Here is a 288,358-nt window from a genome sequence, read left to right as displayed (position 1 = left end):
GGACCAATCCTTCCTCCCAGCCTCTTAGATCTTAACACTACTTAGAACCTCTTAAAGTAGACCATTCCACTTTTGAATATCTCTAATTGTAAAGAAGTTTTTCCTTATAATTAGTAATAATTGGCCTCTGTCACTTCCATTCATTGCTCCTACTTCTGCCCTCTGGGGCCAAGTGGAACAAGTTTAATTTCTCTTCCCCCTTTGCAATCGAGAGACTCCACAGAGGCCACATCACATGGACATTCTAATTAATACCTTGGGGCCAATGTGGTTTACAGGTTTCTCCCCTCACACTGACACCTCCAGACCCAGAGAAGCCAACCTCCTCCTCCTCAAATCTCTTATGATTTAGAACCTCCTACTACCTAGGGAGAAAGCACTTTCCTGGTCACCTCTCCATGAACTTGTGTCCCTAGTTACTTCAGTCCTTCCTCTCCCAAATTATTATCTTCTACTCCCCTTTCTACTGTGCCCTCTGGGATCTCCACTCAATTGTTAACCAGCTCCCATTTATCTTAAAGCACTTTCTCTTGCACTTCTTTCATCTTCTGGGGCTTACTGAAGTCTGATTTTCCTCTGATGGGACTGTATCCCATGCCACCCTTTCTGAGGCAATCTGCTACTTTTTTCAGTCATTTCCCATACATAAAATAAGGAAAGGTCAACAAATTTCTCACTCCTCACTGCCACTTCCATGCTCCATCCCCATGCCACCATTACTCAGCATCCCCTTCTTATATGAAATTTACACTGACCGATTATGTCTCACAGGTCAGATCTTTTTTTGTTGTACTGTTTTCTACAGAGATTTTACAGGTCATCCTCTCTCCTTCCTCAGTAATCTCAGAACTTGACTTAGAGTTTTCTGCATCCCAACTCCTGCCTTTATCCTTGGTAATTTCAATATTCACACTGATGATGTTCCCAGTTCATCAACAACTATGACCTTTGTTTCTATGAAACTTCAGCCACTCCTGGGGAATATGATATAGAAAAGTACCTCACCATTACTAAAATACTGTTGGACAACCAACCCATACATGAAAGGAATTCCCACTATGGCGAGTGGTCATCCAGCTACTGCTTGAAATTCTCCAAAGAAGAAGAAGCTACTCCTTCTTGAGGCAGCCCGTTACATTTTTGGAATCTCTAATTCTTTGTAATTTTTTTCTGACATTGTCTAAATTGATCTCCTTCCGTCTGTCAGGTTCTAACCTCCGAGACCAAATAGAGCAAACTAGTATTTCCTCCACTAGATGACCTTTTATATGCCTGAACAAAGCTATCATGCCCCTTCTCCAGGTTTATCAGTGTTGTTCTAAAACCTTGGAATGGAGAACTTCTGAACGCCATGCACCAGATGTGCCTTTTCATGTTTATATCATGATCACTTCAACACCTCCCTGTAGCAGCTAACACCCTGACACATATCCAGCATGACCTGCTGGCACAGGTCTTAGATCTGCTTTTCTAAGGAAAGCAACTTAAAAGGGTGTCCACTTGATAAATGGTCAAAGGATATGAACAGGCAATTTTCAGAGGAAGAAATTAAAGCTATCTATAATCATATGAAAAAATGCTCTAAATCACTATTGGTTAGAGAGATGCAAATCAAAACAACTCTGAGGTACCACATCACACCTATAAGATTGGCAAACATGACAGAACAAGAAAATGATAAATGCTGGAGAGGATGTGGGAGAGTTGGAACACTAATTCATTGTTGGTGGAGCTGTGAGCGCATCCAACCATTCTGGAGAGCAATTTGGAACTATGCCCAAAGGGCTACAAAAATGTGCATACCCTTTGACCCAGCAATATCGCTACTAGGACTATATCCCCAAGAGATCATAAAAATGGGAAAGGGTCCCACATGTACAAAAATATTTATAGCAGCACTCTATGTAGTTGCCAAAAACTGGAAGTCAGGGAGATGTCCATCAATTGGGGAATGGCTGAATAAATTATGGTATATGAATGTAATGGAGTACTATTGTGCCATAAGAAATGATGAACAAGAAGACTTCAGAGAGGCCTGGAAGGACTTATATGACCTGATGCTGAGTGAAAGGAGCAGAACCAGGAGAACTTTATGCACAGCAACAACCACAGTGTGTGAGAGTTTTTTCTGGTAGACTTAGATTTTTGTAATAACACAAGAACTTCTGAAAAAAAAAAAAATCCCAATGGTGGACCTCAAGGCAAAATACCTTCCACACTCAGAGAGAGAAATATGGAAGTCACTCACATAATGTAGCAGATCATGTTTGTGTATGTGTATCTGTTTGTGTATCATGTTCTGATTTGTTATACGGATTCTTTCATTTATCTTAGTCTGACTACATAGCATGACTATAGTGAAAATATACTCAATAGGAAAGGATATGTAGAATCTATACAGAATTGTATGCAGTGTGGGGAGGGAGGGAGGTAGTGGGGGGTGGGTGGGGAGGGATAAAATCGCAATTGTATGGCAGTGATTGTTAAACATTAAAAAAAAAAAAAAAGGGTGTCCACAATCTACTTTAATTACATTCACCTACAGAGAAGATACAAGCAGAAAAATAAAGACCAACAGACAAAGCGTCTAACTGTTCAACCAAGCAATACACACATCACAGATCAATAGACAGATCCAACTGTCTGACCATTACATACACACGTAGTTACCAGAGAGAGAATTCTCAACGTTTAGGTTTTCAAAGAGGGGTGGGGGACACCTTAACAGCTACCCAGAGTCTCATCTGGCCCATGAACCAACAAACTCCCCCAATCAAGCTTCCCTTAATGGACTCCACCTGAGGCCTGTTAATGGACCAGGGAAGATGTTTAACTGACATTACACTCCTCCCCCCTCCCCTCATCCACTGAAATAAAGATAAAACATTAAGTAAAGATCTGAAACAGTAACTATATCTAATAGTGTACGTATAACAATCTGTTCTAGAGGTCCTCCACTTCTCTGCTTTGAGGGAAAGGTAGATGATATTATCCATTCTTTGGGAATTGGATTTTTTCATTATTCAATCTTTGTCTTCCTTTCAGTCTTCTCATTTACATTGTTATAGTCCTTGGGTATACTGTTCTTGTTAACAGATTAAATTTTTATGAAGCACAGTTTCAAAAACTAATATCCTTGAAGACAATTTTTCCACAAAGTGGAAACATGTCCTCAGCTGGTGGTAAATGTTTGACAACTGATTTCTGGAGGAACTAGGGGAAATGTATTGCACACACTCTTTTAAGTTTATTAGCATTTTTAAAAAGACCAAACAATCAACAAAACAACAAATCTAACTTGGATTTAAAGTCAGCACTAATTTCTGAGATGTAAGTGTTTACAAGGAAAATTCAACGATCAGCTTCTGAAACCTTGTTAGATCTGACTCCAGTATACCCCTAAGTAAGGAACACTGCCTCCTCACAGGGCGTGGGTGGGGAATCTATGACCTCAAAGGCCCTGGAAGATCTTTCTAACCCACTTAACTCTGGAAGCAAATTGTAAGAACTCATATTTATAGAAACTGGGGTCAAAGAGGTCACACAGCTAATGTCAGAGACAGAATTCATCCTAAGTCTCAGCGACCTCCAAGTTCAGTGTTTTTTATTTTCTTTGAAATTTATCATTTTTTATTGATACCTTTTGTGCTGTTTTTCACATCAATCCTTTTCCTATTATGTTCTACTCCTGCCTCACCCTAATGAATCCTTCTTATAACAAATGAGGAAATCTCAGGGACACAGAGAAACAAAAAGCAGACTGGATTGTTTGCACACACACACACACACACACACACACACACACACACACACACACACACACACACACACACACACACACACACACACACACACACACACACACACACACACACTCCAGCTCCCTCTATTTCAAGGAAGAGAGTGTGTTTCTTCATCTATTGTAACAGCAGTAGCTTTAAATGTAACTCTTTCAGGTTTCCAAAGCAGTGAAACATTGTCTCATGTTATCTTCACAACAACCCTGGGAGGTAGGTGCTATTCTTGTCCTCACTGGGTCTTCCTGACTCCTAGACTCGATGTCACCAAGCTGCTTATGTTCTCCCGAATCCTGAGTGTTCATCGCAGACAATGAGTCTGAGTCTAGATGCCTTGTGCTGTTTTCATTTACATCATCGTAGTGATTGTGAATATTTGTGTATATTATTTGCTTGGTTCTTCCAGCTATCTTTCCATTACACCAGGTGCTACCTTGGAGTGTCCCCTGGAACCTGACAGAGTCCCTAGCTTCATTCCAAATCTACACCAGGATTTTAAAATGAAGCAATCCTTTTCTGTCCCAGACAGTGACATCTGAGTAGGAGCAAAGAACTGGACCACTCTTTGGTGGTTGTCCATGGAGACAGTATGGCATCTCAGGCAGAGCCAGTTTAGACTTTGACGCCATTGGGGGGTGGGACTAGTTAGTTCCTCAGTTCCTGGAAGGGATAGGGCAGAGCAAGGCTAACCATTAAGCCTTTTTCCTTTTTTTAAATTATGCATGGTGGAACCGCGGGAAAATAGAAAGAATGGCCAGCTGCATTCTGGGAATTGTAGTTTTAACTCGCAGACGCAGGCGCACTCTTCCCTCAGTCCGGGATGCATGGAGGCAACTCTGGGGCTGGTCAGTCAGCTTCCAGAAACCGTGTCCAGGTACTGACCGACCCGGGCATGCGGCCCTGGACAGGCTCTCCCGTGCCCCGCTACAGGGGCCGAGCTGGCGGAGGGATGGTCCAGAATGGAGGGGTCGGGGTAGGGGTGAGGGGTGGAGAAGAGCCGAAGTTCCTCCGCCCCGGGCAGACGGTGGGGGGCTGTGATACCGAGCCGTCTTACGTGGACTGGGAGACAGGCCGGGGCTGGAGGCCGCGCTCCCAGCCGGGCCGGGGAGCCCCTGTGCGGGTGTGCCCGCGTGCGTGTGAATGACCCCAAAGCCGTGTGTGTGTGTGTGTGTGTGTGTGTGTGTGTGTGTGTGTGTGTGTGTGTGTGTGTGTGTGTGTGTGTCACAGACAGAAAGAAAAAGAAAGAAGCCCTGGGTAATTGTGGGTCTGTACTTGTGCATGTGTGTGTGAATGTGAGCCAAGAAAACCCCAGGGACCCGTGCCACTTTGTGTGTCACTCCAGAGCCTGGGTATGTGTTCCTGCCAGAAGCCCTAGGTCTGCCCTGAGCCGTGGTTCATGTGTCTGAGTATGTCAATCAAAAGCTTTCTGGCTCAAATCAAGTAAGCAAGCATTTATTTAAGGCACTGAGCTAAGCGCTGGGTGTAGAAACAAAGGCACAAACTGTCTGAGTGTGACGATCAAGAACCCACCCCCTGGTTATTTGTGTCTGTCAAGAGTCCTGGGTACCTACATCTATGTGTGCTCGTGTGTCTGCCAGAAGTCCGAGGTAGTGGTGTCTCACTGTTTTAGTCTCACTGTGTCTTGCTGATCAGCTGTATACATCCATTTAGCTCCAGTTTCTTGTTGTCCCAATATGGGCCCATATCTTTTTCTGTCTTATATCCTCTCTTGTTCCTTGCACAGTTGGGGTGCCCACTGACAGATGTCTTAAGCTCTTTACTTTTTTAGCTTCACTGTAGTTTATTAGGACAATTGTTATTGTCTCTGGTTTAAAGCTAAGGAAACTGATCGATTTGAACCTTGTTATGAACCTTGTTATCTCATGACTCATCTATCACTTAGTTCTCTAAGCCATACTGCCTCATTAATTGTTTGTTAAATGATTGAAACTCAACATGGGAATCCGGTTCTTGATTTCTAACAGTGAACATAAGGCTGCTGTTTTTCTTCTGTTGACTCTTACCCATCTTTCTTCCCCATAGCCCTGGGTATCATCTGCAAGGACCCATCCTGCCCCATTCAAGTAAGGGTCTTCTACTTGGAAACAGAATTCTAGAGTGAAGCTTCTAGCTACCGTGAACGTGTTCTTGAGCCCCTATGGCCTAGTAAAGCTGGAACACCTTAAGAAGTAGGAATCCGTTGTGGAAGACACTCAATGAACATGAGACCCTTGACCAGGACGTCATGGCAGAGCCTGGATGCTGACATGATGGAGCAGGTCTTGGAGCTGTTGGTCTTAGAGTAATTCCTGACCCTCCCACCTGTAGAAATAGAAACAGTAAGGAGGAGGTAATCATGGAGGATTTGATCCAGATACTTGATGAAAAAGGTGAGTTCAGTAAAAGAGATTCAGGGTTTTGGGATAGAAGGGATTGGGGGACTCTCTCTATGATGGGAAAGAGGCAAATAGACACTTCAGAGGAGAATGTGTTAAGGTGGAGGAATGGTGTCCAAGTAGGAAATCAAGGCCCTCACGCTATGATCGCATCTTTGCCTTTTTTTCTCTAGCTTCTCTTCATCACTGAATATATACTTCCATCTGCCTCAGCTCCTGTGGTTCTGGTCCTTTGGCCATGCACATACTGGGCTTATCAGAACACCCTTTTCCTCTCTACCCTGCTCCATGTAACAAATGAAAAACCTTGAGAAACAGAGTTTCTGTGTAATTAATCATTAATTTATTAATTAGACTAGCTACTAATCAATAAATTGATAATCAGTGGTTTCTCTTAATAACCAAAGATCCCCCATGGAGCTGAATGCCTTAAATATCTTTGTAAAAGAGAATACCCCTGACAAGTGAAAATTAATCCTGATTGGTGGACATTTAATGAGGAGGTAGGCTAGGAGTTTTCGGCTCTTCCTGCTGAGAATGTGGTTTGATCATGAAACTCAGCTCCTTCCAGCAGTCTGGACGTGGGAATCCATTTCTATCCAGACTACTGTGATTGGTTTTCTCCTTCATAAGCTGGGTCACCCTAAACTCTAATGGAGGGGTACAAGGACAGGGATCCTTTCCCTCTGGGTAAGAGCTCATCCAGACTGGATACTTTTTACACTGAGCAGAGGTAAGGTCTCCTAGTTGGGTAGGGTGCCACCCAGGATTAAAGAGCATGCTACTTGAGGCCTAGGACAACCTTATCAATCAGTCACGTTCTTTGGTGACTGACTTTTGATAGAAACTTTTTTACAGACTGAGTTTACTTTTGAAAGAGGAAATAAAGGAGAAAAGCCTGGATCCCAAATTAATCATTGATTATTAATAGTAAAATAATTTCTCTCACCCATTATCTCTCAGTAGCCATACATGGACATATCAAAGTCAGGACATAAGTAGGTAGGCTAGTTCTCCAACAGATTGGTTTTTTTCTGTCTGGTAGTATAGAGAAAACATTTTAATAATAATAGCTACCATTTATGTAGCAGCTTTTATGTGCTTGTTAATTCACGTTTTCCTCATAGCACCCTTGGGAGGTGCTATTATTATTTCCATTTTACAGTTGAGAAAACTGAAGCAAATAGAGGTTAAGAGGCTTTAGTGGCTGTTCCCATGGTGGTGTGGTAGAGGGGCAAACCAGTCACCTCACTCTTTTGTGATGTGGCATGAAGTGTTTAAAATTCCACAGCTAATTAATGGATAATAATAGCTAGCATTTATGTTTTAAAGTTTACAAAGTGTTTTTAGACATACAGAGCTCTTTACATATTTAAAGATTTCCATTCTCATAAACAACCCCAGGAAGTAGATATTCCTATGATCTTCATTTTACAAATGAAGAAACTGAAGCTGAGAGAGGTTATTAGATAGAATTAAAAGTCACACATCTATTAAACTTCTGAAGCTGTATTTTGAACCTAATCCTTGCTGACTCCAAGTCCAGCACTCTTTCTAACATAATGCTTAGCTGTCCAAGTTGGTAGGATTTTGAAGTCTGCTGACTTTAATTGTATGCTCTTTCTCTTAAACCACCCTTATCCCAATGATAGTAAAGCTAATGTTAATTGTTTATGAAGATGTTTCCTGCAAATAACCCAGCAAATAGATTACTCACATGTGCTGTGAGCCAGGGAAGAAAAATACCAATATTTTTTTCCTTATTAAATAAGAAGTGTCAGATACATACTTACAATAACATGTGGGGTCTGAGCTGTGAATTCAGATTTCATTTCCTGATTCCTAGACCAGGGATCTGTTTCCTGAAACCTTCTAGGACTATTTGGAAAGAATCAAGGTCCCAGACAGCTGTACACATGGGTCTGTTCTCTTGAAAGGGAGGGTTGGGGCAATTTTTGGGTTCCCTTTTACCTCTATCTTTCAAGAGTGTGGTGTTCATACTCCACAGAATAGGAAATTTGAACTTGATGAATTTGGGAATTTCAAGGCTGTGGATGGTTTACAAGCCTTTTCTTTTCCTAGCTCTGCCTTTGCAGGATCCTGCCTTTCCCCATGAGGGAGACACAGAGGAGAAGGGCTCTGGGATCCTGATGACCAGGTCTCAGGTGAGTTGGAGTTTCTTCTATCTCTCCTGACAAATCATCTTGGCTCTCATTGAGTAGAAATATTTCCTTCTGTTATCTAGGATTTTCCTATTCGGAGTCTGGGATCCTAACTCTTCTCTGTCAGGAGACTTAAATCTGTTCTAGTGTATGAAGGACTTACTGAGAATATTGTCCAGATTTCATCCTGCACTCCTATTGTCCTCTCATTCATTCATCCAATTTGTTATTTAGGCGTCTTGTGTGCTCAGTACAATAAACTAGGACTAATAAACAAAGCACACAGTTCTTGTAACATCAAAGTGCTCAGTCCCATTAGAGAGCTACTTTCCTTGGCATATCTGTGATTTCATTGGTGTGCACACTCCATCCATTAGTGTAGATTCTAACCTTTCTCATTCTAGGGACTTTTAAGCACATCTTTCCATAAATATCCATAGAAAATCTACCCAACATGTTGAAGGTCTTCCTCTGGTTATTTTACCATCTCAGAGATACCAGTATAGCACTTGGGCTCTGGTATAATGGAAGACCACTAGATTTGGAGTCAGAAGACCTGGTTCGAATGCTGACTCTGCTGCCTCTCACTTGAGGGACCTGGGGAAGTGACTTTACTTTCCTGAGCCTCTGTTTCCTCAGCTCCAATGAAAGGTTGAACTAAATGATCCCTAAGGTCCCTTCTAGCTTCAAATCTTATGATCTGTTATCTCTCACTTTCACTGCTTGACCAGTCCACCTCTCTTTCTGATCATCCATACCCTGGGTGAGGTCTTCCACATTTCATCTCAGACACCAGTTGTGGTTGATAATAGGCTGCAGGCTACCTATGCCCATCATGTTCTGAAATTACTTGAAATCTTAATCCTGTGAAATCATAGTGCTCCATTATTTACAATCACAGAAAAATATCACTGGAAGAAAAGTAACATTAAAGAGATAGACTTTTGTGTAAGTGAATAGTTCAGGATCATGAAAAGAACTGTACTGTTTCCAAAATATAAATCAGCCTGACTACTTTCTATTCAATTTTGAGCCCAATTTAGCTTCCATCTTCAGCAACTGTTCAAGACATACACACTCATTTATACAAATAAATATATATGAATGTGTATGAATAATTTTACAAGCTACCCATGCAGCTGCTTGTTATAGTTTGGACAATTTGTATTTTTCATCCACTTGTGGATGGTAAGATTGGTATTTTGTATCAATGTGGATTTCACCGAAGGGGCTTTGTAGTGTTTCACGGCTCAATATACAGTGCCATCAACAAATAGATACATTTGGAGAACTTCTTCAGTTTAGAATCCCTTTGTTTGGGTTCCGTACAGGACAACTTTCATGATACTGGTGAGCACCTCAAGTGTTACATTTCTTGCTTAATGTCAATAATCAGTAGGTTATTGAATGAAATTATCTGTCATTATACCTGTCAAAAAAATTTATAATTTTAACATATGCACATTAGACACTTTGAGGGGAACCCTTCCAGGCTGCATTTTGTTCTGCTGAATTAAAATTAATGAGATACAATGGGATCTTGTGTTCTCTGTACCACTCAGTCAGGTATGTGACTATAAAGTTGTGATTTGTGATAAAAAGTCATCTACAAAAGCAGACTTGTTCTTAACCTGCCTTTGATAAGCTGTGGACCATTCTCTGATCTTATAAAAATAAGAAAACAGATATGTAAGTCAGTAGTTGTTAATGACTTTTCAGTTCTTTGTGGATAGGAGTACTCTCTGTGATTAGAGGCAGTGTTGCATGGTGGATGAATCAGGATCACCTGGGTTCTAGACCCAGCTCTTGGCACATAGCAGCTAGGTCATCCCGAGCACTTAATGTCTCAGTGCCCCAGGGAACTCCCTTAGATGGTAAATTGAAAAATAGCTGTTGTTCTGCATTAACAGAGGGTTTTTCTCTCAAGCATTTCCCTACACCAGTAGGTGTGAAATCACAGGTCCATACCTTCTGCCTCAGATGCCCCCCGCAAAGAACCTATATATAATCTTTTTCATTCCTTTAGAATTCTTTTTGAGATATCTTAAAAATTGATCTCCAAGTTTTTTTGTTCTTTAATTATTTCACCTCTGGTGCATCTTTGTTTTTCAGAATGTACTTAGTCAGGTCTAACTGTTCTTTTAAGACCTATTGCTATTTCTTCAAATAGTTCATCAAGTACTGAGTTGATAGAGTCAAACTTGATGATTGTTGGCATTGCTAATAAAAATGGGTCATTGTACTCCTGTGGATCTGTGATCTCGTTGAATCAGAAGTTTCTGCCAGTGGTGCAGCTTGTAATCCATCCATGCCTCTCCATCTTGGGCATTTTTTAACTATGACTTCTCCCTGCTACAGCAGGTCTCACCAAAGGTGCTAAAGGTCTGTCTTGATTTTTTTTTTTTGACATTGGGAAAGTAACAGTGGAACACCCTGACAGTCCACTGGTCACCCCTTACTCTTGACATTTGACCAGTCCATCTTCTTTTTCCTATGGTATTCCTTGTAGAGATATCTTTTACTTCTTTCCTTATACAGAGTTTATCATTGGTTATAGGATGCAACCTGTTTACATCTGCCACTTGCCTCTCCATTGCCTTCTGTATGATAATAACTTTTGACTCTTTGGAGACTCTTTGTGTTCCATGTGTAGCTGCCATATACTGCTAGAATGTTGGTAATAAAAAGATGGCCATTTACTTTCATGGGAAACTTGGGGTCTTCAAAGGAGTTGTGTACCTTACTGAGGGCAGTCCAGTCCACTCTTTTCTTGTTCAACTCAATTCTAGGTCCAGCTTTTCCATTTGAACTGTGTGTGTGTGTCTCTCTCTCTCTCTCTCACACACAAACACACACATACACATACACTCTCTCTCTCTCTCTCTCTTTCTCTCTCTCTCTCTCTCTCTCTGATGGACAAGTTCTATAGATTCTTGTGGGTCAGAGAAGTTGAGACTCTTCTTTGTGGGTATTTTTTCTAGGGTCAACCAGACCACAGCCTTTATTTACATATGAAACAAAGAAACTTTTTTATACTAGCTGCTCTATGACCAGCCTGTATTGGTTAGCAACATCTCCTAATTCCTATATGGCTTTTAAACCTATCTGCTTCATGGAGTTTGCTTAAATCCAGGTAATATATACATATCACATACAAATCCGTTTCTTCCTGGAATGCAAAGTTAGATCTCCATACCTCCACAGAGTAGCATTTCTATGGCCCAAAGTACTATCTAATCACAGTCATTAGCATCTTCAGCTTTTCTCTGCCTATTCTATTCTCCTATGCAACTTTTCTCCCCAGAAGGGGAAAAGTGACTTCAAATTTCCACTGTTCCCAAATCATGCTCTACATCCTTAGACAGATAAACTCAATTCAGGTTTGAATTGAAATTATGGTATTTAGTTTCTAATTCTTTGAAGTATAATAAATGCTGTTATATATTTTTAATCAGATTTTTTTATGATGAGAAGAGCTGGTTAAGGAGATAAGGAGAGAATGGAATTTAGATTTCTGGACCATGGCCAGGATGGAGAATCTCTAAAAAGTATTGTGTAGAATATACTTGCCTAGAGATTTGCAGGTCCAGTAAGAGGGCTTTAAATTGAAAATGGAGGAAGGAGAAAATCCCCATAGACACCTACTCCAGCACAGTGTTAGCAGCACAGTGTTAACAGGAAATAAATAGTATGCACAACTTTGGCAGACATTTTGGTTTAGTGGGGAGATCGTTGAGTTTAGAGCCAAAGAAGAGGAATTCAGATCCAAGGTGTACCACCTACTGTTTCAGGCAAGTCTTTTAATTTCTATGGGTCTCAGTTTCCTTATCTGTAAAATGGTGGTGTTGGACTACACAGCCTTCTGGCTCTATATCTGTGTTCCTATGATATCTAAGGTCCCTTCCAGCTCTAACACCCATATGTCTAGGAATAGCAGTAGAACTGTCCGATAATCTAATAGATACAGTATGCAGGAACAGAGGCAGTTATGAAAATCGCATCTTCTGATTGCAGTATACAAATTCTCAGAGTACAAGTAATAAACAAGTTAAGTCTCAAAGTTCTTAAATCAGAGGTAAATGTAACCTCACAGGTATCACTGAGACTTGGAGGGACTAATTCATTAATATATCAATGGAATATAATGATGGAAGGCTAGTCTTTACTCAGAAGGAGATTTAGTGGATGTGATGAGTTAGCATTATATATCTAAAGTATTCTCTTGTATAGAAATCCACAAACTGGAGGAGACAAGCATGGTAGAGAACATATGGCTCAGTACTGGAGGACAGAGAAAGAATCAATATTATGGTAGATGTCTATTTCCTACTATCTGTTCTAGAGCAGGAATAAGATGAGTTCTAGAACCAGATCATAAAATTTTCACAGAGGCAGAATATAGGCGTGATAGAGGACATTACCTATTCACATACTAGAAGTTATGCTCAATCAGAAGTAGAGCAACTGATAAATTCATGATTTGCCTTCTTTCAACTTGTGTAGGATGTGATGAGGGGAGCTACCATTTTGGCATATTCTGACTATAATGGAAGAACTAGTTATCTAAGTAAAAATGGTGGGTTCTTGGAAGGAATAGGCCATGCCATCTTAAATTTTATTAAGGAATGACATAGTATGAGCTATACTCTAAACTTTAGGAGAACTTGAAGAAATTCTTTGCATTGTTCTGTATTTAGTATGTTGGTTTTTCTCCTGAGCAAAACTTCTTAAAGGCATATATAATGTCCCATATTCTTTTATCTTACCCATAGAGTTTAGTACACTGCTAGACATATTAGAAATCTGTAAAAACTTGCTGTGGGTTACCTGAAGTCCTGAACACTCTTAGAAACACTTCTTTTAAATCCTTGTCACCTCCTCTTGTCCAGGGTTCCAAGGCCATAAGGAATGGTGCCTGGTTCAATAGAAGTGTGTTTATCATTTCAGGAATCATTGACATTCATGGATGTGGCTGTGGATTTTACCCAGGAGGAATGGGGACATCTAGATCCTGCTCAGAGGGGCCTGTACAGGGATGTGATGCTAGAGAATTATGGAAACCTGGTCTCCTTGGGTAAGGATGGTTTCTCCTATGATTCAATATCCCCACTGAAATGTTATTGTTTTTGCAGGTGGTTTTTTTTTTTAAATTAATTTATTTAACTTTTAACATTCATTTTCACAAAATTTTGGGCTCCAAATTTTCTCCCCATTTGTCCCCTCCCCCCACCCCAAAACACCAAGCATTCTAATTGCCCCTATCACCAATCTGCCCTCTCTTCTATCATCCCTCCCTTCCCTTGTCCCCATCTTCTCTTTTGTCCTGTAGGGCCAGATAACTTTCTATACCCCTTTATCTGTATTTCTTATTTCCTAGTAGCAAGAACAGTACTCGACAGTTGTTCCTAAAACTTTGAGTTCCAACTTCTCTTCATCCCTCCCTCCCCACCCATTCCCTTTGGAAGGCCAGCAATTAAATATAGGCCATATCTGTGTAGTTTTGCAAATGACTTCCATAATAGTCATGTTGTGTAAGACTAACTATATTTCCCTCCATCCTATCCTGCCCCCCATTGCTTCTATTCTCTCTTTTGCTCCTGTCCCTCCCCAAGAGTGTTGACTTCAAATTGCTCCCTCCTCCTATTGGCCTCCCTTCCATCCTCCCCCCCACCCTGCTTATCCCCTTCTCCCCCACTTTCCTGTATTGTAAGATAGGTTTTCATACCAAAATGAGTGTGCATTTTATTCCTTCCTTTAGTGGAATGTGATGAGAGTAGACTTCATGTTTTTCTCTCATCTCCCTTCTTTTTCTCTCCACTAAAAAGTCTTTTGCTGCCTCTTTTATGAGAGATAATTTGCCCCATTCCATTTCTCCCTTTCTCCTCCCAATATATTTTTCTCTCACCACTTAATTTCATTTTTTTAAGATATGAGCCCATCCTATTCAATTCACTCTGTGCTGTGTGTGTGTGTGTGTGTGTGTGTGTGTGTGTGTGTGTGTGTAATCCCACCCACTACCCAGATACTGAAAAGTTTCAAGAGTCACAAATATTTTCTTTCCATGTAGGAATGTAAACAGTTCAACTTTAGTAAGTCCCTTATGACTTCTCTTTGCTGTTTACCTTTTCATGCTTCTCTTCATTCTTGTGTTTGAAAGTCAGATTTTCTTTTCAGCTCTGGTCTTTTCATCAGGAATGCTTGAAAGTCCCCAATTTCATTGAAAGACCATTTTTTCCCCTGAAGTATTATACTCAGTTTTGCTGGGTAGGTGATTCTTGGTTTTAGTCCTAGTTCCTTTGACTTCTGGAATATCCTATTCCATGCCCTTCGATCCCTTAATGTAGAAGCTGCTAGATCTTGTGTTATCCTGATTGTATTTCCACAATACTTGAATTGTTTCTTTCTAGCTGCTTGCAATATTTTCTCCTTGACCAGGGAACTCTGGAATTTGGCCACAATGTTCCTAGGAGTTTCTCTTTTTGGATCTCTTTCAGGCGGTGATCTGTGGATTCCTTGAATACTTATTTTGCCCTCTGGTTCTAGAATCTCAGGGCAGTTTTCCTTGATAATTTCATGAAAGATGATGTCTAGGCTCTTTTTTTGATCATGGCTTTCAGGTAGGCCCATAATTTTTAAATTGTCTCTCCTAGATCTATTTTCCAGGTCAGTTGTTTTTCCAATGAGATATTTCACATTATCTTCCATTTTTTTTCTTCTTTTGGTTTTCTTTTGTGATTTCTTGGTTTCTCATAAAGTCATTAGCCTCCATCTGTTCCATTCTAATTTTTAAAGAACTATTTTCTTCAGTGAGCTTTTGAACCTCCTTTTCCATTTGGTTAATCCTGCTTTTGAAAGCATTCTTCTCCTCATTGGTTTTTTGAACCTCTTTTGCCAATTGAGTTAGCCTCTTTTTCAAGGTGTTATTTTCTTCAGCATTTTTTTGGGTCTCCTTTAGCAAGGTGTTGACTTGCTTTTCATGCTTTTCTTTCATCTCTCTCATTTCTCTTCCCAGTTTTTCCTCCACCTCTCTAACTTGATTTTCAAAATCCTTTTTGAGCTCTTCCATGGCCTGAGCCCATGGTATATTTATTTTGGATGTGTGGGATACAGAAGCCTTGACTTCTGTGTCTTTCCCTGATGGTAAGCATTGTTCTTCCTCATCAGAAAGGAAGGGAGGAATTATCTGTTCACCAAGAAAGTAACCTTCTATAGTCTTATTTTTTTTCCCTTTTCTGGGCATTTTCCCAGCCAGTGACTTGACTTCTGAGTTTTCTTTCCACACCCACCACACCTCCAGATCCACCCAGCCAGTGCCTGGGTTCTGAGATTCAAATGCTGCTTCCCAGCCTCAGGGCTTTGGGTGGGGGCAGGGCTGCTATTCAGTGTGCGATTAAGTTCAGGTGCTCAGGTGGGGGCAGGGCTGCCACACAGGGCTCAGTTCCCTCAAGGGGTTTATGCAGAGACCTTTAACAATGGATCCTGGCTCCTGCCTGTTTGGGGAGCCCCTGTCTGCCGCTGCCCCTGCTGCTGCCTCCTGAGGGGGCCTGAGTTATGGGGACACCCCACTCCCGTCTTGACCAGCCAGAAAGACCCTTTTACTGACCCTTGTCACCTGTGGGTGGAGGGACCTGCATGGCCACTGGAGATTCTGTCCCTGAAGCCCGCTCGGATCTGCTCCTCTTGGTGCTGCACAGCCAAGGCAGGGCTGGGCTCTGCTCCAAGTCTGGTGGGTGACAGACCTTTCGCATCAGGTTTTCACGTCTCTCTGGAACAGAAATTTTGTCCGCTCTGTTGTTCTGTGGCTTCTGCTGCTCCAGAATTTGTTGGGAGTTCTTCCTTACAGATATTTTATGGGCTATGGGTTTGGAGCTAGCGTATGTATGTCTTTCTACTCTGCCATCTTGGCTTCTCCTTGCAGGTGTTTTTTTAAAAAAAAATCTTTGCATTTTACAATGTCTCTGTCTTCACATTTCTGTGTGGGATGTAGTGCCAGCATTATTCCCATTTTTCAGATGAGGAGAGTAGGGCTCTCAGAAGTCAGTGTCAAGTAGTCCACAGGATTTAGATCTAGGACGTAGTACTTTTTTATTCTAGTGTTTTTTCCATCTTCCCATGCTTCTTCCTCTATAGTCCTAATCCTTTCAGAGAAACAGAAATAGAGCGATCATGCTTCTTTCTAGGGGAAGTGTCTGCTCTTTGTGCAGCTGGAAATGAGCAGAATCGTTGTAGTTTCATAATGTTATTCTCAGTTCAAAGCATCTTAAGGCTCATGGGGCCATGACTGAATTCTGTAGCAGCTCTTTGTCCCCAAAACAAATCCCCAAGTCCTGTGTCTCTCCTTATGAGCAGGGCATCAAGTTTCCAAACCGGATATGATCTCTCAGTTGGAGCAAGGAAAAGAACCCTGGAAGGTAGAAAGAGAAACTGCAAGAGACATCTGCTCAGGTGAGTGAACACTAGGTAGAACTTCTTTCCTGGGAAAAAAAGCGAAAAGGACGTAATGGCACCATGCCTGTCACATATTAATCGTCTAGTAAATGCTTGTTGATGCATGGAATAGAATATTGGAAGTTTGGTTGGGTAGCTCTCAAGACTCCTCAGGGCTATAGAGAAGAGTGAGGCTAATTTGCATAAAATCCTAGTTTGACCTCCCTCAGCATATCAGAATTCTGTGACAGAGTTGGAAGAGACTTTAGGAATCATCTAGTCCAACTCGTCATCCAGTACAGAGATCTCTTTTGTAATATACCCAGTGGATGACCAGCTAGCTTTTGGACCTAACTATTCTGCAGACCAGTGTGTTCCATTTGGATCCGCCCTTCTCTGAGAGTTCATTTAGATTGAGGTGAAATTTGGTTTCTGTAATTTCCACCTGCTGGCCTTATAGGATGTCTTCCCAAGCAAGGCCTTGGAAATATAGAAAGATAGATCCTTTCCCCATCTCTCAAATTTTGTCTGTTTTCTCTTCACACTCCCAGTTTTGGTGAAATGGATGCCTCTCATCCTCACTTAAGCTATTTCCTATATCCTAGATCCCTTTCGTTTCTCCTTTTCTGGAATTAAAATTAATGTAATTATAATTAATATGATAATCTTATAATTATTCCTTCCTTCTGTACCATTTTTAATCTCTTCCTGTTCAGAGACTCCTTTCTTTATCCTTCCAAACACAAATAGTCTTCCCATCTTTAAAAAACAAGAAAACAGAAACAAAAAAAAAAATTTCTTTTTTTATTTTATGTTGCCCAATTTTTTTTCCCACATCAGTTTCACTGTCAAGCTCATTAAACACACAGGCTACATCCTTTTCCTCCTTTCCTGCTGCCCACTTCATCTGTTTTTCTCCTTATTTTCTACCACTTCATTTCCACCAGCTACATAATAACCCTGCTTTCTCTAGCAGGACCTATTTACCAAATAAGCCATCAAGTTCTTTATATCTTCCTACCTAAACTTCCATGTATTTGACTTTTGAACACTTATTTGTGTAACTCTCTCTTCCCATTGCTTGTATTACACTTCACTATCTTGGTCTCTTTTTCCATCTGTTTCACCAGATTCTTTTTCTAGTCTCCTAGCTACAAATATCCCTAAGGGCCCTGAGTTCTTCCCCTCTCTCTAGTAATTCATTGTGAAAGCTAAAAATATTCCTTCTCTCCAGATGACTCCCACCTCCACATTTCCAACCAGATGTCTCGCGTGTTTGCGCCTGCATTTGGATCTGTCATTGCCGTTTCACATGCCAGTCTAGCATGTGAAGACCTGGGTCCCTGTCACCAATCCAGCTCTACTTCCTGACTTCTATTTCTGTCAGTGGTGGCTCCGTTGTTCTACTCTTTCAATCCAGAAACCATAGAGTCACATTGAATACAAGTAAAGACCTTTCACATAAAGAGAGGGAGTGGAAACACCTAGCTCTTTGGCCTGAAGAGATTAGGAATTTCTGGTCTCTGAATCATGTGCCTAAACTTAGTAACCTATATAAGAATCCCCTGGTCTTTTTATAGTTAAGAAAAGAAGGAAATAATAGTGGAGGTAATGAATGTGGGAAAGCCTTAACCTAGTTCAAAAACTGTATTCTGCTGAATTATACCTAAATAGAGCTTCCCTCCAATTAGACTCCATGCTTTTTCCTACAGATCTGCCTGTCTGCATATTTTGTGCCATATTTGTATTGTATGCCCCCTTCCTCTTCCAGATGCTGCTGAGCCTCTGAGGTCCTCCAGATTTTGCCTTCTCCATGAGAGCTTCTTGGGTTTTTCCAGTCTCTTTTCATCTTTGCCTTCCCTGAACTTCAAGACTTCTTAAAGGCTAAACCCCATAGTATAGTGCTTGAACATAAGCTCTTTTGTTTTTCTTTAATTGTTTCATGTGTGTTCAGTTTGTCTCCTTGCCTAGATGCTGAGATACTGGAGGGAAGGGCACTGTGGCAGAGTGAATAGAGCCCTAGATTTGGAGTCTGAAGATCTGGGTTTAAATTCTGCCTCAGACACTAGCTTTGTGATCACTGGCAAATCACTAAACTTGTTTCCTCTTCTGTAAGCCTCACTTTATCATCTTTAAAATGGGGGTATCTGGAGTCACATGGCTCTGGAGGAGAAGTGAGGCTGGTGACCTGCACAGCCCTCCCTCACTCAAAACAAAGTCAAGTGCAAGTCATGTCATCATTTCTCTGATGGCATGGTCTTCTTCAGGCAACAAAGGATGAACGCACACACAATTAACACCAGCACTGCTGACCTCACAGAACTGTTGTGAGAAAAACACTCTGCAAACCTTACAGCTCTGTAAAAATGTACGGTATTATCATTATTTTCTTGTACTTTCCTTGTATCTCCAGTGTCAAGTACAGTGTTAGCACTCAGGAAATCATTGATTTGCTACTGTGGTATAATGCCAAAAAAAAGGGAGAGGGGTTTTCCCCTCTTAATTCTTTTATTTTAGCAGGAATTTGTTGAATTCTAAGTACCTTCCAAAGAGGATACAAAATTCATAGAAATCACATTTCTCTTCAGTAGGTCACAATCTAATTGGAAATATTTAAATACTATACTTTCAAGCACAAAGCCCCAAACAAAGCTAAGGAGCAGTTATTCGAGGCAGCATAATAAAATTGTATGGTGGATAGGGCACTGGAGTTGGAGTCTGGAAGACCTGAACTCAAATCCCATCTAAGACACTAGTTTTAAGACCCTGGGCAAGTCTCTTAAACTTTCTGTGCCTCAGTTTACCTCATCTCTAAAATGTAAAAGGGGTGTGAACTTGATGTCCACTTGAACTTTGTTCAATATATGAACCTTTAAACAAATGATTAAGTCAAATTTCATACTACGGATCCTACAGCTAAGAATAAGGTATCAGCCCTGCCATCATGGAGCTTACTGACTACTAGGGTAGATTAGATATTTACATAAATAACTGTAAATGAAATTGAGAGTTAATGAAAGGAAAACATAAAATGTGACTTGAGATAAAGCTCTTTACTTCCCTAAAATGTTAAGAGATGGGAGGATGTAACACAATATCTAAGGTTTCTTCCATCACTAAAATTCTGTGATTTTTCTATGACTAACACGGGCCAGGGAGCTCAAGAAAAGACTTGTATGAGAAACTAGGACATGAGGCAGGAGAAAATTCCAGGCAAGAAAACATTGTGAACAAAGATTTGAACTCAGAAATGAACATGGTATGTGTGATTTTGGTAGGATTTAGCAGGAATAATGCCCTCTCTGTCCTTCCTCAAAAAAGTAAGGAAAAGGAACTTGAACTACCAGATTTTATATGATTAAGCAGTAATTATCAAAAAATTAATTGGTACTGATTTTAAAAATGAAGAAGCGAATCACGGAATCTCATAGTTTGGAAAGGGATCTCAGAAAATATTGAGTCCAACCAACATCTATGGAGTAATCCCTACTAACCACATACCCATCAAGTGGTCAATCAGCTTATGCTTGACTTCCACTGAGAATGGAATCCACTAACCTCCTTTGGCAGCCATTTCCACTTTGGGACAGATCTAATTGTTTGGAAGTTTCCTTTTTTGTCAAGTAAAAGTCCACCTCCGCATTTTGTTCTCATTGTTCCATTTCTCTGGGAACAAAGCATTACAGGTCTAATCCCTCTTCAACAGGGTTTTCCTTAAATTTTTTGAAGACAGATACCATGTGTCTTTCCTTCTCAGTGCTTCCTCTGCCCTCCCAAGTCTTCTCCAGGCTAAACATTTCTGGTTCCTTCAAATGATCTTCAGATGGAATGGTTTCAAGGTACTTCACTGTTCTGAGTGATAACTCTGCACTGGACACTGAAGTTTATCAGTGTCTTTCCTACTCTGTGGCACCCAGAACTGAATGCAGTACTATAGATATAGCCTGACCAAGGCAGAGTGGAGCAGGGTCATATATTACCTTTGTCGTATTGGGTGCTATGCTCCTAAATGCTGTCTGAGAATACGTTAGTTATTTTGTCTGCCATATCTTCACTCTGCCCTACTCTGTTCCTGAAATCTGTTCTCCTAAAATGTAGGGTGCATTTTAGATTTTGCTCAGATTTTTTTTTTCTCTTCTGTCATTAGTCCTACTGTTAGGATCCTTACAGATAGGGGAACTATCATTTATCCCAAGCCTTCACATAACTTTTCACCCCAGCAACCACTTTGTCCTTATTGATGAGAATCAGATCCTTAGATAGAAGTTATGTCATTGACAACCCTTTGAATAATGAGATTATTAAGGCAAGTTGAGAAATTACCACTACTTGCTTTGCAGAAGTCTGGATAATTAAAGTCCACCACATGGCATGTGTTTGTAAAACTCCTTGTCTATTTCCTTCTTCTATCTAGATTATCTGTAGTATAGACAGATGACTTCACTTAGGTGTTTTCCTCCATGCTAACCCCCTCTGCTTTCTGGATTCCTTCACATAAGTATGCCTTAATATACAATGTTAGTTTCTGTCCTCAAAATTTTTTTTAGAACAAATTCATAGACCCCAGGTTAACACCCCTGATCTGGACCTACTTCTTCATTTTTTTAGATAAGGAGGAAGTGACTTAACCAAGATCACACAGTTAGTAAGCAACATAGCTGGAGTTAGACCAAGGTCTCACAATTCCAAATTCAATGCTCTTTGTTTAACCATATCCCCTAGACTTAACTAATTTGTATAATTATTCTTCTTAACCTTCCATTCTGACTTATTTAATCCAATACAGTTTTCTGTTCTCACTTTGCATGCTGGATCAGCCAGCCCCACTTCTTCCCCTCCTCTCTCCACCAGAAGCACTTTTGACCCTTTCTGTCTTTCCACTCCTTTTCCCACTCTGCTCAGAACATATTAGCATATGAAAAGGTTGTGCTTATTATTAATTTAGTTCTCCCTTCTCCATCACAACCCTTTCCTTCCTTTCAACATAGAAGGGGAGACATTGCAATTTTTATTTCTTTCAGACTTGGAGACTATGAAGGAAATCAAGGTGCCATCTCTACAGGAGACTGTTTTTGAAGAAGCATCACAGAAAGCAGTAATGGGAAGACCCATAAGTAGTGGTCTCTGGTACTCCAAGTTAGGAATAGCCAGAGAATGTGATGGCCTCTTGGGGAAACAGCAGGGAATCCAAGAAAAATATTTGAAGGAAACACCCATAAGCGATAAAAGCACCCTCACAGGGAAGAGAGATCTTGAACATAATGAATTTAAAATATCCTTTAGACAGAACTCAATCCCTATTAAGCATCAGAATGGTCTGAAAGGAAACCAATACCATGAAAGAGGTAAATATGAAGAAATCATCAGACATAATTCAGAGCTGATTAAAAATCAAAAGAAGTTTTTAGGGGCAAAGTCTAATAAATGGAATGAATGTGAGAAAGACTTCAGTAGAAATACATATCTTATTCAACATCAGAGAATCCATACTGGTGAGAAACCCTTTAAATGTTCTAAATGTGAAAAAGTTTTCAGTGAGCATTCATATCTTATTAAACATGAGAAGATTCATACTGGAGAAAAACCTTATGAATGCAGTGATTGTGGGAAAGCCTTCATTTGGAGAACACAGCTTACTGAACATCAGAGAATCCATACTGGAGAGAAACCCTATGAATGTAATGAATGTGGGAAAGCCTTCAGATTGAATACAATTCTTACTCAACATCAGAGAATTCATACTGGAGAGAAACCTTATGCATGTAATGAATGTGGGAGAGCTTTCAGCCAGTGTGCAAACCTTATTCAGCATCAGAGAACTCATACTGGAGAAAAACCATATGTATGTAAGGAATGTGGGAAAGCCTTTAGCAGAAGTACAAATCTTACTGAACATCAGAGAATTCATACTGGAGAGAAACCTTATAAATGTAATATATGTGGGAAAAGTTTCAGGAAAAGTGAAATCCTTACTAAACATCAGAGAATTCACACTGGAGAAAAACCCTATGAATGTCATGAATGTGAGAAGACTTTCAGCCAGCATGCACACCTCATTGGACATCAGAGAATTCATACTGGAGAAAAGCCCTATAAATGTAATCAATGTGGGAAAGCCTTCAGATTGAGTACAAATCTTGCTCAACACCGGAGAATTCATACTGGAAAGAAACCTTATGAATGTTTTGAATGTGAGAGAACTTTCAGCCAGCATACCCACCTCACTGAACACCGTAAAATTCATACAGGAGAGAAACCCTATAAATGTAACGAATGTGGAAAAGCCTTTAGCCAGAGTCCAACCCTTGTTCGACATCATAGAATTCATACTGGTGAGAAACCCTATGAGTGTCATGAATGTGGGAAGTCATTCAGTGATAGATCATCCCTTACTAAACACCAGATGATACATACTGGAGAAAAACCCTTTAAATGTCATGAATGTGGGAAAGCCTTTAGCCAGAGTTCAGACTTTACTCGGCATCAGAGAATTCATACTGGAAATTTTAAGATCCTTGGAGTTTGACAGCTTTCAGGTGGAGACCCCTTTTATAGCTCAAGAGCAAGGGCTAGCAAGAACCGAACTGGCATCAAAAGATGTTACAATTGAACAGAAGTTGAATATCATAAACTCTTTTTGTTCCTACCTTGATTTTACTGCCCTTATTTTCAAACTTATCCTAGTGCTTTTTCCTTATTCCTTATCTTGGTTTGTCCTCCCCTGAGTCTATGTATCTAAGCTGTTCTGAACTGGTAGTATTTTCTCTAACATTCTATTTTGACTCCTGGCTTTCTTACTAAGACTAAGGATTGGCTATCTTTGATTTTAGTTCACAGTTCCTTTCTTCATGCAATGAAAAGTTCTCAACTGCTGGCAGTTCAGTAGGTAACTATTGCTTTGCTGATGCTGGGTAGATAGACATGGCACCCCATTCTTCTATATAGACCTGGATTTTTAAGGCAAAATAAAAACCAAAACCCTTAGATTCTAATAGATCTACTGAAGTACAAGACAATTCCAGCAAGCTAAGGAGTTAGTAATTAGTTGTGCCAAGTTGTTTCAGTTTCTGAGCTGAGATTTGTCTTGGAATGAGTTGGTGCAACTGTGTCAAATTAACTTATGATTGGTAGTGGTAGCTCCCCTCTGGGATGAGGTGACCTGGCCTGGGGGGATGTGACATTGATTTCCTTTTAAGATCATCTTTTTTGTACTTGAGCACTGAGGAATTCTTCTGACTTTGATTAGGACACCTGGTCATCCCTCAGAATGGCCCTCTTTTTTGGATCCCAGCATTCCAGTACCATTTAACTGAGAGGAGTTTGTACAAATGGGGGTATGGCTAACCTCATCTAAAGTCATCAAAATGAACACAGGCATTGGAAGAAGTGCAAACAAACCTCACATCCTGCCAGGGAATACCACAGTCTTAAGACTGTTCCCTAAGTGTTGATAGATTTTTGCCAAAAAAATATCACACACATATCATTTTGAAAATAGAAGATACGTTTATTGATCAGGATAGTACAAAACTTTTTTACTTTGGGATAGGGCTTTTTGTTGTTGTTGAAAATCTATATAAAAATCTTAAAATTATTGATGTGCAAACAGAACTTGATCCAAATATAGAATCTAGATATCCTTTTATACAAACATTTATGCAAGATTGTAAAAGTGGATTATGTCTTTGGCATGGCTGTTTCCCGTAGTGGATACAGTATTAGACTCACAGTCAGAAAAACTTGGGTTTAAGCCCCACCTCTGACCATGAGCAAATTACTTATCTCCTCTGAGCCTCAGTCTCCCCATCTGTAAAGCAGGGAGAAAAAGAATTGCGTTGCTTAACTTACAGAGTGATTGTAAGGTTTAGAAAAGATGGTAAACGCACAGATTTTTCCACATTTGACAGCTGTCCTTTCCACTCATCTAGAAAAATTAAGAAGAAACATGCAAGAGATATCAATACATACCAGGTCCACAAGTTTGTTTCTTTTGCATATATCACAGGTCATGGTCTGCATCACAGGTCACATTCTATATCAGTCCTTCATTCTCTGGCTCCCCATAGAGTTTGATGGTTGTGCCTATACCCTTTTCCTACCCTCTGTCAGATCCACCTATCTACTGCCCAAAGTGCCTCTTTTCTTTCCGCTTTCCTCCCACAGAGCCTGTTCCACAAAGCAGTGTGGTTTAGTGAATAGAGTGCTGCTCTTGGACTCGAGAAGATGTAGGTTCAAATCTTACCTCAGATAATTACTGGCTGTATGACCCTGGACGAGTCATCTAACTGCTCTGCATCTCAGTTACCTTTTTACTTCAGTTGTAAAGCAAGGGAAATGGATTTGATGGCTCTTAAAGGTACTTTCCATCTCTGAATATATGATCCTCCAGTCCCAGAAAGCTCAGCATCTTCCATTTCACTAACTGGCACCATTAGATGTGTAACATTTAGGTTACAAACCGAAGGCCTTTATTTGTATTTCAGCCTGCCAGATTCTTTGGTAGGGAGTTAACCAGTGCAAATGCCTCTTCCTAATCCCTGTCCCTTGAAGGCTGTCCCTCAGGGCAGTTGTCATTGAACCTTGGATTCTACAGCTTTCAGGTGCTCTAGTCCTAGGCTTTCCTTTAAATGAAGGACATCCAGAAACTTCATAGCTATAATTCTGGCCAAAAAAAGGACCCCATATATGTCCAAGTTATGCCAGTGGTGAAATAAATCATGGACTGGCCCCACTCTCATCAAGTCCTGTTACCCGTGAGATTTGTCTTTTGAAGACTGGATGGGAAATCACCGTGAACTCCTAAAACTGAATATCATCCATTTCTAGGAACCGGAAGTTTAGGGTTGGAGGTGTATTTTAGATGGTACTGTATATACACAGTCACACTGAATCCACTAGAGATCATTATTAATGTACCCAGAATTGTATCTAACCCCCTACCATTCTGGAGCACATAGCAGATATGGGGAATTCATCATATTAAGTGGTACAAAGGCTCAGTGCCACCATCCCTGTATTTCCTGAAAGAATCAGAAATCCCTGTCCTTTAGAAATCTTTGGAGATAAATGTATGGAACGAATTCTCCCAAAGGGGCTCTGATGCTTTGTGAAGAGCAATATGTTCTTCTTTTGTCCTCACTGCCCAGAACTGGTACCATCTATTAATTCTGGACCAATTATTCTGGACAGTGGTGTTTATTATAATCTGATGTGTCTATGGGAAGCCTATGAATGAGAAAAATACTTTTCAAATTCCACATGACTAGCTGGAGTATATTTTCATGCCACTCAAACTATGTAACATCCGGGTGATAATCCAGAGTTTCATGAATATCATCTTTTGACAACTGCTGGGCTATGGGGTTATGGGTTGACCTGGATGACATTCTGGTATGCTCCCAGGAACATGACCAGCACAACCAGCTAGCCTGCAGTATACTGGCCTGTATCCACAAATACCAGCTCTATGTGAATCTGGAAAATGCTAGTTCAGCCAGGGTATGAGATTCTCAGGGTACATCTTGAGCTTGCAGAGAGTAAGGATGGGCCCACACAAAGTGGCTACCATACAGAAGTTCTGTAGTTTCATGGATTACTACAACCACTTGATTCCTGAATTGATCTTGATAAGAGTCTTTTACCAAACTGTTACAAAATCCAAAAGTCTTCCATGGCCAAAAACATCTTTAGGAAACTAAAACATATTTGCATATATGTACCTCCATCTTGAGATATTTCAACATTCACCAACCATTCATTGTGAAAAGACATCCCCCAATATGTAACAGAAGCCATTTTCTCCTAGACCAGGGGTGGGGAACCTGCAACTTCAAGGCCACATGTGGCCCTCTACATCTTTGAGTGTGGCCCTTGGACTCAGTTAAAAGGCCACATGTGGCCTCAAGGCTGCAGGTTCTCCACCCCTGCCTAAGCTGATCATAAATCTACCCTTTTCCACCGATGTGTAATAGTACTTCCACATACTGAGATGTACGTACACACACACACACACACACACACACACACAATGGTAGTAGGAGCTCTTAGCTTTAATAGTGGCATTTGTGGCTTGGCATCATTACCTAGAGAGGGCCCACCACCTGGTTATCATTCATATCAACTACAGGAATCTCAAAACACTGATACCAACCTGCACACTGAAACAAAAATCAAATATATGAGATATTGTAATTCATTTGGTTCCATTTGTACAAGAATCAGTTAAGCAATGAGTCCTGCAACAAGTTCTGGATGTGGAACATGCTGACCACTTGAAGGTGGACTTACAGTCAAAAAATCCGGCTGCAATCCAGTGTTATCACAAAAGGGAGAGTAATGCAATAGTATTGTAGAGGTATGAAGGGAGCAGGCATTGTAAAGGTTTCTTGGCATTTTCATTTATTGTGGGATGGCTTTTTGTGTGGGGGGGCAATTAACAGGCAGTTATTTTTCTATCTAATACTTCCCCCTGTTTTCATTGAAGAGTAAGGAGAAAAAAACTTAACAAATACTCAGTCAAATACAACAAGTTCCCTCTTTGGGCGTGTCCAGACATCCCTCATTCTACATCTTGAGGCCGTTACCTCTCTGTCAGGAGGTGGGTAGCATGATCCATCACTAGTTCTCTGAAATGCTGTTTGGTTATTGTGTTTTTTAAGTCCTTCAAAGTTGTCTTTATAATGTTGCTGCCCTTGTATAAATTGTGATCCTGGTTCTGTTTATGCTGTATCAGTTCATAAAAGTCTTTTTTAAAATTTTTAACAAACATTTCAGCTTTCAAGCATTTTTTTCTCCTACCTTTCCCTCTCTCCAATTGAAGACAAAACAAAATAAAACAAAATACTTTTTTTAACAAATATGTATAGTCAGGCAAGGCAAATTCTTCTATTGACCATATCCAAAAATAATATCTCATTCTGTATGTTAGTCCATCATCTCTGTGTCAGAACATGGGTATCATTTCATCATTGGTACTCTGGAATCATGGTTAATCATTGCATTGATAAGAATTCCTAAGTCTTTCCAAACTGAAAATTGTATTTACAATGTTGATGTTACAGGATAAATTATTCTTCTGGTTCTGCTCATTTATGAGCATTTACTGCATTAGTTCATATTAGCCTTCCCAGGCTCCTCTGAAACCATGTCTTCATTTCTGGTTCTTTGCCACTACAGAAAGAGCTGCTATAAATATTTTTGTCATATGCGTCCTTTTTTTGATCTCTTTCTTTGATCTCTTTGTGGCACAGTCACATAGTCAGTAGTGTTGCTGAGTCAAAGTGTATTTATAGGCACAATTCCAAATTTCTTTCCTGAATGGCTATACCAATTTGCAGCTCCATCAAAAGCATATTTGTGAGCCTGTTTTTCCGTAGCCTCACCAACATTTGTCCTTTTCCTTTTTTGTTGATTTGTTCTCCCTGCCTAAGCCTTTCTTCTCCAGTCCATCCTCCACAGCTGCCAAAGTGATATTCCTGAAGCATGGGTCTGGCTGTATCATTCCCCTGCTTGTTGCTTTTAGGATAAAATGTGTAAATTTCTCCCTTGGCATTTAAGAGCCTTCACACTCCCTCCAACCTGTCTTTTTAGACTGATTTCACATTATTCTCCTTCTCATTATCTGTTCCAGCCAAAACTGACCTATGTGCTGTTTCACAGGACTCAACGAGCTTTTGCATAGGATGGTATCCCTCATACTTGAATACTCTTTCTCTCATCTCTGCCTTTTAGTATCACTAATTTCCTTCAAGACTCAGCTCACAGGTCAGCTTCTACATGAGGTTTTCCCATTCCCCCCAGTTATTATTGTCCTCCTTCCCCTGCAAATTATATTTACTTATCTCTTTGTGTGTCTCCCCTTACACCCAGTAGTTTGTAAGCTCTTAGAGGTAGAAATTATTTTGTCTCTGTCTTTGTATCCTGGTATCTAACATAGACCGTGAGACAAAGTAGACAATTAAATGCTCTTTAAATTCAGTTTGAATTAAAATCCTGGTACTACCAAGTGACTGAGGGTTCCTCTTCATGAAGGATTATCTCTGTATTGTCCCTGATACCGCAGATTCAGGGAGCCTTCACTTTAGCTTCCAGCTGGGTAGCTTCAAGGCTTTCTGTCTATCTGCATTTCCTACTCTCAAATCCAGGCTTATTCCACCTCTAACAGCTTTGGGGTATTGCAAGTTATCACTATGTGGGATGGATGTGATCTATGTTCCTCCTCAGGAGTGGAAAAACTAGTGAAGGTCCTGAAAAAGAAAGAATAAAATATTCTCTCACAGTAGAGAATATAACCCAGGTTTTCCAGGTTGGGTAGACAGTAGGACTGTGAGATCAGCATATGGTTTACTGCGCACTGTCAAATACAGCCTCTTTTTTTTTCTTATTTTTTTTTCTTTTTCACAAGAATGTTTTTGTAAAAAAAAAAAAAAAAAAGAAATTCCTTTCTAACGGTCTAGTTGATCATTCATGGAGACCATAAATCTGAAGGACACAGACCGCCTTGGATTGTCCTAAAACAGGTTTAAGCCCGGTCAATTTTGTTTGAGGATCATGTACCATTAACTTAAGGGAATAATCTTTATGATTAAGAATAAAAATGTATACATTAAAAAAAAAAAGAATGTTTTTGCATATTTTTTTTCTTTTTCACAAGGAAGGGTTCATACTGCAGAGAGAAATGCAGTGGGAAATGATTGTGATGTAAAGACAAAAGGAGTCAATAAAATGTGCTTTAAAAAAATCCACTTCATTTTTCTAGAAACTACTCTTTGTCTTTCTTAAGTTTTTAACCCCATCTAAGACTTTTATTTTTTTCACCAGTTCTGAAGAGTACTGGGATGGAGTGTCCTCTTTGCACAGAAAATACTACTGAAAGACTATATAGCTCTCATTAGTCAAAACTGCTTCCATATTATCGATGTTCTGAAGGTGAACTGGAGATTTGAAACACTGAAAGTCATTCTTTAGATCAACATGTGTTCAACACTGCAGCTCAGCCGCTCCTAGCCAATGTTTTTCCTTTTTCTTTTTTAAAATCAGAGAAGACATTAACTTAACACAAAAGCATTTAACTAGACAATAGCATCTTCCCCTCACCATTAAACTCACACACACACACACACACACACACACACACACACACACACACACACACACACACACACACACACACACACATTCCTGAGCCACCACTGGGAAAAAGGAATACTCAAAGCTCAGAGAACACCTCCAAAGCTGTCATTGTGTCCCAGCAGTTGTGGCATACTGACGTCTCCTGTTGGGTTGCTTTGGTGCTGCGTTTCATCTGCTACTTTTCTGCTATGTTGCTTCTCCTAAATTGCTGAATTACGTCTTGGTTGCTCCTTCCCCAAAAAGGGTGTCAACCACTTTAAAATAAAATTGGGGTGGGGGGAGGACAGGCTAGCATATGGCTTCAGGGTTGCTTCAACTTTGTTTGGGGTGTGTATGTTTGTGTATGAGAGTATGACCCACGGTCACACCAAGTGATGTTAGCAGGGAGTCCTTCACGTTAAATCCACCCTTTCCACTACTCTCACTAGGAACTTCTCCAAACTCGTTTACTATTTGGGGGTGGGATAAGTAAATTACTCTAGTACCAGAATCATGTGGATTATCCTCGAATTTCACTTAGCTGTACTGTAGGGGAATGATGGAGCAAATTACTGCCTTCCCATTTAAAGACAGTGTAGCCCAGAGAAGTGAAATGATTTGCCCATGGTAACTCATGGTAGTAAGGAGCAGAGGTGGGATTTGGGTGTCAGTCCTTCTGACTCAAAATCAAGTACATTTTCTGTTGTACAGTAACTGAATCATTTGAAGAAGTCACTCTCAGGTTCAGCTCAAAAGATGCCAAAATATATTTGGCACCATGAACAGAATTTTGTTAGTAGACAAAAAACTCCTTGAATATGGCCCAACTTTTCCAGGTTGGGATAATAAACTGAGTTATTGATGGCGGGTGTGTGTGTGTGTGTGTGTGTGTGTGTGTGTGTGTGTGTGTGTGTGGTAGCATGTATTAAAAAGACTATCATCCTCTCGTGGGAGGAGATGCTTATTGATCATATTTGTATCATTAAATCCAGAGTTAAATTTCCAATGTGAAATAGCAACAGAGATAGAGAAAGCAGTCAAATTAACTAAAAATAATCCATAAAATCGGGAGTCCTTCCAAAGAGATATGAACTCTCTTAACCTATAGGATTAGACCAAAGAGAGAATATATGCCTGTCTATGGCTTAAGGAATTTTAGAACTAATATTAATCCCCTCCCAGGAAGTAGCGATTACTGATTGGTCCTCTGAGAATTTCAACAAAACTTTTGTAACTAAGTTTTCCCTTGATCTGAAGTTTATTGGTGAATGCTTGAAGCCCTTGTTGACCTGAAAGTTGATTGATGGAAAGTAGAGGCAACAGGCTAAAGGCATATATTATTTATTAATTCCCTTTTAAAGAAAATGGTAACATAGCACTATGGAGCCAGGATCAAGACCTGGCTGACCCAGTACAGAAATTGTCTGGCTTAAATACATTTTACCGTGAGAAAGGAACGCTCTTAATTGAACAGATTGTAAATTTAGTAAGACAGTTAACAAAAGTAGTGTCAGCTGGGTTTTATGATTCCAGGCTGTGTAAATTTCCTCCCTGTAGCATATGTCTCTGTGACATATGATAAGGAGAAAATCCCACCACTCTAATGGCGGACATCCTGTCCTAAACAGGTCCTTGAAGTTGCTGACACAAGAAAGGGTACCTTAACAGAGTTGACAAAGTTGAAATTACAACCCAGGACATCTGTGTTTTTCCTTATCACTAAGATGCCAGGAAAAGGGTCTCCTAAGGGAATTGCTAAGTCAGTCCCATTTGCTTTGCTGACATACCAAAAGGCATTCTCTATGTTTACTTAAGATAACAAAAGAGATTATTAAGTCCAGACTCTTTTTAATTCAAGCTTTAGCCCTTATTAAAGTCCAAAATTTATATTAAATATTATCACCTTACATGGATTCTACTGGAAAGAGTTTGTCCATGAGTAAATATGGGAAAAGCCCAGAAATAAACATCAGACAACTTAAGTGGGAGGTGGGGTTATTTGTATTATTATATTACATCCATTCCTTGCTCCGAAGCAGACTGGCACTGATCATAAAATGTGAATATATAGAATGTGAAGTGTCATAAAGTACCAGTCTTTCAGAATCTGTTATCCTACCAAGAATTCCCATTTTACCCTGCCAAGGTACCTGTATTGTAGCAGGTAGAGTGAGGAAGCAAAGGATTAGTGGCCTAACCTCTCATGCCCTGCTCAGTGGCCTGACATGCTGCCTTCTCCCTTACTGAACCAAAGCTCTTTAATGTGGGAAGACTCCCGGGATCCATGACTGATTCAGCAACAGTGCATCAATGTGCCTTTTCCCTGCAACCCCCCAAGCCACTTTAACACTTGTCACTTTCCTTTTTTTTTTTTTTTTTGTCAACTTTGCCATTCTGATGGATGTGAGAGGATTTTTCTACCAGCAAAAGCCAGGTTAGAATTAAAAGTGGTTTCCTGGTCTAACCTGAAAACTACCCAAAAAATCCTACCCTTTCAAAGCTCTGTGATGTCAGTCACCATGGTTCTTTTTTTTTTTTTTTTTTTACAGTATATTGCAGTTTAATTTTTAAACACTGGTAACAATTTTTTTCCCTTGTTGGGAAATACCTGATATCTTAGTGGGCAAGTCTTCACAAAGTAACAGCATTTTATCCAAATTTGATATTCATACCAAGTTCACAAAACTGTGAGAATGCTGGCTGAGATCAGCTTCCCCATGAGGAGACCACTGCTATTCCCCAGCACAGGTGCAGGTAGCAGAGGGCGGTCAGGAACACCCAGCTATCTGTGAACTTGGGAAGGGTCTTGGAATAAGAGAAAAGACAGTCTTCCCCCAAGGGAGCCATGAGGTATTTTGTGTTCCAACCTTTCTCTCTTATTCCGGTTAAGGATAGGTCCCGCACAGCTTCTGAGCAAGCTCAGCAGCTTAAAGGGACACTACCCTCAAGACAAAGGCTTTGTCGGCCCAGTCTGACTTTAACACAGTTTAACTAAACGGCAAAACTGAAGACCAGAGTCAAAAAGCCCCCCAAACTCCAGCCCACCCCCCCCTCCTCAGAGACATCTGATTTCGTTCTTGTTACTGATGCACTTTCTTTCTGCCACCATGGCAGAGGAGCTATCTGTGGGTAGAGTTGAAGAGGCCCTAACTCCCCAAGGACCCACCAAGTAACTCTGAAGATAGGTGCTGATACATCTTAAAATGACCCTTGCTCTCAGTTAAGAGGGGAGACTGTATGAGGCAGCACTTTCTAGAATAAATACCAATATTGGTGCTTTAAGATCAAACATATTACCAAGGGGATCCACCTAACGGAGATGCCTCAACACTTTCTCCTCTCTTCACCCAGAAACCAAGGAAGAAAAACACCAGATTCTTTCTTGATATAAAAAAGATAAGCAGCAATGGCCACCTTGAAGTAACAACTTCTCTGCGTGTCAGTGTAGTATTCCTCAGTTCCTTCAACCCTCACCCCCCTCCCTGCCATTAGGAAACAAGCATATTTGAGCTTCTTTCACTTGGGGGTGTGGGTGAACATTGAAAGGATCAAACACTTTTCTGGCTGAAGAATGAATCTTTATGGGATGTACCTAGGCTGTACCCTGGGTAGAACAGTCTGCTCCCCAATTCCCAAACCGAGCAAAGCCAGATACCTCATAAAACAGTCTTCGAGGTGACTGTGCTCGGGATTTTGACCTTGGGAGCAGCAGTTGTTCAGTTCAAGTATCCGAGAGGATTGGGTTGAGATGCTGGGCCTCAGACCCAGGAGGAGAGCCTAAACAATAGCCAGAGCATCACTCCACCCCAGTTCTGCTAGAAGGCACACTTGGGGCTCTAGGGCCCAGAACCACATCACCACTGACCTGAAAGTTTCTCTGTGAGGGAAGGAGGAGGTAAGTATCAAATGGTATCAACTGTTTGCCCAAGACCAGTTTCTTAGCTACAAAGTTTAAGATTTGTTACTAAGTGTTCTTTCACAAGGAATGTGATGTAGAAAGAAAGGGCAATCTTTGAGGACTTCGAGTAAAAGAAGCCTTTCTGACTTGCTTGTCTCATCTTCTCCATTTAAAGTGGGGAATGGCAGGCCCAAGTTGGGGCCATGACGAGGGAGGGAGGGAGAGAGTGTGTGTGCACACGCGTGTGTGTGGGGGTCAGGGCTGTAAAGGGACATTTCGGTTGTCCAGGCTGGCCTGTGTACACCTGCTCCAGCTGTCCAGCCACCATGGGCCCCATTGAGGAGGGGTGGGAGGAAGGGTAGCCCGGATATAATTTGTAGCACTTTAGCTCTGTAACATTATCTTCACCTCCTGATGGAGCGCCCGCCCGTCTGCCTGCCCTTGGCTTCCTCTGTATCTCTCTCCAGGCTTCCTATCAGATAGGCACCCTTCCAGGACTCCACAAAGGGTGTCACTTCTCAAGCTAGTTGCCCTGATGTGTTTATTAAACAATCCATGGCCCTTTTACTGACACTTTGCGAAGCTGGGGCTTTGATTTTTGTACTGGTTCTTAACCCTTTCACAATGCTTCCTCCCTTGCAGGGCCCCAGCACCAAGGCCAGAACTGGGTGTGCCCCAAACAGAGCCAGGACAGCTGAAGGCTCATCAAAGGCTTTACCAGCATTAGCACTGCCTTTAGCAGTGGGAGAGACAGTGAGTCTCCCTTGCTCAGTCTATGCTGCAGTCTCGGGGAGGCCTGTCACATCACTGTGATAATCAGCCAGAGAAGAGCCCCGACCAAGGAATGGGAACCACTTGGACAGGGTCAGCTATAGGAAGGTGTGAGAAGGTGAGGAGGGGTGAGGCCTTTCAGAACTAATGGCTTCTCCTGCCTCTAAGCCACAAGAGCAGACAGAATGAATTCTGAGCCTTCACACGCACTGAGGTTGTAGCCTCACCAGCAGAGTCAACCAGAGTTGTGGACATAAAGTGGCCAGCTTAGGGCTTTTGGTTGTGGACAACACAGGTTGGGCAACAACAGGCCCCATCCCCTCTGCTGAAGACCCACAGGAGACAGAGGAGAGAGAAGGAGAAGTTGAGAGCCCCCTGCCTCACCTCCAGGTCAATGACTGGTGGCTTCTAGGGCAAGTTCAGGGGATGAATGCTCAAAAAACACATTACATGGAAGTCTTAACCATGGAGTCCCTGGAAGCAGGAATACAGAAGGCTTGGCTGGGAGGGTAGGATCTTTTTTCTGCCTTTGACAATGAACAACTGACTGACTCAAGCCAAGGGGGGATGGGCACCTCATTTACCTTCACACCTTGTGCTCACCTGGGTCACTACCGCTGTGTAGACTTCCTCCTCCTTCCAGAGCTGTGCTCATGAACAGCTGAATAATTCCCTCTTCAGGCTTCCCAAATATAAAAGGAAAATGTCTGTGTAAAGACTCCACCCAACTCCCAGACAAGGAAGTGCATGCCTATATGTATATGTATGTATATACACATATACACATATGTATGTATATACACATATGCATATATACACATATGCACATACATATACTCAAGAATGTGCACATGCACATCCATGAAGGATCCTTAGGGTGTGTGTACGGGTCCCCAGGCTTCAGGTCAAGAGCCCCGGTCACAGATCCGTTCAACATGGTGCATCTCCTTTGGGCAATCAGCAGACAGGATGAGCGGTGAGTCGTTGGTCACCACCACATCATCCTCAATGCGAATGCCAAGACCTCGGAATCTCTCAGAGGCGTCACAGTCATCTTCAGGAACATAGATGCCTGGCTCAATAGTGACCACCATGCCAGGCTGGAGGGGCAGTGAGCGGGACATGTCCGGTGTGTCGTGGACATCCATGCCGAGGTAATGGCCAACATGATGGGGACAGTATTTCCGAGCTGCCTTGGTGATGCTGTTAGCTCTGAGGCTGGTCACCACCCCTAGCTCCTGGAGCTTCTGCCCTATCAGACCCAGCATGTGGCTGTAGATGTTCTCCAGGCTCTTGCCAGGGCGGCAAAGGGCCAAGCACGCCTTTTGGATGTCCAGCACAGCTTCATAGAGCTCTGCCTGGGCTGCAGAAAACCTCCCGTTGACCGGCCAGGTACGGGTAATATCACTGGCATAGCCAGCAGATTCACAGCCTCCATCCAACAGCACCATCTCCCCATCCTTAATAATCTGGTTGTTCTTTACATAGTGCAAAGTATTAGACCGGTTACCCCCAGCGATCACAGGTGGGTAGGCCAAGATGTCTGCACCCCGAGACCGGCACTCAAATTCAAACTTAGCATAAAGAAATGCTTCATCCACTGGGGCTTTGCTGGCAAACATGGTTTCTACAAAAGCCTGGGACGTCAGCCGCCCAGCGCCCTGTAGAAGCGCTATCTCGGCTGGTGATTTGATGAGCCGGAGGCGCTGTACCAGTTGGCGGACAGCTCGCATCCTGTTCCTGCTCCCGGCTTTGGCGTCTGTCACAGGCTTCATGTAGTCAGAATGCAGCTGGGCATGGGAAGGCTTGGTCCAGTCATACCAAACGGTACTTGTTTCCGCTTTCAGTTTGGGGACCAGATACTTGAACTCCTCCAGAGGGAAAGCTTCATCCACACCAGTGAGGGCCACAGCTCCATCAGCCCCTGACCGTGGCCCATCCCAGAGCTCCCGGCTGGGATCTCTCCGAGGGACAAAGAGCATGGCTTTGTGAGCGGGGAGCTCCTTGCCAGGTAGGCTCTGAAGGACCAGGATGCTGTCGGGCTCTTGGAATCCACAGAGGTACAGGAAGTTATTGTCTTGGTGGAAGGTGTAGGGGATGTCATTGCTCATGAAGAACGTGGGATTGGAGAGCAATACCACTGCTTGGTCTGTCCCACCAAGGCCTTGGGCTTCTTTCTGGATCAAAGCCATCAGTTTGTGTCTGCGGAGAGCGTATTCCACTTGAGACAGTCCCGGAGTCACCTCGCCTGGTCTGAGAAGGTGTGGGTGTGTAAAAGGGCTGGGTTGGCCTAGATACCGGCTCGGAATCTTCCTTTTTGGAACAGGCTGGAGGGAGAACCTCCTCTGTAAAAAGGGTGTGCATCCTGCGAGGCCGCGGGTTCTCCTGGTGCCGGGCCCGAGCCGGGGCGCCCAGAACAGCCAGGGCATTGCCGCCAGCCCCTCGCGCGTGCGGGAGAAAAGCCGCCAGCAGAGGCGAGCGCCGCGTCGCCGGGAGACCAGTCACCATGGTTCTTAAAACCCATGATAAATAATGTCATTGGTAAATTGAACTTAGGAAAGATTCTGTTTGAAAGTAAATGGAGATGGAACTACAGAATTCAAGAGTTGGAAGAGCTCTCTTTATCTCATACCTGAAAGGATTTGCCAAGATAATGTAACAAATAAGAACATCTCCTTGAAGACCTGCCAGGCAGAGAGCCCACCTACTCCTGATGCAGCAGTTTGGGATGGCTTTAGTTAGTAGGAAGTTTTTCCTGGAATCAAGCCTAGATTTTCCTCTTTGCAACTCTGACTCCTCTTTTCTGTTTCTGCTGCTTGTGGGCAAAGAACAAATCACACCTCCCTTCCACATAACAACCCTTCAAAAACTTGCAAGCTACCCCACTTCCAGGGCAAACCCCTCCCAGACTTTTCTTCAGGGTAAATATGGAGAAAAACTTCCTTAAACATGTAAATTTAATAGGTTGACATTTAAACAATGGCATCTTTTTAGGATGCTGATACAATAGAGTGGCTCTAGGGTATGATCATTTTCATAATGTTATTTCTCTACCATTGAGTCTTCAGCCTGTGACATGTGATTTTCTATTCAATTTCATTCTATAAGTGGCTACAGCCCAGGTGGTTCTTTGGCTAGGGTATACTTCATGGTTTTATGGGAACTACTGGTCACATCTAAGTCCCTTACGGGGTTAGTTGCCAAGGCTGTCCAGTGCTACTAGCCTGAGTTTCTGTATTCATTCAGCAGACACCTAGGCTCCTTCCTCCAGCAGTCCATCCCAGCAAACACCAACAGCATGTGTCCACAGGTAGAGAATGTTCCAGTTTTTTTATCCCTATCGGGTTCACCAAAAGGTATCATTTTGAACTTTTCTTGTCTTGCCCCTGCCTTTTCACACCAGGTCTGGCGACCTGAATTTACTATTTGCATAACCTCTCTCCTCATCATTGAATCACCAGATTACCACTGACTTGGGCCAAGAGGGATAAAAGTTTGTGTATTAGTGTTACTATTATTATTGTTATTATCAACACAAGAATCTCATCAGAAACGATGGAAAAGTTAGGGGTATTTGTTCTGTTAAAACAAAATTCCTGCATAAAACGCACAGAAAAGCAGAGTCTTCATGGTTGTTATTTAAAGCCGAGGAAAAACTTCTTTCTTCCTATAATTGAATCCATTTTTATAACATACCTGGGGTGGGGAACCTGCGGCTTCGAGGCCACATGCGGCTCTCGAGGGCCACATGCGGCTCTCGAGGGCCGCATGTGGCCTCGAAGCCGCAGGTTCCCCAGTTCTGTATACTATCGCATCTCAGTGGAAACATTACATTTTGCACTTTAAAAAACCAACAGAATGGTTTTATAGATCATCCTGTTCAAACTGGGAAGGCCAGAAATTGCCTATTTGATTACCTAGACTGAGACCTTTGAAGTTACCCCAGAAATTGTCTATTTCCAAACATCTGGGCTCATAGCCCAAGAAAGTCATTGATAAGAAGAAAGTCCCCATGTACACCAAAATATTTATAGCAGCACTTTTTATAGTAGTGGAGAATTGGAACAGAGTAAATGCCCATTGATTGGGAATGGCTAAACAAATTGTGGTACATGAATGTAATGGAATATTACTGCATTGTAAGAAATGAATCGAATCCTGTTTCCACAAGAAAATACCAAATATGCCAGAAGTCTTGTATTTGTTGTGAAGGAAGGGGAATAAACAAATTAGAAATGAGAAATCAACAAAGATGTGGCCGTGGGCTTATTAACCTGTCTAAAGGCCAACAGTTCTTTAGATAAAATCCACTACTTCAAAGGCCAGAGATGAATTTCATTACTCTTCTTATGTAAATGGTGAAGGAACCTAAAACGTTCTGGGGTTGGCTATGGGAATTCCTGTAAAAGAATGCATAACACCTCCTTCTATAAGGAAAAGGGGGAATGTGGCCAGAATGGAGACTCCCATGGGTGGGGTTTAGTGGACCCTCAAGTGCCCAGACCCTGGGAGGCAGGGGGGAATCTGAATGGAAAGCAGGACTTGTGTCTGGACCAAGCCGAGCCGTCCACGACGAGCCAGAACCACCAACGTACACGAAATCAGAAACGAATGACATGAGCATGGCTCCGGAGACGCGAGGACGCCCCCAACGCGCCCCTTCGGGGAGGTGGGGGGAAGGTCACGGGTGTCGCACATGGCCCACGTGTGGGGACTTTTTGCCAGCTGTGCTGATGTTTTCCCTTTTTCTTATTCCGTCTTTAAAAAATACTATTCGCTATAAGGGATGGCTCCGCTGGGGAACAGGGAAGGGTACGGGAGAGATCGTGGCGACGTGAAAAGCCGAGGGCATCCCTGCCAGTCTTGGCCCATCCCCTTTTCGGCTCCAAGGCTCGGGGGCGTGCAGACGGAGCGCTGGCCCGGTGCCGGGCGGACCGGAGCCGGGGGGACCGCGGCTCAGACACTTGGCGGCCGTGATGAACTCCCATCAGCTGTAACATGGGGCTAACAAACAGCGCGGAGCTCCTCCGGGAACGTTCGCACGGTCCTTCGCAAACAAAGAGCCCAATAAATGCGGTTCGTGGTTACCGTGCCTGGGCTGGCCGGCGGCCTAGGAAGCGGCTGCCCGCTCAGTCCGGCCCTGCCGCGGTGTAGACACGAGGGAGGGGCGAGCCTAGATGGCCACCTCTCCAGAGGCCCAGGCCCCGGGAGGCCTCTCCAGGCGCGGGTCTTGGGGGTGACTGACAGCTGGTACGCCCGTGCCCGGAGCTCCCGCGGGCCTGGGCCGGCCTGCCCCCGCCCCGGGGCTCGGCCACAGCTCGAGGTCTAAGGGGAAGGGCGGCCCGAACCGCCCGGACACAGCCCACGTTAGTCCGGGAGGCCGCCTCGTGCGCGAGACTTTAAAGCAGGATCAGGGGAAGGGGGCGTGTCCGAGGGCGAGGGGCGTGTCCGAGAACAGAGGCTTGGAGTAGTCTGAGAGCTCGGGGCGGACCAGAGAGGGAGGTGGGTGTGCCTGAGGACGGGGGGCGGGGCCACTGGGGGAGGGTCTGTAAGCAAGGGAGAAGGGAGGGGGCTGGAAGTCAGAGACCCAGAATCCAAGGGACGGGAAGGGAGTTATGGGATTGAGGAGGGGAGAGTCGCGTGGCCTGAGCGCTTGAGGGGCGGGGCCTGGAGGCCTGCCTCTACCCGGAAGGTGAAAAGGGGGAGGAGTCCGAGAGCTGAGAAGGGTGGGACGCGGTCACGCCATTAGGGAGCTAAGGGGTGAGGCGGGGCGGGGGCGGGGCCTAGAGTTGAGGGGCGGGGCCCCAAGCCTCGGCCTCAGAGTGTGAGAGCCAAGGGGGCGGGGTCGGAGTCCACAGCAGCTCCACACTTCTGTCCCGGCGCGGAGTCCGCCGCTCGGTCAGTCTGGGTGTCCTTTGGTCGAGCCGTCGGTGTGTCCCGAGCCGCTGCCGTCATGGATTCCTCGTCCGGCCTGGTAAAACCTGCTGCTCCGCCGCGTGTCCGCCCGTGGGCCCCACGCTTCCATCCTCGTCCGAGAGGGCGCCGGGACGGGGTCGCGCGTGGCCTGAGCCCTGCCTTCCCTTCCCACGCCGGGGCCTCCCCGATGCCGGGCTCGCTCTCGGGGAGCCGCGGGGATGAAGGGCCGAGGCGACGGCGCCCCCCCCCCCCCCCACCAGGCTCCAGCCTCTGCTCTCCGCCCTCCCGTCGCCTGAGCCTCTGGGCAGACCTATCCTGACCCCGAGAGGGTCCCACCTTTGCGCGGGGAGGGCGGGCAGTGATGGGGAGCGAGCCCCGCAGGGGCGGGGGGCAGGCCGCGGGGCCCAGGCGGGAGGCCGTGGGGCCGCCGCGTGCCCGTGGCTTCGCTGAAGACCTTTGAGCTTGGGCTTTCTCACCTGTCGTGGGAGGCGTGGCTCGAGACCCAGGTCTGGCGGGCACGCCGCGGGCTCCGCGGACTTGGAGGTCCGAGAGGTTAGACCCGTCCCTTTGCCCGCCGTCCTGCTTCTCCAGCATTCCTGGAAGAGCTCTCCGGGCAGCACCGGTGCCCCAGGGAGACCGCTGTGGGCTGTACACAGGGGCTGACAGCTAACCCTTGGGTGACATGGTATCACAACGTAAACGCCAGTGGACTGTGCGTGGGAATGTTTTTCATTCAAAACGTGCGTTTGCAGAAGAAAAGTAAAGTGAAATGCGCTTCGCTAAATGCTTGTGCCATAGATAGGCGCCTGTATCGACTGCTGATCCTAACCCTGACTCGTCCCTGTAAACTCAGTGTCACTAGAATTATCGTTTTAGAAGAAACAAGTATTCCTGCAGCATGTTTTTGGTACCGTTTAATATTTATTAAAAACGTCGTGCCAGCTTGTTCCCATTTAGGCACAGACAAACTTCTTTTATATCTTGGGTTTGGAGATTGCGCGGTATATATCTGATCTGCCATTGTTGTATTTATGTAGGATGCTTCGCTTTTGATTGCGATTTTGGTCATTGGTGCATCCGTATTACTACTGTCTTTAAAGAACATGGGATCCCCAAAGAAGAAAGACCTTATTACGTTGCTGAATCCAGATACAAAATACCCACTGCCCCTGATCGATAAACAGGTAACCTTTTGTGTTCCCTGAAACCAAGCAAATTTGGTTCCCTCTGACATCTGGAAAGGGAGGGTTGTTGGAGTTCTTAGCTGTTTATCTGGCTAGTCCATGGGAGCTCTGAAAATAGAGAATATTTGTTGACTGTCATAGAGGGGATTCTTTTTGTTTATGAATCAAACTATATGGCCACTGAAGTCCCTTCAACTCTTAAATTCTGTAATTTTGTTGTTTGGGAAAAGAAGCTGTCCGCTGATGAGGGGAAATCTGGTTGTTAGTTTCCATTATTTTCCTGAGAACATGAACTTCTTTGAACCCAACCTGTAATCATCAAAACTTCCACCCTTCTGCCCCCTCTGCATCCTAGGATAAAGGTTTCTCTATATTTGAAGGAGGCACCATGGCCCAAAGCTGGGAAAGGGGGATTTATATTTAGAGGACAGGCTTTCTTAACCTGGTATCCTGAAATGTGGGGTTTTAAAAAATATTTTGATAATTATTTCAGTATGATTGATTTTCTTTGTGATCCTATGTATTTCATTTTATGCATAAGATTGCCAGAAGGCTTCATGATACATAAAAGGTTAAGAACCTCTGGTCTAAAAGATATCTAGTACCCTTTGAATTTTTGCTCACTTACAATAAGGAGGAGTTTTTGTCACTTATGAAAGATGACAGAATTTCCCTCCTTTCTTTAAATTTCAAGATTGTATCAGAACTGGGACCAGGGCTGGAGAATGAATTTTCACTTCTTAAGAATTCACTTCTTATCTTACTCCTTTTGGCTCTAGGCAGTGTACTAATTTGTGTTCTAGGGCTTATGTCTACTTAATTTCTTGTTTCCTCATAATTCTAAGGCAGCCCTGTCTACCAGAGGATTGAATTGCTTGTGGAGTGAGGCAGCAAACATGATTTCTCTCCTCGCTTCAACAATGATTTCTCTGCTTGGTCTCTACAATCCTTAGGATGCAATAGCCCTTAGATATACTTATAATCACAATCTTAAATCATCCGTATAAGGATGTTCATTGTGATGAGTTCATTTAAAACGCTGGGTCAGACATTCTGAAGATGCAGGAGCCTGATAGTGACATTTTCTTCTTTGGTTGGCTAGGAAGGAAGTTGATCCTCTGACAGGTTTGCATAACTACCTGCCAGGTAACTTTCCCCACATATACAAAGGGAAGGAAATATATACTTTCTGAAGGCCAATGGAACTTTCCTTTAGTGCTTATTTATAGTCCAGTACCATATACTGTACTGGCATGTAGGGCACAATAAACCCTGAGAATGATGAGTATTCTTATATTTTCTGTTTCATTAGGAAATCAGCCATGATACCAAGAGGTTCCGGTTTGGACTTCCTACGTCAGATCACATTTTAGGGCTCCCTATAGGTAATAATAATGATAACACTGGTAATGTCTTATTCCTATAATTCAACATTTATTAAGTCTACCATATGCAAAGCTTCATGCACTCTCTGTGGTGCTTTATTTGTCAACGCATAGGAATACAGCCAAAAGTCACCTTAAAAATCATCCAGTTCAACTCTCTTGTTTTCTCAGAAGAAAACTCAGACTCAGAGAAATTTTTCTTGCCCAGGATTACATGAGAAGTTGATAGCAGTCAGAATTCTAATCCAGGTCCTCTACCTTCAAGCCCAGTGCTTTCAAGTATTTGATTTAATATGGTTCTCATAGCACCCTTGGGATAGAAAGACTGCACAAATAGCAAGTGTTAACTACTTGTTAACAGAAGGAAAGGGCAGCTCAGATATTCTATAACATTGGGTTATCCAAGTAATTTGGATTTAGTTTTCAATGGGTTATGTGAGTGGTGGTGGTATTTTTTTCTGCAAATTTCTGTTTGTCTCCCCTTGTTTTACAAATGAGAGAACAGAGGTTCAGAGTTTGAGAAATGATTTGTGCAGGGTCACACCAGTGAATCAGTGGCACTGTGATCACCAAACCTCGATCTCCTGACTTCTAGTCTACCATAAGACACTTTCCCTCGTCATAATCCGTTTCTAATTTTTGTTCATAGGTTGATGTGAAAATATTTTATCAGAAGCAGGGTAGCATAGTGCTAACAGTAATAACTGATCTTTATTTAGCACTTTCAAGTTTCTAAAGTGCTTTATATGCATTCTCATATGAGCCCCGTTTTCAACCCTGAAGTAGATACAGCTATTGTTATCCCTATTTTTCACATGATAAAATCAAGGCTCTGAAAATTTAAGTTACTTACCCATGGTCACACAGCCAGTAAATATCAGAGGGAGAATTTTTACCTCCCTCACCCTTCCCTACAGTTCCAGATTGCCTCAGTGCCTGGTGGCCTGGAGTATAGTCCTAACTGCTACTTAATAGCCATGTGGTAGGAGGCAAGTCACTTCCTTTCTCTGGACTTGAGTTTCCTTACATGTAAAATGGGAATATAATGTCCTGCTGGCCTCCCAGAGTCTTGAGAATCAAACAAGATAATAGATGTGAAAGTGCTTTGTAAAAAATGGCAAAGCATCATCTAGATGGGATAATGATTTTTAAGCATATCTGGTTGTGATAGAAGAAGTGTATGAGTGTGAGTGAGGGTAGGAAAAGGCCAGAAGGAATGGGGAGAGCAGGAAGGAGCCACCACAATTGAAACTTATGGCTTTATTTATCCACAGCTTTTTGGGGGGAGGGCAATTAATTGAGATCCATCCCTTAATTCAGTGAATAGAATTGAATGAGTTTCATTGATTGATTTCATCCAAACACATTCTCTAGACTTTATTCTGCTCTGTGGTTCCACTCCTCTGTATCCTTAATTCTTTTTAGAGCTGCTGTCTTCCAGGAACCAAAGGATGTGACATGTTCTGTCCTCTTTTGGTGTTGGAACTAAGGGGCACTGAAATGTGCAGAAGCAAGGCCAGCAGAGAACCAGAAGGCATGGGAAAAGCTTGTGTAATTAGCAGAATAATTAAGAATTGGTTTAAGGAGAAAAAACTACATTCTATATTGAACACACATGTTGAATACTAGGAGAAGAACAGCCAGGACTCCAAGGCCTTTCCAGAATCTTCAGAGACCCAGATAAGGTCTTGGTTATGCAAGCTGCTCACACAGCTGGTAGATCTCAGTTCTGATCTTTATCACCCTTGTTTTGTAATGAGGGCAGGAAAAGACTTTACCTAGGTTGAGTGATGGATTATACCCTGACATTGGCCAGATTCCCAATTATTGCCTCCTATCAGCTCCCACTGATTAGGAGGGCTCAAAGCCAAGACTTCTGAGAGCTTTCTGTATTGCAACTGCAGAGCTGTAAGGATCTCTGGATCAGGTTGTTTTGGTTGGGTCTGGGGAAAACTTAGTTTATATGACTAGTTATTATAGTTTGATGCTAGTAACTATTCAAAGTACAGAGACTTAATGGGGAGGGGGAGTCAGGAAATGTGTTAGAAAATCTTAAATCAGGCTTAGGAATAGTTTGAGGTTGAAGGTAGGGAGTTCAGACACTGAGTCACATATTCTGTGACAGTCACAACCAGAACATATGGATTCGCCAGCATGCATGATGAGGTTACAGGTTCCATGATGGCTATGGATGATGCAAACGTGTATCACATATTCTCCAACACAAGCTGGTTCTATATTGGCCATGGTAAATAGCTAAAACCTAACGTTTGAAACAGTGCTTTGAGATTAAGATGACCTTGCACATAGTGGGTACTTGATAGATATTTGTTGTATTAAAATGGATTTTCATAGCTATATCTTATTTGATTCTCAAAATAGCCATGGATAGGATGATTATCTCCATTTCACAGATGAGGAAACTGCTGTTTGTAGAGTTGAACTGATTTGACCTGACATGATTATCAAAGAACAAAGCTGGGGTTGGACTTTGAGATCTTCTGACTTCCAGGACATTGATCCATGGGGCTTTAGAATCTTGTACATGTCTGTTTACACAAAGACAGAGATCTGAAAGGGATCTTGTGGAGATCATCAGCTTGCATTTTAATTTACAGAGAAAGAAACTAAGGCTCTGAGAAGGGATGTGCTTGTTCCAGGTTATACAGCTAGAGAGTAGTACAGCAGGAACCTCAGTCTATGGTACTGAAATGCCAAATGTGAGACAAATAGCAGAATTAATTTGTTGGAAGAAAAGAGAATTTCATTTTAGTGAATAGTTTTATCTTTTTAGCAGGGAAATTGTTAGAAGTTATAGATAAGTCTTATTCTCCTTGACTTCAGAGGGCAGAACTAAGAGTCCTGGGGTAGAATTTGCAAAAGGACAGATTTTGGCTTGCTGTAAGGAAAATCTTCCTAATAGTCAGTGGAATGGGTTACCTTAGGAGGGAGTGGGTTTCCCCTCCCTGGAACTCCTCAAGGAGAATCTAGTTGCTCACTTGTTAGAAATGTTATAGGTAGAATTCTTGTTAAAATATAACTCGGGTTGGGGCAGCTGGGTGGCTCAGTGGATAGAGTACCAACCCTGGAGTCAAGAGGGCTTAAGGCTCAAATTCTTGACATTTACTATCTGTGTGACCCTGGGCAAGTCACTTAACCTCAATTGCTTCACCAAAAAATATACATATTAAAAATTGGGGAAAGATGGCCTTTGAGATCCCTTCCAAAGTTGACATTCTTTGATTCTGTAAAATACCTTTTACCTTTCTATGAATTCTAAAACAGATTTTTCTTTGGAGTTTTTCCTGAATATTTGTGTTCATGTTCATTTTAAAAAGGAAAAAAAGGAGAATTCTCCATAAAACTCACTTTTTATTTTTCTCCTTCTTTAGGTCAACATGTTTATCTCTCTGCCAAAGTCAATGGCAATCTGGTGATCCGGGCCTATACTCCTGTTTCTAGTGATGAAGTAAAAGGCTATGTAGACCTTATTATTAAGGTAAATGCACATGGTTCCATTTTAGTCTAAGTGTGAAAAGGCATGAGAAGTCTAAAATGCTATATCTTGGCGGACCTGACAGTGATACACAACTGTAACATTATTTACCTGCTTCATACAAATCATGAGGGTGTCCTGAAAGATACAAGAAGTACCTGAGACCATTTAATAACTCTTCTTTGCCTAAGCATGCCATCATTCAGAATCTAGAAATCATCTGAATACGTGTATGTATATGTATGTATATACATATGCAAAACTGGGGCAGCTAGGTGGCATAAGAGGTAGAGCGATGACCCTGGAGGCATAAGGATCTGAATTCAAATACAACCTCAGATACTTACTGGTTATATGATCACAGGCAAGTCACTTAATCCAAATTGTTCCAAAAAAAAATTTATAACAAATTCAAAATGTAATTTCCAAAGGTGTTCTGCTTATTTGTGCTTGCTTTTTGCACAAACGCTTCAGCGAAGACTTAGGAACTCCAATCAGTGCAGGAGTCAGTGACAAAGCAGGCTGCCTGTTGCCTAGAGGTGATGGACTCACAGTTGCAGAACGAAACATAATTTTTGAAAGCGGACAATATGGGAATTTATTTTATTTGACTGAGCATATTAGTTACAGTGATTTTTCTTTTTCTTTTTTTCAGTTGAGGGTGGAGTGGGAGAAAAAAATCAAGTTTTATTAATTGAAAGCAATTTAATTAAAAACAAACACTTCAGTGACTTTCTTTTTCTTTTCCCAATGTTCACTTTATCTTTCCCCTCCCACCCCCTACTGGAAAGAGAAAGAAAAAAGAGAAACAAAACTCTTGTAACAAAGATCTATAGTCAAGCAAAACAACTTCCCATATTGACCACGTCCAGAAATGAATGTCTTCTTTTGCATCGAGTCCTTTACCTCTTGTCAGGAGGTCTGGGATCATAGTTGGTCATTGCATTGATTAGAGTTCTTAAGGCTTACACAGCCTTTTGTCTTTACAATATTATTATAGTATAAATTGTTTTTTTGTGATTCTGCTTATTTCAGCCTGCATTAATTCATGCAGATCTTCCCAGGATTCTCTGAAGCCATCTCTTTTGTCATTTCCGTAGGTCACAGTAATATTGTATTCATATACTATAAGGTTCCAATTCTTTGCTATAATAAAAAAAACTGCTATAAGTATTGTTGTACACTTGAGCCCATTTCCTCTTTCTCTGATCTTTTTGGAGTAACCTTAGTAGTGATGTCTCTAAATCAATCATTTCAGTGATTTTGAGCATAATTCCATATTGCTTTACATATTGGTTAGACCAATTAATAGCTCTCTCAGCAGAGCATTAGTGTGCTGGTTTCCCAGACAACAGCTGTCATTTCTCATTTTTGACATCTTTGTCAGTCTCATGGGTGTGAAGTGGAATCACTGAGTTGTTTTAATTTGCTTTTCTCTAATGTTTAGTTATTTGGAACATTTTTTCATACAATTGTTAATAGCTTTAATTTTTTTCTTTTGAAAACTTTCTTTTCATATCCTTTGACCATTTATCTACTGGAGGGTGGGTGTTGTTCCTATAAATTTGAGTCAATTCCTTAAATATCTTAAACATATGAGACCTTTAGCATGTAAAACTTGATCTAAAATTTTTGCCCAGCTTTGTTTTCTTAGTATCCAACGTTAACCACCAGTTTTATTTGTGCAAAAACTTTATGTAATAAAACTTGCTCCATTTTATCTTTTTAGATCCTCTCTATCACTTACTTGGTCATGAACTTTTTCCCTATTTATTGTTGAGCAATACAAGTCTTATCTAATAGTTAAATGACCTAAGATTGGCTTGTAAAACTATACTAGCATATACCAAAGTCTTTAATAGACTGAATTATTTGGGCAGTATTTCTATTAGTAAATATCATAATAGAGTTATTATAATTGCTGTGACCATTAAAGTTATTTGGAGACTGTGAGAACGATCAAGGCCTTGTTTTCCAGATTTACTACAAAAATGTGCACCCAAAGTTTCCTGATGGGGGAAAGATGTCTCAGTACTTGGATAACATGAAGATAGGGGATACCATTGATTTTCGAGGGCCAAACGGACTTTTGACTTATAATGGACCAGGTACTCTTGCTCATGCCCAAAGAAAAATCCTTTCCTTTTCCAAGATATTTTGGGTGGGAAAAAGATGGAGCACGTTCTAAGACATTTTCATCATCCTAAAAAAAAAATACTTTTCAGACAATTGAGATAACTTAACTTTGTATTGGAGTGCCCAAGATTGTCACTTCATGCAAAATATTCTATTTATTCCCTTCATTCAACAAATACATAATGTATGCCCACTGTATGCATGACTGATTTTGTGCTCGATATTGTAATTACTGGAAGATTTTGTATTTACTTCTTAACATGGTTGTGATGTGTTTGTTGTAGTCAGAGAAGACCTTTCTTATTCCCTGCTCATGCGCTATCATGCTCCCTAATATGGGCAGGTGAGAGAGGCTGTGGGTTTCCTCCTTTCCCATTTAATTGGGAATAATCCATCTCTTTATGAGTTTACTCTTCCCGGGCAGTGAGAAAAGGAAGTATATTCTCTGAGATACTCTGAGGAAAGTTTGGAAAGTAGTGTCACTTATCATTTTTTGCAGGTAAGCTGGCAATCAAACCAGATAAGAAGAGTGAACCTAAGATGAAATTTGCCAAGAATTTGGGAATGATTGCTGGTGGGACAGGTAAGACTTTACTGGGGGTGGCATGGTGCTACAGAGAGCATTTCTAACTCAGTGTTTTGAGATCTGCATCTGGAAGGACAAGCATATATCTGACTGTAGATCTCCTTGACTCACATGGACATCCAGGTTTGAGGTTTGTTCCCTGAATCACTGAACTTGACAAAGACTTGGAGTTCAGGGTCTGAATTTAAGTGATAAGCCTGAAGTGCTCCTCCATTTTGGCAGCACAGCCTTTCCTGAAGGTGTGACAGCTGCTGTCATGTATTTATTCAGAGGGGCAGCCTGAGTGGGCCCACCCATGTCACTGCTCCCTATTCTGAAATTGTACCTGAGAAAAGGAGAAGAATCTGACTTGTTCTTTGCATCCAAACAAAACTGAACTCAGTGGATTCTTCACACCTCTAAGCTTAGAAGGAAGGGTGTGAATGAAGGCTAATAGATGATGTACAGAGCATTCAGGGGCCCCAGCTTCCTCATGTTTGGGTATCTGAATGGAACCCATCCAGATACTGACCTCATTGAATCCAGAAAATGAAAGAAAATATTTTCTCGGATATGTTCTAGGAATAACACCAATGCTACAGCTGATTCGGCACATCACCAAGGACCCTGAAGATGGTACCAAGTGCTCCCTTATCTTTGCTAATCAGGTTAGGTAACAGTTCATTCTCTGTTTATTCTCCCTGCCCTTGGAAGTCATGAACATTAGACTTTAGGACAGGATTTACCTTTCTTTACTAGACTCTATGCTTTGAAATTTCTGTTTGAAGGTGTTTTAGTTTAGGGGCTATTATCTTCAGTCATTCAACAAACATTGGAGAGGAGCTACTTTGTGCAAAATGGAGTCACATGGCACACAATACATAAAAATAGCTTTTTGCACAAAATGTACAAAATGCAGCTGCTTACAATTGGTGCCTCCACTTCCTTGCTACTCCCTTAATTCTAAGTCCTCTGCATACTGATTTCTGACCTAATCATGTGATGAAATGTTTGTCCCAAATCAGCAATGACATGTTGGCCAGATCTAGTGGCTTTTGCTCAGTCCTCATCCTCCTTGACCTCTCTGCTGCTTTTGACATTGTTAACTGTGTGCTTTTGGATTCTCTCTCTCCTATCTAGGTGTTTGTAACACTTTCTCCTGCTTCTCTCAACAGTTTTATTGCTCCTTCTCATTCTCTTTTACTGCTTCTTCATCCAGGTCACACTCCTTAACCATGGATACCCCCTTAGGTCTCTGCCGTGGTCGTCCTCTTTAGCTTACCTCCTTTAGTGATTACGTTAGCATTAGGTGGCGAAATTATTTATGCAGGGAATTCTCACATCTATCCATCTAGCCCTCTTGAGGTTGGACATTACCCACTGCTTCTTGTACACCTTAAACTACATGTCTTATAGGCATCTCAAACTCAGATCACCTCAAATTTAAACTATTCACTTCCTGATTGGTCTCTCCACTTCAGTCACATCTTTCATTTAGTTGCCAAGTCATCCTCCCAAGTGGTAAATGTGACCATGCTACCCCATTATTTAATACACTCTCATGATTCTACCTAGGGTCAACTCTAAAATCCTGTTTGGCTTCCAAAACCTCTAACAACTTGGTGCCTTCCTAATCTTCTTATACTTTACTGTGTTTTTGCCTTTCTCTATATCCCCAGCATCCAGTAGGACCTGGCACACTAGTGTTGCTCAGTAAATGCTTGTTGATTCATCGAATACTAAAGAACTTCAAGACCTGTCCGTGTGTCCCTTTCTCCCCTACCCCTGTCACACTGTCCGTTCCTCCAGGTCCTGGGGGATATGACAGTATCTCTGAGCCCACCGAGTTTTATCTCGTTTTCTCAGATTGTGTTCCAGCTTCTGTGGTTTACTCAGCTTTCCTTCTCCCAACTCTTTCCCCACATCACCTTCTGTTCTACATTCTTTCAGTTCCCCCAAGGCTTTCACAATACCTGCTAAAGCTTTATTTGATTTTTCTCATTTGAAATATGGATCCTCATGAGTCATTTGATCTTTCCACATAGATAATGAGGATGTGCCTATGTCTATTCGGGGCTGACTGTGGTCAGTATTTGGTTTTGACACACTGTTGGTGTAAAGAGCAAAGTCCAGGAAAAAGACTTGTGACATTTCCTCAGTGTGTATCTTTTTTTCCTTCTAGACTGAGGAAGATATCCTCCTGAGAACAGAACTGGAAGAGGTGGTGAAGAACCATCCAAACCAGTTCAGTCTGTGGTACACTCTGGACAGGCCTCCCAATGGTAATCCTCATGTGCTTCCCGTGTGCTACAAGTAGAGAGAGTAGCACTGGTCCCAGATGTTGGGTTCCAGTTCTGCTCTGATCCTACCTTCCCTGTCGAGAAAATAAGGGGTGTGGATTCACTGATTACTAAGGTCCCTCCCACCTCTAAATGATCCTTTCACTTCCCTCTGTCTCTTCTCACCATAGTTACTGTTTTTCCTCTCTCAGGCCCTATAGGTTTAAGTTTTCCCAGGTCAGAACTGGCTTTTGACCTACTTTACAGAGCTTTGGCTCAGTATCGTCACTTAGCAGGATGTAACAGGTTTAGTCTTTAATCATTGCCTCCTATCTGTGTCTTATATTCTAAAGTTACCTTGGCAGGGTGAAATGGGAGTATTTCTTATAGGGTAAAGTAGGAAAAGCACTTCAAAACACGGGACAGGCTGGTTCACCAACACTTCTGTGATCAGTGCCAGTCTGCTGCCACTGAGGGCAGGAATGTGATGCAAAATGCAAACAACACTTACTGGCTTAACGTTGCTTCCTGGGCATTTTTCCAGGCTTACTGATGGACTGAATGGCCATGTGGGGTGTTGTTTGTCCTTCGTTCTCAAAGAGGACCATGATATCAGGGAGGTGATGCCATGACACACAAGGGAATCAGATTTAAGTGAGAGAGCAAAGCAGTACACTCTCAACAATTAGCTTCACATTAAAGACAGATCTGGCTTCAGAAGCTTTAAGGAAATCTCCTGAGGAATAGTCAATAATGTGTTATTGGCAGGGGGTTATTGGTGGCACTAAGAAGTCTCAGACTGTTGGCTGGGTGATACTTCCTCCAGGAAGGGTTTGAATCACTTTGATAGAACCCTAGGTTTTTAAGATAATGTCTAATTAAACTTACCACTGTTTCTTCTGATGCCATTTCAGATTGGAAGTATAGCTCGGGATTCATTAATGCAGACATGATCAAGGATCATCTTCCTCCACCAGGAGATGATACTGTCATTTTGATGTGTGGTCCTCCTCCAATGATTCAGTTTGCCTGTCAACCCAATTTGGAAAAACTGGGCTATTCTCAAGACAAGACTTTTGCCTACTAACAAATTCCTATTAGCAAGTGTATCTTGGTACTTTTTGTATTGAACTTCAGAATGGCTTGTTCAAAGCCTGTTCTAAAATACTATGGTTTTTAAAATGTTAAAATAAGTAGTTTTCTAAATGACTTTCAGAATGAGTTGCAAAATTTAAAAACATACACAAAACTTCTTCCTGCCTTGTTATCTTGTCTGAGATTTCTGTGTGTTCCTAAGTTCCTAGGTCAGGGACCAAAGCCTGAGGAGCTGTGCCCAAGGGATTCAGTAGTATGCTGTTCATGTTAGATCCGAACAAGTTATTGTAATTGATTTGCAGAACAGCATTTGGCTTAATACTTTAGTGAAATAAAATTGGTGCAAAATAAAATTTAAAGTCTCATGTGTATTGCAGATGCATGCATACCTCCAACCCACAATTCAAGAGGTAGTTCATTATCAAAAGCTTTGGTTAGCTAAAAAGCTAGTCTTTATACTAGTATTTTCTATTTTCTAGCATAGTGTTTAAGAGAACCATGAGCAGGTAGGGAAATCTTAGGGCTTTCATATCAAATAGATCAAAAACTAATTTCTAGAAGAATAAAATGGACTTTCATTATATAAATGTTAAAATCCAAGTTCTCCAAAGGAATATTGGAGTGGGGAAGGGTAAGGCAGGTAGGAGGGTGAGTGAACACATGACAATAGCAAATGATGGGGCATCCATCTCCCTCGCTGTAGATACCCACACCAGTCTTGCAGAAGCCCATTGTGATTAGCAGTAGCTAAAAAGGTTGTCATCTAGGTGAAGTTCCCCAATTTGTTTAGCCATTCCTCCGTTAATGGGCATCTACTTTGTTTCCAATTCTTTGCTACCACAAAAAGTGCTGCTATGAATATTTTGGTCATCTTCCAAAAGATGGAAGACTTTATGGAGACTTTATGCTCAGCAAAGACCTCCTTAGACAAAAGGATATGAACGTTTTAGTCACTTTACTCACATAATTCCAAAATGTTTGTACTGAGATATGTATTTTTGTTAGTTTTAAACCTGTAACAGAAACCACCATTGGAGAAAAAGTTCTATTATAAACACCTAAAGAACCTTCTCAAAATGATTTTCCCAAAACAAGCTTGCCCATGTGAGACTTCTGCTCATTAAACTCAGATGATTCCCTGTTACTTCTAGGATTAAATGCAAACTCCTACATTTGGCATCTAAAACTCTTCACAGTCTGGTTCCAACTTGTTTCTTTATCCTGATGATGCTTTACTCTCCTTCACACAGTCTGCGGTCCAGGCAAACTGACCTGACCGCTGTTCCTCACAATGTGGCACTCCCTTTCTCATCTCTGTGTCTTTACTGTGGTTGTCTCCTTTGCCATGAATGGCCATGAACCCTAAATACCTTCCTCACCTTCAGTCTCAGAATCCCCAATTTTCTTCAAAGGTCAAGTTCCATTTCTACACAAAACCTCTCCTGATCTACCTTCCCCTACTTGCTAGTGCAATCTCTCAAATTGCCTTGTGTTTATTTCCTATATACACTTTTTGCATATATATGTATATATGTACACGTGTGTATATATATAACGTGGCTTTCCTTTTAAAATTTTCTGCCATCAGAGGCTCTTAATCTAGAGTCTCTGAACTTACTATTATTTTTTAAAATTTGATAATTATTAAATCACAACTCACTTCCTTTGTCTTCCTACATATCATATTTTATGCATTTAAAAACATTTTGCAAAACAGGAATATGAATTGGAGATGTGGGAGAATTCATTGTTGGTGGAGCTGTGAGCTGATACAGCCATTCTGGAGAGCAATTTGGAACTATGCCCAAAGGGCTACTAAAATGTGCATACCCTTTGACCCAGCAATATAGCTTCTAGGACTGTATCCCTAAGAAATCATAAAAACACATGTACAAAAATATTTATAGCAGCTCTCTTTGTGGTGGCCAAAAACTGGAAATCAAGGGGATGCCCATCAATTGGGGAATGGCTGAACAAGTTGTGGTACATGAATATAATGGAATACTATTGTGCTATGAGAAACGATGAACAGGCAGACTTCAGAGAGGCCTGAAGGGACTTTATTATTAATTGATGCTGAGTGCAGTGAGCAGAGCTAGGAGAACATTATACACAGTAACAGCCACAGTGTTTGTTTCTGATAGAATTAGCCTTTCACAGCAATGCAAGGACCTAAAACATTTCCAAAAGCTCATGATGCAAAACACCATCCACATCCAGAGAAATATGGAGTGAAGACTCAGAATGAAGCAGACTATTTTCTTTTTTGTTATGTTTTGTTTTGTTTTTCTCATGCTTTCTCCCATTCCTTTTAATACTGCTATACAACATGATTAATATGAAAATGTGTTTAATAAGAATGTATGTGTAGAGCCATATAAGATTGCATGCTGTCTTGGGGAGGGAGGGGAAGAAAATTTGGAACTTATGGAAGTGATTGTTAAAAATGGAAAACAAATTAATAAATTTGGAGAAAAAAATGAGAATGATAATACTACATTTATGGGGATGGCTGGCTGGCCCATGAGTCAAGAAGACAAGTTCAAACCTGTTCTCAAACACTTTATAAGCTATGCAACCCTTCGCAAGTCACTTAACCTCTCACTTTGTTTCCTCATCTGTTAAATAAAGATAATAATCAAATATACATCATAGGGTTGATGTGATGATAAATTAATAAATGTAAAGTGCTTTGCAAGCTTTAAAATGCTAAAAACAAAAAACATTATTTTGAGAAAGGGTCCACAGGCTTCATTAGCCTGCCAGAGAGATCCATGATACAATGATGGGGAAGAATCCCTGATCTAGACACATGGGGCTCCTGGAAATGCTGTCTTCAGCTGAATTTTTTCTCTCCTATTTGATCACAACTAGCCCCAGCTTATCTGCTCTAATGTTAACAGAGGGCATTCAATTATTCAGATATCAGTATGGCTTCCCTCAAAGCAGTCAAAAGACAACATACAAGGACCTTCTCAAGATGAAAGTGTACTTTGATGTTAGAGCAACAGGGCATTTCAGCAAAACATTGTTTCATGGCCTTATTTATAAAGGGTGGAGGGAATATTGAAATGAATGGTCTTCTCATTCTTCAGAGTCTAGGCACTGACTCTTTGATGCCCACAAAGTTTAGGGAATGCAAAATAGTCCCCATGCCCCATACCATCTACCTTCCTCTCTGTTGAAACGTTTTTGTCCAGGGCCAGATCCTGAGAGGAGACCATACAAACCATCCCTATCAGAGGACAAAAAGGGTGAAGAAAATCCCACCTATCTTCCACCTCCCTACAGACTTTTTGTCTGTTGGGTTAAAAAAGTAGATCTGTTGAACCAAAAGTGTTGGGAAATGCTTTTTCCCAGAAGTAGTTTTCTCTACGCTGATATGCCAAGGCAACTTGGTGGGCAGTAAGTTGTGACTCGTTCAAAGGATAACCAGTGCTTGGTTTCCTCTGAGTTACATCTCTTCTCTCTTGGGAAATCAAGGAGGAGAGTAAGTGGGTCTGGTGTGGAGTGGGGTGGGATGGAAAGATGAATAGCAGTATCAGAACTGGAAAAGCAACCTACTTCAACTTCCTTATTTTATAGATGAGGAAGGTGAGGTCCAGAAAAATGACTTCTCCAAGGCCATTCAAGAAATTAGGGCAATGGAACCTAACTCTTCTGATTCTTGGTCGATGTTTTAAATTAGTTTTCAGCTTCTAGTCTAGGTTTTTCAAAGGGAGAGTATTAAAGTTTGGTGTCATTGCCTTTCATAAAGGTACATGGAAACGCTGGTGCTTGGGCAATAGCAAATGTGCAGAATGACCACCATTGGATGGTAGGACATGCAAGAATGTTCTCACTACTAATGGTGATCTCAATGTACGTTATGTATGCAATCATCCGTAACTATCGCTAGTTCTTTTTTTTTTACTTGCTTGCTTCTCAACCAATAAATCATTTATTTTTAAGCATTTTTTAAAATTTGGGTTGCCTCCCCTCCATCCATTGAGAAGACAAGAAATGTGTTGTCCATCATACATGTGAAATTATGCAAAACATATTTCCATATTAACCATGTTGCAAAAAAACCCCAAGCAGCAAGAAAAATAAAGTGAAAAAACCATCCTTGAATACACACTCAGAGTTCATCAGTTCTGTCTCCGGACATGGATAGCATTCGGAATTGTCTTGGATCATTACATTGATCAGGGTAGCTAAATCATTCACAGTTGATCATGCTTACAATATTACTGTTACCATGTTTCTGACTCTGCTCAAATCCCTTTGTATCAGTTCTTATTTTGTATTTGTATTATTTGTATCAGTTCTTGTCAGTTATTGTTTTTCTGAAAGCAATCCCTTCACCATTTCTTATAGTGCAATAGTATCCCTTCCCAAATGTATACTACAACTTGTTCAACTATTCCTCAATTGATGGGCATCCCCTCCATTTCCAATTCTTTGCTACTGCAAAAAGAGTTGCTATAATTTTATACAAATACACCCTTCTTCTCTTTGAGATTCAGACCCAGTAGTGGTATTTCAGGGTCACAGGGGTAAGCACAGTTTTACAATCTTCCGTCAGTTTCAAATTGTTCTTTAGAACAGTTGGATCAGTTCACAAATCCAACAACAGTGTATCAGTGTCCCAGTTCACTAGTTCGTTTTGTGTTCTGTTCTTTTTGGGGCAGTTTGAAGAATGTCAACAAAGGAGGACTGGTCTTGCAAGTCTACCACCAAGATGATCAGACTTAGCAAACAGCCAGACAGGCAGTTCAGATGAATGATCATTTCAGGCATCTTGTCAAATGGAGCAGGTCTTTATGCTTCTGTGTAATGGAAGTCATTTATCTTCTCCCACAAATCTCTCCACTGGGGAAACTGGGATGTTGGCTGCTTCACGGTTTTCATTTCCGTTGGCTCTGGAGAAATTTCAGAACTCTCTTTCACTTTGGAAAACTCATCTTGTACTGACTGGCCTACTGCGCCATGAGAATTTTCTCTTCTTTCTGTTAAACTCACATTTCAGGCATCACAGTTTCAACACCAATTAACCTTGAAGCAATTTTATCCTCTGAGGCCTATTAAACAAAGGTCCTCTGGATCCTGCTGAGTAAGTTGGTTGGAGCTGAGCCACTGGACCACTGTCTGGGGGCTACTAGGGAAGCCTGTCACTGTAATACCACTGGAGGTCTACCAAGTAATTCTACTGAAATTATCAATGATTTTATTATTAGTTCAGAGCTTGCCAAGGTTGTCGGTCAGTTTCTCTCTTCTCCTTTTAGATTGGCATCCTCCTTTTTCTAAGGTGCCTTTCTTCCTGGAAATAACATGTTTCATTCTGATTTTAAATTCAGAGTCCTCTCCCCAATCCTACTCCTCCCAGTGGCTGTGATATACTATAAAGATAATATTGACATGATTGTTCAAGCTTACAGAGGCTAACCCTACATGCCAGCAAGTATGTGGGGACCTTGCTTTTAATTTGTCCAGGTGATAGCAGGTATGTTTAAAAAGAACAGCCCAGCTTTGAACCTGTGCACATAAGTCTAAATTTGATGCACTGAGGAGCATGGTACATCATGTGGCTTTGGGGTTGAATCAGAAAGGTGTGATTATGGTATGAATTGGTGCTTGACAAGCCACAGTGCCTTACAGGATAGCTGCCCCTGAATGACCTAGGATAACAGAAATGAAATATATGTGACTGTCTCTTGACAGTCACAACCTATATATATTTATTCTCAATTGCCTTTACACCTGTCACTTAAGAAAAGCAAGTGTTTTCTAAAAAAAAGAATTAAAAAAAGAAAAAAGGAACTCTTTTAGATCAAAAAGTGATAATAATCAAATAGTGTGTTATTTCACATGAGATCTAGCTCCTTGATCTCCAAGGATGCACAGGTTTTCTACACTGATGTTGGGAATGGTGAACTCTTTGCCTTCTCAAATGCCATTCAGCTGTGGGACAGGAGCTACTCCATAAATCTTACTTTTATATCATTGGATCTCAGAGTCAGAAGAAACTTCTGGGGCCATCTAGTCTACCTCAAACCTGAGCAGGGACCCTCTCTGGAAATGGCAAGTGGTCATCTGGGCTCTTATAGAAAATTGCCACTGAGATTTCTGACAGACCATTCCACTTTTGATTAGGAAGCTTTTCCTTTGTTGAACTGTAACTTCAATTGAATTCAATATATATTTTATCAAGTGTCCACTATGTAAGCAGGACACTGAGCTCCAACCATTTGGTCCTAATTCTGCCCTCTAGAACTAAACAAACACATTTAATCCCTTTTCCACATGATAGCATTTCAGAAGAGAGCTATCATATTCCACCCTCCTCCCCCAAGTTTTCTTTTTATAGGCTAAACTTCCATTCTTCTTTCAACTAATTCCTATGTTGTATAGTTTCAAGTCTCCATACCATCTTGGTCTCCCTCCTTTGGGCATCCTAGCTTGTCAATGTCTACTTTAAGGGTAATTGCCAGAATGAAATACAATACTGTAGATGTAGTCTTAGTGGGGCAGAATACTGGGCAACTATTCATCTCCTTTGTCCTGGATAATATGCTTCTACTCATTTACCTTAGGATTGCATTAGTTTTTTGTCTGCTCCATTGTAGAGTTGACACAGTGAATTGTGATCCATTAAAATGACTACATCTTTTTAATATTCGTTTTCCTATATCCTTCACATCCTCTACTTGTACAGTCAGTGGTTAAAAACTGAAAGACTTCACAATGTCCAACCACAATTCCAGAACCAATGATGCTACACATTTCCTGACAGAAAGGTGATGAACTAAAGGGGGTGGGGGTGGGGACAGGGAGAATAAGACATAAATTTTTTTGGAGATGACCAAGGTAGAGATTTGTTTTACTTAACTATGCATATTTGTTGTAAGGGTTTTCTTCTTCTTTTTCAATGGGTGAGGGGAAGTGAAGAGAGAAAATAGGTTTTTATTCATTTGGAGGGGGCAATAGAGAGGAGAAACCAGTGCTACCTCCCGTACCGCGTTAAATTTTCATCTACTTGGTTCATTCCATTGTCCTAACATACAGAGATTCTTTTGGACCCAGGTACTGTCATCGGACACATTAGCTATTCCATTCAGATTTAGGTTATCAACAAATCTAATAAACCTGCTCTCCGTGCTTTCTTCCAAGACACTGACAAAGAACAGAGCCAAAGATAGTACCCTCTCTATATAGAGTATAGAGGTTCTCAAGGTTGACTTCGAGAACTGTTAAGCAACAGTTTCTGGGTCTGTCAGTTTCAAGTTTACCTGTCATTCAATCCAACACTGCCCACAAAGGTTAGCATGAAAGAGTTTGAATGAATGTATGTGGCAGAAATCAGGCATAGTAGCTTTATAGCAACCGTTGAGAAATCAGATTCTAGCTCTTCTGCCCCCTGCATTGAGCAGAAGAATTCTAATACAAAGGCCAGAAGCTCCAGTCCTGTTGCAAAAATACAAATATATTAAAATTTTGGTCAGTAGAAACCACTGCAGCAAATACAGCAGCAATGTTTGGACTCTAAGGTGTATCTGATTCATCATAAAGCATTTTGTATCACTTTTCCAAAAGGGATTATTTGTTAGTAAACAATGCATTATTGGATCACTCTCAGCTCCGTAAACTTGGCCATGAGTGACACATAGCAGGATGAGAAGATGTTCAGGCTGCACTCTTTGGCTTGCCCTTCATTTGGCAGCACTCAGAGGCATTTGGCTGCACTTAGTGTTCCTGGTCTTGGTGAATATACATTTCTGGTCTTCTGTTCATGGACCTTAGTAGCTGAGTTTCATTTTAGTAGCCCGTCTTGGTTCAGCACAGTCTGAAAGTATAGAACAGTGGATGGCAACTTAAAAAAAAATTAAAAGACATATCTAACATCTGTGTCCTTAAAATACAAAAAGTCTAATGATAAGTCTGTTTCCAGAAAGTTACTATCGATTATATGTCAAATAAACACATAATTATAACAGGAATATAATCATAACAATAACAATATTAGCTTGCATTTAAATAGGGCTTTAAGATTTGTAATGTGCTGGGGGGACAGCTGAGCGGCGCAATGGATAGAGCCCTGGCCCTGTAGTCAGAAGGACCTGCAGGCTCAGACGCTTACTGTGTGACCCTGGGCAAGTCACTTAACATTAATTACCAATAAAAAAAAAAGATTTGCAATGTGCTTCATAAATATCATCTCATTTTCTCTTCACAAAGGGAGAAGGGAAAGGAATAATTATTTAGATAGCATTTGCTATGTGCTAGGCACTGTGTTAAGCACTTTTACAAATATTATCTCATTTGATCCTTGCAGTAATACTGGGAAGAACTATTATTATCCATGTTTTACCGATAAGGAAACAGGTAGACAGGTTAAATAATTTGCCCAGGATCACATAGCTAGTAAGTGTCTGAGGTCAGTTTTGAACTCAGGTCTTCCTGACTCCAGGCCCAGCGCTCTATCTACTGTACCACCAACTACCTCTTTTTAGTTCCCTGAAGGTTCACCTATCTACAAAGCATCTGACTCAGAATTTGAATTAACATCTTCTTGATTTTAGATCCTGTGCTCTATCCACCGTACCCCCTAAAAGCCTCTTACAAAATTGTTGGCAATTTTAGTAATGACTTCACCTTTTAGAACAAGATGGACAAAATGTTTTAAATGACAAGTTTATTTAAATGTTCATTTATTGGAGGTAAATTAATAACCTGGCCATGATAGCGATGTGTAAAAAAAAAACAAACACAACAAAAAATTAACAATAAAACTCCCAACAAAAAAATTGACAAAACCAGCAACGAAAAAAAAGCAAGACTTTGAGTGAGAAAGCCATGAAAGACAAAAAAAAAAAATACAAAACAACAATAGAAATGTTTTTTTGTAGCTCTTGCTGCCCATTTTTGTACACCAAGCACAGGAACACATGGCACCTACAACTCTCTGCTGTCCTTTCTTCTTTCTCTAGCGCCCTGTCCATGGTAGTCTCCTGGGCTTACCAGTTAAGGCAATAACCTTACCTCTAATGCTGGTGAACAAGTAGGTAGGTGATGAGAATTGTGACAATGACAGGGGATAAGTTTGGAAAGACTATCACCAGTGTTGAATTTAATGATGGAAGTCTTAATTAACGTACTGACACAGGCTTCAGAAAGTGTATTTTCCTCTATAAGGTGAACATGCTATGCTTTGTACTCACTGACAGCTGGGGTCAAGTCAACTGCTGCAAGATGGCTTGGAATGCTGGGGGAATGTTACATAAACAGAACCAGACAGACTCACGGAAAAGGCTAGAAATATGGCATGCAGACAGGTATGGCTAAGGGGAGGAACTGGGGGAATTTGTTTCTTCTTATGTTGTCCTCTTAGTTGATATGGTAGATGACCTGGAGGCAATCAACATTGTTGTTTTTTTCCTCCTTTGCACCAGTTTGTCCCATGAAACAAAGAAATCAGCCCTGGCTACAAAGCACAGATGGATATTTTCCATCTTCCCATCTGCTCTAACCCTCTGGATTTCAAGGGTTTTCCCTGGATATGATCCTACAGTAGGATCACAGATTAAGAGCTGGAAGGAATCTGAGATCATCTAGTCAATCTCCCTCATTTTACATATGAGGTACAGAGGCCTAAAGAAGTTAGTGACTTGCCCAAGGTCATGGGTAGAAAAAATGACAAAGCCAGGACTTGAACCCAGGTCCTCTGACTTATCTGATTTCAAGATGAGTCAGTGCTCTTTAATTGCACCATTTTGCTTCCATGTCCAGTCTTAGAAAGATAGTCAGGCATAAGCATCCTGAGGGTATGGATGGTTTTATCTTCATACCTCTATTGTCTACTCAGTGCTTGACACATAGTAGTTTCTTAAGAAATGTTTGCTAAATTGAATAGAATGGAAAAGCAAAGTACAATTCCTAGTGCTAGACTGTACAGACACAGGTTCATAAACCATGTCATAGCATTGTCTCTGGCGGGGTGTGGCCAACATACTACCCCAAGGAATAGGTTGTGACCAGTGCTGACCTGTGCCAAACCTGCAGATTCTGTACTTTGGTTATGATGAGGGAGGGGTGGGATGAGCAAGCATCAGGCCAGTACATACCGTGAGATTGTGAATGCCTTGAGAGATGACCCCTATCTGTAGAACTGTACCTTCCGAGGGCTCCATCTGTAAAATTATGCAGCAGCATCATCAGAGCAGGCAAAAAGGCCATTCATTTCAGGCTGTACAAGGCATACTTCTGGGTCTCATGGACAGACAGATCACACGGTCCAATTCCCTAACTCATTGTAGGGGAGAGTCTTCTGGGAGAACTTCTAGTGTATAAATTATTCACAAAGGATTGACTTTTTTTTTAAAGTCAGTTTCTGAGACACAAGTATAGGCAGTGCTTCTGGCAATGTGTCATGTATGTATTAAGTTGTGCTGGCCAGTTTCATGCCCAGTTAGCAGTCTCCCGAGACACAGACACACAGGCATGGGCAGAGGTCCTTGTGAGAGACTCAGAGGAAAGAGAAAGTTCTAGGTAAGGGGGTTTTCTACCTGCCACTGGCAATAGGTGATGTTAGCCCAGTCCCAGTCGCTACTTTGTTCTATAATTCTATTAATGCTTCGTGTTTCTAAAGACTGGAAGATTGTATTGGTCCAGCACTCTGGCTAGCTTACTGCATGGACCTGAACTTCTGCCATTAGAAAGAGAATGAACCCAAACCAGGAAGAGACAAAACAGAGAAAGAAAATTATAGACTAATTTCCCTAATGAATATAGATGCAAAAATTTTAAATAAGATTTAAGCAAAACGAATACAGCATCTTATCATGAGATTTATACATTATGATCAGGTAGGATTCATACCAGGAATGCAGGGCTGGTTCAATATTAGGAAAACTATTAGCATTATCGATCACATCAACAACAAAGCTAACAAAAACCACATGATTATCTCAATAGATGCAGAAAAAGCTTTTGACAAAATACAACACCCATTCCTATTAAAAACACTGGAGAACATAGGAATAAAGGGAACTTTCCACAAAATAATAAGCAGTATCTATCTAAAACCTTCAGCAAGCATTATATGCAATGGGGATAAGCTAGATGCATTCCCAATAAGATCAGGGGTGAAACAAGAATGTCCATTATCACCACTATTATTCAATATGGTACTAGAAATGTTAGCTGTAGCAATTAGACAAGATAAAGATATTGAAGGAATAAGAATAGCCAAAGAAGAAACTAAGTTATCACTCTTTGCAGATGATATGATGATTTACTTAGAGAATCCCAGAGATTCAAGTAAAACACTACTTGAAATAATAAGCAACTCTGGCAAAGTCGCAGGTTACAAAATAAACCCACACAAATCTTCTGCATTCCTATATATAAGCAATGAAGTCCAACAGCAAGAGATAGAAAGAGAAATCCCATTTAAAGCTAGGGTAGACACTATAAAGTACTTAGGAGTTTACCTGCCAAAACAAACCCAAGGATTATATGAACACAAATTACAAGGCACTTTTTGCACAAATAAAGTCAGATTTAAGTAAGTGGAAAAACATCAGTTGCTCATGGGTGGGCCGTGCTAATATAATAAAAATAACAATTCTACCTAAATTAATTTACTTATTTAGTGCCGTACCAATTAAACTATCAGATAATTATTTTCTAGAGCTGGATAAAATAATATCAAAATTCATTTGGAAGAACAAAAGGTCCAGAATATCAAAAGGACAAATGAAAAGAAATGCTTGGGAAGGTGGCCTAGCGCTACCAGACCTCAAATTGTACTATAAAGCAGCAATGATCAAAACCACTTGGTACTGGCTAAGAAACAGAGAGGTAGACAAGTGGAATAGACTTGGCACTCAAGACACAGTAGGCAAGGAATATAGCAACCTCCTGTTTGATAAACCCAAGGACCCCAGCTTCTGGGATAAGAATTCACTGTTTGACAACAATTGCTGGGAAAACTGGATAACAGTGTGGCGGAAATTAGGCATAGATCCATGCCTGACACCGTACACAAGAATAAAGTCCAAATGGGTACATGATTTAGGTATAAAGATTGATAACATGAATAAACTGGAGAAGCAAGGAATAGTGTATTTATCAGATCTATGGAGAAGGAAAGAATTTTTTACCAAAGAAGAGAAAGCATTATGAAATGCAAAATGCATAATTTTGATTACATTAAACTGAGAAGTTTTTGCACAACCAAACCCAATGCAACCAAAATTCGAAGGGATGTAGTAAATTGGGAAAGAATTTTTACTGCTAAGCTTGGGGATAAAGGCCTCATTTCTAGAATATATAGAGAACTGACTCAAATGTATAATCATACAAGTCATTCCCCAATTGATAAATTGTCAAAGGATATGAACAGGCAATTTTCAGAAGAAGAAATTAAAGATATCTATAATCATATGAAAAAATGCTCTAAATCACTTTTGATTAGAGAGATGCAAATCAAAACAACTCTGAGGTACCACATCACACCTATAAGATTGGCAAACATAATAGAACAAGAAAATGATAAACGCTGGAGAGGATGTAGGAGAGGTGGAACACTAATTCATTGTTGGTGGAGCTGTGAGCTCATCCAACCATTCTGGAGAGCAATTTGGAACTATGCCCAAAGGGCTACAAAAATGTGCATACCCTTTGACCCAGCAATATCGCTACTAGGACTGTATCCCCAAGAGATCATAAAAATGGGAAAGGGTCCCACATGTACAAAAATATTTATAGCAGCACTCTTTGTAGTTGCCAAAAACTGGAAGTCAAGGGGATGCCCATCAATTGGGGAATGGCTGAATAAATTATGCTATATGAATGTAATGGAGTACTATTGTGCCATAAGAAATGATGAACAAGAAGACTTCAGAGAGGCCTGGAAGGACTTATATGATCTGATGCTGAGTGAAAGGAGCAGAACCAGGAGAACTTTGTGCACAGCAACGACCACAGTGTGTGAGAGTTTTTTCTGGTAGACTTGGAATTTTGTAATAATGCAAGAACTTATTAAAAAAAAAAATCCCAGTGGTGGATTTCTAAGGCAAAATGCCTTCCACACTCAGAGAAAGAAATATGGAAGTCATTCGCAGAATGTAGCAGATCATGTTTGTGTGTATGTGTGTTTTTGTGTATCATGTTTTGATTTGTTATATGATTTCTTCCATTTATTTTAGTTCAACTACATAGCATGACTATAGTGAAAATGTACTTAATAGGAAAGTATATGTAGAACCTATACAGAACTGTATGCAGTCATGGGGAGGGAGGGGGGTAGTGGGGGGTAGGTGTGTGGGGAGAAAATCTTAATTTTATGGCAGTGATTGTAAAACATTAAAAATAATAATAACAAAAAAAATAACCAACAAAAAAAAAAGAAAGAGAATGAACGGCAGTCTGCATTTGAGAGCACTGATGGCTTTGGAGTCAGTGTGCCTGACCTCTGAACTCCCCTGGGGTCTGGACCACTGGCGTGCCAAGCTTTGTGGATGAAGAGAAACTGAGAGGGGGCTTCTCAAGAAGCAGCATGCATGCAATCGTCCCAGCTGCTTCTTGTGATCACAGTCCTTTCCCCCGTGTAGACATGCCAGTTCTTGGGCATCAGGCAGCAGGGTTAGATGTACTTGAGGAACAGATGTTATGCCCTAAAGGAGGGGCAGCTAGGAGTGCATGCAAACACCAACCATAAAGCATGAACAGAGGGGTCCTGAGGCCAGAGGGTACTCATTCCCCTCTTCTCCCCATCCTGTTCCCCATGTATACTGAACACAAGAAAAGGGAACCAGGCTTTCTGCCCTCCAGGTAGCACAGAGTATAGAGTATTGCTATTATAGCAAAGAACACTGTTCAAATTACAGAAAGGTCTGTCCATTTCTCTTTGAATGTTCCAAAGGAGAAGATCCAAGCCAGCCATATTCATTAGAACTGAGTGTCCTTCCCCAGTTTCTTCTCCAGAGGGCAGCATTGACCCACACTTGGTCACATCATGGGCTCACTAATCAAGAGCCTAAGAACAAAAATATAGGGGACATAGGGCTTTGCAATGGAGTCGTGAAAGCTGGAAGCAGACTGGTCATAGTTCGTGTGAATGTAAGACCCAGTCTGAAAAAAGAGGTGACATGCGAGCCAAGTATGTTAATGCAACCTGAGACTTCATTAAGATAAACATGCTTGTCCAACTCTGGCCAGACCACAGCCAGAGCTTTGTGTTCAGCTGGGGGTGGGTGCCACATGGCAAGAAAGACCTAAGGGCAGCTAACATGGTGAAAGGCCTGGAAACTGGGCCATATGGAGACCAGACCAACAAGATTAATTTCACCTATTTCTATGGTGCTTTTTCCCACAGCTGCCTTTGAGGCTGTAACTTGCCAGGATTATTTCTGATATACTGATGAGGAAGGAAACTAAATCATAAGAGGTCAAGTAACTTGCCTGTGGTTTCACAGCTAGTGTCAGAGCCAGGAATCAAGCCAAGGTTTCCAATCTGACTTGAAGCCTAGAGTTATTTCCATCACACCAGGAAGTGTAACATCCTGGGATGCCCTGTGAAACCTGGAGAAAGGAAGACTTGTGGGATAGAGCTATCATGGAAGGCAGGCAGTGAGGTAAAGGGAATAGAGTGATGGACTTGGAGTGAGAAAGCCCTGGGTTCAAATACTAGCACTGTGACCTGTAAAGTGGTAGCAGTGGGGAGTTAGACTAGATGGCCTGTAATGCCCCTTCCAGATAGAAAGCTGTAATCTTCTAAGATTAGGTTGGCTTGGCTTGGCTTAGAGAGCCTAATGATAGGGAGAAGTTGCAGATACGAAAATTCTGGCAATTTAATTTTGCAATTAGAGCACTCCCAGAGAAGAACAGGCTGCCCCAGGAGGTAGTGAGTTCCCTATCACAGGAAGTTTTCAAACAGAGAGGATTCACACTCAGGTCCAGGCTGGACTCTAAACACATCTGGCTAGGACAGAGCACATGTGGTTAAAAAAGCAACATAAAGGGGTTTCCTTCCAAGGACTTGGCAGGCTTCTAGGACACACAGCACAAGAGACAGACCCAATGTTAAGACTTATTGCCTTGAGACTCTGCTGCCTCTGGATCACTTAGGTACATGGAGATGGAAGATACAGAATGTGGAGGGGTGTAGGAGCCAGAAAGCTAGATCCAAGGGTTCTGTGTTGAAGCAAGGAGACTGAGTAGTATGGGGAAAGAGCATTCCACACCTGGGTGCTAAAATCCTGGCTGTTTTGTCCTCCCTGGATTCACAAGCTGGATCCAGGGGCCAGGGCTGGCCTTGCTCTCTTGAAGTTCTGCTTTTCCATTTGTACAATGATTAGAAGGCCATCTGTGTTGTTCCTCCTACCCCATTAGAGGGATAAGTTGAATGTCAAGTGCTTTGCTTCTCAGCAAAACATTAATTATTTATTTCACCATAAAGAAGTAACACTGTCCATGTTAAAATGAACAAACTACCAGAAGGTTAGAAACTCTCCTTCTCACTGATTATGGTTTTTTTTTGCTAGTGGTACACAGACTTCCTCTGAATTATCCGTGGAAATCTGGCCTTAGACACCTACGAGCTGTGTGACTCTGGGCAAGTCACTTAACCTCCGTTTGTCTTAATCCACTAAAAGAAAAGGCAAACCACTGCAGTATCTTTACCAAGAAAACCGCATGGATAGCATGGTCCATGGGATAACAAAGAGTCAGACGTGACTGGACAACAACAAAGCTGAAAAGTCTATTATAGGAGATTTCTGTTAGTTTTGCATCATAAAGCAAGTCTAAAAGTGGTGGGGACGATCATTGTGTTCCAGCTGTTTCTTAGAATAAAGACAAAAAATGTTCAATTAAAAACGTGTATGTGTGTATTTATCCCCAATCTTCATTACAAATTAACTAGAACAAAATCTTATACATTTATTTATATTTACGCTCATAGTACTTAAATACATCTTAAAATGAAAATAGTGTTTATATTTGTGCAGACTCTGCAGGGTAGGGGCATCAAGAATCACTTAAAAAAACATCATTCTTAAAACCATTTTCTGTCCATTCTTAGCCTCTAGTAACAGTCTTAACAGTCTGTCCCCAGGAAAGGCACTGATGCACAGAGAGACTGGGACAGGACAAGTAGTGACTTAAAAAGAAAAAAAACAACACAACCAGTTGCCTGGCATATTTGGTGTCCAGATAAAATGCTTCAGGGTTCTGAAAGCCTGATTTTTCTTGGTGAGTTCATGCATATGAGGCTGGAGGTTATACGGTAGGTAACACGGTGTTATTTGCAAGCTCGGATTGGCATGGAGATGCTGAGATGACAGTGACATCAGTTGATGTATCCCACCTGATCCAGTTTGTCCAGTTCCTCCCCAGGATTGGGGAGAAGGCCTCCGTGGCTGTGGCCACCGTAAGCCTTGTGACTGCCATTCACACCTTCACTTGGCTCTGTGGGGCATATGTAGTCTGTAGATTCATCAAACTTCTTTTTTCTCATATTTCCAAAGTGTGAAAATCCTAGTTTCTTTGGCTAAAACACAACCAACACAAGACCACATGAAAAAGAAAAGCAATCTAATCTATAGATCTAAGAAAGTCATATTTAAGAATATTAACATGTATTTATCCATTGATTCATTCATTCACTAAAGATTTATTCAGCATCTACTATGTGGAGTACACTTTGGGGGAAAAACAGAGCTAAAATCCCACGATTTTATATTTATTATATTTATATATTTATTATTACTATATATTACATTATACATAACATATATTTATTAATGGTATTTTATTTAATACCACTGAAGAGCTGGCTTTTACGTAAGCCAGTCTCATGTTATGGAAGGCACAAGAAAATTTTGACAGAGTTTTAATGAATTCTATATAACTAATCCTATAAAGAAAATGCTTTCTCTGTTCTATATCTTCAAGAGTTCTCACTGAGGACTAAAAACTTTTCTATGAATTCTTATAGCACTAGAGTTACATAATATAATATATAATACATAAGGAAAGTTAGTGCTATGTTATAACCTATTGCTTCCACGTTTACACCTAGGCTCACTGTTGGTTTAGGAATGCTACTAGAAGAGTAGCACTTGTTGTCCCCATAGCATCTTAGACCTTAGTGCCTTGGGTTGAGCTGGGCAAAGACTGGGAAGGAGTCTAAACAGTCCTAATTTTACAAAGTCTGAACTGATACTGGTCCCTAGAAGGTAGACACAGACAAATAATCATTTCACGAATACAAGTACTCCGTGACATCTCTATAATGAGAAAGACCTTCTAGGAGAATGAAGCTGTGTCCCATACTTGGTCCCACCCCCATAGTGGGGGACTTACCCGGACTTTGGCAGTCGTGGTCAGTGGTGTATAGGCTGCGGAAGCCATTATGTCTCTCTTTTCTTGTTGGGCCACAGGCCCGACGAGGACATTAAAGTTGGTGGTTAAATGGCGTCGGAGGAGTGTCTTCTGAGGAGGAATGTTCAGAAGCATGGCTAGGGTGTCCCCACTGAATCGGGGTTCCAGGATCTGGGGGAAAGACCATTAGGTGTTGGGCTAGTGGGCTCAGCTGCCCTCACAAGCAAGCTGCTGAGTTGGTTATCGGAAGACTTTGCAGGTGGACAGCAGAACTTTGACTAAGTAGACATTTTCTGATATCTTGTACCATTTACAGACAATTATGCCAAAAAAGAAAAAAAAGATCATATAGGTCTTGAGACTTTAAATGATTGGCCCAAGACTGTGGCTACTAAATGATGGAGCTGGGATTTGAATCTGTTGGGATTGGAAGCTCAATTCCGTGTGGACAGTCTCGGGGGGGGTAAAGGTGGGAGCTTCTAAATCTTAGAGCTCTCACGAGACCCTCCCAGGAAACGGCAGGGAATAGAGGTGAACCGAGCTATCTCGAGTAATTCCGCCTCTTCCCGTGAGAAACGTGATGGGAGAGAGATCTCCCCGCCCTCGAGATGGTCCCGGATTGGAGCACACTTAGTTACCTAACAGCACAGTATTCAGATGCAAAGTGTGTGGCTGAAGGTTAAGTAGGATTGAGGAAGCCTGAAAGTGCTCTTAGCACGTGAGGAGCCAAGAGGACAGTAGGCTCCGCTTCTTTTCTCTTCTCTCTCCCCTCCCCCTCTCTCCCCGCTTGTACTTCTACTTCCAATCCCTTAAGATCTTAGCCTCCTTAGGAAATCTCCCCCTCTTCCTCCTAAGGAAGACCCCCCTGCACTTGTAACTAGACCCTGAAATAAAGCTCAACCCTTGTTCGACTCTGGAACGTCCTTTCTCTCATATGTGCATCCGGCGTGGCCAGCCGAAGACCTCGGAGGTGAGGTAAGAAGACTCGGGTAGCCCACACAGGCCTCTAGGCTTGGCATGAATCTATGCCGTTGCCTCTTTTTTAATCCTTTTCTATATATCCATAGGAAGGTCCAGAGCAGTGCCAATAATTAATCTCTTGAATTTGAAGTCATATGATTCAAAGTGATGATTACGTAAAATATGGTAACTAGTTCCAACCCAAAGAATATATGCAAAGTAGATTGGCATAGATTCAGGGGATTTATCATTTGTAGTAACCTGGACCTAGCTGTATTTAAATACCTGAAAGGGATCTTTTAGAGGATGATAAGAAGCCACGCAGTTCCTGGGAGTGGGAAGATATTTCCCTGCCTCAGGTGTGTCTCTGTGTTTTCTGTGATATGCCAAATGGTAGGGTGGGTAGTGGGAGGAAGATTGTAGAATGGAAGTAGAATGGAAGGTTCTTGAGGGCAGGGATAGTTTTCATTTTATTTCTGTATTCCCGAGCGTCCTGTATATAGTACGTGCTTAATAAATGCTTATTGGATTGGACTGGATTGGGTCTGCATGGGCCTACACTGGTGCCCCATGGCAGTGCTTGGTGTCACCCCTCTGTGCCAGGGTATCAATTTCATTGATCTAACCAGGCCTTTCAGAGATAGCCCTGGCTGGTGAGTTCATTCAGGGACTCAGTTCCATGAAGCTAAATGGGTAACAGAGAGCTCACAGAATGATTCATTCTACTGATATAACATGGAAACCAAGCCTCCTTCTCCCATCCTTCAGGATGGGAGGTTCGTAAGTCCAAGTGCAGAAAGATCTCAGCAAGAGCAGCCCTTTCTTTTTACCAGTGTTTCCAACTGTGATAGCCCTAGCCGTCCCCCCTCCACCTAAACTCTTTCTTACAGGATTGCCCATCTCTAAAGGACAGTGGGAATAGACATCTTTCTTGACTGGAGTCAGAATGATGTGGACAGTGTTAACAGAATGGCCGGCCTCTGACATTTACAAGCTGTGTAACTGTGGGCCAAGGATGTAGGTTTGAATTCCAGCCCCACCATTTGCTACCTCTGTGACTGTAACAAGACCTTTAAACCCTCAGGGTCTCATTTTCCCCATTTATAAAATGAGAGGAATCAGGGTAGATGAGTGCTTGGTCCCTTTAAGCTCTAAAGCTCTAATCCTCTAATTGGAAGTGATAGGGTGCTAATGATGTTCCCCTAAAAGGCCCTGAAATTTGTGGGAAACTTCAGGAGCATTTAGGGGTCCATCATTAGTACTTATATAAAACAGCAGGTCAGATCTTTGAGCAGTTACTCACAATGAGACCACCGTGAACTCCGCTTCCCCGAAGGTTTGGTGCATATTCAGCCAGGTCCACTGACCTCAGCCATTCCATCACTCGGTGGTTGGACCACTGTACCACTTCAGAAGGAGAAACATTACTCTGTCAGGACAAGGAGACAGAAGAGCAGAGACTTGTCCTTGAGAACATTGCTGCTGAAGTTAAATTCAGATCTTACTGACTCCCGGCTCTACGTTTTATCCATTATGTCATGACCTGCCTCCAAAATATTGTTGTGCCTAGAAAATGCCGTATTTAAAACATGACTCTGGATGTGGATGCAAGAAGATGGGAAACATATATTCTTGCTGATTGGAGAGTATCACTTTTCATAGGTTTGCGTGTGGGAGGTTGCTTATGTATCTGTGGGAAATTTAAATTTCCTTTTGCCAAAATCAATCCCCAAGTCTCAGTCACACTTTCTGGTATCTTTTCCCAACCTTATGAACAAATGAGTATGTCTTAACACTTCAGAGGTGTGAGTGGACAAAGGAGTGGCTGAAGGTACTTATGCTTAAGGATGGTCAGGAAAGCTATGCTCCCCAACTCTGTGTGTGTGTGTGTGTGTGTGTGTGTGTGTGTCTGTGTGTCTGTGTGTGTACACATATATCCTCTGACACCAATATGTACAAGAATATTGAAATCACCTCTCTCTGGAGTGGCAAAGGAATGGAATTGCTGGGATTAGGGAATGGTTGAAGAAATTATGGTAAACAAATGTAATAGGATATAATCATATTGAAAGAAATGATGAAAGAGATGATTTTTGAGAAACTCAGAGTTTGAATTGAACAAAACAAGAACACTTTATATTATTACCTCAACACTGTAAAAATGAACCACTTTCCTGCCTTCTGCCAGTTGATGACCTTCCAATGACATGATGCTCAGATCTGAACGTAGGACTCCAAATAGAGTCTGAGCAGCGCCAGGTAGAGCAGGGGTTTTATTGCCCTTCTTTAGGGTATTACGATCATCTGACTCGTCTGAAGCCTAAAATTACTTTGTTTTGGGGAAGTCTATAGTCCACTAAGGCTCCCAGATCCTTTTCGGTTGTCTAGCGAAATCTTGCCATCATCTTGTACCCATTTGGATTGATTTTTAGAACCCAGGTACAGGATTTTACATTTTCCCTATTAAATATCATGCTATCAGATCAGGCCCATTTTCCCCTAACGAAGTCATGAGGTCAGAAGGCTCTGTCCACACTGTATCTGAGGAGCCTAAATGGGGCCTTTTACCACGGGAGTAGCATAGTTCTTTGGAAGAACAATTTATACTGAGCAGTTTGTGATATCCTCCACTCTCTTAGGCTGAGCTCTGCTCCTTTCTTGGGCAGGGAGAAATGTTAATATTGATGTGACTGATGAGAGGATGCTAGCTGGGTATCAGAATTGGCAGCCTTAGGAGGGCTAGGGAAGCTGGAGAAAGGAGTGATTGGCACACAAAGGCACTCCAAGCTGGGTACAAACTGAGCAGAGGGTCCTTGCTCCCTCTTGCTCTTTTTACACTCTATCTTAGAGGATGAGAGATTTAGAGAGAGAAGAGACCTCAGAAGTCAGTGGCTTCACCCTCCTTATCTTTCAATTGAGGAAACTGAGGTTTGGGGTGGAGGGATTTTGCTGGTGTCACCAAAGCAATAAGCCTTAGAAGGAGGATTTGAACCCTCCCAGACCCTTATTTTCCCCTTTCTTTCCCTCTTCTAACTTTTCATTACCTTATTTCAATACCTCATTTATCTCCCTCAGTCCCCGACCACAACCCAATTTGGATTTGCTCACCATGATGTCCATGGTTCAGTCAGAAAGGCTGCTGCAGAGCATGCAACAGAGCAAAAGGAAGGAAATGGGCCAGGGAAACCTGGACCAGAAATAGGGGGCTTAAGTGGCTGGAAGGACTCCCTGCCAAGGACCTTCTGGTCCTCCTCTCCAGCAGTCAATGGGGACACTAGGCAAGAGGAGTCCAAATGTACTGACCTCCTGCTTAAACAAGAAAGAGGGACAGCTCAGGGGCTTTGTTCTTCAGTCCCTGCAAGAGGGCCAGTTTTCTGCCACAGTGGCACCTGTGCATTGGAAGATGGCCCTTTCTGCCCCTACCTCATCTGCAGGTCTCCTGTGTAGACAGTGAGGATTGAATTTGTTGACATGGAGCACATGAATGGCACATTTGATGCTGAGATGATGCAGCTGGCTGGTGACTTTTAAGAAGAGAAGGTCATTCTGGAAGAGAAAGGCCAAATGACTAAGGGCTCACCCAGCCCTTCTGACAACAGACACCATCTACTTCCCGTTTGTCTTCCCTCCTGCACACTGATACACTTCCCCCAACCCCATTTTAGACGCTGTATGCTCAGGGTATCACCTATGGCTCAGGTAACACTGCTTTAAGATTTTTGTTGTTATTATTAGTCTGGACTTATGATATAACCAATGCAGAAAATTCTTGGTAAGCAAATCTCTACCAATGCACATCGGCAGCTGCTGTGCAATGTGTACTCCTCAAGAGCAGGGGGTGGGGTGGTGGTGGTGGTGGTGGTGTTACCTTTGACCTGTTTTACGGTCTGGAGCACTTTGTTGGTCTGATGAAGTCTTTTTTTGGGGGGGGGGGTGGGGAGGGGAGGGAGGCAGCACAATGCAACCAGGGTTAGTAAGCTAGTAAGTGTCAAGTGTCTGAGGGTGAATTTGAACTCAGGTCCTCCTGACTCCAGGGCAGATGATCTATGCACTGCACCACCCAGTTGCCCTTTCTCAGAATCATGTTTTTATATAATTGAAGGGAATGTTTCAATCATAGCATAGCTTGGCAGTTATAACTCACATATGACCTGCTTCTGGATAGCCCCTCATGCCAAGAAGGGTTTTTACATTTCTGAGCTGGCTCAAGGCCTATGGGTCAAATTTGCTGACCCAGGCTAGAAGGCAGTAAAAATAAAGATTTTCCATCCCAGCTCACAGACCTTGGTTTAATCCTTGGTCTTGAAAATGACCCAGAATACTCCAAATCCATAATCTGCTCAAAGTCACAAAGCCGTTACGGGATACAAGTCAGACCTAACCCAGGCTTTCTTGATTCTGAGGCCAGTTGTCTCTTCACTCACCACGTAACAGTTACCTGCTTTATCAACACTGATCGTTATTGGAGGAAAGTCAGCCAAACTCTGTTGACTTCAGTTTCCTCATCTGTAAACTGAAAGATTCATAGTAGGCAGTGCCCAAGATCTCTTTCAATGACGAAATGATATGTTGTGGTTATGTATAGTAAGACAGATGAATCATTCATCATAGACGCTGCTGACTGATTCCCCCTTCCCTTTCCCCCTAGCAGGTGGTAGTGAAGTTTCTGTCTTACAGCCTTATGTTCCTGAATGCCTTTCCTTCTCACCTTAGCCTCTAAGTATCCTTAGAATCCGTCACAGCACAACTCAGGAGATCCACTTCCCGATGTCTGAGCTGCTCGTGTTTCCTCCCTCTTTATTTTGTATTTACTTTCTGTGTACATATAGCGTCCAGCCCTTCTCACCAACCCTCATCCCTTTCCCCCCAAAAGTAAGCTCCTTGAGGTAAAGGAATACTTGGTTTTTATTTCCATATTCCCAGTGCCTTGAACGTAGATGTCACTTATTATGTGACATAATATTTAGTTGAACTGATCAAACCCCAAATCCTTACCACAGTCAGGTACTGAAGCATCCGCCCATCGACCCTGGATTCATGAAACTGGTCCTTGTATTGGGGCAAGCCAATATCATCAAGCCACCCTACAGAGTGAAAAAGAAAGTTACACCTTGAAACTCTTGTGTTACAACCATGAAAAACAATGAGAAATTAACTGGGGGGATGAGGTGGCACAGAGGGTGGGAAAGTGAAAAGTTAGACCAAATTTTGAGAGTTAGGGTTTGAATAATCTGAATATTTAATAATCAGACTTTCAGAAAAAGATGCTATTCTTTCCCCCCTTCTCCCATAGTGTAATAACTCTTTTCACTATCCCATATTCTATTTTTTTTTCCCCTTTGGAGGAAATTGGGGTTAAATGACTTGCCCAGGTCCATACAACTAGTAAGTATCTGAGCCCAGTTTGAACTCAGGAACTTTTGACCCTAGAGCCAGTGGTTTATTCACTGTACCACCTAGCTGCCACCTGGGATAACTCTAAAAGTGTCTTAAAGGACAGAAAGAGCATGCTGCTTTCCTCTTAGGTTGAGTCAGTCCACACTTACTGGTTACCCAAATGTGGTCTAGTTGTGCAGACTTCTCTTCCTGCTTTGTGTTAATTGACTTCACAGCCAAAACTAACTTTTTCCTGTGCAGGGGATGCTTAATTCCCAGCTCCTGAAATAGACAAATGGAAGATCAGCTGTTGAGTTTTAGGTAGGCAACCTCCACTAAGTTAGATGATCATCATTCTTAGAGGTTATGTCATGATGGAGGTATGATGGCTCATTACGTACAATCTTGGTCCAAGCAACTGCCCAGCAGGGCATGAAGGGATGGATAAGCCATATGCTGTTGGGTAGGGTGTGTGAGAGTGTGGTCCAGAGGATGAAATTTAGAGGGCACTGAAGGCTATTCCTTTTTTGGTGTAGACATAACTGATCTTGGCACTTAGGTAGTGAGAATAGCCAGATGGTACAAAGAAACTTCACTGTGTCCCTTCACTATTGAGGATGTCTTTAAGAGCTGGTTTGGCCTGGAAAGACTTATATGAACTGATGCAAAGTGAAGTGAGTAGAACCAGAGGAACAATGTATAGCGTAACAGCAGTATTGTAATGATGATCAATTGTGAAAAACTGAACTACTGTGATCAGGACAGTGATCCAGGACAATCTCAAAGGACCCATGATGAACAACGCTATTGACCTCCAGAGAGAAAACTGATGAGCTCTGAGTGCAGGTTGAATCATACTTTTTAATTGTCTGTGTGTTTCTTTTTCTTGTTGTTCATTTGTGTCTGACTCTGTGATCTCATGGACTTTGTCTGTGGGATTTTTTAGGCAAAGATACTGGAACGGTTTGCATTTCCTTCTCTATTGTGCGGCCATTTTACAGATGAAGAATCAAGGCAAATAGGGATCAAATGACTTGCCCAGGGTCACACAGCTAGTAAGTATTGGAGGCTGGATTTGAATTTGGATCTTCCTGACTCTGGGCCTGGTGCTCTATCCACTGTACCACCTAGCAGTTGTGTTTACATTTGCAAGATGGCTAATATGGAAATGTTTTGTATGACTTCACATGTATAATCAATATGATATTGCTTGTCTTTTCAAGGTGGGAGGGAAGTGGGAAGAGGGAGGGAGAGAATTTGGAATTCAAAATTTTAAAAAATGGATGTTAAAAATTTTGTATATGTTACTGGGAAATTAATGAAATAAAAATTATTTAAAAATAAGATAAAAGTTGACTTGAGGGTACTTTGTGAGCTTCTTTTTCTGTGTGGCATTTTTGAAGTTTGCCACAGGCATAAAAAATGCTAATCTGGGCTCCAGTTCTCCTTCCATCAGATACTGTACCCCAGGTGCTTGTTTCTCTTTCCCCACCCAGCCAGAACCCCAGGCATGTGGAAAGCAGCAGAGGTCACAGAATTCAGAAAAAGGTCAGCTACAGTCATGCAGATGAAGACTGGCCAACTTCCAGGTCTGCCCTTACCTTTTCCATGTCCTGAGGGGTAGCAGTCAATAATGTGTGGCCAGAGCTCACCCACTGCCTGGCAAAGATTACATACTGACCCAGACCAAAGTCCTCCAGCCATGAACAAACTTGCTCTGTGTTCCACTGGGCAAAAGGAGCGTTGGAATCACTGAAAGACAGCGAGCATGTGACTGTCAGGGTTGGAGCTTGATTGCTAGGGGAGCCTGGAATAGATTCTTGTTAAAACTATTTCTGTATAACAAAAAGATCAGTAAGCTTGTGACAGATGTCAGAGACAAAAAAAAGTGCTGTGGCAATGGATAAATATAGTGTGGGAAGGCAGAACCTCAGCATGACAGAATCTGAGAGTTGTCAGGGACTTTGGTGGCCATTCAACCCCAGCCAGACAGTTAGCAAAGGAAACTCCTACTATAATGCAGCCCAAAGGGGGTCATTTAGCCACTCTACTTGTAGACCTCCAAGGACTGGGACACTGCTATGCCCTGTGTACAACTCTCATCGTTGGGAAGCTTTTCCTAATGTCAAGCTAAAATTACGCCCTTCTGCCTGCACTGGGACCAAACAGAAAGAAATCTAACCCCGATTCCTTAGGATGGCCCTTAAAATTCTGGAACACAGCTATTATGTCCTCTTAATTTACTATCAAAAAAAACAACAAACTTAAGGAGTTTTTTTTAAATATAAGAAAGATCACTTTGTACTTTACTTTTCTCATTTTATACACTAAATCAATGAAACTTCCTAAGTTCATTTTCTCCCTTATAGTCTCCCATGGCTCATTTTTCTGGTGACTTTACACAGGTTTCTAACAGTCAATCATGATTACTCTTTGAACTTTCAGGCACATAAATCCTCCCTCCCCCAAGGAGCTCCCCACCTAGATTCTGAGAAGGATATTACCTCTTCTGAGCTTTGGGGTCTCTGGTTCTGGACAGCCTTGGTCCTGCAGTTGCCCGGAGCCCACCTCGGCGGAATTCTGCTAACCCTAGAGCATCTGTGTTGAAATTTCCTGATTGAGTCCTTCTTATTCTGTGGGGATAGAAAATCATAGAGACCATCAGAAGATATTCTGCATGAATGGATCCAGGCTCTTTCCTACTCGACACTCTCTCTCTCTCTCTCGTTCATCTTGGACAAATAAGATATAAAAAAAAGGCCCAGGCCTATAAATCAGTCCCCCATGACTCAGGATTCCCTCTTAACACAATTTGGCTTCCTGTGGCCTCCCCTGAAGCAGGTGCAGATTTCAACAGGCTTGGAGGAAGCTGTGGCTGGTTGAAAAGGTTTGCTAACAATTCTCCTTCTGGAGTTAAAGTTTGGTTTGCTCACCCTATAGGCCCAGAGGAGGCACTCATAACAAAATCAGATGTTCTTCTCTGTGCTCTACCTTGGAATTGGGTGATGAGACCAGAAAAAGGAAACAACGGAGTGATCAAGGTCTCAACTCTCCCATTGTGAATGCACAGATGTGTATGCATGAGAACTTAAGTTCTTAACCTGGAAATCTGTGAGCTTATTTTAAAAAAAAATTTGGATGGGTTGTATTTCAATAGAAATTGTTTTCTTTGTAATCCTATACATTTTATTCAATGCATTTAAAAATATGATTCAGTTTCATCAGAAGTTCAAAGGGGATCATGAGTCTAAGAAAGGTTGAGAATCCTGCATCAGAGGATAAGCTTCCTTGGGATGAGATAGAGACAGAAAGGAAAAGAGAGAAAGAGGTATAACCTAGAGACTGCAATGAAAGTAGGATTCTGTGGAGTTATACAGAAGCTTTGGGGCTGTTCAGTGGATGAGACTTTTCTCATTGTGGTGAGCATGGAGAATTTGGGAGTGAGAAGAATTGGGGTAAAGATGGAGAGGGAGAGAGTAGGCTGGAGTGGGAGTAGTTTTCAGTGGGTGTATGTTGGACTGGTACTAGAGCTTGGGAATCTTGGCTGTGCTTTACAGTTGGGTTTGAGAAAGGAAGTAGAGGTCAACCTGGGCCTTGGTCATTACTTGCCCGCATTCCATGCAAGTGATGGTGAATGAATGAAAACAAAATATCATTTACTAAGCATTACTAGGTACACAGAACCTTGTTGTTAGATAGAAAAACAAGACAGTTCCTAGTTTCAAAGAGCTCACATTTGAATGAGGAGGGCAACACATATTGGTTGAAGGCACTGGGAGACCAGATTTTGTCTTGCATAGCATATCTGCACTGGGGGTTTTTGGGTCCCTCCCTGTTTTAGTTCACATCTCAAAGGGGCCCAAGGCAAGCTGAGGCCTGGGGCATTATGATACAGAGAGCAGTCCCATTCATCCCTGGATCTCTCATGGGGTTAATCATGGGGCCTGGCACACAGTAGTACTTGTTGAAGGCCCAATGGAGACTCTCTAAGACAATCTGCCACAAATAACAAGTGGCTTTTGTAATTCTCCTCAAGAGAATGTGTTAATTATTTTCACTAAATGGGAGCCCTAGGCTTATCCTATAGCTCTAAGGGAGGTTGGGCTGTCATTTGGAAGAGGCTTTAATGTAATTTGGTTTGGTCCCGGAGGATAGCTCAGAAGCAGTGGGAGAAGCTTGCAAAGAGGAAAATTTGGGTTTTTGAGGTCCTGAAAAACTTTCTAACCATTAGAGCTGCCCCCAAGTGGGATCGGAACTTGGAGGTCCCTAAGCTGAGTTTGGTTAAATGAGCACTGGTTGAGTAATTTTCAAGTGTGAACTGAGGCAGAACCAGGAAAACAATATTAACAGTGATTTACCATAAGGTAAATGAAACCACTAAAGGACCAAAGAACTCAGATCGAAAGCAATGGCTAATGTGCCAGATAAGTGAGTTAGGAATCTATGTTCATTCTGATGAGAGGTAGCCATCTACAGGCATGGATGATCAATGACCGTCAATTACAGTGTTTGTATCATTTAGTTTTAATTACTTGGTTTTTGTTGATGATATATTGTGTGTGTGTGTGTTTAATGGGAATGGAATAAGGCATAAAAAACTAAAAAGTATTTTAGACTGTATTCAAAACTCCCTCCACTCCAAAAGCAACAAAAATGAAAACAAACTTACTTTCCCCAGAATTTCCTGATGCCTTTAGGGCTCCGTTTCATTTCTGGAGTTAGTGGAGACTGGGGCCCTGAGTCACTTCCAGAAGAAGTAGGTGAAAGGTCATTTGATGTGACAGAATTATCCAGATTGTTCTCGGTTTCTCCTGAGGGAAAAAGAGTAAAACTAAGATGATGGAGAGAAAGGGGAAAATATTTTCTTAGCTTATCCATGTCACAGGTCAATGATATATACAGACATACACACATGTGTGTATACATGTATGTATACACACATGTGTGTATATGTATGTATATGTGTATATACATGTATATAAACATGTGTATACATATATGTATATCTGTATCTATACATATACAAACATATATGTATCTATATTTAAAGACTAGGTGCTTATCTCATTGAGGTTGGAAATTCAGTGACTCCTCATGGGCTTGACCTCACTACTGATTGGCATGGAAGCTCTGACTTACTTCCAACCCAGGTGGGTTCTATCTTTCTTAGCCACCCTGGTGGCTCTTGGGGGTTCACCATATCAATGTCAGACGTAGTGGGGATACCCAATAAATTTAGCCCACTGAAGTTCAGGACTCCCAGGCTGTAGTCTCAGCATCCCAAGCAGCAGGGATTACAGGCACACCACCATGCTTAGCCTTGGCAGTAAATATCTCACAGAAACATGGCTTTGCATATAGGATTTTGCAAATGGATATGCAAAGTCTTATAGCTTGGTCTGGGTTTTAATTTTCTAGAGACTTAACTGATTGCTTAAAACTGGGTAGTCTACAGGTCCATTCTTCTCTTAAGGGTTTAGAAACAGCCCCATAAGGATGGAACCCCACCCCTCTCATGAGGACAATGTCTTTATTGCAAAAGAAGACTAAACAGAGTGATTGGAGAATTTGTGCAGGTTGCCAGGGGAAAGCCATTCTAACCCCCAGCCTCACCTGGAATGGTCACAGTACCTAATATCGGTGCACTGACACTCCGGCCACGAGCTCCAACCATCCAAGAAGCAGAAAAGCCACATGAAGGAGCAAGAGAGACCCCAGGCCAGCCCAACAGAGTTATGAGGAAGCAAAGAAATGAACAACAAGTGTCACAGAGCAAGAGAGAAAAATAAAACAGAGAGAAACAAAACTGTGGGGGTGGACTTGGGGCTAGTGACTCATGTGGGGCTAGGTGCCATACCAGTCATGACTGCATTGGAAGACAAAGAAAGAGGCTCATAGATCACACTGCTCACTCTTCTGGCAGTTTTCCATGCTTCTCACACTGTTTTTCCTAAGGAGGTTTTTAACTCTCCATTATTTCTGACTGTCTGGCCTGTTCCCTCCGTAGAGTTAGGAAAAGGAAAGAAGCGATGGGCTGAATGTGGATGCTCAGCATAGGAGAAAGGAAAATGGAACACACGTCAAATCTATACCACGAGTATTGTGAGAAGTCCAACAAGGGACTGGAAACCAGATATTGCTGAAGATGGCTCAGAAATTGGAGGGTGAGAAGTGCACCAGCTTTCACTGGGGTCTCCAAAGAACAAATGCGAATGTATAAAAAGGACACAGCAAGCACTAAAGCTAGGGATGCTGTCGTCATCGTCATCATCATCATCAGTTTATTATTATCATCATTAGTAGTAATAGAAACAGTGGTAGTCAGAGTCAGAAACATCAGCATGGCTCCTTTTATCCGAAGTCTCTCTGAGTTATCAGCCCCATAAAGACAAGAAGATTAGAGGGAGAACCTGAAACAATTCTCGCCTTGGACAAAAACTCCTGTGGTCTTCATACATCATGCAGTATGATGCAGTAGAAAGAATGCTGGACTTAGAATTTGGAGGGGCCTGGGTTCAAATCCTGACTTTGACACTTAAAAGCTAGATAAGCTTTGGTTCTCCCTGAGTCCTGGTCTCTTCACCTGTAAAATGGGGATGATTATAATAGTGATCATCAGGTCTAACTAAAAAAGCTTAGCAAGCCTATGGTTTCAGAGGAAGAAAAGGGGACAGGAAATTCTAGCCATGGGATAAAGGTTCCCAATAACAAAGTGACCCAAACACAGCTTTTGTTTCAGGTCATTTACCTATCTAGGCCCATCCTAGAGAATGAGAACAAACCTCAGTTTCCCCAGCTGTAAGATGAGGGGGCTGGATTAAATGGCCTCTGAGGTTTCCTCCTGCTTTAAGACTTCAGAGAGTTCAGTTTTTCAATGAGATAACGAAAAACAATACACCCATGAATTCATAGCAGGGAGAAGAAAATGGAAATGAAAGACAGCGAGGGAGGAGGGAATGTAGAGGTGGACATTATACCTGTTTACACACAGGAAGATGGAATCAATGGTTCCTTAAAGCTCCTGCTTCTATCCCTCTCAATCTGCAATGCTACAACTTTTAACATTTATACATTTATTACTGAGTGACCCCTCTGCCACAGAAATACACACCATGGGATTAGGGAGGAAGGGGTCCACAACCAAACTAGTTGTACATAGTGGGGTGTTTTTTGGTTTGTTTTTCATATTCATCCCAAACTAAAACACCCACTTCTCTGGCACCTGAAAGGACACCAGCAGTTTTGTTCCTCATTGTGATAATACTAAACGGCAGCCACTTAACTCTGACCTTAATTATGATTTCATAAGTGTAAATGTAGATTAAGCTTCTCACCACATGACCTTTCCCCTGGCTCCTTCCCAAGCTTGTGCTATGGCCAGTTAGAGAAAGCCAAGAATTCACCTTGGATAGAATATGGCTATAGAGCAGAAGAGTTAGGCATGCCTTTTAGAACATATATGTAGAAGTCTGCCTATTCAGGCCCCAGGGCTCTTAGGTCAGAGGTTAAACCAGAGAGACTTACTCAGGCTCGGCAGGCTGCTCCCTGAGGTCTGAGAAGTGGATGGGACGGACGTTCCAGGCTCTCCATTGTGTGTAGTTCCAGGAAGTTTCCCTGGTAAAGTTTGGTATTTGTTCTCCCCTAGGAAAAGGGCATCCTATGGAAACAAAAAAGATGTGGTTTATGTCATAACAGGGCTGTGGTCTTTGCTAAATGTCTCCAGTTAGGTGTACCCAGCACGCATTCTTACCAAATATATTCTTTATAGCCATTCTAACTGTCTGTACTTAGAGCTGGATAGTTCCATAAGTCATCTATTCATTGTAGGAGCATAGCATAGCCTGGGCAGCCAGAGGAAGGATAGAGATGGTACATTCCTAAAAACTGCCTACAAAGGTGGCACAAAGACAAGATATTGTAGTGACAAGATATCTGTTGGGGGCTGAAAGTAGATGAACTGGCCAATTCTTGACTTGTCTTGTTGATAAATTCATTTCCAAGAAGGTACAGGCAATGATGAAGAGTTATTGTTAGTGTGGGCTTAATTTTATCTCAAAAGGAAGAACTAGATGGTAAAATAGGAATAGAAGTACAGGATAAAGTGAGCATCATCTGAAAGCTGAGAAGAATGCTGGGTACAGTCAGACGTGTTTTATATTTTAGGAAATCAGGTTTCAAATCATTTAGAGAAAAGAGGCATAGTTTCTCTTCATGAAGAATGGGATGCTTTCAAGAATGAAAATTCTGACAACAGAACTGAAGATGATCATTTTGAAGAAAAGGAAGAGCTGACTAAAAAAAAATAATAACTGATGGAGCTGCATAAGGAGCTCTCTGATGAAAAGAGAACGAAAGCTGGAAGGAAGGGGTACTAGTGAGATATAAAAGTGTCATTCCGAGGACAATGAAGCAGATACGTCTATTGTTTGAGAACAGATGATATCCATGTTAACGGAGGATAGAAAGTTACTATTTTCTATGACTTTGCTTCTGTTTTCTCCACTAAGAACAATGGTCTAACTGGAAAGGGTAGAAAACAAAGGAGGAATTAAAGAATGATTGAAAATAAGACCTGAAAAAATAAGTTCCTAGCCACTTTAAATGAATTTGAACTGAGAAAAACTGTAACTCAGAATACTTAAAGGATTTGTAGATATGATTGCAAGACTATTAATAATTTTAAAGAAAGGAAAATTATAGGGAAGAGAAATTGTAGAAACTACCTTCCAGCAAACTTGATATTGACTCCCACTAAAATTCTAGAGGGGAATATTAGATAGTTCGTGACCCTGTAGAAAAGAAAGTTATGATCAGCAGGAGCTAGCACAAGTGCTTAGTCATAGAGGACCAAGTGAAAATCCTGAGTGAATGTCTGAGGCTTGATTCAAACTCAGGTCTTTCTGACTCCAGGTAGAGCACTCTATCCACTGAGCCCTTATGGACTCATGAGATTTCAGGGGAATCTATGAATTCCAGTGGGAAAACATATATATCTTTATATTCGCTAACCTCTAATTTGAATTTGATGTTTCTTTTAATTATTTAAAAATCTTTTTCTGAGAAGGGAATTCATTGGCATCACCAGATTGCCCAAAGGGGCTATTTAAAAAAAAAGATTAGGAAATCCTGTATTATGTAGCTAAGTAGCCTAGTGGATAGGAACCTGGACTCAAGAGTTAGGGAGACTTGTGTTCAAATTCTATTTCAGAAACTTATTTACTGGCTGTGTGACCAAGGGGCAAATCACCTAAACTCTCTAAAATTTAGGTTCCTCATCTGTGAAACGGGGATGATAACAGCACCTACCACATGCAGTTGATTTAAGGTTCAAATGAGGTGTGTGTCTAACTATCCTATCACTCTGTAAACTTTAAAGTGCTATGTACATGTGGGCTATTATTATGCTACTGTAGAGACCAAAATATGTGCCCGGAGTGGGGAAGAGAAAGCAAGCTGGAGAGTTTCTTTTATGGAGATGCAACTAATCTGAGAGACCTTCTCTCACTTTTTCTTATATACAGTTCCAAAGGAATCTTTTCTTATACAGAATCACCCTTTACAGTGAGACCTAAGTAACTGACATGGTGGATAGAACAGTGAGCCTAGAGTCTGCCCTCAGACACTTATTAGCTGTGTGACCTTGGGCAAGTCACTTAACACTGTTTGCCTTAGTTTCCCCATCTGTAAAATGAACTGGAGATGGAAATGGCAAAGCATTCCAGTATCTCTGCCAAGAAAACCTCAAATGGGGTCACATGACTAAAATGACAGGAACAACAAAAAAAGGTGGAGGGGGGGAGAGAGAGAGAGAGAGAGAGAGAGAGAGAGAGAGGCTTTTTCTTACTTAGCTAACCAGAAGAATAAAGACGCACCTCCTCCCATAAAAGTATATGCAGAGGAGAAGACCTTCAGAGAAGTGGCTGCTTCTCCCTCCTCTGGGCTCCTGGGAAATTCTGTGCTGGAAGCTGGGGGAAGTGTTTTTCTAATGTAGATTAGAGAATCCCAGCTCCGGGTACTAGTGTAACCCGGAGCTAATGACCAAACCTCACTAGCCCAGGGTCTCCTCACTTAAGAAGAGAAGGGGCTAGGCCAGATAACCTCAAAGGTCCTATGCTGTAAATCAAGAGCTACTTAAAAATCTTTTGTAGTCTGGCCTAAAGATCCACCAGACAGAAAAATGCTTTTACAGGGGAAATTATCTTGAGTAATTTTGAGTTGGATTGAGGGGATAACTTAAGTTTGAACCTCAGCTTTTTTCCATTACTCTGTGTGTGACCTTGGACAGTCACTTGCCTTAGTTTCCTCCCCTGTAAAAGGAGCATGTTAGACTAATGACCTCTAGTCCAAGATATTTTGCAGCTCTGAATCTATGATTCTACAGTGATTCCTTGTAACACCAACTGTTCATTCATTGGGGGAAGTCTGTCCTTAAATGACTTTCCATCTCCCTTTCATTCATTGACTCTGAAAGGCTCAGAGGCTTCCATATTAGTCTGAGGATGTATTCAGGTGATAAATCAACCACATAAGGGACTGGGGTGTGGACTGCTTGCTAATCAGTTCCTTTTTCTTCTTGTCTCCATCCCACATCCCACCCCAAAGGCCATAGTCCTTGTGCTGGGAGAATACTAAACCCATAAGAGCAGACATGACATATAGCAAATCCCACATCCTATTAAGGCAAATGACAAGTGAAGAACAGTGAATGTACCTCAGGTCCAACAACAGGCACATGTGGTTTCCCGTCTATGTACTATGGAGTTGTAGGGAGGAGGGTTTCAATTCAGTAGAGAAAAGTCAACAAGACAAGTGTTAGTATAAAACATACACAGAGTTCTCATTCATTGTCCTGACCTGGTCATTTCCCCATGTATACCTGAGAAGACTATTATTTTCCTTACCCCCCAGATAACAATCATCAGTCTTTCTGGTCCCTTCACAGATGGGGACCATGAATCCTCAGTGGCCAAGTGAAAATGATCAATGAGCTCTGGTTTGGGCTAGAACAGGAAGACCATAATCACTCATGGAAGGTGGTCTCTCTGTCTCTGTCTTTGTCTCTGTCTCTTTCTCTCAGGTCAGTAACAAGACTTTAGGGCAGGTGCGTTGGTACCAAATGACAAACATACCTGCTATAAATAGTTACTTAAGGACACAGTTGGATAAAAGAACTTCTAAGGGACAGTTCAAAGCTGTGATTCTGAGTCTATGGTTACTTGCCAAGGGCAGGGTGAAATATTTAATTTTAAACCTGAGAAAACTCAAGTGAAAAGGCTGATATTCCCCAGCAGAGGGGGGTCACCTAAAGGGACAGGCACTGATCCTCCCCACGTGTTAGGGCTGAGTCCTTAGCTTCTCTTCAATGGAAGGGCCAGCTAGGCTGGGTGCCTCTAACATCCACTAACAAAGGAAGGATTTTGATTTCAATCAGTTAGCTTAGGCTAGTAACAATCAGCACAACTTTACACCTGGAACTCGCTGAAGCCTCTTAGCTAGCTTCCCTGGCTCTCCTCTCTTATTCTGAACACTGCTGCTAGACCCATCTTAAACACAATTCAGACATAGGAATCATGTCACTTTCCCTGATCAAAAATCTTCAATGGCTCCCAAGTGGACATATGATGAATGGCAAACTCTTCAGCCTGGAGTACAAGGTCCTCCCCAATCTAGTCTCACTTTTCCTAATGAATCTTTCTGCCTTTACTTCTCAAGACAAACTTAGCATCCACCAGTCCAAATATTCTTGATGTATCCCTAAACAGTCCCCTCGAATGGTTATTCCTAATTCCAAGTCTCTTCTAATGGTGTTATCCCCCTGCCTGTCTCCTCCAGGAAGTCCTTCCTAATGATTTAGGTCCATAAAATTATCTTTTCTTTCAGTCTTCTTAAAGCACCCACACTTGGCACTGTACAACTCAGCACCTGCTTGTATGCTCTTCTACATTACTAGTACAAATAAAAATTGTTGACTGGTAAAGCTTATAAAGTGCTTTTTGAACATTACTTCACTTGATCCCTGTGTTATTTCTAAAGTATGGGGCTTGGAGTCTGGAAGACTTCAGTTGGAAGACACTAGTTGTGTAACCCCGGGCAAGTTACTTAACCTCTTTGAGTCTCAGTTCCAACTTTACAGAATGAAGATAATAAGAGAGCCTTGCTGCCAGGGTTGTAGTGAGTTAACTGAAGTTAAGTGCTTTGTACAACTTAAAGCCCTGCACAAATGCTAGCTTTCACTTTCTTGATTTGTGTCTCTCCTCTTGTAACCCATAACACAGACCACAGAGCACAGTCAATAAATAAATATATTATAATATATAAATGCTGATGGATTGAATGACAGGCAAACCTTTTCCACAGAGCTACTTTGCAGTTCTTCCAGGCTACTGGACAGCTTTTCCTGAGTCCTTAAGGAACAAAAAAAAAAAAAAAGCAAATGACTTCTAGGGAGCAGAACATGCATGCTTGACTGATACCATGGAAGCAGAAGGATTGGGCTAAGCTGGACAGCACAGATGTTTTAAACTTAAACCAATTTCTTTTCTTTTTGGCTCAGAGTTCAGACGATTCATCCATTCAGACCAACCTCATTCCAGGAAGTAACATGCAAAGCTGAAGGAAGAGACCACAATAACCAGAGGCCCATCTGGAAACCACACGCTGCCCTTTGAGGCCACCTGCTTTGGTAGCTTCCGCCCTCCTCCTCCCCTTAACACCATGGCCCAAAGCCAGGACATCTCTGCATTTGCTGACATGCTCAGTTACTGAGGGAGGAGTGTGTGTGTGTGTGTGTGTGTGTGTGTGTGTGTGTGTGTGTGTGTGTGTGTGTGTGCTCCTGGGAAGGTTTGAAGAATGATTATGGGTATCCCTACCAATCACCCCATCAAAAATTCATTTTTTTAATGACCCCAATGTCCTGTGATAATCTGAAGCCTTCTCTGAAACATGCAGATTTGCAAAGGCCAAATTCTGGGACCTTGCAGTATTGGCTGAACTGAATGGAATCCATAACCTTTGAACTGCTCTTTTCCTTTCTGGAGCCAAACTGGATTCCATCTCCAGTGAATGTGATGTAGCCCTGAGCCTAAGGGGAAGGCAGAAGAGAAGCATGACTGGTACCTGCTCTGTGATTCCAGAGAATCTTCCTCACAAGGGGAAATCTGGCCATTGCTGGTATCCAGGATGCTTCCACTGTCAATGGAAACACCACACCCAATCAGTTAGGTCAACAGCCCACTTGGTTCAGGACCCACACACTTACCAAGGTCCCCAGTGGGGAATCCCATTTGGGATATAGGTGAAATGACCCTAAAGTCTTAAGAGCAATCCAGAGGGGAATGTAGCAGGACTCTGGCTTCTCACCTTGTTTCCAGGGTTTTCTGAGGCAGGGGAGGAGCCCCCAAGGTAGGGGAGGTACATCTCGGAGACATCTGCAGGGGAAACAGAAGAGTCTCAGCATCCTATCAGACACACCTTTGCACTGAGACACGCTGAATAAAGTTCTGTTTTCTATAGTCCAGTTTTTTCCGGACCCAGAAGGAAGGAAGTTTAGATTAGAAGTTAGAGATACCTAAGTTCTAGCTTTCTGGCTTTGTAGCCAAGTTAACCTCTTTGAGAATGGCCTCAGTTTCCTTACCTGCAAAATAATGGGACTGAAAGACAAACAACTGGAAAAAACTTAAGAACTCTGACCAGTGATAAGACTTATCACAATTCCAGTAGACCAATAGTGAAGCAAACTACCATCTCCTGATCAAAAGGTGATGCATGCATTGCGCAGAATGAGACATCTATCTTTAGGGACATGGCTAGGGTGGGAAATTGTTAGGCATTGTTAGTAGAACTATGTATTCCTTGGGGAATAGCAGGAGAGAGAAAAGAGAGAGAAAAAAGATTTTTTTTCATTGAACAATATTAAATTTTAAAAAATTTTAAATAGCAGGATTGGGCTAGATAACCTCCTGGTTCCTTTGGGCCGTCCCTTGAGCAACTACTTAAAGAAGCCTATTCATTGAATGGGTATATCTCACTTAAACGTGTGAATGCCATAAGACCTTAGTCTGAAAGGGTCAGGGTCTCCCATTGCATCCTGGGCCATCTCCAGCCATCCTGATGAACACCATGTCACTGGACCCAGATGGCTCAGGAGAAGAAAGTGAGGCTGGTGACCTTGCACAGCCCTCCCTCACTCAAATCAAAGTCAACTGCAAGTCCTGTCATCATCTTGATGTCATGGGAAGGACAAACACAACAACAACAACCCTTATTCTAAAATTCTATGCTTTGTGATTTTTACTGAGCTTGGTGCCCCTCAACTTGGTACAGTCTGTTTATGAGTTGGGTGTCATGACTTTAGAAATCATGGCTGATCCTCTAGCTGAACAAACTCTGCAGATTTCTTTCCAGACCATGAATCAACATAACCCAACTAACTCAGGAGGATCTGTTTAATGTAAATGAGTTGCTTCAGTTTCCAGACATTACAATGGTTCCTTTACTTAGCTTGTTACTTGTTGGCTGGGTGAGCTGGGTAGCCTTACAAAGACTTAACCAACTCCCTCCCTTTCTCTCTGCCCAGAGCTCACTCAGGTGAGTTTACTGAGCCTCTCAGGGCTGCTATGGATTGAAGTATCAGATAATAAAGTCCAAGACCTCCAGTTTCATTGTTTCTCCAGGGGATTTGTTCATCACATTCCACTTCCTGAAAGAGCCCTCCATTTCTTCTTCCCCACTGGAAAGGATTCTTTCTGATGAGCCTGAGGGGAAGCAACAAAAAGAGAAAATAACTTTATTCAGGGGTTGCTTCATTGCAGAGACTTGAGGAACAGTTTTTCCTTGTTTAGAATAAAAGTAAATTAAAAGAGAGTGAGAGCTGGCTGCTAATGGCAGTTCCCCTCAGTTACCTTCCCTTTATTCTGTATGTAGCTTGTACACACTATCTCCTCTGTTAGAATAGAAGTTCTTTGAGGGCAGGGCCAGGCTTTGTGCCTGACATACACCTTATCTGTCACTCTAACTTGACTGCAACCCATTGTTCCGAACTGATTTCACATAATTTTCCTTCATGGGCATCCCCCTTCTAGACAAGCTGACCTACCCATAATTTCCTAGTACAAGGTATTCCACCCCCAGCCTCTATAATAACAGTGTCATTTATACAGATTGTACTCTGTGTCAAGCACTGTGCTAAGATCTCTTTGCAAATATGATCTCTTTGGAGCCACACCACAACCCTGGGAAGTCTATTCTCTAGTATCTATTATGCTCATTTCCCTCAATATCCTCAGTTAAGGAAATTGAGGTTGAGTGATTTGTCCAAGGACAGCTAGCAAGTGTCTGAGGTCATATTTGAACTCAGGAATTCCACCTCATCAGTTTGCTGCCTTTATACAGGTTGACCCTGTGTCTAAAATGCCCTACTTCCTCACCTCTGCTTGTAATCCCCTGTTCCATTCAAAACTTGGCTCAAGTAAATGAATGAATGAATGAATGAATGAAAACTTTCTTTATTAAGGGATTCCTAGGTAGAATCCATGTTGCTAAGGTCTCTGTGAAAGGCCTTTCTTGACTTCCCTAGTTAATGGGGCTTTCTTCTCTCCCAAAAGGCAGCTAGGCGGTGCAACAGTGGATAAAGTGGCCAGGTCTGAAGTCAGGATGACTCATCTTCATGAGTTCAAATCTGGCCTCAGATACTTACTAGCTTCGTGACCCTGGACAAATCACTTAACTCTGTTTGCCTCAGTTTCCTCATGTGTAAAATGCGCCGAAGAAGGAAAGAGCCAACCACTCTAGTATCTTTGTCAAGAAAACCCCAGATGAAGTCATAAAGAAGTGAAACATAACTGAAAATGACTGAACAACAGAATCATCCACCAACCCACCCCTGAAACTATTATTTACTTTGCATATGTTTTCTACTTTTTGTTCATTGGCTGTTCTCTCTCCCTTCTTCCCTAGCCATGACTTGGGGCTTATTTCATTTTTTAATCCCTCAAACAGGGATTATTTCATTTTTGTATCTGTAGCCCCAACAGTGTCTAGCATATAGTAGACATAAATACCTATTGATTTTAATTTTCTCTTGCTACAGTGATCTCTCCAGGTTTTCAATAGCAGTTCTCTCTTCCACTCTAAACAGCTTTGTACATTTGCTTGCAAGTGAAACTTTGCAGGATGGGCCCTACAAACTCTGGCTTCTACGCGTATCATCTCATGCCACAGAAACCTCACCCTTGCTGCCCGCAAAGTGGTTCACTGATGACTGCAGGAAGTCAGGTCCTAATGGCCCTCAGACAAAATATCTTCTCTGAAGGCCCAAAACAGACCCTGGAGGCATTGAGATTGGGCAACGTATCTGGTGGGTGGATGAGGAAACCAGGTTAGTGTTTCCAAGTTAACTCTCCTCTGCCCTCAGCCTGGGGCAATCCACAGGATTGCTGCCAAAAAATCTCAGAACCCAGGGCTCAAGCATGATCTGTCTCCTGCTTGTCTCATCCTGGGATAAAGCTCGTAAACCTTGGCATTTCATCAGGATCCTGAAGAACGTAATGGGTGCAAACTACCACGAGCTTTTCCTGACATTGTAATAGGCTTCACCCATGGGAACCAAAAATAAAAGAGCTGTTGCATCAGTGTGTGGGCAGCATACGTGAAGATAATTACAAAAACTATTCTCATTGTCCAAGGTCTTGCAAGTGAGAATACAGGCTCCTGTGAATGCAGTTTTAAGAGGCACTATGAGCCTCAAAAGCCGCAGAGCACCTTCCAAATTAGCCATGCATGCATAAGCTCCATTCCCCAGCTTTGATTCAGATGGATTCAATTCATGGTATAAGGTTAATCAATTCTTAATTAATTAATCAATTAATTCTTGACTGATGGAAAAGATGGTGGATTGGGCTAGGGTGTTGATGGCTCTCCTAGCTCTAAATGTCTCTCTTACAATGAAATTCTAGTTTGTATTCATTTGGGGCTATTCCCTTGTGTTTCCAGATCACGTAGGGTAAAAAGGCATAGAAGGTACGGTAAAAAGAGCAACGGGTTAAGTCAAAAGGCCTGGGTTCCAATCCTACCTATGAATGATTATCATGTGTGAGACCATAGGTAATTCTTCCTCTCTTCCCCACCTCAGTTTCCTCCTTGGGTCTATAAAAGAAGGGGGCTGGACTAAATCAGGTGTCAAACTAGAGGTGGATCTGTGTTTATCTGAGTCTGACCCCACTGGACCAGATGACCTCCAAAGTCCTTTACAGCTCTAAGACTTATGATCCTAAGACACTCTTTGACCCTCTCAGAGGGTGAGTTTCTCAAACTCCCTCTATAGCCCTTTAGGCAAACTGGAATACTACTACCAGACCAGTTCAAAGGTCTGACACAGAGGAAAGGGATCTCAATAGTTCTCCTAGGCCTAGTTTGCCTTCACAGGAACTCCAGGTGTGGAAGGTACACTGTAATGCTGATGCGTGGGGAAAAAAACCCTGTTTTGTGACTCATTCGCTCCCACCAGACATTCTCTGGCTGGTGAAAAGCTTGGGAGTTCTCCATCACACATAGCAGGCTTTGAAAGGACAACTAGACCAGGGCAATATGATAGCTCCCAGTATGGGAGGCTGAATGGTGAGATGGTTAGGGCACTGGGCTTTGGGAGTTCTGAAGACCAGGGTTCAAATCTTGCTCCTGACATTTACTACCTGGGGAACCCTAGGCTAGTCACTTAAATTTTCTGAGACCTAGTTTCCCAACTTCTGTAAAATGAGGGAGTTCCTTATAGGTCTGAATCTGTGATCCCATGAAGCACTACTCACTGAAAAGATGTCTTATCTAAAAGGGAGACTGAGGGATTTCTGTTGGAAGTAACACTAAGGTTTAGTACTCCTTACTCTTGACACAAGTGAGTACAAGGCCCTGAGAGACAGGGTATCCCGAAAGCCAAAGAAAGTCTTTTGAGGGAAACACTGAAATTATCTCTTCTCTTACCATGACCTCCCAGCATGATCTCCTTTACTCTCCGGTACTGGCTCAGCAACAGCGTGAGCTCCTCTATCCTGCGGTCCTGAAACAAAAAGGAAACTGAGTCAGACGCAGAAGATCCACAACCACTACCAGGCACTAGCTGTAAGGAGGTCAGAGCCAGAGAAATCAGATTCCCATTATGTATTATAGCAGAAATAGGGCTGGCCTTGGAGTCAAGAGAACCTGCCATCACATCCTGGCTCTATTTCCTACCTGGGTGACCTTAGGCAAATCAATTAACTCCTCTGGTCTCAGTTTCCTCTCTGCAAAATGAGGGAGTTGGACTAGGTCAGAGGTGCCAAACATTCTTCACGTGAACCAGATTAAAATGTAATTGGAAAATATTGAACAAAATTTTAAAAAAATACAGTGGAACACAGATAATACTAATGTGGTTTTCTAAGTCAATATGTGGCCTGCAAAGAGCTTTCTATGTTAGTATCCCCCTTTCTAGTTAAGCCAGACACTGCGGAAATAGACAATTTCTTAGATCCCTTCCAGCTCCATAGCTGCAATTCTATGATTCATATGTGCCAAAATAGTCATCAAAGAAATACTTCCTAGTAGCCTAAATCTGGAAAAGTGTGAGTGGCCCAGTAATGGAGGAATGGCTAAACATGTTGGTAATGGAAGATCATTGCACCATAGGGACATAGGAAAACTTGTATGAACCGATGACGAACAAAGAAGCAGAAACAACAGATGAATATTCACAATGACGGTCATAATTTCATGAAAACAGTACTGAGAAGTAGCTCAGATCAGGTTAAGTGTAATGACCAAACTTGGTCCTTGAACCAACGAAACAAATATACTTCCTTTGGCTGGGTAGAGAGAGGTAAGTGAAGAAGACAAGGACCAGGGCTGGGCAGTGTAATATAAATGTTTTTCTTTGTTACTGGGAACAAGTCTATGATAGAGGAGAGTAAGGAACAAAAGCCACCAGGAAAACATTAAACAAAACTCTCAGACCTTAAGAGGAGAATAAATTCTTTTAAATAGGTACTTGGAGGGTTTTTTGCAAAGCTCTCCCTGCCTCTAGGACCAAGACAAGTGAATGCATGAATGGACACACGATACATGTAGCTGCACGTTGGACTATAATAGGTGGGGAAAGTTTTACAAAGGAAAAAGAAGAAATTCTTCCGTTTTCCAAGAGTTTATGGCCTAGTTGATTGGACCAGCAAACCAAATCACAAGATTTAGGGGAGAAAGGACCTCAGAGGCCTTCCAATCCAACCTCTACATTTTACAGAGGAGGAAACAAGTCCAGCGAGGGGAAATATTTTGCCTGAGTTTATGTAGGTTTTAAATGGCAGATTCAGGACTTGAAACTCATGTCCTCTGACTCCAAATCCTGTACTTCTTTCATTGTACTTGGCTCTTTTGAAATCTCTTTTTGAGAGCTAGAAGAGACCTAAGAATTAATCAAGTCCAACTTCCACCTTAAGTTTCAACTGTCGGTGGTCACCTAGTCTCTACTTACACACCGCTAGGACTAGGGTATTCATTACTTCAGAGGCAGTTGGATGCTGCTAATGGGATGGTAATTATAAAGTGCTCTGCACAGTGCCTGGCATGCAGTAAGTGCTAAATAAATGTTAACTATCATTATTATTAATTGCTAGGAAGATCCCTCTTGCAGTGAAATTGATCTCTCTGTAACTTGCATCATCACCCGGGCCATGATTCTGGCCTCTGAAAGTATGCAAATCTAATCTCCTCCTCTTCCAAATCAAGCTCTTCTATTTCCCATTAGTTTTAGCCTCTTTAAATACTCTCCATATGGTATATAGTTTACAGAAGCTTCATTCTCCTCAGTCACCTGGATCACACCTGCTTCTGTTTGCTACTATTCCTCTTAAAATTGAAGTGTGGTCTAACCACTTCAGATCTTCTGGCAATACTGCTTCCTCAAATGATCTCCAAGCATCTCCTGGAAACAAAGGTTTCCAGGCCCTAATATGGAACAGGGAGGAAACCGAAAGCACAACAGGAATACAAGATGTTATCAGGGAAATACATAATAGGAAGAGAAGCTGGAGTTTTGGAAGATGGGTAATTCTGAGAGGATGAGGGATGACCAGGGGACAGCCTAGGCAATCCACTGGTATTCTTGGCTGTCAGGATAAAGTACAGAAGGCCCATGGCTCACTGTGGGACTTCGCTGTTAAGAGCTTATGGGAAGACTTGGACAAGCCTCACATAGGATAGTCAGGCATTGATGTGTTACAATTTGCAATACTGAGGGAATGTCCAAATCAATGAAACCACAGATGCATGTGAGTACCTGCTTTCTGGGGAATATAATTCTATCCCCCTCTCAGGAGTCAATACTCTCTCTCTCTGCCTCATTTTCCTTTGTTGTAATTTATTATTATCCTCATCCCTAAGGAGAATATAAGCTCGGAGGGCAGCAAAGGTTTTGTTCTTCTTTCTGTACACTGTGTGCCCAATGCGGCGCTTCACACTTGGTATTTACATAATCAGTGTTTGTTGCTATTTATTAATCTAATGACTCTCCCCAGGCCTTTTTGACATAAATGATTGCAAAATGAGTTTTCTCCTCTCCTATATTTCCATAACTGATTTTTTGAACCTAAGACTTTACATTCATCTGTCTCTCCCTCCCCCCCCCCCCCCCCCCACCTTATAAGATATTCTGGTCAATCAAGATAATTTAAACCCTAGATTGTGCCATCCACTGCTCCCACCTTTAGGCCTGCTGCTAATTGAATGAGCATTCTGAATGTCTTTATTGGAGTTACTGGTAAAAATCTGGAACAGGGCAGGGCCCTGTGGAATTGTGCTGGACCCCACCCTCAAGCTTGAAAAGGTACTTCTTTGGGAAGAATGTTTAATCAGGTGTAAAACCACTTAATAGCACTGCCAGCTTTCAAAAAGCCAGTGCAATCCCTTTAGACATAAATAAACATAAGTTTTATTATGTGACATATGACATTTAACGAACAATTTAATTATAATAAAGCAGGTCTTTTTGTACAAATATATAGTTTAATCCTGGGAATAAAAGGTAGGAAGAAGATTTGATTTCTGTAGTCATTAGCAGCCAGCACTTTTTGCTCAATATGAGAGTAATTTACAAAGAAGGTTAGAACTTGGGGCACTCTAGAGATGAAGGGACCTAAGGCAAAGCAGGCTATGGAGGCAGCCTATAAAATACAATGTCTTTGTAATTGTAAAATCCCTGAAGCAAGCTTTAGGACCTAGTGAAGCAGAGTTTGGGGTCTTTCCTTAAGATTCTGAGCCTTCTTTTAGCACGGATACTGACCACAGGGTCAGTTGTTCCTATGGAATCTCAGATGCACCATTCTCCACTTGGGCTGGTTGCCAGGGCTTTTGGGTCATTGCTGGGAGATTTTCCTTCATGAAACAACCAAGCCTGAGAGGTTGTTACATGAAGGTAAGACCAGTAGCCAATCTGATCCCATAGAGGGTTCAAAAATACCAAGGCTGTAGCGGGAGTGGAATGGTAATCTGTAAGGCTTAAAAGAAAAAAAAAAAACTATTATGGTATCATAACTTAAACAAGTCAGCTAGCAAATTATAATGATCAAGGATGGTCCCAAGAGAGGAAAAAATATACCTTCTTCCTTTCTTTGCAGGGGTAAAGGCTAGAGATGCGGAATACAGCACATACTGTCAGAGTCACCCAATGTTGGCTAGTTTTGCTAGAATGCTTTTTTTCCCCTCTCCTTTTTATTCTGTTCTAAATGATGGTTCCCTGGAGAGAGGGAGGGAGGGGACAGGGATAAATTTGGAAATGATAGTGATGTAAAAAAACAAAAGACATTATAAAAATTTTGTAAAAATGCCTGTAAACAATAAAAATTCTTTTAAAAAATTTCCCTAAATACTTCACATGTGTGACATGCCGTCTACATTCCTTTGAAGCAGATAGAGGGCACAATGGATGGAGCATTGAGCCTGGAGTCAAGAAGACTCAAGTTCAAATCTGACCTTCAGCACTTACCAACTATGTGACCCTGGACAAGCCACTTAACATCTGTCTGCCTTAGTTTCCTTCGCTGAAAAATGGGGATAGTAATAGCACCCAGTTGTTGTGAGGATCAAATGAGAGGATATTTGTAAAGCGCTTAGCACAGTGACCAGCACATAGTAGGTGCTTAATAGCTCAATTTATGCAGTTATTCAAGGCTTACCAAATGTTTTGTGTAAATGCGCTTACTCGATCATAGCAACCCTGTGGAGCAGGTACTCTTATTATCCCCATTTTACAGATAATAATAAAAATAGCGAGCTTTTATGTAGTATTTCAAGTACTTTGCAAACAATATCTCGTTTGATGCTCACACCATACTGAAGACCTCATACTGCTATAACTACCTCCATTTTTTACAGAGGTGGAAACTGAGGCTCTGAGTAGTTAAGTGACTAAGTCTCACAGCTAATACGCATAGGTCTTCCTGATTCCACTGCACCACCTTGCTGACTAGATGAACAGTTTCAGAAAGAGAGAGATGTAAGAGACTTCCCCAGAGTCACACTGCTAGCCATCATCGGAGGCAAGATCTTAAACCTGGTCTTCCTGACTTCAGGTTCAGCTCTCTATCCCCTGTGCTTCTCGGGGTACTGATGAACATCCTGCACGGTTATTAGATAATCCTTACTTAGGAGATACTGAGTCGATTCTCCCTTGATAAGTGCTCTTCTCCTGACACTTTCCTAAAAATGCAACGATAAGCTGTGCCATTTACACGGTGCTTTAAGGTTTGCAAAATACTTTACCCACACCATTTCCTTTAATAAGGTATGATGCTAGGAAAAAATTCCCAATGACTCAAATCAATGAAGAAAGTGAGCATGTATGAAGTGCCTATTATGAGCCAAGCCTCTTGTTCCTACCTAGGTAACCTTATCAATGGATTGGCCTCCAGTCTCTAAGCCAACAGGATATCAACACAAGCAAAAATTCCCCACACTGGTCAGAGGCTAATGTGCCCCTCTCTACAAAGGGCCATTCTATTCTTACCTTTTCTTCATTTGCAACAAGTAAGGTTTCCATTCCTATTTTTAGACGTTGAACTTCGTGATCTACAAAGAGTTGGGATGCAAAAAGAATTTAGCTTGTACCCTGCAATTGTTTCAAGCAACATCAGAGGTAACAGATAGAAGAGCAAACCACACACTCAAACATTCCCATCTCCTACTGTTGCCATTGAAAAGGCTTTCAAATTTCATGTATGTAGGTGAGAGTATTCATAGTATTTAATTTTCAAAATTTATTTTATTTATATGTTATATAATCAAATAATATTAATTCATTATTTAATTAATAAAAGTATTAATTTAGTGCTTACAAGATTTATTGGAAAGAACAAAGAAACTGAATGCTGTGTAATATAAATGACTAAATTTGGTCATGAAAAAGGGGAGAAAATTCACTTCCTTTACAGAGATGGAAGTCTACAGGTATATAGCATAGCACACCCTACTAGACTAAGCTGATCTGTTGGTTACTTTTGTGGAACAGCTTTTCTTTGTCTCTTTTTTATTGTTTATTACATGCAGAAGGGAGAAGGGTGGAGTAAGCTTGGAAATGAAAGACATTAAAAAAAAAGATGCCAATGCAAATTTAAAAATAAATAAGCAGAAAGAATGGTGTGTTTATGTACGGCTTCAGTTGTATGTTTCATATGTATGGCCATCTCTGAAAAGTTTATGGGCAAGAAGAACATTCCATTTACTTAGAGGTGAAACTGACAGATTTAGGCATTTTTCAGCTAATAGATCTTACAAGAATTTTAGTCTCCTTGTTTTTCTTACAATTTAAGTCCACTTTTTAGGGTTCCTAAAACAAAAACAAAAACAATACTCTGGTGTTAAAGTAAAACTCTTGAGGAAAGTAGGACATTGCTGGATATTCGCTTTAAGAGACCATGGCATAGTCACAACTTCCTCCTAAACCTATAAAAATATTAAAAAAAAATATACCAGAATATATCTGACATAGTCAAGGAACAACCAGTAGCTTTTGAAGAAAGACAAGCATGCATTTCATTCTAAAACCAGCTGAATTCCCAAAGAAATCACAGTTATGGCCTCCCAGTTCTTTGTAGGGTCAACAGGGCAAACATAGATTTGCTCAGATAAGACTATCTGTGGAAGGCCAAGGATCTAGATGGAAGAGAAGATTAAGGGCCAAAGCAAACACCGGAGGGGACAAAAACAATCACCTAATCCATACTTGGAAGAACAAGACCTGTCAGGAGTCAGATGTCCCAAATCAGAAGGTCCAAAGTGAAAACCATCTGAAAACAGGGCATAGTCATCCATAAAGTAAAAATTTGACAAGATAAAAGAGATGTCCATCTATCTTGGAAGGCAGAAGAGCTGGGGTGATAGGCAAACCACCTACCAAGGCTCTCTCTCTCTGATCCCCTCAACCTGGGTTAGGCCATTCTGCTTCAAGTGGGGCTCAGCTTGATCCAGATTCCTGGTATTCTCTTTTGCACTGACTTGACTTACTGGTCACCTAAGGGCATAAAAAGGCCCACCCAGGTAGATTCAGGCCCCTTCCAATTTGGCAGATGTCCCAAGGCTGTGAGTCATATGCTGACGAAATGAATTTCCACATGGAGACAAGAAGGTGGAGTTGTCTACTCAAGCTATTCTGGAAAATCTGTTGTTAAATATCCATTCTATTCTACGGCTAAACAGCTTTCTGTTAACTGATGAATGACCTACAAAAACCTCATTTTTCTTCAATATCAAATCTAAACTATCTGAGACTAAACCCACCTTTCATACTTGGAGTCTTTAAGGTCTCTTAAAACTCAAAAAATCCATGATTTGAAGGCCTTAGATTAAGGTTTCCTATGTCTGACTTGAACTCCCATGACAAGGGAAGACAGAACAATAGATCTTTAGTGTAAAGAAATATTGAGATTCATTTAAAAACCAAGGGGGCCCAAAGTGAAGCTAAGCCAAGACTGAAATCTCTTCTAAAGAGCTCTGATCCCCAGGGCTCATCTTCCCCTTCATCCAGTGTTCTTTCCACTGTATCACCAGGCACCCACAAAGAACCCTGCTAAAAGCTCTCAGACACAGTCACCCTTTTATGAAAAAAATAGCATTCAACATTTCAAGATAATTAGGAATCAGAACATGAAAGAAACCTGCGGACATGACACTGGATTTTACTTATAAGCAGAATTTTAAAAAAAAATCAGACCAATCTGATTCTTCTCTAGACATATTGGGTGGGGTGGGGGAGAGGGATTGGAGTTCTATCATAATTCAGTGTAGTTACTGCAAAGGTCATTCTTACAAGAAAAATGGTATTAGTTAGCATAGCCCATGTCCCACCCAAGCTCAGACAGAAAGACAGCAAAGCAGAGCATGGCATCTCAGCCAGTTGGAAAGAAAGGCAAATGCTGGAAGAAGTGCTTGACCTCAAAAGGAATCCTGCCAAGGAAATGCTCCACAAGGAAAAGCAACATTTAATGATCCCTGCTCTCTTCCAGCACCAGGGCCTGTTTGTTGCGTGGTTTCGTCAAACATTATCATGGAGGAGGGAATGAAGCCAGAGGAGTCAACAGTGAGACATCCCAGACTTCAGATTGAGGTGATCTTAGGTGGGATCAGTGGAATATGAACAACGTGCCATATGGTAAATGGAGCAAAGGACGTGAGAGGCCCTCTGCCCTGGTCACCCCAATGTTGTGTTCGGTTCTGGGTGCCACATTTGAGAAAAGGTGTAGATAAGATGGAAAATATCAGGGTGCTGGGACAGAAAACCATGCCACATGAAGAACCCAGAGTTATGTAGTCTGGAGAGAAGATGCAGAAGGGGCGTGATGGCTGTTTATAGTATGAGGCTGGTTCTATTAGGTCCAGAAGGCAGAACAGATTAACAATAGGATATTGTTGACAGACTTTGGCTTGATATGAAGGACCTGCCAATCATCAGAACTGTCTAGACTGGACCAGGCTGCCTCATGCTACACGTCTCCTTATAAAGAGGGGACACACTTGGAAGACAAAATGAGAAATACATTTATTTTTGGACATGGTCAACGTGAGAATTTCTTTTGCTTGACCATATGTTTGTAACAGAGGCTTTCTTTTTCTTATTTTCTCAATGGGGGAAGAGGGAAGTGAGAGTGAAACGTGCATCTGAAAATAATTTAAAAAAATTTTTTAAAGGAAGGTAGTGAGTTCCTCATCTTTGCAGGATTTCAAGTACAGGCGAGGTGATCACTTTTTTGGAGAATGTTACAGATGGAATAACATCAGCTAACAGATTAGTCTCTGGGTTCTTACCCTAGAGTCTATCCAGTTTTTTTTTTTTAATGTTGATAACTCTCAGTAAAATTAGTTTCTTTTGAATCCCAAGTATTTTATTTTATGCATTTAGAAACATAATTCTGAGAGGGGGTCCCCATAAGCTCCCTTAGACTACATAAAAAGGTCCGTGGCATAAAAAAGTCTACGAACCCCTGGATTAGAAAAATGCTATTTATTCTGTGATAGTATTTAAAAAATAATACTCTGAAGACAAAATACACAAATGAAAATATGAAAAGGAGCAAGGTGGCTGAAAACCTTGACAGGTTCCTTTAAAATGTCCAGCAGAGTGATTTCTCTGGCTGTGATTCCAACTCATGGTGAATTTCTAAGGTGATCTGCGTGATGGAGGGTTCAGGACCCTCCTGGTCTCAACTGATTTGTTGCAAGCAATGAAACATAGGCCTGTATTGAGGGAAGATAATGGAGCAATCAACGTGAGACGAGGCAGTTGCATTCATTGTTTGTGCAGAGCGTTTTAGCTGTAATTGGTGGGGAAAAGATCACAAGCATGATGTTGGAAGAGAATCTCAAGGCTTACATTTTTCCTTTAGCCTTCTCTTACAAACTCCCTCTAGGATGGGAAACCAGGAGGAAAAAGCACAGATTAGACATGCCCTTTAGATGCCCACCAACAGAGCCAACCCACCTCAAAAGGACTGACGCTGGTCATTCCCAAGACTGAAAACATATTATTCAGCAAATACCCCCTTCCCTTTCCTAGGGGCTCTGAACTGTGTATAAGGGCACCTACACAGGACCATGCCAGGATGCTTGTGCGCTTATGGTATAGATCAGCAAGACGGTGCAGTGGGTAGAGTGTTGGGCCTGGGGTCAGGAAGACCCGAGTTCACATGTGACCTCAGACATCTATTATCTATTTGACAGCGGGCAAGTCATTTAACTGCAGTTTGCCTCAGTTTCCTCAACTGTAAAATGAGTTTAATAATAGCAACTCCTAGGGTTGTTGTGAGGACTTACTCCAGCACCTGGCAAAGAACAGACATCATGTAAATACACGTCTGTTCTCTTCTCCCTTAGAAGGAAGATGCGCAGGATTATGGATTCAGAGCTGGAAGGACCTTAAAGGGCCCTCCCTTTACAGATCCAGGGGCCCAAAGCTAGGCAGTACACCTGCGGTGGGACATGAATCCCCAGAACTTCTGGACTCCAAGGCCAGTGCCTAAGGCACTATACCATTTCCTAGGCCTGATCCTTATGGCCTTCTAGGCCAGGCCCAAAGAGAAGGTGGGCAGCAACTTTTCCCTGGCAGACTGCTTGTGTTCCTTTAAGAAGTAGGTAGGAAGAGATAAAATCCCTCTGGTGCCTCCTTTGCAAACTTTGGGGGGAATTCAGGGTGATCAGGGATAATTTGGTTTTTTATAAAATGACAATTTGCTTTTTGGCCTGGTCCTGGGTTTTCTCTGTAACTTACATTCTTAGAGTTGCCTAGGGCACTAAAGGGTTAAGTGACTTGCCCAGGGACACACCCTGTGTGGAGGCAGAGTTTTTAACCAGATTGTCCTCACCCTGAGGCTGGCCCTATCCACTCTGCTTTACTGCCTTTTCACAGAATGATATATATAATATAGTTCCCATTTACATAGGTCTGCACAGAAATGCCAAAGACTGCCCAAGCTATACTTCTCTTAAACTACTGGTTCTCAAAGTGGGGTCTGGGAATCTCTGGGGTCCCCAAGACTCTTTCAGAGGGGTCTAAGAGGCCGAAACTATTTTCATAAAAAATACTGACATTTAAATTTCTAATATTGCAAGTAATGATAGGTATAACCAATACTATTTTTTAAAGCTCTTTGACAGGGTGCTCCATCATTTTTAAGGGTATAAAAGGGTTCTTAGACAAAAAAGTTTTAAGCCATTAAGTTTTAAAGTAAAGGAAAATAAGAACTGTTTTTCCGTGTCTTGGGCACAAGGAGGCGCACAGGGGCAAGGCCATAGACAAATGCCTCATGAGTCTCCATTTATTCCCCTACTTTTTCTGACCTTCATTTCTCTCTCAATTTGAAAGGAAAATGGAGTTCCCTGGCACTTCCCAGAGGTCATCAGTGCCTCTAAAACTCCAGGAGAGTCTAGAGCAGGGGTGGGGAACCTGGGGCCTGGAGGCCACATGTAGCCTTCTAGGTCCTTGGGTACACCCTTTGGACTTAGTTCAAGTTTTACAGAACAAATCCTTTTGTTAAGGGGATTTTTTCTTGGGCTCAGTCAAAGGGCCACACTTTGAGGACCTACAAGTGACCCACTTCTGGACTAGAGGGCCAGATAGACCTCCATCCCACATATAAGCCCACACACTTGACCTTGGGTATCCTGCTAGCAGAAGACAGCATTAGGCAGAGGTATGGTAGATAGCAGCCCAGGCCACAACATGCAGGAGGTGTAATGAGGGATACCTTAAAATGGTATTTTTTCTGAGTAGATCTTTCTTATGCCAGAAAATTCTGCTACTTGTGGCTAGCAGGTGTTCATTTTGTGATAAGTCAAGGAAGGGGGAGGGGGAGCAAGAGACACCAGAAGGGGGCTGGTAGGTGTTTGGGGTGGTTACTATCTCCCCTTCAAGGTGGTAATGGGCAGGACGCCACATCATGGCTTGTTACCTCTTTCGGTGCTTTCTATGCAGGCCACGGTCCTGGAGAGCTGGCTGTGGAGGCGCTCGATTTCCGCATCCTTCAATGCCAACTGCTCTTGCAGCTGGGCGATCTCAGCCTGGAAGAGCCAAGGGCATCATTCAGATGAGTGAGTGAGTGTTCTTGTCAGAGGCCAGAAGCAGTCAGCGCAGACTGAGAATGTGACTCCCATGAGGCAAGGGGAGAGAGAGGATTCAGCTTTCATTACCCACCGACTGCCTGCTTGGCCTGGGATGTGACTGTCCCAGAGTGACCCAAGCCAAAGCTAGTAGGGAAACTGTGCCTCAGTTAACAAGCTCAATGACTTATTGTCTGCTTCAGCCATTGCCATAGGAACCAGCACTCTGACCTTCTGTCCAACTGTGGGGACCAGCATTCTGACCTTCTATTTCTAACCATGGGGACCAGGGCTCCAGCATACTCCCATATGAAGGAACCAGAGTTCCAGATAGCTCACCTCTTCACCCATAAGGACTAATTCTATTTTTGCTAACGGTAGAAGTAAGAGATACTTTCCTATTGAGTGACAAGAAGGCTGCTCTGGACATGGTGCCCCCATTGTATTAGGAGCCTTAAGGCCTGGGTTTGAGCCCCAGTTTTGCTGGTTACTAGCTGTATGATCAGGGGAAAGCCAGTTAGTCACTCTAAACCTTGGTTTATATATAAAAAAATAGAAAAATCCATGCATTGTTTAAAACTCCTGGTGTACAATAAAGGCCCTCCACTGGTGCAAGGACTCTGTGTAATGTATAGTCAAAAAGGGCAGTGTAGGGGAAAATGTCACATGCCTAGTCAAGCAGGACTTAATCTAGGTTTTCCTGACACCTAGCCACTGCAGGACATTGCTTCACACCCTTTCTATTAACAATTCGTAAAATTCGAAAGAAGAAAATGACACTTTTACAAGTTACTATAATGGTGTTTGTTGGGTGGTCTTGCTTAACTATTTTGGAGAAATGTACTTTGTTCCACTGATTTACTTTTCCAGTTTTTTAACCAGTGCTGAATGGTTTTGGTAACTCCTGCTTCCCTGGCCCTCCTGCCTCCCATCACCAGGAGTCTCAAATCACACAGAGCACCAGCCTTCACTTGTGGGGGTTAAAACTCACCACTAATATTGGCTTACTGCTTTTAGCAGTAAAGTCTCCACAGCAGCCTTGATAGACTTGGGATGGTCAGGATCCCTTTAAAGAGCAAGTTATACTCTGCCAAGAACAGCTAAATATATTCTTTAACTCACTTAGTGGGATACTTAAAAAAGATTCATAATTTCATCAGTGAGGGTGATCCATGCACCTGGCCTGAGTAGGGAGTTACTGGGACCTTCTCCACTCCCCCACAATGTTATCACCTCATGGCCAGTCACTTGGTGAGGAGACCCTCTGAGGCTGGATAGCCCCTTGGATGGCAAAACCCCAGACCACCACTGGGATGATACTCAAGGACTTTCAGTCCTGTTGAGACCTATGAGACCTTGCTTTCTGAGGGCAGCATTGAGGAATGGAGAACTTCAGGGGAAGACTTTTAAGCTCACTGCTCAAAACAACAACCATTTTGAAGATGGTTTGTTTCGAATCTGTGTGTCTCCCATCTCTTGCACAGGGCCTGACACACTGGAGTCCCTTAAAGAATTTGCACTGATGCCCTTGGCACCAAGGAGAGCTCTGAGGATGCATGTCTTCTTATTTCTTTGCAGATGTTGGGGCTATGGATGTGGAACAAGGAATATGGTGCCACACTTGTTGCGTATCGCACACTGGTTTTCCTCCATCTCTCTTTTGATTCATTTATGAGATTCTCTGGGAGGGGCAGGAGGGAAGGACTCCCTGGGAAATGTAGGTGATGTAAAAAACAAGAGATATCAATAAAATTTTATTTTACAAAACAAGTGTATTGATTGATTGAGATGGAGGTGAAATGACAGTCTTTACACCTCTGGGTTGGTTTTTATTTTTGGGCGGAGGCAAGTAGGGTTAGGTGACTTGCTCAGGGTCACACAGCCAGTAAGTGTCTGTGATCAGGTTTGAACTCAGATCCTCCTGACTCCAGGGCCAGTGCTCTATCCACTGTGCCACCTAGCTGTCCTCACTTCTAGTATTAATGGAGAGGCCTAACCCCCACTGCTGTGGCCATTTCTGTTTATGCAGGATGTACACACCTGTGCCCTACAACTCAGCTGGAGCCTGTGGTTCTAATATCTGTTATTAGAAAGGAGAAAAAGAATGGCCATTCCCAAGCAGAAGATAGAATTGGGCCGGTAGAGGCCTTGCTTGGCATTCACATCCCAGACCTCCCCAGTCCAGGTCGCTTGGCTCCAGGGGTCAGGCTCACTGATCATCTGGCTGGGTGGTTTTTACCTTTGTTGCTTTTAGCTTCCATTCATACTGATTTCTCTCACTCTCCAGCTCCTCCACTCTGATTTTGAGATGCTTGAGTTCCTGCAGCAATTCCTAGAATGGAAAAGACAGGCAGGCAGAGAAGGAGATGGGGGGCAGGGAAAGGAACAGAGGGGCAGAGATGGGGCAAGGGGGGAAGAGACAGAGTGAGAGGGAGGGAGGGAGGGAGGGAGAGAGAGAGAGAAGGGTGCGTTAGGTGGCCCAGGTGTGCAATGTCTGAAACTAAATTATTCAAGCTCTTGCATAGAAGATGACAGCCATGCCGGGCTACACCTCTTATTTCCGCCTTTTAGAGGCTTTTCCCGTGTGTGTAGGGGCAGCCCTTTGAGAGGAATTATAGGCACCTCCTAAGTAAGATCTATTCATGTTTTCACATCAGAGTAATTTCTGGACATAGTGCCCCCACACCCTTCAGAGCGGAATCCTCTGTTGCATAACAAATTAGCTATATAATTCATTAATGGTGAAGCAAATGATAAAGAAATAAATGACTATTTTCAGTGTTGTTACACAACAAGGAAAAACAGTTAAATACAACCAACTGATCGTCTGCACCTGCGGTCCCAAGCCTCCCTCTAGAGAGAAGTTTCGTTTTTGTTCTCCACTGTCCTGGGGCTTTCCAGCTCAGAACAGACAGTCACTGCCTCGTCTGCTTCAGAGGGCACCCTACCCAGCTCTGCACCCTTAGTTCTCCTGACAGAGGAGAGGCTGAGCATGAGAAGGGAGCCACTTTGTGGCTTGGGGTTTGGGCAGTCAAGAGACAAGTCTCAACCTTGAGACCATCAGAGGATAAGACAATGATGTCTTGATGGAAACGGAGCCTGGAGGGACTAGGGGGGGATAAAGGGAGATGCAGCAGGCAAGTTAAGTACTATCTGCTCTGCCCTGATACTGCATGATGACCTCTGCCAGGGAGGGCCCAGTCCTGGGCACTTGAAGGGAGACAACAGAGCGTATGGGACCCAGGCATGTCGCTCCAGGGACTCGAGGTCCAGCTGGGAAGATAGGAAGCCAACAGTACAACAGGAGGTAGCATGGGCAAGTCCTGTCAGCAAAAGTCTGCAGGGGTTCAAAAAGGGGTGAGATCAGGGAGGGCTGCACTGGTCCATGGTGAATGGATGGAAGAGCGTCACTCGTTATGTTGGACCATTTAATTCCAAAACTCTTCTCTGAAAGAACCACATAATCCTAAAATCCCAGAACCAGAAGGAATGGGTAAGGGCACCTGGCTCTTCTACAACACCCAGCATTTGCTTGAATACCTCCCTTGATGGGGAACGTGCAACCTACCCAGACAAAGAGCTAAGCTACTTTGAATAACCTATTCCTCCCTACCTCAGAGGGTGGTTGTATATGATGTAATATGTAAAGCACTTTATAAAACTTAAGAGTGCTCTATAAAGGGTAGCCAGCCTAGACATCTAGTACTACTGCCCTTTTGCCTTCTTTCAAATATATTCTTCTTGAATGAAAAATACCTTTCCATCACCTTAGAATTCCTGTCCTAAGTCCAATTTCTCCAAATCCCAGTGATCATTCTGTAATTATGCATGTGCATCACACACACACACACACACACACACACACACACACACACACACACACACACACACTATGTTCCCTCCTTGTGTTAAAATCTCATGTTCACTGTGTTTATTATCTATGCTGCTATTAACGATGAATTGGTACCCGAGGCTATTGTTTCCATCTCCCTTCTCTCGGTAATTACTGAGCATCTCTTACACTATTTTCCTTCTGCCTACAATGTCCCCAAGTGTTTAATGCAGTACCTGGCACATCCTTCATATTATCTGGATTTTCCATTTTAGCTGGAAATTTTTCTCTCTTCTCCTCAACTGCAAGCAAGAGGAAGAAGCTTCATTCCAGTTTTTAAGCCTGGGGACAAAGCTATTCCTCCTATCCCAATTCCTTGGGATTCTCTTATGTCAGGAGAATAGTTAAATTTATTGAAACTCAAAATGCTTTCCAAACTCATGGAATGTGAGCAAATACCTTGTGGGTTACTATTGTCTTCCTCTTCCCCACTGGCAGCCGGGCAAGTTCTCTTATCTGCCCTTGGGCGGTTACCGTCCAGTTGTTAATAGACACACGCCACACAATTAGAGAGGTCTTAGGAAGGACTGCCCAAGCCATGCTGTTCCTCCAGGATAACTTTAGATACAAGAATGAAGGGATGAAATGGGGAAAGGCAAAGAAAGGAAAATGGCCTCTGGACTCTGCCCAGAGTCAGATAGATAGAGGAATGGCTGGTACCCAAGGCAGACTCTTGTTAGTAGAACCCAGAATTCTCTGCAAACTCAAGGCAGCACCAACTCATGCTTGGATATACTTAGGTATGCTTCATACAGGCAAGCCATCGGGGCTGCTGGCCTGGGGGCTCTCCTGAGGGCTACATTCATCCATGTGGTCCCTGTCCTGCAACCTTCTCTCTTGAATTTGGCTACTGATTTCCAGCTGTAGTCTACACATCTGCTCCTGTAGATCACTGATCAGATTCACTACTAACTGTAAAAAGGGAAGAGACAGGAGAGCAAAATCATAGATAGTTAGAGCAGGGACTAGTCCAACTTCCTAAAGTCACAGTTGAGGAAACTGACGCCCTCTATGATGAGAATTTTGTTGGGATTTTCAAGATGGGAAAAAAATAATGGAGTGTTTTTTATAGTCAAAGAGTTTTTAATTTGCTTTGTTCAGAGGAACTAAACAAAAAGTCATCATTTACCATGGGTTGTTGTGGGAAGCATCTCAGTTCAGTTTAATTGCATTCCACAAACACATACTGAGTGCTCTGCAACACTCTGTCTTAGGTGCTGAGGAAGATGCGAGAATGGATGCTTGGCATCGATGTCATCTGACTGACAAAGCTGAATTCAAACCAGATGAAATTGTAAGATATAAACAAGGAAATTACATCACACATCAAAATGCTATTCAAAATCAGAACACAGCAAATTTGAATATATATTCATAGAAGAAGCAGCTTGATCTAGTGGAGAGAGAGGGGTCTTTGGAGCAGGAAGACCTAGAGTTCTCCCTGGGACACGTACTAGCTGTATGACCCTGGACAAATCCCTTAACTTCATCACCCAGGCAAATCTCCAACACTCAGACAAGTGTTTCAGAGAAGGTATCTTCCTACCTAGGTAGAAGCAGTTTTCAATATTATTCAAATCAAACATCTAGCCCCTATACCTAAGCCTATTCACAGGAACACAGTAAATGTATAAAAAAAATCCATTTTACAGAAATAAATAGAAAATTAATACTAGATTCTGTCACTGACATGACAGAATACAACAGACTCAAAAATAACTTATCAAATGAATGAAGTATTAAAGAAACTGGATTTTAAAGGGATGTGGGAAGTATTGAATGGGGGAAAAAGTAAAAAAAAAAGTTACCATTTTTGTCAATTTTCTTTGAAAAGACATATACAGTTTTGAAAGAGAACAAAAAATTTGGATAGTTAATGGGAAGACGGCAGGTACACCAAGTATTGTTGGTGGAGCTGTGAAGTGATCCAAACATTCTGGAAAATGTTCTAGAACCACAGGCCAAAGTCACTAAATTGTGCATATCCTTTTATCTAGCAATACCTCTACTAGGCATATATTCCTCAAACATGAAAGACAGAGGAAAAGGATCAACATGTAGAAAAATATGTGTATGACGTATATCAAGAAAACAACTTTTTTTGGAGGTAATGGAGGTTAAGTGACTTGTCCAGGGTCACGTAGCTAGTTAAAGTGTCTAAGATCAAATCTGAACTCAGGTACTCCTGCCTATCCACTGTGGTGCTCTATCCATTATGGCACCTTGTTGCCTCTAAGAAAATAATTTTTGAAAGAGTTTAGTAACTGATCAACACCATGCTCAACCATGAGTTCAGGGGACAGAAGATAAAGCATATCCCCGCCTCCTGCCAGAGGCAATGATTTAAAGAGCAGAATGGGACACACATTTCTGGACATGGTCAATGTGGAATTTTTTTTTGATTATGCACATTTGCTATTTTTTTTCTTTTTATGGTTTAGTTGGGGGTTAGGGCAGTGATAAGGAGACAATAAATGCTTATAAAAGTCAATGAACCGAATTTAAAAAAATCAAGTAATGCCTACGGAAAGAAGAAATTATAGCGATGGTAACTGATTACATTAAAGATGACCATAAAAACACTATATATCATAGTACGTACAACGCAACCGAATCTATACCCAGAGGCAAATTTATGGTTATGAATGCCTAGAAGAACAAGAAAGAAAAAATTCATACATTTTAGAAAAGGAACAAAAGACTCTATCAAAGAAATATATATAGTGGAATATGTTAAATGAAAATGGAAAAAATAAATTGAGATCAGGTATTAACAAAAAAGAAAATAAGAAAACAATGAACATGTTGAAGACCTTTTTAGAAAGACCAAAAAGCCACTCAAAATTAGCAAGTTTAATCAGAGAAAAGAGAAAACAAATTACTAAAATTTAAAATAAGAGCTGTTTTATAAATTGGAAAACTTAAAAGAAATGAGCCAATAGTTACCAAAATATACAACACAAAACTGACAAAAGAACCAACCTAACAAACTCATATGTAGAAGGAGAAAGCGGACAGATAACTTGCTTCAGTAAAAGACCAAAAGACCAGAAATATGCCCAAGGAAAATTTTCCCAACCTTTAATGAGTAAGTAATCCTTTATCACAATGGTCATCAGTTTGAAAAAAAGGGGGGTGGGTAATCATATTCCAATCTCATTATCTTATTATATGCTGTGTTCTTAAATAAGTCCCAATTGGAAGAAAGATCCAAATAATACAACTTATCACAAGGTAGACTTCATGAAAACACAATAATTTAGTAGAAAAGAGAAAAATGTTAAAAATCACACAAATCAGAAGAAATCCCTGGCAACCAAACTGGTAGCTTTAGTCAAAGATAAAAGGAATTTGCGTGAAGAAAACCAGTATTTCTAAAATACAAAGAAAAGAAACAGATGCAGGGAAGAGAATCTGGAATAAATATCTCTGGTCAAAATCTGACATGCAGACTCTACGATCCATGAATAATCCCCATTCCCCAAAGGAGAACTATTCAGAGCACTCTTTTTGAAGGAAACACAGACTTCTTGAAAAGTTGTTCATAAAAAGACAAGTTCAAATAACTTTCAGGTGATACCTTACATCCATTAAACTGTCAAAAGAAAGGATTTACAAGAAAGGATATGGGGAAACCTTGTTAGAGGGATTGTAGGTTGGTAAAAAGTTTTTGGAAAATGATTTGGCTTGTATACATATAGGGCCCCAAACAAACGTACAAAACATCTAGATCAGATCCTTTGACCTAAGGATCACATTGCCTCAGAAAAAGACTGATCTGTGTGGCCCTGGGGCAAGTCACTTAACCTCTCAGTGGAAGGGGGAAGAGGGAGGGAAGGAAGGAAGGAGGGAGAGAGAGAGAACCCAGAACAAACAAATCATTTCTATTTTGTTTCAGGTTTTATTATATATTATTTTTTTTCCAACCAAAAGCTAAATGGTTCAGGTTGAATACTTTTTATTTGGCATTCAGTACTATATTCTGTTCATTGATTTATATTTGGTGCAAATGTTACTAAATTTATAGTTTGAAAAAATAAATGCCTGAAAGAGAATGTGGCCTAGAGAAAAGAACACTGGATTCTGAGTTACAGTTAGGTCTCCAAACTTACTGTCTGAGTGAGCTGTTCATCCAGAAAACGAGGATAATAATATTGTAGACTAGGAGATCCCTGAAAGCAGACACTGTTCTTTGCCTTTCTTTTGTATTCTCTGGGCTTTAGCACAGTGTCTAGCGCATAGTAGGCACTAAAAGTCTTAGTTACAAAGAGTATAATAATACAAATAATGGAAGATCTGGTATTCCTGAACCACCACAGAGGCATTGCATCATTTGTCTTCAGATCCCCCTTGCCTAGCACATACTAGGCTGTTGTGAGGAAAAAAAACTGCCAGGCACTAGAGAAATTGAGTGTTTATGGATAGTGATGAGGGATATAAAGATGAGAACTGTCCTTAAGGAAACAGTATCTAGTAGAGGAAATGAAAAATGTATAAACCAAATTAAAAGACTGACAGTGCATAGAAAGGATGGGAAGAAGTATTTATTAAATGTCTATTATGGGCCTTGTAATAGGCTAAGCACTTCACAAATGTTATCTCATTTGATCCTCCCAACAATCCTGTGAGGTAGATGCTATGAGGATCCCCATTTAATAACTGGGGAAACTGAGGCAGACAATGGTGAAATGACTTGTTCTGGGTTAGAGTCGAACTTGGCTCTTCCTGATTGCAGATCACAGGAGAAGAAAAACAAACAGCACGTGTGACCTTTCCAATCTCTCCCCCATGAGGCTCTGAGAAGCCTGTAAGCCTTGGACTGAGAGCTAACTAGGATCTGCAAAAAATTAACAACCTCATTTCAGTGATTAGCTTCAGAAAAAAACCTACCACTAATCCTTTCAGAGAGCTATAACCCAATAAAACTGTCTGGCTTGAGTAGGCAACTTTTTCATCATCCATAGAACAGGAAAATTCAAGAAATAAAAGAAGGGGAAAGGGGGTTGTTTAATAGGAGGCAACTGACTGGTTTAATTGCAATGGGATTTAAAAAAAAAAAAATCAGCTTATTCCAGGTCTACAAGATCCCAAAGGAAATTAACATCATCCAGCTCCTCTGAAGTGAATGAACAAAAGCCCCCACTGCTGAGGACCTGGGGGAGGGAAGCTAAGGCTAGGGAGAGGCTCTCAGTCTGCGCCCCCCACTTCCAAGTTCTCCAGTCTGTTTTGTCAATTATCTTGTTCTGATGGTAAGCTTAAAAAAATTCTCTTTTATGTTTTGTTTTAAAATTTTTATATTTGTAAACTTAGATCCTGAAATTCCCACATGTAACAGAATGCAGATTTACATTTAATCCTGGTGCAGAGAAGGGAAAGGGGTGGGGTCTAGGGAAAGATGGTTTGCTAAGAACCAGAGAAATATTCAGTGCTGTCCATCTTGTCTTTGTTTTTAAAATGAGCAAGAAAAGGAGCTCAGCCTCCTCAGCACTCAGCTGTGGATGGGCTGAGAGACTAGGGATAGGCTGGGGGAAAACAGGCACAAGTCAGGCCGCTCATAAAGCAGCCTGAGCATGCTGGAGCATAAATGCTCCATTGTCTTTCTGACAGCTCGGAGGTGAGAAAAGATAAAGCTATGGAGAATACGGCAGAAGATCTTCTAGTCTTTCAAGAGTGCTTGAAAGTTAAACTGAGGCCAACTCTTCCGTGAACTAGCTAACTGACAAACTGGAGTAAATTAGAGCATTTGTGGCTGGGATAGAAAGAAGCTGGAAGAAGGTGCCTGGAAAAGCTTCTGCTGTCCAATTGGTTTGAAGTTCATAGGACTGCAGGATCTAGAATAGGAAGGGACCTTAGAGATCACCTGGTCTGCCTCAGTTTACTCAACTATAAATGGGGATCATAACTGTACCTGTCTTCTAAGGTTCTTGAGAAGACCAGATGAGATAATATTTGTAAAAGCACTTAGCACAGTACCTGGCACACAACAAGTGTCTACTAGATGCTTGTTCCCTACCTCCTTTCCCCCAATTTAATTTTTTGTGTGTGTCATGCTTCCCCTGTCCCAACACTATGGTGAAGCCAGGGGATGCCCTTTCAGAATCATGTTTTTAAATGCATAAAATAAAATACATATGATTACAAAGGAAGTCAATTATATTGAAAAAGAGTTGTCAAAAAATATAAATTTTTTAAAGTTCTTGGACCCCAGGTTAAGAATTCCTGAAATAGTTCAACCTTTCTTTGTTTTATAGAAAAGGAAATTGAGGCTGGCCCTAGGACGTTAAGAGAGATTATTAAAGAATCATCTGTATTGAAACCCAATATTTATTCTGGCAAGTAGAGATTTGGGGTCAAGGGAGTTTCAAAGTGAAGATGGGGGGAGGGAGGGATTACATATATAATGTCTACTAAACCAGACATTTACAGAGAGAGTAGCAAATATGAAAGAGAATAGGGGCTCTCAACCTCAAATTCTTGAATTTATTTCAAAGAAGCATTTTGATAACTGTTTTCCCATATAATTGGTTTCCTCCATAATCCTATGTATTTTATTTTATACATGTAAAAATATGACTATAAGGAGTCCTTCAGCTTTGCCAGACTAACAAAAGTATCCATAACATAAACAGATTAAGAATCCCAGAAATAGGGGGATGTTGACAGAGTGGCCCAAGAATTTACCATATTCATCTAGGAAGGAGGGCAGTAATACAACTTGTGGCCCCAGATACCTATATATTAAAGGGATAATTTGCAAGAACTTAGAAGAGGAAGCTGTGATCGCTGAGAGCTATAATGGAGTTGCCAAAAATAGCTTCGTGGGATCCATCTTTCGCCCTGTGTCATCTGACATCTATGTAAGTGGCTTGGATGAAGGCACAGATGTTGGGTTTATCAGGCTGCAGATGACAGAAAGCTGGGAGGGAAAGCTAATGGCTTGAATGACAACTTCAGAATCTGAAACAAATTTCTGACAACAGTCAATGGAAAAATTTAATGGAACACTTAGTCAGCTCAGTGAGTCAACAGTATCATATGGCAACCCCAAGCCTCCCCCCAAATCTAATTTATCACAGCTTGTATTTGTAATAAAAACACAGTATTTAGAAGGATAGAATTTCCCCCCAAAGGATTAATGCCTCTTGAGGGTAGGGGTTGCTTCATCTCTGTAATCCCAGCCCCTAATGCCAGGTATATAATAGGTGTTTATTAAATGTCCAGTCGAATGAAAGAGGTTTTTAATCCCAGTCTTCAGCTTTGGTCTGATCACTTTGGAGTACTGTGCTCAGTTCTGGGGGACCCTTCTTAAGAAGCCACCAACAAGTCTGTAAGTATGTGTAGAGAGGAAGGTTACCAGCATGGTGGAAGGCCTCAAAAACCATGCCACCCAAGGATTAGGGGGTTATGAAAACTGTCAAAAAGATCTAAAAGATGTCATTTAGAAGAAGGATTAAAATTGTTCTTGTTGGTCCAGGGGGCAGAACTGGGAACAATGGGTGGAAGTCACGGAGGAACAAATTTCAGTCTGACTTATGGAAAAATCTCCCAACAAGTTGACCAGTCCAAAAATGCCCTCCAGAGAGTGGGATCCATCCATATCATTGGAGGTTCTAAAACCTACCTACAGCTCGATGACCACTAGTCAAGGACAGAGGAGAAGACATTTCTGTCCAGATGCAAAGGAAGATTCTATATTGTGGAAGGCGGGCAAGTATTGGGAAGTGATTGTGGGGTCAAAATGAAAGGCATTCATAAATGGTTCTTATAAACAGCCCAGGGCAAGAAGGTAATCAGAAAATACTGAACCATAAGGGAGCTGAGAGATCACAGAGGAAGAATCCCCACAGAGGTGAAGATATGTGCAAAGCAGAATGGCATAGTAGAGGGCGCCATATTCAGGAAGAAATGGGCTCCAACATTGCCTCTGCCATTCACGAAATGTCTGACTGTGGAACAAGGTATTCTTTCTGTTCTGGGCCTCAGTTTCCTCATCTTTAAAATGGGGCAATTTTGCTCACCATCCCTAACCCAACCCACACCATAGTTGTGAGCTCATGTGTATAAAGGGCCATAAACATACCAGTTATTATGGTTAACATTATTGCTGCTCAAGGTAATAAGTAGCAGAGCCAGGGTCTGGGCATGATTCCACTGATTCCAGACTCATTAGTCTTCCCACTACCCACAGTTTTCTCTGCTTCTATGTATATAATGCTCTTACAAAAGAGAATGATAATTCCATTATCCCCATTTTACGGATGAGGACAACTGAAGCTCCAAGGAACCACATCACATAACTTGGCTATGTCAGAGACAGGACTGAACCGGAGTATTTTGACTCCACATCCAGTGTTCTTCCTAGTGCACAGCCATAATTCCATCTCTCTCGTCCAGGACTAAAAAGTCTGAGGTCAAGAGAAGTTGCGCATGTAGACATACATTTGCTTCAGTGCATAGATCATTGAAGAAGCTCTCACACCCTCTTGGCACATGTTTGAGTCTCCCTAAAAAGCCAGCAACATTGGCCCATTTGGGGACCAGCTGCACTCCAGCTAAATAAATATCAGATATGACATTCTCTTATCCTTAAGGATATCACTAATATTCTTAAAAACATTGGTTTCATCGGTGTGCCTCACCTTTGGAAACATCCGTGTAACTGCCTAATGATTCCCTCTCTGTCTTTTTGTCCCTAAATGGAACCTTCCCTCAATGCAAAAAAGCAAAGCTTCACAAAGTTCATACCTTAACTCCTCTGTCTCTCCACTGAGGAGGTAGGCAGGCTTCACCAACAATGACCTCTCCCCTTGGGGCTTGAAGGAGAGCCTGGCATACTCACAGGATTTAGAGCTCATTGACAAATGAGGAAACTGAGGCAGAGATGACCAGTGACTTGCTCAGGGTGACACAAATCAATAAGTGTCTGAGGCAAGATTCAAATTCCAAGCCTTGGGCCCTACCCGCTTTGCCATGTAGTTTTTCTCACCCTTCTCTCTGCGTCCCACTTTGTCCCAAGAGCCTTGCAGCTAGCAGTGGTCAGCCGTGCTCTTGCTGGAACATAATGGGAAATTCCCTTCTAGGCCAAATGGGTATTTCCCCAAAGCCTAGCCAGCTTTTCTCCTCCTCACTCGGCCTATGGGCTGCTCACAGGCTTTGCCTTCCAAGTTGGCTGTTTAGAGAGCTGGTCTTTCCCCAGGCACCTGGGCAGGCTGAGGTGTGCCAGAGATACTCACCTCGGCTTTCCTCTGCTTCTCCTCCTGTTCCTTCTGTTCCCTTTCCATGCCAACCAGCCGGAGCTTCAGCTCGGAAACCTCCGCCGTCAGCTCCAGTTTTTGTGCCTCGAGTGATGTGCGGCTCAACAGTTCCTGCAGTCAGAAAAGGCATGTTAGACACTCCCAACAAATGGGCTCGGAGGAGTGGAGAGATGCCTCCCACAGGGGATCAGAATCAGCCCTTTGTAGGCAGCTGTTGTTGGGGGCCTGGGGCAGGATGGGGCAGGAGAGAAATTACGTTTCTGTGCTGAAAGGGCTAAAGGTTATTAAACACAATATTTCCTTTGATCCTCACAATTGCCCTGGGAAATAGAGGATACTGGTATTATCATACCCATTTCAGAGATGGGGATACTGAGGCGTAGAGAGGATCAAATGCATTGAGCAGAGGCTTGGGTGCACCTGTGTGCACATCGCCTCTCTCATTAGGCAGGGACTGTCTTTCACCTTTCTTTGTGGCCCCAACACTTCAGCACAGTGCCTGGCACATTAGAAAATGCTTAATGACATGCCTGATGTGGGTTCCCCTGGGTCCCACCCTCTATCACTTAGGTTGTAACAGTGAATAAGACACTTAACTTCCCTGGGCCTCAGTTTCCTCATCCTTCTCTGAAGGTCTCTAAAGTTTTCTTCTGCTTCTAATGCTATGATTCTCAGACTTGCCCATGGACAGTAAGAAGTGGAATTTGAACTTGGATCTCTTCTGAGTCTTTGTCCCTCACTCTCACTCTTTCCACTGCATAATCCTGCTCATCTGCAGAGCAGGTGCCCTAAAGTAAACCTCTGGCCTTGTTCCCACTGGCAGAACCAAACTGCTTCTAATTAAGCAGCATGAGCCTGAGAGATAAGGATGAAGCTTGCCTGATGGCCCCAAACTCACCTGAGCTCTTCACGAGCCCATTGTGCTGCTTGCTGGCTTTCCTTCTGAGAAGAAAGCAGCAAATTCCATTGAAAGGAGCTCACATCAGTGGGGTGGAAAAACAAAGGAAAGGTCCCAACCTGCAGGAGGCCTGTTGGGTCCCAGGCACCACCCCAGCCCTACCCCAGCCGTAGGCAGGGAGAACAGAGCTTCACTAGCAGAAAGCTGAGGCTCTGTTCCAGGTTCTGGTAGCAAAGAGAGATGTGGTGGTGCGCACTGGGAACAACGGGAAGGAGAATGGCACTGCAGACAGAATATCTCATCTCTCTGTGATGCGAGTTCAAATTCAACGCCTGCCACTTACTACTCTTATGGCCTTGGTCAATTCACTTATCTTCTCTGGGCCACAGTTTCCTTGTCTGTAAAATGAGTGGACTAAATGGTCTCTAAGGTCTAAGTTTATGATCCTGTGAATACCTACATAGCAGGACGGGTGGGAGAGGGGGAAGATCACTTATGAAGCTATTACAAGAGCCTAAAACAGGTTTGTATTGGGGCGGGAACCATGGAAATACAAAGGAGGTCATCTCTGAGATGGTGGAATCCAAAGGACTTGGGGTGGAGCAGAATTGAGAAATTGTCCCTCCCTCTTTTTTTTAGCAAACCTGTCCAGGGGCAGGGGAGAACATGGGGTGTGGGACATTGAATGTGCCCTCACTCAGCTCATGTTTAGCTGGAGAGGTAGGTTCAATCTCAAACAAGCTGAGCTCAGGTCATCCAGATGAAGGTATCCAAGAGGTTGGAAAATCCAGGAACAGGCCTCTGGGGAAAGGTTGAGGGTGGAGATAAGATTTGGGAGTGACCTGCACATAGGTGATGTATGAAGTACTGGGAGACTGATGGTGGAGACAGTGCATGAAAAGGGCCTGGGACAGAACCTTAGGGAATACTCACTGTTAAGGGGCAGGAGGAGGATGAAGAACCAGCCAAGGAGACTGAGGAGTGTTCAGAAGGATAGGAGGAGAACCATTAGAACGTGGTGCCATGGAGGGCAAGGGATAGTAAGGTATCAAGGAGATTCACAGGAATGGCAGAGGGCACTGAGAGGCCAAAGAGATGCTGACAGAAAAGAGGTCATTAAAGTTAGCAGGGAGGAGTTTATGTAGTGACCAAGGCAGGAACTTTTTCAATAGTTTTTTTTTTTGGGGGGGGAGGCGGTTGGTGAGGAGCATTTCAAGACCTTCAGGAGTAGGCTATAAGCCAATAGGGGCATGAGGGCAGAGTAAGCTTTCTAAGAGTTTGGAAGGGAAGAAGAAAAGAGGCTACAGGGAGAGACAGAGGAGAGAGAATGGAGGGAAAAAAAGGAAGAAAAAATGGAGGGAGAGAAGGAATTGGGGAGAGAAAAAAAGGAGAGAAGAAAAAGAGAAAGAAGGGGGCAGACAATATGTATGATTATTTGATAAGGGAAAAGAGTCAGATAAATTTAGAAAGAAAACGCAAGAGTTAACAATCAAACTGGACTATAAAACACTCGCTAGCCCAAACTGGGTGACCTCACGCTCAGTCATTTTTTTTGCCTAAGTTTTCTGCACCAACTCATCAGTTCAGTTCCCCATAGAGCATCTGGGGCATCATTTCCTCATGTGTAGGAACCCCAGAAACATGTAGCCCACATTCAAGGTATTCTGCGGCTCTGTGTTCACTCAGAAATGACAGCTGACAAGAGTCCACTAACCTGCTCTTGTTAGGCAATACTATTAGTTCAGTTTTACTCAATGAAACAGCATGGTAAGAAAACTGTAATTTAATATTCCCTCCCCAAACTTCCAGACCGTTAAATCCTGCCTTAGGTGCAGTACTACCTCACTAATGGCCTATTGGATGCTCTGGATTGGATTGGTTGGTTCAACAAGCATCTCGAACTAAACACATTCAAACAGAACTCATGTTTCACCCTAAACCAACCTACCTATCTTCTGAACTTCTCTATTTCTGTACACCACAAGGGGTGGGGCACATTCTCCCACAAAGAGAGATTTACGATTGGTGGGAAAGAAGGGCACCCATAAGGATGATCTATGAAGTTGTGACCATTATCTGCTAGGGCACAAGATGAGAGTAGCTCTTGTCCTATCCTAACCTTCATTTAAAAACTCAATGGACAAGTTGGCGTTTCCATCCTTCCTCCTTTCCTAGAAATGCCCATCCCATCCTTTTCTTCTGCCTCTGTCAGACTCAGAACCATGACAGTGCTCCTTGGACTCTTCCCTTAGATTTCAGCCCTGAAATAGAAGGTTATAGAACCATAGATTTAGAGCTGGAAGGCATTGTAGAGGTCCCTAGTCCAACTCCTTCATACTACAGATGAGGAAACTGAGACCTACAGAGACAAAGAACTTTGCCAGAAGCCACAAAAGGAGTAAGCAAGCGACGGAGCCATGGTCAGAGCCCAGATAGTTCAAGTTGAGCACTCTTGCTCTGAACCAATCCACAGTGGTCCATGGAAGTCAGAAAGAGTATTTTATGAAAATGGCTTCTTTTTAACCTTCTTAATAACTAACAGTGCACCCCACTCCACATTCACTCAACCAAAGGAAAGATAAGAGAAGCATTTCATCCAAGGAAATATAAACATAAGATAGCTTGAAGGGATTTAAACCATTTGGGCAGAGATTCATAGATTTGGAACTAGAAGGGACTAAAGAAGTCACTTAGTTCAACCCTCTCATTTTATAGATGAGGAAACTGAGGCCCAGAAAAATTTCAGTGACTTGCCAAAGGTCATACAAGCTGTAAATATCAGAGGCAGAATTTGAATTCAGGTTCTCAGAATACAGAGTCAATACCAAGAAGACTGATTGCTCCTTCACTTCAAAAACACAAAAACATGCCAAGAGTATACAATAATGAATGACACCCCATTCTTCACAGTGGCAAGTTCCTTAAGGAGCTTTTGCTTCCTTCCAAATCTCCCTTTTCCCAGGCTGAAAGATGCCCTTTCATTTGTTCTGATTAAATTAGCTAGTTGGAGCAAAAGGTCCTAGATCCATCTGAGAGAGGGACCCTCAGAAAAATTAAAAAAAAAAATTTTTTAAAGCAGTTTTTGCCTTCCTATTAAGGGTTGGGTTTATATTCTTATTTACCCACAAGGCACAGAGGAACTGAGATGCTGTTTGAAAAGTTCCAAGAGCATCTGTTCTCTCTGCCATCTAGAGGGAAAGTCACACAAATGTCAGTCTGCTTTGACTCTGATGAGGAGACAATCCACTCTCACTTGGTGATCTCATCATGTCCTATGGGCTCAAAGATCATCATTCTGCAGCTGACTTCCAGATTGTTAAATTCAGCCTTAGGTTCAGTACTGCCTCATCAGTGGCCTGTTGGATGCTCTGGATCGGATTGGTTGGTTCAGCAGACATCTCGAACTAAACACATTCAAACAGAACTCATATTTCACCCTAAACCTATCTATCTTCTGAACTATATTTCTGTATACCACAATCCAGATCTGCACTCCTAACCCTTACTTACTCCACATATCCAATCAGCTGCCACATCTAATCATCTCTGTTCCCACAATATCTCTTGTGTAGCTTCCCTTTCTTTCCACTCATATAGTCGCCATCATATTTAAAGCCCTCATCACCTCCCATCTGGAATATTTCAATGGTCTCCCATTTGGTCTTCCTGGCTAAAGTGGGTCCCCACTCCAATCTATCCTCTATATAGTTGCCAGAAAAGTTAGATCTGAATAAATGTAATCTAATGACTTCCTATTTCTTATAGGATCAAATATAAACTCTGGGGGCAGGGAAGAAGTATTTATTAAGTGCCTACTAGGTGCTAGGCACTGTATTAAGCTGCTTTACAATAATCCTACTTGATCCACACAAATCCTTTGACTTTGGCCTTGAAGGCTGTTTCCAACCTGGACCCTTCTAATCTCTCTCCATTCTTCTTACATTACTCTCCTCCACACATAGTCATTCAGCAATACTGGCCAAACATGAGCTTCTAACATAATATCGCCTCATATCCCATCTCCGTACATGTCCATGCAGTACCAAGACACTGATGGTGCCCCAACCTTGGAAGGCTCTCCCTGTATGCCTCCTGAAACTCCTAGTCCTTTTTAAGAATTGGCTTAAATACCACCACGTAGAAGAGGCCTTTAGTGCATTGCTATCCAGGGTACCCTGTGGTTGCTTACTATATATCTTGTATAGATCTGTATATATACACAGGGTCTCTGCCATCAGAACAGCAGCTTCTCAAGGACAGGCTCTGTTTTGCTTCTGTCTTTGTGTTGACATGTTTACTCCCTGCAACCAGGGAGTGCTTGCCAGAGGCCTGTGGAGGAGTGGACCGTAGGTATCTGCATGGGGTGGCAGAAAGAATCCTGTTTTGGAATCATAGGACTCGGGTCTGAATTCTGGCTCTGTCACTGTATGTGGCACCTCAGGCAAATGACTCTCTGGGCCTTGATTTCTTCACTGGTAAAATAAATAGATTGGACTTAGAGATGAGGTTCCTTCTAACGTCCTCTAGTCTCTCTGAATCCTAGGAACCTGGATCTAAAGTTGGAAGAGGCTTCCAAGGCCATCTAGGTTAAGGAAGCAGAGGACTGAGGAGGTTAAGGGACTAGCTCAAATCTCTCAGACACACCCATGCCTGAGACGGAATTGGAACTAAGGTCTAGCAATGAAATTACTCTAGTCAGGCCTCTCCTTAAATCCCAAAATCCCAACCCAAACTGAGGTTATTCCCAATAACCTCCAGTTTTATTTCCCACAATTCCTCTAGAATCAATTTGTTCCTACGAGTTGTCTACCATGACTCCTCAAACACTATGGCGTTTCTTCACCCCCTTACCCCCTCATGATGCAGCCTCTTCCTAGAAGGCCCTCTGCCCTCTGAACGTTTTTGAAATTCTATGCATTACTGAGCTGTCCCTAAAGGCACAGCTCAAGTCCCATTGCTCCCATTCTGGCCATGTCAGTTCTGGGGACCAATCCATCCTCTGAAGGCCTATATAGTTTGGATTGCCTAGGACACTCACTTGGCAGTGAGCCTTTGAGTTGGTTTTTCAAGATACTCAAAGCCAGAATTCCTGAACTGACCCTGGAGAGTGAATGAGACCCTGATGATAAATTCTCTCCTGCAAAAGGGAGGAGAAGCCTCCAAAGAGCCAGGACTCCTTGAAGTACTAGGAAATAACTGAAAGATACTGTTTTTTCTTTAGACACAGAGGTTTAAAGCTTTGGGGTAGAAAAAATCCCTAAACTCTAGGGAACCCAGACTTTCCCTAACTAATCCATCACAAGAGCAGAGAATTCAGAACTGGATAGGATCTAGTCCACTTTTCACATGTAGGTAAACCCAGGTCCAAAGAGGTTAAATGATTTTTCTAATGTCATAAAGTAGTTCTAAGGGGGGCAGTCCAGTATTGGAATAAAGGGCCCCACTCAGTAAGTACATGGCTGTCCAAATCTGGTTTTGTTATCTCACAGAATCACAGGATTTCAGAAGTTGTAAAGGACCTCTCATATCTATAACATAATGCCCAAACAAGGGTGATGAAATAACCGGCCTCTGCTCAAGGGACCTCCAAAGAAGGGGAATCCACCTCCTCCAAGGAAGTCTTCCTGATGCCACACCTAAATCTGCCCCTTCAAACTTCTACATATTGTCCTAAATTCTGTCCTGGAGGACAAAACAGAACCAGCCCACTTCCTTTTCTGCTTCACAGGCTTTTGAAGTAGTGGAGCACAGCTATCACATTCCTCCTAGGTCTTTCCTTCCTCAAATTAAACACTCCCAGTTCTTCAAACAATCTTAAGTGTCCTGAGACTTTACTATTCTAACCACCAACCTCTGGGCATCCTCCAGATTACTAGCAACCTTCCTTAACTGATGGTGCCCAGCAACGAACACAAGAATTTAGGTCTGATCTGACAAGGGCAGAGGACAGTGGCATTATTACCTACATACAGACCAAAACTGTATTAGCTTCTGTGAAGAGTGCTAGCTACCAGATTGTTGACTGGTATTAACCAGGCAGTGCACTAAGACCTCCAGATACTTTTGAGATAAACTGCTTTTTAATCATGTTTCTCCCTTTCACTTGTAAAGTTGATTTTTTCAACCCAGATTCAAGGCTTTGTAGTCATTCCCATTAAATTCAGCCCAATTCTCTAGTTTGTCAAGATCCTTTTGGATCCTGACTGGTAATGATTGAGTTAATCGCCAATCTCACCCTTTTGTCACCTTTAAATCCAGCTAAAGATCCCATCTGTGCTTTTGTAAAAGACAGTGATAAAAATATTGAGTAACTCAGAGCCAAACACAGATCCCTGGGGTACTCAAACCTCTTGGACCCTCAATTTCCTCATCTGTTATAAAGTGATAACTGTATGTACCTAGGGAATCTACCACATGGGAATTTTGTAAGGCTCAAATGAAATGGATATAGACCACTAGAGGAAGCCTTATCACTACTGATGGTTTTTTGTCCTGTTCATTGCTTAGGTTTGGTTCGTGTTTTAGGTGCCTCAATAAGAGTCCTCATTTTCACTGGACCAAAGGGCTGGTTGACCCCTCCTAGGGCTCCAAGTCCTTCATCTCTCACAGAGATCCTGGTTCACCCTCTGGGCTGCCATACACCCTGGGCCAAAGGGCCTCTGCCCACATCTATAGCTGGTGGAAGGAGGCAGCTACCAGAGGCTTACCAATCACTTTATGGTTTAGGACATGGTCACATGTGGACAGATCAACTGGGAAACACCAGATTAAAGCACATTAGCTCTCTGGCCTGGAAGCTAAGCAAAATAAGTCATTTAAGATTCCTAGAGTAGGTTTTAGACACATCCCAAGGAAGTACCAGTGGTTTATTTCCTTTCCCTGAGATTCTATTTTTCATCCTAAGACACTACTTTATGTGAATCTGCACAAGGTAGAATTCAGTGCTTACAGTGCCTGGCACAGGGTAGTTTCTTAATAAACGTTTGTTGATTTAATTGTGAACTAGAGAAGCATAGGAAGAGAAAGAAAGAGGGCTTCCCATGTAGTTCTTCAGTTTGGGCCACAACCATTAAAGCGACAAATGGACAAGTACACACAAAAGCACATATAAAAGTCCACAGTAATTTAGCGGTGAGAAGGCACTATCATTTAGGAGAATGAGAAGAGTTAGCCTTTGACTTGGGTAGTTAGGGACTTATAATTAGGGATTCTCAGAGGCAGAACTAAAAAGGGAGAGCTTTCCAGGAAGGGGTAGGAAATCCAACGCAAAGGCATGGAGAATGGATTTGGCATAATGGGATTATGCCAGTACCCACACTAATGAAATTACAGATATTTTTGAAGGAGCCATGAGGCATAGGGTGGTGCTTCATCAAGGGATAAGGAACAAAGTCATGTTTAAAGTCCCTGCTCATCAGCAGCCTTCTCCCTGGGCTGACCAGTGAAGTCTCTGAGGTGGAGGCAGGAAGAGAAAGGAGAGACGGCTGGTTAGGGAGAAGGAAGGGAAATATGAGAGGCAAAAATGACTATCATAGCTTCCCTTTCCTACTTCCACCTTCCACCCTCTGTTTCTGAGCTGATTTGATATAAAGAACTGGGATTGAAAGTTAAATATTCTTTCCTTAAAAGGATCATGTCTTGAAACAATTATCTCCGGCTTGTAGCACAACTTGTCTGGAAGGGCTCATTAGTGGGATGTGGTCCAGCTTGTTCCCAACAGATGACAGAGTACTCCAGTGGTATGAGGCAACGTGAAACCAGAATGAACACATGGGCAGTTGAAAGAAATGAAAATACAAATTTGCCTTGCTGGCGTCTTGAAGTAAAAGGCTTGAGCAATTTCCTAGGTGGTATTCTCAGAAGGAGGGTTGTGCCCCCAAATAAGACTATCTGAAGCATAACTGCAGGGTCTTTAACAAAACAAAGTAGAGTAGGTTGTTGGGAAGGCACAGGGAGCATAACATGCCTATCGAACTACCCTGGGAATGGGGAGAAGGGAAGGGTCAGCTAGTTTTACAAACTAAACAAAAGTTTATGAATTCTTTTAGTACCCAAGAGCACATGGATTGCCCATCCCACTCTAGCCAAGCATAGCCCACTTCCACGCTGACGCCTCCCTCAACTTGCTAAATGCCCAATCACCAGCCAGCGCTTTGCAGTGAAAAGGAGCTTCTCCCTCACTTGCACAATGGCATAGTGGGGGCACAATGTCCTCCCCCCCCCACTCTGGTTGCTGCACAGGGTGGGAAAGATGACAGTCGTTCTGATTGAGAGCAATATGATCCAACAATCTCTCCACTCAATTCTTGCTGATTCCCTGTCTCATTCTTCAGTTACCATTTGAAATCCTTTCCTCTCTCCTCAAGATGCCAACCCAAACTATGAATGCCATTCCTTACATTTGCAGCAGAGGATGTAGCCTTCTACTTCTAAAGCTGAAAGGAACTCCCTCAACTCCTCCCCTTCACACATTTTCCTAGAATCACCCATTCCCTTCTTCTTTTCTATTTTTGAAGGGATCTATAACAATAGCTAATTATTGTTATAGCTAACCACCAGCTCTCATCTAGAAACCACCAGCTCTCATCTATCTAGAAACTTATTCTACCAATCACCCTCTCTTTCTCATGAATCTTTAATTTTATCTTCTCAACTACTTCCTTGCTATCACCAAAGAACATGTTAAACAAATCCTTAAAAAGCCTTCACTTGAACCTTCTGCCCCATTTAGCTAGCATCTTATCTTTTCTTTTTCCCCACTAAACTCCTTGTAAAATTAGTGTACATGTGATACCTCTAACTTCCTAGAATGGTTCCACGTCATCTCATATTTGGAAGAAAATCCCTTTGCAATATTTTTCACAAGCAAGTTTAGTGCACTAGGAGGATTATTTTGGCAAGAGTGAATTAGACAGTATAGAACCAGGAATCTGAGAGACCAGGTAAGAAGAGAATATTATATCAGTACAGGAAAGAGGTGAAGTGGGTCTAGCCAAGATGGTGGCATTCCGTGATGAGATAATGAATGCAAGCAGTATTAAGATATAATTGATTATATAGGACTAGATGACTGGATATGGGTAGGGTGAGAAAAAAGGAAAAAAATCAAAGATAACTTGTAATTTTCATAGGAAGGTGACCAGGAAGTTGATTACTGAGGAAGTCGGGAAGATGAAAGTTGAGTTGAGGTATATTGAGTTTGAGACCTTGATGGAAGGGACATCCAAGTCTAACAGACGCAGAGATAATTGGATACACTAGACAGGCTTGGGGGCTTAGAAATCATCTGTGCTGTGGTGATAAATGAAACCACGAGAGGTGAGGTCATCTAGAGAAAGACTATAGAAAGAGGAGGACAGAACCTCAGAGGACACCTACATGTAGGGGGCAGGAGGATGACTGAAACAATGAGTCTGAAAAGGCAGGAGGAGGAACAGGGAAGAAGAGGGACTTGGAATTCAGAGAAAGAGAGAGAGTATTTAAAAGGAGTGGATGGTCACCAGTGGCAGATGAGGCAAATAGGTCAAGGGGAATTAGAACCAAGAAAGGCTTACTGGATTTGGAAATCAAAAGGTCATTAGTTACTTGGAGAGAGTTTTAGTGGACTAGTGAGGTCAATAGCTAGACTGCAAGGAACTGAAGAGAAAGCAAAGTGGTGAGTGATTCAAGAGGGGATGGAGGCAGTAAGAGTAGACTGTTTTAGAGAAAAAATATATCTGAGTTATAGATTTAGCAGATGGCAGGGTCAAGGGAAACACTATTTAAGCACTTTTACAAATATTATCATTTGATCTTCACAACACCCCTGAGAAGTAAATGCTATCACCCCCATTTTATAGTTGAGGAAACCAAGGCGAACAGATATTAAGTGACTTGCCCAGAATCACACAACTAATATGGGTCTGAACTCACATCCCTCTACCTCCAGACCTGGAGCTCTGTTTGCTGTGCCATCTAGCTGCCTCATCAATGAAAGGATCTGTGTGAAATGACTTAGGAAGCAAAATAGCCCAAATTTGTTGTGGGTCCAGTTGGGATTATCCCTCAGCCCTTGCCAGCTTGGGAGTAGGAGAAAAGAAGGTAGACAATGGGGGTGAGCTAGGGTTAGAGATTAGCAGTACAGGAACAGTGGGGAGACAAGAATCAACAGATCTGAGGATGGAGAACGGTGTGCTGTTGAATTGACTCACTGAAGGGTCAATGCTGTGACAGAAGGGAGGTGAAACTGAACAGGGCAATGGCCTGGGGGAGTGGGAAGGGACTGAGTGTCAAAGGTCAAAATGTGGGCAAAGAAGAGGTCTGGGAAAAGGTTCTTCTTTTCCATCAAGTGGGGGAGATAAAAAGATAGGAGGCAGTCATCAGAGAGCAGAATTTCACTCTTCAGAATCTTGGAGGTAGAGATAACAAGCAGAAAGTTTACATTTACCTGCTCAGAAACAAGTCAGGCCAGACTTACCTCATTTCCTTTTCTGAATCAAAAGAATGCTGCCTACAAAATACACCTGGATTTCAGTCAAGTAAATGATTAGGTCTCATGCTATCTTTGTGGGCAAGATGGAGGGGGATAGAGAGGGTCAAGGTGCATGGAGGGAGATTTGGAACTTTCTGAAAGACCAAGCCCAAAGGGAGCCAGTGAATGGATCAGCACTACAACCTGGAGGAATGTCTCCTGGGAATGACTCACGCCTCTCTCTGATTCTGAGGAACATTTTAAACCAATAATTTGAACAACCCAATTTGTTGGGGATAGTATAGAAAGGATTTCCTCTCTATTAGGACTAAATAACTGTAGTCTCTTCTAGCCCTGACATTCTCATTCTCTGTCAGATGGTTCATCTAGCTGTGACACCCTTAATGAAGAAACTCAACAGACAATGATTACTCCCTGGGCAGATTTCTTCTGGAGTACTGAACTTAGCCACATTTTAGGAAGGTCACAGGATTATAGAATCAGAGGTGGATGTGAACTTGGGGGTCATCTAGTTCAACCACTCAGTTCACAAATGGGGAAACTGAGGCTCAGAAAGGACAAGGAACTTGTCCAAGCTCTAGCAATCCTTCAAGCTCCTCAAGAGGCAGGTGATGACAAGAGATGTCATCCTGGAGCTTCTGTTAAATCAAGGCAAGGTACCAAGAGAAGCTAGCTTTCTTCATCCCTTGTATCACTGTCCCTACTAAGCCCAGTACTATGTTTATTCCTCTGGGAGATTTTTCAGAACTACGGTCTCCTGTAATATATAAAATTGATTTGAGGAACACCATTTGTATTGTAGAGGCAGACCAAAATTTAGGACACATTGCCCGATAGATGACACTGCTTTTGCAAAGCCTTATTTTAAAAAAGACTTGATTTTTTTGAAATTGAGGCTTCCCAGAAAATCCAGGTCCTGGAGCTTCTATATGGAAGCCTGATACCAAAGACATACCAAGCTACCATCCAATCTGAAGGTGATTTCCTTGGTAGGTCTTCCCACTGGGAAGGGGCATATCTATTGTGAAATGTTAAGCTAGCTTTGTGGTATGATGAAATATCATGTGAGTTGGGTGGTGTAAGCCAGTTTTTCTGTGGTAGGAAAATACTCAGTTTAAGATAAGTATCAAGTTTCCAGACCCCTTGCAAAGTGGGAGGCCAAATCTCGCCTCGCAGAGACAACAGTAATAGCACCATCGCTGTCATTATAAATGTAATTATTTTATCTATGGCAGAGTTTATATATAATAAGAATGAGAAGCATCTTGATATAGAGGGTAGAGAGTGAGAAAAACCTAGCCTCAAATTCTGTTTCAGATATTTACTTAACCCCTCTGGTTCTTCTACTTCCTCATCTACCAATCCCAAACAGAAGGGTTGGACTGAAGTACCTCTAGGTCCCTTCTACCTTGAAATCTAGAAGACAAAATCCAAATTCTATTGTTCCTACTTCAGGGCACCCTCCTTACATCACTTTTTGCCTGTGGTTACCATGGAAAGCATAGGATTTCAGCTGGACCAAGATGAAGTACAAATTGATAAGATCAGAAGGAACCTGGGGGTGTACTAGGAATTTCAAACTACTTAGAGTCCCAGGGCTATGTTGTTGTCTGATCAGAAACAGTCTTAATCAAATGAACATGGCCAGGCTCCTAACAGTGAACCAATATCAGAACAGAGATGATGGAGGGGGAACCTCTTTCAGGTACTTGACAAAGCTCCTAATATATTCCATCACCCCCTTATTCTCTCTCAGTTCCCTGAAATTGAGCCCTCTAACAACATCTTCTCATTTCCCCTCCTCCACACCTTAAAACAGCATCAGTCTCTTCTCCCAGGGGACTAGGTACCTCTGCTACTTGTAAAGCTAATCTCTATCTGGACCTTTGATCCCAATCCCTCCCACTTCCTCTTGGACCTTGTAGCTACTAGCCACTCACTCTTTGCTCCCTTTCCACAGGCTCTTTCCTTTCTGACTATAAATATGCCCAGGTATCCCTAATCTAAAAAAAAAAATCCACTTCCTTCTCTCTTTCTATCCCATTCAGATACCCTCCCATTTCTCCTCTCCTGTACTGCCAAACTTTTGGGAAAATTCTACTTGCTCATCAGTTGCTTTCTACAATCTTTTGTGATTGGCTACTCCAGTAGAATGTCCCTCCCATTCTACTAAAGCGTGTCTCTAATGTTTAAATTCAATGGCTTTAAAAAAAAATATCCCAGTCCTTTTGGAAATCTCTAAGGCTTTTGGTACTGCTGATCACCTGTCCTGGACACCCCTTCCACCTTAGTTTCAGAGACACTACTCTCCTGGCTCTTCATCTATCTCTGTTGCGTTTATGTTTGCTTCATTGCTTTCTATCTCCTTAAGGTCCCCTCTGCCCCCAACTTCTGTCCTTGGCCCACTTTTCTTCCTCGGCTCCCTTGGGAATCTCACTAACTCCAATGGGAGTCCCCAGGGCATAGTGAAAGTAGATCCTATATACCTTTACACAGACAACTCCCAAATCTATTTCTAGCCCTGACTTCTCAACTACACTCCTAGCTTCCCATCTCCAGTAACCTTTGGTTCCAGCTTAGTGGTTCCAGTAGCACCTCAAACTTAACATGTCCCAAACTGAGGCCATCCTCTGGACCTGCTGCTCTCCTACCTCATGACTTCAACTTTTTTTTGTCATTGGAACACTATTCACCCAGTCATCCAACTCCAGTACCCTTGATTTTCAGCTCTTTGTCCCACGCATCATTCACCTCCAATCAGTAACCAAATCCTGTCCATCTTTGTCACATCCATCCCCTCTTCTTTCTATTTCTACCATCTTCATTCTAGTTCAAGTTCTCATTACCAGTCACCTTGACTGTTACACAGCATCTTCCCAGCATGTTTTCCTGCCTCTTGTCTCCTTTTCCAAACAAGCCTGTGGGCTACTGCCAGATGCATTTTCCTCAGGTGGATCTGGTCATGACACTCCTCTGCTTGAAACTCTCCACTTTACCAAGCATGATGCAAATTCTTTAGCCAGCCATTCAAAGCCTCCACAGTCTGCAGCCTCTCCTCTTCATGCTCTATACTGCAGCAGCAAACTCACCACCCATCATACATTAAGGAGCCTTTCCTCTGGCTTCCTTTTGAACTGGACTACCTTGGGCTGGTGTTTGCCACCTTCTATATAGTTCTTCCAGTTAGGAAATCCAGTTCTCACCAGATTTTTTTTTTCATTTTTTCCTAAAACATTATCTGTTGAGGAGGCATGATGTCTATATCTTACAACCTCAAATACCTCTTGTCTATTTTTCTCTAATCATGATTCACTGGCTCTGGCCTTAGTTCCCATATGAAGACTTTTCAAGTACTGAAAAACTACAATAGGATCTGCTTCAAGATATAGAGTTAAAAGAAAAAAAAATATAGACTTGGAACAAAATTAATCCCCCTGACTCCCTCAGTAATCCCTAATGACAGAGCCACACTATGATTCTGAATGACATCAGTAGGCCTAGATGCAGCAAAACTTAAATTTCTGACACATTCTTACCTCCTCTATGGGCATCCTGTAGTACAATCAAGCATAAGATACCTGAGAAAAGGTTGGAAGGTACCCTGTGACTTGAAGGTCCTTCATAGAATCTTGCAATCTCAGAGTTGGAAGGGATTTTTCAGAGGCCTTCTGGTCTAACCTGCTGCAGAACAAGATTTCCTTCAACAACACACCCAGCAAGTGGTCATCTAGCTTGTTTGGAGACTTTCAAGAACCCTCAGTCTCCTGAGAAAGCCCCTTCCATTTCTGGACTGCTCAAAATACTTCCATAAAGCTTAAATTGTCATTCTCCATCTCCCACCAGTCACTGCTCATTCTTCCTTGTGGAGCCAAGAAGAATGAATTCAATCCCTCATTCGTGGGACATATGCATAAACACCTGATTCCAGTTACCATTATCCCTAAGTAGTTTTCTTTCTTCAGATTGCCTTTCACCATCCTAATCACTCTCATTGGGATGTTTTCCAGCACATCATAGGATTTCTCATTTAGAGCTAAAAGGGATCTCAGAGGTATTTTCTCCCACTCTAATTATCTGATGAGGAGAATGAAGCCCAAAGAAGTTTAGTGATTTGCCCCAGGTTACACAGATAATAGGTGGAGCAAGAATTGGAATAATTGGAACAGACATTCTGTCCATTAGACCAGGCTGCCTCTGAACCATTAATGATAGTCTTTGGGTCCAACCATTCAACTAGCTACAAATCTAACATCTTGTACTATCATGTAACTCAAGTCTCCATTTTTCCACAAGACTGGCATATGAAAGATGATGCTAACCAAATACTCTGCTAACATCAAAGTAAACTATATTTTTACTACATTCTCTTGTGCTGCTAATGCATTGTCTCACAGAAGTCAACAATGGGGATATTTCTGTCAGATCCTCGACTTAGGAAACTGAGGTCTGCCTATGTCTCCAGTCTCCAAAGCCAGCCCTCTTGTCACTGCTTTATGTAAGCTAAGAAAACTCATCTATAATCATTCTGTAAAGCCCCTCCTTACCCTGCAAGCTAGAACTCCTTCTCCCCATCCATTTCTGAAGATGTCTCTTTCCCTCCAGGACCCCAGTTATTGTTCACTGAAACCTTATTTTACCCAGATCAGATGGGAATAAGGAAAAGGGGGAGGCCTGATGCTATTTTCTTTGAACGTATACGTTCTTTAGGAGTCACTCCAATCTTATCCCATATCCTGATCCTCTTCCTGCTCTCCTGTGGACATCAAGTAATCCCTGGTAAGAAGTTAGCTTATAGCTGAGAGGCTATTAACAACTCAGGGTGAAACGTCTCATAAAGGAATTTTTGCATCACATTGTTCCTCTGCTTTTATTCATAGTTGGCACTCAATAAATATTTGTTAACTAAATGAACTATAGACCGAGGCATGCAGGCAGCCAGGAATATGAATCAAGCCCACCAAGGCTACTGTCCTTGTCTTCTTAGTCTCTACTATTGCTATCACAGATCATTAATGGGACCCCAAGGCTCAAAGCAAGATCAACCCTGCCAGGCGGCTCTGATACACCATCATCATTTTTAGGGTGGAGTTTTTATGAACACTTGGCATGAAAGCCATCACAAGGGTGGGACCTCTGTGGCTTTGCCCCAAGGAAAAAAACTCAGAAGGTGCCAGCTGCACCACTGAGGTGCTCTTCCTTCCTTTTTGGGATTCACCCCCTGGCAGCCTCATCCAGGATGTAATTCTTTCTTTTTCATGGTATCCTGGGGCAAAGCTTTCACTACCCACTGGCTCTATTCTAGGCAACATCCTTTGCCTACTCTCCACTTGCACGAGGAACAAAAACTACCGCGTACAACTCTACTAGCCACATCCAGTGTGGCCTAAGAAGCACATTGTCTATGCTGTGGGATCCCATAATCACCTCCTTGCTGTCTGCTTCACTCTCCTGTTAGATTTCTTTAGCATCTGGCCTTCTTCCTTCCTAGGCATTCCTAGGAAGGGCTGGGACTTCCTCTCCCAAATTTGTGCTTTTTCCACTAAGTCAAACAAGCCTGCTCTGGGACTTTTTGCAGGACTTACAGGCAGTCGCATTGCAGATGGCGCTTAACGGGTTCCTAGTTCCTTCTGTCAATAGATATCTATTGATTACTTACTACATACTATATTTACACATATTTAAGTATATTTACTACACTTCTACTTTTCTACTGTATTTACTATTTAAACATATGTGTAAATATAGTAAATAATACTATGTTTATACACAGTATTATTTACTATGTGTAAAACACACTAAGAGTATAATATAATAATATCAGCAGAATTACCCCCGTCTGGATTGCCAGGATGCCAGAGTTAGGTAGCACCCGAGAGATGATGCGGCCAAATCCTTTCATTTTAAAGGTAAAGAAACTGAATCACAGAGAAGAAAAGTGATTTTCTCAAGGTCACACAACAAGTATGAGAAGAGCCAGAGCCGAGACTCGGGTGTCTTAAAATGGAGGTAATGACTGCACTCAGTGTGGCTATGAGGATAAAATGGGACAAAACTTTCAAATGCTTTGCAAACCTTAAAGCTTTATACAAATGCTGGCTAGTATTATTAGTTATCTTCTGGGTAAACTGACCACTGCTGCATTATTAAACATGACAACATAAGGCAATGCAAAATAGGAGAAGAATGGTGGATGTGTAGTCAAGGGATCAGGGTTCTCGTTCCAATCCTAGGATTTCTCTTTAGCATCTAATCACTTTGCCTTACGAAGAGGATTGGACAGTAGCATCACAGGAGCAAATGTAATCTTCAGAAGACATGGGTCTGACCATGCCATTCACTGCTCAAAAATCTTCAGTGGGTCCCCATTGTCTTCAGGATTTCTCAGCCCAGCCACTTAAGGCCTGCTGCAATCTGTCTCCAGCTGACCTTTGAAATAAGCTAGACCTTATTTCATCTAACTTCCCTTCACATGCTCTGTACTTCAGCCAAAGTGGACTGATAGTTATCTTCCTGGACCCTGGACCTCAGAGTGGTGTATTACAACATTCCCCATGCTGCATGTTCAGTAGTGTCCAACTAGCTAGTCCGATTCTCTTTGCTCCAGTCTCAGTGCTTCAGCAATGGGAGAATAGTGGATAGACAGGCTATTGAGAATGTGTTGAGCATGGAATATTCATTGTTTACATCAGGTCTCTGCCACTGGGCTATGGGCCAAGGTTACTTTTACTACCAAACCCCAGGAAGACTCTAGCAGGAGATTCTAAGTAGAATGACTCATCCCTTGAGTGGGCAAGTCTCTACCCATCAGCAGGCAAGCATTCCAAGGGGTAGCATTACATCAGTGCTGTGGCCAAAATAGCAAGGAGGCCCAAAGGGGACTTCAGGAAAATTCCCCAGAGCACATATGGCACCAGAAGAGAAAGAAAAGATAAAGACAGAAATGTTTATGTGGCATTGTAACTCCACAAACATAGACACATAGCTTTCCCCAGAAGCAAAGATGGTCTTCATCAACTACTGAATGGCTAAACAAATTGCCACACATAAATGTAATGGCATACCAGGATGCCTCAAAGTACAAATATAAGAGATTCAAAGAAATATGGAATTATTTGAAGAAACGAATGCAATTAAGCATGCAGAAACCAATAGAACAATATAGACCATGATTACAATAATGTAATTGAAAGGAAATCAGAATGTGAGTAAATCTTGGCTGCAGAAAATAGATGAGAAAATTTGTCTCCCTTCCTTTGGCAGAAGTCGGGGAACAAGAGGAAGGAACGTTGGATACACTAAAAGAAGCAGCCATTGTGTTGGCTAATTAATTAATTGCTTTTCTTTGTAAAAAGAGAGAGCCCATTAGATAAGTGGATGTGGGAAATGAAAAAACATAATTATTATTGTTGTTAAAAAAATACAAGATAAATGAAGGGCATTCATCATCTACATCTACCCTCTGGGGTTGGGTTCAGGCTGGGAGTAGAGGGAAATGAGGGCAGCTTTCATTTGGACCAACGTAAATGCAAATGGAGAATAATAAATAAACATTGGGTCCCGGATATTAGGTTTTCACTAAAAACATCTTGATGATTTCTATTCACTCAAATTTTCTAAGAAAAAGGAATATAAATCTTTTCTTTGGCCCTTTGAGAAACTGGAGCCTGCTCAACCCAAGTTCATTGGTTTACAATAAAGTCAGGACAGTGTGATAAACCCAAGGATAAATGAAAAAGGTAGAAACATTGCTACCCACCAAACCACCAACCAGAGAGGTTGGCCTCCATTGGCTCACACCTGTAAAGCACCTGGATAAAGAATAATTAGTTTTTGGATGTTTAACTCCATCAGTCATTCAGAAATCTCCAAAGTGTGGTCATCTTAACCAAAGCCACAGAACCAAAGGAAAGAGAAGATTTATTTAAAAAACAGCAACAACCAAAATGACTTAGCAAAGGGTTTTGGCCCTCTCATACTCTAGAAAAGTAAGACTTTAATGTTAAAAAATTCAGTCCACAAGAATTTTTGAATGACATTTGAACTGCATATGTCCCAGAGACCACTCTGACCTCAGGACTTGGGGGATGTTGCAAGATCGTAAATTTGAAAACCATCTATAAAGTTGGTCCCAGGAGAAAATAAACGAAACAAGTGAACTACTGTAACTCAGCTGCCTCGACTGTTTTCAGGCTGGCCTTCCCAAAGCTTCAGCTTCCACAGACTCATCCCAATGTTCATCTGTTAAATCCACAAATGCACAACACCATGCAATCACAGGACTGATGATGTCAGGGGCGGCTTGGGGTTTCTTATCATGCCTTTTCTCTTTTTTGGCAAGAGACACAAAGCAACTCCATTCAGAGCTTGAAAAATTCCCACACAAAAAAGAGCATAGTGTTCTGAGAAAAAATGGTGAAGTATTTAGGGTGATGAATGAAAAAAAAAAAAGCTTATTAAGTGCTTACTAATTGACTAGCATTGGGAAAGGTATCTGAGACTCTAATGTAGAAATGAGAGAGATCTCGCCCTCAAGTGCCTTGACAAGATTAGGTCTTGTGAAAACGAAAACTTGGCTTCTTTTTCATGAATGAGGGGTTGTCAGACAACATCATGGCAGCCTCTTGGCTGGCCATGGTTGATGCTAGCATCAATACTTGGAAGAGATGTTTTCTAAGTTTCCAAATTGGGTATTTTGTGGTAGTTGGAGAGGGAGTGAAGGAACTGGGGTCAATTTTGGCTCTGTTACTAACTACTTGTGTGAATTTATATCCATTAACTTTTCTGGACCTCAATTTCCTCATCAGTAATATTAAAAATTTGATGTGATGTTACATTCCCGGCTCTAAATCCTTTGATCCCATGCTGTAAACAGTTTAAATTGCTGACTTAAAAAGAAAAAATAACCACAAAACAAAAAGGAAGTAACAGGCCCATAGAATGACAGACCAGAATCTGAGGAACCTGATAATCAGATTCCCTTTCCTTCAAAGATTTGTTCACAATTCCTTTCGTGGAATGACACACATATCCTGCTGGTTTACAAAATCTGAAGCTGTCATAGGAGAACAATACGAAAGAAAACTAATTCCACCCTGATATCTTACAGATGAGGAAGCTAAGACAGGGAGAAGGCAAGTGTATTTACTTATGTATTTATTCAATGAATTTATGGAGTACTTGCTATGTGAAAGGAGTACCTACTATATTTTAGAAGTTCTAGAAGGAGGACTAAAACATAGTCGCTGTCCTGAAGAAAGTTAGACTCTACTAGTAGAGGATGAAGACACACGCAAACAACTTCTGCATTAACTAGTATTTGATAAAAGTCTTATTAAGAGTGGTACATATGCGATCATCTTTTTTTTTTTAAATACTATGGAAATGCCTGTTTTATTTCATAAATTAAATTGTTTTTTTAAAAAGAGTATTACAGGCAGACTGTTCTAAGAATTTAGAGCAGGGAGAGATCTCCAGCTCAGAAAAGCAATGAAAGCCCTGTGTAAGAGGTGCCATTTTGGTTGGACCTTGAAAAATGTGTAGGGTTTTAGTAGCTGGAGATGGGAAGAAAAAAGGTGAAGAGATAGGGTTGATAGGGAATGGTTTTGGCTGGAACCAAGAATATATAGGAGGGGATACTGTCTGAAAGGGTAATTTGTGGCTGGATCAAAGAAGGCCCTAAAGAGAATCCAAAGTATAGAGTTGGAACTTTATTTTTTCATTAGGAAATAAAAGATAAGCGGAGGGAAGTGATATAATTCATATCTGAGGAAGCTATATGGTGGTATAATACAGGATCAATTTGAGGGGAATGCACCTCTAGAGGGGTTAACGCCAGTTATAATGGTTCACATGTAAAGTAACATGGGACTGGACGATGGTGATATTAATGGGAACAGAGTACAGGATGGCTATGAGACCTATTATAAAGGTAGGATTAGATAGGACTTGGTAGAGAGGGAATTGTCCTGATGTGGAGGTAAAGGAGGAAGAGATTATCCTGAGGTTTTTCATTTAGATGAATGGGAAAATAATGGTGTTTAACAACAACAACTGTGAAATAAGAGTTAGGCTATGTGATTCCCTAGGTTCACAAAACAATTTAATGATGGAGCTGGGATAAGAATCCAGGCTCCCGGTCCAGGTCCTTGCCACTACACTATGCTGCTTCCTATGAAGGAAACATGGACATTTTTTAGCTTAAATACACACACACACACACACACACACACGCCTCAGTTGTGCTTGTTCTACATAATAGAACAAGGTAAATCCGTGCCAAACTGCTTTCTGGAACAAATTCACACATATTCTGGTAACTGGCATTTTATGGATTAGTGAAATGCTAAATGTTAGGAGAGATCTAAAAATAGAATTCTAACCTGAAGTCAAAAAAAAGGTGGGGAACAAATTAAGTGCTCATCAGTTGGGAAATGGGTGAAAAAATGGTGGTCTAAGAATGTAACAGAATACTCTTGGGCAAGAAGAATGACAAACACGAAGAATTAAGAGACTTGCATGAACTGATGCAAAATGAGAACCAAGTAAGAGAACACTATTCAGCGATGTGAATGAAAGAAAACACAAGACGTCAGAACTCCGATCTCTGCAATGACTAATTTCGACTCCACAGGAATGAGGAAAGCTCCTCCTTTCGTGAAAGGCGTAGTAGAGTATGGGCACGCAATGTTAGACATGGTCAAAGGTTCAGTTTGTTTGGCTTAATCACACTTCTTTGTTACAGGAAGAGAGGTGGTTATTAAGAGGTGATAGCAATATAAAAAATCAAAAGTATCCATGCAATTTTTTTGAAGGGAGGGGAACCATACCTATGATTTTATTGGTATAGGGAACTCCCAGTAAAAATTCCCTCTACTGATATGGACCAGCAAGATCAGTTCCAGAAGTTAAAGTCTTAGTTGCTTGGGGCACAGACAGATTATGTGACCCTTGTCCAGGATCACAGTCGGTATACATCAGAAGCCCTTACATGAACTTAGCCTGAGGTAGGCACTATATTCAATGATGCCCCTATGTTAATAAAGTATTGAAAGAAAAAAAAAATCCTAGCCCAATTAGTAGAAGCTATTTGGTCTGAAAACTGTCACCTGGCCTTAACCTAATCTCTGAAAGTCCCTTCTCATTCTATCAGTCCTTACCCTTCTCATTCTATCAGTCCTTATTTCGCTGCAAACAAGCTTTCCCTGTGTTTCTAACCTCAGGTACTTGCCGGATGGCACAGGAGAAAGGCAGAAGCAATTACTTGCTGTTCTTGGAGGTAATTAGGATCTGATGTGTAAACACATTTACTTTGCTTTCCGGCCCAGTTCTTACCCTACCCCCACACTCCTGAAACTGAAACTGCTGGCCTACATATCTCACCAAACTCCACCTGGCTCTAGGAACCAACCTTTGGTTGGTTATATTTTCTTCCTCTGGATTACTGGACAAAGCCATTCTCTCAAAAACTGTGTTGGGCTAACATAAAGCCACTGATGATATTTGGGTTAAATCTGACAACAGAGGGCTGTTGTACTGAATTAACTTTTGAGAAATTCCTACTTTGCTGCCAAGTTGAACCTGCTCAACAGGTTGTGGCTAGCCTTGTTCCTTTACTTCCCTCCCAGGTTACTCACCATGGCAAGCTGCCTCCCTGTCCCCCTCGCCCCAGCTCCTTTGCCCCTTGCCCCCCCATCCCCTTCCCTTCCATGTTAGCTATTGTGACCAGTCCTGTTCCCATGATTCCTTCCTGCAGGTTACGCCGGCTGACCAGCTCTCTCCCCTGGAACTCTCCCGTTGCCAATAGTGGTATCTGTCTTATCATATTCTCATGATGCTTGTTCTCCAGAAGCTTGTTAATGACCAGCCACTGAAGTAATTTCCTGAGTTGACAAGAAACTAGCCAGTCTGTGCTCTTCTGGGCAAAGAGTTAAGGAAATCGCTTCTAATTCTTTTAAATCCTGTTCTTTTTAATCCACTTGCCTGAGGCTCTGATTTTAAGGCACCCTTAGGTCTGCAGTTTTCCAATAACAGGTTAGAATTCCTCTGTATCTCTAGCCTCACCTGCTGTAGCATCTCTTCAGCGGCATTGAGTTTCACCTGGTGCCCTTCCAGGCAGACTTCTAAGTCCCGGATTTTCTCACCCTGGACCTCCACCTGGTCAGTCAGGACACTCACCTAGAGTAGGAGACCACAAAATCAGACTGTGAAATAATCAGTGCCAGCTCGTTTTCACATCAATCACAACTTGGTAGTCCCAAAAGATATGGTTCCAGTGACTGGAACTTTTAGATTCTGCTAACAAAACAAAGGGGGAAAGGTCTGTTTCTTACCTCACCAGAAGCACTCTGACATTTCCTGGAGAAGACTATTCATCTGGCGTCTAAGTGAAGAGCCGGAGAGCAAATGAGACTCATTTGTAAAAAGCCTTAGCAGAGAGGCATATGTTCATATGAGGTCAATGATATTCCTTGTATGGGAGGGTAGAGCAGAGCAGGTAAGACAGCACACAGCAGATATGTGCCCATGGCAAGAAATGTAGCTCTATCTGAGCTAGCTACCCATTGAGTCTACCACTTGAAGGGAGAAGATGGGGAAAAAAACAAAAAACAAAAACCCCAACACCCTGCTAAAAACTAACCAATGACCTTCCACCTCTCATGAAGGGATAAGAATCACTAACCTATCAGACAAGCTTTTGGAAGCAATTAAAGAATGTGGATGTAAAGGGCATGTGTTAGCACTGACAACAGTTGGCTCCAGAAAGGTTTCCAGGGTCTACATGCCAAAACATGACTGTAAGAAACTGGCACCCCGGAGCAGCTTTGCATCATGGTAGCGAAAAGCCAGTCATCTTCCTAAAGAACTTCAAAAACTCTGCTAGAGATTTTGACTAATGGGAAATACTGGCAGTCTGTGAACGGAATTATGCCAGAAAACAACTGTGTTACAGGTAACCATTTCCGTGGCATTCTCTACTGACTCTGTTTTATAATAATACTTTCCGTTTGAGGTGTCTCAAAAAAAATTCCATGCCAGCACCAAAAGGTGCAACCTGTCTGAAGTTAACCTATGCTATACCTCAACCGTCTGTACATACGTATTTGTTTACTGTTCCAAAACATTTTAGACCACTGAGTTCAGACTCAATGCTACTTTTAGGCAATTCTATGTTCTTGGATACTGAAGAATGCTCTCTAAGATTCTTTTTGGATCTCAGGACTAGGAAGTAATGCATCAAAACCATTTTATTCTAAAAGGAGCTCCATCTGTAAGCTAAGTTTTTCTGAAACAAATGTCTTTGAGAGTGCTTATCCATACCATAAATCACCATTATTGGTTTTGGTCTTTTCAGCTCAGTGCTTCTATCTCTGCACGAGTAGCCAGAAAGTTCAAAGCTAAGTATAGTATTCAACTGCAGAAATTCATCCCAGGTGTCTGTCAACATCTAGTTCTCCATTCCTTTTAACTGGCTATTATTTCATTTTTCTTCTTAATTGTCTCGTCTAACATGTGGTTTTTAAAAGCTACACCAATTGTTTTAAAAGCAGTTCCCAATCCACAACCCTACCAAACAAAGGAACATTGACCAAAACAAAGAAAATGCACCCCCCCCCCCCCCCATAGCATCATTAAAGAAAGAAGTTTGGTACTTTAAAGAATACAAAACAATAGACTGACATCTTCTTTCAGAGTATACTCTCTCTGGGTTCTGTCTGTTGGAAAACATTTTATATCGTTCAATTTATTTCCTTCATGAACATTATAGGCCATAGATTTAGAAGTAGAAGGGACCTTTTAGGCCTAAAATGCCTCCATTTTTACAAATAAAGAAACTGAGGCCTAAACAGAACAAGTGACTTTTCCAAGAGAGCTAATAGAAGAGGTGGAATTTAAACTCAACTCCCCACACAAAAGCCAGCATATTTTCCACTTTCCATAATGTCCGATCCTTTGCTTTTACTTTACATGTTGACTCCTGGAGTTATGAGACTATTTTTCATTCTTTATCTGCATCCCTAGCTCTGCCACTTTTACATACTATACTCTCACAATACATACGCATTTCTCATTTCACAATGCGTCAGTGAAAGCCAGGGATTCCACCAGGCACACATCAAGTGATAGTCCCATGATGACCACTACACTTTTAAGTCAAGGATGGAAGTTCCATTCAATTTCAATCCAATTGGTGGGCATAGTTAGAACAAAAGTAGGCCTTTATCTTTTTTGCGTGGCATCTCTCCAAATCGATAAATTTCAAGCGTTAGAACAACTTATAGATTGTACTTCTTTTCTCAAAAATGAAATATCTTTGTTTTTGTGCATTCGTTTGTAGCCTCTCAGGTCCAGCTGGACTTGGGGAATAATATAGACTGCCCCACAAGAACAGTTGGGTTAGTAGAATGCAGAAAAAGCTCATAGACCCCCTATGGAATCAAGGATGACTCATATTGATTTATGTCCAGATTTTTTCTATAGGCAAAGGTGAAATTGATTAAAATCCTTTCCAAAAAATATTTGTCCATCTCTTAGATGAGACAGCAAAATTTCTATTAACAATGGGATGAGTCTCTTCAGGGTGAATGGATTTGCTGGATAACTCAGGGGGTACCTAGAAATGATAAGGATGCATACAACTCAGCTGTTTCTCTAGATGAACCCTGTGAGCTAGGTAGTTCAAGTATTATTATCTCTATTTTACAGAAGAGGAAACTAACCCAGAGAAGCCAGGTTATTTTCCTAGGGTTACACAAGTGTTGGAGCCAAATTCAAACTCATGTCTCTCCTGACTCCACATCCAGTGTTCCAGAAATCCCTTCTCACTGAAAAATTACTTTCTGCTTTTCCACCTTGGCTGGTATAGTGCATAACAGCATATTTCCATGCTGGCTAAGGATGTTTTGGGGACCCAGAATCCCTTGATTCTCACTGACCAGGACCATGAAGGAAGAAACAGAATGTGCTGGACAGATAGGATTGAACTGGAACAAATATGTCCTTTGTTTTGGTCTCTGGCCTGAAGTTAACTCACCCTAATTCAATCCAAGAGAATTTCATTAAGGGCCTTGTATGTGTGTGCAAGGCACTGTGCTCCACCCTGGGTATAAAATGGTAAAAACTAACCCAGTCTCTGTCCCCAAGGAGCTAAAATCTGATTAGAATGAGCAGGCACGTAGGCAAATGATTACAGGGCAAAGCACAATGTGATTGGAAAAAAAGGAAGATGTAAAGTGTAGAGGGAAATCTAAGGAATAGAGGAGTCATGTCCAGTTTGGAGAGGGAAGACAGATCAGAGAAGCTTTCATGGAGGAGGTAAGGAGTGGACTGGGGTGAGAAGTCTGAGCAGGATTTTAGCAGGTCAGGTTCTTGGAACTTAAGAGATCAGTTCAAAGGTACCAATGAGAATGTAGTAGTAGTAGTAGTAGTAGTAGTAGTAGTAGTAGCAGTAGTAGTAATAGTAGCAGTAGTAGTAGTAGTAGTAGTAGTAATAGTAGCAGTAGTAGTAGTAGTAGTAGCAGCAGCAGCAGTAGTAGCAGCAGTAGCACTAGTAGTATCTCCTACCTGTCTTACCTGTCCTTCTCAATGTCCTTTTCTTATTCATCCTCTTTGGCCTCCTCCCTAAAGTAGAAGCAGATGTGCCCCTGCTACTACTACTGCTATGGCTACTGCTACTACTACCAGTGATTAAACAGTAACAAGAATGATAGTTAGAATTTAGTGCAGCACTTCTCATGCTCCAGGGACTGAACTAAGGCACTTTACAAACATCTCATTTGATCCTCCCAGCAACTCTGGGAGGTAGGTGATGTGATTATCTCTGTTTGACAGTTGATTTAACTGAGGTCAAGTGACTTGCCCAAGGTCACACAGCTAATCTAAGGCTGGATTTGAACTCAAGTCCTCCTAACTCCAGGCCCCTATGCTCTATCTAATGTACCACCCAGCTGCCTTATACATATACAGGGTTACAGCTAGAAAATGGCAGCTGGACATACAGGGGAGTGAAGTGGAATGAACCTGCAAGGGCGGGCTGGAACCAGGTTGGGGAGTCTTAAGAGCCATTGAGTAGTGTGCATGGGAAAATATATTTATAAAAGAAGGGTTGAGAAAGGGCAGAGAAGGGAGACCAAGTGGGAATACTCTGAAGGTAGACTCAAAAAAGCCTTAGCAACTGATTATTAGAGGGGTTTGTGTATGTGTGTGTACGTGTGTGTGTGTGTAAGTGTGTGTATGTAAGAGAAAAGGAGAGGGAAGGAAGGAGACTGGGGCAGGTAGGTGATACTACAGTTTATAGAGCACTGGGCCTTAAGTCAGAAAGACTCATCTTTCTGACTTCAAATTTGGCTTTACATACTTACTAGCTGTGTGATTCTGGGCAAGTCACTTAACCCTGTTTGCTTCAGTTTCCTTATCTGTCAAATGAGCTGGAGAAGGAAATGGCAAACCACTCCATTTTTTTTTGGTCATACTTTTGCCAAGAAAATCATTGGAGGTTTTCACAAAGGAGGCACAAAGAGTTAGACATGACTGAAATACAAATGTGTATAAGTATGTGTGTGTGTATGTGTCTGTGTGTGTGCGTGCGTGTGCGTGTGTGTGTGTGTGTGTGTGTATACGTGTATACACTGAGCTGGAATGAAGCCTCAAAGATAATTGATGTTTTGAGTCCAGGTGACAGGGGGGGCAGGGGTAGGTGATACCACCCACACAACTACAAGTTGGGAGGGGCAGTTTTGGGAAGATAATAGATTAAATTTTGTTGATTTTGAGTTTAAGATACCGTAAGGATGGCCATAAGGAATCATCCAAAAGGGAACTGGAAATACTTTGGGGCACACACAAAGACAAACTTTGTAAGGTCGTTGAAGGCAAAAGCTATTTGAAATTTTGTGTCCGTGAGTCTAGCACATAGCACTGTGCCTTGCACATATTAGGCAAATGATAAGTGTTTGTTAAATTTAATTAAATTGAATCAGAGTAGAAGTGTCCATTGAAGCCACTGGAATAAATAAGAACTCCCAGGGGTGGGGGTGTGGGAACAAGGGCACATCTACCTCTGCTTTAGGGAGGAGGCAAAAGAGGATGAATAAGACAAGGACACTGAGAAGGACAAGTAAGACAGGTAGAACTGTGACTCCTGGTCTAATTTATGCTCTTCCAGACTCAGTTTCCTCAACTGTAAAATGATAATAGCACCAGGTCATTGCTGAGATAGTCTATGCCAAGACCCATATAAAGCTCTTTGTAAACCTTAACGCACTATGAGGCTGACTATTATTAGAGAAAGCAGCTTGAATAAAGTGGTAGGGCTGGGAGTCAGAATATAAGAGGTTGTGGGTGGTGAGGAAGCAGAGAGAAAGCGTAAAGGCTGCTCTTTCTAGATACTGAAGAGTGGGGACTGGGTACAAGTTAATAAGTGATGCTGTGAGAAGTGTGATGGGAACAAAAGGACTGAGTGTATGAGGGAAGGCCTAGCTCAGGGTCATCTATGGGGCACAGCAGCAAAGCGCAGAGTAGACAAGGCTGGGATTAGAGCCCGGAGGATTCCTGCCTCTGACCCTTGCTAGCTGGATGACCATGGCCAAAGCCTTCATTTTCTTGGCTCTTAAATACAACCATACTTGTACACTCGACCTCAGAACCAGGTATGGCCTAATGCAGGAAATGCATTGGTTTTGAAACGAGAGGATGTCTAGGAAGTGCTTTTAAGTAATTTAAAGTGCTACTTCAGTGCTATTGTCATCATTAACAGCGGACTCAGCTATGACTTCCTTCATCGGGTGCTGCCTGTCTGGAGAAGGAATGAGCTGGGAATCAAAGCGGTGGAGAGGACCAGAAGTGACAAGGGGGTGAGGGATTCAAGGATTGCAGCAATGCAACGATAGGGTCAAAGGAATGAAAGGGAAGGGGTGAGGCCCAAACAGGGCTGATGATCTGAGAGGCCAGGAAGGGGTGGAGGGACTGGAGCAGGTTCAGTAAAGGCAAGAGATTGTGATCAGAGAGGGAAGTTTCAGGTGATTGTGAAGCCAGAGGTGTGACCACCTCCGTAGGAGCTGAGCCAGAGTGCAGACTGATTTGGGTCATGGGAGCCAAGCAGGTTGAGCAGATAGGAGGCCAAGGACAGTGAGTTTGGGGTGGTAGAAAAAGGGCTAGATTTGGTGCCAGAGGGCCTGGGTTCAAATCCTGCCTCAGTCATTTACCACCTGAACGACCTTGGGCATGTTGCTTAACCTCTGTTGGTCTCAGGTTTCTCATTTAGTAAATGAGAAGATTGGACAAGATGACCTCTAAGATCTCCTCTAGATCTAAGGCTGTGATACTATGATCAATAGCCTTCGATTTGAAACCTGGCTCTCTTACTGACTGTAAGTCACAACTTCTTTGGACCTTAGTTTCCCCATTTGTGTAATGGGGGAGGGGGAGAAGAGGATGAACTAGAGCTATGTGGCACAACAGATAGAGTAGAGGACTTAGTTTAAAGACCTTTACTAGCTTTGTGACCCTGGGCAAGGCACTTGCCCAATCTCAGCCTCAGTTTCCTCATCTGTAAAAAATGAGAATAGGACTTACTTCACAGGGTTATTAGCATATGAGTTAACATATGGAATGTGCTTTACCCTTAAAGCCCTATAAAACGCTGCGACCATCATCCTCACCAGGGGATGGCTGAATCAGACGACAGTTCTTTCCACCTTCGAAGTATCCCAAACTTGGGGTTTGGGATGAGAAGACTATGAGGTAAGTGCTGAAGTCATGTAAAGACAGTGGGAGGGGGCTGTGAGTGTATGGATGATGGCACAAAGCATCCAAAGGGGGTGTGTGTGGGCCAATGGGGTAAACAGCACTGAAGAAAAGGCAGGTGAGGCCAAGCAAGAGTGCAACTAGCAGGAGGGAGGGAGAATTTTAACTCCTCTGCCTATCCCTCTGAACTGGGTGAAGAGGCAGAAGATGAGGATGGATCTAGCAGCCAGCCCTGAAGAGAGAGAGTGGCAATGGCAGGGGGCCTTCACCACCCCCAGAAAGTCTGATTTTAGTTAGGCTCAGGAAACAGAAGGAATGGAAGAGATCAGGGGTCAGGGAACTCAGTGACAATACACTGGGGATCCCCAAGGGCATGATGGAAACTGGAGTTGGGGGAGAAGAGGGACTGGGGAGAGCCACAGTGGAGTTAGTTGGAAAGGAGGAAACAGCAAGAGCCATAAGCTTGTTAGGTTGTGTTTTTTGGCATTCCACCTATGAATGAAGGCAAAAAGTATTCTGGTAAACTGAGGCTTCCCCAGAAGGGGATTCTGGTTTCATTATTTATGGTGTGTTGAGAGTGGAGAATTTTAAAGAAATGCATGAGAGAGAGAGAGAGAGAGAGAGAGAGAGAGATGGGGAGGAAAGAGAGAGGGAGACAGAGTAAGGCAGAGAGAGTGAAACAGAGAGAGGGGAGGGAGAGATGGAGAAAGGGAAGGAGACAGAGAAAGATGAAGAGATAGCTCTTTCCTCCAGATACTGTTAGGCATCATGTCAGCTACCAGAACCACATCCTGCTGCAGATGTCTGCTCTTACTGTAATTACAGTTGCAAAGCACCCCTGCCCAGAAGAACACACTGGCACAGAGCAGAGGCTTTACTCAGAGGAGAACCAAGCTGGAGAAAGGAAAACCCGTGAAGGTTCCCTCTGCACAGAAGAGTTACCATTCTGTGGCCATTAAATAAATCTGGGTCAGGAGAACAGAAGGTAAAATACTTTGAGGAGGGTCAGCTGCTTTGCCAGGGTTTTTCTTTAAAAAAAAAAAAAAGCTAAAGAAGAAATACTCTGAATTCTATTTTTTTTTTATCCCCACATGTAAAGAAACCTGGGCTTTTGAAGTTGCTGACACTTCAGAGAGTTTTACAGACGGAAGATACTACAGGCCACGTGCACTCTCTGCCACATCAGGAGGGGATCTGATTACTTCTGCTTCCTGGTCTCCACCAGGTCTGTGGAGGAGAGTGTGGGTGCCAGGCATTCAAAATACAGCAGGGCTTGTCTGTTTTGCACACTACGGTCATATTTTGTTTTATTTTGTGAACAGTTCCTTAACCCTTTCCCTTGCCCCTCCAAGGCCTCAAATCTATTACAAACAATGCTAGAACTAAAGGTTTCAAATTCCATCACTGATGTTTGCATACAGTAGGACTTCAGACAAGTCTCTGAATCTGTTTCCTCATCTGTAAAATGGACATCTGAGTACTTGTAATACTTGCCTCATAGCATGGTGGGGAGAAAACAACTTTGCAAATCTTAAGGTGATCTGTGAGTTGCTATAATGTTCTTATGGTCTCCCTGAGTGTTCCAGATGCCAGTAACATAGGGTTACATACTCAGTGGGAAAGACATACCTGTAACATGAGAGATTCTTTGTCACCTTCTAATCGGGCCAAGCGCTCCTGGTACGTTTCATTCGTAACTGTAGCTGGGTGGTTTACCTGGGACTAAAGAGAGGAAAAAAAAACTTTTAAAAGCCTAGAGAAAAAAAAATTGATTTCCCAATTAACAAAGTGATTTGCAATGAATTATCAGTCAGAAGATGTGAGAAAACACTCAGAGGAAAAGGAAACCACAAGATTTCGAAATTCTTCCCAACAATAGACAAGATGAACAGACAAGATGCCATTCAGAGGTGTGACTCAAGAGCCTTGAAGCCAAGCCATCCGGGGGTGACCTCATCCCTGCGGACCTGACATGTTGTGCCTGGTTTGCCCCCAGGGCACCATCCTCACTGTAGGCCCACAGCAGGAAGAGGAGCCTTCTTTCTTCCAGAAGCCAAACACAATGGGAGACCAGTCAACAATGACCTTTCTGTGACCACAGGCCTCTTTCCATGGCCAGCACCACAGGTTCCCCAGTGTGGGCAGCCTGAAGCTAGGCTTGAGTGGGCCTTCCACAGCTGGGCCAGAGGAGAGAGAGGGGGATGTTAGCCTGAGCCACTTTCTTGAGCCATCACCTAGACCTTGGAGACTGTATCTCTTACAGAACAATGGTTCTTATGTGAGGAAGGGGACTGAGCTGGAACTAGTCCCCTTGCCATAGTCCAAATTACAATGGTTGGTCATCAGCCCTCAATGATGATTACTAATGTATGAGTAGGATCTCAGCAGTGCAGTGCATAGGGTGCTGGACATGGAGTCAGGAAAATCTGCATTGGAAAACTGCCTCAGATGCTTACTATAGTTGTTTGACCTTGGGCAAGTCATTTGCCCTCTCTCAGCTTTGGCTTCCTCATCTATAGAATGGGTACAATGGTACCCACTTAACAAGGTTGTAGTGAGGATCAAATGAGATAAAATATGTAGAACACTTTGCTAATCCTTAAAAAGCACAGTAAAAATGGTAACTATTTTTATTATAGATTATTGGTCAGAGAAGCATTAGAAAACTTACATGAACTGGTACAAAGTGAAATAATAAGAACCAGAAAAACAATATATACAACGACTGTAGCAAGATAAATGAAAAATTAAAAGCCACAAATCAAAACTGAATCCTGCAAAATTCTAAGGACCAATCTTGTCCCCAAAGAGGAGATATGAAAATGTCCCACCCTCCCTTCATTGCAGGGTTAGGGGAAAATATAAATAGTGAACATTGTCAGACCTTTGGGTTGGTTAGTTTCACTGAACATTTTCAGCCTCACTTTTAGCCTTTATATAAGGGATGGATCTCTGGGAAGGTGAGTGGGGTGGAAAACAGTGGAAAAGGGAAAAAAAGAAAAGGTACCAACCAACATTTAATTTTTAAAAATTATGACTTGGAAATTCTTAGGGATTCCTCCTCCCAAAGGTTTATTTACAAGACTTTCCCCAAGAGGCATAATCCTATAAGTCAGGAAATGGAACCCAAGGGAACCGTAATGAGAGATCCCCAGTACTCCCAAGCCATGCTGTTATTCTGATGCTTGGTAGCCCCTACTAAGTGGCACTAATTGCTGTTTGCTCATTTTTTGTATTACAGAGTTCTAAACCCACAGAGCTATCAGAAGTAGTTAAAAAAAATTAGATCCAGCATTCTTCACATTGGATGAATGCTCCTGTCTAATTTGATTCTTATAACAACTCTACTGAGGCAGGTACTATTCATATGATGAGGATAATAATGATAGTTAGCAGGGGCAGCTAAGTGGAGCAGTGGACAGAGCACTGCCCCTGGAGCCAGGAGAATCTGAGTTCAAATCCAGCTTCACACATTTACTAGCTATGTGACTCTAGGCAAGTCACTTGACCCCAATTGCCTTAAAGAAAAAAAGATAGCTAGCATTTGTACAGCAAGTGAAGATAGGCAATATTTTACATATGTTAAACTCACATGATCCTCACAATAATCCTGAAAGGAAGGTGCTATTACTATGCCCATTTTACATATTAGGAAACTGAGGCACAGGGAGGTTAATGACTTGCTCAGGGCCATACAGCTAGTATGTATCTGAATCAGTATTTGAACGCAGGTCTACCTGATTCCAGGTCTTACATTCTCTCCACTGTGCCACAGAATGGCCTCATAACAAAGGACATCATTATTATTCCTCTAATTTATGGAAGAGAAAAATTAGAACCTACAGAAATTAAATGACTCCTAAGATCACTTGGTTAAGAAGCATCAGAAGCAGGATTCTAACCTAGATCTTCCTGATCCCAGTAGGAAAGTGACTGACATAGAGTCCCAAAGTGATTTAATGGCAGGACCTAGATACGAACCCTGATTTCCAGTCTTCTAATGCAATGTTCTGTCCACAAGAAGCCCACATGGCCTATTTCTCCTCTGTAACAAACTTCAAAACGTGGACATAGTGATTTTTTTTTAATCTGAGAAAAGAAAACCGTGTTTTGCATGACTGCACATGTATAATCTATGTCAAACTGCTTGCTTTCTCAAGGGAGGGAAAGAATTTGGAACTCAAAATTAAAAAAAAAAAGCCAATGTCAAAAATTTTTGTTCACATGTCATTGAGAAAAGAAAAAGAGGGTGGACTGAAAGGAATTTCTGGAAGATATTTTTGGTTGCACCCTGTACTTTAGGCTTTAAATCTGTAAGTATCCTTGCTCTGACTTTTAACTGATTTTAACTAGAGTAATTTCAGACCAGATTATTTCTATAACCTGAAAAAGGAAAATCAGATATTACTGTTCTTAGTAACAAATTTACTGGACTGTTCAGCTGCTGAGGAATCACCCATATCTTCCCACAGAAGGGGAGCGGTTCAACTGAAATATGGCAGTCACCAGGGATGGGCAAATTCTTAACTTCATTATCTTTCTCCAAGCATTGCAGTCAACAAATACAAGAGCTAACACTATTCACATTCTCTGCCAGAAAGAAGACATAAATTATGAAGGAGGGAAGAGCTTTAAGGTCAAATCAGAACATTCTACAAGTCCTACCACTGGTGAATATTCCATTATGGAGAGCTGTTAGTAGCTGTGTGACCTTGGGCAAGACACTGAAGTCTGTATCTGCTTTCCTAGACTATATAATTGTGTGTGTGTGTATGTGTGTGTGTGTGTGTGTGTGTGTGTATGTGTGTGTGTGCTATAATGGCACCAACTTCTTAGAGTAGTTGTGCAGATAAAATGAGATATTTGTAAAATCTTACAGTGCCAGGTCCATAATAGGTCTGTCCCCTTCCTCCCTTCCTTCCTAAATGTTCACAGACTCTCTGAATCAGAAGGGACCTTAAATGCTATCTGACCTGTACCTGACAATGAAGAATCCTCTTTACCATTTACCAGTGGTTCTCAAATTTTTTGGTCTTAGGACCCCCTTTACATTCTTAAAAATCCACTGCAAATTCAACCAGGATCCTTGGATACAAAAAAAAAAATCAACACCACCAGTTTCAGATGGGAGAGAAATGGGTAGAATGTATTTGTTTTGAAAATGATCCGGGGGGTTTAGTGGATGGCAAGCAGAGTGATCTAGTTGCTAAGAATGCCAAAGTCAAGCTGGGCTGCATTAAGTTGGACAGATCTTCCAGGAATAAGAGGACAAGAGCCTCACCATACTCTGCCCTTGTCAGATGTCATCTGAAGAAATGCAGTCAGTTCTGAGGAGAATATTTTAAGACAAACATCAATAAGCTGAACAACACCCAGTTTAGGACAGTGGAGGGCCTTGGTTCCCCACCATACGAGGGGTGATGGAAGGAACTGGGCGTGTCAAGCCTAGAGAAGAGACTCTTTTGGGGGCACATGATGGCTGCCTTCAAGTATTGACAGATCTGTCATGTAGAGGATGGATTCTATTTGTTCATTTTCCCACCAACTGCATTCCTTGGATTGGATTCCCCCAGGATCATGCTCCCAGGAAACCTCATCACCAGCAAACTAGTCCTGAAAGACTGCATCAGCAATGAACCAGGGGTAATGGGCAGACGGTGCAAAGAGGCTTGATATCAGGAAAAACTTTTAATTAGGGCTATGTACAAGTGGAAGGGAAAATGCTGGGAGGTGTTGAGTATATCCTTTGTTGGCACCAGGGTGGCACAGTGCAGAGGGCGCTAGACTTGGGAATCGGGAAGGCTTGTGTTTGAATTCTGTCTCAGATACTTGGGTGATCCTAGGCAAGTCATTTAACCTCTACGTATCCACAGCAAAGAAGATGCTGTGCTCTTTGAGCAAAGCAGAATCACAGTAGTACAAAGGAAATGTGAGACGCTCAGATCTAGAGAGATCTCCAATCAAATCTTCAGATGGGCTCCCGGTGCCTCACCTTTGGGAGAGCATTCCAAGCTTGGACTGGACTATCAGCTACAGCTGAACACATTGAGCCCTGACCCCAACATCATGAGGCATCGGTCCTCTTCAAGCAAGAATGACAGACAACAACAGCAGCTGCCTCAGTTTCTCCATTTTTAAAGTGGGGACAATAATTGTACCTCCCTAGGGTTGTTGTAAGGATCAAACAGGGTAGTACATCTAAAAGGCTTTGTAAATGTCAAGGTGCTAGAAAAATGCTACCTTCAAAATCATCTTTCAACAGAGCCTGGATGACTATTTGTTGGTTATATTATAGTGGGGATTCCTCCCATGTATGGGTAAGACTTATGGTCACTGAAGTTCTTTCTTAATTCTCCAGTTGAGATTCTGTGACTACACCATGGTGATCTAAGGCTGGTAAATAATCTTTTCAGGTCCCTCATCACCCTGTCCCTGGTCTTGAAGCTTGGTGATGTCATCTTTGAGTTAAATGCCTCAGTTTACAGGGTGACAGAACACTGACCTTGCAAGAAGAGCACAAGGATCTCTAAAGATCCCCAGGTGTCTCCAGGTGGAATGAAGGTGGGGCCATCAAAGGCCACTCCTCCAGAAATTCCAGGTGTACTCCCCTACTCCCAGGCCTCAGACTCGATTTCAACTCTACGCAAATGAAAAGGGCTGATCAAGTCACTGTACCACGTAGATTCAAATAGCACAACAGGCCTCAAATTCTTCAGCGACCGTGTAATGGATTAAAATGCTGCTTTAATAAGAAAACAGTAGGATAATCTATCTTTGGTGCTGGAATGGTTTATGCGAGAGCTTTCTGCTTGGCAAAGGTGCTAAGCAGACAGAGGGATGGAATCAGCTTCTGGCTGCTGCTGTCTCAGCTCTTTCTGAAGAGGCCAGCGGGAAGGGGGGAAGGACACAGCTGGCAGCTGCCTGTGTTTATGGTCAGCCTGGGAGTCAGATTACAAATGACAAGAGCTGAAATCTCTCCACACAACCCTCCCTCAGCAACTCGGCTGGTGCTAAGGACTTGTTGTTCTGACATTCTGGGCTATGAAATTTCCATAAAGTCAGATCAAAAGAGCTTTGTTTATGTGGCTGCCTAGGGGCACTGACTAGTAGATGTCTTAAGGAAGGATTTGAGGGAGCTATGAAAATACCAGCACCCAAAAAGCTTAGGTTCATATTTTTATAGGAAGTCCCTGACCCTCAACAATGTATATGTGGAAAAAATGATACTTTTATTCAATAAACAGATTTCTGTCACATGCAGTGCCCACGGCTGGGCTGGGTGCAATCAATCAGGAAGGAGATGTATGTTTGCTCCCACAGAGGTTATAAGGAAGGAAATAAGCATCGATTAAGCACCTACTATATGTCAAGCTATATGCTAAGCTCTTTATGTTTTGTCCATGCAACACTGAGAGATGGCTGCTATTATTATTCCCATCTTATAGCTGAGGAAACTGAGGCATACGAGGTTAAGTCACTTGCTCATTGTCATACAGCTATTAATTGTCCAGAACTGACCCCAGACTTTTCTGACTCGAGGCTGGGCACTCTACCCACAGTGCCACCTAACTGGCCCTGCTTTTAAGATAAGATCTTTGATATGGAGAAGGAAAGGACCTAAGAGTTCTGGAGACAAAGAAACTTATCAGGAATCAGGAAACTTCAGTGACTTACCTGTCTAAGGTCGCATAGATATTTCAAGGCAGAATTATGATTCAAACCTAGGTTCACTGCCTGCCAAGCAAGTATTCCATCCATTGGAAAACCTTGCATCTCCTAAGTGGATATATTAAAAAAAAAATAACTCCAATGCCAGGCAATCTATAAGAACTGCCAAAGATCTGGTAAAAAACCACAAGTGCTATGAGCTCATCAGACAAGGGGTTTGCAGTGGGTTAGGGTAGTTAAGGAAAGCTGGGAGGCGAGAGGAAGAAGAGGGAGAATGAAATAAACATAGAATTTTAACAGCAGAGACAAGGGGGGAGAGTATTTTAAGCTGGGAGGCGGGGGGGGGGGGGGGGGTTGTTGTAGGAAGGGAGGAGAAATATTGTGAACAAAAGCAGAAAGAGAGGGGAGGCCACTCTAAGTCTACTTGAAGCTAAGAGATCCTTCCCCTAGAGGAGTAGCTGGAGATAAGACTGAAAAGGCAAATCTGAGACTGTGGACAACCTCAAATGTGAGGCCAAGGGCCTAGGTTTTATCTTGTACAGTCAGAGTGTGTATATGTGTGTGTGCGTGTGCGTGTGTGTGTGTCTGTGTCTGTGTGTCTGTGTGTCTGTGTGTGTGTGTGTGTGTGTGTGTGTGTGTGTGTGTGTGTGTGTGTGTGTGTGAAAGGGGGCAAGGGGGTCTGGGGCAACAGAATGATTTTTTAAAAATAGTATTTTGATCATACTTGCATTTGGCAGCATTATTAGTCTCTCTCTCTCTCTCCTCAAATCCTCAATGGGATGAAGATGAGAGAATTAGAGCTGGAAGTCTCCCTCCATTTTGCAGATGAGGAAACTGAGGACCAGGGAGGTTAAGGAGATCATCTAACGTCACACAGGTAGAGGTAGAATTTGAATCCAGGTTCTTTGACTTTGAGGACCAGCGTTCTTTGCACACTACTTCCCCTTCTCTAAGATCCTCACTAGCTCTAATCACCTGCAGCCTATGAATAATACATGGACTTCAAGAAAGAGCTTCAGACTAAGACAGGAATCTACCCTCTGAATCCCACCAGGGTGGCAGCTTCAGTAGCTGGGGTCTCGTTCCAGATGAGGGGCCTCAGTTGACATATCCATGCTTCCCACAGGGTGTCCATTTGCACTCTCAAGTGCTGGGGCAAAACATCAGAAAAGGATGCCTTAAGTTTAATTGCAAAGTAATCACCTCCATAGAGAAAGAACACCTCCTCCTCCACAGGGGGGAGTGGAGATCCTTTACTGGTGAGCCAGGATTCCATCCCCCAAATCTTGGCTCTCTGGCCCAAAGCAGAATGAGAATTAGAAAGGCATCCTCCTCTCTCCACTCAAACAGCTGGAGGCTCAGGTTAAGTCTTGGCCAGTATAAGATTACACATAGCCATTTCCTGTTCTTCTCCCCCCAGAGAGACTCTGCTTTCTACCCTAGAGCAAATACTCGAAGTATTTTTTTTCCCTTTATTGCAAATGACTTCCCCCATCTCCAGGTCTCCTCCAACCCTTCCCCAAGTTTCATCTCCCAGCCAAAGAAACCGAGCAGAAGTAAATATTGACCAAAGACTTTGAAAGTCAATCTCCAGTCTAAAAGATGCCAGGGCCTGTGATGGCAGAAAATACAGTTAAGGTGGCCAGAACAGACTAGACTGCCTAGGGCAGACCCAATTTGGAGAAAACAAAATGTACTTTTTACAAGGCGCTGCAAAGTCTTTTGTCAGCTTATGTGTCCTGACTCTTGGGTTTGGAAAATACGGTGCTCATGATTGCGGGGTGAGCCAGCAGCCAAGACGACAGGGATAATATTTAGGGATTCCATCTCAGGTCCTCTGACTTTAAAGGCAACCCTGAGTCTCTCTGTGTAGACAAACCACCTGACTCTATATAAGGGATCACAGCTCTACCCAGGCACGGTTGGTCACTGGCAGCATTGTGTCTGTGTATGAACAAAGTGGCTGTGCCAAGTTCTTCAGGGTCACAGAGGGGAGGAAGCGAAAGGCAGGCAGGGTTCATGGGCCTTCTCAGCGTATCTAACTCAGGCAGATGTTCCCAGGACATGAATAGCCCCCTAAAGATTTGACTTCCTCTCTCTCACTCTTATCTCCATCTCCATGTTATTCTTTTTGGAAATGACAAAGCAAGTCTTTTTTCTTTCTGATCCGAATTTTTAAGGCTAGGTTTTCTTACTTTATTTCTTTTCTACTACTAAACATTTAATCTGAAATCACTAAAGGAATATAAAATGTGAGAATTAAATATAGTCCTATTATTGCAGATTTAAATGTTTCCCTTCTTTCTACTCCCTCCCCCCCTCCAGTGCTAGAGCATACAGTGGGCATATATTTGTTGAACTGAATCTGAAATCTTAGAAAGACCCAGCCTCTTGCACCAGATCAGGACATTCCTCAGTCAGATCAAGTCCTTTCATTCCTTAACACAAAGGGCTACTTGACAAAACCCACAACAAACGATTACCCAAAACCACATACTCCCCAAGTGTAGAGGGCACACTTACAGTAAGGTTTTCCTTAGGAAATTCAAAAGCTAACAGAGCTGTGAATCTCACTCCACACTCAAACACAAAGGATGAGGAAAAGTCAAAGATTCTTCTGCATTTAGCACCCCACTGAAGCAAGTTGTCATTTTTTTTTCTTTCCAAGTCGGAAGACTGGATGTACCTCAGGTACTCACAATCTTAAGAACCTCCAACTGTTTCGATGGCACATTGGCAAAAGGAGAAAAGATTTTTCTTGCCTCGCGGCTTGCTCATAGCCCATCTCCCTGAGGTCCATGTTAAAGACAAAGCCAGCTGATGTTTCCTCCCCCACCCCAACCCCTTTGAGGTATGCCTATAATTAGATTCTTATGAAGAACTTGGCAATGGCAGAGGTTTGAGGTTCTAAATATGCTCTTCACACACACACACACATACAGTTGCAACTTTCTAAAGTATCTCCCTCAACCCATCTTTAAAGAGACACGAAAGACAGCGACAAGTCACTTACCCTCCTGAGCCATGGCAAATGCTTGTAAATATCAATCTCACCATCCATGCTTTGCATCCATGTCAGCAATTTTACTCCTTGGGTCTAAAAGGCACTTTTTCTTGGATCGGAGACCAAGTTTTCTCCTCTAAGGACTGCTCTTTCCCTGCCCCCTGCCTCAGGAATGCGAAGCTGCTTTCACATTTTCCCAGGTCCCTGGTCTCCGGCTAGCCAGCCGCCTTTCCCTAAACTGCTCCATATACACATGTACTCAGGGCCACTGGAGCATCCCCCACTCTCCCCCCCTCCCCCACGAGACTCAACATTTAGGAGTCCCCTTTGCTGTGAGGCATTCCCTGATGTCAGCTCTCTGACCAAGAAGATTTCGATTCTAATTTGCAAAAGATTCCAGGCACTTTCTTCTTAAAGGTAAAACAAAAGGAGAAAACCTAAGGAAACGATCTTGCAGAAATGCCTTCCCTGACTTTCTTGCTGGAGTGGCTGGAACTCATTACCCAAAGACCCCTGATTTCCTGTCTCTGTTTGACTCAGTGGTTGCCAGCAGACTTTCCCATTCTCCGCCTCATAGTTTATTTAGGGCTGAGGATAAGGCTAAAAATAAGTGGTACTCTTTTGGGTTGCTTACTGATTCTCACACACAGTCTTGTCCTCCCATCCTCTTCCCCCCCCCCCCCCCAAAAAAAAAAACAAACCAGGGGCCCTTGGTTCCTTTGAGGCTAAGAACATAGAAATTAGATGGAGTCTATCTTTTACAAGAGCAGCAGCAGCAGCTTTGAAGTGGAAATTATCACAGAAACTCTTCCCTGGCTGTAATGGGACACATGATCCCAAATTCTGTTCAGACGTCTCTTGAGACTCTGTAGCAGACAGGGCTTTTTAAAGAGAAGGAAGTGGCCTACTGGAATCTGCTTTGCTGTCTATCCAGGCTTTGGGGATGCTTAGCTTCCTCCCTCCTGAACCCAAAACGAACCACTTCAACATTACAGCACAAAGAACAGGTTTCCCATTCCAGTATTTATTTGGATGGGTTTGAAAAGTAGTTTCTACATAAAGCCTTGGATTCCCCCAAATGTTCTGTCCTCAGCTCCATCTCCTAAATTACAGAGCTCCCTTTAAAAGACAATTTGGCTGCTACCCCACCAAGCTCCCTCTTCTTCCTTTTCAATGACTCATAGTTAGTTTTCTCCCTCCAGAAATGATTTTGTATCTATTTTGCATATTTATTTATGTGTATACTTTATATCTGTGCAGTAGAAAGTAAGCTTTTCCAGGGCAAAAATTGTTGCTTTTAAAAAATTTTTGTTATTGTATCCCCAGAATGTAGCAGGGGACCTACACCCAGGGTAAATAGCTAATAAACTTTTGTTGAATTGAATCGAGCTCCATGGAAGAAATAGTTCCTGACTGATGGGAGGAGGCCAGAGGTGGATAAAAGTTCCACACGGTCTTCCTTGGGCCCTTTATGACCCTGACAAAAATCTAACTTCATTCAAGTCCCGGTGCAACTTTCAGGTTGTCTCCTTTTCTAAGAGTTCCAGCAACTTCCTGCCTTCTCATATGCCCACCATATTTGAGATCTCTCCTCCAACAACTTTTTCCACTCATTAAGAGTCCTTCACCATATAGCCTAAGATTTGGAATGAACATTATCTTTGATAGGAGTATGAGGTTGTGTGTGTGTGTGTGTGTGTGTGTGTGTGTGTGTGTGTGTGTGTGTGTGGTCAGCAGGTGCCCACATACACAAGAGAAAGTAGGAAGATACAAGTCTGTGGTTTCATGCAGAAGAGAAAATCCTAAGTGTCTCTGCCCCTAACCCTAACCCTAAACTACTCTAGTATCTTTGCCAAGAAAACCCTGAATGGGGTCACAGAGAGTTAGACTCGACGTAAACTACTGAACAACATGGGAATTCAAATCCATTCACTTCAATTCAATAAGCATTTATTAAATGCCTACTATATACAGGGCACTGTATTGCAATAACTGGAGAAGAAAGGAGATGCTCAGCTGCCTAGATCCCTCTGGGAGAGCTCTTACTTCTCAAGGGAAAAGACCAGGGGCCACAAATTCCTTTCTCTTATACTTAAAAAAAATTATGAACTTAACGGAAATCAACTCAAATGAGAATTTCCATATACAGAATAAAACAGAAAAAGGAAATTGTGCATGAAACTGCAAATTTATATTATGTACAATTTGCTTTTCTGGCTTACCCTTTCTAGGATGAACTGGTGGAGACTGTCAATTATTCAACAGCATTTATAAAGCACTTACTATGTACTGGGCTTTGTGCTAAGCCCTGAGGATACAAGGAAAGGCACAATACAACCTGAACCGCAGGAAATTCACATTCTAATGGGAGAAACTAGATAGGGTAAAAATTGGAGATAATCCGAGAGGGAAAATGGGGTCATAGAAGGATTTCTTGCAAAAGGTGGGATTTTAGCTGATATTTGAAGGAAATCAGGGAAGCAGGAGGTGTTGGTGAGGAGGGAGAGCATTTTAGGCACAAGGAATAGCCAGGAGAGTCAGGAGATGGCGGGTTTTGTTAGAAAGGCAGGGAGCCCAGTGTTACTGGATCATAGAGTAAATGGGGGAAAATGTAAGGAGAATAGAAAGGCAGGAAGGGGCCAGGCTGTAAAGGCTGTTAACTGCCAGAGGATTTTCTATTTATTGCTGGAGTAATAGGGAGTCACAGGAGTTTTTGAGTAGGGGGGTGGGGCAGCAAGGTCTAACTTGAAAAGTTGCTTGCACTTTTGTGAAGGAAGGGCAGGCTAAGTGAGGTACTCCAGTGGGGAATTTTGGACATACAAAACACAAGATGAAATTACTACATGACTAGGGAGTATGGGAAAAGAAGTGGAAATGGGCTCTGGGGTTCCCTCTCTCCATCCATCAGTCTCATCCTACCGAGATAAGAAAATGAGGGCTGTTTGTCAGTCACAAGGGACAGAAGCCTGTATAAATTTGTCAGGGCATAACCAGGACTAGCTGTGAAGCCAACAGAATGCATGAACACTTAAATACAGCTTAGTACGAATTAAAATTCTTACCTCTACTTAGAACACATTCAATACTCATTGTGCTGAGGGGTCACAGACATAAAAACATTCCACAGAATTACAGAGTTGTAAGGGATCTTGAGGCTACCTGTGCAGAATCCTCTTTAAAATGTCTTTGGCAACTGATCAAAGGTAAGGCTTTAAAAGCAGGCAGCTAGGTGGTGAAGTGAATTAGAGTGCTTGGCTGGGAGTCAGAGAGACCCAAGTTTGATTCTGGCCTCAGACACTGGCTATGTGACCCTGGGCAAGTCAATGAACTCTGCCTCAGTTTCCTCATCTGTCAAAAGAGCTGGAGAAGGAACTGCCAAACCACTCCAAAATGTTTGCTAAAAACCCCAAACAGGGTCACATAGAATTAGACATGACTGAACAACAACAAAAGCTTTAAAAATTTTTTGTAGGGAATGGGAAACTCACTGATGGACCAATGAGAATTTGCAGAATCTTTCCTACTGAAAATCATGGCATTGGCTAGTCTTGGGGCACCTCTCCCATTCTTTTTTTTTTTTTTTCTATTCTGTCACATTCAAAATTACCCAGAGCAGCTCAGTAATACAAACCAAGTTCTGCTGATGTTTATAGCACAGTAGAAGCTAGAGTGACTAAACTAGCAAACACTACTTTAGATCAACTGGCATTTATTAAATACCAATTATGTGCCAGTCACTGTGTTAAGTTCTGTTTGTCCTTAGTTCTCGAAGAGGACCATGACATCAAGATGATGACATGACTTGCAGATGACTTTGATTTGAGTGAGCTAGAGATACAAAGAAAGGTAAGTGGATAGATAAGATAAAGCATTTATTAAATGCTAGCTTTGCGCCAATAGGGTCACTAGGTGGCACCATAGTGCACAGAGTGCTTGCTGGGCCTGGAGTCAGGAAGACTCACCTTGCTGAGTTCAAATCTGACCTCACACACTTACTAGCTGTGTGACTCTGGCCAAGTCACTTCACCCCGTTTGCTTCCGTTTCTTCATCTGTCAAATGAGCTGGAGAAGGAAATGGCAAACCACTGCAGTATCTCTACCAAGAAAACCCCACATAGGGTCACGGAGAGTTGGACATGACTGAAAAACTGTGTCAGGCACTGAGCTAAAAGATAGCAACTGGTTCTTTATATTGGGTTTGAAGATAAGCTTAGTCCTATGGATCATAAAATTACAGAATTTGAGAGCTGGGAGTTCAACAGTCACCTAGTCCAAGCCACATACATATACACACACACAAAAAGAATTGTGTTTACACACTAACAAACCAATTATTTATGATTAGATCCATCAGGGTCGTACATGGACAAATGGAAAACTACTTTTAAGCAAAAGAAGACCGTTCTTACATTTCAGGTAAAATCCCATCTCAACCAACTTTATTATAAAGAAACTTCAGTATAACAAAGCTGTGATCTGATTACAATGAGTGCCCTCAGGTCCTTGGCCTCCAGACAAGCTAGCTTCAACAGGAAAGAACCAGAGTGAGACAAAGCCATTTCTACTTATTGAGGGGTGGCGAGGAAGGAGAAGAAAGAGGGATGCAAGTTACTGGGTGAATTCTTAGCCCTTCTTTTCTTTAGCCATCCAGGAGTAAAAGACTCTTAGTTTCCTTAGGTTCCTCTTAAACCCCACGGTGCCACCAGGAAAATAGCAATTGCTTTTGAAAATGTTCTTCAGCCCTCCCTCTCTTCAACACTTTTCCTTTACCCTCAGCTGCCTCTGCCCTCTAACCAGACTGCTGAACAATCAACTCCTTCCAACTTTCCAGCTGAACTCATTTTCCACCATCTCCTTTGCTTGGTTTCTAGCATATAAACATGATCTCTCCCCTTCTCCAGCCCCAAGCACTGTTTAGCCCCTAGTTAGAAAGTGAGCTCCAACAAGGCAGGGACAGTCTTTCTCTTTTGTCTCCCTAAGGATCAGGTACTTAGGCACCTAATAAATTTTTTTTGACCATCTTAAACTATCTACCTGTCTACATACAGAAAAGCTAACTTATATCATCAAAGAAGATGTATAAAAGTCTGAGGAATCCCTCCCCCCATGCCTTGTGAAATAAGTCAGTCACCTACAGACTGGCTAAGTCATTTGTCTGCCTTCTGACCATTGCAAGAGAATTTTACTCCTGCCTAAGTTAATTTCACTGGCCTGAGCATTCCCCGTCACAGACAAGCACATCCCCAGACAAAATTCATCCAGTCTCTTCAAAATAACACTGTAGTGACCAATGGCTCTTCATCACTCATAATAGGGGAGATGCACATTAAACAGTGCTGAAGTTTCCCTCCCGTCCATCCAACTGGCAAAGAGGAGAAAAATGGAAATAGCTGGATATGAGAAGACAGACACATGGTTGGGCAAAGTGTGTGTGAGGTGTCTACAAAGTGGTCCAGCTGTTGTGGGTGCCAATATGGTTATATGTTACTAGCAGTTGGTGGCAAAAGTAGAAAAGGCTTCCCATAGATCAGGGATAAGTCACTTAATCTCTCAGTACCCCCCAGACAATGAATTCTCAGACAGAAAAAGACAGGTGAGTTGTCAGCGTGCATCAGTGGAGAACAGCTATGTAGTGTAGTGGATAGAGCGCCAGACCTGGAGTCAGAAAGACTCAGCTTCCTGAGTGCAAATCCAGCTTCAGGCACACTTCCTAGCAGTGTGACCCAGGGCAAGTCACTTAACCCTGTTTGCCTCATTTTCCTCATCTGTAGAATGAGTTGGAGAAAGAATCGCAAACAAATTCAGGGGCTTCCCAGAGAAAACCCCAAGTGGGGTCACAAAGAATCAAACATGACAGAAAATCAGTGGAGGAAATTTCTACATTGGGAGTTTCCACACTAAGTTCAGGCCCAAAAAAAGATGTGGGATTGTTTGAGGAAAAACATTAAATAGTTTTTTCTCTTTGAGTCAGCAATCACACTACTAGGTTTACAACCAGAGGTGAATGACAGAAAGGTTCTGAATGTACTCAAATATCTCCATCCCCATTTTTTATTTAGTAGAATGGAGTTGGAAGCAGATTATGTAACCATCAGCCTGGGGATGTCAAAACAAAATGTAGTCTGTGAATGTAATGGACTTGATTATTGTCACCACGAATTTCCTTCAAAGCTCAGGTAAACCTTGCCTCTTCCACCGGATCCTCTGAGCTATAATTATTTCTCTTTCACAGTTATTGTGTTGATTGTGTACATATTTTTATATATATACACATGCTTATGCATTAGCATATTTTTCCTTCAAAGAATATAAGTTCCTCGGGGGTCAGAGATTGTCTCATCTTTTCTTTGTATATGCAGAGCCAAGCACAGCGTCTTTGCTATGATAGGTGCTTAACAAATACTCATTGATTGATGGATATGAAGAATTATGAGACTGAAGGGGAAGATGTGTATGAAATCATCCTGAGCGAGGAAAACAGAGAATATGTACACTGTTCATAATAACGTAAATGGAGATGTGTAACGGAAATGTAAAAGACAACAGAATTCAGACAAATAATGGTTTCAGATGAGTGATCCTTGAAATGTATCTTCCTTGCTGCTGATACAAAACTAGTTATTAGAGGGTTACTAGAGAAATTAGAGGTAATCACTGTTATCAGATAGTTTTACTTCACTTGAACAAGGGAAAGTATGATGCTTATTTATTAGGAAGAATTATTATTAGGAAAGCTTATTTATTATTTATTAGGACAATTATTTATTGTTGGTCAATCAATTTAAAAAGTAACACTGTAACAAAACCTCACCTTAAATTACCTGAAGCCTTAGCTCTATTATGCCTGAGTGGTTTCTCCAACCAATTAGAAAATGGTTGCTAGGCAACCAAAACAAATCATCCACAACACCGTTTGATTGGTGGAGACCAGTGATTTGGACCAATCACAGAACGGTTGCTAGACCCCTTGGGGTCCTCTCCTCCTGCACCCTGCCCTCCACCCTTCTTCCTGGCTGTGGAGCGTGGGGAAGAGACAGGCTGAGGGGATGGAGACAGGGAGAGCCAGAAGGTGTGGGGACATGATGAGGCTTCAGGATTCTACCTTCTCTTCCTCTAGACTTGGAGGGAGATGACTCCTGTTCTCCAAACCTCTTAGAATCTACCCATTCCTTTAACATTCACCTTAAGCATCACCTTTTACAGAAAACCTCTCTCAAGCCCCCTAACTGCTAATGCCCCCCCATCTTATTACCCTTTATTTATTTACATCTATTTTGAAAATACTTGTATTTCAATATGTTGCCTTCCCTGACAGAATTTAAACTTTTGGAGGACACGATCTGTATTATTTGCTGTTTCGAGTGTGGGCAGTGTCAGTATGTAGTAGATACTTAACGTTGATTGATTGGCTCTCTCTGCCAAGAATGGAAACTTTAGCTCTCTAGGATAAGAGGTGGGGGAGGGAATGTATAGGAAGGGAGAGAGCCATAACAAGCCACATTTGTACGTGGTACAAGTGGCCAAAAGAGGAGGGAGGGGTGAACTGGGAGACTGGGCACCAGGAGGAAGATTTAGGCCCAGGATTACCACCAGGTATTTATAATGAAACTGAAGGTCTATGGCCATCCTGCTTCAAACAAGGCTACTGATGCCACTTTTGCAACAGCCTGGGCTCACGTCATATCTTGCAACATTCCAAACTTTTCAATTATTTTAGGTGTTACGATGATCTGTGATGTTACTCGTGTAATAGTTTTGGGGCATCTTGAATTGTGTCCATATAAGATGTGGAACTTAATTGGTAAATGTTGTGTGTTCCATCAAAGGGCTTTCTCCCTCTCCTCTAGACTCCCTATTGAGAAACCTGAAAATATTAAAATTAGGCCAATTTAATAATCTTACAACAGACTCTTAAGTATTCAACTGAAGAATCAATCTATTTGGCAAACTTCATTGTTGTCTTATTTTTAGAAATTGCCACAGCCACCCCAACCTTGAGCAACCCTTACTCTGATCAGTCAGCAGCCATCTGGGGAAAAAGATTACAAATCGCTGAAGACTCAGATGATGGTTAGCATTTTTTAGCAATAAGGTATTTTTTAAATTAAGTTATGTACATTTTTCGGACATAATACCATTGCACAATTAATAGACTACAGTATAGTGTAAACAAACTTTTATATGTACTGGAAAGTCAGAAAATCTTCATGACTTGCTTTATTGCAGTGATCTGGAACCGAACCGGCACTATCTCCAGGTATTGCTAACTACATCACCTTCTACGTGCTGGGTACTATGCTAAACTAAGGGTGGGTGAGTGTAGTGGTGTCCATGGCAGCTATAGTTGAGGAATGGAGTGCCCTAGGATGGAAACTGTCAGCACCTTTACTTTTTATATTCTGATGATACACAATTCCAGTTGTCACTACTTACTGCTCTAGGATGGGAGAGTTTCAAGGAGATGTGGTCTATATTCCTGTTATAAAGGCAATACAGTCTCTGGTCTGAAGGCTCACTTTAAGCTTTTCCTAGTTGGAATTTTGGACAATGAGGAACATATTGCTATTTAGGGGAACAGTTTTTGGGGAACCACCCAAGGCTGCTATGTGTGGTATGCCTGTACCTAGAGCCATCAGGACCAGGCTGCAATATGCTTTCAGATTCTAGACTAGGGCAGGAGGAGGATAAACACTTATTATATACAAAATAACTGACCCATTAGCCTCGTTCATTTAAATTACTCTTAAACAGGATGCTGAATGTGGACTCAGGAAGACCTGGTTTTGAATCCTGCCTCAAACACTTACTAGCTGTGACTTTGGGCAAGTCACTTAATCTGCCTGGGCCTCAGTTTCCTCATCCGTAAAATGAGGGGATCCAACTTGATGACTTTGAAACCCCTTCAGGATCTAAACCTATGACCCTATAAGCAAGGCAGAAAAATAAGCCAAGAAAATACATTGCAAGGGATTAAGTACCATACAGAAGTGAAAGGTTGTTATCTAAGTCAAACTGAAACCTACATGTTTAATATTTACCTTGCTAGTCCTGAACAGAGGAGACCCACAAATACCTTTGGGGCAAAAAAAGCTAATCATCTATGAACCCTATACAAAATCATTGCTTGTTAAGTGCCCTAAAACTATAGAAACAAACTGGGAACTCCCCGCCACCACCCTCCTTCTCTGGGTCAGAACAGTATGTGTTTAGGGAAATAAGGGGTGGCAATTGGGAATGTGAAGTTCCTCATACAGGGTTGGTGATTTGGCAGCTCCTCTCCTCCCATGAGGTAGAGATGGGAATAGGGGTAGAGAAATAGTGATCCACAAGCTGGTCTAATCCAAAGACTGCTACTTTAGCAAACATGTATAAAATCCACTGGCCAGCATCCATTTGTCTGTCATTTCTGGACAAATGGAAAAAGGTACATATGCTCATAATTCTGACCCAAGAGTGGAATGTTCCCTGAGTTTCTCCACCCCCTGTCCCCAAGTGGGCTCTTCTCTCTCTAACTTGTTTGTCCTTCATTCTTGAAGATGACCAATCATGGCAGGTATGTTGACTGGCAAGTGAACTGGATTTAAGGGAGGCAGCACTGTGCAAAGTCTTTAGCCTCACTCTCTCCTCTGGAGTCATCTGAATCCAGTGGCAAGATATAGGTCAGGACAACTGGAGACGGCCCTACGTACAGTGGAAGAACTTGGCCTTTTTAAACTAAGATCTTTCCCAGGAATCAGTTTGTCTGAGGCCACACCCATTCAGTAGTTAAAGACTAGGTAAGAAGTGAAGCAAAGGATGGTCTAGTTTGCCTTCACCAAAGAGTCAATCTGGGAGGGATTCTCTAACATAGAAATTGAGAAACCTACCTTGCTTGAGTGTTGGGGTCCAGGCACTTTCTGGGAATAGTTAAGTAGACAACAGGATTGGGCTCTGGTCATACTTCCTGCCTCCAGAAGTACCAGGTCTGGACACTGGCAGCTGCTTTTACCCTGAGTCAGCATCTTATCATCCAGAATTGTTGACGGAGGAAATTCTTGTGAGTCACATGTTCTTTTTCTGACCTATCACCTGGGTTTTGAACTCGACTGTCAGCTTTGAGCTTTGACCCCTTCTAACAGTGAGCCAGTTAAAAATGGTCAAACATCCGTGTGTGACTGTGGCAGCAATCTCATCCCAGCCTCAGTGTCAAGGGATCTGCAGCTCTCTTGTTTCTAGGGGAAACCTGAATGAATTGGGTGGGGGAGGCTGGAGTAGGAGGGAAGAGGAAAAGATACCTCTATCACCATGACTGCCCATTATACCTGAATGTCCTGCTGGTGTATTCCCTCAGAGAAAATAGTAATAATAATATCTCACATTGATACAGCACTTTAAAGTTTGCAAAGCATTTATATCCATTAACTCATTTCAGCCTCAAAACTGAGATAGTCTATGTATTATCTTCCGTCTTATAAAGTAACAACAGAATGAAGAATTGAGAGGAAGGGAGCAGTCTCTTGATGAGGGTGAAAGAGGAGAGTGTAAAAACTGGCTTAAAGTAAAACATCAAAAAACTAAGATCTTGGCAACTGATCCCATCACTTCCTGGCAAAGAGAAGGAGAGGAAACGGAGGCAGTGTCAGATTTTATATTCTTGGGCTCAAAAGATCAATGTAGGCAGTAATTGGAGCCATGAAATTAAAAGATGCTTGCTCCTTGAAAGGAAAGCTATGGCAAATTTGGATAGGATACTAAAAAGCAGAGACAAAGGTCCATATAATTAAAGCTATGGTTTTTGAATTGGGGCAGTCAGGAAAACTGAGTGCCACAGAATCAAATAGAGAGGCTGGATGAGACTGTTGAGAATCCCTTGGACAGCAAGGAGATCAAATCAGTCAATACTTAAAGATATTAATTCAGGCTACTCACTGGAAGGGCTGAAGCTTAAATATTCTAGCCCCATAATGAGAAGATGAGATTCACTAGAAAAGACCCTGATGTTTGGAAAGATTGAAGGCAAAAGAAGAAAGGGATGGCAGAGGATGAGATGGACAGATAGTATCATGGAAACAATGAACATGAGCTTGGACAGACTTTGAGAGATCCTGCAAGACAAATGGGCCTGGCATGGTATGGTCCATAGGGTCAGGAAGAGTTAGACATGGTTGAATGACTGAGCAACGACAAAGAAAAGCCAGCAGAAATCAGAGAAATTAACACTAAAAATAGATAACATTTATACAGGACAGTAAGGTTTGCAAAGTACTCCTCATAGGTCATCTCCACATGATCCTCATAACGATCCTGTAGGTAGGTGCTATTATTAGGTCCATTTTACAGATGAGGAAACTGAAGCTGAGAGGTTTTGTGACTTGCCCAGAGTCAAACAGAGAGTAGGCTGTGAAACTAGCTATTCCTGACTTGGAAGCCCAGGACACCACGTGTTATGCCACACTGCCCTCAGACACGGACAATCACAATGCTTATTCCACGGACTCACAATCTCGAATGACCAGTTTTGCTTGACAAGTGGAATTCAGAAGCCAGCCAGTAAAGCAAGCTGTAGGAGGATCTTAAGCAAGTTTGCTGGAGAGCAAGCCTTCCTTCTAGAATTGCCCTGGATGCCCCTAACCTTGGACTCTCTATTGTATTGCCATGGCTGCTGTTGGATGGCCCGCTCTGGCTGCAAAACCATGCCTTGAGCAAATGTGGGAGGCCTCCTCCATCCACATGCAGACCAGCCTGAGTGGGATCCTCTCAGAAGGCAGGCAGATGGGTGGACCTGATAAATTGCCCAGGCTTCAGCCCTGGCTCTCCCTCCTTCCTCCCCTGGGCTCATGGCACCAAAGAGATGTGAGAAAATGGTTAGGATTAGGGTTTCCTTCATCTTCCAGGGCCACATTCTTAGTCCTGTGTAGGCACTCCTCCTTACAGTTTCCAGGGCCTTGTCACAGAGGAACCTGCCTTCTGAGTGCTCCATCGCATTGATGCCTGCTCTGTGCAAAGTGGAAGTTTCTGAGGATACAAAGATGAAAGGGAATGTCTTCTGATCTCAAGGAACTTACAATCTAATAAGGAAAACATGAAGTATAAGGTAGGGATTAGACACGTGAGCTCGCTGGCACAGGGAGCAGTGATGAGGAAATGCCCTCTATTGATGAAGGCTGGCACTTTTTCTGCAACTTAGTCTTAGGTTAAGTGATATGCCCATGGTCACACAGTCAGCATATGTCATAGGCGGGGTACGAACCTAGCTCTCTATCCACTCACACATCTGAAGTAAGAAAGAATGTATTGAGGTAAAAGGAAAGATCCAAGATTCTAGATGCTAGACTTCCAACACACAGCATCTGAGATGAAGGCCCTGGGGCTAAGCCTTGAAGGAAGGGCAGGGATGAGGAGAGAGTGCAATCCAGGCAGGTAGCAGAGGAAGGGTAGAGACTGGGGGGCTGGCAGCATGGTCTGATTGGCACACAGAAAGCATCAAGGGAAGCATGGATGGTAAGCTAAGTTCAAGGTGGATCACAGAGGGCCTTAAAATGAAAGGCTAGGTGGAAGAGTCTGCATGTTATCCTACAGGTCACAGAAACTGTTGAAGGTTTCTGAGAAGGAGAAGGTTAGGGCAAGGTTTCTGCATCAGTAATCTATAGTGCTGGAGAGAGAAATGGGGGATGGAGGTAGAGATATGGGAATCATCTGCCTAGAGGGGATAATTAAATCTAGGGGAGAAAATGAGATTTTTTAAGTGAGAGAGAGCTGAGAGATGGGTGAAGGTTGAGTAAAGACAGAACCTTTACAGGATGCCCACGCTTGGGTGGGACCAGAGAAAGATGAGCCAGGAAAGTGGGCCAGAAGATTGGGCCAGCTGAGTAAGAGTTCCTGGAATTTCTTTGGGGGCAAAACCCCCCAAATTCACTAAATTTGTAATTAATGAATCTCTCTTTTATGGGAATTGTGCACCCCCTGAAAATGTCTCTAAAGCCTGCTTGGTTTAGACATTCTCAACCTTACAGCAAAAACAACAAGGGGGAATGAAACTGATGAAGATTTCTTGAATGTCATTGACCCACAGACTTGTCCAGTGCTTTTCAATTTTCCCCTCAAAACCAGGAGTCATGAATCTTTTTTTTTTTTTGGTGTGTGTCTTTGGCAGTCTAGTAGAGATGATAGGCCCCCTCCCACAGAATAATGTTTCTAAATGCATAAAATAAAGTGGGCAGGGATAAGGAACCTCCGGCCTTGAGGCCACATGTGGCCCTGAGACCACAGGTTCCCCACCTCTGATAGGGTAAAAAAAAGAAACTAATTCTATTGAAATAGTAAATAAATAAATTTAAAATTTTCTTTTAAAAAATCAGGTATCATATTTCTTGCCTTCTCAATGGGTGGGGGAAGGAATTTGGAAATGAAAATAAATTGTATATATATGTATATGTATGTGTATGTATACACATACATATACATATATAAAACAAATTTATTATTTATATGCAATACATTATTAATATAACTGGTGTTCAGTTGTTTTCAGTCAGGCCTGACCCTTAGTGAGCCCATTTGGGGTTTTCTTGACAAAGATCTTGAAGTAGTTTGTCATTTCCCTCTTCAGCTCATTTTAGAGAGGAAGAAACTGAGGCAAACAGGGTTAAGTAACTTGCTCAGGGTCACGCAGTAAGTGTCTGAGGCCAGATTTGAACTCACAATGATGAATCTTCCTGACTCCCTCTCAGCACTCTATCCACTGTGCCACCTAGCTGCTCCTGTTAACATATATTATACATAAGAAATAACATTATAGATACATAAATACGTACATCTCTGCATTTCGCATATGTATATGTGGACACACATACCTAAATGTACCACAACTTCCCAGACCTCAGGTTAAGAACTCTTGCTCTAAAACCAACCACCAACAATACTGGCACCTTCTACTGGCTCTTAGCCAGCCCAGAGCTCCCTATTCAGAGACCTTTGAAAGGAAGTGTGGCCTAGTGATTAGTGAGCGTGCAGGAGCTGGAATCAGGAAGATCTGGCATCCATCCCACGTTCACAGATCTGTAGCTGGAGGGTCCTCAGAAGCTCCCTAGGCTGACTACTTCAGATGAGGAAGCTGATACCTGGAGAGGTTAGATATTTGTCCAAAGTTTTCTAGGTGGTATCAGAGATGAAATTCGACCCCATCTCCTCTGACTCCTGAGGGGTTAAAATCCTACGTCTTCTCACAGCTCTGTGAACAAGGGTAAGTTACCCATCTGAGCCTCAGTTTTTCAGTGGCAGGAGCTCACACACCGCTAGCCCTTTGAACAGTTACCAGCTCTGCTGTAGCGGGTACTCTACCCACTGGGAAAGGCCAAGTGCCGGGCCCAGAGTCAGGAAAGCCTGACTTCTAATTACTAGCTGTGTGACCCTGTCTGCCTCAGTTTTCTCATCTGTAAAAATGAACTGGAGAAAAAAATGGCAAATGGGTGTAATAACAGCACCCCCTCCCAGGGTTCTTGTGAAGACCAAGAGAGGTAATCATTGTCAAGGGCTGAGCACAATGTCTGGAATACAGTGAGCTTTATATAAGTGTCAGCTACTGTTTATTATTCTCCCTATATCTGCCACAGTTTGGAGTGAGGCTCAAAGGAGATACTGCATGTAAAATGCTCTGCAAACCCTGAAGCACCACAAAAATACCAGTTGTGATTATTTGGCTACGCTATTTGAAATACGAAAATGAACACACAAATTCTATCACTGTTCTTCCCGACAGAATCCAAAATTGGGCTGAAATGGTGATTCTCAGGGTTTAACCAAAAACTCCTGATGGTAACAATAGGAAGAAGGACATCCCCTGACGGTGCTTGGCCTTTGACGGAGGCAGCAACATCCTCTTCTGTCCCTGCCCCCTCCAGTGGCCTCTAGCACCTACTGCATCAGGACAAATGATGGGCAGGAGGGCAGGCAGGCAGCACTGTTTTCACTTACTGCCCCAGTGGGCTGATGGATTGGCACGATAACAGGGGCTCTGTCTAAAGGAGCCACGTGGGCTGAACTTGGTCCACTCCAGAATTCTGGGGTTCTGCTTCCAACCTCGTGACAGAGGAAGGGCTGCTTTCAGAAACAAAGCTACCCCACCTTTTCTTGGGAAAAGGCAGTGTCTGATCTCCTAATATCTTCTTCCACTGTATAGAAGGAAAGATTGCCCCAGAAAACATTTCATTTCTTAACAAGTATTTCCTGGTTGGCACTGGCAGGTTTAAGAGTCACATTTCATTAAGCATAAAGCAGACCTTTCTTCCCCCACATTAAAAAAAGCAAAACAAAACTCCTCTCTCTTTTCCATTTGGCAAACAGATTTGCTTTTTTTTTTTTTTTTTGCCAGAATTAAAGATCTTTCAATGGTTCCGTGTAGGAAAATATTCACTAGGGTTTTTGGACTTACTAAGGAAGGACTGGGCACTATGATGTTGAGGCAAAGGTGTTTTGAATTAAATAAGGCACCTAGTGTGTCTTCTCATCCAGTAAAACAACCCACCCTCTGGAATCCTTCTCTTTCCCAAATCAGATCTCTCTACAGAGACAAGCCTGAGAGAACACATAACATAAGATAAAGGGGAGACTGAATGTGCTTGGAGTAAAATTTAGCCACACCCGGAGGCCTTGGAGAGGAGCAACAGTGCCAGGTAACAGTGGTTACCTGGGATAAATACTTAATGCTGACATGATTACCTGTTTTCTAAGGGAGAACTATGGGTTCATTGTTCCTCTAAAATATTTAGCAATAACTGTCTCTTCATTCAGAATGAACTGAAAGGCAGCTTTAACAAAAGTTCTCTTTTCTCACTTTGTAGTAAAAGGAGGTGTGACCCAATGGGAGTACACAAGCAGGATTCAGGAATACCTGAATGAATTCTGTTCCTACCAGGGCTTTCTCCAGGAGATTAGAGTTTGGGAAAGTGGAATAATGGTTTGGGGTTCAGAGGATCTGAATTCTAATTCTGGTTCTGCTATTTACTACCTATGTTACATTGAGTATGTCATTAAACCTTTCTAAGACTCAATTTCCACATCTGTTAAAAAGTGAGAGGCACTATATTGGAAACAAGACTTGAACTCAAATTTCCTCACTCCAAGTCCAATTTCCCTGGCACTAGGATGTTATATCCATACTTGCTAGGGAGGTGTTGGATCTAGGTAAAACATTATGGGAGTGAGAGCAGAAAGTAGTCCATTTAGGTTAATTTAAAATTAATAAATTGAAACTGGATTAGAATCAAAGGCTAATTGGATTTGACTGGATGCTGTCTGATAAAGAACTCAGTTTCAGAGGTGAATGAACCATCCATCCATCTATCCATCCATCCATCCATCCATCCATCCATCCATCCATCCATCCTTCCTCTTGAAGGGAAGTTTTGCTCCTTTCCTTGGAATGAGGAGTACCATACCAGCCAGCAGCTCTCATACCCCTTTCAGGGGGTCAGAGGGATAGAAACCATTTTCATACGAACACTAGGACACTATTTCCTTATTAAAATATTCCTCCCTTTTCCAACTACTTATCTGGGTGAGGCTGGATCCTCTTCCTATTGCAACAAACTGAATGTGGAAAAGCAGATAAATATCTACCTACCTTCTACTAAGCCAGACATTAAAGAGATTTGCAAAAATAAATAAAATGATGTGAATCCTCATTATTAAAAAAAATAGTTTTAAAAATAATAAAAATGTTGCTTATGCTAATGAGTAATGAGCTTATGACTATTTAAAATCTATTAATAAATACTTTAAAATTTTATCAGTTTTCATTTCCAATATGGTAAACATTGACAGATATAGGCTACATAAACAAAAGCTCTCTGGGGTCCTCAACGATTTAAGAGTAAAAAGTTTGAGAACCACTGCTATAGGCAGATCAGATAGGCAAGGAAAAAATACAGAAGATTCGGATCTAGTCAAAAGCCTGTTAAGTGAGAGCTATGAGAGGATTAGAAGAAAAATGTCCATGGGGAGAAGGGTTAGATAAGGAGAGAAGCAGACTAGAAAATTAAAAAAAAAAAACCCTAAACCACAGATTATGTGGGAATGTCAAGCTTGGATGATTTTTTTTCATGTTCAATACAACTCCCATACTTTCCCCCCAATTTTTCCCACAAAGCAAATATTCTCCAGCTGAGTGTCAAGCCTGTTCTCTTGTCACACAGTTGCCAAGACAGATCTTCCTGGCCCACCAGACAGAGTGGCTCCCAGGATGGGTGAACCAAAGCTACTCACCAGACTTCCCTGCAGCCACTCTTTTATGTAGGCTGCAGTGGGCTCAGGAATCTGACCCCGGAGAGCTTCTCTTTCTTGAGGATCCCCCAGCATCTCCAGTGACAGCTTCAGGTCCTCAACGAGATGAAGTACTGGGAACATGTTCATGTATGGGGACTGGGAGGGCAGCCCAACATCATAGGCACCATTGCTATGTTCGGCAGCCGATTTAGTACCTGGAACGGAGGAAAGGGAGTGAATTGATTTGGAAGCCTTCAGGCTGAACTTAAACATAAACGTCTGCTTAAAAATGAGACAATATTGCCAAGTAGGGCTTCTAAGTAAGGCTTTTTTTTCCTGAGCCTTCATCAAAAGGAGCCATTTCCCAAGAAATGTTTGAGACTAAGGTAGACCCAGGACCCCTTGGGAGCACCCCATTCTTCTCATCGATGCTTCTAGTTCAGCCCTTACAGTCATCATCCAGGGAGGCCAGCTGCTCCTTCCAACTGCCAACCAACTGCCCTTCACAAAGCCGGTAAGCTAGCCTAGCTGAAGCAGTGAGGTATTTGCAGAGGGGGGTGGGGAGGATGTTCCTGAGGGTTGGGGAGGGGGTCAGAGAAGGGAGGGAAGAAACTGGAGGCAGCATCTGCCAAGCAAGGTAAGTCACTACTACCACTTGACCACCATTTCTCCCCCAAATTCTTATCTAAAGAGCCCAGGACTCTGAACCCAAGAGCCTTGGGAATGATGATGCTTCCAGCCCACTGCCCTCAGCCACCATCCTGGGAAACAAACCCTATGGAGACAGCCTGACAACTGCTATGGCCACAGTCATTGAAAACCCAGAAAAAAAGTTCTTGCCTCCCAAGTCCTGGGCAAAGTCGAATTATTCAACATGATAAATGATGATAATAGTGATAAGAATAAACATTTATATAGCATTTACTATGTCTCAGGCACCATTCTGAGTACTTTACAATTACTATTCCATTTGATCCACAAAGACCCTGGGAGGTAGGTGCTGTTATTATTCCCATTTTACAGATGAGGAAACTGAGGCAAACAGAGGTTGACTTTCCCAGGGTCACACAGCTAGTAGGTGCCTCAGGCTGGATTTGAACTCAGGTCTTCCTGAGTATAAGCCCAGTGTTCTATCCATTGGGCCTCACAACTGCTGACCCCATCAGAATGTGATATACTTTTTTTCAGTGGAAATGTCATTAACACAGATGCTTTACCATCCTCTTTGCTGAGGATCATGGGACCTTTCCACGTGACTGATAGTTGAAACATTTCATGTGTTGTCTCATTAGAACGTAAACTCTTTGTATCTGGTAGGCAGCGCAATGCTTTGCACATAGTAAGTGGTTAATAAATCCTTCCTTCCTTCCTTCCTTCTTTAGTCCCTAGGGATCACTACTTATTTAAAAAAAAAATTCATTTTGACCTTAACAGTTGGTTGTCAGTCAATAAATATTTATTTAGAGACTACCATGTGCCAAGGACTGTGCTAATCACTGGAAAAAGGAAGCAAGAGAGTGCTTGCTCTCAAGAAGTGCAAACGTCTAATGGGAGGCAACACGTAAGCAATTTGGTACAAGTGCTCCATACGGCATAAATCGGAGTACTTCTGTATTACAGAGTGGAACAGAAAGAGAGGACTGTGATGTCTCCTCTGCTGGATCCTCCCCAGATCCCATCCTCTGACTGAAGGTGTCCCTCAGGGTTCTGTCCTGGGCCCTCTTCTCTCCCTCAGTATGACTTCACTTAGTGATCTCATCAGCTCCCATGGACTGATGTACCATTTTGACACTGATGATTCTAAAATCCACCTTTCCTGCCTCAGTCTCTGCCTTTCAGACATCTCAAATGGGATGTCTAGTATTCAACTTAAACTCAGTATGTCCAGAACGGAACTCCTTATCTTTCCCCCTAAACCTCATCTCTCTCCTAGATTCCCTATCACGGTAGAGAAAAACACTCCTTGTCCTCCTAGTCCAGGGGTCTAACCTTCTAGGTCCTCAGGTGTGGTCTTTTTAAGGAGCCCAAGTTTTACAGAACAAATCCTTTTATTAAAGATTCAGTCAAAGGGCTGCACTTGAGGACCTACAGGGCTGCACCACTGTCCTAGTTCTTCAGGCTCCCCAACTAGCAGGCATCCTGAACTCTCTCACTGAATACACATGCCCCCCCCCCCCCCCAATATCCAATCTATTGCTAGGGTCCTCTGATTTCACCTTTACATCCCCATCCTCCAGCCACCAAAGCGGATTTTCTTAAAGTGCAGATCTGATCTTGTCAAGCTCCTGCTCAATAAACTCCTGTGGCTCCCTATTGCCTCCAGGAGTAAATACAAAATGCTCTGTTTAGCATTCAATGCCCTTCATAACCTAGCCCCTTCCTACCTTTCTAGTCTTATACCATCCTCATCTATACATACTCTGATCCAAGAATAAATGTCCTCCTGGCTGTTGCACAAACAAGATATTCATCTCTGGGCTCTGGGAGCCTGGAACTCTCTCCCTACTCTGCTCTGACTGCTGACCTCCCTGGTTCAAACTCAAAATCACACCTTCTGCAGGAAGCCTTCTAGCCCCTGTTAATTCCAGGGCTTTCCCTCTTTCAAATATTTCCTATTTATCCTGTATATCGTTTGCTTTGTGTATATTTACCCACATGTTGTCCCCCCATTGGACTGTGAGCTTCTTGGGGACGGGGATCATCTTTTACCTCTTTTTGTATTCCTAGCATTTGTTACAGTGCCCGGCATACACCAGGGGCTTGCTGTTGTAGTTTTGTGGTCATGCCCAACTCTTCATGACCCCACTTTGGGTTTTTCTTGGCAGATACTAGAGAGGTTGACCATTTCCTTCTCCTGCTCATCTTACATATGAGGAACTGAGGCAAACAGAGTGAAGTGACTTGCCCAGGATAAGTGTCTGAGGCTGGATTTGAACTCACAAAGATGAATCTTCCTGACTCCAGGCTCAGCACTCCACTCTCTGCACCATCTAGTTGCCCAGAAGGTTAATTGAATGAATGAAACTGCACCTCCATTATCTACAGCATACTTTTAAAGTATATTATATGCAGAGCAAAGTAAGCAGAACTTATATAATAACACTGTAAAATAAACAGCTCTGAAAGATTTTAGATTTCTGATCAGTGCAAACACCAAGATAATTCCAGAGGACCCACCATGAAGAATGCTCTCCACTTTCTGCCAGACGGCTATGGGCCACATGTATATAGGAGACGAATCTTTGGATGTGGTCAATGTGAGAACTTTGGGCTTGACTCCATACTTGCGGGAGCCTAATTTTTTAACCCTCTTTTTTTAGTTTCTCTAGTAATATTAAGGACTATTTCTCCAACCTAAAATCCTTCACCAATTTTTCCTTTCAGAAAAGGGGATAGGACAAAAGTTAAGGCCTTTCTTTTAGAAAGGAGTTAAGTGGGATAAGCAAATATTGTCTAGTTTAGATAGGATCAGGGCCTCTCCCACCCATTTGAAATAGAGTTCTCCTTTTTATTCAAGATTAAGACACTGATCCCAGGAATAAAACCCCTTTCAGTCTTAGAGGAGTGGTCCAAGAGGGAACTGAGTACTGAGATTAGCAATTACTCCCAAATGTGAACCTCAAACTCTATTATAATCTTTATATATGACATAGAGATGGATATCTCTATATAGATATACATACATACATACACCCACCACTCTCTCATGTGTGTACGTATGTATATATATATAAAATCTTTTCCTTATTCAAGATCCCTATGTTATTATCTCAAATAGTCTTGGGGTAGAGAGATACATTACAGGGCATGGGGTTATACCATATTTTAGATATTTCTCTTTAAGCTAGAAATGGCTTAGATAAGGATTAATGTTAAATTCAATTAACTTTTTTTTCTGGCACAATTGAGCCTAAAAATGCACAGCACAGCATTATTTTTCCCCAATATTTATTTCAAGGACTTTATTTTTCCTTTTTGAGAGGAAAGGGAGAGGAGAAGGTAGGAAGGAGAGAATATAAATGTTGGTTAATTTTCTAGAAATAAATTTAAAGACTTATTACATCATATATTCAAAATGTAATTTTCAAATCTCTCCTTTTTTGATTCCTTCTGAACCAAGAGGTTCTTTTCTGTGAATTTTTAAAAAATGCTTCAATGATTTTTTTCTTTATATCTTTTTGATAATAACTCTATCTCTAGCCTTAATTCCCCTATTCCCCTTCTAAGTTCCCCCATAAAATCTTTGTAAGAAGTCTGCAGTCAAGTGAAACAAATCCCCACATTGCCTGTATCCCAAAATTTACGTCTCATTTAGTACCTTAAATGATGCAAAAAGTGGGGTAGTGTGCTTCATCATCTTTTATATTCCTGGAATCAATCAATACTTTAGTGAAATGATGCTAACTAAATTTCAGTGGCACATCAGTAGAAAAACCTTCTATCAATATCCTAGACATGTCTGAGAAGAAAAACACAAGAGAATAGAAAAAAGCCCTAGATCGTGAAGTTCTCTGTCAAGCACAAGAAGATATGACAAAATTATTGAAAGAATATGAGACACTTGGTTAATAAAAACATTATCTGACTGCAATAAATTAATCTCATATTTCAACACTCATGAGAGGAAAATATCTAGAATTTATTTCCTTTTGTAATGGATAATGGTGGTACAAGAAGGCTACCGAAATCTAAGGACTATTGGGGCTGAAAAAGGTTGGGAATGCTTTACTTGGGAGGAGCAGATACCTATAAGCCAAGTTGTTGTTCAGTTGTCTCAGTAATGGTCAACTCTTTATGACCCATTTGGTGTTCTACTAGAGTAGTTTGTCCTTTCCTTCTTCAGTTCATTTTCCAGATGAGGAAACTGAAGCAAACAGGGTTAAGTGACTTGCCCAGGGTCACACAGGAATTAAGTGTCTGAGGCTGGATTTGAACTCAGTTTTTCTTGACTCCAGGTCTGGAGCTCTATCCTGTTCTACTCACTGTGCCATGTAGCATAGAATCTCCAGAAAGGGTGCCTGGACTATCACGAGCTTCCCAGACAGGAAGAAGTAAAACACCCAGTGGATGAAGCACCTAATTTAGCAAAGTGATTGGGGATGGAAGGTAGTCGCAGAGACCAGAAGGACTGAGGAAGAAAGTTCAGGAGTTGTGATGGCTCAAGATGGAGGTCAGTGAGAAGGAACTTTAGAAAGCAGCTGAAAAATGGGATCCCAAAGTCCTCTTGACTAATTTCATTAAAGAAGCTGCTGGCCTAGGAAGATGAGTTAGTTCATGGAGACCAAAGTCCTAGGACCTCACCTGAGGTGTCAGTATTAGGGATAAAGCTGAGGGCATTTCTGAAAGTATAGATTCATTTTTCAAACGAGGAAGCGTTGATTCAATTCAACAAGCATTTACTGTTGAACCAAGTGGAAGAACAGGATGAGAATTTATAGATAATGTGGCCGTCTGAAGTTCGGTTCATTAGCACATTAAAAAAAATCTGAAATTACCTGGAGTATTCCTCATCCTTGGTCCTTTGTGATGGCTGTTCCCCATACTAGAAATGATCTCTCTCTTCAACCGTGCCTTCGGTCAGTCTGGGCTTCCTTCAGAATTCAACGCAGATCCCACCTATAGTAGGAGGCCTTAGCAGATCCTCCCCACCCCTCACTGTCTTCCATTTACACAGTATATCTGGGATGAGCTCCTAAGAATTTGCATGTTATCTCTCTCATAACAAAGTGAGCTCCCAGAGGTTAGAGGTGGAGTTTTTACCTTCCTTGGTATCCCCTTCCCCCCAACAGGTATTTGTCTAATAGATGCTTTTTGACTGACTGGCCTAAATAACTCTGCAAGTAAAATGAGAAGGACTTTCTCATTGCTCTTCCTTGAGGCCAGGTTTGGTCATTACAATTTTACAACACTCAATTTCAATAGGTTAGTTGTCGTTTTTTTTCCTTCCACTTACCATGCTGTAGTTGTTGAACATAGGGTTTTCCTGGTTTGGGGATCTTCACTTTGTATCCATTCATATAGATCATTTGGCAGCTAGGAAGCTCAGTGGATAGAGCACTAGGTCTGGAGTTAGGAAGACCTGAGTTCAAATTTGACCTCAGGTACTTACTAGCCTAGCTGGGTGACCCCAGGGAAGTCACAGCCCTGTGTGCCTTACTTCCTCTTCTGTAAGATGAGTTGGAGAAGGAAATGACAAACCACTCCAGTATCTTTGTGAAGAAAACCCCAAATGGGGTCATGAAGAGTGAGACACAACTGAAACAACAATAAATAGGTCTTTCCATGCCTCTCAATATTCATCACATCCTCCATTTCTTACATCACAATGATATTGTGTTACATTCGGCATCACAACTTATTTAGCTAATTATTAACAAAATAATTATTTAATTGATGGACATCTACTTTGTTTCCAGTTCTTTGCTACTACAAAAAGGCTGCTATAAACATTGTTATATATTGGACCTTTATTTTTATCATTTATCTCTGGAGTACATACGTCCCTGTGAGTGGAATCCCTGGCTCAAAGGGCAGGGATACTTTAGTCACTAACTTCACGTGAGTCCAAGTTGCTTTTCAGAATGGTTGCACCAAGTCACAGTTTCACCAACAAGCACATTAGTGAGCTCACCTTTTCACAATCCCTCCAATGACTCTTTCTATAACTGATTATTTTGCCAATTGGTCAGCTGCAACATGAAACCTCAGAGTGGTTCTTACACGTATTTCTCTTATTATTAGTGATGCAAAGCATTCTTTCATATGATTATTAATAGCTTGCATTTTTTCTTTTGACATCTCACCCTATCTTTTGACCACTTTTATTTTAGGGAATGAAAACAGAGTATTTAAAAAATGAAACCATGACTGTTTATTACATGCAGCTGGCTTTCAAGTATATAATACATTTGAAAATTACCTTTCAAAGCTGTCCTGCTACTGTTTTTCCTTCCAGTCTTTTGTCCTCTCCTGTGCATTTAAAAAATGCTTCAGGGTCCCCCTTCTCTTTTTTTTGAGGGGAAGTGCAACTCTATCTCTGTGTGCTTGCTCCCCTCCTAACCAAGACTACTGTAACAAAAATACATATTCATGCAAAACAAATTGCCCTACTAAGTCAAAATGTGTTTCATTCTGGATCTTTAGTCCTGAGGAATTGGGACTCTTCATTGCATTGAGCACATTGCTTGAACTTCTTTCAAAGTTGTTTTTTATGACCATGTTGTGGTTGTGTAAATTGTTCTCTGGTTTGGAGTCAGACATTTTCAAGTCAGTTGAATGTTGAGCAGACTCCTCCCTATGCCTTTATTTATAGAGACTGGACTTCCTTCTCGTTCCCCTTTGCATCTGCTTTTCTGGTTCCAACTTCTTGAAACAAGATGTTTCCCACACTGGGTATCCCCTGGTGTTCCTCTTCCCCCTTTCCAACCCCCTTTTGTGTGTGGTCTCTCCCTTTAGGTTGTAACCTACTTAAGGACAGGCACTGTCTTTCTTTTTGATCAGTTTTACCACCAGCGCTTATCATGGTACCTGACACACCTTAGGCCCTTAATAAATGTTTTGGATTGGGTTGAATTATACCCAATATAAAAGGGAGCAGGCTTACTGCTACTGTAGGCAACCTGACCTTTTCAAATGCTATTATCCCCAGTGGGACAGGACAGCATGCCCTGAAACAATGATGTAGTCTAGGGAAAGCTGACCTGAAGACTGGGTCTTTTGATCTGAATTCTTTCAGCAGTATCTCTTTGCAGAACGAACCTCAATAAAGGCTGTACATTAGTGTGAGCTGGAGTCAATCTCTGCTGAATAGATTTTTTTTTTTCCTGAGGGAGGCCAGAGACAGCTAGCCTAGTTCCTGACTTACTCCATCCCTGGGGAACTGTGTTTGCTGGTTAGAAGCCCCTCTGGTGGCTTGACTGTGGATCCTGGGCCAGTTGGGCATGGGTGCCATCACCCATGGGTGCTGTTACCCATGGTGATAGGGGTGATGCCAATATTATAGCAGGTTTAGTACTTCAGGAAAGATCCAGAAGGTAGTACCAAGTACTCCCTGAACTGTAATCACCAGGTGAGTTCATTGTTCTTTCATAGAGTCTGTAAGCATAGAACTTTCAGTAGGTCAGGAGGCATGAAAGTCTGAGCTGTGGAACTATGGTTTGGACGGGGTGCTTGGACCCCAGTTTTAAGAAATCACATTTCTCTCTAGTCTCAAAACCCAATCTCTTACAGTTTTCTCCCCAACCCAAGGACACTATGCCGAGCAATAATTCATGAGTGGGTCTCAATAAGACAAACTACCTTTCCCTGCAATTACTCATGAGTGGGTCCCAGTAAAACAATCTTTCCCCATCACAAGAACAAGCTGACCTCTGAAAAAATTCTCTTGTAAAAATAAGACTATCTTGTAACCACAGAATTATCATGTATTGATTCTCAAAGTTATCATATTCACTCCAGAGATCAAGCTTATAGACATCAACTCTCAAAGCTATCTTGCAACAGACATAGCAGATCAAAAATACACCTTTGAGAAACCCCTTCCCCCACTTCCACTAATGATGATGCCAGTAACCAAGGTTGTAAATTATCACCTAATTAGAATATTTGCCAGATAATCCACTACTTTTCCTATATAAGCTTTAGCATTATTCCTGTTAAGTTGCATTACAAGAAACCTTTGCCACTTTGACTGGAAGAATACTTGCGTCAGTGAATTCACTCCAGAGGATCCTGACCCTCTCCAGTACTCCCGTCTTTGAGGGGTGCCTGAACCCCCCTCAAACCAATTTGAAGAGAGTTACTGTACTACACATATTTGGGCTCAGTTCAGCAAACCTTGATTGGCTGTCTCATAGGGGCATATGGTACTGTATGGGAGTGGAAAGATGGCGTTAGAAAAGGGTGTATGTGTGTGTCTTTGGATTTACTGTTTCCAGAACATTCCAAACACTCAATATTGTGCTGAATTATAGTAAAAACAAACAAACAAACAAAACTTAACCTTCTCCTTATCCTTCTATTCCCAGGATGAAGCTCTTCCTCTCTTCCTCTCTCAAGTCAATCCACTAAACATTACATGCCCTCTATGTGCTAAGTTCTGGGCATACAAAAAAAGAGGTAAAGGATAGTCCCGGTCCTCAAGGACTTTACAATCTCACTGAGGAGACAACAGGCAAACAAGTACATACAAAAGTAAGCTATATACAGGATACATAGGAAATAACTAAAAGAAGGAAAGCATTGTGATTAAGAAAAGTTAGGGAAGGCTTTCTGTAGAAGGTGGGATTTATTGTGTGTTCGTCCTTCATTGCCAAAGAAGACCTTGCCATTAGAGAAATAATGACATGACTTGCACTTGACTTTGTTTTGAGTGAGGGAGGGCTGTGCAGGTCACCAGCCTCACTTCTCCTCCAGAGCCATCTGAATCCAGTGACCAGATATGCATCAGGAAGACTGCAGATGACCCAGGATGAGGCAATTGGGGTTAAGTGACTTGCCCAAGGTCACATAACTAGTGAGTGTCAAGTGTCTGAGGTGAGATTTGAACTCAGGTCCTCCTGACTCCTGCACTGGTGCTCTATCCATTGCACCACTTAGCTGCCCCAAGAATGTAGGATTTAGTTGGGAATTAAAGGAAGCCAGGGAGGTCAGTAGTCGAGGAGAGTTCCAGACATGGGCAGCAATCAGAGAAAATGCCTTTCCTGTGATATTTCTGGATTTGTGTCAAGCATTAACCAGGCTGACCTCTATTCAGAAAACTAGGTTTTCTAGCTTCCATGTCTTACTCAATTTTTGACTTTCCTACCTGTTCACCATTTGCTCACAAGATGATGATGTTATCCCATCCACTTGACCTGTTCCCTTACAGATTATGGAGGCCTTCATGACAACTGCTAAAACTTTACCTTATTTCCCCCCACTTGAAACATGGAATCAGATAAGCCATCTGACCTCCAGAAGTAATCCTCTATCTGTTTCAACACAGGGCTTAGTGACCTTTCTCTGCTGAAAAGACAAAGCACACAGATACAGTCAATATTTATCCTGAAATGGTTTTGTCAAAAATGCACTATCCCCTGAGGATCTAAAGGCGTAAGGAAATCCAGTTTTCCTTACGGAGACATGAAATGGAGCAAAGTGAGACTTAGAGAGGAGATGACACGGGGATCTTGCCACAAAATGGACATCCCATAAGAGTCTGCATTATGATAAGTTTGTATTGAGAATTTTAGTACCTAAAGTGCTACAACACCAGGTGGGCCTGGGTTATACCACCTGTTCCTGACCTGTGTAGAACAAAGGTGTAGCTCCAGTGTATCTTGCAAAACTAATCACTGTGAAAGAGCAGGTACCTTACCCTGCTTCTCTTCAGAGCTAAAAGAGTGGGGATGGGTGAGGAAGGCTAGAAAAAAATGTCGCTTTTTTAGATATCTTGGTTAGTTTAGCGGTATCATCTTTCCCACTCTCTAGGAGGGGAAAGAGGAGAATATGTTGGGAAATGTGGACGATATAAAAACAAAATATATTTCCATTAAAATTTAATACTAATGTCCCAGATTCCTTTTTTCCCCTAAGTAATGATGGATGACTTATTCCCCACCACCTTCCAATTTCATTTTAAAGTAGTTAATACTAAATAATTGTCATGATTACATTTTTCTGACTCTGACATTGTGTTCTTCCTAGACTGAGGAAGATCCTACTCTTGGGAGGAGAGGCTGGAGAAGGAACAATTGTTCCAGAACAATTGAGACTCTTGATACACCCTGGGTAGGATTCCAGCGATGAGACTTCACAAAAATCAACAATCAGAAAATAACAGATTTGGATGGACCCTCAGGGGCCGCCTAGTTCTATTGACACCTGAATTAGGATCCTCTCTATAAATAAACAGGTAGTAAGAAGAGTCCTGTAGTATTAGAGTACAATAGCGATGATCAGAAAAGAGTCTGATCTCAGTTTCCAAGAGGTTTTAGTCATAAAAGGCGAGGTAGGGTTTGAGGCGTGCTTACCGTTTTTGTTCCCCGTACTGATCATCTGCTTAAGAGCAAGGGAAGTGGAATTAAGGGCAGTGTTTTGTCTTGAAGTCTTTAAGACAAGGGCTCTAAGAGCCCACCTCTAAGAGAGCATGAAGAGGGTCAAGTTAATTTAGAGGTAGTGACCCAATCTCAGCCAGGATGAGGGAGAAACCAAGAGGTTGGACTTGTGGGGTCTGGGGCCTTTGGAAAGTCCTTGTGGACTTGGCAAAGCAGACTTGAAAAACTTGGTGTTTCCTATATCAGATTTTATATATATATGTATATATAATGTATATATATGTAATGTAATGTATATATATGCATATGTATACATATATATACATATATATGTATATAGCTAAATGACAGTGAACAGGCAGCTAAGTGGCTCAGGGGATAGAGAGCTGGGCCTGAGGTCAGGATTCATATTCCTGAGTTCAAATCTGGCTTTAGACACTGTGTTACCCTGGGTGAGTCACCTAACCCTGTTGGCCTCACTTCCTCATCTGTAAAATGAACTGGAGAAGGAAATGGTAAACCACTCCAGTATTTTTGCCAAGAAAATCACATGGAGAGTTAGATGAGACTGAAAAACAACTTAACAAACAGGGATCAGGAGATCAGGAACAAGGATGGAATGGGATAAAGACAGAGTGGACAGATCACTGATAGTGAAGGCAAAAGACCTGGACTGAAATTCTGCCTCTGAGGCTTGCTATCTGTGTGACCTTGGACAAATCACTTCAGTTCCCTAGGTTACAGGTTGGACAGGCCTTGGGGGCTTGTTCCAGCTCCAGATGTAGTATTTTAAGATAAAGTGCTTAAGATAAAAAGTTTTAAGCAGTACCTAGGGAGGGAATACTTAGAGTGATAAAATCAGGGATCTGTTGAATTATATTCCCACTAAAGAACTCCAGTCTTTGTCTTAGGTCACAATCAAATAGTTTCTCACTCAAGAGTGAGGATTAAGATCCTCCCTCTTTTCTGGAAGGAGAGAGACTAGAAGCAGAGTTTTGGGAAAATCTCATGGCTATGACTATAACAAGGATACCTCCACTATATTGTACTGTTTCTGTAGGGTATATGGGGTATTCAGGACTGGCACCTCTGGTAGGGAGGGTTTTGCCCAGTCCTTTCCAGGGCTTTTCATTGTCCTTTGATGTCTACCTGATTCACCTAACTCTCACCTGTGTCTCCAACAAGCTCCTGCATGTGTAGAGCTCTCTATGTATTGTCTCTTTAACCAGTTGAAGTACTGAGTGTGAAGAAGTAGTATTTTTTCTTCTTTCAGGACATAAAGGGAGAGTTATTAACGTTTTCAGGAGCAGAGAGAAGAAAAAGACTCTTAGCTATCTCCAGCTTTGAGAAGAATGGGCCCTATTTTCTAAGGCTCATATCCCAAAGACTTTGTCATGATGGTAAGACAAGGTAGAAGTGTTTTCTGTAAACAGAAGGAGTGACCTGTGAGTAGGGCTAAATTATTCTGATTGTTTCTGAGGTGACCGAATCACTTCTTTTATTTATTTTCAACGAACAAACATTTATTTTCTCTCACTCCCACTCTCTCCATTCCCCCAAATTGGTCACACACCCCGCCAAAAGGTAAGTGTCATCCTGCATTTTACTGATTTGTAAATGATTGTTCAATTGAACTGATCACAGGTTTAAGAGCAGGAAGGAAGCTGCCTGAAGTCATGGTGCCATTTTCTTCATGCCCCATCCTTATTCCTTTACGGTCAATCACTCAAAGTTATAAACTTCCTTGCTGGTATCAGGAAGGACTGCAAAACTGAAATTCAAGCCGGATTTTAGGACTCCAAATGCATTCTGATTTCTGCTCTTATCACTACTGTGTCTTCTCTCTGTATTTACCAAGTTTGTGATTTCTCTCTCCTCTCTTCTCTCTCTCTTTTCCCTTGGTCAGATGGAGGAAAGTTATCTAAATGATTACGTAATAAGAAGTGGGGCTCCCCAAACTAGGCATGCAATCAGGTTTCCTAACTGGCTGAGAGGTTTTATAGACTGAGTCAATGAGAACCTTAAGGTTTGCCTAGGTGGTCAGATACCCAAACTGGCATGGGCTTGCCATCCCTGTTGTCTCAGTTTGAATCCTCCAATCCAGCTTGTCCCCATAACCAACCTTGATCCATGGTGGCCCACTTGAATGATTCATATTCCCTGTCATCCTGGAATTCCTTGCTAGGGCAATGCCCCGACCTCCCACCATTCCTGAGCTATGATGATGTATGTCTAAATTTTGCTCCTGTGCTAGGACTTCTGAGCATCAGCAGATAAAACCACAAAGGGATCTTATTAAAGCTGCCACAAATTTGTGGTTCATAACCTCTACCAAACTCCTAACTACTATTGAACAATTTTTTTACTCTTTCTCTATGCACTCCGTACACCTTCTCTATAGCAAACTTTTTTTGTCCTCTTACAATGAACCTCTTAGCATTGACCCTTTGAGCAAATGACCTCACCCCCCACTGTACATAGAAGACTGGAACTCCAACATGGCTCATCTATTCTTTCCGTTTATTTATTTATTTACTTTTTATTAAGTGCTTTCTGTGTGCCAGTTACTTTGCTATGTGATAAGAATATAAAGAAAGCAAAACTAGTCCCTGCTTACATTCTAATGGGGAAATGCCCATGTACACACAAGATATATGCAATGAAGGTAAAAGCTAATCTCAGAGGCAAAAAGACATAGGAGCAGAGGGTGCTGGGAAGGAAGGACATTGGAGCTGAAGTCTTGGAGGAAATCAGGGAAACCAGAAGTAGAAGCTGAAGAGTGAGAGCATTCCAGGCAGTCAATGTTCACATACAGGTGATGGAGCATTGAGTGAGAGGAACAGAGAGACCAGTGTAGCTGGATCATGGAATGCATGGAGGGTAGTAAGTGTAAAACTAGAACATACCAAATATATTCAGAGTGGACGGAAGGTAACTACTCAGATAGATTTTCATTTACATTATGCTAATCATCGTATATACTCTTCAGGTGCGCTTTCTTCATTCTGCATCATTTCAAGTCATCCGAAGTTTTTCTAAACTCTTCACAGTCACTGTTCCTTACAAAGTTGTGTTCGTCATTTTTTCCAGATGCATGCTTTCTGAACTTTCGTTTTATTTGTTTTCCATTAACAAACATTTATTTTCTCTCACTCCCATTATCTCCATTTCCCAGATTGGCCGTGTTCAAAAATACAAGTCTCCTTCTGCATCTTGAGTTCATCATCTCCATTGGGCAGTGGGTAGCCCACTTTGTCATTGGTTCTCTAGAGGCATGGCTGGTCACTGCATGGATTGGACTTACTATGACTTTCAAGGCTGTTTTCATTACATGTTATCTTTACCATACAAGTAGTTCTGCTTTTGCTCAAGTCATCCTCTGTTCCATTAAGACTATTCATAGCCACTGTTCTCTATTTTCCAGTAACACTACCACAGAGACGCCAAAAGTGAATGGTGCCAGCAACACTCTCATGTGGGACTGGAACCTGATTAAAATTTAATTAAAATTTAAAAAATATTGAGAAACATTGAACAAAACAGACAAAAATACAGCAGAACAAAGATAATGAGTCAATATGGTGCCCATCAGGATCCTTATGTGGAGGCCTGTATAAGCTCTTTTAGGGCAACTAAGTGGCACAATGGATAGTGCCAGACCTGGAGTGGTTTGCCATTTCCTTTTCCAATTCACTTTACAGATGAGGAAACTGAGGCAAACAGGGTTAAGTGACTTGCCCAGGGTCACACATCAAGCAACTATCTGAGGCTGGATTTAAACTCAGGTAGATGAATTTTCCTGGCTCTAGGCCCAGTGCTCTTATCCACTGTGCCACTATGCTCGGGTTTTCATAATTATATACTAACAAACAAACGTCAATCTTTCCTTCACCCTTCTACCCCATGTAGCTACTTTTCCATCCTTCTCCTTCCTTTGGAGGGTGCTAGGTGGCCCATTAGATAGAGGAGTCAGGAAGATGAGTTCAAATCCCGTCTCTGACACTTTCTAGTCATGTGACCCTCTGCAAGGTGTTCTGTGCCCCACCTGTAAATGGAGGATAATAACACTCCTGATTCCCCAGGGTGAGGAGAAAATGAGAAAATATTTATAAAGAGTTTCCTAAACACTAACGTGCCATATAAATGCTGGCTTTTAATGATTATCAGCTCTCCTTTGCTGGAAGTCTTTTTTTGTTTTTATCATTTATTATGAAATCTGACATCAGGAGGCCTTCTTCCATGCACTCAGCAGTCATTTGTTTTTGACATTTTAATATCTTTTTCAAAATTTAACATATAAAATGATCATTTCCATATACAAAGCAGAATAGGAGAAGGAGGTTGCACATAAAACCACGATTCTGTTCTCCATGACTTGCTATTTCTTCAAGAAGCATTTATTAAACATCTACTGTGTGTCACGTACTGTGCCAGGTACTGGGGATAGAAGAATGAAAATGAAACCATAGCTATCCTCAAGAAGCTTCCACTCAAGTGACCTCTCTTTTGTATATCTCATACTTTGCTTTTTGGACTGGGATGAGTTGTGCAAAGTCACTAGCCTCACTCTCTCTTCCAGAATCATCCAAGTCCAGGGGTAAGACAAAAGTCAAGATGATGGATGCAGCGGATGACCTTGGCGTCTTAGATGTCTGACCAAGCTCTAAGTGCTCCGCAATGCCTTCTTCAGCTGCCTTGGACTTAAATCCAATTCACTGACAAGTCAATACTTCACTTGCAGTGTCACTGGTCCTCTTTAAACAGGAAGGGTGAACAACAACTTTGCTAGTCTGATGTGGTAACCGTGTAATGCTATGTATTATAGTTGTCTCTGTTTACGATTTATTGGACCCTAGATTGTAGTACCTTTCCCAGCACTTAGTACAGCACCATACGTACAACAGGCATTTAATAAATGTGTATTGAAAGAAAGAATGAATGAATGATTAGCCTTGAGGCCAAGCATCTAGACTGAGTCTCTTTAAATTTTTAAATGCCAACTTTTTTCTTGGCACTCCAATCTTTTTGAACAGGAAAGCCATGACTTTCGTTTAAAAAAGGTTTCAGGAGCTCTGGTTTCTGAGCCAAATATTACCAGTACCTAGTTCTGGGACACTGGACAAGTCATTGGGCCCCTCTAAAGCCTCAGTTTCCTCATTTTTAAAAAGAGGGGAAGGCACAGGATCATCTCTAAGGTGCTGGCTAGCTCTGAAATTCTATGATTCTATTTCTCTAATGATCAGTTTACTTCAGTAAAGGGCATAATTATCTTGGAATATATTCTGCAAGCAAACTCGTGGCTCTGGGGCTGCTGGGAGCTGCCCAGCTGCCCACAGAATTGCACAGATTCAGCAGTTTGAGGTTGATACAGCATCTTTTCATTTGTAATGGGCCTTTCCTCCCTTAGATTTCTCACAGTGCTTTATTTGAGCCACTCACATACTTAGGACCACAGAGTTATAAATGTAGATTTAGAAGTGACCTTAAAAATTTCTTGTCATTGACTAAGTCTATCTTCCTCATTTTATAGGTAAGGAAACTGAAACATTACATCGTATGGTTACAAGGGTAGGGAACCTGCAGCCTTGAGGCCACATGTGGCCTTCTAAGTCCTCGGGTGCAGCCTTTTGACTGAGTCTAAGTTTTACAAGCAAATCCTTTTATTAAGGGGATTTGTTCTGTGAAGTTTGGATTCAGTCAAAGGGCTGCACTTGAGAACCTAGAGGGTCACATGTGGCCTTGAGGCTCCAGGTTCTCCACCCCTGGATAGTGGAAAGAGAGCTGGCCTTAAATTCTATCTCTAGTCTATATTGGCTTTGTGTCCGTGGGCAAGTACTGTAAGTCAGATATTTCAAACAGGCTTTATTCAATTAGATTAAATGCAGTTAGGAATTATTTAACAGAATAAATAAAAATACAGAGAAATGCAGTTAACATTAATGTGGTTTTCTAGCTGCTGGAAGGGATCTTTATGTACAGTTTTGTTGTTCAGTCATTTCAATCTTGTCTGACTCTCTGTGATCCCATTTGGGATTTTCTTGGCAGAGATACTTGGAGTGATTTGCCGTTTCCTTCTCCAGCTCATTTTACAGATGAGGAAACTGAGACAAATAGGATGAAGTGACTTGACCAGGGTCAAACAGCTATTAGGTGTCTAAGGTTAGACTTGAACTCAGGAAGATGAGTCCTCCTGGCACCATGCCCAGCAGCACTCTATCCACTGCTTATGACATGCTTAGTGTTTGCTAAAGTGAATTAAGTTGAATTTGTTGACCTTCTTCCACTGGAGTGGTAAATGATGGATGAGAGTGTTTTGAGACAAAGACTGTGGAGTAGGGTAAGTAAAGGATAAGGAAGCTTAAGGAAGCTCTCAACTCCCAACTCAAGTCCTTGTAGCCTGTACTCTCTTCCCAGGAATCTAGGTGGTACAGGAGAGAGAGTCCATGGCTTCAAGACAGGAAGAACTGAGTTCCAATCCTGCCTCAAGCACACACATAAGTCTGTGTGTGTGTGGCCCTAAACCAGCCACTTTCCTTACTCAGCCTCTTTTCTTTGTAAAAGGAGAGGGTTGGGCTTGAGGGTTTTCAGGTCCCTGTTAGCTCTAAATCTGTGATCATATGATCCCGCCTCTCTTGCCTCTTGGTTCAAGTTCCAACTACCACTCTAAGGATATTGGCCTAGATGAGAACTGAGAGCCACCAGTCCACTAGAGAGTGCTCTAAAAGGCCCAAGGTGGGGAAAGGAAAAACCAAAAACCACAGAAACAAAGTCAGAGAAGAGGAAGAAAGATGGCCCCATGGGAGACTCACAGGGATATGCCCCTGAGGCAGCAAGGAGGACTATAAACCTACTACCCTTTGGGAGTTCTTTGGCACTGCCAGTTCCCACATCCAGAACTTAGAGTCAGGAACAAATGTTACTGTGTTTGTCTTCGTTTTTCGAAGAGGACCATGATATCAGAGAAATGATGATATGACTTGCACTTGACTTTGTTTGAGTGAAGGAGAGCTGCGCAAGATCACCAGCCTCACTTTCTCCACCTGAGCCATCTGGGTCCAGTGACCAGATATTCATCAGGATGACTGGAGACAGCCCAGGATGCAATGGGAGATCTTGAATTCAAACCTTACTACAGACATTGACTAGCTGTGTGACCCTCTACAACACTGGACAAGTATTAGTGTGTAACCTCCTCCAGGGCAGGGATTGTCTCTTGCCTTCTCTGAATCTCCAATGTTTATCATAGTGCCTGGGAGAAAAATAATAGACTCTTAATAATAAATGCTTGTTGACTGACTGACTCAACCTCTCTCCGCCTCAGTTTCCTACTCTGTAAAATGGGGATAACATAATAATACCTACCTCCCAGGGTGGTTGTGAGGATCAGATGAGAGTGTTCTGACAACCTGGAAGCACTACATAAAAGCCAGTTAGACTAAAGTCTCACATTGGTTTAATGCTTTAAAGTATGCTTTGCATTTTACATCCATACATAATGACTTTGATTAGACTGTATTGCGTATGTTTGTGCTTAAGTAAATATGTGTTGAATAGAATTTTTAAAAACAGATCAATTGTGTTAGAGCTCTATGGTAGTGATATCAAACTCAGGGGCTGTCAAATAGCAAATAAGGATCTCTGCAGGCCACATATTGACTTTACATCAATGAACATTTTAACATTATCTGTGCTTTATTGTATTTTTATTTATTCTTTTAAATAATTCATAATTATATTTCCATTTAGTTTAGCCATGTGTGGGCCTGAGAGCTTACACATTTCTCACTTCTGGTCTAGAAACCAAGAAAGCTGTTGGCCCCCTGCTCATTGTTCTCTCTCTCTCTCTCTCCCTCCCTCTCCTCTTTCTTTGTCTCTGTCTCTCTTTCTCTCTCCTCTTTCTCTGTCTCTCTCCCTCCCTTTCTTTTCTCTCTCTTCCCTCTGCCCAACTCTCTCAATCTTTGCCACTCCAAAGGGCCCAGCTGGCGAGGCTCTACGTCCTTTCAGCTGAACTCCTGGTTAGACTTTTCTGTGGTTGCCGACTCAGCAACAGGACTCTTGCAAACATTCCCCTGGGTTGCAGACCTACGAGGGACCTTTCAAACTCTTCGGAAGCCTTTTCCCTAAGCTGCTTCCCTGACAGCAGCACATTTCTGAGGAAGAGGGACACCCAGTTACATGTGTGCTTGCTGCCCTCGAGCTCTGCACTTGGAACCACAAAACACCACAAAACATGCAGGATATGGTCCCTTAGAATGCCAAGGGATGCCAGGCCCTCAGCCCTTGGAAGACAGGGATGGGAGTGGGGAGCTAGGTATGTGGGGGCGGGGAGAACAGATTATTCCATTCTCTGATTGTTTTCTCCATCATCATCTAGATCTCTTCTTTTTATAAAATTAATTTTATTTTTAATAAAAAATTTATTTTCTCCCCCTCCTACCTTCTCTCCTCCATTGACAATGAAAAACAAAACCCTTGTAACAAGTATGAGAATCAAGCAAAACTAATCCCTCCATTTACCAGGTATAAAAAATATGCATCTCAGCTTGCACCTAGAAGGGGAGTAAGCTCTCTTTCAGAGAGGGATTTAGATAGGAGAGGGGTATGTTTCAGAGGCAGGGAATATAAATGAAGAAAATACTTCTCCCAACAACTTTTGGAACAGCAAAGTATACATTTTTAACAATTTGGATGCTAACAGCTGGCGCCCTTGATTGCTGCTAGCCCTGGGAACCAGTGTCCTTTTTCTCTCCCATTTTAAACACATCCTCCTTCCCCCTCCCCCCCCCCCCCACTCCCAAATGCAGACTTTGAGTCTTTGGCAGCCATTTTATCAACACTGGCTCTGCAAGGCATCCATTGTAGCCAAGGACAGTCAGCATTTGACCCTTGCTCCCCAGATAATGATGAGCAGGGATTAAGGGCAGCCAATACATTCACTGACCCTCTGACGGAAAGAAACCTTTGATATTTCTATGCAGCCTTTATTTTCAAAGAGGCACAGTTAAATAGGAAAGAAAAGCCACAAATGAGGAAGTATAATAGCAAGGAGATTGGACTTGAAACCATTGACTTAATGTGGCATTTTATTTTTTTCCTTCCCATGTGAATGCTGCTCAGGTTACCTGCACCATTCTGACAGTTATAGTTAAATTGCCAGAGCTAGAAGAGACCTTAAAGATCATTTAGTCAAACCTTTCAATTGTATAGATGGGGAAACTGAGATCTGGAGAGGGGATGTGATTCATTTGTCCATGGACACACATCAATGAGTTAGTGGCAGAGTTGTCTGCCAGTAGTACAGCCCTCCCAGTAGTACATCATACTACATCAAGCTCCTTCATTAGAGCTTAACGTCTTTAAGGAAACCAGAAAGGAGGGAACCACTGGACCAAGAACTATTAAGACAGGATTAAGCAAAACATGGGGCACGTGATATGAGGCCAGGTCAAGTCTGAGCTGGTATCTGACGTGGAGTTGGGGCCTATTTGGCAATCCAACACTGGAAGGTAGATTGGTTGCTATGATCCACCCTATAGACAGTGGCAGAGAAACACTGAGAATGCCCTAACTTTGAAGAAAATAACCTGAATTAGTTTATTTTAAAAAAATATATATTTTTAAAATGTTTAATTGGTAACCTTTGTTGTAAAATCACTTGTGTTTCCTATGGCATCCCACCTAGACAGTTATGCATTGTAACAAAGAATTAAAAAAAAAAGAAACAGAAAAAAAACCTGTTCAATCTAACTAATCAACATATCAAAAATGTCAGTCATACTATGTGGCCAAGCTAGTTTTTCAATAAACAAATGTAATGCAGAGAGGAAGTTCAAGCTGCAGATAACTTCATTTTAATATAGAAAGGGAAATGTTAGGAGTTTGTGTTTTCCTGGAACAGGACCCAGGAGGGAGACCTCAGTGACCTACTGAGCAAACAGGCTCTGCTGCCAAAACCTGAAACAGCCTTTAAGCTTTGTTCTGGGCAGACCACACTTGTGTTCTAATCATCCACAGCCCCGGTTCAGTCTGTTTTGGTCTGGTCTGATCCACTCCATCTTCTGCCGTGGTTCTTTGGGACTTGAATCAGCTACCTGATAAGCAACAACTTGATCTCACAGGATCACAGACTTAGAACTGGAGGGGACCTTGGTGGCAATCTAGGTCAATCCCTTTATTTAATAGATAAGAAATGGAAACCAAGTCCCAGAACTCAGTAAGGAAATGAATGACAGAAGTAGGTTTTGACCACAAATCCTGGGATTCCAAAATCTTTCCATTGTACTAAAATATCTCTTTAACTCTAATAACTGTCTTCCCACGACACTGCAGACATCTGCCAACATGGCTGTAACTTAAGACCTCATCATCTCACATTTCTTGGGAACTGTGCTACCTCTAAGAATTAGAACCTGAATTTCCATCTTCAAAGTCATCATCCTTTCCCTTTCCCACTAAATCTCTTCTTTACTCTTCATGACCTAAAGTATCTCTACCCATTCCTAAATTCCTAGTCCATTTCTGTACTACTCTGACTTTGCCTGCCTGTGCACCCAGCCTTCATCTTATAGTTTGTCACTTTAATTTGTCACAACCTGCCACCATAGGAATACCTACACCATCATGACCTTCTTTCTGCTCCTGATCTAAAAGTCCTTCTCTCTAGGAAGCCTCCAGTCTAGTTTCTCCACTTCTATTCCAGGGCTGCTAATTTTCACCGACAAAAGTCATGTCTGCTACGAGAACTTCATAATGTCAGGGGTACCCTTCTACTACTTGGAAATCCTTTTATTCTTAAGACTGACTCCTACTTAATTAACTTCTACTTTCAGTGATCTGTTGAGTTATTTTACTCTTTTTTTCCCTACTCTTTTTGCTACCAGTCCCACTCCCATCTTCCAAATTTATATCAGAGGACATGGTCTTATAAGATCATAGCTTCAGATCAGAAAAGGACCTTCAGAGGATATCTAGTACAGCCACTATACTTTACAGAAAAGGAAACTGAAGTCTGGAGAATTTATGTGACTTGCTCAAGCCCAAGTTAAGTTGCAGAGATATAACTCTAACCCAAGAGTATATACCCTATTACTTTATAGTATGGATTATCTATTATATCACTTTATTTCACTGTAAAGATTGTGATGTAAACACCCTCAGTATTTCTCCATTCCTCAAAAACCCTCACAACCTTAGCATCTTCTTCTGTCCTCTATACCTCCGGCAACAAAATTGTATTCAATTCAAAAAACATTTGTTAAACATCTACTATGTGTAGGGCCCACCAAGGATGAAATGCCTGCCGTTCACTAAGACTACTGCCTATACTTCTCTTCATGACTGTATTCTCTCCCATCTCAGAATTTTTGAGTTGGAAGTGATTTGTAGCAGCCATCAAATACAACCCATATCAGAGAAAGAATTCTCACTACAATAGAATTGGCTAGTGGCCATCTGGCCTCTGCTGAAGATCTCCAGGGATAGATGAGCCACTCACTCCCTTCTCAGGTAACCCACTACATTTTGGACAGTTCTCACTGTTAGAAAGCATTTCCCTACAAGTTTAAATGTGCCTGTTCACAGCTTCCCATTCCGCTCCTGGTTCTGCCCATGGAAAACAAAATACATCTCATGTTGGTTCTACATAACAGTTTGTCAAAAATCTTCAAGATGGTGGTCACATACTGCTCCTAGAATCCACTGCATCAAATGGAGTTTTCTCCAGAGTAAATTGGCATTGACTCAAGGCTCTTCACCATGCTGACTGGCCTCTTCTGGCTACTGTCCAACTAATCAAAGTCCCTTCTAAATTATTGTACCCAGAACTGAACTCAATGCTCCAATTATCTCCTTATTTCTGGAAGCTAGATCTCTCAACACAACCCAAGACTGCGTTAGGAATTAGTGGATATGTCTTCCATAGCAAACTGTTGACTTTAAAGCCCACTAAAAACTCCCTTCTTTATTTTTTCAGATTCATCGTTACTTGCCACACCCACCTCATTCTGGTGAAATTGAACTTTTGAGTCTGTGACAACTTTAATTTATCCCTATTAAATTTCACCTAATTAGATTCATTTCAATGTTGTTCCCTGGCAACATCTTTTGGGAGCGTGTTACCCAGTGTGTTAAATATCCCATCCCCAGGACCTTGTGTAGGTAGCCATTTCTTCTCTCAAGCACCTCCAATTTCCTTGTCTGAGCCCACTGAATATAATTTTACTTAGCAGATGTTTTGCACAAGGCTGTTCCTAACAAAGAGTGGCATCTATCACTATACCTCCAAAGTAATCAAACTGTACCTACCCACAGACAAAGGTTCTAGATGAGGAAATTTGCACAAAGTTAGCTAATACCATGCACATATTTTTAGATTCTCCCTTAATACCTTTCTAAATTTTTTGTTAAAGAGATGCACTTTTAAATGACAGAGGACCTAATTTATTCTTCAAATTTTTCATCCCATAGGAGAGTGGTCAACATTTGGCAAAATCTTAGAACATGTTATTAAAGGCATGCAGATGCAGAAAGGGAAATAGTGGTCACCAAGAGACAACAGGCTTTATCAAGAACAGGCCATGCTAAATTAACTTCATTTCCTTTTTTGACAGGGTTACTAGCCTGGTAGATCAGAGGAATGTTGTAGATAAATTTGATAAAGTATCTCATGTTATTTTTATAGACAAAGTGGACAGGTCTGTGTTATGTAATACTATAGTTAGCTGAATTTAAAAATGGTAGAATAACTGGATCTAAAAAGAAGCCACTGATACTTTGATGGTACCTTGGAGGGAAGTCTCCAGTGTAGCTCAGGCATCTGTTCTTGGTCCTATAAAGATCCAATTTCTATCAATAACATAGATGAAGGCTTAGATAACGTCTGTCAAATTCACAGAAAACTTTCTTGGGAGGAATAGCTAACGTTGCTGAATGACTGAGGCAGGTTCCAAAAAATATTTGGACAGGATAGAATGGTGAGCCAAATTTAATAGGATGAAATTTAATAGGCAATAAACATAAAGTTATATACAGGGGTTCCAACTTTTATCTGTGCAAGTATAGCATGGTGGTGGAGGGGTGGCAAGGTATGGTGAAATAAGACATGGGTTAGAAAAAGACCTATGGTTCTGAATGGATTTACAAGGTCTACATGGGTCAAGGGTGTTATGTGGAAGCCCAAAACACTAATGTGAGCCAAGACTGCTTTAGAAATGTTACCATGCTCTGAATGCAGGAGGGGAGGGTTCTCCTGGACACTGCACTGTAAGCAGCCTGGCAAATACTCTTTTGGGTGCCATAGCCACAGCTACGGAAGACCCCCGAAAAGAATGTTTTTGCAACTAAAGTTGCAATGATGAATCTTAAATGTCAGAATCTGATGACTTTTATCGGTGGAAACGGCATTAAAGAAGAGGCATTACTCTGTGCTTTGCCCCATCGCACCCTAAGAACCAGTGGTCTTCACCATCAGACTTTCATGTGAAACCTTCCTATTTAGGAGAACATGAGCTTCTGCAGAGCAGGGACTGGCCTGCTTACTATTCTATTTGTATGTGCAGCACTTAGTAGAGTGCTTTGCTGTATTAATCAATCAGTCAATTAATTAATTAATTGAGGGAGCTTCTACAGTTGTTAAACCCATTTACTGAGGTTGGAAATGGCTTAAAGCGACAGAAGGGGTTGATGAGAAGAAAAACCTTAGTACTGGAGCTACCCTGAGGTAGAATGGCCTGCCTTGGGAGATGGTGAGGTCATCATCCATGGCTGGATGATCAACTGGCAGGAATGTTAGGAAGGCAATCCAGGTTCAGGTGTGGGTCAGCCTAGGGAACCCCTGGAGTCTCTTCTAATACCAAGATGTTTTGAATTCTACTAGGTGGATCAGGCAAGTGTCCCAACTTGCTCTTTTTTTTTTTTTTAAAGTGGTGAACTTTGAATGTGAAAGGCCAAATTAGGTTTTATGGACAACAGGATTTTTTTCAAGGACTGTTAAGATAACCTGATCCAACCCCCTCATTTTACAAATGAGAAAAGCAGGAACTAGAAAGGTAGAATAACTTCTCCAAGGTCATACCAATAGTGCTTAGCAGGACCAGGACTGATTATTGAAATCTACAGATAATCCCCAACAGTTTCACATTCCTATCCCTCCCCTCCCCCATCCCACCTCCCACCCAATACCCAGGAGTGAACTTTAGATCTAGAAGAGCCCTTAGAACTTATCTTGTCCAACACCTAGCTTTTACTAAGAGAAAAACTGAGGTCCAGAGTGAGAAAGAAACTTGTCCACATTTGTGGTATTATCTGTACTGGAACTCAGGGATCCACAGTACCCAGTCGGATGTTTTTTACAGTACTTGGCTTATCAAGATTCCCAGTGATGCTGGCTTTTAATCAAACAGGATTCTATGAACTTATCCCTTGGTGAACCATTACACAGAAGAAACAACATAAAACAATGACCACTTAAAGGCCCAAACTATATTTTTGGTCATACTCTGGGGTTAAATAAGGGGGAAAGGAGGCAGGGAGGTTGCTATGAAACAAATCAGTGCAACATGAAAAAAAAGTATACACACACACGCATATACATAGTGCGGTTTTATCTGTACATATGTTGCTAGTGAAATCTGTATATGTGTACAGTAAAATATTTATATGTATGAGCACGCACATGCACACACACACACACACACACACACACACACACACACACACACACACACACTTTTTTAAAAGCACTGACCAATCTAGCATTGGTATGCAGGATTAACTGGGGAATTTATGGCTCTGCCCAGCTTGGATGGCCATATTGCACTGGAATGTTTTTATAAGTGAAATTATTTCAACTATTCAATGAATTATTTTATTCTTCTTGGCTCTGTCTCCATAAGGTTCTCTCTTTAAATCATAGAGAAAACGAAAATGTATTACATCTTAAAAACTGTATGACATTTATTGTTGTTTTTAGGTTTAGGTTTGCAAGTGCTTAAATGCTCTACTTATAATTTGGGTAAACTATCACAAGGTAAAGAACCATGCTAGGCATATAGACTTGTTGCCTAAATATTGCCATTAAAATAATTAACTGAGAAAGAGACTAGCAATTCCAAGATGTTTTCACCAACCCCCAACCTTCAGTACTCTCTGAAAGAACAGTTGAGGGGAGGTGGGAGGTTGGGGAGTGTCAAAGACTCTATCAATAGAGTACAGTGGAAGACAGGACCAGAAATCCTAAGATCACGGTTGGTTCAAGCACATTTCTGCTACAGTGAACTGATACAACCATTCTGAAGAGCAATCTGGAATTACGCCCAAAGAATTATAAAACTGTGTATACCCTTTGACCCAGCCAATGGCACTATTAGGTCTGTTTCCCAAGGTGATTGGGGCCAAAAGGAAAAGAACGCATATGTTCTAAAATATTTATAGCAGCTCTCTTTGTGGCGGCAAAAAAATTATCAAAAAATTGTAAATGGAGGGGATGCCCGTCAATTGGGAAATGGCTAAACAAGGTGTGGTCTATGATTGTGATGGAATACTATTGTACTATGAGAAAGGATGAATGATTGGTTTTTCCTAAAATGGAAACTTGGAAAGACTTTCTTGAAATAATGAAGAGTGAAATGAGAAGAACCACTCTGTAGCCGAAAAAATGAAAGCCCAAGGTACCACCACCCAAGCTGATAGGCTGCATCACATAAGTTGATAGGTTGACAGCACAGCAGAATCAATTGACAAGATTTGTAGACTTGATTCAGAGCTAGTAAAATATAAAGACCAGATTAAAAAAGTTGAGAGAAGGACCTACAAAGAATATGGTAAAACAGAAAGCCTTGAGAGTGTTAAATCAGAAGCAAACGTATGAACAATGAGATAATCTTTCACACTAGTTTTTTGAAATGACTAATCTAACATCATGATCCCCGCTAGTCAGTTGGCAGACACTCAGAGTTGAGACTTATTATTGCTCTGTATCTCTTGTGTATTCATTAACTGTTCACCTATCCATAAGTCTGGCACCCTAACTAGTGCATTTCTACTATACTGTCATTGTCCATGACACATTGTCATCAGCAAATTTGAGGTTTTGGTGGAGCCTTTAGGTTGAAGGAAATGTTATTAAACTATATCCTTCTGAGAAGTATTTATTGAGCATAAATACATTTAAGAGTGAGGATATAATGTCATGAATGGTTACAATAATACTGAAGACACCTTGGAATTAAAACTTTATCCACGCTTAAGACAAAAAAACCAATTTAAATATTGAAGATAGTAGTGATTTACTGACATGAAGCTCCCACAAAAACTAAATCTCAATTAAAGACTTATTTTAAAATCATGTCTGATTTCACAATAGTATGCATATTTGAACTATATCAAGAATTACAAGAATGGTCTGAAATAGTCTTGATAAGGAAGTAGATCTCATAAATACATCACTTCCTTTATCAAGCTATCAGGAAATTAAAGAATTTAAAGAAATCACATAACCTCGGTTTTAATTAATTTTTAGTCAAAGGGCCACACGTGAGGAATTAGAGGGCCATCTGTGTCCTCAAGGGCACAGGGTCCTTACCCCTGCTCTAATCAGTAATAATTTAGAGCACTTTTATATGATTATAAATTATTTCAAATTCTTTATTGGAAAACTTCCTGTTCATATCCTTTGACCATTTAATCCGTTGGGGAATGACTTGTATTCTTATAAATTTAACAAAATTCTTTATATATTTAGATATGAGGCTTTTATCTGATAAACTGTCTATAGAAATTTTCCCCCAATTTTCTGCTTTCCTTCTGATCTTGGCTACATTTGTTTTATTTGTACAAAACCTTTTTAATTTAATGTAATGAAATTAACCATTTTATACTGAATGTTGTTCTAGATCTCTTGTTTATTCGTAAATTGTTTGCCTATCCATAAATCTGATAAGCATATGTTCCATGTTCTTCTAATTTCTTGTAAATTCTCTCTTTATATCTAGGTCATGTATTCATTGTGACCTCATCTTGGGAAATGGTTTATGATATTGGTCTTTGCCCATACTGCTTTCCAGTTTTCCCAACAATTTTTTACCAAATAATGAATTCTTATCCCAAAATCTTGTCTTTAAACTTATCAAATACGAGATTATTATGTTTATTTGTGGCTGTAAATTACATATCTGTTCCATTGATCTACCTTTCTATTTCTTAGCCAGTACCAGAAAGCTTTGATAATTACTGCCTTAAAAGACAATTGAAGATCTGTAACTGCTAATCCTCCTTCCTTTACATTTTTTTTCATTATTTCCTTTGATATACTTGGCTTTTTGTTTTTCCATATGAATTTTGTTATTTTTTCTAATTCACATTCAAAACTATGATTACTATTTGTGAATTTTCCTCCATCTTATTTCTAGTCACTAGTTTCCTTCTTAGCCTCTTTATTTACCCTATCCCATTACCTTGTCTTCTCCCTTTGGTCTCTTCATTGGAGTTTGGGGTGACCTAGCTCATGAAGAAGAAATAAAGTCAGAGAGATCCTGGTCTGGGAGGGGATCTCTGCCTGAATTGCTGGAGGCTGCTTTACCTCATAACCAGGCAACTCCCCTCAGAGGATTCCCCCTCCCTAACGATGAAGTAACTGTGACTGACTAAGGACTCCTGGTCTACCCACCAATTAGCATTGTTTTTCACTTATCGGGAGCCAGAGACTCCCTTTTTGTCTTTGGTCACCAAGAAAGACCACTGGCCATTAATTTATTGGTTATTGGATGGCCTAGTTAATATATTGATTTTTAATATCCAGAGCTATGTCTCTCAGAATTTTATTCACAGCAGTGCCCTGGTTTTCAATTCTAATAAACTGGGAGGATAGTATTGTCCTCTACGGTGAGAGGGAAGATGCTGGAGGGGTGGGACAGGGTGGGATTTAGGGAGGAAGGTAACAGGTTCAGTTTTGGACATGTTGATTTAAAATGGCTACTAGATATTAAGTTCCAAGGGGACTGGAAATGTGAAATTGTACAACAGCCAAGAGGCTACAGTAGATACGAGAATCACCGACAGAGAAGTGATCATTAAATCCATGGAGCTGATGAGATCACCAAGTGAAGTACTATGGAGAGTGAGAAGAATAGGGTGGAGTGCAACTCAAGTGTCCTCATGAAACATTGGCTTCTAGATCCCTTTGTGGGTGAAATGTATGTTGGAGTAAAAAGACACTGTATGGACCGCGTAAAAAGTAAGTGGTGCTCCTGCTTGCTTCCAGCAGAGCAGGAGGGTCCGAATCACAAAAGCAGCACAACAATGTCTGTCTATAAAACCAGAGAAATCAATCCCCACATTCCTAAATGTTCTTGATTTTCAAGTAAAAAATCAACAGCTCCATTTTAATGAATTTCACAGTCCTCCTTAATGCTAATGCCTTCTCTTTCTTAATTACCTCCAGTTTACCCTGCACATATCTTGTTGGTACAGAGATGTTTAGATATTGTCTATTAGATTGTGATTAAGTTCCTTGAGGGCAAGAGATTTTTTTTTTTTTTTGCATTTCTTTGTATCCCTCGTGCTTAATGGAGTGCATGACCTATAGCAGGTACCTAATAAATATTGGATGACTAACGGACTGACATTTCCTGTTTTACAAGAGTAGATTACTCAGTGAAATTCTTGCCTTCTAAATTATAATCTTATTCATATTTTATATTCTGAGAATCTGGAAAAAAGAGAATTCAATGTCAGTGACCTTGTCAGGTAATTCTAGAAAGATGGGAAGATCCTTATGCCCTCAAGCTACCTACAAAAAAGACCAAGAAGCCGCCATTCCCGAGACACAAACTTGCTTGACTGGGAGTTTGAAGCCCTGATACACTTAGAGGAGTTCTAAGGCTTCTTTTGTTTGCCCTCAAAAGATAAAGCCAATAGGGACGAAGCTGTCGGAGAGGCTGATTTTGGCTCAATATAAGAAGGAGTTAACCAATCACAAAGCTATCCCAAAGTACAAAAAGAATAAAAACAGGAAATATATAGAAGATCCAAAAAACAGGGAGATCTGTACTGACTTAATATAATATAAAATTTCAGAAGTGGAAAAAAACTCAAAGGTCATCTAGTCCAAACCTAAAGCATAATCAATCAATGAACTGATATTTACTAAGCACTTAATATGTTACAGACCAAAAAAAAAAATAAAAGAAAAAATGAAACAGGAACATCAGGAATTAAATCAATTCACTTTTGGCAAAATTGCAAGATATAAAATATGCCCATGCCAATCATCAGTGTTTGTACATCCCCAATAAAACCCAGCAAGCAGTATCTATAGCAGTGGTACAGTGGAAGACAAGAACAGAAACCTTAAGATCCCGGTTGGTTCAAGCACAGTTCTGCTACCAACTATGTGACCTGGGGCATGCAGTATAGCAGAGAGAACACAATACAATTAGAGTAAGAAGACCTGGCTTCAAATCTTGGCTTTGTTACTTGCTACCTGGGGGAATCTTAACCTCTCTGTGACTCAGTTTCTTATTTGTTAAACAAGGCTGGTGGATGACGTGACCTCTAGGGTTCCTTTTAGCTCTAATTCTATGTAATCCTGTGATCCAAAGTCACTTCCCCTTTCCTTGCCTTGGCTTCCTCATCTGTAAAAAAAACCTGAATCTGATGTTCCTACCCTTTATAACATCATAGAGCCATTTTGGCAATCTTGTATAACTTATGAATAGTATTTCTCAGAATGATGTCTTTAAATGAGACCAATTATATTAAAATAAAAATGAGATTTTTTTCTTCCCATCCCAACTTCATAGACCCCTGAAATGCACCCACAGACCCCTAATGGGTCTATGAATCCCATGTTAAGAAACCCAGACTAGATACTCTCAAAGGTCATGTCTACCTCCCAGATTCTCTGATTAAAAGTGGGAGATTCTGCTGTGTTCCCTTGTTCACTGCTTTGTACTGACTCCTAAGTTTCAGAAACATTTTCAAAAAGGACTAAAACGTGAAAAATGCTCTGGGTAGGCCTCAACCTAGAGAGTCCATTGATCTGGGAAATCCACAAAATGATAAGCATTTCTACTGATCAGGGTGATCAGGGTGCTTTTTTCCTACCATATCTCTTATATTAAAGGGCCTAACTGGTGAATGAATGAAGGCACAGGCTACCAAATATAGACTTTAACCAATGGTTGGCTAAAAGTGGAAACAAAATGAGGAAAAGAAGATGTCAAACAGCTGGGCAGACAGAGAACTTGCGGGCTGACTTTCCCCACTAAACATGAGCTAATGAATTCAACTACTTATTGTCACTCGATCGCAACATCCACTGCAATTTAGAAGTTAGGACTCTAAATACGTGCTATGCATCAGCACTTAATTTCCACTGCTCCATGTTTCCTTTCACAGAAAAATGGTGTTTTTAAGTACATTTGTTTTTTTTGACCCTGACCTAAGATTTCACTGGTAGGAAACTTCCTGTGACAATAATCTCTCTATTAATGCAGATCTGAAGTTGAAGGTCTTAAAGGGTTGCTTGGAGCACCGAAGTTAAATGACTTGCCCAGGGTCACACAGCCAGCTTGCATTGAGAGACAAGATTTGAATGGAAGTCTTCGTGATTCCATGGCCAGCTCTCCACCCACAGGGCTTTTCTGATACATCAACATTCTCACTAGAAATGCCTCAAAATTAGCCATACTTTATGCTTGTGAGAAAACATTTTAAACAATTCAGAAATGATCCACATGTGGTTATTTTGATTCCAAAGCCCCCTACCTGCAATAATTCCATCCATCTGTTCCAGGGCAGCCTCCAGCATGTGGCTAGCATCGGACGCCATGGCTGCTTTTCAGCTCACTCAGCTTCTCCCTGTTATTTCTGAAAAACAGAGCATTGAATAAAGATACGATTGGCATAAAACTCCAAACCCTCTTGAACAAATCCACATTTTAGGCCTTCAACATCATCTACGTTGTGAATAAGCAATTACTCAGGCAACCAGGATTTGTTAAAAGTCTACCGTGTACCAGGCATTGAACGAATCCCCAAGGATTTTAAAAAAAAAAGACATAACATTAAGCAGTTTCTGCTCTCTTTACCTTCTATTAGGGGAGACAAAATGCAAACATATAAGGGTGTGTATGTATGTATGTACATACACGTATAAACACACGCACGTACACACATGTATATGTGAATACACATACATGCATACACATACATGTATACATATTTATATGCACACACACATATACATGTGTATACACAAACCCATATGGGATACTCTTTTTTCAGTCTGTCATATTGCTGGGAGAACTGGACTGAAATTTCTATGATGACTGTGAATAAATGCCAATATCCCTGGTAGACACATTTAATGTACTTGGGAGTCAGAAAGACCTAAATTCATATTCCATCTTTGATCCATAGAAAGTAGAATGAATAGAATGCTGGACTTGGAGTCAGGGACACATGAATTCAAATCCTGCTTCAGACACTTATTAGCTGTGTGATCCTGGGCAAGTCACATAGTCTCTCTTATCCTCGGTTTCCTAATCTTTATAATGGAAATAATAGTGGCACCTATCTCAAAGAGTGGTTATAAGACTCAAATGAGATAGCATATGTAAGAGCACTATATAAATTGCTTTATTATTGTTTACTATATATATAAAATACTTTGCAGACCTTAAGATGCTATATTAGTCATGGTGATTACTTACAGACGTCTATGATAATCATTATCATGGATTTAAAGAATTAGAAGCCATCTGGTCTGATTCTCGCATTCTATAACTGACTCAAGAAAGTCAAATAACTTGTCCAAGGTCATACAGGTAGTGAGAGGAGGGGTTTGGATCCAGACCTTCTGACTCCCCATTGAGTGCATTTTCTACTGTACAACAACCTTGTGTTCATAACCAAGTCCCTGAGCCTCAGTTTTCTTATGTCTATAAAATGGGGATAATAAGAGTAGTACTGGACCATAATATCTTAAGCCTGGCAAAGTAAGATATAGTATTTTATTTGATCTTTATGATCCTGTGAGGGAGGTGGTATGTTTGTCTCTATTTTGTAGTTGGAGAAATTGAGGTGAAGAGAGGTTAAAATGACTCACCCCAAAGCTTATAATAATTTGAGGTGGATTTGAACCTATGTCTCCCTGACTCAAGTCTAGCACTCCAACCACAATACCTAGAATACCTATTTTGTTGTTCAGTCATTTCAGTCATGCCTGACTCTTTGTAACCCCATTTGGAATTTCCTTGCAAAGATCTGGAGTGTGTTTACCATTTCCTTTTCTAGCTCATTTTACAGATAAGGAAACTGAGGCAAATAGAGTTAAATGATTTACCCAGGGTCTCACAGCTAGTAAGTGTCTGAGGCCAGGTTTGAACTTGGGAGGATAAATCTTCCTGACTCCAGGCACTGTGCTCTATCCACTGTACCACTTAACTGCCTCAAATAGATTAACTTTCCTCAATTTACACTATTCCTTTATTTTGTAATATCTAGCCTCAAAGAGTTTTTTGTAATAGATGTTTACTTATATATTGTTTAGATATTGTTCCTTTATTTTAGTTTTTTATTGATGTGTTTTGTTGTTTTTATACAACAGATGTTTCCCCACAAGCACCCAATCATACCCATCCACCCCTGTACATTTCCTGAAAATCACCAGATAGTATGATTACAACTGATAACTATCTTCTACTTTTTTACTTCCCAAGAGTAAAAGAAGAATGTGTGTTCTGGGATATCTTTTCTTCTTTTTGGCTAAGCTTTGTTGATTTTAAGGGTTGCTGTATTGACCTTTTGTAGTCCATGTAGATTAATCCTTTGGCTCTGTTTTCTTCATTCTGCATCATACTCTACAACTCTTCTTACCATTCTTTCAGTTCTTACTATTCATTATTCCTCATGTCTAAAATTTTCCATAATGATAAGTGACATTTATCATGCACATTAAGGTTTGCAATAGCTCATTTGACTTTCCCAAAAAACCAAGATCTTGGGGAATGACAGAACCATGTATGTCTGACCCCTAATTAATAAGGAACATCCTCTACATTATCTCCAGCAAATGAATATCCAGCTTTGGGTTGAAGACCTCTAGGGAAGTCTCTAGCTCCAGAAACATCTCATTCTACTTTTAGCACCATATAAATCGCTGTTGTTATTTTATATATAACCTTACCATGTTATAGAAGTGGTGATTAGTCATAACCTTGACCTTTCAGTGCTCTAGGCCACTTTCTAAGACTATATATAGCAGAGAAGGTACCAACCTGCATTGGCAGAGGGAGTTTCTTTATCAGACAATTCCCTATCCCAATGAAATCACAGGTCCTGAAGCCTTTGCCTATTATGTAGCTTAGCTTCATATAAAATTTTCTTTTTTGTTCTCTGTATGTTGAAATGTTTATGTTGGTTGTTAATAATAAAACTTTTTAAAAATTATGTCCCTCCTAATTATTCTTTTTTGCAGGCTAAAAATTCATAGTTCCATGAATCGATCACCATATAACATAGTTTCAAGTGTTCTCACATTTCCAGAAACCCTTCCTCTAGACAGCCTCATTCTTTTTTTTTATTTTTTTTATTTTTATTTTTTAATGTTTAACAATCACTGCCATACAATTGAGATTTTATTCCCCCCACCTACCCCCCACTACCCCCCTCCCTCCCCACGACTGCATACAATTCTGTATAGATTCTACATATACTTTCCTATTGAGTATATTTTCACTACAGTCATGCTATGTAGTCAGACGAAAATAAATGAAAGAAATCGTATAACAAATCAGAACATGATACACAAACACATACAAATACACAAACATGATCTGCTACATTTTGTGAGTGACTTTCCATATTTCTTTCTCTGAGTGTGGAAGGCATTTTGCCTTGAGAACCACCTTTGGGATTTTTTTTTTTTATAAGAAGTTTTTGCGTTATTACAAAATTCCAAGTCTACCAGAAAAAACTCTCACACACTGTGGTCGTTGCTGTGCACAAAGTTCTCCTGGTTCTGCTCCTTTCACTCAGCATCAGGTCATATAAGTCCTTCCAGGCCTCTCTGAAGTCTTCTTGTTCATCATTTCTTATGGCACAATAGTACTCCATTACATTCATATACCATAATTTATTCAGCCATTCCCCAATTGATGGGCATCCCCTTGACTTCCAGTTTTTGGCAACTACAAAGAGTGCTGCTATAAATATTTTTGTACATGTGGGACCCTTTCCCATTTTTACGATCTCTTGGGGATATAGTCCTAGTAGCGATATTGCTGGGTCAAAGGGTATGCACATTTTTGTAGCCCTTTGGGCATAGTTCCAAATTGCTCTCCAGAATGGTTGGATGTGCTCGCAGCTCCACCAACAATGAATTAGTGTTCCAACTCTCCCACATCCTCTCCAGCATTTATCATTTTCTTGTTCTGTCATGTTTGCCAATCTTATAGGTGTGATGTGGTACCTCAGAGTTGTTTTGATTTGCATCTCTCTAATCAATAGTGATTTAGAGCATTTTTTCATATGGTTATAGATAGCTTTAATTTCTTCTTCTGAAAATTGCCTGTTCATATCCTTTGACCATTTATCAATTGGGGAATGACTTGTATGATTATACATTTGGGTCAGTTCTCTATATATTCTAGAAATGAGGCCTTTATCCCCGAGCTTAGCTGTAAAAATTCTTTCCCAATTTACTATATCCCTCCGGATTTTGGTTGCATTGGGTTTGGTTGTGCAAAAACTTCTCAGTTTAATGTAATCAAAGTTATCCATTTTGCATTTCATAATGCTTTCTATCTCTCCTTTAGTAAAGAATTCTTCCCTTCTCCATAGATCTGATAAATACACTATTCCTTGCTTCTCCAGTTTATTCATGGTATCAATCTTTATACCTAAATCATGTACCCATTTGGACTTTATTCTTGTGTACGGTGTCAGGTATGGGTCTATGCCTAATTTCCGCCACATTGTTATCCAGTTTTCCCAGCAATTTTTGTCAAACAATGAATTCTTATCCCAGAAGCTGGGGTCCTTGGGTTTATCAAACAGAAGGTTGCTATATTCCTTGCCTACTGCATCTTGAGTGCCAAGTCTATTCCACTTGTCTACCTCTCTGTTTCTTAGCCAATACCAAGTGGTTTTGATCATTGCTGCTTTATAGTACAGTTTGAGGTCTGGTAGCGCTAGGCCACCTTCCCAAGCATTTCTTTTCATTAGTCCCTTTGATATTCTGGACCTTTTGTTTTTCCAAATGAATTTTGATATTATTTTATCCAGCTCTAGAAAGTAATTGTCTGATAGTTTAATTGGTATGGCACTAAATAAGTATATTAATTTGGGTAGAATTGTCATTTTTATTATATTAGCACGGCCTACCCATGAGCAACTAATGTTTTTCCACTTACTTAAATCTGACTTTATTTGTGCAAAAAATTAGACAGCCTCATTCTTGTCACTAGGACAGAACTGTGACATTCAGAACACTGTTTTCCGGTGGACTCCATGGGTGGGAAAGGAGGAGGAAGTGAGGCTTTGAGTATGTAAGGGACACTCCCACACAGGAGAAGAATGTCAGTATTTTTAGCTTAGTCTCACATCAAAGGGGGGGAAAAGGCATATTCACAAGATGAATTCCACAATGCCAAAATGAATCCCACTGGGGACATCAAAGCTGTAATTAAAGTTTGGCATAGAGGAGATGCTGCAGCAGGTCATTTCAGAGCCTGCCTTCCAAACTATGGGGCACTTGATGACTGAGCTGTAGATGCTCCTTTAGTTTGGAAACACCCCATTTCTGGGTCTTCCCCAGGCTGAGTCAGCCTGTCTACTTACTTTAAAAAGCTAGTGAAATTGTACCAGCTCCCATGTCCCAACTGAGGGCTCATGAGCCTAACTCATTCTAACATTCCAGATTTAGGCTGATGTGTTCTATCACCAATCTTTGTCTTATGTTTCTCAATCACATCTCTTTAAGTATCTTTTGTTGTTCAGTTTTTTTTAATGTGATGTCTTATTCTTTGTGACCCCATTTGGGGTCTTCTTGGCAAAGATATTGGAGTGGGTTACTATTTCCTTTTCCAGTTCATTTTACAGATGAGGAAACTGAGGCAAACAGGGTGAAGTGGCTTGCTCAGGGTCACACAGCTAGGAAGTAATTGAGGCTAGATTTGTACTTAGGAAGATGAGTCTTCCTTACTCCAGGTCCAGTACTCTACCTACTGTACCACCTGGCTGCTTGAAGTATCCATAAACTAACTTTTTACTCAGGTTTCTCTGCACTCTTTTTTCACTTGCTTAGAGCCAATTTCCAAAGAATCTCTTCTGAGAATGGATGAAAATTGGTGCATGGGCAACATACTCAAAGTCCCTACATATTTTCACCACATGGTTTACTACAATTTGAGAGCATCAGAAAATCAATGAAAGTTTAAATTGGGTATCAATGCTATCTTCTACCAAAGTCCTCTTCTGACACATGGCATCTACTTTGACAAGTCCTCCTGAGGCCTCAGGCAATGACTTGATGAAAGCTATACACCTATTGGCTAAGGCCCAGAGATATTCATAACCAGTCTAGCCAACGGGTGACACATTTTTTAATCACAACATCTACCAAAGACTTAATAAAAGTAATTGTAATAACAGCACAGAATGATGCGAGGCTGTGTGCTATAGTGGCCAGGGAGCAGAGTTAGCTGTTTAAGCCTCATACTGGCTGGGCCTCTCAGCAATTCATCTAACTGCTCAGGGGAATCCAGTGAAACCTTAACTCAGAGTTGTCTTGGTTCGAATAGACAGCAATCACTAGATTTTTATTTTTGAAGGAAACCTCAAAGTGACTGAGCCAAATCTACACACCTCTCCTTTGAAATTTCTGACATGAGATGAGTCAGCCTTTGCTTAGAGACCTTCAGAGGGGAAAAATGCTTTACTTTTTGAAGGAGGTGGGGAAGAATGGGACTGTTCCACCTTTGAGGAGCTCTAATCATTAGCAAAATGTATCCTACATTGAGTTAAACTCTTCTCACTTCCTTCCACTGTCCTGAATCTTGTCTTCTGAAACAAGCAAAACAAAACTCAATTCCTCTTCCACGTGACAATCTTGTCCCTCCCCTCCCTACCTTCAGATTCAATCAGATCTTCTCTTGTCTAATCATTTCTAGTTCCTTTAACCAGTCCTCATGTGAAATGGATCTCCAGTCTTCCCACCTCCCTGGTTGTTTTCCTCTGGACACAGTTCAATTTCTCAAGGTCCTCCCTTCCTAAAGCACGTCGCCCAAACTCCTTCCACATACTCTTTGATCCAACGGCACTGGCGTCTCTGCTGTTTCTCACTGTTGTTTTAGGTTAACGTTTGCAAGACTAATATATTAGTGGCTGAATTTTTCTCTTAAATGCTATACCTATAATTTGGATAAGTTGCCACTAGGTCAAGAACCATCCTGGGCATATGACCTCGTGGTCTAAACTTGACTATTATTTCCAATTTATCTTGTATAATTCTTGTTTCTGCCTGCGTTAGATTATGAGTACCTTGGCATTTTTTTTTGGCCTTTCTTTGTATACCTACTACTTAGCCTAGGGTCTGGCATATAGAAGGTGCCTAATAATGCCCATTTATTTGGCTTGTTGACAAAGCTCCAAGTACAGTCTGACCAGGACTGAGGACAATGGGACTATCCGTCCCTTGGTTCAGACACTAGGCTTCAATGAAAATAACCTTAGATTTGTTATAAGATTCTAGAACAATATAATTTCTCTGTGTGTATATATGTATACATACACATATATACATATATAGATATACATACACACATTTTAAGATACGTATCTTAAAATTCAATGAAATGTTTTTTTCTGTAGTTCATGAACTTCCAGACAAGAGTATATCTTCTTGATACAATGCTACTTGACTTCAGGGGACAGAATTCAAATTGTAGAAGCAAAAGAGTCAGTGGGGTCTAAGGAAATAGTGACAGTTAACCAAAATCTACTTTTTTCTATATTGCCTCTCCTTTTACGTATTTATCTTTTTTCTCTGAGAGGATGGAAGTGTTCTGTTTTCTAGCAAGGTACTTTTCACAAGTAGTTACATGCCTGAGATCTACCATGCTACCCAGTTGTAGTCTCTTCTTTTTCTCTTAGAGATGGTCAGTTGCTGCTTACCAGCAGCTGACCTCTTTGCTGGGCTGCCATCTTGGTCTTCCTTCAAGAACCCTGATTCAAGAACCGTCAAAAGCACATTATGGCTTTTAGCATTTACCTTAAAAGCCACAGGTAGTACTCTATGGATGGTAGGCCATGCCAAGTCCCCAGACTGTGATGCAAATGTACTAAAGAGAACTAGGAGGCAAAGAATACTAAGTTCTCACTGCTAGTCCATAGAGTGTAGGCTAAAGAGAATCCTGGGTAACTTTGCAATGTCCTTTCCTGACCTCAGAAATGTATCCCATCCACTCTAGCCTGATTAGACATGGTGGAAGTGACCATTTGGTGTTCTATGGCTAGAATCTAACGTGGCTGGTTCTTGGACACCCCCCTTTCTTCCTCAGGTATCTTGGTACAGTATCATCACCAAACTGAGTACTTCATCTAAGAAAGTATCAGTACCTGTTGATTGAAGGTCCTCAGGGTTATGTACGCAAAGGCAGCCTACAGAGTGGGTGGCAGAGTGCCGGATTTGAAGTCGGCAAGACTCAGGTCCAAATTCTGCCTTTGATATTTGTTCCCTTTTTAACCCTAGGCAAGTTGCTAACTTTCTGGGCCTCGGTTTCCTCATCTGCCATGAGGGGTAATAATAACACAAAATTGCTCTGAGGATCTTAGGAGATAAGGAACATGAAGCATTGTGCAAACTTGAAAGCATCACAGAAATGAGTTATTATTATTTCACCCTGTCTTTTCTTTCCCACAGTCTAGAAGTGATAAACATTTCCCAGGTCTTTTGAGTGGATAATTTAAGCAGTTAGGCAAGACCCATTAACTGGGTACCCACACCAGGAAAAGCAACGCACCAGGTTCTGTGGAGGGACATCTGAGAAGCAGAGCTGGCTCCTTCAGAAGAGGAACTTGAAGGTCTCAGGGCTCCCTCTACAAGTAGCCTGATGGGTATTACAGTTCTGCCTCTCATCCCACATACATTTATTAAATGGTTACTGTGTGTAAAGCGATGTCCTCAGTGCTGGACATACATACAGAAAAGTAGAGACAGTTTCTTGTCTCAAGGGGCTCATATTGTAATGGGAGAAACAACATAGGAATTTTTAGCTCCAAGGCAGATAGAAGGGCACAGTAGTCCTAAGGGTAGAGTAGTAAAACAGATGGCAAAGCATCTTCTTTAAAGCCAATACCATGAATAAAACTATACTGGTTTTTAATGTTGAACCATTTGGCAGTGCCCTCTATCCCTCACTTTCATGCCCAGGGAGTTCAGTATTAGTAATGTTAATTACAGAAACCCAATGAGAGTGGCTGAGTCTTGAAGGGGCTTGCAAGACCCTATTCATGATCATGCTATTGGTGGAGATGAGGATCACAAGAGTTGAACATGAGAAGACTGAGTTGGCTATCTTCCTTGCCTGTTTTGACCCTGGGTAGTTAGGTGGCACAGGGAATAGAGCACAGGGTTCAGAGTTAGAAAGTCTCCTCTTCCTGAGTTCAAATCCAGCCTTTGATACTAGTTGCATGACCCTGGGCAAGTCACTTAACTCTGCTTGCCTCAGTTTTTTCATCTGGAAAATGAACTGGAGAAGGAAATGGCAAAACATTCTAACAAGCCACTCCAACAAGAATCAGGAAGAGTTGGACACAACTGAGAAGTGACTAAACAACAATTCTGACTCTTGATCCTTTCCTTTCCCATCTCCTCTAGAAGGTTGAAAGGATGAAATTCAGCAGGGGATAAATGTAAATTCTTATGCATGATTCAAAAAATCAACTTCACAAGTACAGAACTGGGAAGACATGATTAGATGTCTGTTTTTTTAAAAATCTGAGAATTTTATTGAACTATATAAGCTCAATATGAATAGTATGATATAGCAATGAAAAAAACTAATGAGATTTTGGGCTGCATTAAGAGGCCCAGCTTCTGGGAATTTGGAGATGACAGCTCCTTTCTGTTCTGCCTAGTCAATAAACTTCAGAACATAACAGAGGAAGCCACAGGACCTTGGGTTGGTGTTGTATCTGAAGGACCATCAAGTAGTACAGGAACAAGATCTGTTCTTTTTAGCCCCAAAGACCAGACTCAGGAGCAAATTTAGACTTCATGGCAAGATAGGCCTCCTAGCAATGAACTGTCCCAAAGTAGAACAGGCAGCCTCAGGTCCCAGGAGATCCTTCCTCACGGAAGGTCTTCAAGCAGATATTGAATAGCCCCTTGGCAGGTATGTAATAGCTAGCATTTCACAGCACCTACTATGTGCCATATAATAGCACCTATGGTATACTATCTAATAGCAAATAGGCCCTGGACTAAGTGCTTTACAAATATTATAAATGACCATGGAGATTCTTTCCAATTCTAAAATTCTGTAGAGCTGTGAAAACCAAGGCTTTAGGGATTTGGGTTGAGTCAAGCAGTCAAATTCTTGAATTTTAACCTCCTGATTGAATACATAAGCCTCCCCCCCCCCCCCCGGGGCATTTATTCCTGCTCTAACACCTAGTGTTCTTTCTATCCCCTTGGATAGAAGGTTTCCTGACTCCCTCCATGACACCGACTGTCCCAGTTGCGCTGCACAAAAAACAAAAACAAAAACAAATTATTTGCTAGAGTTCCTTCTTTACAATTCATGGTGTGAGCACAAAATCCAGACCCCCTGTTAGGAGGCATAAGTGCTGAACAGAGTTGTCACCGACACTCTAGATTCCAGCTTCTCACAATTCATCCAAGAGGGCTGCCATTTCTTTAAATCAGTCAGACAAGCAAACAGACTTGTATCTCTTGTTGAACTGACCTTTAAAACATCTTAAAAGGAAATGTGGGGAAAAGCAATGAGAGGCCTCAAGGGGAAAGAGAAATAATAATTATTTATACAATATATTAAAGGTTTCCCCAAGGCTCTAAAATACATTATCTCATGGAATCCTCACAACAACTATGTGAGATAGGTATTATCACCTTTTCACATGATGATAAGGAGGTTCAGGAAGACTCAGTAACTTACTCATGATGGTTTTATGGTCTGTAGATGTCAAAGGTGGTATTTTAACTCAGCTCTGTCTGGATCCCAAACCCAGGGCTCTTTCTATTAGGTTTAACACAGTGCCTGGTAGATAGTAAATGCTTAATTCATTTTACCTATCACTCTACCATCTACCATCAATCAATCTATTCATTCATCTGTCTTCTATTTACCAATCTTCTACGATCATCTCTCTATCTATTCTTCTATCTTCTATTTACTTATCTTCTGTCTACAATGATCTATACATTCCTCTGCTTTCCACTATATTCTATCTACAACCATCTGTCTGTCTATCTATCCATCACCTTTCACCTCTGTCACTTGCTTAACCATTCATTTGGGCCACATCAAGCCAAAGTATGAAAGTATATTAAAACAACTCTTCTCTTCCTTCTGAGAATATGGGCCCAACCTAGTCCAAGCTCCTGAGAAAATGGCTAAGGTGCAAGCGATAAGAAGATGATGCATAGCTACAATCAGTCTGATTCGAAGACCGCAAGCAGGTGTGGAAGGAACTTCAGCATTAGACAGCAGAAAAACAATGCCGTTTTTCTTGCCAGGCACCTTTTTCTAGCTGTACCAGTTTCCTGAGCTCCTTGCACTTGCTTTTTCCCAGCCCCTCCCATTATCTGCCTATTTTCCTGGTGAATGTCCTCCTACTGTACTACTATTTAGGCAGGAAAGGTTATTATTTTCATTAGTTGATACTTCTGGAATTTTCTTGTATTTCAAAAAAAAAAACCCAAACCCTATTGCTGTCAAACTTAACTCCTCTACCAGATTGTCTTGGCATGCCCAATTCCAGATGTTTCCACTTAAATGTTTTGAAAAGCCCATATGAACCCCTCCCACCAAACCACATTCGATTTCAAATGCCATTTCATGATTCAATAATGTTTCTATTGACTTAGACTGTAGTAGTGAGTAGTCTGAATCAAACCACCCTCTTTGAAGAAAGCAATGAAAGCTACAGAACTTTTCCCCTAAGGACATACAAATAAAACTTACCTTTAGATATGATTCCCACCTAGACTTCTAGAGGTTTTTTTTCCTTCTATTTTCAACCTGGTTGTCGGATAGTCTCAGAACCAGGAACATCACCCTCACTTTTAACATAAATGACAAACTTCCCAAGAGTCACCACACCAAAGTGATTTGCTGCGTAATAAGCCATTCCTAAGAGCCCAGCCCATCCATGCAAGTAAAGAGTGAGAAGCTTCTTCTAAGTCATAGGGTTACTCAGAAAGCTTACGGGGTGCTGTGACCTGAATACCCAGTTTACCCATAGCAAGATAAAAGTAGTATATTTTCTGGAGTGAGAAAGGACTTGATTTTATCAATTAAAAAAAGTGTAAAGTACATAAGTTAGAAATGATAAAAATGACTTCTCTGGTTTAAACTTATCAAGTCTTTTTTCAATCCATCTTTCTGCTTTGCTGATTGTATGATATCATGGGGCATGTATCAAGTGTGGCATGACCTGGCAGCCAGGAGCCCTGGAAGATTGTCCCAGCTAGGACGCTTACCAGCTGTGTAACCTTGGGAAAACCTTTTTCCCCTTCCAGGCAAAGGAAATGTGGCCTACGTCAGGATCTGAGAGAGCAAGCAAAATTCCCTGCTGGGTCAAGCAAGTCATAGAAGAGAGAGTGAGAAGGGCCCTCAGAGGCCAATTATTCAAACCAATACCTGAACAAGAATTCATTCTACAACAAAATAATAATATCTAACATTTACATAGTGCCTGCTATGTATCAGATTAAGTACTTTATAATTATCTCATTGAATCCTCACAACCACTCTGTTGTGGTTATATAACGTGCTGTAATTATCCTCATTTTACAGATGAGAAAATTGAGTCAAAGGCTAAGGGACTTGCCCAGGGTCACACAGCTAGAAGAGTCTGAAGCTAGATTTGAACTCAGGTCTTCCTGACTCCAGGATCACCCCTCTCCCCACACCTGTATCCACAACAGACATGACTCATGATCATCCTGCCTTCTGAAGACCTTCAGGGAGGAGTGATTACCTACATCCAGAAGTGGCCTACTTTACCCTTCGACAGTTGTGTCAAGGAGTTTTTAGTCTCTGCAATTTCTACCCATTGCTCCTAGTTGTACTTTCTGGGGGCAAGAAAAATACATCTAATCTCTCTTCCACATCACAGTCCTTTGAATTCTTGAAGACATCTGGAACCAAGTCTTCTGTCTCCCAATCTAGACCTCTTTCCACTATATCATAGTTCAGAGGACTAACCAGGTCCAAAGAACTAGGAAGGGGGTAGGAAGGAGAGGAGTTCACAGGGGCCATTCTGTAGCTAAGTAGTCATTCTAAGTCATTATAGGGGACATTCGATAGCCAAGGGTGATTGAACATCCTACGGAAGGGAGGAGCAGACAACAAGGAGAGGACTGTATCTCTCAGTGGTTTGATGAAAGGGTTCTGATAGGTCTGAGGCATGAAGATCACATTCCTATTCCAATGTCCTCTTTTCTGACCTTTAACCCTGTCAGGCTACCAGATACCAGGAGAAATCTTTACTTCTTATTTACTTACTTATTACTTCCATATCTAGTACCTCTTGAACTATGTATTTCCCTTTCTCACCATCCATGATTGGTGGTATTGGGTAAGGATTCAGTCCTTCTATCTGGGATGTGGGTAGGCCTGTCACAACAAGAGCCAGGGTGCCACTGGACAGATAGATATTGACTGTGTTCCTTATATGGCAGCTAGTTTCCCATTTGTATGTAGCTCTGGTGTCCTACAGTGTAGCAAACTAGCCTAGGTAGCCCATAACTTTTCTAGGTAGTAACCAGCTATGAGTGTTTATTATTATATAGCAATAAAAAAAAACTAAGGTTGGAAACTGAAGCAGATTTGGTGGACTTGGTTTGCCTACAAAGGCATCTGTGACTAGAGGAGTGAATTGTACTATTGCAACAGAATTAATTTCATTTTGTCTATATGGTGACCTAGCCATCTTGGTGGGAGAAGATGTGCCAACAGGGTTTGTGTGCTCTGTCAGCTCATTGACGATGCACCATGGAAAGGTGAATCTTTATGTAGTGTTATGAATAATGCAGTCCAGAAATGAAAAATGAAATCATCTCACATGGAGGAGGAAAAACCCACTACAGTGGAAGGGGAAAAGGAAGGGGGTTTGAACACTGCTTGAACCTTATGGTCACTGGATTTAGCTCAAAGAAGGAATAACATACACCCTCAGTTGGTTATAGAAGTCAATTTTACTCTATAGGGAAGTAGGAGGGGGAAACAAGGAATTAGGGAAGGGGGTGATAGAAAGGAGGGCTGATTGAGGGAGGTGGTCATCAAATGAGAAATGAGAATTGGGGTCCCCTGCCAGAGGGAGGTTGGAAGACTTACTTCAGAACAGGTAGGTGGCCTTGTGGAGGAAGTCATCCTGGTCAGGGTATCTCCTAAGAAGGGGGTAGGTATATGTCAAAAAGGTCTAGCATTATCACTTCCCAACAATGGAAGAGAATCTCTAGGGGTTGAAAAAGCCTGTCAACTTCCCCCAGTTGTCTTTGGCTTGGGAAGATTCCTTACAGGCATAGACATGCCTCCAGATATCATGTCCCATCTATAGCTGTCAAAGGTCCTGGGAGATCATCTGCCAAGTTTTGAAAAGATTCATGTAGTCAGCTACCAGGTTACTGGGGCAAAGGCAGAACACTACCTGCTGTGTCTCACTGAAGAGAGGAAGGTAGTGAAGACATAAGTAAGGGTGCAAAAGCCTGTTGGGGACAGATCTTCCTTTGGATGTCAGGTGGGTCTGGGCTGCTGGGGGATTATAATTAGTAAATCCAATCCAGTGAAAGTTACAGTTTCTTAAAGAGGTTAAGTCAAACACACTCATATATTTGTACCCACAGAACATAGGTCTGGAGCCTCTCCATCATCTTTCAGTTGACCCACACTGAGTTTGTGTGTGGGGAATATAGGTATAATAGTATATTAAGGGAATAAATTTATAGATTAATATAACAATTATGTCTAACATTGATTTAATTATTCTTATGAATTGATACAAGTATATATTTAATCCTATCAGCATATTTGTATGTATCCCATCTTATCATTTGTATTACATAATGTTTTTATATCATTCATTTACCATCTGTATTCACAATCACATGAGTATTAAGCATTGCAAGTCTGTTTTATCTTCTGTTGGCTCCAGCCTTGTTGATAAACCACACCAAAAATAAAAATCCCCCTAATGCCAGTCACTTCAGCTATGCCAAGTTATGGATTGATTATCATCGAAATCATCATATATGCCTTGACGAAAGCATAGGTTAACTGAGTTAGGGGTTGATAAGCCTGAAATAAACCAGTGGGCAGTCAGAGAATTATAGGTACATCTGCAATTTATGGGCTTCCTCTAAAGAACTGCAAGCCTTCAGGCTGATGGGATGGTGCTTTCTCATGAGGCGGGGACTGAGGTATTACTAGGGCTATGCTGATAATATAAGGATATTGATTTGAACGTCATTGATAATATATCTATGTATTCTAACAGTTATTGTCTTATGTAACACATGAGTAATAGGTAAATTGAGATGTGTGTGCTTAATTCATTAGTGAATCTAAAATTTAATGTATTTAGTAATATATGAATATAATATATAATGTATATAATAATATATTATTATATGTTAGGGGACTATATATTAACATACTATATACATAGTATAGGTTATATAATGAATATCATGTGATAGAGCATTGTTAATACGTATTTAGTAATGTATTACATATTGAGACATAATGATGGAGAGTTCTTTACTGCATGGTGACAGCATTCAGAGTTCTCCAGTGATGGAGCCTTAATTTCCCACTATGAGGGAATGGGAAAAGCAGCCTCCTTGTTCCTGGGACATTGCATTTCCCAACGCCATGACTGCTGTGCTCTCCCTCCCCCCTTCTCCTCTAGCTCCTTGAGTCTTTAAGACTAGAGCACCACCTTCTAATCAAAGGCTCTTCCCCGTTCCCCCAGTGGTCAGTATTCTCAAATTATTATTAATATCATTGTTATTATTTTTTATTTTTCCCTCCAAATTTATTTGTTTTCAATTTTCAGCAATCACTTCCATAAATTTTAAATTTCCTCCCCCTCCCTCCCCAAGATGACAGGCAATCTTATATGGGTTCTCCATGTACATTCTTGTTAAACATATTTTCACATTAGTCATGTTACATAGAAGAATTAAAATGAATGGGAGAAATCATGAGAAAAACTAAACAAAACCAAACATAACAAAAGAGAAAAGTTTGCTTTATTCTGCATTTGTTGTTGTTACTATTGATTACTGGACTAGAGATCTCATCCTTATAGGGTGAAGGACTCCCTCTACCAAAGCAGACCAGCACCTGTTCTACAACTTACAGTCTTGGAGAGTTGCTGGGACCCTAAGAGGTTAAGTGCCTTGCCCAGGGCCACTCAGTCAGTAGATGTCATCCGTGAGACTTGAACTCTGGTCTTCTTGATCTCAAGTCCACTAAGCCAGTACAAGCCTTTCTTTATTCCCCAAGTTGTTTATGTTCCCTCCTCCACCAAGTAACTTTATATTTATTTTCTCTGTATCTTGTACTTGGGAATCTCAGCACACATTAAAATCCCCAGAAAAACGTAAGTTCTTTGAGAGCAGGGACAATGACTGTTTCTTTTCTGTCTGTCCCCAGAACCCCGAGGAATGCCAAGCAGATAATACAGGCTTACGAATTCCTGGTTGATGGGCCGATCCCTAATGACCTGGCTCGGCTTTCAGCATCCTTCCTTCATGGGGCGGCTCCTTTTCTTCATTCTTGGATACACTGAACAGATAGATACCTCCCTGCCTGGGGCCCTGGGAAGGTTTCTCTCTTCTCAAGGTCCCAATTCAATGCGTGTTAATGAACAATTACAATATGCCAACAGCGCCAAGCACTGGGGCTCTTCTGGCTTAGAATGCTATTTTCCCAGTTTTGTAAACATCTGGTTCTGGCACAGGCTCTGGCTGGACAGCTGTTTTAACAAGAGGATATGCTGGCAAATGTTTTGAGAGGAAATCCAAATATTCTTGCTGTCTATCTCTACACATAATCCCAGATCTACCTCCCTCTTGCCCCCAAACAATATTCAGGTTATATCAAACTAACCACTAAGTTCTGAAGAAGATCGACAACCCAGGTCATTAGGGAATCCTTATTTTCCCACTAGCAGCTCTCACATTTCAACAGTCTCTGATGGTCAGGTCTCTTCCTTCAATGGGTCTTCATGATTACCAGCGATCTCCGGGAGGGACAAAGAAGTTCTAACTCAATTCAACAAACTTGTCTTAAATGCCTGTTATGTGTCCAGCACTGTGCTGGGTCCTGGGAATATACATATGAAAAAAGACTCAATACCTGTCCTCAGGGAGCTCACAGTCAGCCATGGTAAAGTATAAAACTATACAGATGCATAATCCAAGGGATGATATATGGTGCCGTGGGAAGTTTGGAGTCAGAGGACCTGTGTTCAGATTCTGACCTTGATATTCAGTACCTGTTTGGCCTTGGATGAATCATTTAACTTTGCTGGGTCTCAAGTTTCCTCAACTATAAAATGTGAATGATGGACTGAATGAATTGGTTTCTAAGGGAAGAATATAATAATACCAAAGGAAAGCAATGTACTAGGAAAATCTGAGAGAGAGAGCTTACATCTGGGACTCGTTTTTTGCCTTTCCTTGTAACCCCAAGTGCTTAGTGTAGTGCCAGGTATATAGCAGAAGCTTAATAAATGCTAGTTGAATGACTCAAAGTGGGGGATCAGGGAAGAAAACACTGAGGAGTTCTGATCCCTGAGCTGAACCCCGAGGGAAGAAAAAGATTAGAACTGGTGACAATGAAGAGGATGTATTTCAGGAATCAGGGAGAAATGTGCCAAGCTGTTCAAATGCACAAAGACAGCAGGAGGCAGGCTGGGTTTGCGAGAGAGTGAACAGTCCATACCCTTCTGTCTCCCTCCTCCTTTCCTTCTCCTCTCCAAAGGAAGATAAATGTGGATGGCCAGAGGATGCCCAGTTAACTTGGGGTTTACTGGCTGGATTTCTCTCTCTCTATTTCTTTTTTCCTTTCTCTCTTTCTCATCTTTCCCAAAACCTTAAACCCAGTGTACTCTGAAATCCATAGATTGATTGCACACCAATAGGTCCCTGCCCAAACTCCACTTAATGACTGTTTTCTGGACCCTCCTGGCTTCAGAGTGATCATCAATAGTACCTGTTGTTCTTTCCCTCCCAGCTTGATTTACTTATTTTTTTCTTTTGCTCATTAAAAGAGCCATTCCCTAATTACTTCTTAGAGAAGCTTGTTCACTGAATGGAATTACCTCACTCTAAGTGAGTACCTGAATAGGCCAAGGTCTCCCATTGCATCTTGGGCCTTCTCCAGTCATCCTGATGAGTATCTGGTCACTGAATCCAGATGGCTCAGGAGGGGAAAGTGAGGCTGGTGACCCTCAAAACAAAGTCAAGTGCAAGTAATATCATCATTTCTCTGATGTCATGGTTTTCTTGGAAAATGAAGGATGAACACAGACAGAACAGTCTGGTTTAGATGTAACATAAAGTATGTGAAAGGGAATAGGAAGATTTAAGGTGGACAGTAGGTGAGAATTCGTGTGTATGCTGGGTGGGTAAGGGTGCATGGCTCCAATGAGTGACCTTTCAGGAGTTTGTAATCTGTCCTGTAGGAGGTAGATGAGCACTGAAAGTTTTCAAGCCGGTGCACAGATGACTTTGGCAAGTATGGATCATACATATGAAAGAGAGATCAGAAGCAGGGATACTACTGGAGAGGCTCTTGGAACAGCCCAGGTGGAGAGGAGAGGATAGATGTATAAACTATTGGAAAAACAAAATCAGGATGAGCCAATGAGTTTGGCTGAATTGCTCTCCACCAGCTTTTTTTTTTTTTTTAATTTTTATTCTTTGTTAGAAAGGATCGTTCTCTGGCTGGAGAGTATACTAAGTATTAAGTTGTTTTTTTTTTAAAATTGAAAATAATTTACCTTTTATTCAGGGCAGTTAGGTGGTACAGTGGATAAAGTGCCGGGTCTGGAGTCAGGAAGACTCACGTTCCTAAATTCAAATCTGGCCTTAGACACTTAATCGCTGGGTGACCCTGGAAAAGTCACTTAACCCTGTTTGCCTCAGTTTCCTCATCTGTCAGATGAACTGAGAAGGAAATGGAAAACCACTCCAGCATCTTTGCCAAGACCCTAAATGCAGCCATGCAGAGTTGAACACAACTGAAAATGACTCAACAACAGCAACCTTTTGTTTATTGATAACAAATGATGTAAATAATAATTTTTGAAAGTGTAAAGGATCAATAATAGCCCTTGGCATCTGATTAGATGTAGAAAGGGATGAGAGAGAAGGATGAATCAAAGATGACAGGTTTAAAGACTGAATAGCCTGGGAGGATTTGGATACTCTAAGTACAGATACTTTCATAGCAGTTTAATGTGTGCAAAGCACTTTATAAATAGTATTTTCTTTGCATCTCACAACTGTCCTGTGAGGCAGGTATTTTAATAATCATCCCCATTTTATAGATGAAGAAATTGAGAGTTTATTGAGTCATGGGAGTGACTGTAACAACAGAGTGGTAAAGTGACAGGATCATGACCACAAAGCTAGTTAAGTCTCAGAGACTCTCTTCTGGATGGTTCATTTGAAACTAGATCCACCAAGCCCTTCATAAATCAGTTCATTTGCTGGTGATCTAGGGTCATATATGAATGGCCCTGATTTACTGAACCACAGGGCCAGCCTTTTCTTGTTACTGATTGATCTTAAGGTGGTAGATTCTTTACTCAGTGAGTCATCCAAAACATCCCACAGTTCTAGGAAGAGCACCTCAAACTCAATTAGTGAGTAGTCACCTAATGGGTAGGGTGTTGCCACATGAACCAAGAAACAAGGGAGCCTGTTTGTGTACAGTTAAATTGTGCCTCCTGGGGGCAAGAGAGTGAAAACAGCTTCAGCTGGGCCCACTGTCGACTGCATGGCATATTTCTAGCAGATACTCAGCTGGTTACTAGATGGGGCTGTCAACTAAGTGTTATCCATGAGGTAGCCATCTCTGGAAGACCCAGTGCAGCTGAAATGCTGTGTTTGGACAGCTGCCCCTGGAGGGCACCCACCACAAGAGCCAGCTCCCCCAAAGCAGGGGGCAGGAAGACTCTCTGTCTGTGCTTTAAGACTAGACTGTGGTTCCTAGACTCATCCCAAGATGGGAAAAGAGTGCCACAGCTGAACCCAAGACTCAGAGCTGGGGAGGAGGAAGAGCTGTGATGAGAGTTCCATGTTCGAGGGATGATCAGAATGTAAGGGGTTGTAGTTATACCCAGAAAAGCCACTGACTAGGGGCTGAGAGGCACTGAGCTGAGGACCCAGATGTAGAAGGCAGTATGTAGCCTTCCAATGCACTCTACATTCAGCTGTGAGAGGCTGGCCACACCTTCCTCACTTGTCAGCTAGCTGCAGCTGGACAGTTCCCACCATCCCAGGAACCGCATAATTCTTTTGGGGGAGGGCCATCACTAGGTTCATTGAATCATAGATCTGGCTTTGGAAAGGATCTCTGAGGTCACCTAGCTCAACTTTTCATTTTAAAAAAAGAGGAAACCGAGACTCAAATTGGACCTAACAACATCACTCCCCTACTCAATAAACTTCAGCGGCTCCCTCTTACTTCTAGAGATGAATTTACAAACTCCTCTGACACTTGAAGCCCCTCACAATCTGATTGTAAGGAACCTTTCTAGGCTTCTTATATGTTCCTCTCTTGCACTCACATATAGGACATCCCCATCTTTCTTCTCTGAGCCTCCCATGACCAGAATGTTCTCCCTTCATTTCTGCCTCTTAGAATCTCAGGTTTCCTTCAAAGCCCAGCTCCTACATGAAGAATTTCTTGACAGCCTTTGCTCACTCCCCAAAATAAAATTACTCAGTATTTAGTTAGTATACACTTTAAAGTGTGCATGTTGCTATCTCGTACAAAACTAAAGCTTTCTGAAAGCAGGGACTGTTTCATTTTTGTCTCATACCCAGTGCCTAGTAGAGTTCCTGGCACATAGTAGGTGTTTAGCAAATGCTTTTGCTTGCTTGTCCAAAGTGACAGAACTAGTGAGGAAAGGCAAGACTTAAACCCAGGGCATCTGACTTAACAGTACAAGGCCTTTGTATTGTCCTACAGTAGAAGCTAGTGGTTGTTGCCTTTCATTCTCAAAGAAGACCAAAGTGGCATCTCTGTGTTGGGGTCAATACACAGTGTATATGACTGTGGCTGACCGACTCTGCTACAGGTCAGGCACAAATAGTCCATGTGAACACTTGGGGTGGATCCTCTAAATCTGCGCATCTTGTAAAGTCTGCAAAGTGATTTAGAAATATTATTTTTCTTTTTATCCTTGTAACAACTCTGGGAGGTAGTTGCTATTACTGTCTTCATTTTACAGATGAGGAAAGTGAGACAGTTTGAGGTTAAATGACCTGCCCAGAATTCCATAGCTACTAAGTTTTTGTGACCCTTTTGAACTGGAAGTCAGGTCTTCCTGTTTCCAAGACCAGTACTCTAGCCACTATACTACCTAGCTGATTTAAACACATTAATGTTTGAAAGAATTTTTTCAAATATTAATATGTTTAAATCAGCTAGGTAGTACTGCATCTCAAAGAGGTTAAGTGACTTGCCCAGAGTGACATAGTTACTAAGTACCAGGGTTCTCCTCATTCCGAGGTTGGCACTATTTTTCATATGCCAACCAACCAAAACTAGAAAAGCAAAGCAGATTAACAAGCTCATATTGCTCAGACCAATTTGTGAGTAGATAAAATTTATGGGTAGCTCAGTTCATCCACAAAGATGTTTTTCTTAGACAAGTCCTGCAAAAACATAAAGAGTTGGGAGCAGAATTGAGTAGGAGGAGATTAGGCTGGGTGGTAAATGGAAATTTACCCAGTTCTTTGAAAAATCCAAATGGTTAGCTGCCACAAAAGCCCATTTCTCTAATGCCAGGATTCTTCCCATGATGCTCTGCAACTATGAATCATGGAGCTCTACAATTGGAGAAGGATAAAAATCATAGAGAACCCAAAGAGCAAGGGGAAGAGACATTGTGGGTGTGAGCAGGCTACAGCTGGTTACCAACAATGATGTGTGTGAGAGCTGGCATAAAAAGCACGCTATGTAAGAATGGAATATGTAAGATATGTAAGAATGGAAAAGGAGTTGGGCCAGTTGTGGTAGGAATTAATGAGTGATAGGTGATGGGCAATTCAAGTGGTATATTCAAATGGTCAAGAATCAAGATATTAAAAGAATGAGTCAGACCTCTAGATCAATGGGTAGATTCTTTTTGAGAAGCTATGGAAATATGTAGGATCAGTATTACACAGGATGGAAAAAAGTACAGATTGGTTGTAGTCTTCAGGTGACAGTATCCACCAAGGTTTTAGGTAGAACACCCCTTATAATGTCACAAGAGCCTTGAGATAATCAACAGTATAGGAAGTAGATTTGGAGTTGGGGAGAAGTAGGGATCACTTGTAGTGGAGAAGTCAGGGAGTACTTCATTTAGGGAAAAACTTCTCAGAAATCCAATCTGCCTTGAGTCCAGGTCACCAAATCTCTTCCCTTTCTCTCTTCCTTTCTCTCTCCCTTCCTTCCTTCCTTCCTTCCTTCCTTCCTTCCTTCCTTCCTTCCTTCCTTCCTTCCTTCCTTCCTTCCTTCCTTCCTCCCTACCTCCCTCCTTCCTTCCTTCCCATGTACAATCTGCCTCTGCTACTGTGTAGGTGCAGAAAATGCTAACTAAGAGGTTTGGTTCCATGGGAAAGACACCTACCTACCTTCTGAGTCAGCCATAAAAGTGGGCAACCCTGCCTGTTACCTTCCTTGCCTAACTTGTCCTGAAGATTCACTGGATTAGAAAGAAAAAAAAACTTGGGAAGAGCTTAAGGCTCCTTAGATGTTTTTAATATGAGATCTAATGGTATAGTGGAAAGAACTCTACTGGGAATGAGAAGAAATGGCTTTAAGTCTTAACTCCAGCACTTAATAACTATTTATGACTACATACAAGTCACAACTTCTCAGATCCTTAGTTTTCTCACTTGTAAACTGCGAACAATCATATTTATCCTAGAAGGCCCCTGATGTAGTAGAAAGAGTGGTGGGTTTGAAGGTAGATTTAAGTTTGAATTTCAGCCTTAGCATTTACCACTGTGACCTTGGATAAATTGCTAGTGCCTGAGGTAGGATTTGAACTCAAGTCTTCCTGAGTTCAAGTCTGGCCTCAGACATATATTATAGCTGTGTGATGCTGGGCAAGTCACTTAACCCTGTTTGCCTCAGTTTTCTCATTTGTAAAATGAGCTAGAGAAGGAAAAGCAAACCATTCCAGTTATCATTATAAAGAAAACCCTAAATGGGGTCATGAAGAATTATACATGACTGAAAAAACCACTGGACGTCTTCCTGACTCCAGGCTAGGTACTCTATCCACTGTGCCACATAGCTGCCTGTGATTTATGATTACTAGCTAAGGAACTGCTTATCTAAGTCAAAACACCTCAACGAGATAGTTTACTATTTCTGACCTTCAAGCAAAATTATCGTTTGAAAGATACTCAGTCTGAGTATTAAAACATTGCCAGGGGACCTAGGAGAGATACCTTTTTAATCAGACAGGAATGTGCAGGGATCCTGAAAGAGTTAGAGTCCATGAGCTTTTTAAAGCATTTTTGAGAAGGAAGAGTCCAGGAAATGACTAGTTACTAGTAAATAAGTTAAAGACTTATGGCAATAGCCAATGGAAAAAGACAATGGTAATAATGCTTAGGATGGTTAGAGGTGGAAGGGACCCATGGGGTTATCTAGTAAGGGAGCCTGTGCAGAGCAGGGCAGCCAGGAGAGTGAAAAGCCTTGAGACCAAGACATTAGAGGAAAGGGTTGGAAGATCTGTGCCAGTGTTTAGCCCAGAGATTAATAATAATAATAAGTAATAGTAATGACAAAAAGAACCAACATTTCTGTAGCACTTTAGATTTTGTAAAACACTATATATTATCTTATCACATCAGCCAGGTTCTACTATTATCCCCATTTTACTGTAAAAGACATTGAGGGTAAGTGACCTGCATAGGGGCACACAACTAATGAGTGTCTGAGGATGGATTTGAACTCAAGTCTTAATTTTTAAATCCAGCAATTTATCCAATATGATCCACACTTCTCTACAGAGGAGCTACTCGGTACATGGAAGGCCCATCTCTTTTTATTTTAATACCTTGATGGTATAGCATGATGCCTCTCCAATACATTCAAAGCTTAGACAGATTGTTCCTACAAGAGCAATTTTCCGATCTTCATCCCCCTTGACATTTGGCAAACATTTATCTAGGAACTTATCTCCCCTGGATTAGAAGATACTGTCTATTCCTGGTCCTCCTACCTCTCTGACTATTCCCTCCATCTCTTTCAAGTGGCAAGTTAACTTCCTCCTGGAGACTCTGGTCACCCCTCTCTAAGACTCTCTGTTTGGTCAACTCATTTATTTACCCTCACGAGTCTCAAATCTTGATGTCTAACTCTCAGTTCCTTCTTGAACTCCACAGTTCCATGTTTCCAACAGCCTTCTGAATATTTTGACCTGGATTTTATATCACTACTCCCAATACTCACCTTGTGGTTTCAGTTTTTAAAATAAAAAAAAAAATCACTCTTTAAATGCCTTCCTTGCTCCAACATTCTCTTATTCCATGCCAAACCACATCTCTCCTGAAGTTTCGGGTACCACCTTTTAACAGAGAAGCCAGACTAATGCAGCTGGGCACCCAGAGGGAGATACAAGAGACAGCATGTGCCAGGCAAGTCAAACAACCTTATTTATTGTTTCCACTTGAACCTTGCTGGAGAAAGCCCAAGACTCTGAATCTGAGAGTTTTTAGGAATAGTGGCGTCTCCTAAGCCACCAGACCATTTCCAGCACAGGATCTTTAGCTGCCATTGAGAGCTGCAATGATTGTGAAGGACTCACCACCCTCATCACCACCACCACCGACTACTGACCAGCTACCACTAACATGAAGATAGACACAAGAGTCCTAGGAGTGTCAGTACCCATCAAGGGTGGGGAATCTTTAGCCCCAAGGTCACATGTGGCTCTCTAGGTCCTCAAGTGTGACTCTTTGACTGAATCCAGACTTCACAAGGGCTGCACTTAGAGCCCCTGCCCTAGATAGTCCTTCTTCCAGCCTAGCCCTTACAACCATCATCTGGGAAGATGGCATTTGTGGAGAAGGGGCCATTTATATCAACTGTCAACCAGCTGCCATCCACAGGACAGGAAAGCTGGATAAGCTAAAGCAGCAAGGCACCCTGAGTGAGAGATAGGAGGCAGCGGATGCCAGGCAATCCAAATCAGCACCACTATCTTGAGTGCCATTTTTCTTCAGACTCTTAATGACCTAGCCCAGTACCATGAACCTGAGAACCTTGGGCCTAACAATGCCTCTATTTCAGTGTCCACAATCATTATCCTGAGAAGCATCTCTTGTGGAGATGCAGCCTGACCACTGCTCCTGCAGGTGCTACAGTCTAAAAAGATCCAAAAAGAATGCTCTTGGCACTGTCAAATGATTCAACAGCAGAAACTGTTAGAATTTTTTTCAGTAGAAATGACAATAAGGAAAGGTCATTATCCTCTACTTTCACTCTACTCTAAGGGCCTTTCTATTGGCCTTGCAGCTGAAATCGTCCAAATACGTTTGTTGTCTCCCCCATTAAAATGGGAGCTCCTTAAGGGCAAGAGCTGCTTTACTTTTCTATTTGCAGTCCCAATGCTTAGCACAATTCTTAAAAATGTAATGTTTAATAAATCCTTTATTTATTCATTTATTCTCTATAGATTTAGATCTTAGAAATTATATTTGATTTTTCTCCATTTTTATTAGATCTTTCTCAGATCTAAACCTTTGACCTGGGATGGTTTGTGTCCATAAATTCTCCTTGATATCTCTCTTTGTCCTATCCTGGGGTCCTGGGCTCTGGGCACAGGCCCACTGAGCTGCCTAAATTTTTCCCAAATCCATGATCTCCCCCTTCCACCTTTAGCTCTGGGAACAAGGATCAAATCAATCCTAACCATTACTTCCTTCTTCTCATTTATTTACTACATACCACATCCTAGGACCACATTATATAAATAAGGAAGATAAAATTAGTCTAGAAAGGAAGATAGGACATGGTAACCCATCAATAATGCAAAATACATGATAATTTTATTGGTTGATTATATCCACAAAAATTCTCTTTTGGTGCCTCATCATCATTTGGAGATGATGCTGGGCTCTCCAAAAATGGGTCTGGAGATGATCTCCATGTGGTCTATCTAAAGAGCAAGGAATGATTGGACCAGATCCAAGCATCAGGAAAATTAGTGGGGTGGCAAGATAAGTTGGAGAGCGAGAGAAGGGAGGTTATTATCATAGTCCAAGTGGGTAATAATGAAGACTTATGCTAGGGTGGTAGCATAAAAAACAGAGAGGAAGGAATAGATTCTCTCTTCCTCTCTCTCCCTCTCCCTTCCTATCCCTCTGTCTTTCCCTTCCCATCCCTCTTTCTCTCCCTATCTCTCTCCCTTATTGTCCTAACTTTGTTCTTCCTTCTCACCCTTGCTGTTGGAAGTCTTGACTGGGTCCTCATTGCTACGGGGTAATGCTTTTATTCTTCTCTAATTAACTTTCTATCTCACTCTCCACAAGGACTGTTTCAAACTTTTTCTTCCCTCCCAGTCTCTTGCGCCATCTCCTCCCTTTGATCCCTCTATGCAGTGAACCTCATCTCCTACTGTACTAAGAAATAGAAACCATCTGTTGTAAATTCAGCCAAACTAGTCAATCCATCAATGGAGTTTCAGTGGCACACCAATAATTTCTGAGCTTAATAAGGAAGAGAGAGTGGTCCATTTTCTTATTTCTTTTCTGGGGCTATGCCTAGACCATGTCTTACATAGTCTGCAGTGCTCAGCACAGAGCTGGACTTGGGGAACTGGGGAAGGAAAGAGACTACATTGAATTCCTCATTCAAAAGTCATCACCATTACTATTAACATGATACACCAGAGCTCTGAAGAAATGACTCCATTCTCCAGCTGGAGGTTGAAGCCTCCTAGTTCTGTTACTGTAGAGTTTAGCATACAAAAAAAAAAAAAAAAAAAAGAAGACCTCCTCTACCTATACAAGTTGGCACCTTTGCTACAACTTAAGAGTTTTAGGGAGTATCCTACAGCATTGAGATTTGCCAAGGGTAACAATGCCACCATGTCAGAGGTGAGATTGAAATCAGATCTCCCTGGCTCTATGATTAGCTGTCTCTACCCATGACACAGGACCTGAGTTCAAATCCAGTCTGCCACTAAATCTACAATCCTTGCTCTCATGTCATGAGGCAAAATGAGAGAACCTTGAATGTGCCATCAGGTAGAAGAAGCAGTATCAATTCCTGAGACCTAAGGCTCAAATGGAGATAAAAATGCCTGAAGAAAATTCAACAAAGGTCTTATCTTGGCCACACTCAATAAGCATTTGTGAAATGCCTATTTGTGATAGACACTGGGAAGGATAGGAAGACAAAAAGAAAGAAAGAAAAGATAAGAAAACCAGTCCTGTTCGCAAGGAGCTTAAAATCTCTAATGCAGTGAAATGTAACATGTTAACATGTAAAGAGATATAATTTGAGGAGGCAGAGGCCGCAAACAGTTAGGAATTTAGGAGGCTTTAATAGGCTTTAAATAGCCAAAAAGAAAGTCTGCATTTTATCCCAGAGGCAAATAAACAATTAATCCATAACCATTTATTAATCCTATTGCCAGGCAGTAAGGAGTCATTGAAAATTCAAGAACAACGGAGTAACTCAGTCATACCTATGACTTTTAGGAAGATCATTTTGGAAGTTGTATGGAAAATGGAAAGAAGAGAATTGTGAGGATCAAATGAGCTGCTAATTGTAAAGCATCGTGTCTGACACATAGTGAACACCATATAAATGTGAGCCATTATTATAGCTATTAAGGATGGAAACCAATTAGGAGGCTATTATAACAGTTCCTGTGACAAGCACTTAAATTAGGATGGTGGGTAAGTGGAGAGGAGACAGAAGTGAGAAATGTGAGCATGGACACCATTTAGCAACCAAGGAAGCAGTATCGCTTGTGCAAGACGCTCAGTCTTCCAAATGAATGACCACAAACAGTGAGATATTGGCCTGGAAGAGAAGTTAAACCAAGAAAACCCCCAAAGACAAACAGTCTGAAACAAAGGATGCCCACAAAGAGCGTCATCACCAATTACTCCGAAAAGAAGCAGTGGGCAAATCATCCAGGACTGTTTATGGCAGAGCAATCAGAGGGATGGTTATGCTACGGGGCAAAGAAGGGGGACAGAAGTCTGGTTAGAAGTATTTAAAGAATTAAAGTACAAATCTTAGTGACCAGAAGGAAATGAGAAAAGGCTGCTGGTTTCCAAAGTGAATAAGTGAAAACGGAAATCAGAGAACACCTGGGAAGACGATGATAAATGGTGGCAGCTTTTGAAACTGAAAGGTAAAAAAATGAGGAAGAATGATGTTCTGGAAGTACGTAAATCATTGGTCATTTTTTGGGGGCGTCCAGACTTGTGGTTTCAATCCTGTACTTAACTCTTAGTGAGAAAACCTTTGCCACCAAAGTAGATCAACAACTATTCTTCAACTCCTCAATGGAAAATTTGGTGAGGGCCTAAGAAGTAAAGTCAACTCCCCAAGGATCTGAAACCAGGGTGGCTCTTTAGCCCTGTGCTATGGCGTGTCTCCTTGTAAAGTAGGCACTTAATGTTTGTAGGATTAAATGTCACAGCTAGATGAGACCTTAAGTCTAATTCTCTTACTTGAGATGTAGGGAAACTGAGGTCCAAAGAGCGAAAGGGATTTGGCTAAATTCTGAATCTCCCAAAAGCCACAGTAAAAAATAATCTCTGTATTTCAGATATTTGCAGGGAAAAAAGAAAAATAGCTTCAGATCAAGTTTCCCACTAAAACTGCATTCACATTTAAAAGGAAGAGAAATACCTTAGAAAAGCATTTCTTCAAAAGAACTCTACTGTTGGGTTTGTAGTAAAGAAAGCAATTAATCAATGAACAAGCCTCTAGTAGGTGCCAGAAATTATTCTCGGATATGTGAATATAATAAAATAGAATAGAACAAAAGATAATAAAAAATGAAAACTATAATAAAAAGAAACCAAAAAAATAACCATCCCTGACATGGGGGCGCTCACATGTATATAGCAGCTGCTGAGGTAGGTAGCTAGGGAAAAGAAGGCCTGAGATGGGAGGATGAAACAAATAAGTGAGCAAGATAGGATAACATTTTTTGGGGGGAGAGGGAAGGGTCCAGCTTTGTGATTTCATCACCACTCCGCCAAAAAAACCCCACCAAAAAAAACCCAAAAAACCCTGCCCTTATAAACTTAGGCAATCTATAGGTTACTCAACTTTAAATCCCAGAAAACTACAAATTGCTGGGAAGAAAGTCAAGTCAAGCCAAGAAGAATTTATTAAGTATTGTACTTGCTATATGTCAAAAACTGCTAAGTGCTAAGAATACAAAGAAAAGCAACTGCCCTTCCTCTCCCCAAAACCAGTTCTTGCCTAAGAGAAGCCCACAATCTAATGGAGTAGACAGTATGAAAGAACTATGTGAAAACAAGATACAAACAGGATAAATTAAGGGAAATCTCAGAGGAAAGGTGATAACATTAAGAAGGTTGGATTTTTGTCGGGATCTGAATGATGTCAGGGAATCTGGCAGGTGAACATGAGGAGGGAAAGCATTTCAGTTACAAGGCATTTATTGTTCACCATTGGTTCTCAAAGAGGACCAATGATACTGGGAGGGTGATGTCTTGATTAGCCAGTGAATTAGATCTGAATGAGCCAGAGCTGCACAAAGTTATCATCAGAGTCCAGTGGCAAGACAAGAGTCAAGAAGATTGGAGATGATCCAGGGTGTAGGGGGTGGCCAGGCCCACGTAGAATACAAAGAAGGGAATAAAGTCTAAACGGGAGTTCCACTCATCAATAAAAAAATCTAGTAATCAGAGATGTTCAGCTATACAATGGGTTCCTACAATGGTAAGGAAATTTGAAGATATTCCCTGCCCCTTCATAGACCTAAATTGACCTGCTGTGAGCTTTGGCCTGGCCCACAGCCTGAGTCACATGGAACTGATGGTGGGAGGAGCTTGCCAAATAGGCAAAGTAGGAAGGGTGGAGCTGACAGAGCATGAGGCAGAGGTGGGACAGAGCAGGCAAAGTAGAGCAGCTAGCCTGAGTGAGAGAGGGAACGATTTTGCCTAAGGGAGATTGTTGGTAGGGGGGCCTGACAGGAGGAAGGCTTGGGGATGGCTGTGCTCCCTTTATTGATAATGTGTACAAACTTCATTGGTACCATGGTGGAATTGGCTTTTTAGTATCTGAATAAATATGTTGGATTTCTCTATGAGGAAAAGAGTTTATATTTTGTGAATTTATCCTGGAAATACGCCTGCATATCCATAGCAGCTGCTATGGGTATAGCATTGGTTACAGTTCCCTAACTAGAATCTCCAGGTGTAAAAGCTTACTCCAAAGATAACTCCAAAGGACTGCTCTCCTCCTTCTTTGTAAATTACAGTGTTGGAGGATTACTTGGCACTTTGAGTTTAAGTGTCTCACCCACAAGTCACTTAGCTAATAGGGTAAACAGTAGGATTTGCACTCTTCTTTATGATACAGAGGCCTACAATCCACTAACCCCACCTATATGTTTTTATAAATGCTAATAAAGCTAACAAAAAGATCAGTTAGAGCAAATAAACTATATTTCAAAATAAGGCCATTACGAAAGGAAAAATATTTTGATGTAATATACTGGGTTCTTAATAGCTTTAATATTTTCACATAAGATATTCCTGCTTGTACAAGAACAGAAATTCTTGATTTTATACCCCACTCCCTCCCAAGGTTCAGCACAATAATGAATAAAATAACAATGGTAGATTAGATATAAATACCCCTTTATCAATGTTAGATATGATTAATATATCAGCAGGTAGAACACAGCGAACATCATATTATGAATAACTACAGAGTCTCAACAGGTTAGAAGTGATTTTTTTTGGTGTCCTGTTGGGGAATATTTTAGGGCAGCTAGGTGGCACTGTAGATAGCATGTGGACCTGGAGTCAGAACAGCTTCTAGCTACTCTTCCTGAGTTCAAATCTAGCCTCAGACACTTACTAGCTGTGTGACTCTGGGCAAGTCACTTAACCCAGTTTGCTTCAGTTTCCTCATCTGTAAAATGAGTTGGAGAAGGAAATGGAAAACAACTCAAGGATCTTTGCCAAGAAAACCCCAGAAGGGGACATGAAAATTCGTACATGACAGAAAACAATTTAGGAATATTTTGATTGTTCTTTCTTCTTAGGATCTCAGAATTTCCCCTCTCCCCATCTGACTCATGTATAATGTGCCACATCAGCACCCTGCTGCCCATCCCCAAATATGAGGGGACCAACCCAAAGCATGATCATAGACACACATGACAAATGAAGAAAACGGGAGAGGGAAGAAATGCCAATAGTGAAAGCTTTGGTTTCACAGGATCAGAGACTAGGTAGAAGGGAACTCAGAGGTCACGTAATTCAAGTTCCATATTTTAGAAGTGAAGAATCTAAGATGACCCAGAAGGAAGACGCATCACAGAGGTGGGAAGGTCAGGATCTGAATCCAGATCTTTCAACTCTAGATCTCATTACTTTTCTTATTTGACCCTGTCCTTGCTAGAGAGTTAGTTAGTGCTCATGGAAATACTAAGCAAGCAAGTGGAGTCCTTCCAACTCGTGTTGTAAAATGTGTTTACCATGTAATCATAGGATATAAATACTGAAAGGAGACTGTGTTGGTCCCGAACAACCTCTGGTTTTCCAGGCTTTGCCACCTCTGTCCAAAAGGTTATCTACTGCCCAGCCATGTCCCTTCCTGCAACCTAGAACTCCATCACTTCCCTTTGCTGGGACCCCTAACAAAGCTGCAGACTTCTTTACTTGGAACATTCCCACTTTCCAAGTGATTGGTGTCTCCCTGTCTGCATCCTCAGAGGTGGACACCCCCTATCAGAGCCTCCCCAGGAGGCCACCTCCCTCCCCATGAAAACACCTTAGTAGCTTGGATCTAGGAGCTGCCCAAGCTGTGTGGGGACCTAGGAGTCTTAGAAAATTCTGAACTTCCTCCGGTTGTCTTCTTTCCCTGCTTCTTTCTGATCTCACTTTGGAATTGTCAGCCAAAGGAGGTAGGTGGGTATCAGTTTGGATGTTCCAGTCCTGGCCCCAGGGAAAAAGGGTGGGGGGGGATGGGTTAGATCTGTGGGCTGCCCAAGTATCCTTCCCTTAAAGATCCTGTCCACCTCTCTTGTGTGTCTCTGGTTCAGCTGTGTGTTCTTTCTGTTTGGTCCTTCCTTAAACTACGGGTTCCTTAGCCTTTTTTACATCGTGGATGACTTAGGCAGTCTGGTGAATCCTAGGGACTCTTTCCTGGGATCTTGTTTAAGGAAATGCTAAATTACAGTTAGAAGCTGATAAAAATAAAAATGTAACTTTTTTTCTCATCCAAGCTCATAAACCTCACCCTGCCCCACCCCTTGGAAATTTGTCCACTTGCGTATCCCGAGTTGGGGTAGCTAGGTGGTGAAGTAGATAGAGTGCCAGGCCTGGCATGGGAAAGACATGAATTCAAATGTGGCCTCAGACACTTCCTAGCTGTGTGACCCTGGGCAAGTCACTTTACTCTGTTTGCCTCAGTTTTCTCATCTGTAAAATGAGCTGGAGAAGGAAATGGCAAATTGCTTCAGTATCTTTGCCAAGAAAATCCCAAATGGGGACATGATTGAAAATGCCTGAAGAGCCGTCACAGCAGGACCCCAGGTTAAGAACTCCAACTTCAAACATACTAAATGAAAGGGCCTATGACTTTCAGCAAAGACTGGGCTGTTTAACTCTTTTGTAAAGCCCTTTAACCCCCAGCAACAGACTCTGACAGGAACTTAGGGGAGTCATCTTTTCCAAGCTCTCTTATTTTACAGATGAAACTAGGACCTAGAAGGGAATGTGAATTAAACAAGGTCATGCAGCTAGCTGGTGCTGGTGCTGACACAAGGCAATCTGACACTCTTTCCAATAATATGTAAATTGCTTTTTTTCCCACCTCTGAAATCAGATTTGAATTTTTTCCCTTAACATTACTGCCCTTATAGAAAAGAGTAGCAGGAAGCATCCACCCTCCCTGTGGATGCCAGGGCTTTCCCTTCTCCTTCCTCTTACATCTGGAAGCCTGCTGCTGACTAGCTTCAATCCCTGTTTATTTATTTTTATTTTTGGAGGCAATCGGGATTAAACAACTTGCCAAAGGTAACACAGCTATTAAATGTCTGAGGTGGTATTTGAACTCAGGTCCTCCTGACTCCAGGGCTGGCGCTCTATTTGTTGTGCCACCTAGCTACTCCTCAGTCACTGTTTACTTGGGAGAATAAGATGAGAAACTAGATGTAGGACAGACCATGAAAGGCTTGGAATAATGCACCAATGATAAAAAATGACTGGCCTTGGTGATGGATGTGGCCGTCATATAATATGTCTTCATAGTTTCTAATGGCTGATATATCTTCATTCAATTTGCAAATTACATGAAACTAAAGCACAACTAATATGTTGAATGACAAAACAAATGTGCAACCTTGGGCAAATGAAAAATTGTTTGGGCTTCAGTTCTCATCTATAAAATGAAGGACTCAGCCTGATGGTCTCAGTTCTACCTTCTAAAATGAACAATTAGGATCAAAAATACCTTCACAGTTTGAAACTCTGGGCCAAAATTAAGATTGTATAAGGATAAATGCATTTCACTTCTAAAATTTTATCACAGAAGTCCACGTTAGGGGAAAGAAAATAAACGGTGGGGGGATGAAGGCAGAGATAGCATGCCAATTAAATCTGTACAGGATAAGAAGCTGAGAGGGATGGCCAACACGATAGGTGACAGAAGTAGCCCTCCCAAAACAGTTCAGTTGGGCAGAACCATGAACCAAATCTAAGAAGGGAAAATTTGATAGGAACAAAGGCAAAGTTCCATAGTTGGATTAAAAAAAGATCAACTATGTAATAGAGGATGAATGAAATGAATGAATGAATGAAAAAGATATGGTGATGGAGTTGGGTTTTAATGGCCCATAAGCTGAGTCTAGATGGGTAGCCAAAAAAGAAAAACTCAAACAAATCCTAATGAAATCTCAAGTGGGATCCATAGAAGCAAGGTGAGGAATGTGGGGGTTGGAAGACCCACAGGACTCTCTCCTGGCCACAACCACATCTCAGGGGTGATGTTTCATTGTGGTAGCCATATTTTTGGAAAGCCATTAACAGGCTGTAACTCTCCAAAGGAAGGTCAACAGGATAATGAGCAGACTAGGAGTCATGTCAAAGGAGGTTTGGTTGAAGGCACCAGGGCAAAGACTAGATTTAGGGGGGAGCTTGATAACTGTTATCCATTTTTGATGGACTTTGTGTGGAAAAGAGGAATTAGACTTGCTCAGCTTGATCTTAGCAGGCAGTCCTAGGGATCAAGGGAAAGATGATGAATCTAAGCTCTAGAATTTGGCCGTAGATAAATAAGGAAAAGCTTCCTGACAAAGAGCTGTCAAAAAAGTAGAATGCGATGCCTTTGGAGGCATTTTGCCATCTGTGGGTCTAACGGAGGCCAGATAATCAACAGTCAATTAATATTTATTAAGCACCAAGCACTGTGCTGGGGATATGAATTAAAAAAAAAAATAGTCCTTGCCCTCAAGGAGCTTACAATCTAATGGGGAAAGCTGCCACATAACTTGTTGAAGATGCTATAGCCAGAATTCCTGTTCAGATCTTAGCAACTTTGGGGAGATGAAGCAACTTGTCACAGGGAAAATGGCATTTCTTAAGATGTAACATCTCCAAGCCTCAGTTTCCTCCTATATGAAATGGATATTATAACACCTGTCTCAAAGGGTTGGTGTGAACCTTACTTAACTGAATGGCTAAACAGTAGACTAAGACCTCTTCCCCACTCTTCTATTTTTCTTATCTTCAATTCATAGACTTTTTCTTACTTTTTACCTACTCCTCTTTTTCTCCCTATTGGAAATCCTGCACATCTTTTAAAACTCTACTGCTACATTCTGTAAGAAGTTTTCAATCCCCAGTCGCCCTTTCCTGCCCCCAAGTCCAAAGAAATTATCTCTTTAATTCTGAGTTTAGATTTTAGAACAAACTTTATATTTCTCTCATGGCTTGTATTTCTCCTAAGCTACCTTGGTTTCTTTCTCTGAACTCCATTTATGCATCCACCTCCTTACTAGACTGTAAAAGATGTGTTGTGGTCCAGGGGTAAGAATGCTGAGATCTGGAGTTGGAGGACCTCCCTTCATACCGTAGCTTTCGAACTTACTTCCTAAGGTAACTAGATGACTCAATTAATAGAGGGTTGGGCCTACAGTCAAGAAGACCTCAGTTCAAATCCTGTCCCAAGACATCGATTAGCTACGTGAACTTAGGCAAGCCATTTAAACTGGCCCAGTTTCCTCAGCTGTGAAGTGTGGATCATAATAGCACCTACTTCCCAGGGTTGTTGTGAGATCAAATGAGGTATCTGTGAAGTGCTTAGGCGTTTAATAAATCTACTCTTCCTTCTTTCCTTCCTTCCTTCAGCAAATCACTCAACTACTCTGGGTAAAATGAGAGGGCTTGACTCCATGGTTTCTAAAGAACATTTTAGATACGAACTATGAGTGTTTGTGGCAACGGAATCATCTTAAAGGCCATCCACTGGGTAGGCACTCAAGAGTATGTTTGAAATGAATGATTTCTATTTAGATAACACAACTTCCTTATTATCTATGTTTATATACTCTCAGGATGGAGGCCAGGTGGCTTGATTCATTCCTCCCTGATTTTTTCTGGAAAAGTCAATGCATTTCTGACTACTTAAATATAATGGAAGATCAATTAAAATCGGAAATATTTTTGTAACGTAAAATGCTTCTAAAGTCCTTTTTGGCTCTGAAGCAAAACTCTCTCATCACTAAACATTAAACATGAATCACAAGAACTTTTTGTATTCTCTCTTTTCATGTTTACTATTCAATACTTTTCTTTCCAAGCAAACATGATTTATGTCATGATCAAAAAAAAATTCAAATTATGAAATGGAAGGGAAAAAAGTGCCTCATCCTTTTGTAAGACATCCCCAAGCAGGTTCTTTTCTGAGCCATAATTAAAGCATACTTTCTGCTGTGCTCAAAATGGGCTGGCCAGACTCCCAGGTCACTGTACAAAATGCAGTGACTGTTGATTCTTGGAGCAGCTTAGAATGTCATTTACAAGGAAGGAGGACAATAGAAGGAAGACTTGTCACACTGATTGTCACATCTCTTTCAACAATTATTCTTTTCCTTTTAAGGGGCAAAAATCTCCAGGTGTAAGAAAAATCTGCTACCTTCTTGGGTTATTAGTAACCTACAGGCATGGATTCCAAAGTGCAGATTTCCTTGTGAACTTTTCATTTACTTGGAGGGACAAAGAAGAAGAAAACACTGTTCTCCATGCCTCTTGTTACAAACAAATGTCATAATTACTAAGCAAACAAGCCCAAGGCATCAGTTCATTTTCCCACCTCCTCTCCTAACCAACTAATTCAAAACAGACTTTCTCTGTAAGTCACGGGATGATATCCGACACAATGCACTACTTAAAAAAAAATTTGACTTCTTAATTTTCATTTCCCTTCTTGATTCAAAGGAACAGAGAAAGCCTATCTGCCTTTTAAAACCCTGCCTTCCAGGCCTTGTTCAGATTTTAAGCAATAAATGTGAGGTTACTATCTCTTGATTTCTGGAATCGTCATCCTTCAAAGGAGTGAAAATATTTCAGCCTTGATTATTTTTTTCTTTCCTTTTCTAGACTTTAAAAGGCATGACATATATGAGGAAAGTCCAGGGTGGAAACTCCCTTTATAGATGTAGATAGGTAAAATCGCCTTCAATTTATCATCCTAGAGAGTACTTGGGGCTAAGAGTGGTGAAGTCAAGTCAATAAGCTTTTTATTACGCACCAACTATATGCCAGGTGCTGTGCTAAGAGATGGAGATACAAAGAAAGAAAGGCAAAAACCATTTCCTGCCCTCAAGGAGCTCAGTCTACTGGAGAAACAACCTGTAAATAATTACAAACATGACATGTATGTGTGTGTGTGCGTGTGCGTGTGTGTATACACACACACACGCACACACACAGGATGAACTGAAAATAATCACAACATTAGCACTGAGGGGGACTGGGAGAGGACTCTTGTATAAGGGGGCATTGTCAAGGGTGTAGAATAAAGGGTTTGTTGGAGACGTTTCTTTCTTAGTGGATCTTGAAAAATACAGAAACTGCTGCTTATGTAGGATGAAATCAATCCTGAATGGGCTACTTGAGTGAATGGGTGTGGGGAAAGGAGAAAAAAGAGGAAGAGAAAGGCTATCATAGGACCATAATTTGTTTGCCAAAAATCCCCTTTAGGAACTCTGTATTCTCTTGTTCCCTTTTGTAAGTTCTGCTGGAGAAATCTTAGTCCAGTCAGGTCCATTGCACTACCTCCCAGCCTCCAATCTTCTTATAATCTTGCCAATAAAGACCCTGTTCTGCTCTACGTAAAAACTATCTCCCTCCTAATCACAGCCCTGATTATGCCACAGGCCCTGACTTCTCTTCATCTTGGGCCTAAGGCCCTCTCCCAGGGGCACTTGGTGTCAGGCTGGCAGTGTGGCATGGGGGAAAGACCACTGGGTTTGTATCCTGGCACTTGATGCAGAAGCTCCAAAACTACTGATCAGTCTAGTCAGTGATGCCAGAGGGGTCTAAGAAGAGACTCCTCAGAACTTCAGACCATACCCCTCCCCAACTGCTGTAGGTATGTGGGCAGCTAGGCAGCGTGGTAGGTGGATAGAGCACCAAGCCTGGAATCAGGAAGACCTGGGTTCAAATCCAGCCTTAGACACTTACTATCTGTGTGACCCTGGGCAAGTCACTTAACCTGTCTGCCTCAGTTTCCTCATCTGTAAAATGGGGATAATAATAGTCTTTAGCTCCCAGGGTTATTGTGAGGATTCAATGAGACAATATTTGTAAAGTGCTTAGTGCAGTGCCTAGCACAGAGTAAGGGATATGTAAATGTTAGCTGTAATAATATTTATAAATTGCATCATAGATTATATAAACACAAAATAGATGTTGCATTATACATCATCATAAATTATTATTATTATTACCTCAGATAGAATAGGACTAAGGGGCACAAAGGAAGACACCTGCTACTTTTGATTTCTTCTTTTATAATGTATTTTTTCAGTGCTAGTCTATCAGCTTATCACATTTTGGTGAGAATTATTTTTCTCAAAAAGCTCTCTCTCTCTCTATACACACATACAAACATACATACATGTGTGTATATGCTCATATATACATACATATATGCACATACAGTCAGGTGGCACAGTGGTTAGAGTGCTGGGCCTGGAGTCAGGAAGACCTGAGTTCAAATCCAGACGCAGACAAATAGCTGTGTGACTCTGGGCAAGTCACCTAACCCTATTTGCCTCAGTTTCCTCATCTGTAAAATGAGCTGGATAAGGAAATGGCAAACCATTCCAACATTGCTACCAAGAAAACCCCAAATGAGTTCATGAAGAGTCAGACATAACTGAAATGACTGAGCAAAGGATCTGGGGGCAATTTTGTCTCCAGAAATGATGTTGTCAATAGATCCAGTCTAGAAACGGCCTTAGGAAATGGTCAGTGAATGCTCAGCACAGACAAAAGGCCTGTTCCCAACTACCACACCGGGAGCTAGCTTGGTGTGAGCCCGACTCAGCATCCCTGCCCACCCTACACTGGCCTGTACAACAAATACAACTGAATCTGTACCCAAAGGAGGGCTCAGGGCCATGCCTAAGGCTGCCGCTGTCTTTATCCATAGCGGGATCCCTGGACTCTCTCCCTTCGGCCAGAAAGAGGTAAAGAGACAATCTCTTTGCAAAGATATCATCCAAGGACTTTGTTCTCCTGTCATTCTGCATTACAGAAACTCTACCGATCTCTGTACCAGCCCTCTCCTAATCCAATTAGCACAATATGCAGAAAAAAAGGTATCCTGATAGGTATTTCTGGCTCATCTGGCAGACTGCACTGGAGGTTGGCTGTGAGATGTGGAGGGGCCCCTTGGGTCTTCAGTCTGGCTCCAGTAGGGAAATGCCACATCCTAGTTAACTGGTGCCTTGGGACACTGATATGAGGTCACAGAGAGCCATTTGGATTAGCCCAGTGCTAACTCCTTCCTGTCCCAGATCTGGCTGGCCTTTGACTAACTGCTGGCTCTTTAAAGTGAAGAGGAGCACATGGGTCACTTGGGGTGGTGGGGGCACCAGATCATTTCCCTGGGCGGAGGAGAGCTGTTTCTATGGTTACCAAGGCAGTTTCAAAATCAACTGAAAATTCTTGTGAACCCAAAGGTTCAGGATCCTAGATAATAATAATAGTAACCGTCATCCTCAATAGCTAGCATTTATACAGTACTTTATAATTATCAGCTTATTTTTATTCTCACAACAATCCTGCAAGGTGGGTGCTTTTATTATCCCCATTTTACAGATGAGGCAAGTGAGACAGACAGAGGTTAACTGACTTGCCCAGCAGGGTCACACAGCTAGTAAGTGCCTGGGGGCAGGATCTGAATTCAGGTCTTTCTGATTCAAGTCATCTATCTACAATAGGGAATCCCTTTTTTTTTTTTTTTTTTTTGGCTTTAGATAAATCTTGCTGAAGCTAACAAAGGTAAAGTCATTCCACTGCCCTCACAGAATAGTTCAAAGATGGGAATAAAATGTTTCAGACATGGTTTTAGGGCTTCCATTTCTTGTGATACATTGTACACTGGAAAACCATATTGGAGATAACAACTGAAACACTGGTCTACATTTCTACAAGAGAAAACACAATTGGAAAAGGAGGAAGGAAGGACAAAGGATAAGGAATAGGCAGCCTGGGTACTGTGCTGGCGCCCAGGTAAAATTAAAAATCGACAACCACAAAAGACAAAAAAGACCCCCAAACCTTACAGAAAAGTCATCAGCTGAAAGACAAAAACCACACAAGCAGAGAAGAGGTTGTATGGAGAAAGAGATGAGAGATCCAACAAAATGGTGAACTCATCAAGAGAAGACTTCAAAGGGACACATTAAATCCATCCATATACATAGGTCCCTGGGCCCCATCTAGGCAACAGGCAGTTCACAAAATCTTACCTGGAAAGCACAAGGAGAACACAAGCTGGTGATAAGATACATGCTCAGGGAAAGGGCAATGGGGGGTGGGCAGTGGGAGCCGGTAGAACTGGGAGCAGGGGAAGAATAAAAGTAAAAGGTCATTCAGTACAGTACAATACAGTAGGGTCCCAAGACCCAAGGGGAGATAAAGTGGGAACTACAGTTGCTGGTATGGGACTTCAGACCGGCAGGGCAGCAAAGGTCCTATTAAGGACATTAGGACTTCGAGGTTGGCCGATTGCCTGTCTTGGATCACCTTCTCCAAATTCCAGTCTTGTGGAAGCTTATTAAAATTTTAAACTGCATTTTTTGGGTGGCCTGTATTTGTTCATATTGTCTCCCAACTCCTCCTTTCCCCTTTTGGGTCCTTCTCCCTCCCCCAAATATTAGCTTTTGGAGACAGGTGGGGGCTGTGTCACTTTTGTCTTTCTATGCCAGCACCTAGCACATATCAGGCTCGTAATAAATCTGTCTGGCACTTATTATGTGCTAAACAATGGGGATGTGAAGAAGGATAAAAGATTGTCTCTGCTCAAGGCCCTAATGGGAGAGACAACTATGTACAAAGAAACTACACAGAAGATAAGTTGGAAATAATTAACAAAAGGGCGACACTAGAAATGGGGGGGGAGATTACGAAAGGCTTCCCAAATAAAGTGGGATTTTAGCTGGGACTTGAAGGAAGCCAGGAGACAGATCCGAGGAGGGAGAAGGAGGGAGCAGATTCCAGGCACAGGAAACAACCAGGATTGGGTGATGGGAGCATCTTGTTTGATAAACAAGAAGATCAATGTTGCTGGATCCTGGAGTTCCAGGCAGAATGGTGAATGGGTAGTGTAAGAAAATTGGAAAGGGGGGGAGAGGGGAGGTTATAAAGGGCTTTGAATGCCAAACAGGACTTTATATTTGATCCTGGAAGTGATAGAAACCAATGGAGTTTAATGAGAAGGGGGGAGGGGTGACCTGGTCACACCTGAGTTTTAGAAAGATGTATTTGACAGCTAAGTGAAGGATGAAGTGGAATGGGGAGAATTGTGAGGCAGACAGCCCCACCAGCATGCTACTGCAATTGTCCAAGTGTGAGGGGGTAAGGACCTATAACAGGGTGACAGCAGTGTCAGAAGAAAGAAGGGGGCACATGGGAGAGATGTTAAGAAGGTAAAATTGATAGACCTTGGCAGTAGAATGGATATGGGGGGGGAGGGGAAGAGTGAAGAGTTGAGGATCATACCCAGATTGAGAGCCTGGGTGATTGTAAAGATCGTGATGCCCTCAATAGCTGTAGGGAAGTCTGGAAGAAGGAAAGGCTTGAGAGGAAAGATGAGTTCAGTTTGGGACATGTTGAGTCTAAACCATCTTTAGGACCTCCATTTTGAAATGTTCAGTTAGCAGCTGGAGATATGAGTTTGGAGGTCAGCAGGACTAGACAAATAGATCCAAGAATCATGTGCATAAAGGTGATAATTGGATTCATGGGAGCTGATGAGATCACCAAGTGAATTGGTATAGTAGAGGGAGAAAAGAAGAGAGCACAGGTGGTCCATCTGGTTACTACTCATTCATAACTTGAATGAAGATCCAGCAAAGGAGACTGAGCAGTGGTCAGATGGGCAGTGCCAAGGAGATGGTAGTGCCACAAAAATCCAGAGAAAAGAGGGTATCAAAAACAAGAAGTAGTAGCCAGTATTAAACAAAGGCTATAGAGAGGTCAAGAAGCATGAGGATTGAGAAAAGGCCATTGGATTTGACAATCATGAGATCATTAATAACTATGGAGAGAGCAGTTTTAATTGAATGGGGAGGATGGAAGCCAGGCAGTAGGGAGTTAAAATGAGAGAACAAGGAAAGGAAGTGGATGGGCCTATTATAGATGGCCTTATCCAGGAATTTAGCCACTAAATGGAAGAGAAATATGAGACAATAGATATCGAGGCTGAATGGGTCAGGTGAGAATTTCTTGAGGATGGAGGAGATATGAGCCTATCTGCAGGCAGCCTGGAAGCAGCCGATAGAACCCTCATTGAAGATAAGTGTGAAAGGGGGAAGAGAGAGGGAGCAATTCGCTAGAGAATGGAATTGCTGTGCACGTTGAGGGGCTTACTTTGGCGAGGAGAAAGGCCATCTCTTCATGTGAGATAGAGGAGATAGAAGAGATGTTAGTGAAGGCATCTGCGTGATATGAGATGAGGAAGAAGGGAGGAATGGGAGCTTTTGGCAACTGGCCTGAATTTTTTCAGTAAAATAATATGAGGCAAGATTCTATGTTGAGAGGATGGAGAAGGAGTAGCCCCGGGAGATCTGAAGAGGGATGAAGAGGTTTGGAAGAATCGCTGTGGTGAGAGAGACAGTGAGTTAATTAGGGAGGTTCAAAAGGATCTCCTCTAGGCAGTTGGGACACAGTTGAGGTTATGTAAAATAAATTTGCAGTGGGCCCAGTCAGCATGGTTTTGTGATTTTTCTCTGGCTTCATTTAGCAGTACATATGTAGGGACAAAGGCAGCAGATGATGAGAGTGATCCAAGACTGAGGACTGGCAGGGCAAGACTGGCAGTATGATAAGAGGGCATGGAACTCAAAGGGCCAGTGTAGTGTTGAATTGCTTCACCAAAAGGTTAAGATGGGAAAAGAGAGCAAAAGTGGAGTTAATGTAGGGGTGATGGTCTGGGAGAAAACCATGGGGTAAAGGAATTAGAGTTTACTCTAAGAGGGTTTGAGCTTGTAGAATAATGACAGAAGTGGGGAACAGTAGGTTGTGATCAGATAAGGTAATTTCAGAGTTCAAATGTGGAGGTGAAACATAGGTAGGCAATGGCATGATCAAGAGTATGGCTATGGGATGGGGGAGCAGGTCATATGGAATAAGTAAGTTAAGTAAGTTAGGATGTTCAAAGGAATAGAAATACGTATGTTGAAATCCTCTCATATGAGAGCAGTAGTTGCAGAGGAAAGACTGTGAGCCAGGTAATGAAGTCACTGAAGAAAGGAGGGTCCTGGAGCTGTACACAATAGCCACCAGAACTTTGGTTGGGTGGTAGATATGAAAAGGATGAACTTCAGAGGAGGAGAGGTCACTGAGTGATGGTGTTAGAGGGACAACCTGGAAGTAGTGATAGGGAACACTGAATATTCCAATTCTCTCTTCTTGACCAGTGAGTGGAGGCAGGGAGGTAAGGAGAAGAATGAGTTAAAAGCTTGGCCACTGCTAGAAAAGGCCATTAGAGAGGCTGTCACCAGGGTGGAGTCAGATCTCATTAAATACTTACTTACTCTTTACCTAAGACAGAACGCGGAAGAAGTGTGTGTTCATCCTTTGTTGCCAAAGAAGACCATATCATCAGAGAAGTGATGACATGACTTGCACTTGACTTTGTTTTGGGTGATGGAGGGCTGTGCAGGTCACCAGCCTCACTTCTCCTCCAGAGCCATCTGAATCCAGTGACCAGATATTCATCAGGATGACTGGAGACGACCCAGGATGAGGCAATTGGGGTTAAGTGACTTGCCCAAGGTCACACAGTTAGTGAGTGTCAAGTGTCTGAGGTGAGATTTGAACTCAGGTCCTCCAGACTCCTACACTGGTGCTCTATCCACTGGACCATCTAGCTGTCCCCACACATGGAAGAAGAGAGAAAAGATGAAAGCAATTTTTTTTCCTATAGAGCAGGCATTCTAGAGAATACAATGGAAGGGGTATTTAGCTTTAGGGTGGGATATTTTGGCAAGGGGGATGATGGACTGAGGGGAATGGGATTGAGGAAAGAGGCAGTGGGAAATGGTGAATGGGTTTTGAATTATGACCTACAGACATTCAGAATCATTGGGATGGGGAGGGTATGACCAGGGGGACTGATTAATCTTGATTGCCATTGACTTGTCAGGCAACTCTTTTTTTGGGGGGGGGGGGGGGTCGTCTCAGTTGCTTCCTCAGTAAATGAGTTTATTAATACCTGCCTTACTTCCCTGTCGGAGGTAAGGTAAAGATCAAGGAGGAATTTTCCAAAAAGCTCCTAGACAAGACTTTGGCATGATGATGACAAAGAATACGAGTTCTACTTAAATAAGAGATTTCCAGGCAGAAAGTAAGCACAGCTTCAAATGAATCCTCAGTAACACCCAGACAAGGTCAGGGGCTGAGGCCAAAGGCACAACCCTGAAAAATCTTCTCTTATCCAAGGGCTAACTTCAGAGAGCAAACCACTTAGCCCAGCTCATTCTTTCATCCTTCCCAAAAAGAGCTATAAATTGCTTGCCAAAGTAAGAGTTATGAAGAGATAACCACAATGCCTACTGTCTGTCTCCCACAAAGGCATTCCTGGAAAGGAGCTCAGCACTTCCTCGGAAACAGTTCTCTGCCCTAGAAGGGAAGGTGTATTGGGGTGACTTCGGCAAGATCAGACCAAGAACTGGCACTCGGAGCTTCTTAGTCCTATGTTCAGAATCCTGGTTGGAAGATGTACCTATTTTCTTGACAAAGATGAAAAGTCTAAATCCCAAGATACTAATCTGTTTTTAAGATGCTACTCAAAAAAAAAAAACAAAACCCCAAACAAACCAAAAACCAAAACTCATCCCTTTCCCTCCCACATTTCAATGCTCCCTCTCTGTCCTCCTTTGCTCAATCCCATTCCACACTAGAAAATCACTGATCCCCTTCCACCTCTACTCCCAAATCCTAATTTAACGATTACAACTCAGGTCATTTCCTTTCAAAAAAAGTTATCTGGGCTTTCCAGCCTAAAGACAGAGAGATATTTGGGAAGAAATGCTGACATCCAGGAAAAATTAAACAAGGAGGAATATGTCTAGGACAGGGACTCCCAGTTGACTTTCTTTTCACTTATGCGGGAGGTAAAGGAAGCTTCTTGTCCTCTGTAGAATACCTACCATTATCACACTCCTATAAACAAGACCTCTCCAAAAAGTGACAGGATTGTCAGAATAATAAAGGACAGGCTGATAAAGAAGTCAGACTCCAAATACTGGCTAAACTGGGGTGGGAACAATCTTAAACTTTCCCTGCTCCCTCTTAGTATCAAAGACATAGAAATAGCAGAGCCTTCTGGGGCCACTAAGTCTCATTCTCCTCTCATTTCTCCTTCCTAAAGTCTTGGGTAGTAATAGATGGGATCTGGACTTAAGTCCTCTGACTCTCTCAGATAGTTACTAGCTATAAGACCCTACATAAGTCACTTAACCTCAGTTTGCCTTAATCCACTCTGGAAAACCAGGATTTGATTTATCAAAGTCCATTGGGATTCAAATGGAGCTACCAGACTAGGCCTTTAAACCCAAATCACTCTAGCTTTTGCTGATTGGCCAATAATAGGTCCCAGCCCAAGATTTACTTTTTCATTATTTGGGTTTTGATGACTCACAGTGAGTGTAAACGGCAGTTGTTTCTGTTCAGGTCAGAAACTCTTGAGGGTCTTTCCCTCCCAGACTGATTCTTTGATGAAGGCAAACTAGGCCATCTTTGGCCTCCATTCTTTCCTAACCTTTAGTTATTGAATGGGTGTTGGTTCAAATTTAAAACTAGGAAAGGGCTTCGTTTAAAAAAGGCTTCCACTGCATCTGGAGCCATCTCCAGCTGTCCTGACCTTTCTTGCCACTGGACTCCAATGATTCTAGAGGGGTCTAGAGGACTTTGCACAGTTTTACCTCATTTAAATCCAATTCAGTTGCAAGTCAAGATATCATCCTCGAGATGTCACTGATCTTTGAAGGAATGATGGAGTAGAGAAGGAAATGGTGAGATCACTACACCAGCATCTTTGCCAAGAAAAGCTCATGGATGGCATTGGTGTCATGAAGAGTCAGACATGACCGAATAACAAAAACCTCTGACTCCAGGGCCAGGACCCTCCTACCACACCATTCTGCCTCCTCATCACTCCTATATCAGGAGCTGTTAATCATATTTGTGTCATGGGCCCCTTTGGCAGTCTGGCGAGCCTTTCTCCATACCATGTTTTTAAATGCATAAGAAAAAATACAGGATTACAAAGGAAACTGAGTATTTGGAAACACAGTTTTCAAAATATTACCCCAAATTAAGAATCCCTGCACTAGATAAAGGCAATCAATATAAACAGATGTGGGTTCAGACGTTTGAAGCTCCCTAGGACTAAGCTTTAACTGATTTAGGCTCTAGACACAAATCTCTCATTCTAGCTGTGGTCTCTCTCTCAGATTCAGATCCAGTGTAGTACCTTTCCTCTGAAATAACCTTCCATTTACTCTGTATGTATCTTATTTACGTAGGGTCCTTTGCATATTGTCTCCCCTATTAGAATATGAGCTCCTTGAAGGGAGGCAGGGACCATCATATTGCCTTTCTTTGTATCTCCAGGACTTAGAACAGTGCTTGGCACACAGTAAGTATTTGAATGACTGACTGGAGTGTAATAGAAAGAGTATTCAGCTGAGAGTCAAAAGTCTGGGTTCTAGGGATCATGTTCCTTCTTTTTTTGAAAGGAGGGGAGCCAACTGGGGTTAAATGACTCGTCCAGGGTCACAAAGAACTCAAGTCTTCCTGCCTCCAGGGCCAGCATTCTATCCAGGACACCTCCTAGCTGCTCCAAGTTTCTAGTAATCAGTTTCTAGGGCTCTCTGGGCTTCAGTTTTCTCATCTGTAAAATAAGGGTTTTGGATTAGATTACTCTCAATCACATTGAGGAGGGACATTGCTAAGCTGAAGTACAGCCAAGGCTGGAAAGCTAGGGAGGTGAGGGGGTCTAGATGCCATGTTACATTAACTAGACGACCTGGAGATTCTTAGCTTGGAAAAGATAAGACTGAGGAAGGATATGATCTCTGCCTTCAAACATTCAAAAGGTTGTCTGGTCATAGAAAAACACAACTTGCTCTAATGTATTTCTGTGCTAGAGGCAACCTAAGTATAAGACTCTTCAGGAATGTGTTTTCTAGGTATCTTAAGGAAGAAAAGATTCTGAAATGATGGAAAAGATCAGATAGAGTGCTTTTACCTAGAAAAGGCAAACTAATGGAAAAGATCAAGTAGAATACTTTTACCTAGGTAAGGCAACCCAGAAGAAAATGGGAACCAATGCTGGATAGACCGAGTAGTCATGATTTAGATATAACTCCAGAAAAGGAGACTGAGATAAAGTAGTGCCACAAAAAAAAAAAATAGGTGAGAATATCCTGGAGAAGAGTGTGGTTGACAGTATCAAAGGCTGCAAAGAGGTCAAGAGGGATGATGACTGAGAAAAAGCTATTAGCTTTAGCCATTGAGATCATCGGTGACTTTGGAGAGCAGTTTTCATTGAATGCTAAAGTCAAAAGCCAGATTTTTGAGAGTTTAGAATCCAATGAATGAATGCTGAAGAAGGGGAGGCATCCATCATGATACTTTTTCAAGGAGTCAAGCCACAAAAAGGAGAAATGATAAGAGGATTACAGCTAGTAGGAGTAGTTAAGGATAGAGGAGACAGAGGTATGCTTGTTGGCATCAGGAAAGGAGCCAGTAGGCAGGAAGAAATTGGAGATTAGAGTCACACAGCTGGCTGAGTACTAAGAATACAAAGTGGGGCTGTGTCTATTGTTTTTATTTTTTAATTTTAAAAGAACATTTGATTTGGTAGTACAAAATACAGCTTCAAAGGCTTTTTTAAACAAAGTGGCATCCATACATATGGTAATATAATGTCAGTCTATGATGGGTCTTCTGCCTTTCTTCCATATTGAGTCCCTTGGGCAGTCTGGGGAAGTTTATCATGTTTTTAAATTCATAAAATAAAATAAAAACCACAAAAGTAACCAATTATTTTGAAACAAAGTTATCGAAGTATTTTGTTTTAAATTCCCCCAAAAGTTCAGGGACCCCAGGTTAAGAACCCCAGATTCTACAGACAAGACCAACCCACTGAATATAAATATCCAGGGAGACAAAAAAAGGAGATGCGGTCACCTAAAGCGCTCACCAGGGTGAAGCGTGTCCTGTGAAAAGTACAACAGAACAGAAATTCCCTGTGTATGGGGATGTTAATGTAGATGCTTCTGAACATGGATGACATTATGCTGATTGCACAGCATCTTAGAACCCTGCAGGACTTCCTCAATGGGAACCATGGTCATTCGAATGACATCACTGTGTGATTCACACTGAAAAAACAAAGTGAATGAAAAATACAGATCACCAAGACAATGATGGGAAGTTAGCCAGGCAGCCGACTGAGATAGTACATCACTGTGCGCATTTTTTATGCAGGGTGCTCCAAAAGCCTTGCTAGTTTAAAACTACTCTAAGATTTTAAGGATTCCCCATATATCTATCTATCTACATATGCTATATACGCATCTATATATGCAATGAACACATATCCATACTTACGCAATATACACACATCTGTACTGCAACATGCACATATATATCTATATATCGAACATACACATATCTACATGTGAAGCACAAACATATGTATGTCTATACGTGCAACATACACAGCTAATGTACTGGCAAATAAACACATCTAAATATTTAATATAGACATGTATCTAGATATGTATTTATACCTATATATGTATGCATTATATATGTGCTCATCTGTCTACATATGCATACCTGTATCTGTATATACACATACATCTATATCTGCACCATACATTAATGTAGATCTACATGTGTATGTATACCTATGTGTGTATGGATATCCATATGCATAGAATATTGTTATATCTGTATATATAGAGATGTGTCTATCTACTTACATGTTTAAATATGTCTATATGTGTGTGCATCTATCCATGAAGATATACTTATATCTGTACATACATGCAACACACATATTTATACAATATACTTCTCTCTATATAGATATATGTCTATGTATATAGATACAAATATGTGTATGTCTATGTACATATACCTATGTGTGTGTATATTGCCTTTATGTTATATATCTATACGTGTAGGCTTTTATATGTATGTATAGATATACACACCATTTACAATATGTATATGGACACAAGCATGAGTAAAGATATGTCCATCTCTATATGCATACATATACATACATACAAACACACCACACACACACATTTTATATTACAGATGGGCAATAAGCCAGAGCTGACTATAAGAAGACAGGGATGGATTATATTTGAGAAACTGAATGGCATTTTCCATGAAGCCAAGTGCCTAGCTTTAGGGAAAATCCCTCTTTTCCCCACCAGTCTTTCTTATTGATGTGGGTCTACTCACTGCCTTTGGTCACAGTTTCTCTCCTCATGCTAAAAAGGACTCTTCCTCTCCCTCCAATCCCTTCTATTTAAATCCCTTCAAGTCCAGTTTATGTTCCTCCTCAGAAACCTACTGACTGTGGGAATCTGGGGAAGTAACTCAATCTCTCTCAGACCCAGTTTCCTTGTCTGCAAAATGGAAATAATAGCTATACCCACCTCACAGGGTTACTATGAGGAACAAACAAGACAACACATGTAAAGTACTTTGCGAGCCTTTATGTGCCAGAAAGGGTGTCCCAAAAGTCTTAGTGAAGTTTTAAGATATCCAAGTTTCAAACTGCACTAAGACTTGTGGGACACACCATCGAAATGTTAGTTATTATTGCCCATGCCATAGCATCATCCACTGCACATAATAGATGGGTCAAAATGGTTCTTGAATTGATTTCAGAATCAAAACTTCATGAGATTCACTAATGATGGACAAAAGTAAGCTTGAAATAGATGACCAATAATATTCTCTTCTTTCTTCCTTTTAGAAGTGGCTAAATAGACATTAATCAAGAGCCTGCAAGATTGTGATCTTCGGCAAGTCATCTGACTCTTCTCAATCTCACTTTCTTCATCTGTACAACGGGGATAATAAGAACAGCACCTCCCTCGCCAGGCTGTTGTGACCATCAATTGAAATAACATTATTATAGGGGAAATTTAGAAATTAATAAAAGGAAATAAAAATTTTAACATATACTAGCTAATATTATACTGTGATCAGAACAGTACTTGGGAAGATTAATCAGGCAATACTGAGAAGAAGGGATTGCAGAAAGGGATGAAAGGGATCAGAGTTGAAAGGTTATTACTAGTCAATGAGAAAACATAGATTCTGGAGCTACATTGGTTGGAGTGGGACTGGTAAAGAAGAGACCGATTAGAGGCTGAGGAAATAGTCATAGAGCTAAAAGGGACCTTATAGGTCATTGAGTATGTAATATAATATAATGATATATAATGACATATAATGACATATGATATAATGGTACATGGTGATTATAACATAATATGACATAACAATATAATTTATGAGGAAACTTCTCATTTTGGAGATAAGGAAACAGGTCCAGGAGGGCTAAGTGACTTATCCCAGGTTACATAGTAATATGGCTAGAACTTAAACCCAAGCCTTCTGATCCCACAATGTTCTTTCTCCTCCATCTGGTTGTCTTTTTCCACACTACTCTCTTTTTCATCAGGCACTTAGAAGTACAGGACTGAGCTGCCAAGAGAGGTTGGACAGAAAGCTAGATTTGGGAGTCATCCACATAGAAGTGATAACTGAAGTCACAAGGATGGACGAGATCACAGTGTAGAGAGAAGGGAGGCAGGAACAGATGCCCGGGGAGGGCAACCACTGGAAAAGGGCAAATGTATCATACTAGGTGATCTCTTAAAACCCCCTTTCAACTCTGAATTCCATGGCCCTATAAGAAACAAGAGTGGTCACAGATCTAGGGAGAGGACCTCCAGAATTCAGTCACAGAAGTCTTAGGAAAAGAGGCATCAAGAGGGTTGGTAGACCAAAATGACTGAAGAAAGTAAGGAATTCTTCAGGATGAAAGAAAAAAAGACCATTGGATGTGGCAACATGGAGATTGTGAATGCCCTTGGACAGACCTGTTTCAGTTAGTCATGGAGAGAGAAGCCATATTATAAGGGATTAGGGAGTGACGAGCAGGGCAGGCAGCAAATGTAGACTACTATTTCTACAAACCCTTTCCACTGCTATAGTTGAAAGCCAAATGCAATTTTAAAAATTATTATTTTTATTTTTACCTAATTCATACACTGCTTCCCACTGACTCAAAGGTCTCAAGCTGATGTAAATTTCTTTTAGAGGAATGAGGGAGCATTTTTCTATGAAGGTTATTAACATGTAGAGGAGGGGATATCAAATGAGAATCCTATGAATAAAAAGTAGTTCAACTTTTTTCCTCCAATGAAATACATACAAAAACATTCCACTCTCTGTTTTAAAATCAAGACAAAGGAATACAAAACTATTGAATAAATGTAAGAAATAATTAAAAACTTGTTTCAGTTCTAGAAAATAGCCAAGAATTAAAGGATAGTGCACAGAGATGAAAAATAGAGTGCTAGGCTTGCAGGAAGCAAGATATGACCTCAAATTTTTGTTTCTAACAAGCTGTACCACCCTACATAAGTCACTTGACCTCAGCGTGTTAGCTTCTGGAAGCTTCCTAGAGTTGATTTACTGAATCCAGCCTCAGACTCCTAAATTACTTAAACTCTCCCAGGCTCAGGCGGCTGTCAAGACTCAATGACAGATGATTAGTCAAGTATTTACAGAGCTCCTTCTGCGGCTAGGCACTGAGTAAAAGTACTGAGAAGTTGCTGATCTTCATGAACTGGAGTTGCTATACCCAGGAGTTCTCCATAGGGATGAAATCTGGTCCAAAATGACATCCCTAAACCACAAGCCACTCTCTAAACCACAAGTCACATGCCTTAAACCATCAATCAACTCTAGGGTCTCCCTATTACCTCTAGGTCCAAGTATAAACCCCTCATTTTGGTATTTAAAGCGCATTTATTAAAGGGTCACATATATCATTTTATCCTCACAACCTTGGGAAGAAGATGCTATTATTAACCTCCTTTTACAGATGAAGAAACTAAGGCAGGCAGAGGTTAAGCAACTTGCCCAGGGTCACACAGTTAGTAGGGGTCTGAGACTGGATTTGAACTCTAGGTTTCAGCTGGCAGTGTATAGATAGAGCCAGGAGACTGCCCTATCTGACAGGGTTGTTGTGAGGATTAACGAATATTTGTAAGACACAAAATTGCTTAGCAGTGTGCCCGGCACACAGGCGTTACATCCCCCACCCCTTCCCACCGGCGCGCACCGTTCTAGTTTTCAGGGATAACTCCATGCATCCAACCAAGCTGGACCGCAGCCTCTGGGTCCGGACTTGTTACTTCTCAGGGCTCTCGGGCTCGCTGGGAACGTTACTTCCTCCACCTGAGCAGGAACAGGACTGGGATTACCAGCCGACCCACCTGACTGAATTCCGGCGCCCAAGGGAGCTGACAGGTCAGCCTAGAGCAAAGCACCGCCTCTCACCTGGGTGGACAGCCGCCTCGCTGGCCCGGCCGGAGCTTGCTCCGCACCTCTGGCCGCCCCCGGGGCTGGGGGCTCGATTAGCTGTGAGCCATTCCCCCCAAACGGTGCCAAGGACTGGGCGGGCTTGGCAGATCCCCCCGGGGTCACGGGCTCCGCGGCTCCCGGACGGGCTCGCCCCAGCCTTTGTCCTTGCGCTTGCCCTTGCCGACTGCCCCCCGCCCCGCGCCCTGGGGTGCGCTCGGGCGCTGCTGGAGGCTCCGGACTCCGCGTCCCCAGAGCCCCCAGCGCTAGTCCTCGGCTCCCCCCAGCCCGGGCGGGAGGCGGGACAGAGACTGACCTGGCTCCCGCGAGCGGATCGAGTGCGTGCCCCGAGCTCCTCGGAGCGGCCGGACAGGAGCGCCCCGGGCTCTGGGACAGCGGCCGCGGCTCCTCCCACGTGACGGAGGCGGGGACCAGCTGGGGAGGGGGCGGGGGGCGGGGAGCTCGGGCTGCCCACGCGTCCCCGGGCTCCCCGACTTGCCAGCCCTGACCTGGCCCGGAGCGCCCCCTCCCTCGCGCTCCCCCCGATAGGTCAGGCCCTCCCCAACTTGTCCTCCACTGCCGAGCCCTCGGCGACGGCTACGACGTCTCCAACTTTCCCAACCCGGAGCAGCTGGCAGCGGGCCGGCCTCGACCGCTGTCCGGGGATCTGGAGGGGGGTAGCTGTCCTGGTGCTGAGCCTCAGCCAGCGGACCACGGGCGGGGGACGAAGCTGCCCCCCCCCCCCGGGGTCTGACAGTCTCCCAGGAAAAGCAAAACCACTTCTCCATTCCTATCTGTAGTGGTGCGCGCCCCCATTCTTTCTGGGTAGGCTGGACCCTTTGCTGCTAAAGCTGAATCTAGAGATTTCGAACCGGGGTGGGGGGGCTTTTAGAGTCCCCTAACCTCCCCCCCGCCATTTTACAGCAGATCTGACGCTCAGGGAGGTTTGGAGTCGCCAAGGTCACCTAGGTAAGTGGCAGCTCTGGCACTCAGCTGCCAGGCTAGTTAACTGCCTCCAGACTTTTTCTTTCCTACAAATTAATGAAATGCAAATCTTCAGTAATTTTCTAAGCACATTTTCAGATGTCAAAAGTGACTGAAAAACCTCTAACTAAAGGGAAATGCTGATTAGCCTTGTGACTCACTTAGCAGGTGGTAGAAGTACTTAACATGGACCTTTCCTAAAAACTGGGTTGATTTGAAACGGTTTTGTAGTAAGGTGATTTTATACACTTTACACGGTAAAGGGATTCCTAATGAGACCCCAACAGCCTTAACAGCTTCCACCTGAACTAGTCAGTGCTTACCTTCAAATCGGTTAGTGGTTGGGAAAGCCAGGATAAAGGGTTTCTGGCTCCCTCTGGAGGTTAATGCATTCAACAGCCCATGTGTTTACTGGGGCAAAGCAAAGCAAGTTGTGAACAATATTTATTATACTGTCTATCCCCCAGACTCTGTTCCAGGAGACCTGAGGGGGCAAAGAATACTTACTAGGCTTTGCCTTCATTCAAGGATCATTAATTATTGTTGTTCAGTCACGTCTGCCTCTTCACGACCCCATTTGGGGTTTTCTTGGCAAAGATACTGGAGGGGTTCCCCATTTATTTCTCCAGCTCATTTAACAGATGAGGACACTGAGACAAGTGGGACTGACTTGCCTAGAGTCACATGCCTAGTAAGTATCTGAGGACAGATTTGAATTTGGGAAGATGCTTTGCTCTGTCCACTTCACCAACTAGCTGCCTCATTAATTATCAGTGTGATTCAAATAGCAGGGACTTCTTACAAGTTTCTCCAGGCGTATGACCAGAAACCCAGGAAAACTCTAGTCATCAAATATTTAATGAGTGTTTACTATGTGCTCAGTACTGTAATAAGTGCTGGGGCTACAAAGAAAGGTAAGAATAGACCCTACCTTCAAAAAGTTTATATTTTAAGTAGACACTAATAATAAGGGACTTTTAGGTACATACACGGCGTAAACAGATTAAGGGAAAGGCAGTCGCCAGTTACCAAAGCCCCTGGAGGTACCTCCTAGGCAGTATTTGTAGTGAAGGATGAAAAAAAAAGAAATTTCCAATAATATATTCTTTTAAGTTTGACAAAGCCTTTCCTCACAATAATCCCAGGAGACGGGTAGCTTCAGCATTATGTCTACTTCAGAGAAAACCAACTAAAAAAGAAAAAAGAGAAAACTACCTCATGAAGCACATAAACACACAACATTTTACAACTTGTAAAAGTGTTTCACAGAAAGGATTTGAACCTCACAACAATCCTTATGGTCAGAACTACTGAGACTAGTATCGTTATTTTTCAGACAAGGAAAATATGGCTCAGATAGAGGCCTAGCATTTGTGTGCCAGGCATTGTGCTAAGTACTGAGGATACAACTATGGGGAAAGGATTCATATTCTCTCTCTTTCTCCCACTCTCCTCCTCTCTCTCTCTCTCTTCCTTCCTCTAATCACTCTCAAGGAGATTACTTTCTAGTAGGGGAATATAAAGCATAAAGAGGAAGAGGATGATGAAATTGTGGAGAGTGAGTTGAGCTGGGAGGAAATGAACCTGACTGGGGCCACCCCAATGAGGTTATGAAGAATTAGACATAACTGAACAACAACAAACTTCTGTGAAATGTCTCTGTGTGTGTTGTCCTGAATGAGATAAAATCCAGATGTGGGGTGGAGTGGTACCATCGATTTTTAAATTATGAGCCATATTTCATCATGCCAAATCTATACTCAGAACCCAACCAAAGTAGGTTTTAATAGAGAGGAAGCTCCGTGGTACAGTGTATAATATTGATCCTGGAGTAAGGAAAACCCAGATTCAATCCTAACTCAGTGTGTGACCTTGGGAAGTTACACCCTCTGCCTCAGTTTCCACACCTGTAAAATCATGATAGTATTAGTAGTGGATTGTTGTGATTATAAGATGAAGTCATATTTGTAAAGCTTTTCACAAATCTTAAAGCATTTTGTAAATGTTAGCTAGTATTATTATCTTCTTAATTATTATGAACTGCCTAGTGGCTGAGAGTCTTGTAGTATGGCCATGCTGCTTGGCTGGTGGCTAGAGTATAGTACCACCTAGTGGCCAGTTTAAATATCGCAACCCTTTGCTGGGTAATTAATAAAATTTCTCTGTAGGTTTAAGAAAGATAGCATCCAGGTTTGTGTGAGCCTCTGCTATTGCCACCATAATGCTCTTTTCTTTTTCAAAGGTAATCCAGATTAAGTGACTTGCCTAGAGAAGCACAGCTAGTAGGTGCCTGAGGCTGGATTTCAACTCAGGTTGTCCTGACTGCATATGCCACCCACTGTATCACCTAGCTGCTCCTACCATAGTGCTCTTAAGAGTTAAAGGAATCTAACAAGTGCTCATGCTGCCCAAAGTTGCCAAATAAGTATCAGAAACAAGATTTACACTCAGGTCAGCTTGACTTTTGGTCTAAACTTCAATAAAGTCTACCTTTCTGATTAAGGAAATTGAGTGACTTCCTGATTGGTTAATGAGTCAGAGAGCCAGAATTTGAATTCTGGACTTCTGGAACCAAATCTCTGCTCTCTCTACTGATGGCCATTTACTGCCATTTACCCCTGCAAACTCAAGGCCTTCGGCAAGAAATAAAAAGTTATGACAGTATCATTAGAAGTGTTGCATTTCCCTCTTAGCTTTCTGTTTCATTTCCTTAAACCAAAAACCACCAAAACGTAGCATGGACATCCCCTCTGTCTGGAGTCATCTGAGTTTGTCCGTAGGTTCCTATTATTATAATGAAGAGGAAGAGACTAAGGTGCTTGAACCCCCAGAGACCAGCATAGGGGAGAGCATAGGAGAGCACAGCAAAGAAAGACAATAGATATAGAATTCATCTGTTTTCTTCTTCATAGTGAGAGGCTGTGAGTCATAGAAAACTTATCCAAAATGGAATCTAATGAGCTATTGTCCTGTCTTGGGCAGCCAAATGAGTCTTTTAGAAAGATATTCGAAGGACTCAAGGTTTTGCCTCTAGATAACTCACCCCAAACTTCTTTGAGAGCAACTGTGAGGGGAATTATTGATCCTATACTGAAGGATTTTGGGATCACAGATTCAGAGCTAGAAGGGAGCTTAGAACCCAACCCCCTCATTTATGGATGAAGAGTGGAAGCCCAGAGTTTAAGTGACTTGCCCAGAGTTTCCTAGCTAAAGTCTGAAGTTGGATATGAACACAGGTTTTCTTGATTCCAAGTCCAGTATTGTATCTATTATACCACGATGGTCCCTAAAGAGTCTGTTTCGCCATCCATGCATTGTTACAGAAATTTTCCTGGAAACTTATGGAGCTGACCTCACCCCTTGTTGCTCATGAGACTTTGTTCAAGGATCTCTGTCCTTCTGTCTTTTTCTCACCTCTGTATCATGTGGCTGGGTCTTCTCTCATTGCGAACTCTAGACTATAGAAACTATTTGCCTAAGCAAGTATAAGGCTTACAAAACATCATGTCCTGAGCTAGGCTGGTCATAGGCATAGAAATCATTTGAAATCTGTCTTCATAATATAGTGATTTCTTAAAAATTCATATAAGAGAACAGAAGGAATGCCAGAGACAATCAGAGAAGTTAGATAGCTTTGAATTTATTATTCATATTGTATTTAATATTTTCATATTATATTTTAAAAGAAAAGTAATTGGTGCATAATACAGATTTACAATTCCATGTACAATTCCTTGTCTGTTCTACTATGGGGGCAGGGAGAGGACTGGGCTCATTGGCTATTTGCCTTGTTAAGCCCATTAAACATCTTATTAGATTCAGTCCAGTTCTGAAGCCTGGTTTTTAAAAATCTTGCCTCTGCCATCCATGGTGTTGGTTATCCCTGCCAACTTTGTGTCATCTGCAAATTTGATAAGCGTGCCATCTGTGCCTTTATCCAGGTCCTTGATGAAAATGTGAAATCAGCACAGAGTCAAACACAGATCCCTGGGTTATGCTATTTGAGAATTCCATCTCAACTGACATTGATTCATTAACAATTACTCTGAGTCTGACCATTCAATCAGCTCAGAATCCATATGAGTGTGTCATTTTCTAGTTCACACGTCTTTCTCTTTTCCACTAGAATAGCTGTTTTGAGATGAGAGGGGCCTTGAAGCATCTCTCAAATCACAATATATAGAAGCCCCTTTTCCCTGCTTCTACATCAGACTTATTCTGCTCTCATACAAATGACACAGTCATTTGTGACCCTTGGATTCATAAGCGGTCCTAGGAAGAAACAAAAAAACCACACACTGCTCTTTTTGATTAGGTGCAAAGCCAGAAAACAAACCCAGGCTGGTGCTGTAGTTTTGTAGCACCGACCCAGTTCCCACTACACAGAGATAGTTGGGTCCCCAGTGCATGGCTACTACATCCCTCCAGAGCTATAGGAGTTACACCTGAGTGGTTGGGGAGGTTTCTTTTCTAGTACTCTAGTGCCGTTGGTGGCCTTTCCTCCATGATCATCAGTTAACATCAATTAGTCAACCAGACTCAATTGTCTTACTTACTAAAGTAAAATAGCCTCCTCCCCAAAATCTGTAAGACATTCTCCTACCAGTATATACAGAATCAAGTGGCCTCAAGCTTTGAGATTATACATCTCAAAGGGGAAACTCATAACTCAGGCAATCCTTTTACTGCAATGTCTTCAGATATTCCCTTTAGTTTCAATAGGCTCCCTGTAGACCAATAAATCTTCCATTCCCAGTCAAATCCAGACTGTTTGAGGAGCCCAATGCAGACATTATTGCCATCGAATGCTGTCCCTGACATGATGCTAATATAACTATAGGAAAAGGGAAAATCCAAAATCCTTCAGATCTTTTGAAGGTCACAAGATTCTCTTCTGATCAAGGTTGGTGGGGGGTGGGGAGACCTAGGTTAAGGTCATAGGTGAGGAGCTCTCTTCCCTTCCAGGCAATTCCTTTTCCACCTCAGCTCTTTCGCCTGTTGTGTCACTCAAATCTCTTATTCCATCTAGCTTGAGAGTTTTTATACAGGCCCCACAGGACATGAACAAGTCTCTTAGTCAGTCTGAACAGACTTTCTGTAACACCTAGTTGAAATGTATTTGATTGATTTAAAGAGGTTTCTAGGTCTTAATCACACCTATTTCTGTTTGCTTGAGTTAGTCAATAATTATCCTCACCAGACAAAAGTTAATTACTTTGAAGGGGGATGAGGCAATCGGTGGAGCGCCATCCTTATAATTAATACCAACTGGCCAAAGAACCACTTAGATTTTTAAGAAATAAAATATACAAGTGGGTGTCACAGTCTGTAGACTTAATAGAGAAGTACCTTTGTAAGTGACTCCCACAAAGTAATACTCAGAGAAGAATTGAATAACAGGGATAGAAATGCTTACACCACAAATTAGGGAAGACAAAAGCTTTAGAAAATTAATAGTGCCTGACATCAGAGACCTTTTTCCAAAGAGCAGTTGAATTAGCAAATTGCACACAGCTGCTTTCTAAGTAGCCTTTCTCAGGAAGGACGATTTAGGGTACTTATTGCTCCACAAAGAAGAGAAAAGAGAGCAGTTCTAGGCCATGTTCTAGGCTACATTGACTGGTCCTCTCCTGGAAATCTGGAACCCACTTACTGCTACGTTATTGCTAGCTCAGTTTGTGAGTCCTGGGTCTTTAAAAGAATTACTGTACTTGTTTCATGAGGAAAGCATCGTGGTTTATTCATCATCATATCTCCTTCATTTGGAAGTAAAGGAACCTGACCATAGTAAGTACTAAATAAATGTTTGTCGAACCATATGTAACCATAAGATCAAAAGGTATATGAGGCTTGAATATGGAAGGTCATCATTTAAAAAAACTAAGACAAGAGGACAGGTGCTTTTCACGACTATGGCTGAAGAAAGAATTCTTAGCCAAACAAGGGATAGAGAAGATCATCACAGATAAAATAGACAGTTTTGGTGACATAAAATTATAAAGTTTTTGCCCAAGTAAAATTAGTAAAGGCGGAATTAGAAGAGTAATAGTAGAACTGGAAAAATATTTACATCAAATAGCTTGAATAAAAGTATGATATCAAAGCAATATAGGGAATCTAAACACATATACAACACCCAAATCCATTCATTTCTGATTAGATAAGCAGGCAGAGGATATGAAAAGTTTTCAAAAGAAGAATTTCAAATAACCACATAAAATCACATTCAAAATCCCTAATTATCAAGTAATTGCTAATTAAGAGAATTCTGAGCTTTTGGCTTATATCTCACAAACTGACAAAGATGACAAAAGATTTAATTCTCTGTCAACATATTATTGAATTGAATGTTGGAAGGCTTCTGGAAAGGCTGGCACCCAGACATGCTCTTGGTGGAGCTGTTTATCTTTTGGGATTTAAATTTCTAATTACATAAGAAATGTGAATAATCTGTTCATTCCCTTTGGCCCAGAGATCCTAAAACTAGTAATATACACCAAGGAGGTTAAATTCTGAGTAGCTGTAAAGTCAGTGAAGATCTTAGAAACAAATAATGAAGCATACATCTTTCCTTAGCAGAGATATGGGGAACTAATATTCGAATATATTATCTAATGTTTTTCCTGAATTGTTTTTCTTTGGTATAAGGAGGGATTTAATCTGAAGGGGAGAAGTGGGAAATAATTGTGACATAAAGATGTCAATGAAATGTATTTTCAGAAATTAATGCAGATTACATGACCAACCTGAATAATTTGGGGAAATAGTCAAATTCTCATTATTGAACATGAAATTTTCAAAGGTTACATATGATAATTCAGTCAAAATGATCACTTATGAAATGGCATCCAATTTTCTAGAATTAATGTCTAGGAAATTACTCATTCAGTCAAAGAAAGTAGAGGCTCATGTGGTTAATCAGTGAATTAGGCACTGAAGATTAACACGTTAGAAAATAAAAAATTGAAAGTCTAAAGCTAAAAGGTCTGATGCAGTGAAACCTGGCGTGATATTTACCTTTGTGCCATCTATGAAACATTGACTGAGCAAGCTAATAGTATAAACAAAATTTCAGGAGGAATGATTAAATTATTAAGAAAACAAAGTGTTGTAAAGCAATTATTCTTAGTCATTCTTTATCCCCAACCACCTGTGACCTGCTTCCTGCCTTACCCTCAAAGTCAGTCAGTCTTGCATTTATTAAGTGCCTACTATGTTCTAGGCATCGTGCTAGTAATACTAGTGATACAAAGGCAAAAAACAATCTTTGCTCTCAAGGAGCTCATAGCCATCATTGGGAGGATCAACATCTGTTGAGAACGATCCCACCATACTTACTGCTGCCAATACCAACTACTGCCAATGGACAGGTAAGTCTGGTTGTCTGGGGAACATTTTTACTCACTAGTTTTGAGTTGAGCCCCTTTCTTGAAGCCATATTCCAGGGGAGCAACCACTTCTGACTGCTATCAAATGCTAGCTGGTGGAATAGACAAGCCAGCCTTGCAGCCAGGTAGTCTGTCAGACTGAAGGCAGCATGTGCCAACCAAGTTAAACACCCTCATCACCCCCAACTACTGAAAAGTTGCCAGTAGCTCCTCAGCAGCCACAATTATTGAAAACCCAGAAAAGAAAATTCTCACCACTAGGGTCTTTGCTACTGTTAAAATGGCTCAACGTTAGAAACGGATGTGGTTTTATCAGGAGAAATCACATTAAAGAAGCTACGTTGCCAGATCTGCTTTGCTGTAGCAGCCTAAGAATCAAGAGACTTTCCTTTCTCGCTGGTAACGGAAATCTGCTGTGTGCGCGATCTCTGCCATTAGAACATGAGCTCCTGAAGAATGAAGAGTCTCTACTTCTTGTATCCCTAGGGCTAAATACATGCCTTTTATTCATTCATTTATTCACACTTTTATAGTTAAGGTCCAGTAATTATGTAGATTTGTGAGTACAGTAATAAAATTATATTCCTTTATATTCCAAATGTAACCCAGGTTTGTTTGGATATGTTCACGTCGCCTAACGTGGAGGCACCCAAAGGAACTTTGAAGCCTGTCCAGATTGCCTAACATGGAGAACTCGGAGTTCCCTACCATGTGGGTGAGAGTAGCCTCCTTTGACTGGCTGGGCAGCCAGAAGAGGCTGTATCTTTCAAAACTGGCCAAACCAAAATAGTGGTGCTTTCTGGCTCATGTTCTTTTCTTCCTTGCTGTGTGTGTAGAGGGTGAAAATCACAGTTCACCTGCCTTATTACATAAACATCATGAACTAGACCATTGAGGGGGAAGGGCTTCCCTCCCCTAATTTCCTTCTCTAAGAAATGAACCCAGGTATGTTTGTTTCTGTTTAGTTTTGTTTTTAATGGTTAATTTTTATTTTCAATATTTCACTTCCATAAGTTTTTGAGTTTTAAGTTTTCTCCCCCTTCCTCTCTTCCCCCTTCCCCAAGACAGTGTAGGATCTGATATAGGCTTTAGTTATGCATTCAGGTTAAAATATTTTCACATTAGTCATGATGTAAAGAAGAATTAGAATGGGAAGAACTATGAGAAAGAAGAAACAAAACAAAAGAAACAAAGAGCAAATAGTATGCTTTGATCTGCGTTCAGACCCCAGAATTATTTCGCTGAACGTGGACAGCATTTTCCATTGTGAGTCTGTTGGAGCTATCCTAGATCCTTGCATTGCTGAGGAGAGCTAAGTCTGTCATTCCGTGGTTTCTGGTTTCTGTTCTTTGTTCCCAGTTTTAAGGGCCAGCAGTGACCCTGCTGGACCTGGGAGTTTGAGCCCTGGCAACTTTGGGGCCAGGAGTGCAGGTGGGATGTGTAGTCTGCCATACTGGCAGGGAAGCCTAGAGAATGCCTGGGTCTCAAGCCAGTGGGAGTTTTGGACTTGGACCTGGGCCTATCTTATATAGGACCGAACTAAACTATAGACCTGATGCCCTTCCTCTCCCCAGAGACTGAGGTGTTACAAAGGGAATGGGATATACTAATACCTCCCATGTGTTGGGGGAGTTGTTAATTTATTCATGTCTGACTCCTTGTGATCCCATTTGACATTTTCTTGGCAATGATGCTGGAGTGGTTTGCCATCTCCTTCTCTAGCTTATTTGACAGATGAGGAAACTGAGGCAAACAGGGTTAAGTGACTTGCCCAGGATCACACAGCTAGTAAGTATCTGAGGCCAGATTTGAACTCAGGAAGATGAGTTGTCCTGACTCCAAGTCCAACGCTTTATATGCTATGGCATCACCTAGCTGCCTTGGGGGAGTAAGTTTGTATAGCTATCCCTTCCACATTGTGACTTTCCCCATAGAGGTTCTCATATATATATGGGTTGGTATAAAGAAATAAATGGGAATTTTGGGGGAGTTTTGCAGAAGTCACAGATGACAGACAAAGGCCAGCAGACAACGCAGGTAAAGTTTAGAAACTGAGAAATACATTAAGTATATGTGTGGAATTGTATAATATCAACACAATTTTTTGATATGGAATTGTAAACAGGAAAAGAAAAAAAATCAGACTTTTTCTCCGGTATGAAGGGATAGCCAAAACTTTTCACACGAATTTTCCTGATTACGGGGCTCCCATGCCCCAACCCCTGGGATGTGGAAGGGATAGCTGTATATTTGTAATTATACCTTTTGAAGTAAACATTCTTTTGTTAGCAGTTAAATGGGTTCAGAGGACCCCTTACACTTGGGAACAGCACTGGTGGGGGGCTGGAACCATAAGCAGAGAGCCTACATACCCCAAAATCCCCTTCAAGGGCAGGAGGACCCCTGGGGAGGTGTGAAACCTAACCTATCTGGCTTTCCAGGCAACGATGGCCATGGTAGTCAGTTTTACCAATAGTAAGACTGTGAATTGAATTGAATTATTTAAAAATAATTGAAGTGAATAGGCACTTTGGTAGTTCCTACCTTATGATGTAAGAGAAATTAGGTAAATGCAACCTTCTTTTTTTATTTTCCTTTGTTTGAAGCAGATGGATGAAAAGTGGGGTCCAGGGTATGAAATTAGTTGTGCTTTAGGAGAGGACATTATCATTTGGATTGGGTATAGGATGATAGGATTTTAGGGTTGGGAAGGAGCACCTAGTCCAAAGTTCTCATTTTATAGATGTGGCCCCTGAGCCTGCTACCTATACCTTTCCTCCAAACTCATCTAATAGGTGCCCTTGAGTTCAAGGTGCTCTGTGGATCTGCATCCCCTGAAAACCATCGTTCATGAGTCCCTACTAATTTATTTACTGTTATCAGACAACCAGAGGACACGATTTAAAAGTAAAGGTATTTAATGAAATGCTGTTATTAAAAAGGCAATAAAATGTTCTTATAGTCTGGTTGCACATGTTCCTATAAATTCATATAGCAACACAGGGGACCTGTGTGGAGAGGCATACATGTAGAGAACACATATAGCCGGAATGCATGCATGGAATAGTGTACATGGATGTAACTTATGTGTTGAGGTCACAGGCACAGAGGATCAACTCATGCCTCTGATGCTGCCCTGTCAGTTTTCTCTGGTGAGGACCTTGCTCTGCTCTCACTGGGTCTACAGCATTGGGTCAACACCACTGGTGTCCCTTCCAGGCAGAGTCATTTCTGGACATGGGGGTGCAGTCTGTAGTCTCTGCTGGACATCAGTCCTTACAGTTTTGTGTGGGCTCTGGTTGACTCTGCTATGCTGGTTCTGTGGTCACTCTTGCTCACCAGCAGGAGAGTAGTTTCACATAGGGCATGACTGAAATTTCTATTTGCTTCCAATGTCTAGATTCTGGCTTCAAATGACCTCCTTAGCTGCAATTCTGCCTTTTTCTAATTGAGAGAAAGAGTGAGTTCTGCCATCTCTCTTCAAATTTGGAACTCAGAGACTTCATCTATGATTATTTTAAAAGGGCAAGTGCCCTAACACCCTGAGATATTTTATCAGGCTCCACTGCTTAGAGTTAGCTAGGTGCAGCAGTGGATAAAGCTGTTAGACCTGGAGTCAAGAAGACTTGAGTTCAAATCCATCCTCAGATACCATATTACCTGTTGTGACCTTGGATGACTCACTTAACCTGCTTGCCTCAGTTTCTTAAGCTATAAAATGGGGATACTAATAGCACCTACATTATAGGATTGTTGTAAAAATCAAAATAATAAATGTAAAATGCTTAGCAAATAGTCTATACTTAATAAACGCTTATTCCCTTTCCTTATTCCCAGGTAAATGATGCTTAATTTCTTGACTTTTTCTCCTCCATAAGGTTGTCAGAGTCATGACTGTAAAAAGAATCTCAAAATGAGATTTATTATGACAGGAGTCAAGGTCTTTGTAACGCAGGATAACTTTCAGCTAAATAAAGCTCAGAAGTTTTAGTTACTCACACAAACACGAACAAACACACCAGCACTCACATTGTATTGTTTCACTTCTGTTTACCTTAGGACTTTATCTCCATTATGTAATTTCTAGTCGCCAAATTGTACCTAGGAAGCAAAAGGTTAGAGGGCTCCATTTTAACAAACTTCCAAAGGATGCCTGGGTGTGAGGCCTCTCCAATTTTTCTCAGCCCCAGAGTCTTTTTGGTTTTATATTCAAATGAATGGAGGAGGGGTGTGTGGATGGAGGAAAGGAAAGATAAACCAGATGGATCTGCTTCAGGAATTACCCTGCACTTCTTACTTTTAGGTATTTATTATATATACATGGAAGTCCTCAGATTTTTTTCTAGGATTTGACCCCCAACCTACACAGATGAGGAGACTCCAGCCCTGAGAGACAAAATGAAAGTGAGCTAAGATTGGGCCTAGTACAGAGTTCCAAAGTTCTTCTGATTCCAAGTTTACAAGTCTTACTACTATACCATTTTGGCTTCTGGAGGAAGTGGGTGGCATTTGGAGTAAAGGCAGGGAGATAAGGAGCTTTGGTATAGGAAGAGAGAGTAGGATTCAGATGCATGAGTGGGTTGATTCAAAGGCTTTCAAAAGCAGCTGTTTCAGAAGCAAAATGGATGCATATGTTGCTTACACAAATAGAGTTATTGTTTAACCCAATTCAGGCAGTGGGAGGATAAGCTATGTATTTTCATCCTAAGTGGGATCTCTTGGCTTCATCTGCAGAGGGATTCATTCATTCAACAGGTATTTAATGAGCACCTGGTCTGTGTGGGGCCTTTTGGACATTGACAGAGATGGAAAGATAACCTCTATTTTCTCTGATGCCTTGAGAGGTATTATACAAACAAAGACTCAATACTGGTCAATCTATCCCCTTCTTTCAGTAAGAGGAGGAGGGATAGATAGATCAATAGATATCGAGCCCATATTAAATGCTTATATGTGCTGGTCAGTCTGCCAAGCACTGAGACTACAAATCCAATCAAAAAGGTTAGCTTACATTCTAGTGGGGAAGATAACATATAAAAGGGGGCTAATAGAAGGAAGAAGTGCCCATGGTGGAGAAAGATGAGTTAGTCTGGAGAGTCAGGATTGGAGGCAAAATGCCAGCTTGGTCACTTCCTCAAATGGATGTTCTAAGAAGTAACTCGCCAACTGGAGGAGGAGAGGGGAGGAGGATGGTGTAGGCATCTACTAGGGCAAGAAGATTTTTTGTTTAGAGGTGAAGAAGTCTGGAGAGTTAGTAGTAAAGTCAGAAGAGGAGTGAGACAGGTAGATAGAAACAATGAGGTAACACAGCAGGTGTTGGACCTAAAGTCAGCCTCATTTTTCTGAGTTCAAATCTGGCCTCTGACACTTGCTAGATGTGTGACCCTGGGCAAGTCACTTAACCCTGTTTGCTTCAGTTTCCTCATCTGTCAAATGAGCTAAAGAAGGAAACGGCAAACCACTCCAGTATCTTTGCCAAAAGAACTCTAAATGGGGTCATGGAGAGTAGAATACAACTGTACAATAGAATCTATGAGGGCAACTCCTAATGCCAGGGGAATTCTACCAACCTCTGTATGCCTCCTTATTTAACTTACATATGATTGGGAAATTCAAGAGGTTCCTGGACTATCTACTTTATCCAAGAATGGTGCCTCTAGAAAAAGTTCTAGGTCCCTTTGCCCTCCTGAGTGTAAGGCAGTGCTACCAGAAACAGATTGTAGTTTGGGACTGGGCTGATTTTCCTAGAACTATGAAGCATTCCTCTTCACATCATACAGAGCAGAATGGATAATTGAGAAATTGGAATGGAAGGGGGAGGAAATTGATGAAAATGATTTGTTTGTTTGTTGTTTGTGTATACTGTGGATATTTTACCAATAAATCTGTTGTTAGAGCTGAATGTGGCCCCAAGTCTCTGTCCTTTGAGATCTATAAATGAAAAACTCAAGATGCTTAATAGAATTTTATTGAATTGAGTTGAAAACATGGTTTCTGCCCTCAAGGAGCTCATGAATACAAATAACTAAAGTGTAAGGTAGAATGTAATAAGGGCTGTAAGAAAGATACAGAATATTATGGTAGTTCCTTAAGAGATACACGGTCAAGCTGTTTTCTACAGAGGAATTGTGAACTATAAATGGTGACATCAAAACAGGCTCCAAATTATTTATAGAGAAATGCTGATGAACATAATTCTGAGGTTTACCATCATACCAGGCAAATTGACAGATGAAAAAAGATGGGGACACCCCCTATTGAAGGAGTTGCAAAAGGTAGGCATGCAGATGTATTATTGGTGGAGCTGTGAAAAGTAGTATTTCAATGTGTAATTATACAAGGAAGGGCACTAAACAGTCCATGTCCTTTGACCCAATGATCCCATTATTGCATATATACCTCCAAGGAAACTAAAGACAGAAGCAAAGGTGTGTATGTGTGTGTGTGTGTGTGTAAATATATGTACATACATACATACACACACACACATATATGACTCTGTGGTAGAAGAAAACTGAAAACAAAGTGTGTTTCCATTGATCAGGGAATGACTAAAAAGGAAACAAATTTCTGGAGAAGGCTGCATTTGAGCTGGTTCTGAAGGGTAGAGCAAAAGAGAAATATTCTCTTAGGCAGAAGGAATGGCAGGAGGTATGGTATGGAAGTATGAAAGAGGGATATAGTAGAAAGAATGATGTATTTGGGCATCAGAAGTTCTGAGTTCAAATGCTAGCTCTGCCATTGACTAGCTATATGAGTTTGGGCAAATCCCTTCTTCAGAGCCTCAGTTTCTTCATATGTCAAAATGAAAGAATTGGATAAGATGATTTCTAAGGTTCTTTTTATCTCTTGTTGGTTATTATCCTTCATTCTCAAAGAGGACCAAAATGACATCACTACGCTAGAGTCAAGTCACAGTGTGTCTGACTATGGCTGGTCAGACTGATATAAGCTTGGAATGCTCTACCACAGGTCAGACACAAATAGTCCATGTAATGTTTTGGGTGGATTCTTTAAATTTGCATGTCCTGTAAGCATAAAATGTATTGAGGAAATACAGTCCTGTTTGAGAGAACGATTTTGGAATAATGGTAGCTTGGAGCCTTATGAAGAGCCTTGAATGTCACTTAAAGAGTCTGGATTTAACTAGGAGGTAGCTGTGACATAATAGAAACAACCTTGGGTTGGGAATCAGAAGATATGGGTTTTAATTTGACCTGTTTATCAGCTGGAAGACCTTGGGGCAAATGGCTTGACTTCACTATCTAATTTCCTCTTCTCTAAAATGGGGATAATAATTCACTCCCTCCTTCACATGGTTATTGTAAAGATCAAATGAGTTAATGTTGGTGAAGCACTTTGCCAATTCTAAATGTCGGCTGTAGTTATTATCAATAATAGTAATGATAATTCAGGAGCCATAGAAGATTTGAATAAGAAATTATCATGATTATTAATTAGGAGATTAATTTTTTGGAGGGAGAAAGGGGAATGGAGAACTGGAGCTGTGATTTCGTTGGTTTAGGGGACTCCTAGAGAGTAAGATCCCTCTATCAATGCACACTGGCAACTGCCCTACAACTCATATATAGGTTTAGAGTTAGGTCTGGGGGCACTGAGAGTTTGTCTTGCCCAAGGTCACACAGCTGGAATGTGTTAGAAGCTGGAATTGAGCACGTGTCTTCTTGACTGAGAAACTACCTTTCTATCAATTACATGGGCAAAAGCAAGGCAGGGTGTTGTAGAGGATGGAGAGGCAGCCTCTGAGTTAAGAATCCCTGAGGTCATGTCTAGCCTCTGATGCATACTAGTTGAGGGACCCTCGTAATGCTCTAGAAGGTTCTCTAAGCCTATATAAATGGTAGAGTTGCTGCATCTACATTTGTGGAGAGGGTTTCCTCAGTGGGAGTTTCAATAGAATTATAGGTCCAATTTAAAAAAAAAAGATGGCTTATCTATGCAGCCTCACTTCTAGACTATATGTCTAATATTAGAAGGCAGAGATACCTGTTAACTACTTTCTCATTCAGAGTATCCTTTATAAAAATCTTCCATAGACAATGTCCCTCAGAACTTATTTGCACCACTTGCCATCTTTCTTAAGGCCCTGGCTGCTTTCTTTTGGTCTGGAGCTTATAGATGATTTGGCTTCCATCATTCCAAGAATAGAGCTGCTTCTCCTGGGGATTGTAGTGGATCATAGAGTGGACCCTCTGCCGCGTGGGGAGGACCAGGGTAGGGATGTGCTCCTTGTTGATGTTTCCCAGGATATCAAAGACACAATTGATGATGTGGGAGCTTTGGCGCCCTCTACTGTATACCACGTAGAGGACCCCACACAGGAGAAAGGCTGCCTCAGCATCTCTGCTACTGCAGAATGATGTCCAAGTGTGCTCCACGGCCATTGTTTCAGGGTCTATTTTTGTGATGATCAGAAGGTCTAACTCTTTGTGAATGGCCCAAAGCCCATGCTCATCCACAGCCAGGTCGATGTGAGTCCAGGGGGTATGCGGATACACGGGTATGCCATGGCTGCCTGGGAGTAGCATCCGATCCTGCACACTTCTCTTCTGGAGGTTGTATTTGATGATCTCATTGGGGGTGCCGTGGTTGTGGAAGAATAAGAAACCGCCATAGACCACCTGCCCAGTCCCTTGCCAGGACAGCATCAGGACAAGCTTCCGGGGTGTGGGCTTGCCTTCCATAAATGCCTTCATATTGGCAAATTCCCATATAGTATTGTTTCTGGAGCCACTTAAGAAATAAATCTTGGTGGAATCATTGTTAATATCTTTCATCCAACAGCCATGTGTATCCTTGGTTGTCTTCACAATCTTCATTGACTTTATGCCTGTCAACATGTTGTCACAGCCTGGACATAAAGAGATAAAATAGTGGAAAGGGTTATTTTATTTTATTTTATTTTTTTTTACAACTTTGGTACCTGCATTCTCAGAAAACTTGAAGGCTTGTACTCTTTCCTTCTAGGTCCAATGCCAGGCATGGGAAGATTACAGAGTATCCAAATAAAGATTAAGTATAAGAAACTGGAAAGCCAATGTGGAATAGTAGGTAGAGAAGTGTCCCAGAAGCCAAAAAGACCTGGGGTTTAGTCCTTCCTCTAATACATACTGAATGTATGACCCTGGGTGTTCTTAGGCACCGTTCCAAGGTTGAAAGTTAAGGATAATGTGCCAAATTGCACTGGAAAAGAGAGTTTCCTCACCTGGAAATCCTAGTTCTTATTTCTTATAAAGGGTTCTGTCAGAAGGGAAATAATAAATATATTCATTTAATTTCCTTGAGATGACTCCCCGAGATTCTTAATATATGAAAGCATGATATTCATAGCGGCAGCTAGGTGGCGCAGTGGATAGAGCACAGGTCCTGGAGTTAGAAAAACCTGATCTTAAATCCTGCCTTGGATACTTAGTTGCATCACCATGGTCAACTCACCCCATCTCTATAAGCCTCAGGTTACCCACTTGTAAAATGGCAGTAAAGATAGCATCCTCCCAGGGTTGTTGTGAGGACCAGATGAGAAGCATTTTGCAAGCCTTACAGGCTGGCTGCTATTATCAGCTGATTTATTAACCATCTCCTTATTCTTATAATTCTTTGCTGTTGTTTTTTAAGATGCCCAGCACAGTGTTGTGTCCATACTAGATGCTTAATTAATACAGAATAGAAAAAGACCTGGAGATCCTATAAACCAGCCTCCATTTCAGCAGGACTGCGGTCTACAACTAGTGTCTAACAAGAAGGCACTAGCGCTCCAGACCTACCTCCACCACCTTTCTCAACCTCCCCCTCTGGAAAATGCACTATCTCCTGAGTAAACTCAGCTCACTTCTCAGCAACGCTAAGTTTTTTGTTATATAGAGCTTAAATGGACATTTCTTCAAATTCTACCCATTGCTCTAACTTTTGCCTTTTGGTGTCAAACAGAGGTAATCAGTCTGTCACTGAACAAATATTTATTAATGCTTAATGGGCAGCTAGAGGGTACAGTGGATAGAATGCTAAGTCTAGAGTCAGGAGGACTTGAGTTTAAATCTGGCCTCAGATACTTACCAGACATGTGACCCTGGGCAAGTCACTTAACTGCTGTTTGCCTCAGTTTCTTCAAATGTAAAATGGGGATGATAGCAGCATCAATTTCTCATGGTCATTGTGAGGGTCTAATGAAATAATATTTGTAAAACATTTAGCACAATGCCTGGCACATAGTAGGCACTATAAATGCTTCTTTCCTTCCCCTCATTTATTAAGTACTTCCTATGTGCCAGTCATTATGCTAAGCATTGGTGATACCAAAGATAATCTATGTCCTTGAGCTCACAGTCTCATGGGAGAAACAGCAAACAAAAAAAATGTGTACAAACTAGCCAAAGACAGTAAAAATAAGAAATAATAAATAAAGGGAGGATACTAGAGTTAAGAGCGGTTGGGAAAGACCTCTTATCGAATGTAGAATTCAGCTTGGAAGGAATTGAAGTCTAGTTTCATGTCTTTAACATGAAAGTTCATCAAATACTTGAAGACAAACAATTGCGTTGTTTCCGAATCTCTCTTCTTCTTTAGGACAAATGCGACCATCCCCGCCCCCATCTGTTCAATGGATACTCATATAGCTTTTACTGATATGACCTAAAATAACATTAGATTTTATTTTTGATTTTTGATTATCACACGATTGACTAATGTTTTATCAGCATAGTGTACTAGATAGAATTGTACAATATTCAGGAAAACTAAGACACCAACTAGCTGCACGGCACATGACAAATCACAAACTCTCTGGGTCTCAGTTTCCCCATACAAAAAAAGGGTGTGATAATAGTATCTTTCACAAAAGGTTGTTATGATTATCAAATTATATATGTACATACATGTACTTATGTATATATGTATAAATAGACTGGCATTTATGTACATACGTATATATATATACACACATATATATGTATATATAGTGTTTTACAAGCATCAAACCACTATGTAAGTGGTTTTAATATAATAATAGCACTTACAGTAATAATAGCCATATTTCTGTCATGAGCTTGGTCACACCCATGAAATTTAATTTATCTCCATTTATTGAGATCTCTAGGTCACTATTGAGTACTTTGTGCATTTATGTATAGACATCTGAGGTCATGGAGCTTTCATTGTGATGCTTTTCTTAGATACTGTCTTTTTTGAATTACTAGTCTTCTCTAATAATAATTTTCTTGTGATGTTATATCCACTGCACTCTGACTTGGAAGATCTATGAGGGCAATTTTCTCCCTCTCTATCCACTTTTACTTTAAATACCTCTCCAGGCAAGCATATTTTTTAATGATCCTTTATAGGTGCACTCTATCCTGGGCCTAGAGCCAAAGGACTCCTATATCTCATATTATATTCTGTTCCCCCATGCCTGTAATGCTTTTTCTTCTCATCTCCATCGTCCAGTTTCCATAGCTTCCTTCAAGGCTCAGCTAATAGATAGCTTACCTTCTGCAAGAAGCCTGTTCTCAATGCTAGTATCTTCCCTTTGAGGTTATTTCCATTTTATCATATATTTGTGTATATATCTTTTGTGTACCTAATTTGTATGTTGTCTCCTCACTAGAACATGAACTCCAGGAGTTCACGAGGGCAGAAACCATGTCTTTCTTTGTATCCCCAGTGCTTAGCACAATGCCTGACGTATAGTCAGTTAATGCTCAATAAATGACTTCTAGTCCAGAAATTCAAATCTTATTCCCAGATGCCATCTTTTAAAACAGCTGTTCATTGTTCAAATCTACCTTTCTCTTCTATATCTATCATTTTGAATAGATAGCAGTAATGAAAACATTTCCTGTTCCTACAAACAACTTAGGATTTTGCTTAGGACTCGCTAGTCCTTATTAATTTTAGATTCCTTCTGTCATTATCCTTTATCTTCACATAAATCAGTAGAAGTGAGTAGTGGTTATCAGCCTTGACAAATGTCGTGAGGGTTTCCAACATGTCAGTTTGCTCTGGGATATGACGTACCATCCTGTTGTCCTTGTTAAGTCAACCACCCTTTCAGAGAGAGTTCTAGACCAGCATGACTTTTCTCTATTGTCTTTGTCCAGCACTGGGATCACCTTTTTCTTGGTGGTACCTTTGAATCTACATTATTATTCCTTCATCCTCAGAGGGTCCAGTGTCCCATTCTATAGGAAGAGTCTTAAACCTATGATCTCACTGGTTCATCATTCAGCCAGTTCTACCTCCATGCTCTCAGGCACCCTCCTTCTCACTCCTCCCTTTCCTATTCACCTTTACAATTTGTCTTTTCACATTAGGATGTAAGTTCCTTGTCAGTAGGAACCATCTTGTTTTCTTATTTTTGTATTCCCAGTGCCTTGCATAGTACTTGGCACATAGTAAACACTTAATAAATACACACTTACTCTAATCTATCATTTATCCTTCTAATATATCAATTATCCATCTGATCTGTCAATTATCCATTTAATCTGTCACTGATCTATCTAATCTTTTCCTGTCTAATCTATCTATTATCATCATCATCATCTATCTTCCTAATATATCTACCCTATAGACTCTTGACATAGGTTTGAAGTTCCTCACTGCCTCTTCAGATGATTTTCCCCCTTTGTTTTCCCTTTGAAGCATTTCCATTCTTTAAGGAACTAAAGATTCTTCCATAACTTGGAGAGAAAAAAGGCTTCCCTCCAGCCCATTCACACATGGAGCTGTCACTCGGCACTGATCTGTTGCAACAGATCTATTATACTTTGCACATGACTGTGTACTCCCTTTCCTGGGAATGAGTCAGAGTGGATTTGGGCATCAGAGAATCTGGATACAAATCAAAGCTTTGCTGCCGATTGGCTGTGTGATGCCCCTTTCCCTTGTGCTCTATTGTTACTGAAATTTCGAACCTTACTCCTCTTTTGCTTTTATTACTGTCTCTTTTGACTTGCTATGTTGGTGTTTGTTGATCTAAATTGTGTTTGCCATGCCTACCTTCTGCTCTGAGGGCTCTTGAGTGAGGAATTATTTAAAGTGGGCTTTCAAATCTTTTCTTTCTTCCTTTCCTTTTAAAAAATTAAATTTTATTCTTGAAAATTAATAAGCATTTATTTTTTCTCCCTTCCACTGCTCGTCCTCACTCTCACTGGAATACAAGAAAAGAAAAACTCTTGTAACAAATCTACATAGTCAAGCAAAACAGATTTTCATATTGACCATGTCTAAAAATGTATCTTATTCTACACGAGTCCATTGCCTGTCTGTCAGAGGGTGGATTGGATTCATCTTTGGTCCTTGTTCATTGTTTGTCCTTTGTTCTTAAAGAGGACCATGACATCAGGAAGGGGATGTTGTGACTTGTAAGTGAATTGGATTTAAGAGAGGGAGGGCTGTGCCAAGTTTCTTCCAGAGCCATCTGGATTCAGTGGCAAGATATAGATTAGGACAACTGGAGATGGCCCTGGATGCAGTGGGAGACCGTGGTCTTTTTAAACTAAGGTCTTTCCCGGGTCTCAGTTTGACTGAGGCAATGGTCATTCAGTGATTAAGACTAGGTAAGAAGTAAGGCAAAGAATGGCTTCTTTTACCTGGTCAAAAAACAGAAACTAAAGCAGTCTGGGAGGAAAAGATCCTCATTAGCCATTGTGTTGATAAAAGTTCTTAAGTGTTATTAATTCTTAAGAATTATTCAATTTTATAGTGTTGTCATAGAAGAAATTATTCTCTTGGTTCTGCTTATCTCACATTGCATCAATTCATTCAAGTCTTCTCAGGTTTCTCCAAAATATTCATTTCATCCTTTCATACAGCATCATGGTATTCCATCACTTTCATATATCATACTTTGTTCAGTCATTCCCCTGTGGATGGGCACCTGCTTAGTTTCCAGTGCTTTACAATTACAAAAAAAGAACTGCTATAAGTATTTTTGTACATATGGGTCCTTTTCTTCTTTCTTTGATCTCTTTGGGAGAGATGCTTACTAGTGGTATTTTGGGAGGGCCTTTAAAAAAGTTGTATTTCTGATTTTGTTGGTATAAGGAACTCCCAGGTGAAGAAAATCCCCCTCGGTGTAGATTGGCACCTTCTGTGAAACCTCTAGTCTTAGAGTTGTTTGGGGGCACTAGAAGGTTGAATGATTTGCCCAGGATTACATAGCCAGTATGTGTCTGAAGTGGGACTTTATGCTGAGCCTGGACATCTGTTATAGTAGGGGTACCTTTCATGTAAGATTAAACTAAATGGTCACAGAAATAGCTTCCAGCTCCCATATTCTGTGATTCTATGGCTGGAACACAAATCTTTCTAAGCCAAGACAAGTTTTCTACCAATTATGGAGCACTATCTCTCCTGGCCTTTTATTTATTTCAATATCCATGGATATTGATACTGATATTGATCTGCTTAAGTGTTCTACTTCCTCCTGCCCTCTGCCCCAAAGGAATGTATTGGGCTGAGGCTATTTTTTGATTGTCTTTGCATATCTAGCACCTCTCACAGTGCCTTACACATAACAGTTGCTTTAAAAAAATGCTTGTTGAATGAATGTTACATGCTCAGCTGAAATCTGAGCTATAATCGGGCTCCTTCCAAAACAGTAATATAAACAGAAGCACATTCAGCTGTTGTTTAGGAGAAGGGTGTTGTGTCAAACTAAATCCTACTTCTAGTTTTTCTCCATGTTTTCCTTCTCTATGTGCTGATCAGACTTCAGGCACCTAATATTCTCCTACTGCCTCAGTAGGTCTGCAGTCTCTACTGGCTTTGGAAAAAAGTTTTATCTCTAGAAATATACAATTGTGTGTGTGTATGTATATATACATAATATGTGTATATTTCTATATCTATCTAAAAAGGTTCTCAGAATCTCACAGTTGGAAGATATCTCAAAAGTCTTATAGTTTAACTTCTACCTGAGCTAATTAGGGACAAAACCAGTAACTTAGCAAGTATAGGGAACTCCCTGGTGAAGAATATTCCTCTACCAAAGCAGATCATAGCACTTTAAGGTTTGCAAAGTGCTTTAACAAATATTATCTAGCTAACATTTACATAGAGCTTACTATGTGCCAGGCACTATTCTAAGCACTTTACAATTACTATCTCATTTAATCCTTTCAACAACCCTGGGAGGTAGGTATTATTATCTCCTTTCTACAGATGCGGAAACTGAGGCAGACCAAAGTTAAAGGTTTTACTCAGGGTGATGCCACTAGTTAAGTGTCTGAGACTTGATTTGAACTTGGGTCTTTCTGACCCAGACCCACTGTTCTATCCACTGCTTAGGATAGAGAGAGATAAGGGGATTTGTCCAGGGTCACACAGCCAGTATGAGATTTGAACCCAGGCTGTTGTGTTTCTGAAGCAGGCTCTTTGTTCTCTGATGCATGCTGCTTCTTAGTCAAGTATGAACTCCTACAACATGTCTGCCAAAGCCGACCAGTCCTGACTCAAAGATACCCTTTAAGACCAAGATCAAATGCCACATTCTCAATTCCACTAACTTATTAAGGAATGACTCTGTGTAAATCTTTGGGCTTAGTACAGGAGAAATGAAGAAAAAAGAAAACAATGGCTCCTTGTTGTTTTTTTTTTCCTGGAATGGTCCTCTCTTTTTTTCTCATAAGATGTATGTAACCTGATGGCTTGCTCATCTGTGAAAGATATATAATTGGTAGATTCCTACTAAAGCCCAAGGCCAACAGATACTGGCCTCCTTTATCATCTGTGAGAAGATTTTATGTGGAACTTTAACATCTAGACTGCTTCTATCTTCCCCCGCCCCTTCCTTCTCACCTTTCCCTGCTGGTCAGGCTGCAGAAAACTTCTATTATTGCCTTTCGTCTTTACTGTTTCAGCATCTTTTCTCCCCCCTCTCTTGAGTGAGCTTTATCTGTATTGAAGTTTCCCCCTTTTTTTTTTGGCAGGGGTAGGGAGTGCGTAGGGATGGGACGGGGTGGGGCGGGGGGAGGAACTTTCTATGCCTTTTCCCCCTCACTATATAATACTATTTGCTTTTTTGGTATCCAGAGTATAGTGTAAATATGAACTGCCCCAGGTTTGAGGCTTATTGTGGGTGTGGATCAGTATTCACTCAAAGACATAGCTCATAAGATTCTTCTGATGTATTTCTTTTATTAGCCAACCAGAGCCAATTAATTTAAAGCAAAAGATACTTGATAAAGCAACGTAGTGTGTAGCAAGAAAGATTTCCACCATGTGGGTTCCCCACTCCTGGCCCGGATAGACTCTTCCAATGGTTACCCTTCCACTGGTGGGAGAAGAGACGCTAGTGGGGAATATGTGTGACTGGGGGACATGTACGGTGGGGTACAACGGTAGGTAACACATATGCCAAGGAACACATCTAGGATAATAAGACCTCTGACAGTAATCAGTATTTTCTGGTGATGTCTTTGGGTGAACTGCTTCCTTCTCTGAACTGGACTTTTCTGTTAATCTGTTATCTCTGTGATACCCTTCCTTATGGATGTTTCCACTGCTGGTCCTGCCCTCTTTTAGGTTTCTCTGCTGCTGCTGCTGCTTTACTCTGCAATTAACTGCTGGTCTTGGGCAGCTAGTATGTAGCTTGGGGTGAGGAGGAGGAAGAGGCAAGCCTATCTTTAGCTTGATAGCTCGAGGAGCTATTTCCAGTTCTTTTAAACTCCTAGCCTACTGCAATCAACCAACTAACTAAAGAAGTCTTTAGACATTTTAAATCTGTCTCTTGAATTGAACTCTCCTGATCTCAGTCTTCTATCTGATGTGGGGTTAGAACATTCTTTTTTTAACACCTGTCATGCCCAGTTGTATGTCCTTTCAAAGCACTGCAAGGTTTCTTTTTAGAAAAACTACAAAGTTCTATGTGAATCTAAGGTAACTAGGTACTTTTCATTTTCTATAATGTCCCTTGTTTCCATGAAAATCAACTTGGAGCAAAACTATAAGGTATAGCTGGAGTGGGCAACTTCCAACCTAGTTCCTTTACGCATCTTTTGTGCTTTTGTCATGTGTTTCTGCCAGCAACAAATTCAGTTTTTTCTAAACTCAAGTGCATGTGATTAAAAATTAGAGGATAACTGCCAAAGCTCTCACGCAAACTAGAGTTGTTTTTAGCTGTTGTCTGTGAGAATCAGAAATATGTTTTCCCAGGCCTATTTCTATTCTTTCTAATAAATATCTGAGACCAGATTTGAACCCAGGAAGATGAATTGTCTTGACTTCAGGTCTGGCACTCTGTCCACTGTGCCACCTAGCTGCCTAGAGTCAAGAAGACCTGCTTTCAAATACAGCTTCAGAAACTTACTAGCTGTGTGACTCTGGGCAAGTCGCTTCACCCTGTTTGCCTCAATTCCTTCATCTGTAAAATGAGCTGGAAAAGGAAATGTCAAACTACTCCAATATTTCTGCCAAGAAAACCCCAAATGTGGTCAGGAAGAAGAACTGGACCTGACTGAAACAACTGAACAACAAAACTTTCACCAACCTGACTGTATTTTCCAGAAGGGAAGGGGTCGCCTAATCCATGCTATATTCCCCAAGCGTCTAGCACAATGCTTGGCTCACAGTGGGTACTTATAATAATGTGCCAAGCAGATGTGGAAAGGTCCAAGAGGATTTGGGGCAGTGGGTTTACAGGAACAGATTCCTTTGGAAAAGCATTTGCTTTGCCATGGTTCCATGGACTGGAACACATACACAAAGAAAAAGAGTGAGGGCTTCTGAAGAATAACAGAGGTTCCTGGGAGAAAGAACCAGGAGGAAGAAGCATCCTGGAGATGGAAGTAATGACATAAAAAGGGTCAGAAGTGCTTGAGGCAAGCAGAGAGAAACTACAGAGTGAGAACTTTAGTTCTTGAGAGACAGGACAACGCTGTTACACGAGTTGTAGGAAAGGCTGTAGCAAAGGCCGTGGTGCTGAGATAAAGGCCATCTCTCTACAATGGCCTTGAGACCCACAATAGGACTATGCCTCGAGGACTTCACCTTTTAGTGGTGGGAATTTTTCCCCTAGAATTGTGTTATGTGCTCTTAGGGAAGGGGTAGGGAACCTATGGCCTTGAGGACACATGTGACCCTCCAGGTCTTCAAGTGTGGCCCTTTGACTGGACAAATGTATTCTGTGAAGTTTGGATTCAGTTAAAGGACTGTACCTGAGGACCCAGAGAGCCACACATGGTTTTGAGGTCGCAGGTTCCCCACCCTGCCTAGATAAACTGGCTGATTTGTTGTGTAGATGACTTTCTATTTCCCGTTTTCATGTCTTTGCACAGGCTACCATTTTTGGAATGCCCTCCCTCCTTATCTTCACATCTTTGAACTGTTAGATCTCTTCAAGGCTCAGCTCAGATGTCACTCACTTCAAGACTTTTCCTGATTTTTTTCCAGTCTTTCTCAATTACTGTGCATTTTGGGGGTTTATACCCTGTATTTACTGATCTGTGAATATGTGGTCTTCCTCATGAGAATGTTAGATCTTTAAGGACAGGGACTATTTTTTATTTTTCTTTGTATCCCCAGCACCTAGTCAATGTCTGGCACAAAATAGGTGCTTAGTAAATGCTTGTCAATTGATTGAAATCCTTGACTACCACAGACACAGGCAATCTGGCACCTGTGATATTTGAAATGAGAAGGATATGGACCAGAGTACAGGACTTGGCAGCCAGGTCATCACCTTCATGTCCCCAAATTATCTTAAGGCTTCAAATCTGGCACCTGGTGATCAAGGGAAAAGAATGATGCTCACTGTCCTGTTCATTTCCTGGAAATGAATAAATGTAGGGGATATCAGATGACAGGGATTTGGATGAGTGACAAGAAAGGAGCTGGCCAGATCAAGGCTGGATGTAAAACCTTCATGTGTCTACAGCATATGAGCTTATGGTGTGACAGATTATACCTGAATTCTTTGTCTAGCTTGTTGGATAATCTGTCATCTGACTCAGGTGTGCTGAAACCTGGACCTCACTTCTAATGAGCTCCCCTTTCAGACTTTGCTTTGAATTTCTGGTCTTGATTCCACTTGTATCTGATACCACTTCCTCTCTCTGATTTTTTTCTCACTCTTAGACCTGGCCACTCTGTTGTTTGGCAGTCTTCCTATTCCTGATCTCCATCTATGTGGGAACTCCCCTGCTGACCTTATTTCTCTGTTTTCCAAGAAGGAGAGGGTCATCATGTCCTCTGAGAGTTGGGCCTTATGGATTAGTCCAGAGAAGGAATTGATAGTCAAGGAAGTCGTG

The 288,358-nt window shown here is 41.6% G+C and overlaps 5 protein-coding genes and 2 long non-coding RNA genes across 34 annotated transcripts in view; 4 read left to right on the top strand and 3 right to left on the bottom strand.

The window, feature by feature from the left end:
* Nucleotides 1-4,549: 4,549 nt before the first annotated feature.
* On the top strand, nt 4,550-23,766 carry LOC140510845 (uncharacterized). The gene is made up of 6 exons (XM_072619719.1): nt 4,550-4,671; nt 5,841-6,187; nt 8,276-8,358; nt 13,303-13,429; nt 16,705-16,800; nt 21,804-23,766. Exons 2-6 carry the CDS (start codon nt 6,154-6,156, stop codon nt 23,306-23,308), a joined length of 1,845 nt encoding a protein of 614 aa, XP_072475820.1. The 5' UTR covers nt 4,550-4,671; nt 5,841-6,153; the 3' UTR covers nt 23,309-23,766.
* A 9,682-nt stretch (nt 23,767-33,448) lies between these two features.
* On the bottom strand, nt 33,449-37,054 carry LOC140510841 (xaa-Pro aminopeptidase 3-like). Its single transcript, XM_072619716.1, has one exon. It carries the CDS (start codon nt 36,988-36,990, stop codon nt 35,467-35,469), a length of 1,524 nt encoding a protein of 507 aa, XP_072475817.1. The 5' UTR covers nt 36,991-37,054; the 3' UTR covers nt 33,449-35,466.
* A 3,202-nt stretch (nt 37,055-40,256) lies between these two features.
* CYB5R2 (cytochrome b5 reductase 2) lies at nt 40,257-52,970 on the top strand. Its single transcript, XM_072619713.1, has 9 exons — nt 40,257-40,535; nt 41,515-41,661; nt 42,974-43,046; nt 46,439-46,545; nt 48,521-48,650; nt 49,178-49,261; nt 49,826-49,911; nt 51,426-51,525; nt 52,437-52,970. The coding sequence occupies exons 1-9, from the start codon at nt 40,515-40,517 to the stop codon at nt 52,607-52,609; spliced, it is 921 nt and encodes a 306-aa protein (XP_072475814.1). The 5' UTR covers nt 40,257-40,514; the 3' UTR covers nt 52,610-52,970.
* A 15,496-nt stretch (nt 52,971-68,466) lies between these two features.
* PPFIBP2 (PPFIA binding protein 2) lies at nt 68,467-261,145 on the bottom strand. 22 transcript variants are annotated; one of them, XM_072619692.1, is made up of 28 exons: nt 261,038-261,145; nt 208,392-208,493; nt 176,593-176,807; nt 150,309-150,401; nt 141,999-142,112; nt 118,549-118,680; nt 110,069-110,227; nt 107,663-107,755; nt 105,276-105,384; nt 103,202-103,234; nt 99,344-99,405; nt 94,294-94,369; nt 90,970-91,073; nt 89,680-89,747; nt 89,437-89,508; nt 88,667-88,724; nt 87,032-87,073; nt 83,845-83,977; nt 81,952-81,984; nt 80,990-81,131; nt 78,825-78,953; nt 77,922-78,072; nt 76,491-76,602; nt 75,940-76,028; nt 74,368-74,490; nt 72,248-72,373; nt 69,967-70,155; nt 68,467-69,151 (listed from the first exon to the last, which is right to left on the bottom strand). In XM_072619692.1, exons 2-28 carry the CDS (start codon nt 208,453-208,455, stop codon nt 68,951-68,953), a joined length of 2,922 nt encoding a protein of 973 aa, XP_072475793.1. In that variant the 5' UTR covers nt 208,456-208,493; nt 261,038-261,145; the 3' UTR covers nt 68,467-68,950. The 22 variants fall into 22 exon arrangements, with proteins under 22 accessions (XP_072475793.1, XP_072475797.1, XP_072475794.1 ...); XM_072619696.1 differs by lacking the exon at nt 261,038-261,145 and adding an exon at nt 260,701-260,992; XM_072619693.1 differs by lacking the exon at nt 261,038-261,145 and adding an exon at nt 260,483-260,585.
* Nucleotides 145,017-149,966, top strand: LOC140510840 (uncharacterized). Of its 4 annotated transcripts, none has more exons than XR_011969387.1 (4): nt 145,017-145,250; nt 148,564-148,676; nt 149,505-149,664; nt 149,779-149,966. It is a non-coding gene; the product is annotated as an uncharacterized lncRNA (long non-coding RNA). The 4 variants fall into 4 exon arrangements; XR_011969386.1 differs by lacking the exon at nt 145,017-145,250 and adding an exon at nt 146,740-147,787; XR_011969385.1 differs by lacking the exon at nt 145,017-145,250 and adding an exon at nt 147,919-148,061.
* On the top strand, nt 176,807-195,269 carry LOC140510839 (uncharacterized). Of its 3 annotated transcripts, none has more exons than XR_011969382.1 (5): nt 176,807-177,106; nt 185,619-185,784; nt 187,279-187,486; nt 188,902-189,028; nt 192,208-195,269. It is a non-coding gene; the product is annotated as an uncharacterized lncRNA (long non-coding RNA). The 3 variants fall into 3 exon arrangements; XR_011969381.1 differs by lacking the exon at nt 176,807-177,106 and adding an exon at nt 177,154-177,229; XR_011969383.1 differs by lacking the exon at nt 176,807-177,106 and adding an exon at nt 177,154-177,229 and having other exon boundaries at nt 190,804-195,269.
* A 13,900-nt stretch (nt 261,146-275,045) lies between the features above and the next one.
* Nucleotides 275,046-288,358, bottom strand: part of OLFML1 (olfactomedin like 1) — a 17,982-nt gene continuing 4,669 nt past the window's right edge. For both annotated transcript variants that reach the window (XM_072619711.1, XM_072619712.1), the window contains exon 3: nt 275,046-277,965. In XM_072619711.1, coding sequence (XP_072475812.1) covers nt 277,193-277,965 — 773 coding nt within the window. In that variant the 3' untranslated portion in view covers nt 275,046-277,192. The remainder of the gene's footprint in view (nt 277,966-288,358) is intronic.

This window comes from Notamacropus eugenii, chromosome 6 (genome assembly GCF_028372415.1).
Source record: "Notamacropus eugenii isolate mMacEug1 chromosome 6, mMacEug1.pri_v2, whole genome shotgun sequence".
Classification (NCBI taxonomy): domain Eukaryota; kingdom Metazoa; phylum Chordata; class Mammalia; order Diprotodontia; family Macropodidae; genus Notamacropus; species Notamacropus eugenii.
The sequence above is the reverse complement of the archived record's forward strand: the minus strand, read 5'-3'. Positions and strand labels throughout refer to the sequence as shown.

Excerpts from the sequence above, each read along its gene's own strand:
- LOC140510845 (XM_072619719.1), top strand. The coding sequence starts at position 6,154 with ATGGAGGATTTGATCCAGATACTTGATGAAAAAG. Across the intron at positions 6,188-8,275 it reads CCAGATACTTGATGAAAAAG|CTCTGCCTTTGCAGGATCCT; the intron begins GTGAGTTCAGTA and ends TTCTTTTCCTAG. Across the intron at positions 13,430-16,704 it reads TGGAAACCTGGTCTCCTTGG|GGCATCAAGTTTCCAAACCG; the intron begins GTAAGGATGGTT and ends CCTTATGAGCAG.
- CYB5R2 (XM_072619713.1), top strand. The coding sequence starts at position 40,515 with ATGGATTCCTCGTCCGGCCTG. Across the intron at positions 49,262-49,825 it reads AATGATTGCTGGTGGGACAG|GAATAACACCAATGCTACAG; the intron begins GTAAGACTTTAC and ends GATATGTTCTAG. Across the intron at positions 49,912-51,425 it reads CCCTTATCTTTGCTAATCAG|ACTGAGGAAGATATCCTCCT; the intron begins GTTAGGTAACAG and ends TTTTCCTTCTAG.
- LOC140510841 (XM_072619716.1), bottom strand. The coding sequence starts at position 36,990 with ATGCCCTGGCTGTTCTGGGCGCCCCGGCTCGGGCCCGGCACCAGGAGA.
- PPFIBP2 (XM_072619688.1), bottom strand. The coding sequence starts at position 177,217 with ATGCTGCCTCCAGTTTCTTCCCTCCCTTCTCTGACCCCCTCCCCAACC. Across the intron at positions 94,370-99,343 it reads TTGTTGCAAATGAAGAAAAG|GACCGCAGGATAGAGGAGCT; the intron begins GTAAGAATAGAA and ends TTTTTGTTTCAG. Across the intron at positions 70,156-72,247 it reads GAGTTCACGGTGGTCTCATT|ATCCTGGAACCCCGATTCAG; the intron begins GTGAGTAACTGC and ends TCTTTCCCCCAG.